General features: G+C 42.3%; 3 protein-coding genes and 2 pseudogenes across 9 annotated transcripts; 4 read left to right on the top strand and 1 right to left on the bottom strand.

The window, feature by feature from the left end:
• Window positions 1–4,587: 4,587 nt before the first annotated feature.
• On the top strand, window positions 4,588–4,692 carry LOC148092012 (U2 spliceosomal RNA; annotated as a pseudogene).
• Window positions 4,693–28,443: 23,751 nt separating this feature from the next.
• On the top strand, window positions 28,444–29,944 carry LOC107546735 (elongation factor 1-alpha 1 pseudogene; annotated as a pseudogene).
• A 38,983-nt stretch (window positions 29,945–68,927) lies between these two features.
• PTH (parathyroid hormone) lies at window positions 68,928–71,327 on the top strand. Its single transcript, XM_016195439.2, has 3 exons — window positions 68,928–68,985; window positions 70,858–70,948; window positions 71,066–71,327. Exons 2-3 carry the CDS (start codon window positions 70,863–70,865, stop codon window positions 71,325–71,327), a joined length of 348 nt encoding a protein of 115 aa, XP_016050925.1. The 5' UTR covers window positions 68,928–68,985; window positions 70,858–70,862.
• Window positions 71,328–77,587: 6,260 nt separating this feature from the next.
• On the top strand, window positions 77,588–137,482 carry BTBD10 (BTB domain containing 10). Of its 6 annotated transcripts, XM_087821743.1 has the most exons (10): window positions 77,588–77,695; window positions 94,025–94,182; window positions 115,548–115,744; window positions 118,141–118,426; window positions 122,058–122,160; window positions 123,813–123,933; window positions 130,753–130,950; window positions 132,832–132,936; window positions 133,568–133,678; window positions 136,343–137,482. In XM_087821743.1, exons 2-10 carry the CDS (start codon window positions 94,082–94,084, stop codon window positions 136,651–136,653), a joined length of 1,533 nt encoding a protein of 510 aa, XP_087677869.1. In that variant the 5' UTR covers window positions 77,588–77,695; window positions 94,025–94,081; the 3' UTR covers window positions 136,654–137,482. The 6 variants fall into 6 exon arrangements, with proteins under 6 accessions (XP_087677869.1, XP_016080694.1, XP_016080690.1 ...); XM_016225204.2 differs by lacking the exon at window positions 132,832–132,936 and having other exon boundaries at window positions 77,591–77,695; XM_016225207.2 differs by lacking the exon at window positions 132,832–132,936 and having other exon boundaries at window positions 77,644–77,695; window positions 115,571–115,744.
• Window positions 137,483–138,599: 1,117 nt separating this feature from the next.
• Window positions 138,600–209,880, bottom strand: BMAL1 (basic helix-loop-helix ARNT like 1). Of its 2 annotated transcripts, XM_087821744.1 has the most exons (19): window positions 209,809–209,880; window positions 171,037–171,166; window positions 168,920–169,046; window positions 167,977–168,123; window positions 165,679–165,717; window positions 165,330–165,371; window positions 163,955–164,112; window positions 162,135–162,214; window positions 159,332–159,424; window positions 158,071–158,188; window positions 155,503–155,652; window positions 153,030–153,276; window positions 151,931–152,037; window positions 150,449–150,599; window positions 149,540–149,628; window positions 147,449–147,557; window positions 144,542–144,635; window positions 139,607–139,706; window positions 138,600–138,870 (listed from the first exon to the last, which is right to left on the bottom strand). In XM_087821744.1, exons 4-19 carry the CDS (start codon window positions 168,114–168,116, stop codon window positions 138,710–138,712), a joined length of 1,878 nt encoding a protein of 625 aa, XP_087677870.1. In that variant the 5' UTR covers window positions 168,117–168,123; window positions 168,920–169,046; window positions 171,037–171,166; window positions 209,809–209,880; the 3' UTR covers window positions 138,600–138,709. The 2 variants fall into 2 exon arrangements, with proteins under 2 accessions (XP_087677870.1, XP_087677871.1); XM_087821745.1 differs by lacking the exons at window positions 167,977–168,123; window positions 168,920–169,046; window positions 171,037–171,166; window positions 209,809–209,880 and adding an exon at window positions 167,128–167,311.
• Between the last annotated feature and the right edge of the window lie 33,312 nt (window positions 209,881–243,192).

The following is a 243,192-nucleotide window of genomic DNA, read 5'->3' as shown; positions in this document are numbered from 1 at the left end:
CACAACCTCATGGGGAGGGCAGGTTGTATGGCCACGTCATTCTTAAGTGAATTCAAAGAATTCATATATCCACAAACCATGAGTAAATAATAGTCTGCATAAAAGGCAATGAAGAATTTTGTTCAGAGTCTAACCTATAAAATAGGTCAGAAAGTAATAATTCACTCAAATGCATTTCCCATTTCCCTTCAAAAAAAAGCCCTAGAAAGTGGGCAGCCATATATTGGAATTGTAACGGAAAAGACTCAGGCCGTCCACCGGAGGAGGCGAAAGGAGACCTTTATTAACGCATGTGGGCCCAGAGGAGGCAGTCTCCAAATTCTGGGCCCCGAACAAAGGGCTTGGGTCAGCTTTATAGGGTCGGAGGTCGGGCCTGCTTGTGGCGTGAAAACAGTGGGTGGGGTTACAGAGGTCAGATAAGGTTACACGTATATTCAGGCAGGTCATCTGAGACCTGAAATGGGGAATGTTCCTAAAATGGCTGCGGTTCCTGTCTCAGAATCAACTTCATTGTAATTTTGTTCAATATAAAAACCTGTACGTGCTTTTGATCCTTGCTATAGAAACAGCTCTGTAAGTGAAGGTGAGTTACACTGACCCAAAATATACTATTACAGTTTACAGCCTAAGGAGAGAGATATATTACTGAGAAAACACACAGGAAGAAGCCCCAGAATATGCTGCACATAATGTAGTCACAGCTATTTATGAACCCCTCAGAATTTTATAACGTCTTTAAAAACAGAAATGCTACCTCTTCCTGCTCTGAAGAAACACTTTTCTTTAAACGCGTATCATTTTCTAACTCACATTTTTCTGTCCATGTCTTATTAAACTCAGTTCTGCTGAGCTCCTTCCCTCTGTTCAGAAGGAGACAACAGGCCCCAAATGGAGTCCCTTGTCCTCAAGTCCTCATCACGAAATTCATGTTTAATACCTAACCCAACTGTAATCTCAGCCTTTCACAAGAATGTGACTTTCAACCAGTTAATCTGTAATTCTTCTGGTCAACATTAGTGAGGCAGTCCACCCAGTAGACGCCCCAAAGGAAGTCCCTTGCCTGAAATGATGCCCTCTTTGCTAGAAAGTTCGTTTTCCTGCCCCCTTCTCCCTATAAAAGACTTCCGTTTTATATGGCTCCTTGGAATTCCTTCCTATTTGCTAGATGGGACGTTGCCTGAATCGTTGAATAAAGCTAATTAGTTCTTTAAATTTACTCAGTTGAATTTTTTTTTAACAACTCTATTTTCACAATGACCCTATGCAAGTATTTATATATTTATCTGAATTTCATAGAAGAGAAAATTGAGGCCCAGTGGGACAAGTAACCTGCCCAAAGTCACACAGCTGTTAGGTGGCAGAGTATGATTGAAATCTAGGTCTCTTTGATGGCAAACTCCACGTTCTTTCTGTTATGCCACATTTGCCTCCTCTCAAACAAGATCAAGTCATTTTGACTGGTACTTACACATCAGTGAGTAGCACAGAATCTCACTCGTCTCAGAATTGATTGTCACCATGCATTATCTTTACTGATTTCATGACAATGTAGAGTGTGAACTATTTAAAAGGAACCATTTTGCATTAAAAATGTTTGTTTTGACAAAACCAAAAGGAATGCAACTTTCTTTGAAGTTGCAGTTGAAAACCCATCAAGCTGTCTAGAATGCGTCAGAGATGCTAACTTTCATAGTATATAGAGTTTCAGGCAACTCAAGAGAGCCAAATTTCAAGGGCAGTTATCCTCAGCAATTCATCTGGTGATCTCCATCTTGCCCTGTGCTCAATTATGACATCCAGAATTGGTCTGTTTTAAACATATTTTTAAAGCTTGTTATTAGGAAAACAAAAAAAAAAGTCTACCAAGTTTCCAACATTTCTTCTGATATATCAGTTGACAGTCTGAGCAAGTACACACAGGTCCCTGTGGCTTCATTTCCTCATTTCTAAAAGGAGGGTGAAACTGAATGCCCAGTATCTGTTCTGAGTGTTTCAGAGATCTGTGGAATAAGTTTGGCTTTCACCAGCAGATGAATAATCTGACCCCTGATTAGTCAACAACTTTCATCTAGGTGGAACAAAAATGGAGCTGCTATGGTCTTAGCTGTTCTAAATCATTCCTTTCTGTTGCTTGAAGGGTGGCAAAATATGCCACCTCAAAATATGCCACTTTGGCACAAGGATTATTTAGAGCTAAAGACACTTTAAAAAACAACAGGTGCAAGAAGAGTATCCTAATCCCCATTTTCTTCCTGAAAAGAGGAGATAAAAACTCCCATGTGGGAGATGCCCTCCTCATACCAGGAGAAAAGACACATTCGACGAGGGGGGGAAAATCTAAGATGTCCTAAATTAAGTTACAGCAGCCGGAGGATAGGAAAAAGAGATAAGAAAGGTTAATCAGTTAAACCCTCAAGGGGAAAGCAACAATAGACTGCTTATTTCCCTGAATGGATATTGAAGTTTTCAATTAACTTCCAGGTGGCTGTTTTTCCTAGGTTATCTAGATGGAATAATGATGCATGAACTTTCCAAACTGTTGCCCACAACCAATCCAGAAAGAGCAAATCCTTTCTTACGGACTATACACTTATCCCTAAACTAGTTCTGTTTCACCTTTTCCTGCCCTCCTCTATATATAGCCAATGCACATTCTTTCAAAACAACTTCCTCGTAGAGCCCAGCCAACCCCAGGATATCAGACATGTTTGTCTTCTCCACCTCGCCCTGCTGCTGGAGTCTAGCCTGCATACCCCAGGACCGGGTCCTTTTTCTGGCTGGCATATGCCTCAAAAAGGCCTTTCTTTCAGAAAATTCAGCTTGGAAGGTTTTTGTTGAACATATCCTTTAATGGGGAATCAAAGCTGAGACAATCTTGTATTAAATAGGCCTTGTTAAAGCAATTCTTGTCTCCCTTAGCCTCCGCATATAGTTGAGTGACTTTTCCACAAATCACCTCTTTGTTCAATCTAATGTAATAGCCTCTAGATTTTGCCATGTTTTTAGGGCTTCATTTTCTTATGAGAGTTCCCATGTCATATAAAACATAAATTTATATACTTTTCTCCTGTTAAGCTGTCTTTGATCAGTTTACTTCTCAGGCCCAGCTGAAAAACTCTAAGAAGGTAGAGGTAAAATTTTGCCTCCCCTGCATTCTCAATTGTCTCCTCCAGACCCTGTTTATAGATAAAACTGTCCTGGTGTTACCTAGCTCACAGGTGTTGGGAGGAAGAACATTGTTTGTAACATTTCTTTAAATACCATCTGTTGTCTATTTTCCAAGCATTATTGTGAACAGAAGAAACAATCTTGCTGGCCCATTTCTTCCCACATCTTGCCCTTCTTTTGTGAGTGGCATTGTCATTGTTTGGACCGCATTATTGGACAATAGTAACTCAATAGAGCCCTGAGACCTGGAGATTATTCTTTTCTTTTTTCTGCCTTTTTTCCCTTTTTTAGGAACTTACTCCCTTTGTACATGAGTCAGAACAGAGCTGCTGTAGATGCCCAGAAATGGGAATCACTGATTTGTCATCTGTATTCAAATATCACAGCATGTCTGAGGTGTAAGCCACAGATTCTGACTTGCCTGTTTCCTGCTTTTTGAGAACTGTGCTTAAAGTCTCTAAGATCAGGACCATCATACCTTTGAACCTCTTGGAAAAGGTCTCCTCCCAGAAATACAATATTTGCAAACAAAGGCCTGGAACTGGGAGAATTCCAGGCAGCAAACCATACCTATGTGTAACAAAATTGTCAGTATATACAAAAGTATGACTCTTTAAGGAAGTAAAACTTATACTTGATTCTGTCCCTAATCTCTTATTTTCCACAACTAAGAACAGGGCCTATATTAGTGTTTCACCATAAACAAAGCCATTCAGTTGCTGTGATGATATTTATTAGAGCAGCAAATTGTAGTGTTTTTGTAATGAATTAGGCAATGTTTAACTTGAGGAGAATAGAGCATAGTGCTTAAAAGTCCTGACTCTACAACTGAATTCCTGGGTGTAGAATCTGAGCACTGTCCCTCACTGTCTCTGTGACCTTGGGCAAGTTATTCACCCTCTGTGCCTCAGTTTCCCAGGGGTAAAATAGAAATGACAATAATACCACCTACCTCACAAGGGTGCAGTGAAGCTGAGTGAGTTAATATTTTAAAGCACCCAGCATAGTTTCTGGCCCATGGTAAACCCTATCTTAAAGGCTTACCTTTAAGGTTGTTAAATCTTAAGGAAAAATAATTATAAAGTGAAAGACTTCCCAGAACCAATAATAATGCCTATCTCCTATTTTTGAAGGTATACTAATATGCCAAACACTTTATAGATATTATTTCCAAACCTCACAACAAGATAGGTATTAATGTCTCCATTTTACAGATGAGGAAGTGGAAGATTGGAGAATTTAATTAAATTGCCTAACAGTACATAACTGAGTAATGGAATTGGGAATCCTAACCCAGTGTGTCTAATTCCAAAGCATATACCCTTCTATGTACAACATTGTTTCCTAAATCTTCTTATCCATTTTCTACATTTATTTATATCCACACTGTTTTAGAATTGGACTTAAGAATCACTTTACATCACTTCTTGGCCTTTTGGCTAAGATCAAGTGTAGTATCTGTTCTTGTCAGTTTAATATCTGATACATCCTATCCGAGGACAGTATGTTAATGGTAGACCTAGAGAGTATTATGCTAAATGAAATGAGTCAGACAGAGAAAGACAAAAACCATAGGACTTAAATTATATGTGGAATCTATAAAACAAAATAAAACAAAACAAATTCACAGATACAGAGAATGAACTGATGGTTGCCAGATGGGAGAGGGGTTGGAAGCCAGGTGAAAAGCTGAAGGGATCAAAAAGTACAAATTGGCAGTTACGAAATAGTCACAGAGATGTAAATAAAGTACAGCATAGGAAATATAGTCAATAATATTGTAATAACTATGTATGGTGTTAGGTGGGTTCTAGACTTATTGGGTGGGATCACTCCATAAGTTATATAAATGTCTAATCACAATGCTGTATACCTGAAACTAATATAATATTGAATGTCAACTGTAATTGAAATTTTTTTTAATTTAACAAAAATAAAACAAAAACAGACTCACAGAAACAGAGACCAAAGGAATGGTTACCAGAAGGGAGGGGTGGGGACATGGGTAAAAAGAAGGGGAATACAGTCAATAATATTGTGATAAGTTTACACAGTGACAGATGATTACTAGAATTAGTTGGGTGATCACATTGTAAGGTATAAAAATGTCGAATCACTATATTGTACACCTGAAACTAATATAGCCAATATAAGGTTATATACCAACTATACTTAAATTAAAAGTAAGTAAATAAAATAAAAATAAAAGTTAGAACAATAAAATAAATAAAGCTTCTGCCTATGGGGGAAAAAGTCATTTTGCCCACTAATGAAACTTTTATTTTACTTCTGTGGAATTATATCTTACTCTCAGGGAAATTAAAGAGTCAAAAGTCTTGTGCTAAGTGGGAGTGGGGGGTTCTTCATCTAACGAGCTAAGCAGTTAGAGCAGGAATCTGATTCCTGAGGGGAGAGGTCAACCCACAATTAACAGGTATAAAGTTTGCTACTATAACATTTCGGACAGGATGGAAGAAACAGAAACTCCTTTATAAATTGCTTGTAAATTAGTACACTGCACTTTGAAAAGCAATTGGGCAGTTTGTAGTAAAATTTAAAATGTGCATTTCATGAACTCAGTCATTAAATTTCTGCATCCCTGAACCACTAGTGCTCTGTGAAGCAAGCACTAAGTCCAGGCTTATCTGTAGCAATAAGACAAAAATTTTTTCAGTCACAAATTACCCTATCCATTTCTTTAAAGGTATGTGTTTATTTACTGTAGTAATCACCAAAAAATCCTGTTAATAAAGTTGGAATGATAAAGAGGAAACAAATATTCAGCAACCTCAGTTTTCATTCTAATTTATGAGTCTCTGCATGGGTTATGCTTGACTCACTAACATGAAGTTTTCAGTACAGGGTTTGGGGAACATTGGGTAGTAAAGGAAGGTTCTCAGTTAGAACAGTTACTAAAAACTAATGGCAACCAGGTTAGAATCGTGTTGGCCAAAAGAATTTGAAGTTTAAGACAAAGTTTTAGAAACTATAAAAAGTGAGAAAGGGGAAGGACCTTAAAATACAAATGGCCTGAGTATTTCTCTCTTTATCTCTGAAAAGAAAAGTGGTAATTCAGGTTACACAGGCCTTCAAACATAGAATGATAAGGAATGTACACAAAAACTGAAGAAAAATTAGTTGTGAAGGAGGGAGAGAATCAAGTTCTTTTCTTTCAACACAGTAAAAACCAGGTAGAAGCTGGATTCTAGTCATTGTTTATTGATATTATGCCCTATTCTTTCCAGAACACAGCCACAGCTTTTACTAAATCAAAACATCAAGGGGCTGAAAGAATCTCACTTTCGAAACTGGTATTCATATTATCCAGGAAAGTAAGAGAGATGCCAAGATATCAGACATTGGCTTTATTTTGTACCACACGTCGTTACTGGAGGCATTGCTTAGGGAACTGGCTGCCAGGGCGCCTATTGAGCTAGACCAACGACGTGGATAAAGGGAAGTGGGGGTGGGGAGGGGTAAGCGTTAGGGAAGCCGCCAGACTACAAAATCTGAATTTGAGGCTTGCTAGTCCAGAAAGTAGACTTTGGACCCTAGAATGAGCAGGTTCTCAGAGAGTTCCCTAACTAAATTTGATGAGGTTGGTGCAATTGGCCTGAATGCCAGTCTGACTGATTTATAATTAGGGGATGTATCTTTCTAGCGACAGTATGCTCACTTGCCCTCTTCAATGCATCCCCTTTTCCCTGGACCACAGCCCTTGGTAGGCTGAACTGATGATCCAAAAGTTGTTGGATGGACAGTGAATTCCACCCAAGGGAGGCAATTAGACCTGAGGCATATTTCAATCAGTTCAGGCCTGGGAAAATATTCCTGACCCACAGAAATACACTTTTCTTGTTCTATGCACTCTACCAGAATTTGTTTTTCTGACCTTGCTTATAGTTTTGGAATAATTTTAGATTTACTAAGAAATTGCAAGGGTAACATCAAGAGTTCCCATATACCCTTCACCTAGCTTTCCTTCGTGTTAAAATCTTATAAAATCAGTTGTCAAAACTAAGAAATTAACATTGATATAATACTGTTAACCATGGACTTTCTTCAGATTTTACCAGTTTTTCCATTAATGTTCTTTTTCTATCCAGGATCCAAACCAGCATCTCACATTTCCTTTAGTCATCACGTTTCCTTAATCCTGTCCAGTCTTTGACAGTCTCAGTCTCTCCTTGTTTTTCCTGGCTTTGACAGTTTTGACGGGTACTGATCAGATATTTTTTAGAATGTTCTTCAGTTTGGATTTTTCTCAGGATTACACCAAAGTTACTAGTTTTGGGGGAAATTACCACAAAGGTGAATTGCCTTTTTCCCACATATTATCAGGGGGTATATGATATCAATGTGATTTATCACTGTTGATGTTAACCTTACTCATTTGGCTAAGGTAGAGCCTGTCAGTTTTCTCCTATTTTTCTTTCCCATACTCTGTTCTTTGGAAGCAAGTCACTAAAATATAGCCCACACTCAAGGAGAGGAGAATTAAGCTCTACCTCCTGGAGTGGGGAGTAGCTGTGAACAAAAATTTGTCTCTGAAAGACCCATTTTGGAGTGCACTATGAGACTGTCCATCTCCCTTATAATATATCAGAGTAAGATATAAAGGACTTTTCTGGAAAGCAAAGATATATATTTAATCTATTACTTACAGTTACCGAGGACTTTATATTTGTGTAAAGAGCAGTTTGTAAGAGCCCTGTTTGTTCAGACATTAGAACTCAGCCTTCGCCCGGCCGGGCATGGCTCAGCGGTTGAGCATCGACCTAGGATCCAGGCGATCGGGGTTCGATTCCCGGTCAGGGCACATGCGGACTGCAGCCAATCAGTGACCCTCATCATTTCTCTCTCTCTCTGTCTCCTTTCCTCTCTCTGAAATCAATAAAGATATATTTAAAAAAAAAAGAACTCAGCCTTCAAATGTCCAAAATAGTTCACTGTGGATATCTGTCTATAGTGGCTCCTTAACCTTTCTTGGTCAGTTTCAGATCCTGCTAGACTCTTTTGAGAATATGGTGAAAGCTATAGACCTTTCCCCCAGAAAAATGCATAAACATACATCCACTCAAAATGCTATATATAATTGAAAAAATGTCATAAATCCTCTCTCCACACCTGAAGATAGGGAACCCTCTAGAGGTCCATGGATTCCACAGTAAGAGTCTTGATCTAAACACTAAGGAAGTTGATGAAACACAGCAAAGGATTTGTTGATAATTAATGAGTGTATTTTACTATAGAGTTAAATATACACATGTACATTGTGATGGTTTTTTTTTTTTTTTCCCAAATATATCTTTATTGATTTCAGAGAGAGGAAGGGAAAGAGAGAAATAGAAACATCATTGATCGGCTGCCTCCTGCACACCCCCTACTGGGAATCAAGCCCTCAACCTGGGCATGTTCCCTGACTGGGAATCAAACCGCCATCTCCTGGATCCTAGGTCAATGCTCAACCGCTGAGTCATGCCTGGCCAGGCTGGTGGTTAATTTTATGTGTCAACTTGGCTAGGCTATGATGTCCAGTTGTTTGATCAAAGCATCAGTATAGATGTTCTGTAAGGGTATTTTTTTACATGTGATTAACATGTAAGTCAGTAGACTTTGAGTAGAGCATATTACCCTCCATAATATGAGTGGGCCTCATTCAATCAGTTGAAGGCCTTACAAGCAAAGGCTGAGGTTTCCTGAAGAAGAAAGAATTCTCAAGACTGCAACATAGAAACCTTGCCAGTTTTCAGTCTGCTGCCCTACAGAATTCTCAAGACTGCAGCATCAACTCTTACCTGAATTGCCAGCCTGACCTACAAATTTCAGATTTGCCAGCCCTGTCCCCCATTGCATGAGACATTTTCTTTTTAAAAAGTAAAACACACATAAAACCTCCTATTGATTCTGTTTATCTAGTGATCCCTGACTGATACTTATATCAAACTAACAAATGCACAGTAAAGTTCCATAGACATGTTCAGTTCCCTTCTCACTATGAAAAATAATGAAAATTCTTACTTTGTGTTTAGCTAGGTATTGCCTCTGTTTGGTTCAGTTTTTATTCCTCTTGTCTTTGCATGATCCAAGCCCTGCATATTGTCATTGCTGTGCCTCACGCTGTTCTTATTCTAAGTCGGTCTGCGTTTGGATGTTCTATGACTGCTGTAACAAGTTACCACAGAGTTAGAGGCTTAAAACAATACAAATTTGTTATCTTACAGTTCTGGGGATCAAATCTAAAATGGGTGTCAGCAGGGCTGCGTTTCTTCTGGAGGCTCCAAGGAAAAATCTGTTTCCTTGCCCTTTTTAGTTTCCAAAAGTCACTTTCTTCCATCATTTCAACTTCTGCTTTCATTGTCACATTTCTTATTCTGATTCTGATCCTTTTATAAGAACTTTTGTGATTACATTGGGCCTACCAGGATAATCCAAAAATAATCTTCCCATCTCATGGCAACTTAATCATATCTAAAAAAACACCCTTGGCAGATAAAGTAACATTCAGATTCCAGGGATTAGGGCATAAGTATCTTGGAGGACTCATTATTCTTTCTACCACTGATGTCCTTTTTTTCTAATTTATTCTCTGTTTTACTTAATCCTTATTTTTATTTGTAAACTTATTGACAAAGTTCATTTGAAGAACTATTTTGATTATTTTTCGTAGGTTTATTCTAATACTCTGTGAAAGTATTTTTCACTCATTAAACATCAACTGCTTTTCTCTTTTTCTGATTGCATGATCCCAAAACATTTCTCTCTATGCATATGAGGCCTCTACATCGTCCTCGAGTTCCATTTGTTCTTTGTGTGACAAAGGAAGGACAGTTTAACAATCCTTTTGGTAAGAAAAATAAATTACTGATTTGTATTCCAGCTGAAAATGGGTTTCCTTCCTTTATACAATAGTATATAGATCGGCAGTGCATATTCTCAACCGCTAGTCTCCCTTTCATTCCTGCCAACAGAACCCTGATTTTGGTCTGAAGTTGTGACAACCAAAAGTCTTTCTAGATATTGCCAAAAGTCCCCCCAGCACCCAAACCAGTGTGCTAATAGGTAGCCTGGTCTTGGGCTTGGATCACATGGAGTGTTTACTTGAGATTTCATATGTGTAAACAAAGGAGAGATATTAGCAGATTCATCTGGTATAAACAAACACAACATTCAGTTTGGATGATGGCATGGGTGCCTCCCTATAATTGGATGCCACAGAACAATGGGAGTCTGAGGTCAGTAAGACAAATATTTATAGGGACTTAAGATCATAGCCTGATCTTTGGATGTGGATGTAGCTGCAGCCTTGGGAATCTGGCCAGGATGTTAGCCAGGACAGGTGATGCTTTCTGTCATAAGGAGATAAATAGGAGGGGTGATATGCCAGACCAGGACCCCTACTCCTCCCTTCTTTCAATGGTGCATGTACCAGTCCACATATGGTGTGTCTCCATGGGTCCCAACTGCATTAGGATGACAGCGTCCCACCGGGGACTGAGCATTTCCACCCCACCCAGGGCGTGAAGTAACTGCTCCAACCAACAGAACATCTGATTGCAGATTCTGGTAAATGGTCCCAGTTCCAAGGGCAATAGTGCTTGGTGCCTTCATTATCATGGCCAAGCCATAGAGTCAATCCTTTCAGAACCACCCAACTGTCAGTACCTAGGGTCAGGCCAAGGTTCATGCGTGACTACCAACCAGACCCCTCTGAACTCAGCCCATTGGCTACTGTGATTTGCTTCTGTTTCCACCCAGAGGGCAGATTACCATGGATAGGGCCATCAGTGTACCGGGCTTCAGTTGGACTTCCATACAGAGCCTGAGACCCTTGGCAATGCAGACACAAACACATTTCCCAAGCTTGGGGTGAGTAATGCAGGCAAGTCAATTGAGCTTATAGCTGCCGTCCTTAGGGATCTTGGACTTGACCACCTTGGGCTTTACGAAGGCCTTGATAGCCTCTGCACGTGTATTCATGGCCTTGGCATTGTTTGTCTGCATCTTCTTCAGGCTCTTCTTGTTGTGCTTCTTGGCAAAGGGTGTGTTCCTCAGGACATTGGGGTCTACCCCCTTAAGAGAGTCATATCTTTGTGAGTAGGGTTTCTTGATGCCATTTCTGTGTCATTTTCAGGACTGGTTGTGCGTGGTGTGGTTCTTGGATTTGGCCAACTCTGCACCAAAGCCCGCAGCTCGGGAAATGCCTAGGACCAGAAGAGAAAGAGGGAGGCCTCCTGGAGGGACTTTTTAGAACCACTGTTTTAGATCAATCATGACAATCCAGTTCTCCTTTATCAGTGATATATTTGGGGAAGGCATATAATCCAGTTTTGACAAAATGGGAGGAAAAGTCTCTTTAGGGTTTGGAGGTGAAAGAAAGAGAGGTCCTGAGAAAAATTTTCTGTTCTAAAAAAAAAAGATAACTAAAAACTGATAAGGCTCTTTTAGTCCCTTCCCCTTCCTTGATGCCTGGGGTGCTGGTGTGGATGACTTGCATCTTGGAACCATGGCAGCCTTCTTGTGGTTCTGAGGTGTGGCAGGGCAGACAGATGGGAAGAGCATAGAGCCTTGATGACATAGTTCTACTGGGGAACCAACCTCGGAACTGACTACTCCTAAGTAGTAGTTATGTGACATAATAGAATCTTGTTTAAATATTGCTAAAGATTCTGTTATTTGCAGCCCAAAGCATCCTAACTGATAGGATTAAAACATGATAGAAATAGAGAGGCACGTTAAGCATTCTACCTCTCCTGCAAATACCCAAATGGTGACAGTTTAGAGGAGTATGAGACGTTTAAGAAGAAACATCAGTAACTATTTAAATACTATTCATATTCAGTACTAAAAAAAAAAGAATAAACATACTCATGAGTACTTTACACCTAACAAAAATTTAATAAAAATATTAATTCAATAAAGCAAAAGCTTAAACACCAGATAAAACAATAACAGGAGATGGAAAGGAGAATTGTGGAATTTAAAAACAATCCAAGGACCAAAATGACACCAGCTTTTATCTAACAAATTAATATGAAATAGCAAGAAACAGAATAGACACCACTGAAATGAGATTTCATTAAAAACAAAAACAAAAAGCCTGGTTAAACACTATAATGGTAGAGGAGAAGAAAACAAAGGTTAAAGCAATTAGAGAAGTTAATCATTACAGAGGACAAACATTACCCAACATAAGATTAATTTTTCCTAAAAGAGTAAGACTAAAAAATGCACCAGAAAAAAATAGGTATTAAAAGAGAGTGAATTTGTAAATTAAAGGGCCAGTCTAGTTCTAGAAAAAAGGCTATGAAATGATCGACCTGATGTCAGCTGGGTACTAGACTTATCAGGATAATCACTTCATAAGGTACATAAATGTTTAATCACTATGTTGTGCACCTGAAACTAATATAATATTAATACCAATCCTTTTATTTGTGCTTTCTCTATACTTAAATCTCATGGATATGTGGATTTTATTAACAAGTACTTTTGTTCTAGGACTCCTATGTCAACTGTAATTGAAAAATAAATTTTTTAAAATGACCAACCTGAGATGAAAAATGCCAGATTCAGTTGAATTTCAAGAACTAAAGAATGTTCTTCACACACAAAAGGAAAGTCATCTATAACAGGGGAAAATAGAATCATCCTCTGACTCTTTCACAGCAACAGTCAATGCCAGGAAATAGCAGATCAATAGCTAGAAAGTTAAAATGTGAGACAAGACTATTACACAGCCAAGTTGTTCACATTTAAGGAAGCATATTTACATTCCTAAGTGTAAAGGAACTCATAAATCACATTACTCAGGAGTCCTAGAACAAAAGTACTTGTTAATAAAATCCACATATCCATGAGACTTAAGTATAGAGAAAACACAAATAGAAGGATTGGTGTTAAACAATGACGACATTTAAATACAGAATTAAATAGCTGTGATATAAAGCGTGGTCTAAAGTGTTGTTTGCTAAATATTTGTGATAATTATTTCTGGGTGATAGAATTTTTATCATTTTTTAACTGTTATTAATATGTTTCTTTGAATGCTTTTCAAAGAATATGCTATATTTTCATATTCACAAACCTAATCATTAGTCTAAATAGAAATTTGTGATATAACTTAAATAAATCATCTCTAGAAATTTTAGGAGGGGATAAACTTTATCTGGGACAAAACTTGGCTTGATTTTTATCCTTTAAATATTTAGTACCTTGTTCATAAGTCTACCTTTGTATATAATATTTTGTATTCTTATAACCCAGAAGTGAAGAATTATTCAGCACAAAGCAGACTTTAATTTTCTTGGCTGTAGTGCAGTACTAAGGCCTTTCCAAATTCTTTGAAAAAATAGAAGAGAAGGGAACACTTCCCAACTCATTCTGTGAAGCCAGTATTTGGTATTATCCTAATACCAAAACCAGACAGACATCACAAGGAAAGCACCAAAATTACAGACCAATATTCCTTGTGAATATTGTCACAAAAATCTTCAGCAAAATAACAGCTGCATATTTGTGCATTTGCAAACCAAATACAGCAGCACATAAAAAAGACTATACATCATGACCAAGTGGGACTTATCCCAAGAATGCAAGGTTGGTTTACCATTCAAAATCAATTAATATAATACACCACATTGATAGAATAAAGTTAAAAACCGCATCATCATTATCCCAGTATTTCTGATAAAAACATTCAATGAACTAAGAATAGAAGGAAACTTCCTCAGTCTGAGAAAGGGCATCTGTTAAAACAATCACAGCTAACATCAGACTTGATGGTGAATGATTTAAAGCTTTCCCCCTAAGACTAGGAACAAGACACGTATGTTTGCTCTTGCCATTTCAATTCAACATTGTTCTGGAAACAGTAGTCAGGGCAATAAAGAAAAAAAAAAAGACATTGGATTGGAAAAGAAGAAGTAAAACTACTTCTACTTAGAAAGGACATACTGTATTAGAAAATCCTAAGGACTCCATTAAAGCCATTAAAATTAAAAAACGCATTAATTTGCCATAGTTGAAGCATACCAAATCAATTATAAATAGCAATTGCATTTCTGTACATCAGCAAGTAATAGTCAGAAAATTAAATTAAGAAAACAATTTTATTTTCAGGAGCATCATAGAAATAAAATACCTGAAAATATTTTTTTAATGATTAAAATTTTGGGAGAAATTAAAGAAGACATGCAAAGACTTGTTCACATATTGGAAAACTTAATATTGCTAAGATGACAATACTCTCAAAATTGATCTACAGATTCCATGCAATCTCAGAGTCAGCTTTTCTTTTGCAGAAATTGATAAATTGATCCTAAAATTCACATAGAATAGCAAGGGACCCAGAATAGCAAAAATATGCTTTTCAGAGAAAGTGTAAGGGGGAGAGAGAGAGAGAAACATCAATGTGTGAGAGACACATTTACTGGTTGCCTCCCACACATGTCCCTACCAGGGCCAGGATCGAGCCTGCAACCAAGATATGTGCCCTTGACTGGACTCAAACCTGAGGCCCTTCAGTCCGCAGGCTGACACTCTAACCACCGATCCAAACCACCTAGGGCATAAAAACAATCTTGGAGGGGAAAAATCAAAGCTGGAGGAAACACAATTCTTGATTTCAAAACTTACTACAAAGTTACAGTAATCATGACAGTGTGTTACTGGCATAAAGATAGCAATATATCAAATTGATATTTCAGAATTGTACTCTTACATTTACAGTTATTTGATTTTTCAACAAAGGTACCAAAACAATTCAAAGGGTAAAAGAATAATCTTTTCAACAAATGATGCCAAGACAATAAGATTTATATGCAAAAAAGTGAATTTGGATCTCTTACCTCACACCATATACAACAATTAACTAAATGAATCAAAGACCTAAATGTAAGAGCTGAAACTATAAAACTCTTAAAAGAAAATATGTGTATAAGGTTTTGTTACCTTGGGCTAGCCAGTGATTTCTTAGATATGCCACCAAAAGCACAAGCAATCAAATAAAAAAATAATTGCACTTCATCAAAATTAAAAATATTTGTGCTTCAAAGTAAAAAAGTGAAATGACAAGACACAGAATGAAAGAACATACTTGCAAATCATATTTTAGATAAGACACTAGTATCCAGAATACATACAGGGCACTTTCAACTAAACAATAAAAAGATAACCCAATTAAAATGTGGGCAAAAGATTTGAATAGATATTTCTCCAGAGAAGCTACATAAATGGCCAATAAGCACATGAAAAGATGCTCAACATCATCAGCCATTAGGAAAATGAAAATCTAAACACACTGAGATACCATTTCACACCCACTAGAATGCTTAAAATGAAAATGACAAATAAGTGTTGTTGAAGATGTGGAGTGAAACCTTCATACTTTGTGAATGGTGCAGCCACTCTGGAATAGTTTTTCAGTTTCTCAAAATGTTATACATAGAATTACGATATAACCCAGTAATTACATTCCTAGGCATATATCCAATAGAACTGAAAACATATGTTGACACAAAAACTTGTACGTGATGTCCGTAGCAGCATTATTCATAATAAAAAGTGAAAACAACCCAAATATCTAACAATTCTGAATTACTAAATAAATTGTGATGCATCCATACAATGGCATATTGCTTAGCCATAAAAAGAACTAAAGTATTGATACATGTTTCAACATGAGTGAACCTTGAAAACATGCTGAGAGAAGCCAGGCACACAATACCACATATTGTATGATTCCATGTATATAAAATGTCCAGAATAAGCACATTTATAGAGACAAAAAATAGATTAGTAGTTGTCATGGGTTGAAGAAAAGGAAGAGTGGGAAGTAACTGATGAAAATGTTCTGGAATTAAATAGTAGTGATAGTTGCACAAGTCTGTAATTATACAACAACCAATGAATTACATTTCTTAAAAGGGGGAACTATATCTCAATTTAAAAACCAAAAACAAGGGAGTGTGAGGGCCCATTATTGCCCCTGTTTGGGCTGATCTCTGGACCATACTAGGCTGAAGCACTTACTGAAATATAATGTGACCCCTTTTCCTTCCCGTGTGGACAGTGTCCCAAGAGAAAGCTGACAGAAAAGACAAGAGAATCCAGGGCAGCCAAACACTCCCTGAGGAAGCAAGCAAGTTGGAGTCTTTTTGAGAGCTTTTAATAATTTCTGTAGGAGACAAAGAAGAAGAAAGAAAGAAGGAAGAAGAAAGAAAGGAAGAAAGGGAGGAGGGGAGAAAGGGAGGGAGAGAGGAAGGGAGGGAGGAAGGGAGGGAGGGAAGGGAAGAAGGGAGGAAGGGAGGGAGGGAGGGAGGGAGGGAGGGAGGAAGGAAGGAAGGAAGGAAGGAAGGAAGGAAGGAAGGAAGGAAGGAAGGAAGGAAGGAAAGAAGGAAGGAAGGAAGGAAGGAAGGAAGGAAGGAAGGAAGGAAGGAAGGAAGGAAGGAAGGAAGGAAGGAAGGAGAGAAGGAAGGAAGGAAGGAAGGAAGGAAGGAAGGAAGGAAGGAAGGAAGGAAGGAAGGAAGGAAGGAAGGAAGGAGAGAGAGAGAAGGAAGGAAGGAAGGAAGGAAGGAAGGAAGGAAGGAAGGAAGGAAGGAAGGAAGGAAGGAAGGAAGGAAAGAAGGAAGGAAGGAAGGAAGGAAGGAAGGAAGGAAGGAAGGAAGGAAGGAAGGAAGGAAGGAGAGAAGGAAGGAAGGAAGGAAGGAAGGAAGGAAGGAAGGAAGGAAGGAAGGAAGGAAGGAAGGAAGGAGAGAGAAGGAAGGAAGGAAGGAAGGAAGGAAGGAAGGAAGGAAGGAAGGAAGGAAGGAAGGAAGGAAGGAAGGGAGGGAGGGAGGGAGGGAGGAAGGGGGGAGAGAGAGAGAGAGAGAGAGAGAGAGAGAGAGAGAGAGAGAGAGAGAGAGAGAGAGAGAGAAAGAAAGAAAGAAAGAAAGAAAGAAAGAAAGAAAGAAAGAAAGAAAGAAAGAAAGAATACAGTAGAACAGCAGTCTTTTCCTCAGCAAGTTGCCTCAGCTGTTATGGTTGCAAAGGACTGAGACTCATTTAAGTAACGGTTACGGGAAAGCCAGGGCAATGGTACTCACAGAAATCTGTGCCGGGAATCGCAGGCATGTGGGAAGGAACATGGGAAGTCGGGAAAGGACAAAAAGGTATGTTGCTGGGTAGTGGACAGTTCTTGTCCCCCTTCTTAGCACCTTAGTTTTCTCTTTTTCCCCATGGCCTCTTCCACTTCAGTCAATTTGGTAGAGCTGTTATTTGGGACTTGGCTTCTCAAGCTAGGGCATTGTATATTCCGTCCCTGGAATTTGCATTTCTAGTGCAGGGATAGAGACCGAAGCTATCAGTGATCAAGTTTCTCTTGGGCTTGTGTAACAGCATCCTGACCAGATCATTCCTGCCACAGAGACTACTACTGTCTCTCGGGCTGTCTTGGTTCCGCCCGTTTTCGGGCCTCGCTCTCTCGCCTCCCATTTGATTGTATTCACAATGCCTTTTGAATAAGTTCCCTTCTTCTTAAGTTAGTCAGAGCCATTTTCTGAAGCCTGCCACAGAAAGATTCACTCATGAGTGGCAGGAACCATGGTAGGCCTGGGTCCCCTAGGACGGGGTAGTCGTGCAGAATCCAAAAGAGCTCTAGGGTCCTTAACAGAAGCTCGCTCTCCAGTGTGACATGCTTGACTACTCTCTGCCAATCTGGCACGACTTTGCATCTGTTCCTCTCCCTACTACCAATTCACTTCCTCAACTTCGTCTTTTTTCCAGCTCACAGTTCCTGTGTGTACTCAAACTTTCAGTTATTCTCTTCAACATATTCATAGGCCCTGTAGGGGAGGAAAAACATTTTTCCTACCCTCTTAGGTTCTGAGACCAGGCCTAAGAATTAAACTGACATGAGACGTATTAACAGAAGAAAAGTATATAAATCTTATTTAATACTTTTATGTGCACTTGGACCCTTCATAGAAAAACTAAAGACCTGAAGATGCAGTTAGGACTGAGAGCTTATTTACTGTTTTTAACACAAAGAAAAATAAATTTGTAGAGAAGTGACAAGACAAAGGAAAAGAGTTTAAGTTTTTAGGAGTGGTAAACTGTCAGGAAGTGACTAAGAAATACATGGGGAAACTAATGGAAAATAAGGGTTGTTTTTGTAGGTTTGTTCACACAGATTTATTTTGGCATTTACTTCCTCTGTTGATAAGAATGTTCTGGAGCAGGTAGGGCAAGTTTTCTCATGGGAAGATTTATGATCTGCTTTTAGGCAGAAAAGGGAAGGTCAGATGGGAAATTTTATGATCTGCTTTTAGGCAGAAAGAGGGAGGTCAGATGGGAAGTTTTATGATCTGCTTTTAGGCAGAAAGAGGGAGGTCAGAGAGCCCTTCCTGCATGTGCTGTTCCTTGAGAGCCCTCACCTCAAAATAAATAGGCCAAAGCATTATATTTTGGGGTGGCATGTTCCAATCGCCTTGGGATCACACTTCTGAGCCTCTGCTCTTGTCTTTAACTTACTGAATCTTTCAGAATTCTGCAGTTAAACTCCTGTGAGTATGAATCTGTTTGATACAGCTCATTCTCCAATAACGCCTAGTGCCACACAGTGTCAGGATCAGGACTAGGATGAAGCAAGCAAGGTGCCTATGGCATAAAATTTCATAAGATGCTTTTCTCACTTCTGATGCCAATGGGGCCCTTGCACAACCCTAAAAGGGAGCATTTCTTGAAATGTTGCACCCTGGATATCTTGCTTGCCTCACCTAGTGCTAGCCAAAACTGCATTAGCATAGTGTTCTGAACCTATGCCTTATTTTCTCCCCAAGTGAGGGTCAGCCTAATTCTTGCTAAAGGGTCCTTCAGCAAATGTATCCTCCCTAAGTCCATCTCTCAAGTTCCCAAGGTTCAGGGAGGGGAAGTTGCTTTTATCTTTCCCACAGGGTCCTCATTTTATGCTCCAGAATTTACCTTTTCCCAGGATTATTAAAGGCGGAAGCACACATTCTGTTCATCCCGCACCCATGGGGCTGTCCTTCCTTACCTTAGGCTCTCACCAGAAAGTTCTTCTGCAAATAATAAACAGTATATTTTCCAAAATATGAATAATTCAGTTTTGAGTAATATCACATATAGGCTTGCAACCAGTCAAATTTGTTTTGGATAACTGTGGTTTGTCTCTGGTTCTAATTTTCCATTTTTACTTACTTGGACAAAATCACATTTATTTCTCTAAAACAGCAATTTTTAGGCATAAGCTATTCTAATACCAGATTAGGGGAAATGTCTTTAATATCATGTTCAGGGACTTGGTTCTGCTGAAAGATATACCAATTTACTTTTCTAAATAGGACTCTCAATTTTTCAACGTAAGTCTTCTATATTTGGGTATTTTCACTAAATTTCCCAAGTTGATAGACATTTAGTTTATATCAATATAATTAAAAAGGCATGGAGTGCAGTGGACAGAGAACAAGACAGAGCTGACATAGGGCCTCATCCTGTCCCTTCACAAACCATGGTGCAAGAGGCAACCAAGTTCCTCATTCACTGGAGTTCCTGAGTTGCCCTGTCTCTTTGTCACAGGCTGTCCTGGAGGAAGAGCAAGTGTCCAAAGATCAGAGTAGGTAAAAGAAGGAGTTCACTAAGTAGTGAGCAGGCTTTAGAGGTGTCTGGTCATTTGGTGAGAGTGAGGTGATGGGCCAGAGTGGCTCAGTTGGTTGAGTGTTGTTCTGTGTACCAAAAGGTTGCTGATTCGATTCCCAGTCAGGACAGATATATGGGTTGTGGGTTCAATCCCTGGTTGGGGTGGGTATGGAAGGCAACTGATCAATGTTTCTCTCTCACATCAATCCCCCCCCCCCCCACTTCTCTCTTGGGTAAAGGTTTTTTAAAAAGGGAAGTGACTGGTTGTCTAGCACTACAAATGTAGCTCTTTATTTTGTCCTTTGAATTTCCTTTGTGTGGGTAAAGAAGAAAGAAGAAAGAGAGGTAAGTTGCTATGTGGACACCTCTGGCTTAGAACCACATTGAGCAGGACATTATTTTGCATTTTAATTTACTTTTATTTTATTTAGTTTGGTTTGGTTTACTTTGACTCAGTTTGTTTTTAAGCTAGAACAGATGACAAGTTAATAGACAAGTGCCAAAGGATAGAAAAGATTTTGCAATTTCTTTCCTTTTACCTCTATCTTCAGGAAGATTTTTGGTTTTGTGGAGATTTTGTTCATTTTGTTTCATTTTTAAACCTTATTATATTATTACATGTCTGACGTGCCTTTCTTGAAGTACTTATCTCACTCCACCTCTGCTTTTGAGAAAAATTCTCACTGTTTAAAAGACCTTTAGAAATTTTCTAATTTTACCTCTAGGGCAGGGAGAAGGTGCTTATATGCCTTACAGTGCTATAGACAAGGCTTGCAAAGACTGTTATTTTACTAAATCTGGAGGTCTCCTTTTCAAATCACCAAATTGCTTCACTACTTAGTATAGAAGTTTGTAAGCTTGATACTTCTGCTCAAGTCAAATTTTGTCAAGTTGCCTATATTTCAGCCTTAGATTCCCATGGGAGCATGGAGTGGGGAAAACCTACCATTCATTGAATATATACCGTGTTCTATGCACTATACATAATACTTTATATGATTCAATCCACACAACACTCATTGTGGAAAGTGCCATTATCTCTACAGCTGAGGTAAAGATGAATTTGAGAATTGAGTAAACCAGCTGCCTAAGGTTAAGAGGCAAAGATAAGATTCTTTTGCATCACTTCAAATAATGACTATGTAACAGTTACATATTGTTTATGGAAACAATTTTTTGACCTTACATTCATATAACCTTTTATTAAATACTTGAAGAACTACAGTTCTATCTTGAAGTTCTTTGTAATTCAGCCATTTTACAAATATCTGTGTCTTTCTTTCCTTAAGAAATGACTTTCTTGGATGATACCACTATAATATTTCTTACATATTTAAAGTTTAAGTGGCAGATTTAACATAATTTCTCTAGCATTATCACGCCTTTGTTTGAATGTCCAACCATAAAGCTTTTTACCTGGCTGCCTTCCAAGGTAACTCAAATAGATTTAGGGCTGCTGTCTGATTCCTTGAACAGTGAGCCTGTGGGGCTAAAGACAGAGTATCTTTTACTTGCTGTCTACAATCTTAGGGCCAAATGATATATAATAGAGTCATATCTGAGGCTGAGATAGCGTATTATGAATAAAGTGGGTCTTGCATAGTCAGGAATGCCAGAGGCAGATATTAAGAGCCTAAGTGCAGAGCTAAAGAAGTGAGGAGAACCAGCAAAGGAGACAGGAGAAAGTAGCAATAGTTTTCCAACTTGTGCGCTTAAAGACATTCTGATCTGTAGGTCTGGAGTAGAAGCAAGGTATTTGCATCATTAGCGAAGGCCAGAAGTGATTCTAATTTGAGAATCCCTGGGAAGGGCCCCAGTAAAATCAGATGTGTAGTAATAAATTCCTATTAAGGGGAAGGAGCAGGGAACATCTGTGATTGGGGTTTGTCCTGCTCTGCTCTCAGCCCAACTTGGTGTACATGAGTCTGATCCACATAAATGGGTAAAGGTTCAGAGAACAGGTTGAGGGAGTAGGGCATTTTGCTTAAGACCAAGGCTTCTGAAGGGCAGAGTGGATTAGGGATAAGATATTGGGTCAGATCACTAGACGATGCTCAGAGCCATACAATTTAGTATATCCCATCTTTCAAAAAAATGCTTCTTGACCCTGCTTCCCCTTGCAAATGCTTCTTTATTGCACAGTTCCACTTTATAATGAGACTCCTCAAAAGGGTTGTCACTTTTCTCTATTTTATTTCCTACTTCCCTGTTCCCTGTTAAATCCGCAGCAATCAGGATTTGTCCCAACAACTTTGTCAAAGTTATCAAAATTGGTGTTTCTAAATGCAATGTTTATATCTCAGTTCCATCCCGTTAAGCTCTTAGCAGTGTTGACAGAGTTGACCACTTCCTCTTTCTTGAAATAGTTCTTCACTTGGCTCCCAGAACACCATATCCCTTTGATTTTCCTTCTTCCTCATAGACCACTCCTTCTGAGGTTCCCTTGTTGATTCCCTTTCCATAACATTTATTGGGGTCCATCAAGGCTTAATGCCCAACACTCTTCTCTATCTACCTTCCCTTCCCAGATTATCACAACCAGTCTCATGGCTTCCGTGTGCTGATAACTCCCCAAATTTTTATCTCTAAACCCAGTCCCAAGTCAATGACTTTTCCAGCCCCTTCTTAGTGACTCCATTTGGAGAGTATACATATTCACTACTGTCCTTCTTCCCCCAAATCTGTTCCTCACAGTTTATTTTATTTTAATAAATGATGACTCCATTCTATCAGTTGCTCAGGCCACAAAAATCATCCTGAACTCTGCTTTTTCTCCAACATTCTTTCATGAAAAATAATACTATACAAAACGGAACAGAAAGAAATGTCCTCAGCTTGATCTAAGGGGGCATGCAGGAGGTGGCCAATTCATGATTCTCTCTCATTGTTGATGTTTCTCTCTCTCTCCCCCCTCCCTTCCTCTCTCTGAAATCAGTAAAGACATATTTTAAAAAAAAAACACACAAACACTCAAGTCATTAATTGACTTTATCAACATGTAAAACTCTTTTCACCAAAGACATTAGTGGTGAGAAAAAGACCACCTGTACATAAAAGGTGTAAAAGGCGTTAACAGACAACTCACAAAAGAAATATAAATGGCCATAAAGATATGAGAAGACACTGAACTTAACTAGAAAAAAGAAAAATTCAAATTATAACAACGAAATAACATTTTCTTTGTAGATTTGCAAGATTGAAAAAATTTGAATATCAAGGGTGGCTAAGAGTTGGGAAAAGATTATCTCATATACTGCTAATAAGAGTTTAAATTGCAATTATTTTTGTAGTCCAATTTGGCAATAAAGTGTTAAAATTTTAAAACATACACACTCTGCAACTCAGCAATTTTACTTCTCCATATTTACCCCCCAAAAGTATCAGTAGAGGTACACAAGAAAGCATGTACAAGGATATTTGTTGTAGCAATTTTTGTAAACACAAAAATAAGAAACAAGCCAATGAGTGTGGAAGAATAAATTGTGGTTGACTCATCCCACAAAATACTATATAATCACTAAAACAAATAATGTTAATATGGAAAGATTCCCAAGACATAATGTTAAATTAGAAAAGCAAGTTTCAAAACATGCTTCATTAGCGTAAAATTTACAAAATCTGACAAAACCCAACTACCAAATAACTTTGTTTCCTATAGGAATGTGTATTATGTATGTACGTATGTGTTGGGGGAAAGCCCCAAAAGTCTAAATTCAGGATTGATTCTGAAGAACTGACACGTAGCCCTATTCAAATTCATAAGAACTTTAATAGAGGAAACTTTCATGCACTGGCAAGGAAGCTGCTCCCAGTGGTGGCGGGCCAGGAAGAATCCACACCCCTCCCAGGACAGAGTGTCTTTTTAAAGGGGATTAATAGCAAGGGTTAATAGCAAAACGAGTCGCAGGTAGACCTCCGGAGAGAACAATGAATCACTAAGTTAAAAGTTGAAAGACAGTTATTACCCTCTATACATTCATTAAGCTCCTTCCTGGGGGCATGACGTTTGTGTTTGGGCGCATTCCAGAGTTTCAGGTAGTCAGCCTCACATGAGGTTACAGAGAATTTAGCAGTCACAGAGAGTTCAACATCCCCAGATGCCTTTGCAGCTGGAGCCATATTGCATCTCTGAAGTGAGTTCCCCTACATATATGAATGTAGAGAAAAAAGTTTGGAAAGTCAAAAATGAAACTGATATCAGTGGTTACCGATGGTGGAATGGGACAGATCCATATTGTTGAAGGTAATAACAGGTGATTTTAGCCTTATTAAAAAATTTTTTAGATGAAGAATGATATTAAGAATCATTCAAAGTCCAATATTTAAGTAATGAATATATTTTAACTCTGAACAAATACATTCTGAATTGGTCAAAGTGACTTAGTTGAAAGAAAGCTTTGAGTTTTATATTCTTGTATTCCTATGGGTAGGAAAAATAGAAGGGGAAAGAAAAACATAGAGTAATGTCTGATTTTAGTCTGCCAAAATGAAAGCCAGGTAAATCTCAGGTAATGGTTTAAAAATGCCTTGAATCAATTATTTAGTCATACAAAGAACTCATTATAAAAGCTTTTTGAAATATCTAAAACCTGAGAATTCATCAGTAAGAAACTCTATCTACAAAGAATTTTTCAAGAAACACTTGAATTGGGTTATCAAGATCTCTCGATAAGATAGACATGGATACTAAGGAAAGTCTGCTGTTGCTGCATGTTAATTATTCAGTACGATAGACTATGGGGGAAAAGAAAAGGAAGAGTTAAAAAACAGGAAGAGTAATGGCAAAAACACCCAAAAAAAACAAAAACCCACAAAACAAAGGAAGAGGGTGGTATTTTAGAATGCCAATGTGACGAAATGTAAACAGCATAAATCTTGGCTAATTTTGATTCTGCCACTTTCTAGTGTGATCTTGGGCAAACCACTTAACTGGATTGTAAAATGAGAATTACAATACCTACCTTGCTTACCTCACTGGGTTGCTGAGAAAGGCATTGTAAAAGGAAAAGTACCGACAAGGCCAAAGAGATCAAAGGAATTAGAAAAGAGTGAAAGAGATCAACTCAATAATGTAAAATTCTCAGGGGAATGAAGAGTTGTCAAAAGACTTGGGACAGACTGTCCAGAGAGACTTGTTTTAGACCAAGTACAGCTTAATTCTTTATGCTCTGCATAATAATACACCCCTGCCTTTGATTATGCCCGTGTTTCTCCCTCATAATTTCAAGGAAACTGCTCTTGAATCATCAGCTAAATTATTTTTATCATTTATGTTTCACAGTAACAAAAATATTTATCAATCTCTCCCACTCACTCAACCCATGTGTTTTTGAGAATTATGTATTCAGGTGAGACAGTATCAGGGATAAATTAAGATGAAGACTCTTGGGTCAGATTGCCTTGGCTTAATGCCAAAATCCACATATTAACAAATACGTAGGAGTAGAAAACTTACTTAACTTCTCTGTGCCTCAGTAAAATGGGGAAAGGTTCATAACTGAGGATTCTGCCTGTTGGGATCTGTAATTGACACTTTCCTTGTTGGGGGTCTGTAATTGACTAGAGTGGTAGGTGTGAGGGCTCCCCCTTCTGGTCTTCCAACTTCATTTTTTATTTTTTTAGATTTATAGTTTTATTACAGTAACAAATAGTTGTTATAGTGAGATCTACACACATAAACAGAATTATTATATTTAAATTCATATAGAACAATATTTACATTTTTAAGTTACAAGTTTTGAAGATAGAAGATGAAATACAGCTTAAGTTTTACAACAAAGAAAACAAAAATACATAAGACAAAAATAGAGTTGACAGTAAAATAACTCTCTGTTCTCAATGCAGGATGGTAGACTAACATTTTCTAGACTAGATCCAAGCCATTTTCATCCAACCTTTTGACATAGGGTGCTAGGCTTCCTGGTTTTCATTTGGGAAATGTATTCTTGTAGTCTTGTAAAGATTCCATTTCCGGCCACACTTCATTGTTGGGGGGTGCCCAAAGCTCTGAAAATTCTAAGAGTTGATCAGTTTATGAATCCACATGGAAAAGTGGTTTCTTAGTTGCTAATTCCACAAATATGGTTCCTATACTCCAAATGTCAACTGGAGTAGAATAGTGAGCTGACCCCAGCAATACTTCTGGAGATCTATACCAAAGTGTTACTACCTCATGTGTATGTACTCTAATAGGTACTCCAAAAGCTCTGGCAAGCCCAAACCAGACAGTTTAATTTTTCCTTTGTCATCCAATCAATAGATTTTGAACTTTTTAAGTCTCTGTATAGAAACTTCTAGAGTGACAAAACACAATCCCTTGTAGGATTGGTACAAATAGCTCTTAAGTGAAGAATCCATGAATTTACGAGGAGGTATAGAGTCCAAATATTTCTTTAGCTCCATGGAAAGGTATTCAAAGATGAGATATAACCCGGAATCCTGCATGAGCACATCATGAAGATTTCCTCTGTTTGGATGACAAATTTTGATTAATAGAGAAATTTCCTGAATTGCAGTATGAGGAACCCTTTCCTCTTCACTTTCTAGTCTGATTTTCTTCATGGCTACCACTTGACCTGCAGTTTGTTTCTACCCTTATATACAACTCCATCGGTACCTTCTCCAATTTTCTCTATTTTCTTATAGTCTTCCATAGTCAATCAATAGTTATGGTAGATGTCAGCTAATGACCCCACGGTGGCTACCATGTCAGCATCACTCTTTCCTTCCAGAATTTATTTTAAATGAGGTTTCCCTTTATTAATTTTCACAGAAGCTAACAATCGAATCACTAAATTGCATCCTGAGTTCCTCACTGGACCTAGCCTGAAAGGAGACACTGACACTTGTGTTCCTGGGCTGTTTACTGCAGATTCTCCCCAGGATGACTTATGTTTCCAGTGTGGGTCAGACCTGGAGCATCCAGATCATGCATGCAATAGCCAACAAGATATTTGTCATCTATGAAGGGAGAACATCAGGATAATCAAAATTTGTACATCACAGTCTTTTGGGCTAAGAAACAGGTTGTATATCAATTTCCTCCAAGCAATGGAAGGTGTGCAGATCTTTTACTGTTTGCTCTGAGACCCATTCTTTGCTCTGCTTTGTATTATAGGGAGTGGAGATTCCCTTCTCAAGTGGCTTTTAGGTAGTTTCAATCAATGGGAGGAGGAATCAGGAGAAAATTGGAATTTGGAAGATGAGAGGGGGAAGCTTGGGTATTTTTTCAAATATTTAAGGAAGAAAAGATATCAATTCTACACAAATATTTGCAGAGAATACAAAAGGAGGGAGAATATATCAATTTATTATAAAAATCGAGTATTGCTTTCATACAAAATCCTGTGAAAACAAGGAAGAAATTGTAGGTAATTCTCACTCATGAACATAGATGCAAAACTCTTAAAATAATAGCAAACTAAATTTGGCAATATTTATATATGAAAGCAGTAAGAAACCTTCATATAGAAAACCACAAAACATTACTGAGAGAAATCAAAAGGATCTAAGTATATATGGATTATAAAACCAATTATTATAAAAATTTCAATTCTCTCCCTAAGATCTCTAGATTCAATGTAATTCTAATCCATATAACAGCAAGTATTTTTGTGTGTATGAAAACTAACAGGCTGATTATTAAATTTATATGGAAAAGCAAAGAGCCAGGAATAGCATCATACTCATAAAAAACACAAAGTTCTAGTTCATTACAGAGGGGAATATTTTCTTGATTTTTCAAGTATGCAAAAATATTTGACAAATTGGGTTAGATTAAAATTAAGAAATGTCAAAAGATACCATTAAGAGAAAAGGCTTTGAGAAGATATTTACTAGATATATATATATGTATATCTTTATTATACATAGAGTAAATATTTAGTAAATAGATATATAATAAAAGCCTTATACCCAGAATATATAAAGATGCCTATAAATCAATAAGGAAAAAATAAGCAACCAATAAAAAATAAAACAAGGCAAGAGACTTGATGAGGCACTTTGCAAAAGAGGATCGCTAATAAACATTTGAAAAAGTGCTAAACCTCAACAATCATCAAAAAATGCAAATTAAAATTAACTACTATACATCAACCGGAATGTCTAAAAATAAAAAATAGTGACAATGGCATGTCTAGGGAATTTTAGAGCTACTGGACCTCTCAGAACACTGATAATGGAAATGTATATTGGTGCAACCAATTTTAATCCTTGATATAGGAAATAAAATCACATGCATATTAAAAGACATGTAACACTTTTCAAAGAAGCACAATTCATCCTAGCCAATTGGCTATTACCCAAAAGTCTATCAATAGTAGAATGGGTAAATAAATTGTGGTATAGCTAAGCAATGGAATATTATACAGCAATAAAAAAGAACTACAGCTACACACAATGTGGATAAATCTCATTAATATAATGTTAAATAAAAGGCACAGACACAAAAGAATAGATATCATATTTTTGGATTTATCTGAAGCTCAAAACAGACAAAAACTAATCTATCATGCTAGAAGTCATTCTGTGGGGAGGAGGTAGTGGCATGAAGGAATTAAAATAGAGGTTTCTGGGCTTTTTTGCAACAGGTTTGCCGCCAGAACACAGGTGTGAAACCATCACTAAATCAAACCCAAAATGGGAAAGGAAAAGGCTCATATAAACATTGTCATCATTGGACGTGTAGATTTTGGCAAGTCTACCACTACTCGCCATCTGATCTACAAATGTGGTGGGATCAACAAAGGAACCATCAAAAAATCTGAGAAGGAGGCTGCTGAGATGGGGAAGGGCTCCTTCAAGTATGCCTAGGTCTTGGATAAACTGAAAGCTGAACATGAGTGTGCTATCACCATTGATATCTCCCTGCGGAAATTCAAGACCAGAAAGTATTTTGTGACCATCACTGATGCCCCAGGACACAGAGACTTTATCAAAAACATGATCACAGGAACATGTCAGGCTGACTGCGCTGTCCTGATTGTTGCTGCTGGTGGTGAGTTTGAAGGAGGTATCTGCAATAATGGGCAGACCCATGAACATGCCCTTCTGGCTTACACACTGCGTGTGAAACAACATTGTTGGTGTTAACAAAATGGATTCCACTGAGCCACCCTACAGCCAGAAGTGCTACAAGGACACTGCTAAAGAAGTCAGCACCTACATTAAGAAAATTGGCTACAACCCTGACACAGTAGCATTTGTGCCAATTCTTGACTGGAATGGTGACAACATCGTGGAGCCAAGTGCTAATATGCCTTGGTTCAAGGGATGGAAAGTCACCCATAAAGATGGCAATGCCAGTGGAACCACACTGCTTGAAGCTCCGGATTGCATCCTACCGCCAGCTTGTCCAACTGACGAGCCCTGCGCCTGCCCCTCCAGGGTGTCTACAAAATTGGCGGTATTGGTGCTGTCCCTGTGGGCCGAGTGGAGACTGGTGTTCTCAAGCCCGGCATGGTGGTCGCCTTTGCTCCAGTCAATGTCACAACTGAAGCAAAGTCTGTTGAAATGCACCATGAAGCTCTGAGTGAAGCTCGTCCTGGGGACAATGTGGGCTTCAGTGTCAAGAGCGTGTCTGTCAAAGATGTTTGTGTGGCAGTGAGGCTGGTGACAGCAAACATGACCCCCCAGTGAAAGCAGCTGGCTTCACAGCCCGGGCGAGTGTCCTGAACCATCCAGGCCAGGTCAGTGCTGGACATGCACCTGAGCTGGACTGTCACACAGCTCATCTTGTCTGCAGACGTGCTGAGCTGAAGGGGAAGACTGATTGTCGTTCTGGGGAAAAGCTGCTGGACCTAAGCGTCTGAAACCTGGTGACGCTGCCACTGTCAGGATGGCGCCTGGCAAGGCCATGCGCGTCGAGAGCTTCTCTGACGACCCTCCTCCGGGCCATTCTGCTGTTCGTGACGTGAGACAGACAGTTGCTGTTGGTGTCATCAAAGCAGCGCACAAGAAGGCAGCTGGAGCTGGCGAAGTCGCCACGTCAGCCCAGGAAGCTCAGAGGCGGAATGAATATTATCCCCAGTACCTGCCCCCCAGCCTCAATCAGTGGGAAGAACGTCTCAGAGCTGTTTGTCTCAATTGGCCCTTGAAGTTTAGGAGTAAAAGGCTGGTTAATGATTACAACGCATCGTAAAACCCTCAGAAGGAAAGGAGAATGTTTTTGTGGACCATTTGGGTTTTTTTATGTGTGTGGTAGTTTTTAAGTTATTAGTTTTTAAAATCAGTACTTTTTAATGGAAACAATTGACCAAAAATCTGTCACAGAATTTTGAGGCCCATTAAAACAAAGTTTAATGAGAAGAAAAAAAAGAGATTTCTGGGATTCTAGAACTACTCTAGTTCTTGACTTGGGTGTAATTACCAGAGCATGTTGACTTGTGTTAATTTATTGATCTTTACACTTGCAGTTTGTGCACATATCTGTACATATGTTATACCTCAATACATTTTTTTAAAATCCTCACCTGAGGATATTCTTTCCATTGCTTTTCCTAGAGAGTGGAAGGGAGAGAGAGAGCGAAACATGGATGTGAGAGAGACACATCGATTTGTTGCCTCCCAAACGCACCCCAAACAAGGCTGGGACCTGAGCCTGCAACTGAGGTCTGTGCCGTTGACTGGAATCGAACCCGCGACCCTTCAGTCCACGAGCCGATGCCCTAACCACTGAGCGAAACAGGCTGGGGCTCAATAAATTTTTTAAAAAGCAAAAACAGTGCTATATTTTTCAAGAATATATAAGTACTTGTAAAAATGAACATATGGAAGGTGAATTGAAAAAACATGCATTTAATATACTAAAATGAGTGCCTACAGGAGAAGGGGAATGGAAGTGGGCACAAGGGCAGAAGAGGGAGAAATGTGCAATTTTCTTTAATTTCCTCTACCTGTGGCCTGCTACCACCATTGCTCATTTTATGTTTTTATGTTCTCTCTCTCTTCCATATTAGACTGGCTAGTTTACCTTCCGAATTGCTTTCCTTTAATTTTTTTTCTCTAAATAACCGTATCTTTAATTTATTTTTTCTTCCCCATGTAATGATTCCCTCCAATCTATTTTTTACATTGCCATGAAAATGATCTTTCTAAAATGGAAATCCATCAAGTACTTTAATGACTCGCTATGTCCTTCAGGAAAAAATCGAATTCTTCAAAACATGTGACAGACCCTTCAAAATATGGCTCACACCTACCTTTCTGACTGTTTCCCATTTGGCCTTCCCGTGTCAGTCGCATTGAATTCCGTGTGGTCCCCACCCGGCTGCATTGACACCCGAGGTGTCCCACTGAACGCCTGACACGCTCCTTCTTCTGGGAGAGCTGTAGAGATTTGTTCGAGCAACAGTTTTACAAATTGAAATGAAAGCTGGGGGTGGAGAGAGAGTCAAGAATCTTTCCTTGGTTTTAAAAAATTGTGTCTATAGGTTCAGTTGCTGTGATTCAAGATAATAACGGCTTAAATAAGTTAGAAGAGTCTTCTTACTCTCATGGATAGATCTGGATAAACAATTTATGGTTGGTGTGATGGCACTATAGTTATAAAGGACCCAGGCCTTTTTTTTTCTTTTTTCTTTTTTCTATTCTTACCTATGGCTTCTATCTTGTGGATAAAATGCCTGCTCCAACACCCATCATCACATCCAAGTTCCAGCCAGCAGGCAGGAAGAAACAGTCCAGGGGAAAGCTTTCCCCTTTTCTTTAAAAGAGTGAAGTTCAGAGGTTGCACACTTCATTTTAAGACAATTCCCATTACCTAGACCAGTGGCCAGTTTTGCCCCCGCCCCCCGCCCTGCTCCACGAGAACTTAGACAATGGAGACATTTTTGGTTGTCACAACGTGGAGAGATGTGCTACTGGTATCTCATGGGTTGAGACCAGAATGCTACTAAACATCCTACACTGCCCAGGACAGCCCTCTGAAGCAAAACATTATCTGGACAACCAGATATCAAAAAAAATAAATTTGGACCTCTACTTTATACCATACACAAAACTTAACTCAAAATGAATCAAATACCTAAATCTAAGCACTAAAAGTACAAAACTCTTAGAAGAATACATGAGTATAACTCTTTATGACCTTGGATTAAGCAGCAGTTTCTTAGATATGCCATCAAAAGCACATGCAACCAAAGTGAAAATAGATTAAACTTTATTAAAATTTAAAAGTTTTTGCTTCGAAAGACACTATAGAGAAAGTGAAAAGACGACCTACATAATCGGAGAAAATATTTACAAATCATATATCTGATAAAGGTCTAGTATACAGAACATTTAACAACTCTTACAACTCAACAATAAAAAGACAATGCAATTTTAAAAATCGACAAAGAATTGGAATAGGCGTTTCTCTGAGGAAGGTATATCTATTATCAATAGGTGCATGAAAAGATGCTTAACATCACCAGTCATCTAATGCAAATTAAAGCCAAAATGAGGTACTACTTCACACTCTCTAGGATAGCTATAATCAAAAAAGCACACATCAACAAGTGTTGTTGAGAATGTGGAGAAATTGGAATACTCATGCATCACTGGTCAGAACGTAAAATGGTGCAGCTATTCTGGAAAATAGTTTGTCAGTTTCTCAAAAGTTAAACATAACATTACAGTATCACCCAGCTAGTACATGATTTTCATAAAAGCATTTTTAGTAATAGCTAAAAAGTACAGAAAACTCGAATGTCCCTCAATTGATGCATGGATAAACAAAATGTGGTATATATGTACAGTGGAATGTTATTCAGCTGTGAAAAAGGAATAGAATACTGATACTTGGTACAACATGGATGAACCTTGAAAATATCATGCTAAGTGAAAGAAGACAGTCTCAAAATGCCACATATTACATGATTTCATTTATATGAAATGTGCAGAGTAGGAAAATCTACAGAGCCCTGGCCAAGTGGCTCAGTTGGTTGGACTCTTGTCTCATTTACTAAAAGGTTTCAGGTTCGTTCCCCCGTCAGGGTGCATACCTAGGTGGTGAATTTGATCTCGGGTCAAGGCATGCGCTTGAGGCAACCAATCGATGTTTCTCTCTCACATCTCTCTCTCTTAAAAATCAATAAAAACATATCCTCAGGTGAGCATTATTAAAAAAAAAGAAAAGAAAATCTTTAGAGACAGAAAGTAGATAAGTGATATGACAGAAATGGGGGGTGGTTGCTAATAGATACAGGGTTTCTTTTAGGAATGATGAAAATGTTCTGGAATAGATAGCAGTGATTATTGAACACACCCTAGGAACGTACTAAAAACCAATGAATTATATACTTTGAAACAGTGAATGTTATGTTATAAATTAAATCTCAATAAAAATAAAATAAGAATTGTCTGGCCCAAAACGTAAAAACTACTGAGATTAAAAATTACCCTACCCGGCTGGGCTTGGCTCAGAGGTTTAGTGTCAACCTAGGATCCAGGCGATCAGGGTTCGATTCCCGGTCAGGGCACATGCCCGGGTTGCGGGCTAGCCGATCAGTGACTCTCATCATTGATGTTTCTATCTCTGTCTCTCCCTCTCCTTTCCTCTCTCTGAAGTCAATAAAGATATATCTAAAAAATAAATAAATAAATAAAAAATAACCCTAATCCAGATAGATGCTAAGTTGCTAAGAGATCGGTGCAAGGCAGACTAAGAAACATAGCCTTTAACCTGTCATGTACTCAGCTAAGAAGTTTTACTACTATAGATGAAGGGCTGACAAATTATAATTGGAGGCCAAATCCTGTCACTGCCTGTTTATGTAAATAAAGTTTTATTGGAACACAGCCATGCCCATTTGTATATGTCTGCCCCTCATTCTGATAACTACTTTAAGGCAGGCTTTCAAATAAGAAGGGCAACACTTGCAGGAGGTCTGTAGTAATGAGAAAAATGCCAGGGATTTGTGTCTTGAGCACATAGAACAGCCCAATTTTCTTTGACTCAATCTTATTTCTGGAAATTGTCCCAAGGCAGTAATTGAAAAGAAAATAGTAATATTTGTCAAATCTTGGTTTTAAGTTTTATTAGTGTCATCAATAAAAGTTTTACTCTCCATATTACACAACCTAAGTGACTATTAGTGTAATAGTCACTGGGTGATCAGTCAGAGGGTTCCATTTCTCAAGTATGAGAAAGGGAAAGAAATTGGCTCCCTATCACCTATCACCTTCTTTGCAAGTCAAGGGGGCCATTCCTGCCTGGCTCCTGTGGATCTCTCTAGTCTCATCTCCTGCTGGAGTCATCGTTTACTCTGCTCAGTTTAGATACACTGAATGGCTGGCTTGTAGTTGGCTGCGCACAAGGCACATGGTTCATTCCCAGGATTGCTCAAAGGACTGCACTCTCATGTGTTCAGTACTGGTGCTGTATTCTTTAAAAATTCAAATCCAAGCCTGGCCGGGAGTAGCTCAGCGGTTGAGCATTGACCTAGGATCCAGGAGATAGGGGTTCGATTCCCGGTCAGGGCACATGCCCCGGTTGCGGGCTTGATCCCAAGTCGGGGGTGTGCAGAAGGCTGCTGATCAATGACTCTCTCATCATTGATGTTTCTCTCTCTCTCTCTCTCCCTCTCCTTTCCTCTCTCTGAAATGAATAAAGATATATTTGGGAAAAACATTTCAAATCCAAGAGACAAAGCGTATGGATTCTCATTCCTGTAGCATCTGAGTTCTACACAATTTAAGCTAGATGTTCGTTTCTCTATTCACTTCAGGCCAACAACCTGGGATCAGAAATAGTGATGTTTTTTAGGTCCCTAGATATGTCTGCTCCTCATTCTGATAACTAATTTAAGGCAGGTTTTCAAACAAGAAGGGCAACCCTTGCTGGAGATCTGTTGTAATGAGAAGAATGCCAGGGATCTGTGTCCTCAGCATATAGAACATTCTTTCTCAAGAGACAATACAGAGCAGTTGTAAAAATCACAGACTTTGTATCCCAGCTCTGCCACCTACTCATAGAACTTCGAGCAAGTTACTTACTCTCTCTATACCTCAATGTCCTTCTTGTTAGAATGGGAATAATGATAGTATATACTTCACAGACTTGTGAAGTTAAATAAATAAGTTTATCTATACAAAGTACTTAGAATGCCTCCTAGTTGTACTCATGGGATTTTAATTTATGAAGATGATTGTATGATAACAGGGATAGGCTAGTACCACTGAAAGAAAATTTTTTTACTTACATTTTCCAAGAGGAGGGGGCTACATCACACCATATGGGGCCACATGGGGAAGCACCAGTGTTGATCAGTAGGCAGAAAGAAGTGAGAGGGGAAGACTGGAGCTTTTATTGTTTTTCATGGGAAAGGAAAAGCAGGACAGGAGAAAACTTAAATTATTTCTGGCAATTAGCTAGCCTTGGGAGGGTTAGTCTCTCCTCAGCCAGCTAGATCCCCTAGTATATCAAAACATTATAAAATATTAAAAATTAATACACTAGCCCATGGAAAGTGCTGTCTAAGGTAGCTACTTTTCTGCAGGAGATACTGAGCTTTGTTAGAAGTCAAAGACAAGGAGAATTCAAATAAGGCTCAGTGTGAAGGTTTGAGCTGCTTTTGCTTTACAGACAGTGGAGAACTTCGGGAAGCTTAGGAAAACTCCTGCCCAGGATTTTTCTGTTGGTTTGTGTCTCCCCTGGTTCTGGAAAGCTCTACTTCAATTCTGGTTCCTGACACTATCCTATTTACTTGGTGATCGATGTCTTCAGTTAAGGATTATCCCTCTTTGTGTCAGCTCACCTTTTGGTTTTCATGGAAACCAACCTAGGGATGTGCTTAACTACATTCTTGCTTTGACCATGGTACTAAAGCCTCTATGACATTACGGTATTAGCAACCTTTGAACGAGACAATGCTAAACTAGTACCACCAACCCAGAGTAACTAAGTAAAAGGTAGGTGTGAGCAAACCATGTGAGCAGCGTACAGCATCTGGGACACATGGTTAGGAGCTGTAGAAATACAACGCTGAAGAACAGTATGGTGATTACCAGAGAGAAAGAGGGGAGGGGGAGAGAGAAGAGGCTACAGGGATGATAAATAGTGATGGAAGGAGACTTAACTCAGGGTAGGGAACACACAATATGATACACAGATCACGTATTACAGAATTGTACACCTGAAACCTATATAACTTTATTAACCAATATCAGCCCAATAAGTTCAATAAAAGAGCAAAAAAACAAAACAAAACAAAAACAATCCTGAGGTATTGGTTGTATCAATTATTCTGGACACAATCTGAAAACGGCCCTCAAAATTGATCACCGCTCATTTTTTTCTTCCCCAGCTCTTAGGGCCTAACTTGCCTTCTAGGCTGGTGCAAGCCTTGCAGGTTGAATCTCTTACTAGGTGTCCCTGGATCTCATGAATAAGGTGTTTGACAAGCAATTGAACAAGTAGCAGAAGTGAAATGGAGATGAATACATTTGTTTGAGAGTTCTTTCAAAAAATACCTGCAAAACTTTCTGGCAACTGATTAGATATAGGGAATGACAAGGCAGGGGACTGTAATCTAAGGACCTTGGAAAATAGTTGTTACTCTTAAAAATGAATTTGAAAAGAAGTTAATTTGGAAAGTAAAGTGAGTCCATATCCAGATATACTTTGAGGTGGTGTGACATCCAAGCAGGGGCATGAGTCTGGATGAGAAAGATACCAGAACAGGAATGGTGGTAAGACCGTTGAGCATGGCCTATGGTAGCTTCGTACATGTCCCTTGGGTGTAGGAAGAGAGATTACTAAAGAATATAGAGACCAGGTGTTCCAAAGCAGGAGCTCTAGGGTGATATAATAAGGGGAACAGAGTTCACAGGGCTAAGCTGACACAGTAGAGCGCAGGCAGTTGTATCTAATGCAGTGCGCGGGTGACCTAAGACAAAGGAATACCAACGATCCCATGTGGCAACACAGGAGTCCTTGGCTAGAACAGTATGAGTGATGTAAGGAAGCCACATTTCCACAATGAAAGAAACACCTTATCTAGATTACCTAGAAGTGACTTTTAGATCACTTAAGAAGTGATCTGATAAAGAGAATGGGCTGAACCCACAGGAGGCACTCAGGATAGCCTTTCTGCCTTAAAAATGTTGTATTTGCAGTATGATGATTGTAGAGGGAAAGGGGGGTGGGGGGAGGTAGGAGAGGGTAAAGGGGGGTAAATCGTGGTGGAAGGAGACTTGACTTGGGGTGATGAACACACACTACGATGCACAGATGATGTGTTGTGGAATCATGCCCCTGAAACCTATATAATTTCATTAACCAATGTCACCCCAATAAATTTGAAAAATAAGAAAATAAATTAAAGTGTTAGATTTGATTTTATTTGATTCACAGGTACTCACTTTTGGAAAAGAAATTCCATACTAATGTGACGCTTTGGAATTAAATTTCAAGATTAATGCTAAAGCAGTTGAGAAATAAAGAAATTATTTTAGATAATATTTTTGTTGAAGTATATTATTCAGCACTCTTTTGTTAAGCAAAATAAGAAGAATCTTCCTGCCACCTTGCCAGCATTTATCCTTTGCAACCAAAATGTAACATGGTGCATCTGAGAAGAATGAAGAGAATCTTGTGTTACTCATGATGTATATTACTATGCCTCACGAGTATAGTACAGAAAGATAGATTTTCACAAAGTTAGAAATTTCTGCTACGATTCTCAACTGCCTCCTTCTGAAAGAGCAACTTCCTGGAATTTTACAGTGCAGGTGAACAAAAGTTACAAGTATGAGCGCAATTCTCAATATTCATGTAATGTACTATTGTCACTTGTGAAGTACATTATAAATAACCTATTATTAATAAAATGTAAAGTACCAGTTTTTAATCAGAGCTGCATGGAATCCATGAAAAAATGCCCTGGCCCTTCAGAGGGACAGTTCTGAGGCCCATTTTTGTACGGTTCTTTAGAGGGTCCTGAGAGGGACTGAAGCCCCATTGTCCACACAGTAACTAACTTAATGACACATCCTTTATCATTAATTTCCCTTTATCTGTGTTATTCTCTTTATTCCATCACCCCTGCATCCTGATATTCCATAAGTCCTATACCCAAGTCCTTGTTTCAGACTTTGCTTTCTGAGAAATTTTAACTACAACAGTTATTAGCCAACCTAACTTCCACAATGTTAAGTGCGATATAATGTAGAAGTGTGCGGGGACCCTAGTTATAGGACCTGCATTAGAAGGTTGACTCTGCCTTGAAGCACTGACATGAGAATTCATCCAGTTGGCTTCAAGGAACTGACTCCTCCAGGCCTTCTTATCACCAGCAGCAGGTACCAGTAATGTGACTTTTTTTCTCCCTCCCTCCCTCCCTCCCTCCCTCCCTCCCTCCCTCCCTCCCTCCCTCCCTCCCTCTCTCTCTCTCTTCCTTCTTTCTTTTTTTCTTTCTTTCTGCTCTGTACAAGTTGTTGTTTTCCCAAAAATATTTATCTTATTTATTATTTATTTATTTATCTATTCATTTATTTATTCATTTATGTTTTATTGATTTCAGAGAGAGGAAGGGAGAGGGGGAGAGGGAGAGAAACGTCAATGGTGAGAGAGTCATTGATCAGCTGCCTCCTGTACCCCCCCTACTGGGGACTGAGCCAGCAGCTTGGGCATATGTCCTGACTGGAAGTCGAACCGCAATCGCTTGGTTTATGGGTTGATGCTCAACCACTGAGTCACGCCAGCCGGGCTGGAAAGTTTTATTAAGATTAAAATGGCAGTTTGGTTATGCTCTACCTTTTAGGGAAACGTGCAAAAGATGTTTTGAAAAGCTTTACCAAAGGCCCTGAGAGATAAGGTCTTCCAATCTCCCTTTTGCCTCAAACTTGCCCCAAGGTCACAGAGTAGCTATTCAGTAGCAATATAGAGTGAGTGTGGCTGTAAGAAATACTGTTGGGAATCAGAGATTGTTTTTCAAACCCATTCGCACATTCTTGGACAGAATTATAAAGTTCAAATCCAGTAGAATCAAGCTATAATGCTTTTTCCACCTCCTATTTTCACGCACATCTAGGTGTATGCAGCAGACCCTCAGAGGAGAGCTCTCAGAGAATAGGTCCCAACTGGAGTGCCTCCACGGGAGAAAGCCGAGGGTAACAGGACAGCCCTCCCTATTGGAGGCCCATCTGCAAAGATACTTCAATGAGGCTGAGAGGTCCCCAGGCGTTAAAGAGGGTAAGTCATCAGGGAGGAACCCTTACCTCCCAGGACCAGTCATTGTCATCTAGAAAAGCTGCTCTGACCCCAGACTCATGGGGTCATTACAACCAGCTTCCCCACATCCAGTCTAGCAGAGGCTTTTTGGTTGTGAGGTATTGCACTGGCATTTTGGTTTTACACACCAGTCTCTTGAGTGTGGTTAATGTGAACTGGGTCCAAGCATAAAGCCCCCTAAGGGGCTAACAAAATGAGTTTCTGAGCCTGCAGGACTCACTTTAACCAAGGTAAGGAAGGCATCCCAGGTGGACCTCCTTCAAGCCAGCCGCGTGGCTTCCCGTGGACGGCAACCCTGCTGGCTGTGGAGAACGCACACTTGGAATTATGAACATACCACAGCCAGGCTTTTAAAAACTGGCTTGTAAGTGGTTCTAGTGTTGTCTCTTATATGTATGGTTAGTGGGAGGAAAAGAAATCTTTGCAAAAGTGGTCTCCTTCCACAAGCTTGTCCCAAGAGTTTTGTTATAGATACAAGTACAATTAACCAACAAAGTATTGAAGTCCCCTCTACCTATTCCAGATGCTTTCTAGTTAGAAGGAAATGGGAGTTGTTTGAACAATTTCTTCTTCAAAGCCCTTAAGAGGGAACTTAAAATAGTACCCCAGGAAGGGAAGTTTTCTTGGCTCCCCTGCTCCCACCTCCAGAGCCCAGGAAGAGACAAGGCTCACCCTGTCAGCCATGCCAGGCCCCAAGCCTTCCTGTTGCTCCCTGGCACGTTACCAAGGCCTGGACAAAGGTGGAGTGGGTCCTTACGGCATTCTGGATGTTGGTCACCAGCTGGCTGCAGTCCTGGCCACATCCCCATCAGCTTTTGGTTGGGGCTCTCTGTGTGTGTGTGTGTGGGGGGGGGGGGTGTCCTGAGGGTAGAGGAAGAGGGGGGTGTGGGCCATGAAGGGAGCATCACCTCAGCCATGTTCAGTTCTGAGATCTTATCGGACTCGAGCTGTTTCTGGTGTCTGAGCTGTCAGGAGCTTCTAAGGAGACTCGCAGAGATTGAGAACAGAGCACACCTCCTCAGGAGGGCTCATTTGTCCTTCAGTCATGTCCAGGATGCCTGGGAGGTAGGATTGCACAATCTCCTTGCAGGAGGAAAATATGTCCGGCTTAAGAAACCAGTCACATGTCTTTTCCAAGTTCATGAGAATCTTCCACTCAGTGGCATTGTCTTTCAACATGTTTTCAGTTATGGCCATGACATCTTTACATGTGTTGCAGGGAAGGGATTTCACTGTTGGCTTGTTCCAGACAGTCTGCAAACAGTGCTTCAAGGCCCCCACAGTCTGCCCTCACATTCTGGCACCACACCGAGCCTCTGGTGCATTCTTTTAGGTCTAGGACAGGGCTGGCTATAGCCATGCCCAAGAGGCTGACCAGAAGGAAGAGAGTGCACTTGGCGCCGCTGGACTCTGCAGTCTGCAATGCCTGTTTTTCTTCGTCAAATTAAATCTTATGTCAAAGTGAGTGATAAGTTCAGTATCTGTCATTCTTCATGGCTCCCTTCCCTTTCTCTAGGCTTTATCAGGATTCCAGAGCTTATTCAGTTCCCGGATAAACTCTGGCCTTTACTGTGTGGTGATCACTACTGAATATATGCTCAAGACCCAGGCTCATTTAGTCCATGAGTTTTATCACAGAACTATATCCCATTAGACCACATTAGACAGAAGGTAGGTGGTTCATCTTTGCCCAACTCAGCCACGGGGACCTTTGCCACAGATCAGCAGCCTCCTATATCTTCCCATTGTGCTGATTTCTACCTTTAGAAGAAGCCCACTACTTCCCCACTTCTCTACTGGCCTTCTCCCACTTTTTTCTAATCTACCTCTCCAGGACCCAGGCTTTTTACTCCTCCAATACTTGAAAAACACCCAGGCTTCCTTTTCCCATTACTTTCTTTAGTAATGGGCTTAACAGCATATGAAGAAGCTCTAGATATTTTAAAGGAGAACCCAACCTCGGCATCATAGAAGAATATTTTCTGGGTAAATGATGCTCCCACAAAGATCAGTAACAAGTATGCCCTCTTCGTTTGCTTGGGTATACAGTCATGTGCTGCATAACATTTGGGTCAACAGTGAACCGCATATGGGACAGTGGTTCCATAAGATCATAATGAAGCTGAAAAGATCCTATCCCCTAGTGATGTCCTGGCTGTTGTAACATCACAGTGCAATGCATTTCTCAAGTGTTTGTGGCGATACTGGTGTAAATAAACCTACCGCACTGCCAGTCATATAAAAAACAACACATGCGTTTATGTATAGTATATAATACTTGATAATGGTAATAGGTAACTGTGTTACTCATGTTTATTATGTTACTCATCAGTAACTATGTTACTCAGTGTGTCTCTTGATTGCATCATTTCTCTTATATTTGATTTAATCTCATGTTGTTTTGTTCATTATGACCTTTAAGTATATAAAACTCACTGCTAATATTGTCAGTAAGAGGCTATGTTGAGTGATTGACCTGGAAACAAAATTTAAAGTAATTTATGACAATGAAGGTGGAAAATCAGTGATGGTTTATCGCCTGCCAGGCAGGCATGTTCCATGCCACCATAGCTATGATTTTGGAGAACAAGATCAAAGTGATGGGAGCTCTTAAAGGATCTGTTTCATTGAAGGTAACAAGACTAACAAAAATTTGAGAAGGGCCTATATCAGACATGCAGAAACTTATTAATGACCTGAGTTGAAATCCAGATACAGAAGTGAATCTCTCTCAACACTATGACAATTATGGCCAAAGCAAAAAATTTGTTTGCAATATTGAAAGAAAAGGCTGAACCTGATTTTCCCATTGAATTTACCATTATCTCTGGGTGGTTTAAGTGATTCAAAAACCATTATTCTATGCACAGTGTAAAAGTGAGTGGTAAGTCTGTGAATGCTGATATAAGGCAGCTGAAGAATTTTTGGAAACTCTAGATAAGCTGATTGTGGAGGGAAATTACTTGCCAAAGCTAATACTCAATACAGATGAATTCTTCCTATTCTGGGAACAGATGCCTGAAAGGACTTTCATCCATAAGGAGGCCAAGTCAATGCCAGGTTCCAAGGCTTTTAAGGACAAGATAACAGTCTTGCTTGAGGACAATGTTGCAGGATACAAATTGAAACCCTTTGTGATCTGGTGCAGTGATATTAATTACTTCAAGCATATTAATAAGCACATACTCTTTGTACTACAGGAGCAATAAAGTCAGGGATGGCCCAGCACCTCTTTCATGATGTCTTCCTGAATTGCTATGCCAGCAGGATGGACAAGTACTGTTTGGAGAGTAACGTACCTTTTGAGACTTTGCTTATTGTTGATGATGCTCCCAGACACCCTCCTTTTATTGGTGATCTTCATCCCAATATCAAAATAGTGTTTTCCCTCCAAATACCACCTCTTTGATCCAACCAATAGATCAAAGAGTTACAGCAGCTTTTAAGGTCTACTATCTGAGATAACCTTTACCTAGACTTTTACTACAATTGAGGAAGACACAGGTGCTGTTCTGAAAGGATTACAACATCCATGATTACATCAAGAATTATATTTGGCTGAGGGTGATGTTGTCAAGGAGTGTTTGAGGGCATCCAGAAAAAGACAATCAACAGGTTTGTCCATGACTTCAAAGGATTGGCCAAGAATAAAGAGGTTGCAAAACCAACAAGATTGTGTTTGGAATGTCCAACAACTTTAATCTGGGTATGGTTGAGGATGACATCGAGGAGCTCCTAGAGGTCGTTCCTGAGGCAGTGACTGATGGGGAGTTGTTGGAACTGGAACAGGAATGCACAGCTAAAGAAGAGGCATGAGAAAGGGGAACTGCAGGAGAAGACAAAGAAACACCCCCAAGAAAATTCACAGTGAAGGGTTTAGCAGAAGCTTTTGTAGACCTCAACAAGATCCTTAAAAATTTGAAAACATGCACCTTTAACACCGAAAAGTTTTCATTAATAGACAGGAATGTTTGTGGTACATTATCTGCTTATAAGCAAATCTTTGATGAGAAAAAGAAACAAACCAAGCAAACTACCATGGACATATTTCTGAAAAGAGTGACACTTTCTCAAAAAGAGCCTCAGACAGGTCCTTCAGGATTTATGCTAAAAAACAGGCATTGCTATTCTAGGAGATGATAGCTCCATGCATATTATTACTCCTGAAGACCTTTCAGTGGAGGTGGAAAACAGTGAGCTTGATGATCCTGACCCTGTGCAGGCCTAGGCTAATGTGTGTGTGTCTTAGTTTTTAACAAAAAAGTTTTTAAAGCAAAACACTTTTAATTACTCATAAAAATCATAGAATAAAAACATAAAAATATTTTTGTACAGCTGCAAAATGTATTTGTCCTTTAAGGTAAGCATTATTACAAAAGAGTTGAAAAGTTTTAAAAAATTAAAAATTTTATAAAGTAAAAAAGTTACAATAAGCTAAGGTAAATTTAGTTTTGAAAAAATATTTTTAGTACACTTAGTGTAGCCTAATTGTACAGTGTTTATCAAGCCTATGGTAGCGCACAGTAATGTCCTAGGCCTTCACAATCACTCACCACTCACTCACCGACTCACCCAGAGCAACGTCCAGTTCTGCAAGCTCCATTCACAGTAAGTGCCCTATATAGGTGTACCATTTTTTCTTTTCTACCCTATTTTTACTGTACCTTTTCTATGTTTAGATGTAAGAATACTTACCACTGTGTTACATTTGCCTACAGTATTCAGCACCATAACACGCTGTACAGACTTGTAGACTAGGAGCAATAGGCTCCACCACACAGCCTAGGTGTGTAGCGGGCTATACCATCTAGGTTCATGTCAGTGCACTCAACATGGGATGGTCACACAACAGCAAAATCGTCTAACCACGCATGTCTCAGAACGTGCCCCCATCGTTAAGCTGTGTACGACTGTAAGTAAAGTTGTATTTCTTTTACTGTTTAAATGGTTATGACCTCAATCTTATTCTTCTCAGCTTAGCAGAAAATACAGCTTTCCCTCTTGGGCCTCTGGCCCCAAGAGACCTCAATGACATTCCTCAATGTCAATTTTGTTGATCTTTTCACAGAACCAACTTTTGGTTTTGTTTATTTTTTCCCCAACTGTTTTTCTATTCTCTATTTTATTTATCTCCCCTCTGGTCCTTATTGTTTTCTTCCTTCTAGCTTTGGTTTAGCTTAAGGTGCAAAGTTAGGTTATTCCTCAAATGACAACACTCTTACGTAGGTTTTCTGAATCAAGGCCCCTTGTCACTGCTAAGAGAGCTTGAGGATCAAAATGCATTACTGCTTTCCAAAGTAGACCTTGACTTCCTGACTTTAGCTATTTTTTTTCTTTAAATATGTTTTGATTGATTTTAGAGAGAGAGGAAGGGAGAGAGAGAGAGGGAAGCATCTATCGGCTGCCTCCTGCCTGACCCCGCTGTGGATCAAGCCTGCAGCCCAGGCCTGTGCCCTGACAAGTAAACAGACCTGCACCCTCTCAGCACTCAGGACTCCGCTCAGCCAGCTGAACCACAGCCGCCAGGGCCTGGCTTCAGCTCTTGACCGACAGACTTCTCCATTGCTCACATGCACAGCACTCACCAGCAGCACAGGCTCTTTCTCAGGCAAACTGAGAACGTGCAGGAGACGATGTCTGCTGCCCCATAGACCCTGCACCTCCTTCGCTTTCATTGTAGGGTGGAAGTCAGTCCACACCCTGCTTTATTTTTGATGGTCATAGATGCTTTTTAATTTTAGGGACCATTTGCCTGCCACCCCGAACTGTTCAAGACTACTGCTTCAATAACTCAGAATATCAAAGAAGGATCTGGAATGTGTCTCTCTTGGAGGCACTAGCTCTCCTTATATAAATTTTCTTTCCCCTTTACAGGAAGTTTCAGATTCTGTGTGTCACACACATACATAGAGATGAGACTGAAAGGATTGTCACCAAAATGATAACTATGGTCATGGAATAGTTTGCGTAGCTTCTACTTATTTTTTAAACTTTTATATAATGCTGAATATTTAAAATGATGAGCTTGTATAATTGTTATAATCAGGAGCACTTATGATAATCTGCTAGCACTTTTTAATCACTATCACAAACACTTCACATTTAATCCTTCACAAGATCTCTATGGGGTAGGTTCCATTACTATCCTCATTTTATCAATGAAAAAACTAAGGCAGAGAGAGGTCAAGCAACTTGCCCAGATCACACAGCTGGAAGTGGCAGAGCCAGGATACAAACCTAGGCAGCCTGTTTTTACCTTCTGTGAATACTGTATAAAGAATTTTTATTGGGATGGGTGGAGTAAGCCCAAAGATGAATGTAAATTCTGTGCTCAATATATTAATGTTAAACTGTGAGTTACTAAAAGATGAATGTTCTGGTTGGGCCAAAAGGTGTATTTCAGGATCATGCCACATTTTTACCACTGATAAAAATCTATAGTATTTTAAGTGCTACTGCAGCATATTCTCATGCACGACCAAATGTTCATTGCTTTTCGAATTTGTTGGTTTGCTCAGCAATACATATTGTTTCCAGAAATGATGCTCTTATAGTATTATGAATCTAGAAACTTTTTGTAGCACTTTCCTAAAGGCCTGGGGCAAATGATCACAAACCATCACAAATTAGACACTGCTAAATGATAGATCTACAAATAACGTTCTGTAACTTAGAGCAAGTCATGGTTTTATTGAGATCCACCAGGCAGGCAGTTTTTAGAAATTATTTTTCAAGTTAAGAAAACATGTATGGTTATATAATCAATCCTATTTTAAAGCAAATGCAGATGGGCATGAAAATGAGGTGAACAAGGTTAGGTTGCTGGATATGGGTGGAGAGAACAAAGAAAGGAGATTTAGGTGATTTCAAGATTCTTTTTTTATTGACTTTATTGGGGTGACATTGGTTAATAAAATTATATAGGATTCAAGGGTACGATTCTGCAATACATCATCTGTACATTGTCTTGTGTGTTCACTACCCCAATTCAACTTCAGATTCTTGACTTGAAAGATCAGATGTATAATAATGCCAGGATTAAAAAACAGAGGAGTGGCAGGTTGTGGGGAAACTGATGAACTTGAGCTATGAGGTCTGTGATGAATGTCTAGGTAGGGCTGACTGGCGTAGTGTAGGAGTTATAGGTCTATGATTTGCAATTGTTTGGCTGGAATTGCAGATGTAGGAGTAGTTAGCATATATATGTCAAGTTGTCAAACTCTAGACAAGTAACTCAGCCTCTCTCGGTCTCTTGGTGAGCATGACAATAGTTCCTTCACAGAGACATCTGGAGGGTTGAATGAGCTCTTGTACGTAGAGTGCCTGATATAGGGGCCAGCGCAGTGCAGTGATTGGATGAGCCACCCTGAGAGATGAAATTACTGACAGCTGATGACAGGCCTAGGAAGCCAGGGGACTTACAGTTTGGTAAGGCATTGAGAGTGAGCACCTCTGAATCAGAGCAAGCGGACGTCTGTGCCCTTCTAACATAACTTGGGCTAGATTGTATATACCCAAGTTTTCTGTATATAATTGCTTCTCTGGAAGTAAACAGATGTAACAGAGACTTAGTGACAGTGAAGAATGACAAAGTGTACTGGAGCTCTAAAGGACTATATTCTTGAGAAGACGATGTGATGATAGAATAATTTAGCTATATTGTAGAACTTGTTTTTGTAAGAATTTTAAATTACTTTCGTTAATATTTTTCTACCACGAATGACGTCACTAACCTATAAAACACAGTATGTTGGAGTACAACGAGAGGAGGTTTGAAGTCAGAAGGCCTGGGGTTGCATTCTGGACGCCTCAGTTCCCGGCCCCAGGTCCTGTGGTCCGCATACAGATGACAGCAGCCTTACTATCCACCCAGTAGTTCAAACGCGGAGTCGTCTCCTCCTCTGCCCTGAAAACCCCAAACCCAACTGATGACCCAGTTCTGACACGTCGACTCCCAGCACCGCTTAGTGCCCCCCTTTGCCCCCTCCCCGCGGTGCCTGGGCTGTCAGTGTCAGCAGGTCATGCCCGACGACCCCAACAGCCCCCAGCCAACTCACCCCCTGAAGTGCAGCTCCCTCCTTGGCTCCAGAGTTATCTTCCCCCAACATGACTCTGCTGACTCTGTAAGCAGGAGCAACCCACAGAGATTTTAAAAATCCAAGCTCTTCAGAATGGCACAGAGGCCTTTTACAATCTGGTTGCAGTTTTGTTTCCCAGACTCAACCCCATGACTTGTCAGCACGTTCCTGATGGTACAGTTAATGGGATTTGCACCATTCTTACTGCCCGGGTCTTCTGGGCGCCCATATCTTTGCATATAATGTGTGGGGGGTTTTCTCCCTGCCTGGTAACCTCTTCCCTACATAGCAAATTTATTTTCACTTTTTGAGGTCCAACTCATTGCTCTTACAAAGTATTTCCCAATTCTCCCTCTTGCAGTTGGGGGTTTCCTCAGTTATAATTATTTTACAGACTTACAATGAACAGTGAGGTTCTCACACTTATTTCTCTTTATATTCCTAGAAACTGGCCAAGGATATAGTACAGAACAGAAAGTATTCAATTTTAAAGTACTTTCTAAAAGAAAAACTAAAATAAATAAATAAGAAAAAATTAAAGTACTTTCTAAAAAAGTAGCCTTGGGTAGATCTCTGCTTTTTCTGATCCCCGGTTTTCTCATGTGTAAAGTTAGAATATTAATACCTACCTTGTAAAGGTGTTAGAAAATCAAACCCACTAAGTTAATAAATAATATATTTTCACATAGTTAATTTGCATAAAAGCACCTTGTAAGATTTAACTTTTGATTCTGAATCTCTGTCTCCAGGTATCCATTCTTCATGAATCAGTCTAACATCTGGAAAATAAGAGACTTTTAATAAGGCTTGTTGAATTGCATCCCATTCTAACACATTCTGCATTACCCTGTCCGACCACTGTGACAAACATAAAGGCCCAGGAGCTCCTGAAGGAACAAGGTGTTAAATTAGCCCTGTTAAGGGCGCCCTCCCTCCTGGGAACATGCCCTGCTCCCGTCCCTTCCCCCTTCCTCTCCCCCACAGGTGCGCATCCCCTAAACGCTAAGGGGCCCCAGGAGACCTGACAGCAGGGGAGCCATGGGCAGTGGCAGGGGCTAAACTCTAAACCTGTCCAGAGGGACTCCTTTTCTCCGACTTTCCAGAGACCCGAAGCAGCCCCGCCTAGGCTCGCTCCTGTTGCTTCTTCTGTCCTCGGCCCTTCCTTGTTTCACTGTCCCCAGCTTTAATAAATGTACTGTCAAAAAAAAAAAAAAGTCCTTTTATTTGGTTCCGCCCACCCTGTCCTGTCCCTCTGCCAGGCCCCTCCGCTTGGTGGCAGTATCACTCAAGCGCAGTAGCAAGGAGCTACACCAGGGGGCTCCCCTGCATTTTCCAAAGGAAGTCTGCCAAAAAAAAAAAAAAGTTCTTAACAACCTGGATGAATGGGAGTTCTCAAGTATTTGCTTTCTTTTGGAACAAAGCAATAGAAAAAACACAAAACAAGTCATAAGCCTGGAAATAATACTTTTATTTTTATCAAACCACTGTCTGAGGCTTAGGTTTTCTTAGTCTGTTAAAAAGCTGGCAGGGGGAATTATTAATCCCCTTTTAGTGAAGGGGTTTAGAAACTGAGGACTCCAGTAAATTGCGTATTATCAAGAGATCTGAGCCCAGGTTGAGCTAAGTAGAATACAAACTCGAGAATACAAACATTTAATCACCATGATCCCAAGAAAATCCAGCAAATAGTAGAGATGGGAGACCTAAAGAAATGAAAGTACATTTGATGATTTTCTTTCTAGAAAATCAGGGGCAAGTTATAATGCAAAGAGCCTTAGGTGAGGAGTCAAGAACTGGTTCTAACTTCTGCTGCTTATGTCATTACTCACCTTTAGATCTCAGTTTTTTCACCCTTAAAGGAGGTTTTTGGGTGATGTTCTTTTTTAAAATGGGCTTTAATGAGATAGTATTTGCATATACAATCCACCATTTTTAAGTGTAATTTGATGAGTTCTGAAAATGTGAGTTCACCACCATCATTATGATATAGAACATTCCATTTCCATCACTACAGGAGTTCCTTTCTGCTCCTTTGTAGACAATCTCCTTCCCTTATCCCTGGCCTTGGAAAACAAAGATCTGATTTTCATCACTACAGTTTTACCTTTTCAAAAATATCATGTCTGGCTTCTTGAATTTAGCATAGTGTTTTTGAAATTCATCAAAGTAATTTATTCATTGCTGAATATGCCAATGTATGAATATATCTCAATTTTAACCTATTTGTCAGTTGATGAACATTTAGGTTGTTCCCAGATTTGTTTGTTTTGTTTTTTTAACTTTTATTATTAAGTCTACTATGAAGGCATATACAAGTCTTTGAGTGAACGTATTTTCATTTTTTGGGGGTAAATACCCAGAAGTGGGGGATTGCTGGATTAGATAGTAAGTGCATGTTTAATTTTTTTAAATATGTCTTTATTGATTTCAGAGAGAGGAAGAGAGAGAGGGAGAGAGAGATAGAAACATCAATGATGAGAATCATTGATCAGCTGCCTCCTGCATGCCCCTTGCTGGGGATCAAGCCCGAAACCCAGGCCTGTGCCCTGACCCGGAATCGAACCGCAATCTCCTGGATCCTAGGATCAACCACTGAGCCACGCCGGCAGGGCTGCATGTTTAATCTTTTGAGGAACTACAATTGTTTTCTCAAGTGGCTATACCATTTCTCATTCTGAATGGCAAAGTAGAGAGTTCCATTTGTTTCACATACTGATCAACACTTGCTATTATCAGTCTTTTTCACTTTAGCCATTCTAATGGGTCTAGTGGGTTTAACTTGCATTCTCCTAATTACTAATGATGCTGAGCATCTTTCCTTGCACTTATTTGCCCTCTATCTATCTTTATTATTCAAAGAAGATATCTTCACATTTTTAACCTATCTTTTTAAAAATTTTGTTGGTTTTTTTTGTTAATCCTCACCAAGGATATTTTTTTCCATTGATTTTTAGCCAGAATGGAAGGGAAGGAGGGAGGGGGGAAAGAGAGAAAGAGAGAGAAGAACACCAATGTGAGAGAGACACATTGATTGGCTACCTCCTGAACCCTCCCCAACCAGGGCTGAGGATTGAACCTGCAACCCAGGCACCTGCCCTCGACCGGGAATTGAGCCCGAGACCCTTTTGTGCACTGGCCAATGCTCTAACCACTGAGCAACACCAGCCAGGGCTTTACCTCTTTTATTGAGTTGTTTGTCTTCTTATTACTGAGTAATTTGTATATTCTGGATAAATGCCACCTGAGTGGCATGAGGGCAAGAATAAAGACTGGATTTTATACTTCTCAATTAGATGGACTATCATTTGATTGTTTATTCATTTAAAGAATATTTATTAAAGGCCTACTGTGTGCCAAGAATTAGTGATATAATCAAGACTAGACAATGTCACTGCCTTTATGAAGTTCACTTTCTTGTATGGATGATATATAACAAGGAATCTCACAAATAAAATAATTACAACAAAAAATTTGAGGTTGCTGTAAAGAAAAGAACAGTGTCATAATTGAGACTATTAAGGCAACTACTGTAGATAGGGGTTTTCCAGACAGCCTTTTAGAATAGTTAAAATTTTATCAACTCATGTAGAATGAGACGAACTAGCCCTAATCAAGAGCATTCCAAGCAAAGAAAGTACAATAGAAAGTCTCTGAGGCAAGGAAGAGCTAGATATACTCTAGGAAGTGACAGAAATCCGAAGTGATTGGAATGCTGAGCAGAGAGGACTGTGACCCTGGAGAGGTGAGCAGGCCATATACGCAGGGTGCCAAATCAACTCAGGAAGAAGCTGGGGGCTCTATCCCCAGTAGGGGGCATGCAGGAGGCAACCGACGGATGTTCTGCTTTCACATTGGTTTCCATCTCTCTTTCCCTCTCCCTCTCTCTTTAAAAATCAATTTTAAAAATCTTAAAAAAAAAGACTCTGGAGGCTTTGGCTAAAAATAAATGACACGGATTTACTAAAGGTCTTAGGATTTGCAAACCAGAAACACAACTATGCAAAAACCCAGAAGGGTTCCAAAGAAGAAACAAAAGTTAAGAGTTTTTATAGTTAAAAGTATACTCCTGAGAAGCATCAGTATTGCATTCTTAGTCCTAGGATTGACCCAGGGCAGTTTTCAGACAGATGTCAAGCATTCTGGATGATGGATGCCAGGTGATCTATCCAAAGGATGGGCACCAGGGTGTCTGGTCATGTAGGCAACGGGAATGGCACCAGGTATTAGACCAGTGGGGTCAGACCAGGCCTGGGTTCAACAACCTCGAAACTTCAGTTCTGGCTAAGAAAAGAATTCAGAGCCAAGACTCAAACTCACTAGAGAATATTTATTAGGCAAGCAAAGAGAAAGTACACTTGAAAAATAATTTTGAAGTACACTCAAAGAGCTGCCCTGGGGTGTGGGCTAGGGGTCCTTTTAACCTCTCAGAGGGGGTTAACTGCTTTCTTCTTCAAACTGACCCATCAGGACCGGTCCAGTTGTCTTCTGTCCTTGTATGGAAGTTAGATGGGGCTTTCCTCCAGCCCCCTTGTTCAACTCTAAGGGTGGGAGTCTACCACATTTATAACCACATGCCAGGGGAGAAAAGGTCAGGAGAATCAGACCTACATGACCTGAGGCCTTCTAGGGTGGAGAGGGTGTGTTAGGGGCGAGGTCTTGATTAATAATATTTATCTCCAATATCTGCTCTACCAGTTTTTGGGGTTTGTTTTTTTTTTTTCATTGCTAGGTGTCTGGGACTTCTGCCCTGGTGACTTTCTGTAACTGACCCATTGTCCTTGCCCTGCTCATGTCTGTGTAACTGCCCACCACAGTCACATTCAGTGTTCTGGATAATGTATGGCAGGTGGATGTCAAGTGTTCTGGATATGTGAGGCCTTCAGGGGATAATTGGAGGATTATCTGGAGGCCTGATGTATAGCCAGGCATTGCCACAGGATTGGAAAATTTAAAAGTGCAAGGTCCCAGACTAGTTAAAACAAATACAGAATTGTTTCCTCATGCCTCAACCTACTTGATTTTAGTAATTTAACAGCTTGACTATAGTGACTCTGCTTTGTCAACGGAAGAAACATTCAAACCTATAGAGAATATTTGAGCCAAACTATTGACAATTGCCAGGAAGCAAAATCTCAGCGGATTGAGGTAATGCTCCCAAGAATGGCAGTTTTGTATCTTATTTTATACATTATAGTCAAAAGAGGAGAGGTATATGAGTTACATGAAATCCATTGGTGATAGATTAGGGAAGCAGGAAAAAGCAAAGGGGGGGGGGACTCTGGGTTTGGATAAAAAGTAAAATGATAGTTCTTTTACATAAGTGGGTACAGAAGAGTTAATAGTCAACAATTAACATGATAACAATAATAATGAGCGGATTTATGGTCTCCACCCTGATTCACTGGTTGTGCCCTGTGGGGTCTGGAAAAAGGGGAATTACCCTGACATTCCAAAGGAATGCTATTGTGGATGCGAAAGATGATAGGTTTAGTTAAGTAAAGACTGACTTTTGTCAGGGAAGAGTCTAGTCTAGGACATGACTACTTGCCATAAACTACTTTTATTTTATTTTATTTTTTTAATTTATCTTTATTGTTGAGAGTATTATAGGTGTCCCATTTTCCCCCCCAACTGACCACCTCTGCTTTGCTCCCACCCCACCCCAGGCCTTCACCCTGTTATTGACTGTGTCCATAGGTTATGCATATATGCATATAATTTCTTTGGTTAATCTCTTCCCACCCTCCACCCCCCTTCCCTTTCCTCTGAAATGTGACCATCTATTGCATGTGTCAATGTCTCTGGATCTATTTAGTTCGTCAGATTCTTTTGTTCATTAGCTTCTTCTTAAAGAAGACCCTTCAACATTTCCTGTAGTACTGGTCTGATGGTGATAAACTCCTTTAGCTTTTTCTTATCTGTGAAGCTCTTTATCTGACCTTCAATTCTAAATGATAGCCTTGCTGGATAGAACAATCTTGGTTGTAGTTCCATGTTTTTCATCACTTTGAATATTTCTTGCCACTGCCTTCTGGACTGCAAGGTTTCTGCTGAGAAATCAGCTGACAGTTGTATGGGTGCTCCCTTGTAGGTAATTAATTGCTTTTCTCTTGCTGCTTTTAAGATTCTCTCTCTGTCTTTAACCTTTGGCATTTTAATTATGATGTGTCTTGCTGTGGCCTCTTTGGGTTCCTCTTGTTTGGGACCCTCTGTGCTTCCTGGACTTGTAAGTCGATTTTTTTCCCCTGGTAGGGGAAGTTTTCTGTAATTATTTTTTCAAATAGGTTTTCAATTTCTTGGTCTCTTTCTTCTCCTTCTGGCATCCTAATAATACGAATGCTGGGCCTCTTGAAGTTGTCCCAGAGGCTCCTTATACTATCTTCATATTTCTGGATTCTTTTTTCTTTTTTCTCTTCTGGTTGGGTGTTTTTTGTTTCCTCATGTTCCAAATTGCTGATTTGATTCTCAGCGTCCCTACTCTACTGTTGATTCCCTGTAAATTATTCATTTCAGTTTGTGTAGCCTTCATTTCAAATTGGTCCTTTATTATGCTATCGATTTTCTCAGTTATTTCCCTAATAGTCTGCTTAAACATCCTTATAAACAAAATTCTGAACTCTGTATCTGTTAGCTTGCTTGGCTCTACTTCATTTAGTTGCTCTTCTAGAGATTTCTTCTGTTCTTTCCTTTGTGACATGTTTCTTTGCCTCCACATTTTGGCTGCTTCCAGATGTTTGCTTCTATGTATTAGGTAGAGCTGCTGTGTCGCCTGGAATTTGTAGAGTGGCTTTGTGTAGTAGGTGTCCTGTAGGGTCCAGTGGCTCAGCCTCCTCAGTCACCTGAGCTGGGCCTTCTAGGTGCTCCCCTGTGTGGGCTGTGTGCACTGTCCTGTTGTAGTTGAGCCTTAGTTGCTGTTGGTGTCACTGGGAGGAATGACCCCCAGGCCAATCATCTGTGAGGACCAGCTGCAACTACAGCCAAAGAGCTGCTGTGCTGGAGACACCCCTATGGAGCAGGATTTACTTCAGTGGGGCTTTGGTGTTCACCAAGTGCGCCCCTTGAGTGTGTCACTCGTGGATGTGATAGGGCTGTAATCCAGCGTGGTTGAGTCTGAGCACCAGGTGCACTGTCTCTGGGGCCTCCCGGGAGGTGCAAAGTAGCCTCAGCCAGTGCCTTGCCCAGGGCCACCCAGCATGAGCTACACAGCAAACCGTAGTTGGCTGCTCCTTGTGCTGGGCTTGGAGGTCCCCAGGAGAGGCCAAGCTATGAGCCAGTGCAGCTGCCGCTAGTGCCAGGCCTGGGGCCCCTTATCAAGCCGTATGGGGCTCGCTGCTGCTTGTTTGAGAGATTTTAGGAAAGTCCTAAGCATGAGACTCGAGAGGCCGCTTGCACAGAAAAGCCCCTGGAAATGGCCTGGATGAGCTGCAGGTGGAGGGGCGGGGCCTCCGGGGATCACGGGGCGGGGCCAAAGGTGCGAGTCAGGTGCTGGCGATTCAAACATGGCGCCTCCTGCCGGCTGTGTGCGGGGAGGACTCGCCAAAGGAGCCATGGCCTCCGCCAGCCCTTCTGCCTGGGAGGAAGCCGCCCCTCCAGCTCTCACCCGGATCTCAGGCAGGTTAGTTCCCCCCCGAGTGTCCCAGGTCCTTTCAGGCCGCTGCCCGGCGCTGGGCTCAGAGGGAGCGTCCGAGTGAGTCCGTGCCGGGCCCTTTAGAGGAGCTGCTGGGGCTCCCGCAGCCTCCGCGACCCTCAGGGACAGTCCCCGCGGGTTTCATAGCCCGGAGTTGTGGGGATGTCTCTTCCCGGCCCTGGAGCCCAGGGCTGGGGGCCTGCTGTGGGGCTGGGACCCCCACTCCTCTGGGAAACCCCCACCGCCAAGATTCCCTCCCGGGTTTAACCCGGGGCACCGGGTGTGGGCCGCGGCCGCATCTCTGAGATTCAGCCCCGACCCGCCCGTGTCCCCGCCCCTCCTCCTGGTCTCGGTGCCTCTTCAGCTCCCTGGTTGTGGGGCTTCTGTGCAGCCAGGTCTCAGGAGGCTCTGAGGGACGGTGGTTCTGTATTTTAGTTGTAATTTTGATGTGGTTGCGGGAGGCGGTGGGTGTAGCTGCTACCTACGCGCCATCTTGTTTCTTTGCCCATAAACTGCTTTTAGTTAAAAAGATCTAATGTCAGACCATCCTTTTTGGTTACTTTAGGCCTCTGAGTTTGCAAGGCTGCCATGCAGGCCTTCCCTGAGCTTGTGAGGTTTAGTATATGGCCCTTTTCCTCCACAGTTTTATTCCTACGCTGTATTCCTTAAGGGCATTGAAGGTTACTTAAGAACCAATTTATCCAAAGTACAATTGGAAACCATTAAAGGATTTTAAACCAAAGAATATTGTGATCTGATTTACATTTTTTTTTAATTTCATTTTTCAATTACAGTTTACAGTTAGCTCACTTTGGCGGGTGTGTGTAGAATGGTTTGTGTATATAGGGCTAATAAGATTAGAATTAAGAAGTCCAACTCAGAGGCTAGTCCAGCTATGAAAGAGGGTGCCTTAGACTAGGTTGGTACTAGTGGAGATATCAGAGAGGAATGAGTAGATGCTAGATCTAATTTGGAAGTGAAACTAACAGCTTGACACTCAAGTTTCTGGCTTTAATAACTCATTGAACGCTGGCATCATTTGCTCAAATGGGGAAGAGTAGGAGAGAACTAGAGAATACATGGATTTTAAAAACCATCAATAGTTTCATTTTAGACATGTTAAGTTTGAAATGCTATTGGATGTCCAAAAGGCAGGTGGGATGAGGGTCAGGCTCTTCCAACTAGAAAAGCAGCCTAGAAGGAAGGCTTACTCTCAAGGGAAGCCTAACCTCCCTGGGTGCTGGGGTAGGTGTCAAATGAAGGAGGTCATTATCCTGAGAAGCACAGAGAAACAAAAGTCAAGAACTAGTGCTGTAGCCCTGGCCAGGTAGCTCAGTTGATTAGAGCATCATCCCAATATGATAAGGCTGCAGGTTTGATCCACGGTCAGGGAACATAGAAGAATCAACCAATGGATGCATAAATAAATGGAATGACAAATTGATCTCTCTCTTTCTCTCTCTAATCACTCAATAAATAAAAGAAATGTATTTTTAAAAGATCTAGTGTTGCTACTTTAGCTCATCTTAGCAAATATTTATTGAATGCCCATAGGAATCACCATGAGGCATGAACTTGAAGAGAGAAAACATGGTTTAAAGTCTGGTGACTTTGGCAAATTTTAACTTCTTTGATCTTTGTTGGACAGTTGTGAAAATTAAATGTAACAATTCATATGAAAGCCTCTGGCTATATAAATGTAGATCCATATTATGCATTGTGGGAGCAGGTGTTGTTATGAGCAATCAGTCTGAATAATACTGTATACCTATATATTGCTTTCTGAAAACAAGTAGCAACTTGAATGATGACTTCACATGATCAAAATAAATGAATTTTACCCTGTACAGACTGGCTCTTGCATCACCCAGGTGAAAAGATCAGGACAAATGACACCAAGGAGACTGATATGTGTACACTGAGCTCCCATGTGGGTGAAGAACACACCTCAGAATCAATGGGTCTCAGCAGATCTTTACCCTGATTGCATGTGACCCTGACTAACAGCCGCAGCTCAGTTACGCCGGCTGCCACCTCTCAGTCACTGCACACCAAACATATCAGCATTGTCTGTACTTCCTGTACCTTCTTTTACAGCCCACCTGTCAGCATTAGCCCACGATCTTGGGAATACATGCCAGTAATGGTCTGCCTTCCCTTCTATACACTCTCGTAGACTTGCTGCTTCAGCAAAATAAGCATTTTTTCACTTGTTTGCTCTACCCATATAGGACAACTCATTTTTTCTCAAAAGACATGCACTTCCACAGTGCCAAACCTTTGCTTTTACAAAGGTTTCTTAGGCCTAGTATGTCCCCACTACTCACCTTACTGCTGATCTATTATTCATACTTACAGGCCTAGATACATGTAAATTACCATTTATTCTCAAAACACTGGATGGGATTCATTGCATTCTCATCTCTATTTCCACTTTACTCTATTTATAATTCAATATACTTAGTCAACAAACATTTTATAGAATGCTGCTAAATGTCAGGACTCCTAGATGCAAATGACAGAAACTCCAGTCCAAATACCTTGAATTATCTAGCTCACCTAATTAAAAAGTACAAGAAAAAACAGGATGAGATCCATGCATTCAAATGATGTCATTAGTATTCATCTTTCTTTTGCACAGGCTGATTAGGTTCCCTACAAATAGAGCCCGAGTTAGGATTCTTAAGAAATCCAATTATTGAGGGAATGCTTTCAGGAACAGGTGTGTGGGAAATGGGAAGAAACTTAAGTCAGAATGTGGTCTCAGCTGAGACAAGCTTTAGCCTCTTTCCCTGGGGAAAACTGCAACACAGAGTTTCTCCCACCTTGAGGCAAGGGAGTCTGCCTTTTGCACCCCTTTGTCGGCCACTCAAGGGCTGTGGGATGGGGCAGGGTTGTGCTGATCGCCCTGATCAAGGGGATATGGGTATAGCATCAACAGCATCCACGTGTCTACTCAAGTTCTTTGCCCACTTGTTTGTTTTGTTGTTGACTTGTAGGAGTTCTTTATATATTCTAGATATCAGTCTCTTATCAGGTATATGATTTGCAAATATTTTGTCCCATTCTGTGGGTTGTCTTTTTACTCTGTTTAGGACTTCTGGTACTATGTTGAATAGAAGTGGAAAAAGCAGGAATCTTTATTTTGTTTCTGATCATAGAGGAAAGCTTCCAGTCTTTCATCACTGAGTATAATGTCAGCTGTGGGTTTTTCATACAAGGCCTTTATAATGTTGAGGTCGTTTTCTTCTAATCCTAGTTCAAGGAGTATTTTGATCATGAAAGGGAGTTGAATTTTGTCAAATGCTTTTCTGCACCAATTTAGATGATCATGTGTTTTTTCCCCTTTATTCTGTTAATGTAATACATTAATTGATTTTCATATGTTAAAATATCTTTGCATACCAGGAGTATATCCCACTTGCTGATGATGTATAATTGAACTCATTTTTAAACTAATAAAATTGAGGATATTTATGGCCTTGCTTACCAGCTCTTGAGGAGCTTGAGAAAATAAAAATAACTTTAGAGATTTGAGAAACTATACTTCCTTACATATAAATTATAATATAAGTAAACACATTTTAACATACTGTCTCAGGGTGTGTGTGTGTGTTGGGGGTGGGGTGGATAGGTAGACAATGAAGCATAATTATTATAAGATGGTTCCTGGAGTCACACTCTCGTGCAAGCTATGTCTTTGCCATTGTAGTTGGGTAATCCTGGACAAGTATTAAACTTATTTGTTTCAGATTCCTCAGTTGTAAAATAGGTGTTAAAATAGTCCCACTTTAGGACTGTTGTAAAGATTAAAGAGCAAATGTTTTTAAAACACTTAGGATAGTTCCTGGCATATAGTAAGTGAGTACTCTACAAGGGTAACTATTATTATATTATTGCACTCTGATTAATGAAAAATAAGCCTTTTTCTGAATCTAAGCTTATAATCAGGTAGTCAGCTGAACTGTTTAGTGGCAAGTGAAGTGTTTACAGTTGAAAAGCTATAGGCAGAGACTTTTATACTAGATCAAAGATTGTCAGCTTTATCATTTGCGAGTGTCATCTAATTCACACCTGAAAAGAAACCAAGAATCCTATCCTTCAATGCTCCCTCAGGTTAAAAGAGTAATCTCTCAATCTGCAGAGACTGCATGTAAGTGTAGGAGTCTGACCTTGAAACTTCTCACCAGCCACAGGAATAAGGTCTTGTACAGGTTAAACAGCCACATCTGCCTTCCTCCCCACCCCAAGGCACCATGTATTATTGTAAATCATACTTGTCTGTCTTCCTTACTAGAGCATACATTTCTCAACGTCAGGGCCAATGCCTGACCTTCTCTATAACCCCATCCCTTCCAACACAGGGCAGGTATATTTTGAATTGAATTCCCTGCTTCCATTCATTCTATTGACCTTTATTCTCTGCAGTATGACATTGAGGGGAAAAAACCATGGATATAAAAGAAATAGATTTAAATTCTGGCTGTGTCTACTCAGTAGTTGAATAAACTTGAACCAGTAACTTCATAAGCCCAAGCTTCAGTTCCTCAATTAAATGATAGAAATAATATTTGCCTCACAGATACAGTGAGTATGTTTGGAATTAAGTTTCACAGCAACTTTTTCACACTTTGTTGGTACCTTAGACATCTGGAGAATGTCCCTGGAAGGGAAATACAGACTGTCATCTTCCTGCCTCTCTTGAGCCCGTTAGAGCATTCTTTTGGACAGTTTGTTGAGTTAAGCCATGCTGAAAATTCTCTTCATTGTTGAAAGATGAAGTCAATAGCATTCTAGATTGAGCCTTTAGAGCAGCTCTATGATGTTCGAAATGCCACGCATTCAGCTTAGAAGGGGACAAGAAAGCTACAAATTGGAATTACATCACCCTAACAGTTCCTGAAAATAATATTACTGTGGTTAATTGTGATTTTAATCAATACCACTTGTACAGCTGACAAAGTACATTCATATACATTTTTCTGTATGATTCTCACAATAACTCTATGGGATACTTTGCATCTATTTTTCCGTGGAAATTAAGGTTTTGTAATAAAATGACTTATTCTGGGTTATGCAACTAATAAGTGCCAGAGCTGCGACTCTCATCCCCATCTTTCCTACTCGGGTCCTGAGCATTTCCACTGCACAGTGCTGCTAGGTGGGTGTGAGAAAAACGCAGCTTCTAGGGTTGCCTGTCCGTCAGTGTAACTTGTGTAGTAGTCCACTCTCCAATCACACCTAGTGCATTGTGTTAACAATACAAAGATATGCTTCTTTAGTTTAAATTTACAATTCCTTGTGCAATTAGCAAATTCAGAATGGATTTTATGAGCATCATAACTGTCTACTGCCTCAGAATTCTTTGCACTTTAGGGCCCTGGGCTGGCAGATGTTGTTGGCAGAGAGCAGATTGCGCCCAGGAGCTCAACACTCTCCCTGTTTATTACTGGGGACTCCAGGAGTGAGGTGGACCCATCTGAGGAAATGGGCAAAGGACACTTTCCTTTCAGATTTAGATTTAACATGCATTTTTTGAATGCCAGTTATATGCGAAACACGTTCACATTTAATAACTCATATCTGAAACCTCGTAACTCAAAGGAGGGAAGGCAGTATTCTACTTTGAGATTGAGATCGAAAAGGTTAAAGGCTCTAATTAAAAAAAATTCACGTAAAAACAGAAATCGAGGAGAAGATTGTGAGTAGGGAAATGGCTGCTGTTTCTTGACTGTCTGACTTTAGATGCTGGATAAATCTGTACTGTATTGGATCAAAATCATAACTGAGATTGCAGTGTCAGTATCCCTAAACTAGGAGTCTGAGAACCTAGAACATTTGACTTAGAGCTTCACTAATAGGAAGCTAATACTCCCTGTCTGGCTTTTTTCTCACACTTTCAAAAACATATAGCAAAGAGTCAGAGTACACAGCCTATGGGCTCTAGTTGAACATTAGGAAGGGATGTGAAAGACACTGTATTTTTTTCTACTATCATAAGTTGAATATGATATTCTACCAACAGTAAAGGGAGAGTAACACAGAACTAAGAATCTATTTAATCCAAAGGAAAACCCACATTAACTGAGGAAAACATATTATCTGAACTCCAAATTGAAACACTTGGTCTGAAAAGTATGAGTATATTCATGGGGCAATAAAAAAAATTATTTAGAATTAGGAGTGATGATATCAGTGGTCTGCTCAGCTCATTGAAAAGGTCACCAAAAATGTGAGACTTCACTTCTTGATTAAATTACTGTGGTTGTCCATGTTCCTTACGGTTAAAAAGAAAAGAAGTCTGGCTGGTGTGGCTCAGCAGTTGAGCATCAACCTGTGATCCAAGAGATTGGGGTTCTATTCCTGTCAGGGCACACGCCCGGGTTGCGGGCTCGATCCCCAGTAGGGGGTGTGCAGGAGGCAGCCGATCAATGACTCTCTCATCACTGATGTTTCTCTCCCTCTCCTTCTCCGTTCCTCTCTCTGGAATCAATAGAGACATATTTTTAAATAAATAAAAAGAAAGAAAGAAAGAAAGAAAGAAAGAAAGAAAGAAAGAAAGAAAGAAAGAAAGAAAGAAAGAAGGAAAGAAAGAAGGAAAGAAAGAAGGAAAGAAAGAAGGAAAGAAAAGAAAAGCTCTCAATTAAGCCTACTTCCCCCACTATTTCTTTAAGTAACAGAAGATAAAAGTAGGTTAAAGCTCAGGGAGCTTTTGAGAGAGGAACACTCAAGGACATACTCCATTCTTTACCTGTGTCACAGAGAATGTCACTGGGACATCCGCGCAACTAGAAATCTTTTTAATCACCGTAAAGATCCAAAGGTTTCCCTAAGTGACATCCTGGTTTACACTGTGACAAGATGGAGGCATTCCTTGCTGGATTTAGAAAGATTGCCGCATCCCAGGCATCCAGTATCTCACTATTTACCCTCAGCCCCTCACCTGTAGAAATGCCTCTTTCTGACTGTGAGGACAGAGCCTGTCATCTTAACACTCCTCCATTCCACGTAAAAACCCAGAAGCCTGCAAACACATGCAGTGCTGAGCGCTCACTGAGAGAGTGGGCAAAGAGCAACGCGTAATATTCTGTGTGTGAGGGTCGCTGTATATTTTATCGTCAAAGGCCTACTCTAGTGTAGTGGATCCCGGGGTTTATAACACAGCTCCTGAATATAAAGAGATAAGTGGCTTATTAAATGCTGCCTAATGGAGAACCACACTCACAGTATCCATCAATAAAAGGTTCTGGAGAAAGGAAAATAAGGAATTGCACATTACAAAAATCACTAGGAAAATTCAAGTTATTATATATTTTTCTTTGAAGCTGTTTTGTTGATTGTCTCTAACTACAGATAAGTTCAGATGAGAGGGAGGGAGGCAAGTTTCCTCTGACAGTTCAGGAAGAGCCAGGTAGCTCAGTGTCCCACAGAGGAGCTCAAAGCAAAACAGTACAGCAGCTTCCCCCATCTTCTGGGGAGCAGAGAGGATTTGGAGATTGAGTTAACAATCAATCATGGCTATGCAAGGAAGCGTCCATAAAAATCCCTAACCTGTGGGATTCAGAGAGCTTCTCGGTTGGTGAAGAGAGCTCCCATGTACTGGAAGGGTGGCACATCCTAACTCGATGGGGATAGAAGTCCCTGCTCTCAGGACCCTCTTAAAAAAGAAAGAGGGAAAAAAATAAGTCAACTGTTAAAACAGACACCACTTAATCTGTCTATAAAACATGAAATTAGGAGAACTGTAGCTGTATTTCCAAGCCCTGGAAGTTTCTTCTTGATGCTAAATCCTCAAAGCCATACTATTTCTAATTGAGCAAACAGAAGGAAAAACGTATCAGTCTCAAATTAAACCTCCCGTAATGCAAGAGGAAATAACAGATGGCCCTTTACCCTTCCCAGATGTGAGGAATACAGTGTGTTGTCTGAGCCTGGCTTCAGAGAACTTGAGAGTGCTAACAAAGGCTAAGCTATTCAAAGCAAAACGCTGTGCTCAGCTCTTCTCTGTCACTGTGACATCAGTCTAAGTGCCCACATAACCCTTAGCCTACTTATTCCTTAAATGATTTCCTTCTATCTAATGCCTGCAGTCACATGGCCTGATGGTTTAGATAAATCATGTGCCAGATCTTGGCAGTTATATCTCTTCTTTGTGGGAAGGTCAAGTGGTCCCTTAAAAAATCTGAAGAACATAAAAATATTAATGCATATATGGGCTTAGAGAGGACAAGATAAAACTCCTTGGCATACATACAAAAAGCCTTCCAAAATTTGTAAGCAACCTACTTCTTTAGGGTCCTCACCCATTTCCCCTCTTCTTCCACTAGCACATATTCAGTCTTTATTGCCTCCATGTCTTTGCACATGCTGTTCCCTCTGCCTTTCTTACCTTCTCTGATGGAAGAAAACTCATAAGTATCCTTGAGAACATTTCAGATTCTCTGTAAAATATCTTCCAACAACTCCAGGGAAATTTAGTTGCTTCCTTGTCTGTGCTTTTATAAGCTTTTGTTCATATCTTTATTATAATACCTATCACATTATGCTGTAATTATGTGTTAAATTTGATGGGAGAGAGCATGTCTTAATCATCTAGCGGTTAACATAGCCTCTGGCAGATAGTAAATACTCAATGCATTGTTTGAATGAATGAACACTGTCTAAATTGTTTGCTTTATTTTTCTGTGAAACTGGTTTAATACTGTGGCTGTCTTCAGTGGCAACTTATTCTTAAATACTTATAATGGGAGGAAGACAGTGAACAACTAATTGAATCACTCCTGGAAGGCTGCCATTTGTGTTACACTTACCCCCAAAAGTGGGGGAAATCTACAAATTACAATGTTAAACATGGCTTTATAATAACAATGAAAAATGTGTTTATATAACCATTTCCATTTCCAATTCTCAACAGAGTAAGTATAAAGGAAAAAATGATACACAAACATCATGTGTAGATGGCATCAAAAGAGGTCTTTAAAAAGATCAAAACAACAGATTTTTACAGTCAAAAGAGACCTCTTGGTTATCTAGTTCAATCCTCTGTTATATAGGAATCTCTATAATATCCCTGATAAATGTTCCCCTAGTCTCCACTTGAACACTTCCAGTGATGGGGAACTCACTGCTTATCAGGTACTTGATTACTTTATTTTAACAATGATAATATCCAAGTTTAGCCCAAATCTGCCTCCTAGTAATCTTTAACCATCGAAGTTAGTCCTTTCTTCTTAAACCACAGAAAATAGTCCTTCTTTGTTAGGGTAACCCTATAAAAAATTAAAAAACAGCTATTTAGTCACCCCAGGCCTTTTTTTTCTTTCTTTCTTTTTTTTTTTTTTTTTTTTTTTGACTTTTCCAGTTTCATTCAACTGCTTCTCACATGTCATGTTTTCCAACACTGTCAAAAACCTGGTTCATATTCTCCAGACATGTTGTAGTTTGTCTCTGACACTTCTAAAATTAAGTTACACTCATCTAGTGTAGAGGATTTCCCGGAGCAGGACTAACAGATGTCTCTCATTCTGGGCTTCGTACAGGTACTCTTCAAGCTTGGACTGCCTCTTCTATGATGTAGAGTCAATGGTTAGCAGGAAAAGGGATAACATGAAGCCTGGGTAGGACCAGAGCTAAAAGAACTGATCCAGTTCTGGGACTTTAGTTGGGAGACAAGCTGCCTAAACGAATCCTAGATATACCAAGGGCATTCAAAGGACTTTGATCTGATAGATGGAGACCAGAATGTAGCCATATTTGAAATCATATAAGTAGTACTGTAGGAAAAGGCCAGCAAACAACAAACAAACTCTGAAAACACAATGGATATTATCTACTATAGTTCAAAAGGAACCCGTTAAGGGACCTACATTTTATACTGATGCTAATAAGGCTGGAATGATTGGGTATTCTGGGGAAAACATTTCCAGAGTAGTAAAAACCTCTCTAACCTCTGTCCAGCAGGCGAAAATATCAGCCATTATCCTATTACTGCAAGAGCAAGAACAAACACTTAATATAGTTACTGACTCTCAGTATGCTGAACTCACAGTTAAACATATAGAAACAGTCACTGTTATTGAGGATTCCTCGCCAATTAATTTATTATTTTTGCAACTACAGCAGTTAATTCGTGCACGTAAATGCCCATTCTATATCACCCATATAAGGGCACACACACAACTTCCTGGACCCATGGCAGCAGGTAATCATGAAATAGATCAGAAATTGATTGGATCAGTTTTAAAGGCCACAAAGGCTCATGCCTTACACCACCAGAATGCAAGGGCCTTGAAAGATGATTATCATATTTCCTGGGAGCAGGCTTGTCATATTCTGCGTCATTGCCCTATCTGTACACAAATCCAAGGGCCGCGAATGCTAGAAGGAGTTAATCCTCAAGGTGTTGCTAGTAATGATTTGTGGCAAATGGACGTAACACATTTGTCTGAGTTTGGAAAGTTGCAATATATACATCATACTATAGATACTTATTCTGGATTAATTTGGGTGACCCCCTTGCCTAATGAAAGAGCTGATGCTGTTATAACACATCTTCTTGAGGCTTTTGCAGTGATGGGTCTTCCTAAAGCCATTAAGACAGACAATGGACCTGCATACCTCAACACTTCTTTTCTAAATATCATATACAACATGTTGCAGGCATTCCTTATAATCCACAGGGGCAAGCAATTATTGAACGAGCTAATAGAACCCTCAAGGAGATGCTGCGAAAACAAAAAGGGGGAATAGGGACTCAGTCACCTAGACAGAGAATTGCAAGAGCTCTCTTTACTATTAATTTTTTGAATAAAGACACTCAGGGTGCTACCGCAGCTGAAAAACATCGGACTCGCGAGAGTTCTCCGGAAGTACATCAACCTGTATTTATAAGAGATGTTTTAACAAATACCTGGATCCCCGCTGAAGTTTTGCGGTGGGGCTGTGGTTATACTTGTGTTTCCACAGGTCAACAGAAGTATTGGACGCCCGTAAGGGAAATCAAGATTAGACATGAGCAAGCGAAGGGGGAGTGAATTTAACAACTTAACTCGAAGTGTGCAGAAGTTAGATCTTCATGCACAAACCATCACTGCCCCTTTGCCTCAAACACAAAGGGCTACCGTTCCTCCTTGGGGCCAACTGAAGGAGATGAATCAGAAAGCTGAACAAGTGTTGCAAGAGGCTGGACAGCCAGTGAATGCAACGGCCCTTTTCCTTGCCGTGCTTGCTGTTATTTCCACACAGGTAACGCCTATCCAAGCAGAAAACCCCACTTATTGGGCACACGTCCCTAATCCACTCCTAAACAGGGGAGTAGGTGGCGGGATTCTACTGTCCCTATTTATACTAATGAAACATCGTGGGTGCCAGGACCTTCTGATACTCGAGGCCCAGTAGCTCCTCATGAAGAGGGGATGATTGTTCCCTTTTATGAAGTAGGAGTAGAGGGTCTACCCACATGCATAGGAGTTTCTGAGCATTGCTTAAAAGTACGGACTGCTGCCTGGGTGTCTATAGTCCGAAATTCTACTTGGAAAGGTGAAAAATCGAGGAAATTATTTTTACTCCAGGGAAAAACCTTTAGTGGCAACATCAGCAGCAGCAGCTGCCCTCTGCTGAATGGCCACCATGCATGTTACTACTATGGCAGCATCTTTGAGCGATTGGGTACGTTGGGAACAATGTGGAGGTGAAGTGGCTCGGGTTCTTATTAATACTTCCTATGGGAGTGTCATTGATTGGAGCCCTCGTGGTTCTGCCCGAGCAAAGGGTCAAGGTTCAGACTTACAGTGGCGTTCTGATGGTCAGGGTAATATATCTACACATGCTAATGGCGCCATCCAATGGCATGAGGGAGGCATGTCTGCAAGTGCTCCTCATCTAATCGGTGGGCCCTTTCAGTCCCACCTATGGAAACTAATGAAGGCATTAAACCCTATGTATGCTTGGAAGGGGAACATGGCAAAACATTACGACGAATCAAACTCAGTTACAATTTACAAGGAACTTGACGCGTTGGACACAGGCTTGTGTCCGATTGCCATATCTTATAATGATTGGGCAGGTACTATGGAATTCTACTAATTATACTCTGACTTGTCATAATTGTTCTTTTTATACTTGTGTGAATTTCTCCACCCCTTTTAATAGTTCTTTACAGGACATTGATCTGCTGAAAGCGCCTTCTGGGATATGGATACCAGTTCAATGGTCCCGTCCTTGGCAAGATTCTCCAACCATGATGTTGTTTCAACAATTGGTAGAATATATGAAAAGAGGCAAAAGAATGATTGGCATGATCATTACCCTTATCATGGGGCTTCTAGCTGTCACTGCCACGGCGGCTATGGCTGGAGTAGCCTTGCACCAAAGCGGGCAAGCTGCACATTATATACAACAGTGGCACCCTAACTCTGAGCAGTTACGGACGTCTCAGAGGCAGGCTGACTCAGGAATTAAGGCTAGACTAGGAGATTTAGAACAAGCTGTAGTTATGTTAGGAGAGCAAATAGTTAGTTTACAACGTCAGATGCACTTTAAATGTGATTGGAACACGTCTACCTTTTGTGTCACTCCTGTTCCTTGGAATCAAACACACCTTCCTTGGTCTATAGTACAAAAACATTAATATACCACTCACATAACATGACTGAAGGAATTGGGGAATTACAAAAACATATTTCTGCTACTTTTCAAAATCAACTACAGCTAGTTTCTGGGACTTGTATTAAATAACACAAGGGATGCAGGAAGGCTTACAAAAGTTAAATCCCCTTAATAGTCTTAAAGCAGTGGGAGGAGGTGTGGCTGGAATTTCCATTCGCTGTTGTGTTGCTTGTTGTCTCCTCTACAGAGTCTGGAGAGGAGCTCGCGGATCACAAACTTCATCACCAAAGCACAGCAGAAAGCAGCTGCCTTCTCTGTCCTGCTTCATCAAATTCAGCAAAAACAAAAAGGGGGAAATGTAGGAAAAGGCCAGCAAACAACAAGCAAACTCTGAAGGAGCTGGGTAGCAAGCTTCCCCGGAATCGCAGAAATCCCCTTGAAAACGAGGGAGACATTTCTGACAGCAACCGAAAACAGGTCCTCATCGATCTGGGAAGCTTGCCCCCAGAGGGTTATGGCCTTCAGAACAAATGTGAAGCATTAGCATAGCACAAAACCTTTTGTTCACACGCATTTTATAGTTCCTACTGATCTCTTACACCTGCCTTTGTGTAACTCACAATAAAATTCACTGGATGGTGAGGAGGGTTGTTGCAGCTCCTCCAGAGCCTCAACCCTCTGCATCTCCACCTAAATTCTACATTCTCCGTGTCTCGAGTTTTCTTTGCGTCCCGCGAGCACAACATGGTACCATTATACCTCCATTAGATTTTGGAGCAAGCCCCCAATCATCAGCTGGGAAACACAAGAATCTTTGCAAAGAGGTTGCAAAGGGCTAGGCAAATTAAAGTCAGGAAGGCTAGCGTTCAAAGAAGGGCTGTGTGTCTAGGGGGAAACTGAGGTAGTAAGAATAAAAATGACTCTGGAGTCATAAAAACCTTTGTTGAGTTCTATTTTCTTTACTTTCCAAACCTCAGTGTCCTCATGGAAAATGGGTCTAATAATAGTATTTATTTAAAGGATTGCTGTGAAGACTTAGTGGAATGATATATGTAAAGTCTACATATAGTTAGTACTTATTAAATGTTTTTTATTGCAAAGTAAAATGCATGAATAAAGTGTAAGTTAAATAATGTTTTAAGTAATTTCACTTTTGAAGCCTTTAAAATCTAAGAGCATTTTCTCAAAATATTTTTAACACCTCCTTTAAGAAAAGCACTGTATCTTTTTTTTCAGTGATGACCAGGACTGATGTGGATTAGCTGAAAATGGCTTTTAAAGTAAGGATAACATAATATGATTCATTATAATCCTCATAATAATTGTACCAACAACATGGTTATAAAAATATACTTATTTTCAGATTTTACTTTCAAGTAAAATTATGACTTTACCATAAGTAATTGAAATCAGTCTTTTTTATAATAAAAATTCATTAATCCAGTCAGAATTCAAAATTACAATTTAATATTTGTTAGAAATCTCTGCGTAAATCTTTTCCCCAGCTCCACACTGTTTTCCTTGTAATATCCAATTATCTAAAAGTTAAGAGGAATGGGCACCGCCCAATGGGGGTGTCTGTTGCTCTGGTCCTATAGTTGCGATCCAGGGAATTGGGAGTGATGTCATCTGTAACAATAAAAAAGCTGCTCTTGGTGAGTGGAAGACCTATATATAAGAGTCACATTTAAGGGTCTACAGCCCAATTCATCAGCTTTCTCAAGTTTGCTCAACTTTAAGAGAGCACCAGCTGCTAACATATCTTAAGATCCTGTCTTAAGACATTGTGTGGTGAGTAATCTTTATTTTTTCTTTTAAGTCTCATATAAGATATTTTTTATAATCTAGGTATTATTAATGTGTATCATTTTCTACAAATATCACACTGTTCAAGTTAAAATGTTAAAGGAGGGCTTGAGTTATGTTTAATATAAAATGCCACAACACAAAATAAATTTATGCCACTAAAATACTCTCAAATCATTTATTTTTGTGATTAGAGTCTTTTGAGGGGCCTTGCTTTTTCTAAATTTATCTGAAATTACACACAAAAATTATAATTTGGCATGATATGCTTTCATGGTATCTTACTGAAATTTTGAAATAAAACAGACTAATGAGGAATGAATAATTCTGATTTAAATAACCAATATAAATTTATGAAGTTGAGTTAATATTCCATTTTCCTGCAGAATATTCTTATCAAATTGTTTGTTTTATGACTCACCAGGGCTCAAGCTGTATACTAGAGCTGGAGAGACAGTTTGCTGAATATTTATTCCCTTTACATAAAGCCTTTTCTAATTTTCTATTCTGAAAACTGTACATGGATTTTAAGGGTATTTTACACCTGTTTTTCAGTTTTTTTCTATTAGGAATTGGAAGCAAAGCAGAGATGTCTGAAGTCACTAGGTGAATGTGACAAAGCTAAGATTAGACACCAATGCTCCTGTCCTCTAACCACAGTGCCTTTTTAAAAATAACATAAACCAAAGTTGAAGTATATGCATTTGTTGCTCCATCTATAGCTTTATATTGCATAGTGAAGCTTTATATTGCACAGTGAAAATAAATGTACTAGATTATAATGTTTCTTATGCTACTTCTAAATGATGCCATTTCAAAATAAATACATAAATGAATAAGTAAACGATGCCATTTCCCTTTAAAAGATGAGTGCATAGCCACTCTAAGTGTATGTTAAAACAGACAACATTAAACATTAAGAAAAAGCACTTCCATAATAATAGATTTTGCAATTATTGAAGTGCAGGTTAAGGTAAGACTACTCTATTTTGACATGAAGAGTTTTATGAGCAAGAGAGGTAAGTGCTAAAATTTATACTCAAACAAGACTGTTTAAAAAAAAAAGCTGTAGAGAAAAGATAGAAAAACATTTTATATGAAGCCAAAGCTCTAAATCCATATAACAGGTAATTAAGTAGATGATTTTTAAATACTTTGACACATTTTTTAAATGGTAGAAGTGTGAATTAATCTAGTACAAAAATCTCTAAATCAGAGCCTATTCATTTGGTATTTATGGTTATTATTGCAGTGCCTGAAATGAAGTTGACTTATGAAAAAGAAATTTGCTAAGTAAATAAAGTGTTAATAATTTACCTAATTAAGAGAATTAGCCATTTTCAAGCAAATTATAAGCACTTAGTCATAAGCAACATAAAATGTATGAGGAAATTCTAAAAAGCAAGTATTTTCATTCCTCATGTGGCTTAAAATTCATGTATTAAAACTTGCACAAGAACTCTCAAAAAGATACCTAAAAAGTAAAACTAATTTACCTAGAAAGTAAAACTAATCTGTCTAAATTCTAAGTCAAATTATGTGTATATATAATACATACCAATGTATCTGTAAAATAAAGAGGCTGATTCGAAAAGTATCCCATGAAACCAATCCAATTAGTTACTGTAACACTGCACAGTTGTATAGTTATAAATTTAATGGTATAGTTTAGAGTATTAAGAATATTTTTAAAATACCTGCATTTTGCTTTTTCTTTTTAGTGAAGATGATGTCTGCAAAATACATGGTTAAAGTAATGATCATCATGTTTGCAATTTATTTTTTTGCAAAATCAGATGCAAAACCCATTAAGTAAGTACTGCAGCCTGTTCTGCATGGTGAGGGCATGGGAATGGGATGTTTAGGGTTGGCTCTATGGTTGGAAGAGGGGAGCTAATGGAGTGGCCTCTCTGTTCCTGCTCCCTACAGGAAGAGGTCTGTGAGTGAAATACAGCTTTTGCATAACCTGAGTAAACACGTGAAATCGATGGAAAGGATAGAATGGCTGCGGAAGAAGCTGCAGGCTGTGCACAGTTTTGTTCCTCTTGGAGCTTCTGTAACTCACAAGGATACTGTTTCCCAGACGCCCCGAAAAAAGGAAGACAATGTGCTGGTTGAAGGCCATCAAAAAAGCCTTGGAGAAGCAGACAAAGCTGATGTGGATGTATTAACTAAGGCTAAAGCCCAGTGAAAACACATATATCAGAGCACTCCTCCAGACAGCATAGGGCAACAATATTACATGCTGCTGCTAGTGTTTTCAAGCTCTATAATGATTACCAAGTGCCAACATTTCTAATATTACCAAACTTTACACATAATCCATTGTGAGTCATGATAGCTATAATTTGAACTGATTATTTCATCTACTTTTATTCAAGTCTTTTAATTATTCTATTTCTATTTATTCTTTTTAAAGTATGTTATTGCATAATTTATAAAAGAATAAAATTGTACTCTTTGACTTCTCTCCCATCTTACAATGCAAAATAAAAATTTAATGACCATGATTCTACATAAATGAAGTTAAGTATTTTTCACTTGTTATAAGAATGTCTTTTTGGTTATAAGTAACACCAATATGTTTAAATGGAACGTGACTAGGAAGAACAGCATGAAATAGTTTTATTTCCCGTTTTATTGGGAAATAATGGATATACATCACTATGTAAGTTTACGGCATACAACGTGGATGCAGTTACATCACTTTTACACCTATTGTTTGTATTTTAAGGAGTCTTGTTGAAGAAGTCTTTCCCCAGCCCTAGGTCACAAAGTTACCTCTTACATCTGCTTTAGAGTTTTACCTTCACTTTAGGTGCCTATTCTTCTGAAGTCTAACTTTATGTGACAAAATATTATGTTTCAACTTTATTTCTTTCCCCATGTGGACAGCCAGTGTTCCAAATACCATCTATCCAACAATTCTTTATTTCTCCATAGTGTTGTAGGTACATTTAAAAATTATATCTTAAGTTCTTAAACATAGGTTTATCATTTTATTTTATTTTTAGACTGAAAATTTGCTTAATTGTTCTCTTTGAATCAAGTTTCAGTCTATGAAAGGTCAGTCCCAGGTGGGAGCCCACAAGTCACCCTTCTTGTACTTTCCCTTCATCTCGTGGTTTAATCCTTGGACCCTGTGTGTTCCTCTGAATGTCCCTGGCCCTGTAATTCTCCTCCCCATGTGGCCCATGCAGACGACACCTTTCCTCCCAAATCCTCAGGGGTCGAGCCTGTGAATATTCCACCCAGGCTCTACAGAACTCTAGAGAAGTAAATTCTTGGTTGCATCTTGAAGCAGCAATTTGTGGAGGTGGCCCCTAGGAAACCTGCTGGAGGAAGAAACAATCTGTCCTTAAGCGGTGGGCCTCTTTGGCTAATTAAACTTCATTCAGAGCAAAGCCGAGCACTTAGAATTAAGTTTTAAAATAAATGATTTCTTTTTGTAATGTTTATCCTAAGGCTTCTTTTACAGTAAAAGAAACTGGATGATTTTTCTCAGCCATAGAAACTCCTGGTAATGTGGGAAGAGCTCAGGAATGTATGATCCATCCATTTCATCCCCAGTGGTCTCCTTTTTGCACAGAAATCACATGTCTCCTGGAAAGGACTGCGACCAAACGACAATATCTGCAGTTTCCTTGGCCCAGATCTTCATGGGTTGCACATTCTCACCCTCTTTTGGGATCCCAGGATGAAAGGGTGGATACAGAGGCTCCGAAGTAGATATATTTGTAAAGATGTGTAAATGGAAGCCATCAGTTGTATTGAAAAATGAAATGGCTGTCAGGTCACCATCCAGGAAAAACACCATCTCTGCCAGTCTGGGTTCACATGGGGAACAGTCCTGGTTTCTGTGCTAGCAGTGACTTCATGTCTCCCCTTGAAGTTCACCACCCAGAAACCCAGATCGGAAGATTACAGGAAAGGTCCTTCATGATCTGCACATTCCTTGCAAACACCCGCAGCCCATTCCAGTGTTCCCCCAACTTCCACCTCCCAATAGCGGAAGCTGGAGGTAAAGCAGCAGGAGGAGCCCAGGGCACGAGCAGCGGAGGTGAATGTTTGGCATCCTGTGGCGATCTTGTGTGAACTTACCTATATCCGATGCTCTAGAGGTTATTAAGGGAATGTGAGGCCCTGGCTGGGCAGCTCAGTTGGTTAGAGCATTGTCCCAATATGCTGAGGTTCTGCAGGTTTGATCCCTGGCCAGGGCACATTCAAGAATCAACCAATGAATGCATAAATAAGTGGAACAACAAATTGATCTCTCTCTCTCTCCCCCTCCCCCTCTCTTCCTCTCTATCCCTCTCTCTCAAATCAATAAATAAAAATTTTTTTTTAAAAAGAGAGACTGTGAGAAAGTCATTGGCTGTGGCTGGATGCAGAGTCATAGTCACATAGAATCTCAGCATCCAGCAGTACATGCTCATTACAGCTATCATCGCTTTTATCTCAGCCACCAGTTTCCCCAGGGGCACGTTGGTCTGGATTCTTTGGATCCAAGAGATGTGAAGACACGGGACAGGTGAAAAGGCTGTCCTGATTTTCCCTCTGCAAATGCTGGAGGCAGGTGAAGTAGAACTCCTATTTGCCGAATGTCAGTCAGGGATTGTGGAAATAGTTTAGGCAGATGCAACATGTCGATCCTATGAGTTTTTCTACCATGGCCACGTTTCAATGTGGCTGTTTTCGGTATTGTGCTTCCTTGGAGTGCTGCAATTTTTATTGGACTGAAGACTTCTCATAAGGGTAGTTTGCTTCACATACCATTGTTGAATCAGTGAAAGCGTGAGGGCTAGGACTTCCTATCTCACCATCTTGCTGATGTCATTAACAAAGGCTTATTTTTGAGCTGTTTAGTCTATTGATGTTTGTTCCTGCAATATAAACCACACACACACACACACACACATCCTTCTTTACAGACTTTATTCTGCTATGCAAATTTTACAATGGATTTGTTGAGTTCTGTTCTAAAAAAATCCAGCTGCGATTTTGATTGAGATTGTATTGGCATTATATTAATTTTAAGAAGAATTGTTATCTTTATATATCACCCTATGCATCAACATAGTAAGACTCTTCATTTATTCTGATTTCCTTTTATGCCTTTTATTTTTTCCTTTCAATTATATTTTGTATTGGTTTTAGGTGTACAGCTTGGTGGTTAGACAATCATATACTTTCCATAGTGTTTCCCTCCTTATTTCCAGGGCCCCAACTGGCACCATACATAGTTATCACAATATTATTGACTGTATTTCTTATGCTTTACTTACTTCCCCATTACTATTTTATGCCTTTTAAATAGAGTCTAAACATTTTCTCTGGAAAAATCTTATGTATCCTTTGTTAAATGCTAAATACTATAAAGTTTTGTAGCTATCATGAAAGATATCAAAATTTTTATCACATTTTCTACTTGGTTATTTTTGGTGTGAAGGAACATTGTTTATTTTTATAATTTTATCTTACATCCAACAACCCTCCTGGACTCTTTTATTAATTCTAATAGTTTGTATCTTGATTACATTTGCTTTTCTATGTAGGTGATCACCTAATCTCATTTTATAGCTCTTTGAGGTATAGCTTACATAAAATTTACCTATTGTTTGCAAGGATATTTAGTATTTGTAAAGTTGTGCAACTATCACTCATCTTGCTTTAGAAGGTTACCATCACTCCAAAATGTTTTCTTGAACCTATTTGCTCTTATTCCTAGCCCCAGGCAACCATGGATCAGCTCTCTGTCTCTATAAATGTGCCTTCTCTGGACAGTTCACTTAACAGAGTTGTGTGAATCCTAGCTATTCTTTACACCCCAGATCAAACATCCTCTTTCATCCCTCTTTCCTGCACCTTCTTCATCTCTTCAGTTAAAAGCAACCTTTTATATCTCTGACCTCCCATAGCACATTATCTCTGTCTCCCTATAACCCAAATTGTTTTCCTTTTATTTGATACTTAATTACACAGCCCATTTATGTAGTAGAGCCTGTATATTAATAATGTCTGTATCTCCCCTGGTGTTCTTACCCAGGGTCTTGGTCAACCAATAATATATTTGCTGACTAGGGAGAGTCCTTTTTGGGTGAATGTGATTTTTGTGTTCTTGCCACTAGGTGGCAGTGCTCAAACCTTGCAGTACAAAGAAAACCCCAGGCTTTCAAGTAAAGAGGATTTTGGGTCTGTGACTTATCATTAATTTGTTGAGCAAGTATTCAACAGAAGCTTAGCTTATCCTGCTGTGCAACAGTCTTGAGTTAGCATGCTACGAGGTGCAATAATATAGACAACCAAAGAAACTTGTTTGTTCATTGCTTCTATTTGAAACTTTTTGTTTCTGTTAAATTGGAGGTTCTGTATTGACCTCTCTGGTGTGTGAATTGATATTGCAGAAGGCAGACTTTCATTACGGGTCTGAACCTTAGCTCACTCAGTCAGCATTTACAAATTATTGTGCAGAGCAGTTTACGATGGTGCGAATGGATGGCATTACCTACTAAATATATAGCTGCTACCCATGCTTCCAAATTAATAATAATATTTGAAAGGTTAACTTTCTTTTTAAAGCAGACAACACTGGTAACTTTCTATTTAGATTCTCTCTCTCTTTTAAAGAATAATAATGAAATAAGCTGTAGGTCCTTCAGGTCATTTCATTTACAGCAAGATAAAATAGTTTGACTGGATTCTGTCCTGGAACAAAGTCTCTGTATTTCATCTGAAATTTCTTGTTGGTATAATTCTTCCAATGCTTTCTGAAAAATTCCTAGAACTTGGGCTAGAACTTGTGAATTATGCTAAGCAGAGCAACTTATTGGCCCACAGCAGGGTTAGAACTACTTTTTTTGGTTTTGTTTTCTTATTAATTGTTGGGTTTATTTGTAGGAAGAGTATGGCGAGCCAAAAGAAACTATAGTATACATAAATATAGGTAATATTATGAAAATAATGTGTCTAAAGGGAGATGGTATAAAGTATATGGTAGAATACCAGAGACTTTCTTTAGGATATGATAGCTTCTATTTTGATATAAGGAAATGTTTCCTGTTTGACAGACCTCACTAACCCTCACTTGCACTGTAGAATTACCTCCAGTGATCTTAGCTTACAGAAGAAAATTTTGATAGTAAACCAAGATTGGTAAGCTTTTTGTTGTTGATATATATATATATTTTTTGGAAATTTCTCCATGAGATTACCTGTATTACAACATTCCTGTTTAGATTGCCCGTCTTACTTAGAAATCATCCAAAATTACCATTTCCAACTTAGCGTACTGTTGGCAGTAACAGCTTGCTACGGACCGCGGCGGTGACCGGTTCCCTGCGCTCGGGGCGCCTCCGCGTCCCCGGATGAGGCGCAGGGCGCTCCGCACACTCCGTCGCTCACGTTCAGTGCGCGCCTCCGCTTAGACGTGGCGTGGAGAACGCTTCGGGCACCGCGCGCCTGGGAGACCGGGAGCTTCTTCCCTCCGAACTAAACAAGGGTTCAAAGTCTGGTTTTGTTTTAACAAAGTTCTTCCCGCAAAATGTTTTCAAGCCGAGCACTTAAACCAGGCTCCCTTCCTCTTTGCTCCCTCTGCGGGCAAAGCCCCTCCCACTCCTCTAAAACTCGGGGCACCCTCCCTCATCCTTCAGGACTCAGCTCAATCGTCCCTCGCGGGGGAGGCTTCCTAACGCTGGCAGGCAGAGCCGGGCGCCCCCGTCCCCCAGGGAGCGACGCGGGGGATGGGCTGACAGTAGGGGGGGTCATCTGGTTTCGGGTGCGAGTGTAGAGGCAGGAGGTCGTGTCGGTTATTTCCCCGGGTTGAGTGTGGTCCAGCCTTTGGCACGTGGCGCGCTCCGTGCAGCTGAACGCCCCCGGGAGCAGCACCCCATCGGGCCAGCCCCGCCGTGCGGCCGGCACACCGGTTCCCGCCAGCCCGGCGTTTAAAAACAAACAGCTGTGCGCGTGAGGGAACAGAGGGTGGCCTCGCACCGCCGCCTTCCAGGGGCGCCGCTGGGTTACTGTCCCCCGCCCGAGCTCGTACGGGCGCTGTCGGAGTTTGCTCAGTTGAGGGAAACGCTTTTCCCGAGCAAACTCGGGATCCCGGAGGTATTTCTCCAACCCTGGGCTGGAGACGAGGTACGCTTTTTTTCTAACCGGGCTGGGAAGTCGAAGGAAAAGACTTGGGATTCAAAAGATAGGGGGGGTGGGACGCTGATCGCAGCCGCGCCGCCCACGGTGCCGGGCCAGCCCCTCTGCCGAACGCCCACCGCGCCTGCAGCTCCCCGGACTGTCCTCGCGCTCGGCGCCCCGCCCACTTCTGGGAGGGGAGCCACCATTCTCGCGAGAACGCAGCGAGCCTTGCCACTTCAGACTGCGGGCTCTCGCGAGAAGAGGATTAGGAGCCGGCCTGCAACCTGCCGGGCGGCTCTGGGAGCCGCGGCCGCCTGAGTGGCCGTCACCACAGACGCCTGTGGAGGGGTCCAGTTGAGGAGGAACCGGAGCTGTCGCTGGCCCCGGCTTTTACCTAGGTCCTCGGTGGACGCTCGCGGAGGACTACAGGTTCGGGGCTGACTGAACGCCGCCGGGGAACTCGGTGGGGGCGGCGCCGGAGGCTGGGCTTGGCGGGGGCGAAGGAGGAAGGGGGAGGAGGGCGAACAGGGGCTGGGAGCCGGGCTGCTGTGGCGGTGGTCCCGGCGTCTTGGACCCTCCCAGGGGACCGCGGGTGGGGTCTGGGCTCCAGTCGCTGGCACTCAGCTCTGAGGGGCCGGCATGGGGCTTGGGGCCGGCGTGGCTGGTTTTGGGCTGGGAGCCCCGAGGCCTTTCCCCAGGGGTGAAGGCGATACCCTCCTCCCTCCTTCCCCAGGCCGAGGAACCCCGCGCCCCGCCCCTCTTCTGTATTCCCTGGGCCGTCGCTGCGACACCCTGAGGCGGGTGCATCACAATAGGGGGTCAGGTGGCAAGTAGTCTCCCTTTGGGTGAAGAGGAGTGAGGCCCTAGTAATATGCAGCGTGTTTTATGCTGTAATAGCATCACGTATGGTAAAGCTTTGTTTCCACCGAACTTGCACAGAAAAACTTATTTTTTTCTTCTTCAGATGCAAGTTTCCTAACACCTTTTATCTTCTGGAATGAGGTGGAGGGAGGTGAGACATCACTTAGTAATTTGTAATGTGGGGGCAATGTGACCGCCCCTGGGCCTCACAGATTTCCTACTTCCCCTTTCTCCTCGGTATTTTGAGTCCGTGATGAAAAGACACTAATCCGTGCATGCTCAAGATAGAGCCTCACCGGTTTGTCACTTTCCGTACTTAGCATGCAAAAATAACTTAAATTTTGTATCTCTAAGTCTTTATGCTTTTCATTTAAATGTACACTCAATGAAGCAGCGTGGTATATCGATTTTATTTGACAGTTGGGTACCTACCCCCCCCCCCTTCCCCAACTACACAAATGTGATCAACATTTTTCAGGGAGGAGGTTAGGGATATATTTGGAATGAAATAGACTGTAGAAGTTGGAATAAGAGATATATAAGGAATGAAACCATAAGGCCCTCCCCCCGGCCCCCCACAAATTTCTGCCTTGGAGAGCCCATCCAGGACTGAAGTCTGAGCATTGACACTGAGGACGGCAGTTGTCATTTGAATACAGAGCAGAAAGCCGTAGAAGATACTTGGGAAAGCATTTGATGGTGGATTAAGACTGTTAGAAGAGTGTATGAGAATTGTTTTTGAAGGTCTAAATATGTTTTGTAAATGTTTCTAACATTTCTCAGAGTTTATGACCTACGTGCTATTACTATACATAAAGAGAAAGTGGGAAGGGAGGTTCTGAAGCATGGAGCCTGGTAAGAGGAACCATGAAGTAAGGTAGTGTTCAGTCAGGAAAGCTTTCAGTGTCTCAGAAACGGTTTTGAGTTCTTTCACCTTTTTTCCTCCCAAAAAAGCTTTCAGATGGTCTTTTTACTTTCTATATGTCACCCCTCCACTAGTTTGAATTTTTTTCTTTCTCACCCTTCTAAGCCTTGTGAGATTTTTAAATCATTAACTATGAAGTTGAATACTGCTGTGTTTTGCTTTGTGGCACATTTAGGTGAGTTGGAGAAGTGTGGAAGAGATCTGGAAAATATTGTGCACCCTTTCAAAGACAGTTTATGAATAGCAAACTCACATGCCTTCAGGTACTAGGCAGATTAAAATAAAAACGAGTGAAATGCACTAGAGAGTTTATGCTGCATCTAAGAGAGACATCCAGTTCTCAGGTCTATCTGATTAGTGCCTTACATGAATATGTGCCCAGTTTTCAGCTTTTTCAAGGGAAAACAGGACATCTAGATTTTTGCTTGAAGCCTCTTGATTTTTAAAAATATTGACAGTGAATTAAAACAGCTGAAAATAGCTTCATGTGTCCTAACCAAACCCAAACCTGTCAGTATAGTTGTATCCTGCTCTCCAGTCTAGGATCTCTGTTAGAGGTGAAAATTAATAGATTTTACAACTGGAAAAAAAAAAAGATTTAAAACAAGTATGCCAATTAGTTTGGAATTTCAAACCTAGGAGGACTTGGGAAAAATGTCAGGTCTCATTGAAAACAATAGACCCCTGGCCGGGTGGCTTGGTTAATTGGAGTGTCATTCTGTGCACCAAATGGGTTGTGGGTTCCATTCCTGGTCAGGGCACATGCCTAGGTTGAGGGTTTGATCACTGGTAGGGACTGTTTCTCTCTCGCCTTTTTTCTAGAATCAGTGGAAGCATGTCCTCCAGTGAGGATTAAAACAAAAACAAACAAAACCAGTAGATAAGCCAAGTTTAATAACCTTTAAATACTGTAGACAAATTGAACTGGTCCTTATTAACATTTTAACTGGAAATAACTAAAGGGAAAAAAACCTTTCAGTGTTTATGGTTTAATAACTCAGGATTCTGAACAAAGGTAATTTAAAGGTACCTTGAAGATAATTGATTTATTGAGAAGCCCTTTATTATACTTGCAATTACTATGTAAAATTAAATCCAGGAAACCCTCTGCAACTCATCTATGCTTTTGAATGTTTAATGTTTGCTGTACCATCCCTGTCTTCCCAGTAATTGACTTTTACTGGAAGTAATATTGATTCCTTGGATTTTATTCCCTGGCTCTTGGGGTAGGGGTAAGGGTCCTCAGGGATGGAAAGAAATGGTATGGGGGAGTGTGATATGAAACAGGCCCTCATGTGTCTCTTTCTTATATTGTCCGTTAAAAGATTGATTTAACTAATTTTTCTTGTAAGAAGAATAGGTACTTTGGTAGATTGAATACAGTGCCTTATACATAGTAGAGCTTAATGATATTTGCGGAATTGAACCCTGGTGTATTAAACCACACTTACCTATTAGTGTGAAGTACTTTAATCACATAATTTTATTCATACTTAGTTGGACTGTGGGGAATGGGAGTTTGGAGGTCAAACCTAAGTGGACTGTAGGATGTAGAGGGCAAGGTGAGGTCTTCTGTAGGGTTGAGGGTGAGAAAGGAGGCTAGGTGAAGGAAAGAGTTTTGAAAAGGAAGATAAAATGGTTTAATACCTTTTTGTCTACTGTGCATTTTTACAAAGACGCTCTACTTTAAATGACTAAATTGATCATAACTCATGCAAAAACTACACAGAACATTGGTTTTTAATCAGGATTGCTTCAGGAGTTTGCAACCCTCATTTTCTTCTTTTAGCCCAGTCTTTACAGGTCAAGCTAGTCTAATATCTCTTCATCCCATCCCTGCCTCTGGTATAGGAAGTGAAACAGGAGGATATTATGTTTGTGAGGTGTTCCTGTTTAAGAATTTTAAAAACAATCTGAAGAATTTGTTGTATATTTGTAGAGGTTATGTTTGTTTAGGGGGAACCATCATTTTCCTCTCCGCATGTTTCTACCATGACTTGTAAAGTACGAACTTCTTTCTGATAAGTATCTTTTCCCCCTTCTTTTTACCCCCCTCAGATGCCTTCCCAAGGGAGGATTAAGAGGTTAGGAGAAGGAATTGAGTATGCTTTTTGCTCAGTTCCTTCTGGTTCTATTTTTGGAGCTCCCAATTTTTAGTATATATATTTCTCCACTCCTCTGAATGGTAGATTGATCTGAGCAGACTGGGCCCTGTGAGAGAGAAGCTAATGGAACATCCATAGTTTTAAGTTTAATTTACAATCGAAGTTAATAGGAAGTTATTTTGGTCACTGGTTTCAGCCATATTTTTATCTTCATCTGTCTGACTCCTTTATTATTCTGTTTCTTTGTTGATTATAAACCCAGAGTAATGAAGGAAAAGGTCATTCTAGATGTTCATTAATGGAGGAAGAACTACTTAATTTTTTGCTCTTCTTGGATAGAATGTGTGTGAGGGTTCAAGCTAATGTTGCATTTTCCCTACTTTGGCTTGCCATGGTTTAGTTTAGCATCCTTGAAGCTGAGACCTACCTTGCTAAGCAGGTAGCAGACTAGAACTCAGATGGAAGGTAAGCAGTCAGCATTAAAAAAGATGCTGCCTGGGAGAGGACTAGAGGTTGGTAAATGTTAGTTGTAGCAGTATTAATACAATGAGCTAAGAACGGTAGTCCTCCCTTATCTGTGGAGCATACATTCCAAGACCCCCAGTGGATGCCTGAAAGCCCAGGTGGTAATGAACCTCCCCCACACACACACATATGCATGGATGCATACACACGTTTTCTGTTCATGTCTTCCACGCACAGAATTAATGCCTTTTCTATTTTAACCATGCACTGTGGCCGTAATTTGCAGTGGAGGTGTGAAAGCATGAATTTCTTTTTCCTTTACAATTTCATTTTTTTAAAAAAAAAAGTGTTTTTATTGATTTTTAGAGAGAGGAAGGGGATAGAGAGATAGAAACATCAATGAGAGAAACATCATTGATCAGCTTCCTCCTGCACACCCCCTACTGGGGATCAAGCCCGCAACCTGGGCATGTGCCCTAACTGGGAATGGAACTGTGACCTCTGGGTTCCTGGGTAGACACTCCACCACTGAGCCACACCAGACAGGCTAGAAGATTTCATTCTTACTGTAGATTTCAGCAACCTTAGCATACAATTTTCTCTTCCTATTGAGAATGTTCGCCTTTTCACTTATTAAAGAAGTACTTTACTGCTTTTCTTTGGCATATATCTCAATTGCCAGCATCACTATTCTTGAACTTTGGGATCATTATTAAGTAAAATAAAGGTTACTTGACTACAAGCATTGCAATACAGTCGATCCAATGATCGAGAAGGCTACTACTGACTGATGGGCAGGTAATGTATACAGTATTGCTGTGCTGGACAGAGGGATGATTTATGTCCCAGGTAGAACAGAAAAGAATGGTGAGATATTTCATCATGCTACTTAGAAGAGTGTGCAATTTACAACTTTTGAATTTCTGGAATTTTCCATTTAATATTTTGGTCTGGGTATTGATTGCAGTGACTGAAACCATGGAAGATGAAACTGAAGATAAAGGGTGGGGGGAGGACGCCTGTACTTGAAAAGAGGAAAGATTTTATGTCAAATACTCGATTTTATGTCACAGTAGATTTCTGAAGATTGTAATATGCTAAAAGGTATCTTTGCCTGTAAAAGCATCTTTCTTTGCCCTTCATAGTTTAATTATTTTTTTTCTGTTTAAAATGTAAGATACCTGATTACTTGATATTTATTTTTATCTTTGTAGTTGAGTGATCTTATTAGTATTTTTGGTCACAAACTGAAATTAACATTTAGTATTTGGGGATGAGATTCTGTCATAGTGAGTCACTGATTGTAGTACTACTTGATTAGAAACTATGAATAAAATTGTAATAATATTTTTCTTCTTGGAATACCTTATTTGGGATCGTTTAGATCTGGATTTAAAGCTAACTTTTACCTTTATCACATAAGTGACTTAACCTTCCTGAGCCTTTGTTTCCTCCCATGAAAAATGGAGATAGAACACAATTGTCAAGAGTTTAAGAATGAAGTGAAATAAAATATATAAAAGTGCTATGTAAATAGTAAATAAATATAACTTGTTAGCACTTTGTTCTTATTTATGCTTAGAAAATAGCATTCTGACAAGTGATCTTGAAACACATCCATCAAGTAAATTTACATTTACATCTAGCTGTTTCATTTGGAGGGAACAAATTCAAAGTGTATTTATAGCCTTGCCAGTATGACTCTTCCACTAAAAATCTTACAAATATATATATATATACACACACACACACACACACACACAAATATATATATTTATTTATTTATTTATTTAATTCTAGTCAACACTGAACAATAAGTTCTTTTTCTTGCTTTTCATGTTGCCATCCATTGACTGATAGCTGGTATTATTCTATGTAATTTGAATACCAGGTGGAATAGTAGAAAAAAGGGAAGGGAGAATAGATTGAAAAGAAAGATGATATGGCTTTTAAAAAATAATATTGTTATCTACTTCTAAAGCATAAAACCAGTTTATTTTTGTTAATTTGGATTATTTTCCTTTAAGGTCTTTTTCGTTGCTAGTAGCAAATAAGTAGAAAATTATCCTGAGTTTTCTATTTGTAGATTATATTAAATGTCATCTTAAAAATAAATCTTAGAGCTCAAGGGCCTGAAGAAGAATCTCAGGTATAAGATTATACAACAGAATCTTTTAATTATTTTTTAATTCATGGATGGTCATACAAATAGTGCTAAATTATTTTAAAAGTAATTATTTCATTCAGGGCAGTTTGCTTTATGTAATTCAGGATTGGATTGGATTTTTCTCATATCTAGAGAGCAAGCAATACAATCGGTTCCATCCTTTTCAAAGTGTATACATTTCTTAATTTAGTTTGCTTAAAGAATTTCCTATAGGATGAGTAACTGTGGGGCACTGTTGTTTCCTTCTTTTTGAACAGTCCACATTGCCAGAGTTTCTCTTTTAAAAGAGAATATTTAGTTATTAGAGACTATTGGGATTATAAAACCATAATATTAAAAGTACTTTAGAATCACTAGTACTCTAATACTTAGAAAACTGAAGTTCAGATTAAGCCCCCTTACCTGACTTAAAAAAATTTTTTTTGGTAAGTTTATTTGAGCCAAACTGATGACATATATCCCCCTTACCAGGTTTTGATAAAAGGTATTGGTTGCTAGTGGGAAAGCTGAGACTAGACTACAGGTCTCGAAGTCTCCTGATTCTGAGTGGTTTATTCCCACTAGTGGGTTGCATGTATTTCTGGGAGAGGATGAAAAACTTGTTCATTGTGCCATGTGAAGAAAATAATAGAACTTCCATTTATATTTATTTTAGTACTCTATCTCTTTTTCATTTCCATTTTTGTGTATACATAGTATATACATAGTACTGGTGTGACAGTGTATGTGCATTATTTATATACATATGTATGTGCAGCTGTTCAAGTTGGTTGAACTCAAAATGTTAAGGGAAAAAGTGTCAAATTTTTGAAGAAAAGTGGTATGACATCTTTGATCATCTTTTCTTCCCTAGTAAATATTATTTATTAGTAGCTTTGAAGGCTTATTGATTTTTGAAATTGTTTTATGAGTACTTAGAAAAATTACTTACCAAAATAGATTTTTAGTAACTATAAAATTGTATAGATCAAAGAAGAAAATGGCTCCATAATTCATGACCCAATGTTAATTGAATGCTTCAAGCCACAAACACACGTGCACAAACCCAGTGTTGGGATTCTTTTGTATGTAATTACTTAAAATTTTTATTTTGAAAAATTAAAAGAAAATTTGAGTAAACAGTGATTTTCAACCTTTTTCATCTCATAGCACACATAAACTAATTACTAAAATTCTGTGGCACACCAAAAAATATATTTTTACTGATCTGACAAAAAATATAGGTATAATTTTGATTGATTCACACCGGACAGCTATTGTTGTGTTGGCTGTTGTCATTTTTTTATTTGACAAAATCTAAGGGAAAAGTGGTCGGTGCCCCTGACAAATAGTCAGGTATTGCATGTTTTAAAAATTCTTGTGGCACACCAGTTAGAAATCACTGATATAACAGATAGCTAGATTTAAAAATTAACATTCCTTCCCTCCTCCTTCTTTCCCTTTCATTTCACTTCCCCTTCTCCCATGTACCATAATTGCTTTAATACACATATTTCTTAGGATAAAAATTTAAAAGTAAAGGTTTATGTCAAAGTGTATGATACCCTCCAAGTTTTACAATTTATACTCCCACAAGCTTGAGTACTATTTACTTTGTACTTTAGCTATCACTGGTTATCATTAAACAAACTGACAAACCTTTGGCAGTTAGATAGGTTAAACATCTCAGATTTAACTTGGGTTTCTTATATTACTAGTGAGGCTGAATATTTCTTCTTTTCCTCTTTTTTGGCCACTAGTATTCTTTTTGTAAATAGTTTATGGACTTTGATTATTTTTCCACCATAGTGTTCAGATTTTTAATATGGATTTATAAATTTAAGATTTTAATTTTTTTGTTTTATATTATAAAAATTGTTTTAGAGTTTCTCATTTATCTTTTGTAGTTTATCTTTTCATTTATCTTTTTATGTAGTCTGATTGAATGCTTCTTGAAAGCTGGTCTGCAGGTTCTTCATCTGATCCCTGATGAAGTTTTCACTAGCTTTTGTTGAGAATGGTGGCTTAAAGAGGCTGTTTGCACATTTCCTGTTTCTCATACTAAGTCTTTGGCTTAATAATGTTTTTCTTTGATTTGAGGCTAAGAAATTTTTTTTTTATTCTGAGAGTCAGATAAATATCCACTTATATTTCATCCTTGATTTTTTTGTGGTTTTATGTTCTAGTTTGAATTTTTTAATAAGGTGGAATTTGGGGGAGATAAAATGTGAGGAAGGAAAGGATCTTCTGCTCAAATAGTTAACCAATTAATTTTTTAGAATCTATCTAACCAACCTTGAATCTATCTGTTTTTATCTTAGTGATTTGAAATGATAACCACTCACACTTTTTATTTTCTGGGCATAGCATTTTGGTGGGTTGTGTATTAAATTTGAGGAACAATATAACAAAGTAGGGTGGAAAAGCACTATAGAGACATGTATCTGAGTTCTAACTTATTTATTAGCTGTGTGATGTTAGGCAAATAATGTAAACCCTTTAAGCCAGTTTCTCAATTTTTACAAAGGGATCACTTTTATATAATAAAAGACACCCCTTGTGTCTTATACAATTGATATGTGGATTAGCATAGATAATACAGGGGTGGGCAAATGTAGGTTGTGAGTACTTGAAACATAGAGTTAGTTCTTGTATGATTTATTAATTATTGTATTATTTATTTGTATTACAACTTTAAACCTACGTTTGCTGACCCCGCATATATGAAAACCCAACTTATTATCTAAGGCTTCCTGAAGTAGATGCTAGCATCTATCCCCATGCCTTCATCCTGCTTGAAATATCTCACTAAATATTTTGCTGTAGTTCACTTAGTGTTGAGGAATATTTCTCATCTACCACCAGTGTGGTAACTTTCTCAAAGGAGGATGGCTTGACTTTTTTCTTCAGGAGCCCATTCCTGGTATTCATTGGTCATTGCTTACTGTTATAGATGGAGGCATTTTAATAAAAGGTGAATGAATTTAAGTGGCATGGCAACCCTTTTCATTGCTACTAAATCTGCAGTTACATACATAGTATGCATCTATCGTTTCCTTTATTTAAACAACAAAGAAGAATCATAAAGTGGTAAAATTTAAAACATATACTTTATTGTAAACCCTCCCTTCATATTATCATCATGAAAAGATCATGTGATGTATTCATATAGTATAAGGGATATAATGAAAAGTCTCCTTCATTCTAGCCTTCCTGCAGAGGCAACTAGTCATAAGTTTTATGTGATCTTGGTAGACATTTTTAAAACAGATACAAGCATGGGTGGGTGTTTGCATTTATATTTTAAAAAGTTTTGGAGTACATAATGCATATCTGTACCTTGCTTTTTAGCTCAACAGTATATCTTAGAATATTTTCCTTATCGTATATGTTTATCTCTCCAGTCTCATTTTTAGTGGTAGTGTAATACTGCATAGATTTTTATTAAATTCATTTTTAATTAATTAATTATTTTAAAATTTTTATTTATTGATTTTAGAGAGAGCGAAGAAGGGAGAAAGAAAGAGAAACATAGACTTCTTGTTCCACTTATTTATGCATTCATTGTTTGATTCTTCTGTGTGCCCTGACCGGGGATTGAGCCTGCAACCTTGTCATCTAGGGATGATGCTCTAACCAACTGAGCTACCTGGCCAGGGCTAAATTCATTTTTTATGAACATTTAGATTGGTTCTAGGCTTTTGCCAAGACAGATAATGTTGTATATATGTCAAGGAGAGAAAAAAGATGTATGTGTTTTGTGTGTGTTTGTGTGTTAGTATAGTAGTATGCACAATTAAAACAAGGGCTGAGCAGAATCTTAAACTTTTAGTGTAATACATAGGTAGAATGTTGGTCAGTATGGCAGACTGCCTCCTCTCTGGTGTTTATTCCTTTGCATAATCTCCTCCCCTTGAGTGTGAGCAGAATTTGTGACTTCCCTCTAACCAAAAGAATATGTTAAATGTAATGGGATATTTCCCTAATTACATTACACCATTTTGCTAGCAGTCTTGCTGTCTTTTCTTCGTTGGCTTTGAATCATACAGCCATGAGAAAATGAATTGTTACAATCTCAGTAAACTTGTAAGTGGATCCTTCTTTGTTGAGCCTCCAAATTGGGATCTTGCCTGACCAGCATGGCTCAGTGCTTGAGCATCGATCTATGATCCAGGAGGTCACAGTTCAATTCCCGGTCAGGGCACATACCTGGGTTGTGGGCTCGATCCCCAGGGGGGCCATGCAGGAGGCAGCCGATCTGTGACTCTCTCTCATCATTGATGTTTCTATCTCTGTGTCCTCTCCATTCCTCTCTCTGAAATCAATATAAACATATTTAAAAAAAATAAATTTGGATCTAGTTATGGTTGACATCTTGATCATAGCCTTGCAGAGGACCCAGCTAGACTGTCAGATTCCTGACCCACAGAAATTGAGATAATGTGTGTCATTGTAAGCCACTGGGTTTATGGTACATTGTTACACAGCAAGGAGGCTGTTATTAACATCCAAAAGAGATAAATTTTAAAAATTTAAGCTTCTTGGATATAGCAAGAATATTCTGATAAGTATAACTGAAGGAGTTTTTTGCAGAGGCTAGAAATTAGGATGATTGGTCTGTTCTTCCAGAGCTTAAAATTTATTTTTAAGCTAAGAGCAAAATAATTCTGTTTTCATCTTTGTTACTATAGGACTGACATAAGGTTTTGATTTAGCTCCTAATACTGTTATTAGCAATTGTGTCCAAAGTATATGGCTCTTTGTAGACTATGTAAAAGTCTAAGGTAATTTTTATTTTTATTTTTGTTAATCCTCACCTGAGGATATTTTTTCCATTGATATTTAGAAAGAGAGAGGGAGAAGAGAGAGAGAGAAAAACATTGATGTGAGAGAGACACATTGATGGGTTGCCTCCCCCATATGTCCCTACTGGGGCTGCGGATCCAACCTGGAACCCAGATACTGCAATCCAGGTACATGCCCTTGACTGGAAATTGAACCTGCAACCCTTCGGTGCGGGGGCCAATGCTCTAACCACAGAGCCATACCGGCCAGGGCTAAGGTGCTTTTGATGATAAGTAGAACGGGAGGGTCAGGTGTACACTGGAGAAATTAGAAATACTCAAAATGAATAGAAACCCTTTCCCTAATCATTCTTCCTCTGTCCCCTGTATTGTGATTTAGTTTTGTTTGTTTTTTAAACCAGGTCATGCATATCATATTTCTTTATTTCAACAATCGGGCACATTATAAGTGCTTAATAAGTGTTGAGTAGCTATTTAGGAATTCTCATCATCTGTGATTTCAAAAGGCAAATAGTGATGAATGAACTAATGAAATATTATGCAAGATTTGCATTCAGTGGTCTACTAGAGCTGAATTACCATATTTTTGATAGTTTTCACTTCTCTATTGTGATTTGCTTCTGCCACTGTTTTCTTATCTTAGTTCTTTGAAATATACTGACCTTTAATTGTTTGAATATATTTATAATATGTGCTTTGAAGTCTTTATTTGTTAAATCCTACATCTGGACCCACTTAGAATTAGTTTCTATTGACTACATTTTCACCGTCTTGTTTCTTTGAATCTCATAATTTTTGGTTGAAACCTAGACATTGTAGTGTTGTTATAAAGATTATTTTTTTTTGTTTTTTCTAGTAGACCATTAACTTGCATGGATTCAAGCTGCAAACTTTTTTTCCTGCCTGACATATAGCAGCTGATAATCTGTGCTTAATTCTTCTTCCAGCTACTTGTTTTTTAGCTTGGTATCCTGAGGAGTAGGTGGGGGGAGGGATCTCCTGTACCTGAGCAGTTTGGTGGTAAGCCAAAAATTGGGGCAGAGATTTTACTCAGGTTTTGGAGCTCACCCTCTTTCTGATTCCTCTACTTATGGGGATTCCCTCCTAATTTCTAACTCTTTGGCCAGTGGTGGTCTTTGTCCTCTGACACCCAAGCCAGTAAGGTAAATTGAGCTTTCTGGTGCTTGGGCTGTGCATGGTTGGAGAATGCACTGAGTTAAAAAGCGTCAAACTTGTGGATTTTATACCAGCTTTCAAGGGTAAATTCCTCTGTAGTCTACCTGGAGTTCCCCATGCATGTGTAGGTTTGCTGAGCAGAGTTTATGCTCAGATTTTGGGTCTCACCTTTCTGTGGTTCTTTTACTCTCAGCATATGTGCCTTAAATTTCCGATTGCACTTCCAGCCTTCAACTATTTTCTTAACCACTTTGACCTATGTGGCTGCTTGGTTTCCTTCACTGTTTGTGGTGGATGGGAGGGCACTCAGCATAAAAACTTCAAACTGAACTTCTGATTCTGTTCCTTTCCAGTTGTAGTTTTTCAAGAGTAAGCTATACTTTCACTACTCTATGCTTCGGGACACTGTCCAGTGCTTTCCAACAGTTTTGTGTGTGTGTGTTATATTTTATTTAGATTTGTTATTTAGGTAATTGTTGTCTGCAGGGCTTACATTATCACTTTACTTTGCTGCGTTTGCAGGAGGTTCCTTTTCACCTTCTGGTTTATTTCCTCTTAAAAATTGTTTCCATCTGTTCTTTTTCTTTGATGGTTGTCTGTGGTAGTATTCAGTCCCTCCAGGCTCTTCATTTCTTGGCTGTGGCTAAAAATGATTGTTCAGTTTCTTATCAATTTAGGGATTTATGTTACACTTAGAGTGGGTTAGCCAGCAATCATGAGGAAATTATAAAACATTGTTGAACTTTTTCAAAGCTTTCATGGTCATTATATCTATATCATTTATTTTTTACATGTCAGGTTTGTACAGTCTCTTTTATTCCTGATGATTCAAATCATTCCTCAAGCTTCTGGCCCTTCAGATATTCTTCATCTAGGTTCCTCTTATCAACCAATGGTTGTTGGCCCCAATTCAACACCAACAGGAATTCCCTATTTGGGGTGCAGTGAAGAAGGAAACTATTCAGTGCAAACAGCTCAGTGCTGATACAGCATGGAACAGCATGGCTGTTGAAGCTGCCCTGGGGCAAATGCAGAGGAGCCAAGTTATTGCGCCCGCTGCATCAAGAGTCCCAAGAGCTCAAGAGAGTAAACTCCTTTATTTATGCCTGTTCTGGCCAATGACCTGTTCCCAGGTGTGACTGACAGACAAGTACCTTCCCTGTTTCACCCAGACTTTACCAGGCATGTGTCTAACCTGCAGCCTCATGGCAAACCTGCACAAATGGCATGCCTATACTATTTGGCCTTCCCTTTGCTCCTTTCCAGATATTTATAACTAGGTTAAATTACAATGGTATCAGGAAGAAAGTTTATCACCATATCAATGGTGATAAACAAGTTTTATTGACAAATGAAATAGAAATATGATTTTTCAATTAATTTTTCTTTTTTGATAGCCTTCATCTGAATGTTCTTTAGTTTCTTGCGGCTGGCTATAAAATACATGATTGTTGATTTCAATAAGATTGATTAGGAAGACATACTGGAATTTCCCTGATGCTAGATATGTGCCACCCACTGTAAAAGGGTGGAAAATGTGAATCTGAATTTACCTTACCCATTTCTTGTGGTTATATATTACATATATGTTTTACTTTATCTTTATTATTGAAAATATTACAGATGCCCCCTTTTTTCCCCATTGACCCTTTTCACACCTCACCCACTCCCGGCCCCAGGCCTTCACCACACTATTGTCTGTGTACATAGGTTATGCATATATGCATGTAAATTCTTTGATTAATCTGCGCCCCCCCTCACCTTCTCTCTAAGATTCGTCAGTCTGTTCCATGCTTCTGTGTCACTGAATCTGTCTTGTTCAGCAGTTTATTATGTTCTTCAGATTTCACATATAAGTGAGCTCATGTGATATTTTTCTTTCTCTGCCTGGCTTATTTCACTTACCATAATATTCTCCAGGTCCATCCATACTGTCCCAAAGGATAAGACATCCTTCTTTACGGCTGCATATTCCATGGTGTAAATGTCCCACAGCTTTTTTTATCCACTCATCTACTGATGGGCACTTTACCAGGCTGTTTCCAGATCTTAGCTATTGTAAATTGTGCTGCTATGAACATAAGGGTGCATATATTCTTTCTGATTATATTTTTTTAGTCACTGCATCCCATGGTTTAGGGTCTTTCTTCCCTCAGTGGACATTTGTGGCTATCCTATCCACAGAGTGTGTCTTACAGTTATGGCTTAGAAGGAGAAAAAAATGCTCTTACAAAGAAATGTTAAATACCTGAAATAGCTTACTGGAAGACCCTATGAAGTAAGGAGAAAATGCTCTAAACCTCATTCTACAGAATCTGCTAATCCTCCCTACATCTTTTTCTCTTCCCTCCTTACCAATTTTCCCTACTATTCTTTTTACCTCTTGTGTCTCTCTTGTTCTGTGACCACTTTTTTTCTGACTTTCTTTTTTGTCTCTAATTTGTTCTTTCTCACCCTTCTCTTCTGCCTCATCTCTTCAGTGCAGATAATTAGCTGTAATATTTAGCTGAAGTTTTAAAAGTTTCCTTTTTTAGTAAATACATTTTTATTTTTATAATTAAAAACTCAAATGAGTTTGAGAATTTTTTTTCAAAATAATTTATAGTTTTTATGTTCATCTAATATGCGATTGATTTTCGATTATTCAGCGATCCTTAAGGTTTCTTTTCCAGGATCATTCAACAAATAATCTGTGTGGTATTTGCTTAGGATTTAAGTTAGCTATTATGCAATTCCCCCCCTTTCCTTTTTCTGTTATTTTTATTTTACTCATTGATCTACCTACTTATTTACATATTTATTATATTAAAATGTTCATGTATAAGATTTTCAATTGTTTTTGTAAAGAAAGCACTAAGTAACTAAGGAAAAAAGTATAAACATAGTAAAATAGTTTCTCTAGCACTGGCTGGTGTGTCTTAGTGGTTAGAGCGTAGGCCTTCGCACCGAAGGGTCTTGGGTTCGCTCACCCACTCCCACCCTCACCCCTGACCTGCTCTCCGTAGGGAGGCAACCAGTCCATGTGTCTCTCTGACATGGATGTTTCTCTCTTTCTTTTTCTCTCTCCCCCTCCCTCCCTCCTTCCCTTCTACTCTCTCTAAAAATCAATGGAAAAAAATATCCTCATGTGAGGATTAACAACAGCAGCAAAAAATAGTTTCTTTAAAATGGAAGCGTTTCTTTTAATGAGTTCTGAGATGGACTTACAATTTTAATGAGTTTATCTTTGGCATTTTTTTGTGAAATTGTACTGGAATACTTTATAAAACTCAGGAAAGTATAGTGTTTTCCCATTCTGGGTTCCCTTTGACTTTTATGCACAACTCCTCCTCACTTCCTTCTATCAAATCCAGCTTGGAAAAGTTTATAGAAAGTATACAGGTATAGGAGTGGGTATCAGGGAACCCAGGTTCTAGTCTGACTTAATATAACTTTGTTCAAATTGTTTAACTACATTTGGCTTTTCTATTGGTGTTTGCAATCTCTAAAAGCCATATCTGACCTATTTCCAAACTAAATAGTCTGAGCATTTTTCAAGATCAAGACTCTATATCATAAATTCTCATTGTTCTTTATAAGACTGCCATTTTTAGGCATTGTGACCTTTAGCAATATTACTAAACTTCTGAGACTGTCTTCTATTCTGTGTGTAGAGATTATAATGCCTGCCTTGTAAGGTGATTGTGAATATTAAATTGGAAAATGAATATACTTTAAAGTGCTTTGTGCAGGTATTCTATAAAGCTATTAAGTGAGTTTTCTTATAATTTCATATGACTGTTGTAGAAAGAAGTCACAAACTGCACATATGAAAAGGCATAAAATATATGAATCATATTGATAAAATATTTTGGTGGTAATTGCACTATAAGGAAACATCAGGATGCTTACATACTTTTATTTTGGGCAAATACTAAATTTCTATTCAAGGTCTTTAACTGCTAAAGAAATAAAAATATTGGTACTTGGTCTTACTAGATGCTTTGTTAAACATCTTAAACTTTTAGTAATTAAGCAATGTATTCCAAGTGAAATTTTGTCTGAAAAAACTGTTGCCTGGTGGTAGCAAATTTAATACAAAAGTCAAATGAAAAGTATCTAAAAAGACTTCTGATGTTTATTTTAATCTAATTTGTGGTATTTGTATGTTTAGTATTTTTAATCCTGTTTATCACTTTTAAAAAACTGTCACAGTAATAAAAAGTATTTAAAATTCTGTGGCTTTTTTATTCTGCATGGAATAGACTTAAAGGTCAACACTACTTTTTTATGTAGGTTATGGGTGCTACATGTGTGCTTTCAGAGCAGTAGTGTGAGAAAGCTTGAAGTGGGATGGCAGGACGGCCTCATCCTTATGACAGTAACTCCAGTGATCCAGAGAATTGGGATCGGAAATTGCATAGTAGACCTCGTAAACTTTATAAACATTCAAGGTAGGTAGAAAATATGTATTTCACATATCAAAGCTCTGATAAAATTGATTTTTATAAAAAACCCAAACTTCATTTAGTTTTGACAAGTCCTGTCAGAGGATGGAGTTTACAAAATATTATGAATATTTGCATTTCTCCTTAAATCACTTTTAGAGAAACATTTCTTTCCTTTCAATTTTCTTATATTTGTATTTATTTGAATTTTTATTTCTGTTTGTAAATAATGTTAAGACTCCTTAGTTAACTCCATGAATAAATGCAATATTTAATTTAATTGGGAACTCTGGCAGGACAGTTTAGTCCTTTGTATTTAAAACTCTCTACTAGGAATTTATTTCATTTTTAAAAAACACTGTGTATAGATTATACATGATAATTTGTAGGCTCCTGTCAGTCTTTGCCTCCATAAATTTTTAACTATGAATTTATATTGTGTTGTCATCATCATCCTAATGGGAAAATCAGTCTTTCTGCAGTGACTCTACTGGGTTCATTTAAAGTCTGATGCATTAAATAAAATTTATTTCAAAAGTTTCAGCCCTTTATAATTTTTGAGTCTTTCAGTTTGTGCTGTGTGACTTAAAAAGGAACACCTCATTTAGAACACTTTATGATCTGGTATTTTAAGGTGTTAATTAGCAGCTCATAAACCTCACATATTTATTGCAGGTATGTAAACATGTTTTCATAGAGTATTGTGCTTTATGAATATTAAGAGATATTGAACATTTAAATTATATGAATGTAAAATTCTCCTGATACTGATAAAATCAGTTTTCTTGAAAAAGAATTTAAAAATGCTGTGATACTGAAATCCGTTTTGTAATTTTAAAGAAATGATTCAGGTACTTTTAAACTGTATCCTATATAGCTAGAAAATATGAGTGACTGGTACTGTTTAAGTCTCCTGACAAGATTTCTATCTTTATTGTTGCCTTTTAATGTGGTGAGATCTAAAATGAAAATGTTAAGTTGACTTTATTAATTTATAAGTACACACCAATGGTATGAATGTTTTTTGATTTGTTTGTTCATTTTCTGTGTGTGTGTCCTTCACCTTGTGGCTCCAGTTCTTTATCTCTGTCCTGTTTACATGGATAATTATTTGAGATTAAAGAGATACTGGTTTTATCTTATTAAGATTTATATCTCTTGTGTTGTATACCTATTTTCTGGTGAATTGTAAGTTATCCTTCCTAGTTCTTAATGTTCTGCTGATGTACAATAGTGCATTATAAATGAAGTGGTGACAGGGTGAAAATAAGCTGTTTGCTTTATAAAAGCTCCATGCAGACAATGGGAAAGATTTGTAAAAACTAATGGTACTCTTTTCATTGCTGTTATTTCAGTAACACAGCTCTTGATATCTGTAGCATCAGTAACTTTTTGGTGCTCTTTTTAGGTAGACTACTGCAGCATTGGTTGTTGAAGTGAAAATATTAAAGATAAATAGAAAATAAATACCAATACATTGATTTTTTTTAAAAAAAGAAAATATCATGAAATCCTGTGAGCTTATTTTAATCTCATTTGTGGAAAATCTGCCCAAAGGAAAGCAGCTTACTGTTAGGAACCTCTTGTTCTGTGTATTTAGGAATATATCTAGGGTACTTTAAAAAATATACAATTTGACTTTTTAAAAATGGTATTTTTTGAGTTGACAGTAAATTAATTGACTGAGAGGTTTTAAATACCTACAGTCAGCCAGTATTGTGAGAACCTGTTCTCAGTTTAAGAGAGATTTAGGTTTCTCAGGGTATCATCATGGGATGCTTTAATAACCACATATGGAACAATTAGAAGATAATAGGGCACTGAACTATGGTAGTGAGTTATAGTAAAGTAAGAGTTCAGAGGAGGAATCAGTTTTGGCATGTGCTAATCCCTGGATGATTAGATAGATGGAGTACGTTCCTGCCAGGTACCTTCTGGAGATTATCTTGATGGGATGTGAATATGGAGCTCTCTGAATAGTATTATTTCCCTCCATTTGACAGATGAAAAGAATGAGATTATTAAACTTGCCCAAGGCTATCCAGCTTGTAAATGGCAGAGCTATTTATAAACTTTTAAATAACTTATTATGGTACATTTTAAATACATATAGAGAGAACAGGCATAATGAACCCCTATGTACCTACCCACCCCCAGCCTTGAGTTATCAATTCATGGCTGATTTTGTTTCACCTATGTTTCTACCTACTTTCATCCTTTTTTTGAATTTTGTGTATTTTATATAGGGGTGTTTGAGTAAAAGAAAACCAGACTAAACACTCGCTTAAGTTACGGGTTTATTTTTCTTCTGCATAATAATTCCACAGATAGGCAATGCCTGATGTAGGTTTAGTAGCTTAAGGGTGTTAGGGTCAAAAATATTTGATTTTCTTGGCTTTTCCTCATGATCACAAGATGGCTTACTGTAGCTTCAGCTATCATGTCCACCTCCCAGGCAAGGAGGGAGGAGGAAGGTAGGAGGGGACAATGGGAAAGGGGTTTTATTTCTATCAGGAAATTAAAGTTCTTAGTAATTTCCACAAGGCATCTGTTTATAAATCATTGGCTAGAAGTCATGGTCATCTCTGGATGAGGGAAGCTGAGAAATATAGGTGGGTACATTGCCACCTCAAATAGAATTGGGAATTTAAATTTACAAAAAGTAAATGTCTCAGTCTGTTCAGGTATACCATTGTAACAGTATACCATAGACTGGGTGGCTTAGAAACAACAGTAATTTATTTCACGTTCTGGAAGCTGGGAAGTCAAAGATCAAGGTGCTGGCATATTCAATATCTGGTAGGGCTTGCTTCCTGGTTCAGATGGCCCTCATTTTGCTGTGCCCTCACGTGGAGGAAGGGGCTAGAGATCTCTCGGGTCTCTTTTATAAAGGCATTAATCCCATTCAGAAGAGCTCTGCCCTCATGACCTAATCACTTCATCTCCAAAAGCCATCACATTGGGGGAATACATTTCAACATATGAATATTTGGGAGAGACAAATATTATCTTTAGCAGTAAAGAAATAAGAATACTTTATTGATTCAATTTTTGTAGTTGATCTAAAAGATTGCCTTGTTTACATTTGTTTTTTATTTGTTCTGTTCACAATTTAGAATAGCCTCTTTTTTCCCATCTTTTTCCTTTTATTTTCCCCCTCCTACCTTTCCTACTGACAAGGATAAAAATAAATTTATTGAATTATGAAAGTAACAGTTATACTTACTATTTTATGTGCGCCTGTCATTTAGGTTTGAGAGTTTGGTGGGCATTGCCTTATGGTTTCTCTTTCATCAAATAAGACTTTAATGTACTTTCTTTTCTGAACTTTATTTTGAATGTAGATTTGATATGTATAACACTGATATCAAAGGCAAGACAAGACTGGAAGCTAATCTGGATGGATTTCAGGGTGCCTATGATCCCTCTGCAAGTGCATACAAATGAATTACATAATTTAAAAAGTTACTGAACTTTGTTTGCTTCTGAGTAGTTTTATAGTTAATACCTGTATTAACTTTGGTAGTTTGCTGAGAGGTTAAAGATCATTTCAGTTAAAGTATATTTGGCCTGAATTACCACAACTTTTAAAAAATTATAGAGACATTTTTGCTACTTAAAAAGGAAAAAGAAAGAACACCCTTTCTGTATAATTAACATTAAAATGCCTAGATTAACAATATGCTAAAAGCTCTTGAATATATGAATTGGGTCGAATCTGACTATTTAAAACTCAGATCTGCAGTCTCCTCAGGTTACTAAAGATAAATGCATGATACATTCAATATTAGACTTTGCCGCAAGGTTTCATTTCCACATAGAAATACGCATGCTCGCTTTTTCTGAGACTGCATGAAGATTGGGCTTTCCAGTTTCCTTTTTAGTCACTCCGTAGTACCAACAGCAGTTTAGAAATGGAAAAGTTTCATTGTTTTAGAGGAGTTCTTGAGTGAATACTTAAAGTACAAATTATATATTCTCTTTGGTTTTAAAGATAAGTTTTACTGCCCAGAGTGGGTACACAATAAAATATTGAAAGGAAAAAAGAAAGCTGCATCCTAATTTTCTAAAACCTGGCAAGCTCGCAGAGCTAGAATTAGCTTTACAGATGGCATTTGGCAACACATCTACATATCACTAAGCTCTCATCTCCTGAGTTTTCTTTAGCCTGTCTATCAGTTACAATAACCAATCACTGCACAGAGATGGGGAAATGGGATGATCACAGCTCACAGGATGCTGTTTGGCTAGAAACGTCAGTGCTGCACAACCCACGGCTGAGTCAGTGTCTGTGAGAAAACGAACTGAATTAATATTTGGGGGTTGTATCTCTGGACATTTAAAGCTTAAATAACCACAATAGCATTATTACACAGTAGAGGGAAGAAAGCCAAAGGGGTCTGTGGACAGGTGAGGTAGGGGGAGACTGGGAAATTTTCTGATTATTCAGAGGAATCGAAGATGATGGAAATATCAGATGTGCTAAAGTTTCCTAGTAATGCCCAAGGATGCTGACCTGGCTTTCAGTGCTGCATTGTTTGAAAAAGCAGAGTCCCTTTATACTCTGATTTCAAAATTTTTTTCTTGTTTTTGTGTGTCTACCCTGGCATATACTAAAGTAAGGTGTGTATTCATTTATTACATGATATTGCTGGGTTATAATTGTATACATGTATGTATATGAGTAAGATTGAGAGGTATTTGGCCTTTGTTTCTTATGCTCATTTGCATTTCTGGATGGAAAAGATCATATGTCTTAATGGTCAGTTTAATGGCAAGTTATTTAAAATGTGTATGTTCTTATGGGTTTAATGTTTTGTTTTTTTAATTTTGTTTAAAGTCTTAGTAGAATCTTCATGTAACTTGAGAATGCATTGTTTGATATTGTATTTTATGAATATTAAAAAATTGATTTAAGGACAGACTGATTTTGAAATATTTCTGATATATTTGAAGAAGTTTTATATAGAGAAATAGAGTAATTGAAATAATTTCCTAAAGGAAAAGGTGAATGTATTTTTACTTTTGGGTTAATTAGGATTAGTTGAACCACTTATATGTAGTGGTATTTACAGAACCAAATGTATTTGAATGGTAAAGCCTTAATTGGTTAAAATGACCTTTCTTTTTTTTTTTTTTAGTTTGTAGGACATAATCTTTGAATAGATGTTCTAGATACTGCCACGGAGAGGGGGTAGTCAGATAAGTTTTTGGATTATTGCAAATTGACCTTCAAGCAGAAGGTATTTCTAAATAAAGATAATTGCTCTTGCTATGAGATTTTAAGTATTAACAGGTGACATTGCTTATTTTATTAGGAAATTTAGCACAATTTAAAACATTTTGAGTGGGTGTTTTTTAAAATCTTCATTACCTCTATTCTTTTGATCCTTCATTTTGTAGGAATATTGGAGGATATATATTTTAAAATTATTTTATTCTTAATGTATTTAAATATTAAACAGTTCATAACTATATCCTTTCCTTGAAATGTCAGAAAGTTCTTGTGATTTCCCCATTTAATTTCTAGAAGTTTGAATGGTCATCTTGATGGTTGTCATGACTTACTTAGACTAACTAGTATTACCTAGTATTGGCTTTTTTTGGTGATTTGGTGGTGTCCCGAAATATTTTTCTAAGCTTGTTTTAGTAATAGAGTTATAAAAGCAGAAATCTCAAGCTAGATCTTTTTTTCTTGTACTTTATAGAGTATTTTCCTCTGGTTCTACTGATTCTTTTAAAATAATAGTGCTAGTGTTGTAAAAATGATACATGTTTATTATGTAAATTTGATAAATACAGAAGAAGGACATGGAAGAAAATAAAATTTGTTATGATCAAAGAAAAATATTTTATTTTTGCATATAACTTCTTTTTTCTGTGTATATTTAAAAATATAAAATCATACATTTGCACTTAAAATGGTTTTGGGATATTACTGTACATACTATTAAATAACCCAGACCTTTTTAAAAAAAAAAATCCACAAAAACTTAATTATGACCATCCTGTTATGAAATTGTCTCATGTAGCAGAAATCTTAAGAACTGCATAGTGTTTTCGTAGATTTATTTTATGTTTTCCCCCCCACTAATGTGAGTTTTTCTGATTCTTGATTAGAAGAAAGATCAGCATTATTCCACAGTATAAATTTCTACAGAAAAGGAGGATATTTTAGGGAGTTAAGTAAAAAGGTAATTTTGATATTTTTCAGATGGTAAAAGATCCTTGGTGTTATTACACAAAGAACTCTTCAAAGATATGCAAGCTACTTTAAAAACAAAGCAAATAGCTAAGGTTGCCATAATATAGAAAATAAATCTTTTTCAGAATCAGGAAAATTAGCTGAAATAAGCTGAGACTTTAAAAAAATATTAATACCAGCCCAAAGAGTTTCTTATATTACATTTAAAAAGGTAATCAAAGAAAGTGTAATAATAGTGATTGGCATTAAGGGAAGAAAAAAATTCCTTATTTAGGAAGAGTAAACCACCACCACCAATAATAGTAACAACAAAGGGAACACTGCTAGGAAGGACATAAAACCAACATGAATATGGATAAAGTATCTTTGCATCTGGTTAAATGAGTTGTCTTCTGGGCAAGTTGAAACATCTTATAAAAGGGACTGTCTGCAAAATCTTAAAATTATTGGTATTATCTGTGGTCTTAAAAGGTTTTAGGGGCATACAAGAATTGCTGATTCTAGGCCTGCTTTTGAAAAAGGTAGAAGATTTTAGGACAAAAAATGGAAAGGATAGTTTATGACTAACTTGAAGAAAACTGGTTAAAAATGAACCAGAAAAAAACCCCAAAAACAGAAAAACCAGAATGGGTTTGCTAAAAATAGATTGTCAGAGCAAGTTTGATTTTTCTGTCATGTGGTTGGTAGACTAGTAGCAATATAATGTATTTGGCCTTAAGCTTAGTTTTTGGTACAGTCATTTTTTTAAAAATTTTATTCTTGGGTGTAAGATGAAGGAAAATTGAGTTAGCCACTAGTTGATTGTGTTAACTAATCAACACAATTTTGATTTTGAATGACGCTACCAAAGATTATTGATCGTGGAAAGTGGCTTTTTGTTCTTTGCTTTGGTAGGTGACAGTGAAGAAAGGAGGATAGTAAATAATATACTAAACTATCCAAAATGATCTCTGAATTTGGATTGTTGGAATAAATTTAAATGAACTTTTTAGTAGTATACATAAGGCCTGAAAAACACTAATATATGTTAACTTAGCATGGCTTTACAACATCATGTATGGAAAAGACCTGAGGGTGGTTTTTGGTAGTAAATGATGTAAAACAGAAACACTATGGCTGCCATCATCCCATCTTCTCCCCCACCTTACACTCCCCCCAACCCCAGCTAAATTAATGGAAAAGAAGACTAGAGCCATTCTGCTGTACACCAAAGTATGTTGTCTTTAGTTCGGTGTATATTCAGTGGGAAGGATGTGAAGAAATTGGAAGCCTTGTCAGCTTAAAGAACTGAGAATTTAGAGGTTTGGGGGTCAGCTCTGGTGGATATTAAGGAATTTCACAATAAGCGCTATCTTCAGATATTTGAAGAATTAGACTTGGTTTGAGTCAGACTTGTTTGAGGTTAAAAGCATGAGCTCCGAAATGAACTCTTTAGGTCATATCTCAGACCTCCCACTTAATTAGCTATATAGTTTTAGGCAAGCTGCTTAGTTTCTAAACTTCTATTTTCTCAACTGTAAAACTGGGATGGTTTTGAGGATTAAGTGAAAATATCTGCAGAGTGCTCTGCATTGGTGCCTGGCACGTACCAAATGCTCAAATGTTAGGGTGGTTACTTGGTCTGACCAGATAGAACTAAGGCAGTGGTTCTCAGCTAGAGGGGTGATTTTGCGCATTAGGCTTTTGGCAATGTCTGAAGACAGTTTTGGGTGTATAGCTGGGGGAGGAAGACTAGCATCTAGTGGGTAGAGGCCAGGGAGCTAGTAAACATCCTATAATGCACAGGACAGCTCTCTTCAAACAACAAAGAACCAGCTGGGCCAAAACCCTGAACTAGGGTCAGGTAAAAAAGTTGAATTAAGCTTTAGTGTTAAGAAAAAACTGCCTAAGAATCAGAGCTTTCCAAAGATAAAACTAAACTGTTCAAAAGAAAAAACAAGTTACCCTTCCTTGTCATTAACAGCAATAGGTCAGCCAAGTCATGGGGATTTTGTAGATGAGATTCAGAAATTAGACTGGTATTTGGACTAGATTTTCTCAACTTAGATTCTATGTTTCTGGGTATTTGTGAGAATAGTTAAGCATACTGGATGACCAACATCAAAGGACCTCCGATGCGTATTCTCTCATTCTTTAATTTTATCAGTCTAATTGCAGTATAGCTTAGATTTTTAATTTTAATTCTTTTATAATGCTTAAAATTTTAGTAGGAGGCATAGGGGGAATTTAGTGGAACAAGTCAGTTTGTATTTTGAAAAGGCCATTTGAAAGTATGAGTGGTTGCTGTAATTCTTTCTAAAAACCTCTTGTGAAACTAATTTGTTAAAATATTCACAATCATTTGACAAATATTTCTAAAACTTTTATTTGTACTTCATAGCTTTTTAAATTGGTTTATTTTATTTTCCCCCTTTATTGCTAGGTAGAAAAGATGCTCCAAAAGGTTTTTAAAAATAATTATAAATTTAAAGGCACCATTAGAGTACTTGATTGTGTATGTATTATTATTTTCAATCACGAGCCACACCCAAAACAGTAACTGGCACAGAGTATCATTTAGTAAATAATTTGTTGAATGAATGACTAATCAGATACAAAATATATGTCTGATCATTAATTTAGATCTTCACAATTATTAATAGTGGTTAGCTGTTTTTTAGAAATATTTCATTATTTTCTGTGGAGGGGAGTTGCTTGAGAATGTTAAGTGATTTCCAACTCCCAAATTTTTATCTCTAGCCTGAACGTTTCTCCTGAACTTTAGTTTTATGTATTTAATTCCCTATTTGATATCTCTACTTGGGTGTCTAATAAACATCTCATTCTTAATATGTCTAAGATACACCTACACTTTCTTTTTTTTCTATTTATTTATTTATTTATTTTAAATTTATTGGAGTGCCATTGGTTAATAGAATCATATAGGTTTCAAATGTACATTTCTGTGATACGTGATCTGTATATTGTGTTGTGTGCCCACCACCCAAAGTCAAATCATCTTCCTTCACCTTTCACCCTTTACCACCCCCCCCTCTGGTAACCTCCATACTGTTCTCTGTGTCTGTGAGTTTCAAGTTTATATCCCACATATGATATGGGATAATCATATGGTTCTTAGCTTTTTCTGTCTTATGTCGCTTAGCATAATATTCTCAAGGTCCATCCATGTTGTCGCAAGTGGCAGTATTTCATCTTTTCTTATGGCTGACTAGTATTCCATAGTATATATGTACCACATCTGCTTTATCCTGTCCTCTATCGAAGGACACTTCGGTTGTCTCCATGTCTTAGCCACCATGAATAATGCTGCAGTGAACATAAGGGTGCATATATCTTTGCGAATAAATGTTTTCTAGTTTTTCCTGTAGATACCCAGAAGAGGGATTGCTAAGTCATATGGTACTCTATTCTTAATTTTTTGAGGAACTGCCATACTGTTTTCCATAGTGGCTGTACCAGTTTACATTCCCACCAGCAGTGAATGAGGGTTCTTTTTTCTCTACAACCTCTCCAACGCTTGTTATTACCTGTCTTGTTGATAATAGACATTCTAACAGGTGTGAGGTGGTATCTCATTGTAGTTTTGATTTGCATTTCCTTAATAGCTAGTGAAGTTGAACATCTTTTCCTATAGCTGTTCACCATTTGTATGTCTTCTTGGGAGAGGGGTATATTCAGGTCTACTGCCCATTTTTAAATCGGATTGTTCGTTCGGTATTGAGTTGTATAAGTTCTTTTTTGTATATATTAACCCCCTATCAGAGCTGTTGTTTGCATATATCATCTCCCATTCAATTGGTTACCTTTTTGTTTTGTTGGTGGTTTCTTTTGCTCTGCAGAAGCTTTTTAGTTTGATAAAGTTCCATTCATTTATTTTTGCCTTTACTTCCCTTACCTTTGGGGTCAAATTTATAAAATGTTGCCTAAGACCAAGGCCCATAAGGATAGTACCTATGTTTTCTTCTATGTAATTTGTTGTTTCAGATCTTATATTTAGGTCTTTGATCCATTTTGAATTAATTTTTGAACATGGGGACAGACTATAATCTAGTTTAATTCTTTTGCATGTAGCTTTCCAATTTTCCCAGCACCATTTGTTGAAGAGGTTTTCTTTTCTCCATTGTATTTTTGTCAAAATTATTTGCCCATATACATGTGGGTTTATTTCTGGCCTCTCAGTTCTGTCCCATTTCTGGCCTCTCAGTTCTATCTGTGTGTCTGTTTCTGCCAATACCATGCTGTCTTGATTATAGTAGTTCTGTAGTATAATTTGAAGTCAAGTAGTGTGATACCTCTGGGTTCATTCTTTTTTCTCAGGATTGCTTTGGTGATTGAGAGTCTTTTGTGGTTCCATACAAATCTGATGAGTTTTTGGTTCTATTTTTTTTAAAAAGGACATTGGAATTTTGATGAGGATTGCATTAAATCTGGATATTGCTTTGGGTAATATGGCCATTTTAACTATGTTGATTCTTTCAATCCATGAACACAGAATATCTTTCTATTTCATTGTGTCTTTTTCAATCTCTTTTAATAATGCTTTGTAGTTTTCAGTATATAGGTCCTTCATATTCGTTGTTAAGTTTATTCCTAGGTTTTATATGTTGTGTTACAAAACTAGGCTCAACAAATTCAAGATTGAAATGATACCAAGCATATTCTTTGACCACAATGCTTTGAAATTAGAAATCAATTGCAAGAAGGAAGTAAAGAAACCCACAAATATGTGGAGATTAAACAGCATACTACTAAAGAATGACTGGGTCAAAGAAGAAATAACAGGTGAGATCAAGAGATATATGGAGACAAAGAAGAATGACAATACGACATATCAAAACTTCCAGGATGCAGTGAAAGCAGTAATAAGAGGGAAGTTTATATCATTACAGGCCTATCTCAAGAAGCAAGAGAAATCCCAAGTAAACAACCTTACACCTTAACCAGAAAAAGAACAAAGGCAACCCAAAGGCAGCAGAAGAAAGGAAATAATAAAAATTAGGATGAAATTGAGAACAAAAAGACTATATAAAAAATTAATACAAGAGAGAGCTAGTTCTTAGAAAAGATTAATAAAATTGACAAACACCTGGCTAGACTCACTAAGGAAGAAAAAGACTCATATAAACAAAATCACAGACATCACAGATACACAGAGGATCTTACTAGAATACTATGAAAGACTATATGCCACCAAATTCAATAATCCAGAAGAAATGGATAAGTTCTTAGAAATATATAACCTTCCTAGATTGAATCATGAAGAAGTGGAAAATCTGTATAGACCCATCAACAGTGAGGAAATTGAAACAGCCATCACTGGCCCTCCCCCCCCAAATCCAGGACCAGATGGCTTAATTAGTGAATTCTACCAAACATGCAAAGAAGATCTGATACCTATCCTTCTCAAACTCTTCCAAAAAATTGAAGAAGAGGCAGTACTTCCTAACACATTTTATGAGGCCAACATAACCCTGATACCAAAACCTGGCAAGGATAACACACAAGAAAAAAAAACAACCTCAATATCTGTGGTGAATACAGATGCAAAAATACTAACAAGTCGAATACAGCAGTACATTAAAAAAGCAATAAAGCCCGGCCGGGCGTGGCTCAGCAGTTGAGCATCAACCTAGGATCCAGGTAATCGGGGTTCGATTCCCGGTCAGGGCACATGCCTGAGTTGCAGGCTTGATCCCCAGTCGGGGGCGTGCAGGAGGCAGCCGATCAATGACTCTCTCATCACTGATGTTTCTGTTTCTCTCTCTCCCTCTCCTTTTCTCTCTCTGAAATCAATAAAGATATATTTAAAAAAAAAAAAAGTAATATATCATGCTTAAGTGGGGTTCATTCCAGGGGCACAAGAATGGTTCAACATACTCAAATTGACCAACATAATACACCCCATTAACAAAACAAAGGATAAAAATCCTATGATCTTACCAATACATGCCGAAAAGCATTTGATAAGATACAACATCCATTTATGGTTAAAACACTCACTAAAATGGGTGTAGAAGAAAAGTAACTCAACATAATAAAGGCCATGTGTGACAAACCTCAGCCAATATTATTCTCAAATGGTGAAAAACTGAAAGCTTTTTCTTTAAAATCAGGAACAAAACAAGGATGCCCACTCTCACCACTATTTTGTTTTTAATATATATATATTTTAATTGATTTCAGAGAGAGGAAGGAAGAGGGGGAGAGAGAGAAAAACATCAATGATGAGAGAGAATCATTAATTGCCTGCAACCCAGGCATATGCCCTGACCGGGAATCAAACCATGACCTCCTGGTTCATAGGGCGATGCTCAACCACTGAGCCACGCCAGCTGGGCGTCACCACTTTTATTCAACATAGTTCTGGAAGTCATATTCAGAGCAATTAGACAACCATGGTTCAAGTCACTTTTAGCTCTCACTTGAATTATTTTCAGTTGCCTCCAAATTGGTCACTTGAATTCTACTTTTGCCCCCTTTTTTCTGTTGTCAACTTGATCTGATTTACATTTCAGTGGTACCTATTTTACTCTGATCAAAAGAGAAACCTCTTTAAATATTCCTTCAAGGTGCTTCATGATCTGGTCCTAGTCTTGTCTCCCTGAACTCCTCTCTCAAACTATTCTTGCTCTCTGTGCTCCAGCTATCTTGGCCTTCTGGAATGCCTTGAAAAAAGCCAGCGATTACTCTTGCGACAGGGTCTTTTAACCTACTCTTCCCTTGTATGGTCTCATAATTCTGTTTCTCGCTCCCTTAGGTGTTTCCTCAGACATCATCTCTTCAGAGAGTCCTACCTTGACCAATCTTTGTAAAATAGAGCCTTTCACCTTAAAATGATGACTCTGTCCTCTTTGCCTTGCTTTATTTTACCTCGTAGTAATTATCACTATATGACATTTAAAGTATTTATTTTATATATTCTGTTTTTCTCTACTAGAATGGGTTAATTATAGGTGCAAGAGTTTGTTGGTTATATCCACCAGAACTAGACTAGCAAGTAGCATGTGATAAGTATTCAATAAATATTTGGTAAAATGAATACATGATAAAACTAAAAACATTGCTGGGAGGAGGATAATACTTTTAGTTATTACAGGGTTTAGTTACATTGCAAGCACTTGATACCTATTGATGATTTAAAACCATAGTATTTTAGAACTAAAAAATTTAGCAGTATGAAGACTCAAATATTATAGCTTTAATTCACAGACTCCTCAATATATAGAGGTCCCTAGCAACATCTTTGTTTATTATAAAAGTTCAAAAGCCAGAAACAAGGTAATAGACATTTTTAAAAGCAAAAGAAACCTATCTCCTTCACTGATTGCATGAAATTAATTTTTATCAGTTGGGAAAAGTTTAACCTTGATAGTAAAATGTTACAGTTTTGCAATTAAGAGGTATTTTTCTGTCAAAATTTTGATATCTAGTTCTTCATTTCATTTCAAAGAAAAGATGCTCTTAGAGCAATCATACAGCAGTATATTAAACTTGCTTCTGCTACTGCTTCTGCCTCACTAGATTTGCTGACATATCAAACAATGGGATTTTAGGAAGAAGAGAAAGATGTTGGGATTTAGGACTAGTATTAAAACTATTCTTGGGCTATATTTCTTGCTAAAGTTGGCTTTTGTGGAGCTAATCTGGGAATAAGTATCATTTAAAATATTTCTATGGGAAAAATGTATATAAAAAAAAAGACTTGTAGATGACCTTTGAGAGCATAACCCATTCCTCAGTTGAGAACTGCCCCCATTTCAGTAATTAGGTTTTATTCTTTGGGAAACTGACCATCTATTAGGCAGAACAAAAAGCTAATTGACAAAAAGGGGGAAAGAGGAGAGAAATCTGCGTTAAATCTGTTGAAAATAGATTTAGGAGTTTGATAGCATTTCCTGTCATCACAGTTACTGCCACTATCATATGGATTGGCAAACATTTTCTGTAAAGAGCTAGATAGTAAATATTTTTGACTGTGTGAGTTACAGAGTTTCTTTGACAACCATTCAATTTGCTGCTATAGAGTGAAAGCAGCCATAAACAGTATATAAATGAATGAGCATGGTTGTGTTCTAATAAAACTTTATTTACAAAATTAGTTAATGGGTTGAATTTGGCATATGGGCCATAGTTTGCCAACTCTTAAAATTGCTTATAAGGAGCAAATGCAAATTAATTGCTTCAAAAATATATTTATATAAAATCATTTAAAAGGTTTAGTTTAAAAGGACAGAACATAAAACATTTTTATAGTAATAAAAACAGCTTATTTTCCCCAGAATAAAAATATGACTTAAAATATTAGCTCTTTAATAAGGATAGACTAATTCAAATAGCTAAGAACATCTAATATGAAATTTATAAGGATGCTTACCTCATCTTTAAGAAAAAATGTTTTTTTCTTGATTAAATGTTTAAAACACCATATAAACTATAAAGCTGTATCTATGTCTACACAGACACATATATGTTAGAACTGCTTGGCTGTTGTCCCATGGATTTTGGGTCATTGTGTTTTCATTTTCATTTGTCTCAAGGTATCTTTTGATTTCTTGCTAGAGCTCATTATTAACCCATTCATTGTTTAGTAGCATGTTATTTAGCCTCCAGGGATTTGTGTGTTTTTCAGTTTTCTTCTTGCAGTTGATTTCTAGTTTCATACCATTGTGATTGGAGAAGATGCTTGATACGATTTCAGTCTACCTAAATTTATTATGTTGTGACCTAACATGTGGTATATCCTGGAAAGTGTTCCATGTTCACTTTAAAAAAAAAGTGTATTTTGCTTTTGGGTGAAATGCTCTAAAGATATCAAGTAAGTCAATCTGGTCTATTGTGTCATTTAAGGCCACTGTTTCCTTATTGATTTTCTGTTTGGAAGATTTATTCATTGATGTCAATGGGGTGTCTGTTGATCTCTCCCTTTATGTCCATCAATATTTGGTTTATATATTTAGGTGCTCCTACGTTGGGTATGTAGGTGTTTACAAGAGTTCTATCTTCTGCCCGGCCGGGCATGGCTCAGCGGTTGAGCGTCGACCTGGGATCCAGGCGATCGAGGTTCAGTTCCCGGTCGGGGCACATGCCCGGGTTGTAGGCTCGATCAATGACTCTCTCATCACTGATGTTTCTATCTCTCTCTCTCCCTCTCCCTTCCTCTCTCTGAAATCAATAAAGCTATATTTAAAAAAAACAAAAAACCTTAAAATTAAAAAAAAAAAAAGAGTTCTATCTTCTTGTTGGATTGATCCCTTTATCATAATGAAATGCCCTTCTTTATCTCTTATTTATGGCCTTTGTTTTAAAGTCTATTTTGTCTAAGTATTGCTACCCGAGCTTTTTTATTTTTATTTTTTTGGTTTCTATTTGCATGAAATATCTTTTTCCGTAACTTTACTTTCAGCCTGTGTGTGTCTTTCAATTTGAAGTGGGTCTCTTATAGGCAGTATATGTATAGGGTTTGCTTTTTATCCATTCAGCCACCCTTTTGATTGAAACTTTTAGTCCATTCACATTTAAAGTAATTATTGAAAGGTATAGTGTTATTTCCATTTTATTAAGTGTTTTCTGATTGTTTTTATAGTTCTTTGGTTTTTTTCTTATTCTCTTGTTCTCCTCTCTTATATGTTGCTATAGTGTTAAGTTTGGCTTCCTTCTTATTTCCTGTAGATTCCTTACAGATTAAATCTCATAGATTTTAGGGTTGTTGTTACCATGTGTTTCATATATATGTCAAGCTCTGTTTATAGCAGTCTGTTTTAAGTTGATGGTCATTTAAGTTTGAACACATTCTAAAATCACTACAGTTTTTACTCACTCCCTCCATGTTAATGTTTTTGTCATTTTTTTTTTACCTCTTTTGTGTGTTTGTATGTATCCCTTTATATTGTTGTATTTACACATTATGTTTGATCTTTTCTTCTTAAAGAAGTTTCTTTAATTTTTCTTGTAATTACTGGTTTAGTGGGGGTGAATTTTTTTACCTTCTTGTGTGGGAAACTCTTTCTCTCACCTTTGATTCTAAGTAATAACCTTTCTGGGTAGTTTTGGTTGTAGGCCTTTGCTTATTATCACTTTGAATATTTCCTTTCATTTCTTCTGGTGTGCAAAGTTTTTGTTGAGAAATCACCTGACAGTCTTATCAGAGCTTCTTTGTAAGTAACTTACTGCTTTTCTCTTGTTACTTTTAAGATTTTCTCTTTATTTTTAACCTTTGGCGTTTTAATTATGATGTGTCTTGGTGTGAGCCAAGTGGTCTGTAAGAAAAGGTAGCGGGGGGGGGAAAATATATATATATATATACATATATATATATGGAAATTTTAAATAGGATAGTTTAAGGGACCTCTGGGACAACATCAAGCATACCAGCATTCATATTGTAGGGGTACCAGAAGAAGTGAGAGAAAGGAATGGAAAACCTATTTGAAGAAATAATGACAAAATTTCTCTAACATGATGAAGGAAGTAGACATACAAGTCTAGGAAGCACCAAGAGTCCCAAACAAGAAAAACCTTATAGGTTTTGTTTTCCTGCTGTTTTGCATATCTGGTAATTTTTTATTGGATGCCATACATTGTGAATTTTATCTTGTTGGGTGCTGGATATTTTTTTATTCCTATAGATATTCTTGAGCTTTGTTTTAGATTTATTAGATGTGACTAGAGCGGTGTTCAGTTTAGGTCTAATTATTTCCTGTTTCAGAGCCAAGATCCTTTAGACTCTCTCCCCAGTGCCCTAGGAATTATGAGGTTTTCCAGCCTGATTGGGAGAAATGGGTTCTTTATGAGTCCTAGGAACTGTTTCCTCTAATCTGTTGAGTTGGTTCTTTTTCCAGCCTTATGTAGTTTCTTCATAAGGGTGTGCTGATTGGTACTAAGCTCAGTATTTGAAGAAAACTCACTGTAGATCCCTGAGGTTTTCTGTCTGTGCTGCTTCCCCTCTCTAGAACTCTTTCCTGAGAACTCTAGCCACTTATTGTCCCAAACCCCTCAACTCCATATCTTAAACTCAGAGTTCACCAGGTTTTGCCTGGGTTTTGCTTCCTTATATTTACTCTGGAAACTCTCTTAAGGTTAATAATTTGGACAGTTGTTGGGCTTATCTCATTTGTTTTTCATCTTTGAGGGATTACTAGACAGTGATGTACTATGTCTTGCAAACAATTGTTTCATATATTTTGTCCATTTTGAGGAGTTGTTTCAGACAGGAGAGTAAATTTAGTACTTGTTACTTTGTTGTTGTTTTCTGTGTAAATGCACCACCACTTTTTTTTTAGTCCTCACTGGAGGATATATTTATTGATTTCAGAGAGAGGAAGGAAGAAGTGGGAGAGAGAGAGATACTGGATAATGCTCCAACCAACTGAGCCACCAGCCAGGGTATACCACTACTTTTTTTATCCACTTGTGTATTGATGGGCACTTGGGTTGCTTCCATATCTTGGCTATTGTAAGTAATGCTACAGTGAACATAGGGGTGCATATATTCTTTTGTCTATTGCATTTTTTTAAATGGCTGAATAACATTTTATACCATATAGATGTGCCATAATTTAGTTGACTGATTCCTTATTTTTGGGCATCTAGGTAATTTTGTTCTTTCTCTTTCCCCTCAGCTTTGTTGAGATATAATTGATATATGATATTGTGTAAGTTTTAAGATCTACATGTATTGATTTAATATATGTGTATATTGCAAAAATGATTAATATAATAAGGTTAGTTAGCATATCTGTCCTCTCACGTAGATACTTTTTCTTTTGGTGGTGGTGAGAACTTTTAAGATCCACTCTCTCAGCATTTTTAAAATACACAATACAGTATTGTTAACCATTGTCACCATGCTGTATATTACATCCCCAGAACTTACTCTTCTTATAATTGTAAGTTTGTACCTTTTGATCACCTTCACCCATTTCTTACACCCCTACCCCTCATCCCTGGCAACTACCAATCTCTTCTCTGTTTGAGTTCAGTTTTTAGATTCCATGTATAAGTGAGATCATACAATATTTATCTTTGTATGTCTGACTTATTTCACTTAGCTTAATGCCCTCAAAGTTCATCCATGTTGTTGCAAATGGAACAATATTTCACTGTATATAGTACCACAACTTATTTATCCATCCGTCACTGGACACTTACGTTGATTTTATGTCTTGGCTATTGTAAATAATGCTGCAGTGAACATGGAGGTACAGATATCTTTTCAAGACAGTGATTTCTTTTCCTTTAGATATCCTTCCAGAGGTGGGATTGCTGGATCATTTGGTAGTTCTATTTTTAACTTTTTGAGGAACTTTCATACTAAATCAATATCCAGTATATGGTGTTTTTTTCCTTATAGCCTGGATTCATGGGTTCGGGAATCAAGGAGTAGAAATGGGAGTAGTACCACTCACTATTACCCCTAGTGAACCATTAGCAACATTTTTGCTTTCTGTTCCCTGGACCTTATACTCTGCTGGCCTAGAGATCTTGATTCCAGAAGGTAGGAATGCTTCTGTCAGGAGTCACCACAATGCCTCCATTGAGCTGGAAGTTAATACTGCTACCCTGCTGGCCGCTTTGGGATCCTGATTCCTCTTCATTTCTAGGCAAAGAAGGGAGTTACTGTGCTGGCTAGGGTGATTGCTCTTGACTAACAAGGGAAAATTGGACTACTACTCCACAGTGGAGGTGTGGAAGAATACAGACAATCCCTTAGGGCATTTCTTAGTATTACCATACCCTGTAATTAAGGTCGATGGAAAACTATAAAAACCCAATCCAGGTAGCACTGCTAATTGCCCTGACACTTCAGGAATGAGGGTTTAGGTCACCTCACCAGGTGAAGAACCACAGTCGTTGTTACTTTGTTGGCTTGAAGCAGATTTGGAGGCTGATATACTTTTCATCTCCTTACCTGCCCTCAATTAATGTGTATCAAATTCTTTTAAATGCAACATGAAGCAGAAATATCTCCTCTGAACTTGCTCGTCCTCATTTTATTTTGTATGCATTATTTTTACTCTTAGATTGCTTTCCTGATCTAAAATTATTGAATTAAATAGAGTAGGACATAATTAGTCTTTCATGACAATTTGACTCTGAAGGTCTGATTCAGTGTGCATTCCATGTGGGAATGAAAAGAAAGGATGAAAGTGTATTATATCTTTTGCATTCACTTAAAATCTAAACAATTTAGAAATGAAGCCAATATTTCAAGAGAATGCTTAGCAGTAGTTCATCTTTTAGCTACAAAGATGTCTAGTTGAAATGTGTTTTCAATTAATCAGCCTTCTTGGCCCTTACTTAAACTGAACATTTATCCTGCATTTGCCTTAGTTGTCGTCGTGTTTGTACACTGTATATTAAATTGTCAATTAGATTCTTATTTAGAAAATGTGCTTAGCACATTTATAACGTAGCAGCTAGAAGAATTTGAGGATTGAGGAGTTACTTTTTTTAATCCTTGTTATATTTGTACAGATTCCTTTCTATTTCCTAGTTTAGGACATGAATCAGAAAATCCATTGTTTCTAAAGTTTTTAACGTAAATGCAGTAGAATCTTTTGATTTGTTCTGTTTCAAGAAAAAGAATATGTTCCAAAGATACAATCCTACTCTGATCTTTTTCAGTAGAAAGAAGGTGGGAGTAGAATTTTTCTTTTCTATAGTTTTATGAGACACAAATGACTGATAAAGGCTGATAGGTTGGTTGCCTTTATTTCCCTAGAAGTAACTCTTAGGGTAAATACAAAGTCAGCCCTGTCTTTTTTCTTTGTAGTCTGTTACAGTGAAGTGATAACTGATTTTCATAATGAAAGAAACCACATTTTAGTGGAAGATTAAATTTTAAATAGTGAAGGGGAGCAGAGTAATATTATGGAAGGGGCACTGGAATGAATCAGAAGGCTAGTCAGCTTATTTATACTTCATTTAATCTTCATATTAACATTAGAAAGTAAATAGGATCTACATGTTACAGATGAGAAAACTAAGCTTCCAAAATGTTAGGTAATATTCAACATGTCGAGCAATTACCTATTAAAGGACAATTTGGTTCTAAGTCTTTATTATACTAAAGCCATGAAGTTCCTTCTGTTCCTTCTATTTCTATAATACACTTTCATATTTTAAAACCATGAACCATGGCATATACCAAAATGATAAATTTCCAAAATACCTTAGGTCTGGCTCTCTCATTTTTGTTAGTCAGTTTTCCTACCTGCAATGTATTCTTATTATTAAAATCTTACCTATTTGTCAGCGCCTAGTTCACCAGTAACTAATTGACAATGATTTCTTCTTCTGTGATCTTAAAGCATTTATTATCTATCATTTGTTTATTAGTTATATACATATTGAGATATATTTAGTCATTTTATATTTGAAATTTAGGATAACTCTTGAATTGTACATGTTTATGTATTACTGCTACACTTAAATCACGCTCCCTGAAGGAGCTTCTGTACTGCATGTATCGTAGCATTGTATGTATAGCTTAATAAGTAATTGTGTGATTCTACCAACGAGACAATTTGAGTTAGTCGTCATTCTCCATTATTCACGTCTCATGGGCAAATTTACTCTACACATGATGTTTTAAAATTTTAAATTCTGTGACTTTACACAGCTGATGCTGGTAGGCTTTTTAGAGAAATGTTTTAAAAAATGTCCAAAAGAGCAGTCAAAATCAAAATGTGTTGATTGAAGTTAGCATGTAGACTTATTTTATTTGGCAGAGAGAGCTGTTCCTTTGCCCCACACCTCAGTAAGAGTTCCAGAAACTGGTTTATTTATTTTTTTTTAATAACCTCTTTTCTCTCTCTTTTTCTCCCACAGTCAATGAAATCAAAAGAATATTTGAATAATATTTAGGTGATTTGGGTGGTCGCTGCTGCTGCTACTAATACTACTACTACTTACTCAAAAGTCAATTAACCTTTCTAGGCTTTAGTTTTCTTATCCTTAAAACTGAGTTGGATTATGTGATCTTTAAAGATAGAGTGCCCCAGATTTATAAAACAGAAGTTTGAGGTAGATTAGGTTGATTTCAGAATTGTAAAGTAGCATTTGATTCTTGCCCTTCAAAATATTAGTTTTATGTTAATTGACTTTTTTTAAGTGTTTGTGTTTCATGTTCTATTTTTATGGTTAATTTTCTTTTGTAACTTACTAGTACTCCCTCACGTGTTGCTAAAGGAGTTGTCGACCACACCAGAATGAGTCTACATGGTGCTAGTGGGGGACATGAGAGATCAAGAGATAGACGAAGGTCAAGTGACAGATCACGAGATTCATCTCATGAAAGAACAGAGTCTCAACTCACTCCTTGTATTAGAAATGTCACTTCTCCAACACGACAGCACCATGTTGGTATGTAGATCAACTAATCTTTCTAACAATTTTTGAAGTATGCATTTACCTTTTTAAAGTAGTAACTGCAATGAATTGTGGCTAATACTTCAGAGAAAAATTAACTTTTACTTTTAATCAGTTGCTTCTATTTTAGCTTAGCTTGGTTCTTGCTGTGAAGAAAAAAAAAAACTGCAACATATCAAATGAAACCTAAAAATGAATTTTTTAAAGAATCTGGGACAGACTTATTAAAGAAGTAATTTGAAAAGCCTTTATAATTCTGATATGTAGGTTTCAAATTTTTTCAAATTGATTTTTATCTTACGAGATATATACAGTGGTTTATTTTAAAATAGTTTGTAAATTATTGTAAAAATAGCCCGGCTGAGCGTGGCTCAGCGGTTGAGCGTCGACCTAGGATCTAGGCGATCGGGGTTCGATTCTCGGTTAGGGCTAGGATCCAGGCGATCGGGGCTCGAGTCTCTCTCTCTGCCCAGGTTGCGGGCTAGGCAGCCGATCAATGACTCTCTCATCATTGATGTTTCTGCCTCTCTCCTTCTTCTTTCCTCTCTCTGAAATCAATAAAGGTATATTTTTAAAAAAATTAATGTAAAAATTAATATCAGTAATAAATTTACTAGAAATATAAATAATAAATTTACTATTACTAATAGTAGTTATTGATAGGAAGTCTTATTTAATCATCCTAGAAAAAGGAATTAAAAGCTAGAATAACCATCAGAGTAATTTATTTTGATTTTTGACAATATATTTAATAATAAAAATAGAAGATGAGCCCAGCTGGTATGGCTCAGTAGGTGACCGTTGACCTATGATCCAGGAGATCCTGGTTCGATTTCCGGTCAGGGCACATACCTGGGTTTTGGGCTTAATCCCCAGTGTGGGGCATGCAGGAGGCAGCCAATCAATGCCTGTCTCATCATTGATGTTCCTCTCTCTCTCTCTCCCTCTCCCTTCCTCTCTCTCTCCCTACCTCTCTCTGAAATCAATCAAGATATATTTTAAAAAAGAATAGAAGATGAAAGAGAAAGTGTGAAGTGTTTTGCTTTCTTGGCAACTAGCTCAGATCTTTCTCTTCCTACCCATTGCTATAAATGAATGTGTGTGACTATAAAACACTAGTCTAAAGCAGAGATATGTAAGCAATGTGAACTTGCTCATTTTCATTTTACTCTGGGAAGGGCCAAATTAATACCTTGACTTACTATATGAGGTAGTTTCTGATTGTTACAAAGCAAAATCATTTCTGTTAGGGTCTAAGTATGTGTAGAAGTTGACAATATCTAAGTAGGAGTAGGTCCTTAAAGTCAAACTAGTACTGATAAGCCAAAAAAAGTGAATAAGAGATTTAGTCTGTTATATGCAAAGTTCAGTATATGGGAAAATAGTAGAAGGATATAATTATTTTATTACTTTAGCAAATTCTGCTTTTGGGGTGCTACCAGCATTGTGGAAACAGGCAATAAAACGGAGGTGTCAGAGTATCTCTGGAGATACTGCAGATCTAATTATATATTCAGTAAAACTGTACAGAGTGTTCTAAGTAGCCTGAGTCATGGAGGAATTTGGCAAAAGCTGATGGAACTGAGGGGATGGAGGTACATTTTAGGTCACCTTTAAAGTGTAGTGATCTAGCCTCTAAAGGAAACTTAATCACAAAATCTTAGTTTTAATTTCTCCTTTATAGAATGTTGAAACCTACCTATTAAAATTATAAATAATAATTATGTGATCCTATAAAACTTGTAGCAGTGCTTTATTCAACAAAAGTGAAAATGAAAAGAAAGCAACATATCATCAGCTATTAAAGCCACATAATTAGGTAGACATTAAAAATCATTTGAAAAAATAAATACTTCTTGCTATCCTTATTCAACTTTTTTTCTTCTATCAGACCTTCCTTTTGTGAGATAAATTGCTGGTTTCAAAATGCCTTTATTAACACAGCAATATTCCAGAATTTGTACTTTTTGTTCTCAGAATAGTATGAATACTTTTAGTATTTAAGGGAGTTTAAATTGGTATTCTTACTAATCTTTTACTAACTTTCAGCGTTTACTTATTTGACTTGTGATTCTGCTCCTTGGGTTTCTATATATTTTTAAGTAGAGTAATAACATAAAATTTACCTTAATTTTGATCTTAGTGTGGGTCAATATTAGTAAGCTATACATTTTTTGAAAAGTCTATAAAGATTATTTTAGAAAACATTTTGATGTTTTTATTCCTGGGAAATATTTATGGTGTTCTGTGAAAATGTTATTTGAGATAAAAAGCTGGAATGCTGTGATTTAAAACAAGTTTTCTAAATAAAAATATTTTGAAAGATATATATGGATCTTGGATTTTTTAAAAGAAAATTTGCATGACTTTGTTTAACATCTTTATTTCAGAACGAGAAAAAGATCACAGTTCCTCTCGTCCAGGCAGTCCTCGTCCTCAAAGAGCATCTCCAAATGGTTCTAGTAGCAGTGCTGGGAACAGCAGCAGAAATAGTAGTCAGTCAAGTTCAGATGGTAGCTGTAAGACATCTGCGGAGATGGTGTTTGTATATGAGAATGCAAAAGAAGGAGCTCGGAATATAAGAACATCAGAACGAGTGACACTAATAGTGGATAATACTAGATTTGTTGTAGACCCATCCATTTTTACTGCACAGCCAAATACAATGTTGGGCAGGTTTGTATTATTGCAGTTCTTTGTACTATTAATTTTAAAACACTTATACATTATTTCTTTTTTTTTCTTTCATTTAAGTTTACAGTAATCCTATGTTGGAATGTAGTGTTCCTATTTTACAGATGAAAGAACTGAGCTTTTGAAGGTTAAATAACTTGCTCAAGTTAATACAGCTAGAAAGTGGTAGAGACAGTTTTTGAACATGATTTTATTTCTAACAATCTTTGCTGTACCAGTCAGAATAGTAAATGTATTAGCTAATGAAGACAGGATACTAAAAGATTTCTGCAGGCTGAAACCATAGATTTCATCAAAACAAGGTAAATTTAACAGCGGCATTGTTTCTTTACCTGGGACTCCCAAATTCAGCCATCAAATACAGCAGGTATTGGTCTTGTTGAAAGGGAAAACGACCCAACAATTTGGTTAGCTAAAAAGTCAGCATTTGTCAGTTTGATATTGATACTTAAAAAAATGAATGTTCTTAACAGTAGTTAGTAGAATGGAGAAGTAGTCATTAGAAGTAGTCATCTTTGCTCTAGCAGGTGTTGCTCAGTGGTTAAAGCATTGGCCCATCCACTGAAGGGTCACAGGTTCGATTTCCTGGTCATAGGGCACGTACCTGGGTTGCAGGATTGATCCCTGGCCCCGGTCGGGGTGCATGCTGGAGGCAACCAATTGATATGTCTCTCTCTCTCTCAATCTCAATCTCAATCTCAATCTCTTTTTCTCTCTCCCCCTCCCTACCTCTCTTTCACTCTGGCTAAAAAAAAAAAAAAATTATTGGAAAAATTGTTCTCAGGTGAGGATTAACAAAATAAATTTGTTTTTTTTAAAATAACAGATGTCCATTGTTTTTGTTTTTTTTTCTTTTTTTAAAAATATATCTTTATTGATTTCAGAGAGAGTAAAGGAGAGGGAGAGAGAGAGATAGAAACATCAGTGATGAAAGAGTCACTGATTGGCTGCCTCCTGCACGCCCCCGACTGGGGACAGAGCCTGCAGCCCGGGCATGTGCCCTGACCGGGAATCAAACCCCCATTGCCTGGATCCTAGGTTGATGCTGAACTGTTGAGCCACGCCTGGCTGGGCTAAATTCCTTTCTTTAAAATTAAAAAATAAAAAGAATTAGAAATAGTCATCTTCTCATCTGTGCTCATATAGAGTAACAGATTAATGTAAAGTTCGTAGTTATTGGAACTGCAATCTAAGAATGATACAGAAAATATAGACTTCATTTTTCAACTTTTCCAAAACTAGGATTGAATACCTTTTAATTTTAAAGTTATTATCTTTTTCTCTTTGCTCTAATATAAAATGAGAGGGCATGTATATGAAGTAGAAGTTTACATGAGGTAAAAAAAAATTTGTTTTTAGGTTACATATGAATATTTGGGATACATGCGTACTTTCGTGTGTGTGTGTGTGTGTGTGTGTGTGTGTGTGTGTGTGTACTTTCGTGTGTGTGTGTGTGTGTACTTTCGTGTGTGTGTGTGTGTGTGTGTGTACTTTCGTGTGTGTGTGTGTGTGTGTGTACTTTCGTGTGTGTGTGTGTGTGTGTGTGTGTGTGTGTGTGTCAGATTTGCCAGTCTCTGAATACAGAATAAATGCCCGCATATGAGTAGATAAATATTTTCTTTTACCATTGGCTTTGCATCTGTGAGATAAAAATACCTGAACTGTAGGCTTTTATGTATTTTTCAGTAGGTTATTTGATGGAAGCTATTAGGAGGATGACTTGACACTGTTAATACTTTATTTTTTACCTGCACTTTAAAGAAAGTTAAAAAGTAGATATTTGATATTTTGCTTCAGCTGCTAAGCCATGTTTTCTTTAAAAAAAAAAATCCAATATATATATTTTGTGTGTGTCTATATTGATCTGAAAAGTAGTTTTCTCCTTTTGTAAAAAGTTCAAGTGTTAGAGAAAATTGCATGACATTTGATTCCTGAAAGACTGTCCTTTTTACATCAGTGAAGGTTTCTTTTCATGTGAATTGAACAAAGCATATCTTTGGGGTTGAAAATTAATATTCATGGGGACTGTAAAAAGCAGTTGCATTCTTTTGGAAAGTGAAATAGAAAAGCTTTGTTCTTCATAGGTTTATATGTTATAACAAAAAGAGAAACCATTTAAATTGGGAAATTGTTGAGTAGAATACTTAGATCAGCCATATTTACTTTACTAATGGTGGTATCAGGTTCAGACGTTCTACTTTTTTTCCCCATGTAGTTAAGGATTATCATTTATTCAGAGATTATCTCCTCCTCATTTTTTCTTGTTAGAATGTCCTGCCTTTTATGAAAAGATAGTAATAGCAGATGGTACATAAATGCCCTAACTTATTCGCAAACTTTTGGCAGCCCCCCAAATTTGTTCTGAAATTTTGTCATCAGTGAAATGCTCAGATATGGAAATCTCTGGAGTAGATGTTTTTGGAGGAGGTCTTACTTTCTTTAATCACACTTTAAAATTTTTCTTGGGCCCTAGCCAGTTTTGCTCAGTGGTTAGAGCGTCGGCCCGAGGACTGAAGGGTCCCAGGTTCAATCAGGTCAGGGGGCCTGTGGGAGGCAACCAATCAATGTCTCTCTCTCACATCGACGTTTCTCTCTCTCTCTCTCTCTCCCTTCCACTCTCTCTGAAAAACAATGGGAAAAATATCCTCGGGTGATAAAATAAAAATTTTATTTACTTAAAAATAAATAAGTAAATAAAATTTTTCTTGTGAGTAATGCATTAAATTTTTTTTTGAAGGACATATTTTGCAAATTGCCTCTTTTCTAAATGGTTACTGTTAAAAGCCAATAACATGACCTGAAAAAATATGTCCATTTGTATTTTTCTTATGTATAAATTAATATTAAGAGCTTTTTACTTATTTGTTTCATCTTTTTATTCTCTTCTTAACTTCTTTATTCCTGTCTGCCCCAGCATTTGATGGCTAATTTTTCAATTCTGGGATGCAAGTGTAAGAATTTTGAGCAAGATTTTTTACATTTGAGGTTAAGATTGTGAAAAATAAAACAACTAACCTGCTTATACTATCTTGCTTTTTCGTAGTTTACTGTATGTACTGCATTACAGTATTAACTTTGCAAGGACGATCACAGTTTTAAGGAAAAGGCATAAACAATATGATTTCCCTTTTCCTTTTTTTCCCCCCTTCTGGTATTAGTATAAAAGTGACCTTTCCCCCTCAGTTGATATATTTTTTCCCCCTGAGGAGAAGGAGCTGGAAAGTTCTTTAGCTTCTGAATTTTATCAATTGATAATTGCTTGTAGGGAATCTACAGTGGTGGGCAAAAGTAGGCTTACATTTATAATAAAAATAATACAGTAATAAATAATAATACAAAAATAAACTGTGTTTCATATACTCACAATTGTAAATCTCCTTTTACCCACCCCTGTATACTACTGTTCCCTCCCATCAAAAAGGAAATATTTTAAATATTCCCTTTGTTAATTATGTTTGCCAGAATAAATTTCTGATAAAAACTCTTTAAACTAATTTAATGATATAATTTAATACTTAAATTATAATTCCTTTTTAATTTTGTGCATGAAATCAATTTTCCCTTATGAAGGAAGTATCCTATTGATATGTTTCTTAATTATTTACTGTTATAGGATGTTTGGATCTGGCAGAGAACATAACTTTACACGTCCCAATGAGAAGGGAGAGTATGAGGTGGCAGAGGGAATTGGCTCCACTGTATTTCGAGCTATTCTGGTAAGTTTTTGTTTCTTGTGTGTTTTGACTTAATCATATGACCCCTTCTTGGTAAGTACTTGAATTGAAATCAGAGTTCGATTTGGATATCTTTGTGGAGGTATGTAGGATATATATATATATTTAAATAACGTTTAATTCATCTTTATTTTAGTACATAAAAACAATATAAATAAACGAGTTTTATGACCTTTGGGAAGATAGATAGGGTAGTGGTGATTCATCTCTTGGGTCTGCATAGGCAGTTCTTTCAAGGGTGTAATGTTAACATATATGGAGTCATGCTTTTCCTCTGTCCTTAATTCTCTTAAATAAAATAAATCAATCTGAGAATGAATGTGGCTACTTGAATTCTAATATTTTATTGCACATAATCAGCAATATGGATGTTCCTGAACACTTAAAATTAATCTCTAAAATGTATTTGTTAGCATCACTGTTTTAAACCTTTATTTTTATTTTGAGGTTTTAACTTTTTATTTTTGAGGAATATTTGAATTACTGTTATAGAGTCCCTACTTGTAACTTCAAGTCAGTGATAAAGCTTTCATTATAGTGTGTGACAGTTTATGCCACAATCTAAAAATATGGTTTCCTCAAATAGTTTTGGGGGAAAGGGGAGTGAGAGTCTTGAGGTACAGACAGGAAAGGTATAGCTGACTCTTGAACAACACAGGTTTGTTTCCACTTATATGCAGATTTTTTTCAATAAATAAAGTAGATGCATTTTCTCATCTTTATGATTTTAATAATTTTCTTTAGCTTTATTGTAAGAATACAGTATATAATACATATAACATACAAAATATGTGTTAATTGACTGTTATTGGTAAGGCTCCTGGTGAGTAGTAGACTATTGTTAATTAAGTTTTAGGGCAGTCAAAAGTTATACGCAGATTTTCCACTGCACGGTTGGTACCCCTAAGTGTGGTGGTGTTCAGGGTCAACTTAATTAATCTTGATTGAGTTGCTAGTACTCAGACAACCAGTTGTTAGTACCAGACGATATCTTGTTTCCATTGTGTTACTGTGGAGCCTTGGGGCAGATCTTAATTTGGGGGGAAGTGCTTCTTTCAGCTGCCCACACTTCCGTTTCACCCCCAGTGGAGTTGACAAGTAAGGAATATTTTTGTTACTCAGCTATGGAGTAACTTACTTGTATTTGGAGGTAGCCCCTAATAACATTTTATTGAAATAATTACTATTGATTGATTATAGTAATATGGGAAGCACCAAAGGATAGTATTTGGAAGAATAATATCTAATTGTGTGTTCTCTTTTACATATTTTAATACTTGGATATGACTTTGAAGTTCTTTACTAAGAACTTTAAATTTTGCTCAGTTCTTTAGGTAATATTTAAGGTAACTTAAAATATGTTAATTCAACTTCCTTACCTTTAAAAAAAACTTAAAAATTTGTGGTAGTTATATAGAAAAATAATTTGTAGAGGGGGAAATACATATGAATTAGCATGATATAGTAGAGAAAAGAGATGTATAAATAATGGAAAGATTTAGGTTTTTATCTTACCTCTGCTGTTAAATCTGTGACTGGGTGAGTCAGTGAAACAACTAGGCCTTAATAATAAGTTTTGGCTATCTCATGCTTCAGATGCTTTATGCATTCTTGCTTTCTTTCTCTTTTTTTAGGATTACTATAAAACAGGAGTAATCCGTTGTCCTGATGGCATATCTATTCCTGAACTGAGAGAAGCGTGTGACTATCTTTGTATCTCTTTTGAATATAGTACTATTAAATGTAGAGATCTCAGTAAGTATGCCGTTTTGTATGTGAGTAATTTGTAGAGTTATACTATATTGGAATGAAAAGGCTGAAATAGTGCTATTTATCTAGACATCAAATATTTGTTTAACTGAATTGTAAAGCATTCTAGTACCATGAAGATTATTTATGGAAGTTTACTGAGATGTTTATAAGATCCTTGTGCAATTTTCTTTCCAAAACTTTTTTTCAACTTTCATAATTTATTTTTTTGATAGACTATTCCAGATTTCCTCATCGACTGTCTCCTCTGTAGTTTGTCACCAGTCTTTTATCTCCCAGCATGGGAGCCCTGGCTTTGGTGAAGTGTGGTGTTTGGCTTTATTCCTCAGATCACATCAACAAAAATTTTATAATTTTTTTGTACTTAACATATAAAATACTATTTTAACCCACTGTGGAAGATACAAATAATTCTCACAAATAGTTATTTGTCATTAAAGATCTTAGACTGAGTACCTAGACTTCATTTATGCAAAAAGTTAAGGGACTTCATTCAGGAACTTCAAACATAGTCTCAGAGCAAGGTCTAGAACTTTGGAATCTTATCTCTGATTGATATTCTCTTTTCACAACATTCTTAACCAGCTACCATTTCACTGTTACTCCATGCCTAAGAAGAAAAGATGATTATATACAGAAAGTCAAAATAGCATATGAGAATTATCAGATATTGACTTGGATATTAAGTGGTTGGAGAAGTTCAGAAGAAAGGATGGTTATTGTGGGCTACAAGGTTTGGGGATGAGTCCAGAGGATACATGTGGTAAAGAATGAATAGGAATGATTTAGAAAGCAGAGTGGGGAGGTCATTCTGAGAGCTGGGATTTTTGCAATTAAGATGCAAAATATATACTTTGGAAATAACCTAGTTGGAGCAGAGATTTTATATATCAGTACCAGAAGGAGACAGGAATAATTAAGTGGGCCAGAGTATGGAAGGTGTTTAATTCAAACTAATGTTCTTACATTTTATTTTATATAAACAGTGGGAAGCCGTTTTTGAAGTTTCTTATACATGGTTATAGACTTGTGTTAGCCCCAGACATAATGGTTATCTTTACTTTATTATCTAAACTCAATACTAGCTTGGCAGAGTGGTTTCAAAGATTGGTGTGCTGAAAACTGTGAATGGGAAATTTTATTTAAAATTTTTGAGGCACCTCTTGTATACTTAAATATAACTATCCTTCATGCTTAGTTGTAATCTAACTCTGAAAATGAGTGGCCTTATTAAGCCTCTCCCTAAGTACCATTATATTTTTGTCAAACATTTCTTAAAGTGTCCATAAAAATATCAGTAGGTGGGACAAAACAGTGAATGGTCTAACTCTGAGTCCATTTCTATGTAAATGATATTTAAAAGTTTAAAGTCAAATAGTTGCATAGCTGGAACATACAACTATAAACATGAATAAAGTTGCTGTTTTTTCACATCTTAAAAAAATGATTTTTAGTTCAAACCATGAGCATTCATTATTCTAATTATAGATCCTAGACTTTACGTTTAGTGTATTTTTTTCATGAGACAGTTTTAACTTCATTTAATTAGATGTTGAATTTTGGTGACTGTCAGATTAAAAAAACGCACTGGAATTTCTTAGAGATGATTTGGATTTTAGTTCTGTAGTCCTTTGGACATAGTTTGCCATGTCATCACTGTTAAGTTTCATTTATGTTATGGAATTAAGAGTGTTTATGTAAAATATATGTAGTATGGTTTTTCTAGACTTCTGATATTAAAATAATACTTGTAATTATTTCTAGATTACCTGTGATATATGTTACTAAAAGTTTAGAGATTCTCATAGACTTTAATTAAAGCAAAACTATGTAGAATGTGAAGAGACAGAAATAGTCTTATAAAAATATAAAAGGATACTGTGAGTGTAGATTTGAGTCCAAATATGAATTTTTTCCTGAAAATAAGTGTCTTTATTGACTATTGGAATGACACTTGACACTAAAATGTCTAAGTTTGTCTCTTAACTGAAAAAGAAATTATACAAAGTACTGAATGCTTATTGACTAGAGAGTTCTGGGTTTCTTGGGCAAGTTACTTAAAACCTTGTTTCTTAGTTTCCTCATCTTTAAAATAGAGACAGTAATACTTATCTCACTGGGTTGTTGTGAAGATTAACTGAAAAGTGCTTGACACAGTATTAAATAAGGGTTTCCTTAAGAAAATAAGGTAACAAAATTAGGAAATAAAAGTAAATTAAAAGAAAAACAGCCCTAGCCTGTTTGGCTCAGTGGTTAGAGTGTCGACCCACGGACTGAAGGGTCTACACTCCCTCCAAGGTCGATTCCTGCCAAGGGCACGTACCTTGGTTGCAGGCTCAATCCCTGGCTTCGGTCCAGGGCATGTGTGGGAGGCAACCAGTGGTGTGTCTGCCTCACATCGATGTTTCCCTCTCTCTCTCTCTCTCCCTTCTACTCTCTCTTAAAAGCAATGGAAAAGATGTCCTCGAGTGAAGATTAAAGAAAAAAAGAAACATTAAAGGGTCATATTGTATTGTACATGCCATTTTATATTTCTACATGGAAAAATATATTGTGGATAACTACATTAATAAACATTTTTTAATGGCAGCTCGTTTAATGGTTACATCGTAATCAGTCATTTTCTTCATTTTAAAAAAAAATGTTTTTATTGATTTTAGAGAGAGAGAAAGGGAGAGGGATAGAAAGATAGAAACATTGATGAAAGAGACATCCATCCACTGACTCCTGCACACCTCCTACTGGGGGTCTAGCCTGCAACCCAGGCATGTGCCCTGACTGGTAATCGAACCGGGGACCTCTTGGTTCATGGATCGACACTCTGGCTGGGCAATTTTCTGCATTTTATTGAGCACTCACGTTATAGAAAATATTAGGTTTATAAAAGGCAAGAAAAAAATAAGTTTACTGCTCTCATGGTGCTTGTAGTATAGTGGGGAAAAGAGACAAGTAAATTATATTATGGTGTTAGAGGAAGAGTAGGGTGCTAAATGGCCTTGTAGGAACAGTACCTAACTCAGGCGTGGGGGCTCGAGGAAGTTTTCTGGAGGAAAGGGAAGAGGAAGTGTGTTCCAAGCAGAAGGAATCGTATGCTCAGAGGCAAGATTAGTATAGGGAGGGGCTGAATTCTCAATCTTCTGTCATGGAACCTGTCATGTAGTGAAGGAAACCTGTGGTAACTAGTAGCTCCCCAACTAGGCTGTACATCTTCAGAGTACACATTCTCTTCCTTGGCAAGCACTGTATTTTGAGAACCAGGGCTGAACTCAGGAATGAAGGCCTAGAGCTAAAAGAAATGAAAATACAGTGGACATGTTCAGTTTGAAATACTTATTAGTGGGATATTAGGTGTACGTGTTTAAAGTTCAGGAGAGAAATGTGGGCTGGATATTTATATGTGAGAATCATCAATATATGGATAGTATTTAAAGAAAAAATATTTTTAAAAGAGGTTACACACCTATAACCTCTTTTTTCACATAACAGGACTTTATGGATCAAGTTGAGGATTTGGGACTTTTATTCTAAGGGTAGTACAAGCCATGAAAGGTTTAAACTAGGAGACATAAATAGATTTGGCTGTTGTGGGGAAAATGAATTACAGTAGTTCCCCCCTTATCTGAGAGATCTATATTCCAAAACCCCAGTGGATCCCTGAAACTGCAGATAGTACCAAACCTTATATATTACGTATATACATTTTCTGTGCATGTATTCCACTCACAAATTTTTTGCCTTTTAATTAAGCACTTATTACCCCCAGTGGCTGTAACTTTTGCAGTTTGAGGTGCACCAACAAACTAGCATGAATTTTTTTCCTTCTTCACAATTTCACAGAAGATTCATTCTTACCATAGATCTTACCAACCTCAGCATATGATATTTTTTCTTAAGAACTTTCATCTGCCCGGCCGGGCGTGGCTCAGCTGTTGAGCATCGACCTAGGATCCAGGCAATTGGGGTTTGATTCCCAGTCAGGGCACATGCCTGAGTTGCAGGCTCGATCAATGATTCTCTCATCACTGATGTTTCTATCTATCTCCCTCCTTTCTTCTCTCTGAAATCAATAAAGATATATTTTAAAAAAAAGAACTTTCACCTTTTCACTTACAGGAAACACTTTACACCTTCTCTGGCATATCTGACTTGCGCTATCACTACTCTTGTGCTTTGGGGCCATTATTAAGTAAAATAAAGGTGATGTGGACACAAGCCGTGTGATACTGTGACGGTCAACCTGATAACTTAGACAGTTACTAGTGACTAATATATACAGTGTGGATATGCTGGATAAAAGGATGATTCATGTTCTGGGTGGGACAGAGCTAGACAGTGGAAGATTTCCTCATGCTGCTCAGAACAGCACGCAATTTAAAATGTATGAATAGTTTATTTCTGGAATTTTCTCTTTTTAAAAAAGTTTTATCCTTACCTGAGGATATTTTTTCTATTGCTTTTCAGAGAGAGTGGAAGGTAGAAAGAGAGAGAGAAACATCTATGTGGGAGAGAGACATTGATTGGTTGCCTCCCTCATGTGTCCCGACTAGGGCCAGGGATTGAGCCTGCAAGCGAGGTACGTGCCCTTGGCCAGAATCGAACCCGGGATCCTTCAGTCCTCCAGCCGATGCTCTAACCACTGAGCCAAGCTGGCTAGGGTCTTTCTTTTTTTTACGAGTTTGAGCCAAACTGACAACATATGCCAAGGAGCAAGATCTCAAATGCTCCTGGTATTTTCCATTTAATATTTTTGGACCACAGTTGACTGGGGGTAACTGAAACCTCAGAAAGTGAAACCATGAGTAAGGGGGTACGGCTGTACAGAGAGGCAAAAGCCAATGTTGGAGGAGTTTAATTAGAAGGTTTTACAGTAGTTTTTATAAAAGTTAATATGACTTGATCTGCGGCGGGGGCAATGGGGATGGAATGTGTTCTGTTTATTGCTATTTAACAAACCATTCCAAACTTAGTAGCATAAAGTACAATCATTTTTGTTCTGTGGGTCAAGAATTCAGACGGTACAAGAGAGATGGGTTGTCTGCTTTATGATGGCGGAGGCCTTATTCTTGTGAAAAATTGAAGGGCTGAGGTGACTCAAAGGCTGGGTTCAGCTAGGACTGTCAAACACACTACCTGTATGTGGCCTCTTCATGTGTCTTGGGCTTCTCCAAGACTGGAGACTGAGTTCAGAGAGGAAGCATTTGGAGAGAGAGCAATCCCCAGATCACGGCAAAACTGTAAGTCATTTATCAACCATCATCTTTGCCATTTCCCCTGGTTACAAGCAAGTCATTATGACCACTAGATAAAGGGGAGGAGAATTAGACTCCACCTCCTGCAAGGAGATGTGAAGGTCACATTGCAGAAAAGCATGTGGCATAAGAGATTTGGTAGCTTTGGAAAATATCATTTTCCAGAGAAGAAAATGACATAATTCAAGATGTATTTAAGAGGTGGACTTAATAGCACTTGGTATGATTGATTTAAGAGATGAAAGAGGAATCAAGGATTCATTTATTTATTCCACAACTGTCTAAGTGCCTGTGCCTGTCAATGCCCAGCACTATTCTGAGATGATTCTGAGAACTTGAGTGGATACTGATGCTATTTGCTGATTTTGAAAACACTGCAGAGAGATGTAGAGATGATGCAATTCAATTTTGGATATATTAGTAGAGTTTGAGGTGCCTGTGATGTGGCATCCATGTGGAAGTTTCTAGAAGGCAGTTGAATATAATGCATCTAGACTACAGAAGGCAAAATTAGTAAAGTAAATTTGGGAATTCTCAGCCTAAGGTGTTGAGAGGAGCAAAGAACTTAAAATTGTGAACACCTTAGAGGAGAAAGAGTTGGCAGAGGTGACTAGAGAAAACCAGCCAGAGAGGAGAAAGAAAACCAGGTAGCAGAGGTTCTTAGGGATGAGAGCATTTTAAGGACAAGTGAGAGAGATTGAACCAAGAGATCAATAGTTATATAATTAGACAGCATGTTGTAAGGGGAAACACTCCCTTGGGAGATGACTCTCCAACCCTCCCAGTAGTTCCTGAGGTGGTAGAGCCTTAGGAAGGAGATAGGGCATTGCCCTTGAAATAGCAATAAAAGAAAAAACATTAGGTCAATTTAGGTGAGTTTGTGCAGCTGTGTATTTGGGAAGTTGAAGTTGTTCATTGTGTCTATACCTGAGGATGAAATGAAGTGTATTTTTACCTTTCTCAAGGGTGCGAAGCCCGTGTAATTCCGGTATCTTGCTCTGTTTTGCTTGGCCGTTTGCCTTCCGTATCCCAGTTGACCCTTCTCATCTAACCCCTTTTACACTGAAATTTTAATGCTGGTGAATAATTTTCTGAGAAAGAAAACGTGGGAGGTGGAATGGGAGCTACTTTAGTTTATATTAATAATCTGAAAATTATCCTTAATATCTACTTTAAGATATACTTGATATACTGATAGAAGACAACATAATATAATAAAAAAAATGCCCTGGGCTAGGGATGGGGGTGGGGATGGATTTAGTTCTGATTTTGCAAATTAGTTTTGTAACCTCAGGCAGATTACATCATGGAGTGTAAAATAAAGGGGCTTGTTGTTGGATGCCTTTATTTGCCCTTTTTTGCTCTGTAATTCTACAGTTCCATAATAACTCTTCCTAGGAAAAGTTCTGTTTACTAAAGAATAACCACGATATTGTCTATAGGGTCCATAAATAGATACTGAACTAATCTGACCTTCTGTGTGTTGCTTCTGCTCTGTTTTTACTTATCAGTCACCCCCCAAAAAATCAATAAGTTCTTGTGGGTCTCATTTCAGGTGCCCTAATGCATGAATTATCAAATGATGGTGCTCGTAGACAGTTTGAATTTTATCTAGAAGAAATGATCCTGCCTCTCATGGTAGCTAGTGCCCAGAGTGGAGAACGAGAATGCCACATAGTGGTGCTTACAGACGACGATGTGGTTGATTGGGATGAAGAGTATCCACCCCAGATGGGAGAAGAATATTCACAAAGTAAGTATTGTGGCATGTTTTCTGTTTCCTGAATCATTACAGATTCTCTATTTTTTTTTTATAATATTGATTAAAGGACAGTTTTTATAAAAAAAGTACATTGAACTCTTAACTATACCAGGACTCTGCAAACTATGGCCTGTGGGCCAGATCCAGCCTATTGCCTGTTTTTAAAAGGTTTTCTGTATTGTCTGTGGCTGCTTTTGTGCTACAGTGGCAGAGTTGAGTTGTTGTAACAAAGACCGCATGGCTCGCAAAGCCCAAAGTATTTACTATCTGGCCCTTTACAGAAGAAGTGTGCCCACCCCTGACAAGCACAGAGGTAGTTTGCTTTTTGTTGAATATCTGGATCTTGATGGATTTTTTCCTTTGAATTTGGAAGCCTCCTAGAGAAGTAGATCCTGGAGTAGTAGATCATAAAAAAAAGCTGTTTTTTTAAAGTGAATTTTTATTTGTATATAAAATGAGAAACTTCGCCCTGCCCGGTGTGGCTCAGAGGTTGAGCGATTCCTGGTCAGGGCACATGCCCAGGTTGTGGGCTCAATCAGTGACTCTCTCATCATTGCTGTTTCTGTCTCTCTCTCTCCCTCTCCTTTCCTCTCTCTGAAATCAATAAAGGTATATTTAAAAAATAAAATGAGAAACTTCAACTCATTGATTTCGAGAATGACTAATTTCTAAGATGTTCCTTTTTAAATATCACATGTGTTTGGAGGATACAGTGAGCCTTCAGGAAGCTTTGTTAGGTATTTCTGACCAAAACAGCGTATCTTGAGCAGGAGTGACCAACTTTTCTTACTGCACTTTCAGACTTTTTCTAATTAGTGCTTTTTGATTGTTTTTGTTAGAAAATTTATCTTACTGTTGTTTATCTTGATGAATTCAATAGGGTATTTTTGACCAGTTTCATAGATTGAGTCAAAAGAATAATTTGAAGAACTAGGTAAAATAGCCCAGCATTTTGTTCTGTACTCCAGTCTGTACTGACTTGGTAAGGATTGGGGTTTAAATAAAAAGTACAGGAATATAGACTGTATCAAAATCCTTTAATTATTTTCCCATTTTACTTAACCCTTTTCTAAAAACAAAACAAAGCAGACTCCAAGTGGTATTCTTTTTGACTTCTAAAGAAGACTTTCAAAGGTTATTTTAACACCAATTACAGTAGCACTTTTCAGAGTTTATATTGAGATGTTTTTGTTGCATGATATACTTAAATGAGTGATTCTTTTGTGGACAGTTGTAATAATAGACATTTCTGTTGCTATTTCCTCATTCCTAGGCCCTTTGCTGACAATGGTTTTCTGTAACAGTATGTGGAATAAAAAGTTGAACAAAACACAGGAAAAATGAAAGGTTACCAAAAATGAAGAGAAATATCGGAATGAACAAACATAATTTGTATTTTAGTTTTCAAAAAAACTAAACTTTCTGACTTGAAGAGAGTAGAGCCAACATAGAATACAGAAATGACATAATAGTGATGTAGGGATTATAATACACCTGGCTTTTCCTTAATTGGTGAGCTTTCCATTTCAGTGTTTTTTGGTTTTCTTGTTTTTATCTTAAGCTTTGAAGCTTAAAAGGACTGAAAGCATTTTTACTTAATTTGTCTAAATGTTTCATCTTGTGCCAATGGGGAGCTAAAGATTTATTTAAGGAGACAGAGATAGCCTCTTCAGCCTGATTTTCCTAAATGTGGCAACCGTCCATTCTGAGATGTCAAAAAATATTTCTCTTAAAATATCAGTAATCTTAAGGATGTAGTTACAAATTTACTCCATGAGTAGCATCTGTATACGTATTTTCCTTTTATTGGCTCTTAAACCAGCATGTTTGGTTTGTGAGTGTTTTTTTCTTTTTTTGAAAAAACCTTTGCAGTTCACCTTTTAAGGGAGATAACTCCACCTGAAAGAGAGAAGGCGAGGAAAGTCCATCAGTCTAACTCCCTGAAGTTCCCAGCACATTTGGAAGACTCAACATGTTGTCAGTGGAATGTCTGTCCTTTGCAAAGCCAGTTTGCTCTAAACAGACTAACCTAGGCAGAACATGCTCGAATCTGCCATTTTTAACATCAGTATTAAATGGGGCTGTTCGCCTGAATGGAAAACAGTTTGTGGGGAGGGTCTTTGCCTTTTTGGGGAGCTATTAATAGTTGCTCAATCCATGAAATGCAAGATGTATCCATTAGGTACTCTCTAACAAGGCATTTTTTCCCCTTTCCAGACGAGGCCTTGTAGGCATCCTAGCAAAGTCCTTTACTTTGCTTGCTTGATAATGATGTGATCCTGATGTCTTCTTTTGGTTCTCTTATTTGAAGAAATTGGGGCAGATCCTATTTCAATAAGTTTATATATGATATATCTTTCAGAAGGAGAGTTCTTCCTATGGATTGGGTTACCTGATTGGTTATTAAAGCTTTTTTTGTTTCAACTTAAGTATTGCTTATACATTAACTGTACTGAATTGTCCTGTCATGTTGGCTAGTCATCCTTTGGCATCACTGCATCCACTATTTGGGATTTTAGGGTTGTGAGCCCCATTTGATGATCAAGATAAATTTTTTATATCCAAGTACTTTGATTTTAATAAAATACTTTTGTCTTTTTGTTTTCAGTTATTTATAGCACAAAATTATATAGATTTTTCAAGTACATTGAAAACAGAGATGTGGCCAAATCAGTTTTGAAGGAGAGAGGTCTTAAGAAGATTAGATTGGGAATAGAAGGTAAGACATTTTCATATATTCTGTTAACTTTCTTTTGAAAACAAAAACACAAGGTTAAAAAAATAGAATTTCATTTAGAATATAGTTTGAATACTTTAAGAAAAACTCAGAGAAATGATTATATCGAATGATCATGTAGTAGACCTATAAATAACAAAGACCAGCTTTCTTTATCTGAGAAAATAGGCCATTAGAAATTTTTATTCCATAAGATTCCCTAGTAATAGAAGATATGAATTTATCTTTTCTGCTATAGCTCACCCTAATGATCGTTTGACTGAGCCCATACATTTTCAGATTGCTTTTTACTTTGATTTAAATGAATTTTTCCAAAAGCCATGTTAAATGCTTGTTTTATTTTAAAATGCCCTTTGTAAGAATAAAAGTCCCTTCTTGACATAACATGACATAGTTTAAAGAATAAAGGTTCTAAAAGAAATAAGAATAAGAATAAAGGTTCTGGAGCCAGATTGCTTGTGTTCAAATCCTGTGACTTAACAATTGTATAACCTTGGCTAAGGCATTTAACTTCTCTGTGCCTCAGTTTCCGCATCTAAAATTAGGGCCTTAATAAATACTTTATAGGGTTATTATGATGATAGAATGAGTTGATACCTGAAAAACAAAGCAGAGCCTGGCATATAGCAGTTTCTCAGTACATGTTTGTGATGGTGATATGGAGATAATGGTGGTGATCATTGACCAGTCGAGCTGTTGGAGATCACAATACAGCAGATCCTTGAACAATTTCATTGTGTCGTTTCATCACAACATTGGTAAGATGCCATAGGAGCTTAACTCTTTATATCAGTTAACCTATGGTAAAATTTGTTTCATTATATCATTTGCTTAAAGTCACAAAACCTATTGACAGTGTTAACTGAAGACTTACTATAATGGGCTGCTGAGACATATGGGGAAGAATGACCAGAAACAGTCTTTGCAGGCAGAGGAGGCGGCTTTGGGCTTAAAATAAGTAGTGAAATTGCTGACACATTAGTTTTACCCATGTGTGTCTTCTATCATTTTGCAAACAGCTGTTTGTTCTCAGAGCTAGAGAGAAAGCAACTGGGTCCTACTTAGATTGGGAAAACAAGGATGGCCTCTGTAAGGAGGAGGCATTTCAGTTGAAGCCTGATGGCAAGGAGGTTAGAACCGGGTTATAAGAAAGCTTTATATACTGTGCTGTGGAGGACGGGCCTTCCCCTTCAGCATGAGAAAACTTGGTGGTTTTTAACCTAGGATGTAATGTGGTTACACGTGTTAGAGTGGTGATTCTTTGTGGAGAAGATGAGATGGAGATTTTGAAGACTTTCTAATGGCCCCAGAGGAACCCAGGATGAGGGAATAGAGATGGAGACCTTTCTGATCTCTAGTGCTGTCCTTCAGGTGGTAGGTGACTGGAAGTGTGAAACGTAGAAGACATTCTGCAGAAGGTCTTTAGAAGGTTTTTGGCCCTGCTTGTTCTGTGCCCTCCTCACCTCAACCACATAACACACTCACTCCACACATGGCTAAATATATATACTAGCTACCAATGCTGTCTACATACATCCCCCTATGCAATATAATCATTAATTGAGTCCCCGTAATGTGAGGCTTTTTTTTTTCTGATTCAGATTATGGTCTAACTGTGGCCCCTGGGCCAAATCCAGCCCAGTGCCTGTTTTTTTTATAAAGTTTTATTGGAATATAGACATGCTCTTTCATTTATGTATTGTCTGTGGCTGATTTCACTTTACAGTGGGATAGTTGAGTAGTTGAGATAGCAACTATATGGCCCGCAAGCCTCAAATAAGAATGTACTCTCTGGCCTTTTATGGAAAAATGTTTGGCAATCCCTGGTCTAAACTAGCAATTCTTTCTAGTAGGAAGGAGGAAAAGGACGCATAATAATTTCTAAGGAGATGATGTTTTTGGAGAATTGCCTTCCCTGGTAAATGACCAAAAATTTTCCAAAACTAGGATTGTCCTTTCTAGTTGTTCCTTTTCAGTGATTATGATCCGAGAGAAGGAAGATATAATTAATTAGGAAAAGCTGCTTTGGAATTGCCAATCTGGGTGAACTGCTTGGTTGTTGGGAGTAGTAACATTAAAATGAAATATGGGGTTAAAATATTGGCTTTGCTTACCTAGGTGCAGAAGTACCTAGAACCAGTGAAGCTGGAGATCTCTGCAGCTTTTTGTCATTTAACCAGAAAAGGAAAGAAAAAACCCAGGGCAATGTGAAAATGCGATTTAGGTTTAAGGAAAGTAGAAGGCAAATGTGGCAGTCAGTTGCACATCTCGAGGCCAGATAATCCTGTGAAGGGAAGGAAGGGTTCAGGGAGATTAAGGATATACTGCTAGAGCCCAAGATGCACTAGATTACATACCATTTTATTTGGGACCCATCCTTTCCTGCTCTTAAAGAATGTTTTTCTGGTGGCTGATGTATTGAATACCTGAGAGAGGATAGACGGTTTTGTGAATTACATCAGGATTTTGGTTTCTGGCCATTGAACTGATGACCAAGGGAATGGAATATTGGTTTCCTTTCTCTGTTTTGTTTGTCCAGGAGCTACAGCAGAAAAGCCCTCATTAGGCTAACTTGGATGAGAAGTGTGGGGGGGCCGTGTATGTGCAAGTGTGTGTCCTCAGTTTGTAAAACCTTTCTATCCTCAGGTTATCCTACCTATAAAGAAAAAATAAAGAAAAGGCCTGGAGGCCGCCCAGAAGTGATTTACAACTATGTCCAAAGACCCTTTATTCGAATGTCCTGGGAGAAGGAAGAAGGAAAGAGTCGGCATGTAGACTTTCAGTGTGTAAAGAGTAAATCTATCACCAACCTTGCAGCAGCTGCCGCAGACATTCCCCAGGACCAGCTGGTCGTCATGCACCCAACTCCGCAAGTGGATGAGCTGGATATTCTCCCCATCCATCCCCCTTCGGGCAACAATGACCTCGATCCTGATGCACAGAATCCAATGCTGTGATGCTGATGTTCCTTGAAACCATAGCATGCTACTCTTCACAGTGACGTTGCACTCTCCTCATTCTGCACTGCAAGGCCACTTTTCATCGTGAGATGCACATAACAATGTTTAGGATATTGCAGTGTAGGCTTTTTTAAAGACCAAAGGTAGCTGAATGGTTTTTTAAATGAGTACAACTCTAGCATCCTGAGGTTCCAGTTATATAAATGTATTTGTTTACCAGTAGGTTTGTGAAATTGGTTCTTTGTATGGGGACAGTCCTTTTTCACACATCTAGATCTTTTCAGAAGTGGTGGAAATTGGCAGCTGGGGTACTTTCAGTCTAGATTGATATGTCATACCCCAGATAAAATGCAGAATATTATATAGTTGCACTTTATAAATGGTTAAATGGAACTGTTCAAGCCATTTTTATAGTTGTGATGCACAGTATAACTTAAATAAGTGCTTCTATCAAAGTATTCCTTCAGTAAAATGTGTATAGTTTACTGCCCATGATGAGCAAAAAATGAGTATTTATCACTGGGCTTATTTGAATGATTAGAATGAGATTCAGTGCCCACATCTTAACAGTTCAGTTATCTCCAGTGCCGTTTTCACCCTTTTAGAGTGAGTCACACGCAGGGAGTGTGAACATCAGGGGTGGTTTATTATCCAGTCTGCCTTACCCTTAATCCGTTCACAGATATTTATTTACTAATGATTTTTTCTTAAGAGTTATGGGATAGGAAAATGAAGTGTTTGCTCTTCATTTACTAAATGATTGTAAACTCAAGTTTTTCATCAAAATAAAAGTCCATTGTTTTAATGTTTCTGATCAATTTTATAACCTTGACCATTTTTAGACTCATAATTAGACTTCCTGTCTTCCTGGTGTCATTATAACTAGAAAACAAATAGCAGCTCATGGAACTCAATTTGGTATGTGTGTGATGAGGCATTTAGATCCCCTACTAATTATAAAAAAATAAATCCAAAACAATGTTAGATCTGAAAGATACCATTTTCTAGTTCAACCTGATATGAAAGGTAAAATACCTTGACTAAATCGTACAGTGACCTTAGGTTTCAGAGCTAATTTCTGATACTAGTTCGGTGCTTTTTTCATTATACTGTGCTGCTCTGCTTAGCATATTACTCATACAAATGTTGTTTTTTAAATATTCCGTGACCTTTGGGTCTGGGGTCACACTGTTGGAAGCCATACAGCTGTGAGTACTAGTAGAGAGAGGAGTTGTAGTAGAGAAGCCAATCTGTTACATCTAGTCTTGAATTTGTAATTTAAGAGAATTGAATTTTGTGTTTAAACAGTAACATTTTTGTTCTCATATAAATAAAAATTGTAACGATTTGGAGATTAACTATTTTAACAAAATAGCTGAGCTTTTAACACAGGGAAATGATGTCAGTCCCAGAATTATTATGATGGCCAGAAAGGTGTAAATGTTATTGGCATGGATTGTCTTTAAAACCCACTGGAAAAAGTTGATGAACCAGCCCTATAGCATGTAGGATTTTTTTCTAATTATCTGAAATGTGAACAGTATTTATAGAACAAGGGAAACATTTATTAAAAATATTTAACTGTCTAATACATTATACTTTAACCCATATTTATAGTAAAGGATTCTTACAAGGAAGAATAAACAGCTTTATGATACAATTAGTATAAGAAATATCCACATGGGGGATTTCTTTGTAGTGTAAAAACACCATACATCTGAAATGACCATTTGCATATAAAAGCTACCAATGATGCTTCTGTGCACAATGATTAAAAAATTCAACACAAACAGAATCCAAAATATACAATTAATGCAAGCTATCCACAGCTAGCCCAATAATCAATGATGAGGAAACACTGGAGCAGGCTTAGTTCCACTTTGTCTGAAGTTACACATAGTAAGATTGACTTGTATCAATGGCTCTGAGATGGCTTTTATGAAGACAGTACATAAAAGCTGTTCTCTCCTTACCCAGTAAGCTTCTCAGACTGTAAAACTCCACCAGTAATGCACTTTGATACTGTAGCTGTTGCTAAAGCAACAGGTAGTGTTTACAGCGGCCATGGCAAGTCGCTAAAGTCAACAGGGCCACCCAGGCCAGCATCTGCTTCCAAGAGGCTCATTATGACAGCCATTGCTGCTTCATCGTTACTGGGACTGCTTGAGCCTTGATCGGTGTCTATCATGTCCATGCCTATATGAGGGTTCTCCCCTGCGGGAGGAGAGAAGACTGGTTAGTGATGATGCCAAAGTGTGTTTGCCTTGGTAAGCAATTCCAAAGCACACTTTTATTAAGAAAGTTATGCTTAACAGTAGGACGAGAGGAGCTACTTTTGGTGCTACATTGCCATATATATATTTTTTAACTGGGGTTTTCAGAGGGGAAGAACCAATTTTTTAGAAACACAGTACTTAAAATATAATAAAGATTAAAAACATCTGAGTTGACCTCATTTTAATATTCTGATATAACAAATTATAAGGATGGAGTTACAGAAGGAAAGAAATGGGAAAATAGAGATTAGGAAAAAAGATCTAAAAAGATAAAGGGAAAGACGGGTGGGATGGGAGAAGTGGACTCTTCATTGCTAAATGACTTTTAATACCCTCTGAAACGTGCACTGATCACCCTTCTAGGCTTTGTCTCTAAACCACCATCGGTTTTTCCTCTGAAGAGATTAAGTCCTACACGGTGGGAGAAAGCCCGTGTCCAGGCTGCTATAGTCTCCTGAGTTCCAGGGACAAACTTGGATACTCTGCCAGAACGCAACCATTAAACTCCACTTGGAAGTAAAGATTTAAACAAGTTTTTAACTTTTACTTTGTTCTTATCAAATTTATGTAGAACTAACTTGTTTGGTACATTTACATTCACATTATTAAAAATGACTTTGTGTCAGATGTGTTGCAAACTCATTGTAATGGAAATGAGTGCGAATGCCACTTACCAAGAATAGAACTATCGGAATACGGATAGCCTGGGTTCTCCTGAGCCTGCCCAGGTAGTAAGCCACTGGAAGGAATGTCTGGAGTCCCTCCATTTAAAATCTGCAAACAAAAGTGAAGTTTTCACATCACCAACAGTCAATCAGTATCATATGCAGTGCCACCAAGAAAATGAATTGTGTTGAAAAGAGGAAGGTGGGAGAAAAAAATGCTTCAAATGGCTTCGGTTTCCTCTTGGGCAATTTCAATCAAGAAACTGTTCAGAAGGGTCACGGTAAGAAAAAACTCCCCAAAACTATTTTTTTCTCTCTCTTAGATTCAGCCCATTCAGGCAATTTAAAGGCTCAATAAAATCCCTAAAGCATTCAGTTACCTTGGATCATGCTGCTCACATATTTCTTTAAGGCCAACGACTAAACCTCCGTGAGCCCAGCTGGGCAGTTCCCCTGAAGGGAGTAAAACTTTCAGATGTTGCTGAAGAAATGAGAGCTTGTGAAACTGAGAAGAGACAGCTTTGAGGAGTCACAAAAGAACAACAAAACACTAGAAGTAAATCTCTCATCAGTTAACTACAGACGCCGCCTCTAGTAACCAGAGGTTTACGTTCTTAAGATAGACTCCGTAGCAGAATTATCACTCTGTCTGCCCCCGGCCCCCCACCCCCAGCTTCCTTCCCCTGGCTGAGTCTCAGAAAAGCCTCCTGGAGCATTTGGATGCAGGTGAGGAAACATGGTAGCTCCTTGGATTTCAGGAGGGGCGGAGATACCAGACCTTGCCAGTAGGTGGCATTGCAACTTCCTTGATCTCTGCAGTTCAAATTTTTGGTCTAGAGACCCCTTTACACAATTTAAAAAACTGAGGACTTGCACGCCGGCGTGGCTCAGCGGTTGAGCATCAACCTAGGATCCAAGAGATGCAGGTTCGACTCCCAGTCAGGGCACATGCCCGGGTTTTGAGCTTGATCCCATGCAGGGAGCCTCTGATCAATGACTCATCATTGATGTCTCTCTCTCTCCCTCTCTCCCTCTCCCTTCCTCTCTCTGAAATCAATAAAAATATATTAAAATAATTAAAAAATTAAAATTGAGGACTTTAAAGAAATTTTGTTATGTAGGCTATATTTGTCAATGTTTAGTGTATTTAAAGTTAAAAGTAATAACTTTAAAATATAATAAACCTATTACATGTTAACACGAATTGCATTTTAATGAAAAGTAACTTTTCCAAAACAACAAAAAATGAGTGGTATCCTTGTTCTACATTTTAAAACAATCCAGTGTCTGCCTTAGTAGAATGTGACTGGATACTTGTAGTTGCTTCTCCATTCAGTCTGTTTAGATGTGTTGTTTGTAGTATATGAAGGAAATCTAGCCTCCCCTAGATACATAGTTTAAAAAGGTATATTTTAATAGCTTTTTCAAATAATTGTGGTATTAATCTTTGACATTACATCAAAACTCAGTAAGTGGGCGTTTCTCAAAAGGTTAGCTGCAACATGGAATCTGAAACCATATAAGTGAGATTTCTGTACTCATGTTAAAATCCATTGGTCTGTTCATCTTAGGACGGATCTTTTGTTTACCTTTGCATGATTTTAAAATACCTTGCATGGGGCACGCTTTCCCTCCCTGGAGCCACACCTGTGCCTTTCCCTTCCCCCACAGGTGCGCATCTCCTAAGTTCTAAGGGACACCACGAGACTTGCAACCAGGGGGGCAATGGGCATGGCAGCTCACGCTAACCCCCGAGCCTGTCTCCAAGGCCCCTTTCTCTGACTTCCAGTGAGCTGACAGCGGCCCCGCCCAGCCTAGGCTCTCCTGTGGCTGCTTCTGTCCTAAGCCCTTCCTTGTTTCACTGTCCTCAGCTTTAATAAACGTACTCTCAAAATAAAAAAATAAAATTATTGGTCATTTGGAAAATACTGGTTCACTGAGTTATTCAGATCTTCCAAATGTTGACACATTGCAGGTACAACATTAAAACCACCATTGTTAATATTACCTAAATCATCGGAAATATCTTTTAAGTTAGAAAGCTGTCAATTCAAAGTAGTAGATAGAAGTTTTCCAAAAATTCTAATTTTTGCTTGAAAGCTGTAATTTTATCATTGGCAACAAATACTGTCAGTTGTTTTCCTTGAAGTCACAGGTTCACTTTATTCATTTTCAAGAAAATGTATGCTAAGTACCCAAGTCCGGACAGCCATAGTTTCCAGCAGAACAGCCGTGTTCCATGAAGAAAGCAGTCATGCGGCCAGAGCTCAGGCACTGAGCACCAGGGCCTTCCCCACGCAGCTGCGGGCTGCGCAGGTGCCTTATGCGTACTTCCCACTGTGTTGCAGAATCAAAAAGATTTACTCCAGGGGCCTATAAGAGCAGCTCTTTTTACTGCTTCATTAAGAACATTCTTAAGTGAAGCTGTCTTTAGAAACTTATATTTTTATTGTGAGTGTATGGTGATGAAAAAATACAACTACTAGCGCAGTTTGGTGTCACTGCGCTGATTTTTGCAAAAGCACCAGCAGTTCTACCCAGCCTTTCTTTTGTACTATCCGTTCACATATCAATGCAGTGAGAAGAAAAGTATTTTGGCATTATTATGAAAAGAGTTTGGACTTTGCAGAGCCCTGAACCGATCTTGCTCTCTTGCCCCCAAAAAGGCCACAGATGGCACTTAAGAACTGCCGCTTTGTCTGAACCTTTGCCTTTGGATGTGCGGACTCTCCTGGAAATTGCAAGGCTCACTTAAGCCCCCGCCTTTCAGCTGAACCCCAGCTGAAACAACTGGCAGGCTAACGGCTCATTTTCAGACCTGCCAAATTGGAGCGGGACTGGGCAGGGCTGGAAGCACTGTGGCTTTGGAGCGCTGTTTACTGCTGCTGTCATTTTCAACTCTTGTTTAGGCTGCTCTTCTAAGTCCTGCTGCCGAGGACTCAGAATACATTCAGAATTTCTTCTCTCAGACCCACTTATTTAAAAAAAAATTATTGTTGAAAATATTACAGGTCTCCTCCCCCCCCCCCCTTTACCTCGCCCCCAGGCCTTCTCCACACTGTCGTCTGTGTCCGTGGGATATGCATATGTGCACGTGAGTTCTTTGACCTCTCCCGCCCACTCCCCACCCCCTTCCCTCTGAGATCCCTCAGTCTGTTCCATGCTTCCGTGTCTCTGGATCTATTTTGTTCATCATTGTGTTCATTAGATTCCACATGTGAGTGAGGTCATGTGATACTTGTCTTTCTCTGACTGGCTTATTTCACTCAGCATAATACTCTCCAGGTCCTCTCAGTCCCACTTTTATAAGCTCAAAGAAAAAGGAACTTTTTTTTTCATAAATGCTTTAAAAACACTTGGGGCTTTGTGACGCTGAGCACGCTCCTTCGCCCTGGCAGCTACTGGTGTGAAAAGAATCGGGAGTGGAGACCTGAATCAGTTTGGAACCATCTAAGACATGCCGGGCTGATCTTTCAACACTTGGGAGCCTGGGTTTCTTCACCTATACAGTTGTGAGGATAAGATGAGACGATGCGTATGAAAGTTCCCTGGTTAATATTTAAACGTTACACTGGATGGAGTAGAGGGATTCCTGGTTAACACCAGGGAGTTAAGTGCCTAGAAGTCCAGCTGAGAAGCAGAGAAGGGAAACGAGCCTAAGGAGACAGTGGGTCCACAGGGAGGAGGGACCCAGAGGTATAAAAGGGGGTCAGAGCTAAGAGCACAGCCTGCAGCCCAGGCTTCATCTAACCAGCGCTATTTTCCGCGTTAGTAAAGGTCGGGCGCATTCACACATTATTTCATAACAGGAGTTCATGTGCAAAGATTCTGCCTGTTGCAACCTACATTAGCCCCATTAAAGAAAACTAGGGCTTAAAACCGCACAGGGTCGCAGGGCTAGCACATGGCCAAGCCAGGATTCCAGCCCAGGTCTATCTTACTTTGACCATGCCCCTACCCATTAATTTACGGACTTTGAAACCTTTTTGGGGGTGGGGTGGGGGTGGGTGGGAGCAAAGCCTTATTTCAAGCAGAAGCTTTTACAGAAGATTCCTGTGTAATAGAGGTAAAGCTGCCCTGGTGGAAGACACAGGCGTCCCGCCTCACCCTCTCCTCGCCAGCGGGCCCCGCCCCGCCCCTGCCGCCTGCGCTGCCGAGGAACCCGTTCTGAAAACCGTCCTGCCTTTGCTGCAGTTCGTGCCCTAGGTGTCCATCTCTGTAAATTACTCCCTCTGTGTCCTGGGAGACGGGAGGAGGAGGACTTTGTCTACAGATGCAGGCCCTTGGTCCCCCCAGCCGATACTAACATCGGGCGCTGTGGATTTACGATGTGCGATGAACGTGGGCCTTGACGTGTAAAGTCTCCGGCAGAGGCGGGACAGGTGAGCGGCCCCTAAGCCCGTCCACGCGCAGCCTTCCAGCCAGCTCTTCGCGAGGGCGCACGGCTGGGGGCCGCGGGACCCGCGCCGTCATCGCGGGCAGCCGGGCGGCAGGCCCCAAGCGCTCTGCCACGGCCGAAGCGCGGCTTGCCTCCCCGAGCCCTGCTTGCGGTATCACTGTTCGCAGCCCCTGCCCTAGACCCTGATGGTATTTTCTCCCTGGACGACAACTGGCAGAGAACTGAAGAGTTTGCTGTGCACGGTACTGATCTTCCCTCTTGGGGGCTCTTGAATTGCTCCTCAGTGCGATGGACTGACAGCGCCCCCCTCCCTGGAATAACTCTCTGCTCTCCCCACTCCCACGGATGGAACCCCCTGAGGATGCCAGCAAGCCCTCGCTCGCTCCGTGTGCTTCGCACCTCGCCTCACAATCATGCATCCACTTCAGGAGGAAAACTGCTCAGCAACCACAGCTGGAATTAAATACGCTCACGCCAACACTTCCGAACTTAGGCAAGAGCTTCTCTAGGTTAAGAAGGGCCTTGGCCTGAGTCGCCAGCCTTACCTTCTTGCCTCCCGGAGAAGGGGCATCTGGGGGAGGTGTGCTTGTGATGTTCAGGGGGCTGGAGCCGCAGCTGGAAGGCGAGGACCCTCTTATCCTGTCAGGAAAAGAGGACTTGGTTACACCGCCTCTCCCTGTTTCAGTGAACGCGTGCGCTTTGCTGAGGGGTGGAGGTCAGAGGAAGGTCTGGGACAGGAACCAGCGAGCTGTCCGTAAAGGGCCAGACAGCAACTACCTTAGGCTCTCTAGGCCCTATGGTCTTAGTCACAATTACTCACCTCTGCCACTGGAGCTAGAAAGCAGCCACAGACAATCCGAAAATGAATGGGTGTGGCTGTGTTCCAATAAAACTTTATTTACAAAAACAGGCAATAAGCTGGGTTGATCCCACAGGCACCTAATCTAGAGTGCAGACCCCGGAGTCAAGCATCTCACTGACAGAGCCTGGGATTAGGACTCGGAATTTAAAGTAAGTGGCCAGTTTCATTTCCTCACAAGATCCAGATCTCAGAGTTGGAGGGGACTTTAGAAGTTCAGCCTGTGTCTTTGATACCATGAAGCAGAACCCACAGCAAATGATTTATCTGCTTAAAACTAGAAATCTACATAAACTCTTGTCAGGCTGAAGGGCCTCTGGAAAGTGGCCATGGCCTGGCGCTGAAGCTGGAGTTTAGGGAGAGTATGGTGGCAGCTGTGTGACCACCAGGCTCGTAGCTCCCGCGTGGATGGACGTGGCTTTTGGGTCCCCTAGGGACCCCCTCCTCCACTGCCCAGTAGCCTTTTGGCTCTTGGCCTGTATGCCTAGTTCTGTAGATCTGTGAGTGAACAGGCTTTCTCTCTCCTGGACCCTACGCTTCTCAAAGGCAGGGTACAACTATATGCCGTGCACTCTTAGGGCACACAGAGGCCTACTCATTGCTTTCTGCAAAGTGCTGACTATCTCGCACCTCTCCTTACTTCCCTCTGTGAAACCACTATTTTCCCAGGGTCCCCATCTTGGAATTGCCTTTTCATTGTTTCTTGTCTCGTCTTCCATATCTAGTCCTTAAATTACCCCTTTCTCTTTTGGAAAGTATCGCCACTGTAGGGTGGGCCTCATTCCTGGGTTATCAGCACGCTCACCTTTCTCTCCCTGTTTCAGTCCAATGTCCTCGGTGCTTATCAACACCTATTCAGCATCCCGTAATGAATGGGGTCTCACGGCTCTTTTCCAGTCTAAAATACTCAGCGTCGTTTCTCACTAATATTAGAAATTTCCCATCACAGCTCTGTGGCTCCTTCCTACAAAGAGACTGCCCAGCTAGGTGGCCCACTTCTCGACCCTGAATATGCCACTCGCATGGCCACCCCAGCATGTGCCTGTCTTTTCTAGAGGGAATGCCCACCTTCATCACGAACCCCAGCTTCGACCAAGTTCAAAATCTTCCTTGCTTGCTTGCTTCAGCCCGTGTGTTCTCTCTTTTTTCTATTATCATAAAGAAAATAGGCTTCTCAACAACTGTAAGATCCTTGAGGTCAAGGACTGTTTTGTACTGTTCTTAGATGGTCTTGAGCAAAGGGCAGGGTATGTAGCGGCTGAAGGTAGCCTGGTTATCACTGCACACGGCCCCACATCTCCTTTCCGAAGTGGACTTGCAGTCACATCCCTCATTCCTGTTGGGTTGGAACAGAACTGCTACCCCAGGATAAGAGGCCCACCACAGCCAACCAGAAAGCAAGGCCAGCCTCCAATTCTCCTGAGAATCCGGTCGCAGCAAAAAATAGTGGTAATTTTTCCCACGTTCCTTTACATCTGCATTCCTAAGGACCTGGTGACCACCCTCTCCATTTCCCCCCCTTCAAATGAGCCTGTAATAGCTGCGTCCCTCTCAGTGGCTGCTCTTAAGGACCTAGACTTGCCTAACGACTTTTGAGCACTCCCTGTCGGTTTCTGTTCTAGGAACTTTCCCGAGTTCTTTCACAATCCTAAAGCAATCCTTGTGAGGTAGATAGTGCCTCCCTTTGATGGCGTAAGGCAACAGAGACCAAGTAGTTCAGTGAATCTCCTAAGCACAGCCACGTACAGCAGTGATTTTCAACCAGTCAGCCCCAAGAATTTGTAAAACATGCAACACCTGGCTATTTAGTCAGGGGCACTGCCCCCTTTTCCCTTCGATTGTCAAATAAGGAAATGACAACAGCCATCCAGTGTGAATGAATAGAACTTATAACTATTTATTTTTTGTCAGATCGGCAAAAATATATATATTTTGGTGCTCTGCTGGATTTTGGTCATTAGTTTACGTGTGCCATGAGCAGAAAAAGGTTGAGAACTGCTGAAGTAGAGGCCCAGGATCAAACCCAGCTAAACCTCCCCTCTCTCCTTTGAAAAGACGCCCTGCCCAAGGGAATCTCCCCTGGGAGCTGGTCTGCCTGGTCTCCGCACTCTCCTCAGGCAGCTCTGTGACCCGCAGAGCTAATGCTTTGAAAGGCAAGTCACCCGGGCGGTTCACAGCTCTCCTGCGGTCCTGCGAGGTAGTGTTCCATCCTCACTGGGAATCTCTCTGAGTCATGGACCTAGTAACTGGAAAGTGGAGCCTCCCACAGACTTCCCTTCGGCCCTGGGCTGTTTGGGTTTAGCCTCTTTATTTGAGGAGTATTTCTCAATCTTGACACTATTGAGTTTGGACTAGAAAATTTTTTGATGGTCCTGTGCACTGTAGGATACAACTAGATACATCCAACTACGGAGGATGTTGTTGAAGCAGCACCTGGCCCCTATCTGGGGATGTTTAGTAGCAACCGCCCACCCAGCTGTGACAACCAAAACTGCCTCCAGACATTACAAAACCACCCCTGGGGTGGGGGAGGGCAGAATGCCCTGGGCTGAGAACCACCGGTTTAAGGGAGCAACTAGGAGATGCTACTTGCCTGTGGATTTCCATGATTTCCTCAGCAATCATTCGACCTATTTTTCCTGCCCCAGCCCTGGTTCCCCCAGGAATCCCCGGAACAGTGGGGTGGGTCCTCTTTGGGCCACCTACAACAAAGGAACCTGAGAGTGAGAAAGGGGAACGCCCAGGAAGAAAAGCTGCTGTGTGTTTCATTAAGACCAATTCATCCCATGATCCACTCGAAGGTCACCCTTAGGGCTGTGCCTCCAGGGACATTAGAGCTGTGGTTTGGCAGGAAAAGGCTCAAGTTTCCTTCCTGGTTAGAGGTCTAAGCGTTGATGTGAAGAATCACATGCACTTATTCAACACACTGTGCTGCACACATAAGCCAGCACCCTGCCCTCGAGGAGCTCACAGTCTAATGGGTGACAGACGAGACGAGCAGCGGCTGGAGCAAAGCGGGACTGCTGGGAGCAGAGATGTTGACCAGGATTGTGAAGGGGAAGGGGGGGGGCACCTAATAGGAACAGGACCATAGCTGTTTAATGGCCATTCACCTTACTAACTACAGATAAGAGGTTTCCTACAGACCCTGGGACCCTGGAGGACATGCTGCAGGAAGAAAAGCCGAGCTGTAAAAGATGAGACACCTTGCGGCCTGGATGGGCCCATTGCTCAGAAAAGAAGATGCATTTTGAGAACAGACAAAGGACAGGATGCACTTTGATTTGGTTGCTGTGCCTGGAGCCTGACCTCCCTCGGGGAGCTTACGTCAGGAATGCTGACTAGTCTCAGGTCTCAGGAACTGGCAGAACTGGGTTTTAACACCACTGAAAATTAACTACCTAGTTCTGGGACTTGGAGATCCTGGAAGGAGAGCGGAGGCCACAGGCCCTGCAGCCGTCCTCCCCCGCCCCCGCCCTTGGGTGCAGCCCTATGTAACCAGCCAGGTAATGGGGAAGGAGAGAGCAGACTTTCTGTGGACGAATCCCATGCTCTCCCGTTTGCCAGCAATAATGGAACAGGTGCTCATATTTGATTCAACCTTGTCTCTGCCTAACTGACTGAAGTAGCCACAGGCAGCCCGGGCCCACTGTCCGGTGTCAGGCTGAGCCTGACAGGTAATCGTGCGGCACCCACCTCACCGGGCCAGGGGCAGCTTCCTGGAAGATGTCACCTCTGGGCGAGTGCGGAGAGGGGGTCTAAGTCAGCTTGTCGGAGAGGTGGGGGGGGCACTCCAGGCACAGCGACCCATGCATGCAGGAGTGCCGAGGGGGCAACACGGGAGGCTGCTCGCGAAGTCCACCACGGGTGACGGCGACGCGGTGGGGGGGCGGGGGGTGGGTGCCGACCAGATCAGAGGGCCTTGGATGCCACCCTGACAGGCTCGGGCAGATCCACAAAGGGACCGGGGGTACCAAAGGACTCTGCACAGAGAAGGCAGCGGCTTGGACTTGGCTGTAAGAAGGTGCCGCCTGGGGAACTGACTATCGCGGAGAACAGGGCCAGGAAGTTGCCTCCCATAACCCGGGCAGCAGATGGGGCGGGCGAAGCAGCAACAGCGGTGACGGAGAGGTTCAGGCAGAACGGGAGGGGGAGTCAAGGTTTCTGGCGTAACCAGCCAGGTGGGGGCGTGCACAGAATCGGTTTGGACGTGCTGAATTTCTGGTGCCTTTGGGACTCCGGGTGGAACTTTCCAGAAGGCAGAGGAGAGACAGATCTGGAGCCCAGCGAGAGCCTGGATGCAGGAGTCATCCACGGAGAGGCCGGGACGGAAGACATGCAGGCCGAGGCCAGGCCCTGGGATGGCCTCTGCCGACAGACACCCTTCTCCCACCACAGGAGCCGGTGACAGCCATCAGAGAGCACATCACATCACATCAGCCAGTGGGCAGCACCAAGGGAGAGGCACGAGAGGAGCAGGAGTTTATTTCCAGGGCTTCCAGGAGCCAGCAGCCTCAGGAAAGACACACCCAGCTCAACAGAGAAAGTGAGGTGACCGCGTCCGCAGTGCTCATCCCTGAGGGGCCTCCCTGTTCTACAGAATAGGGTAGCTGGGGACCCCAAGTACGTGGGGGAGGGTCTTTGGTCACAAGCTGCTTCTCAGTGGCCCCCAGCACATAGTTACCTTCTCCAGGGGGCAGCATGCCGTCCATGCTGTGGGGGGACGCTGTGAGCTGCGGGAAGCCTTGGTCCCCGCCTTCCAGGACGTCGGCTCTGTGAACATCCCAGCAATAAGGAAACGTGAGTCAGGCCTGCTCAGAGCCGTGCACCTTTCACCTTGGCCAAGGTGTCCGGTGTCCACTCTGGACCTGGACAGGCCAGAAAATGAAGTGTCTGTCTCAGTGGCTCAAAAGGTCTCTCACTCTGTGATAACACGGCGGGCAGCAGCCTGGCCTCGGCCTCGGCCTCGCGGCCTGTGGGGCCTTCCTAGTCCACGGGGGACCCAGGCCGGCGGAGGTGTGGCTGCAGCAGCCCTCGGCACTGCCACGGGCCTGCTCTCCTGCCAGCCTGTGGTGCACCAGGTAGGGGTTTGGACATCACGGGGAAGGAACTGGGGGGAGCAGGCCCGGCCAAAGTGAAGGTTTTTCCCTTCCCTGCTCACCTAGCAGGTGGCGGCTTTGAGGTGGTGCCGTAGCTGCCAATACTCAAGCCACCAGCCTAGTGGGCATGGAGGGCCACCCACCCTCAGCCACGGCCAGTGTGAGCTGATGCCCACGGCAGCGTTTCATGGACTGCCAACCCCTCCCTCGCGGAGCACCAGGGGCGGCCCGGGGTGCAGGGGCCGCAGAATCCTAAAGCTGGCTGCTCTATCTGGAAGGAGACGGTGCCGACTCCTGCAGCAATTCCACAAGCCGGGGCCTGCGTGCTTTGAGCATGAAGCTTGTTCCTTGCTAACAACCCTTTGGCTTCTGCCAGTCCTGAGGCTTCACAGGGTATTGCGACACTGGCTGCTGCCCGCACCCACCCCGTCCCCAGGAAGGAACCCAGGGCATTTCGTTTGCAGCAAGGGAGCTTCTGTAGAGGAGAAACTTACAGAACAACAGTGTTGGTGGAGACAATGTATTCTACTTCCTTGGTCCAAGGGTTCATGAAACTGAACCACCGACTCCGCAGTGTGATGAAAGAGCCATCCTTGATTTTAAACTTATAGCAGTTAGTCGTGATCTTTTCTCTCGTCTGTAAAACTGAAAATGCAAAGAAACCACGATATTGTTGCTTCCTCATATCAGGGTATTAAAATAACCAAACCCTAAGTGCATCGGACTCCGAGGCCACCTCTTCAATAAGCCAAGGGAGCCGGCACCTCAGAGAACAGGTCGTTTTCCAGGGGCTGTTCCGAGCCTTTCGATTCAGTTGTTCATCTGCCCCTATTTTTTGGAGTGTATGAAATGAAGGCGCCAGGAAATGCCTGGCCGCATTACAGACATCCGGCTGGAATCAGCTGTGACATGGGCACCAGCTAATGGGAAGGCGCAGAGCAAAGGGGCTGTGTTCTTCCCCATCACAAAGCCCGAGGCAGTGCAGCACTCTCAGGACATCTGTCACCTATTCAAACCTATTCTTTTACATAGCAAACATGTAACAAGCACCTTCATGTGCCAGGCCTGGAGACAGGAGTCAGGCTATGACACTTGCCCTCAGGAGAGGAATGAGGCAGCTCTGCGGAGGATGAGACTGGGGCCTTGAGGGATGAATACAAGTTTGCCAAAAGGAGGGATGGAAGAATGCAGCAGTGCCCAGTTGTGACAGGGCCTCAGCAGGCAAGGATGGGGCAGGGGCATGAAGGATGGGCCAGGAGGGAGGTCGGGACCAAGAGGTAAAGGGTCTTGAATGCCTTTCAAAGGTATTGGCCTTGAGAGTAAAGGCAGGCCTTAAGCAGGAAGGTGACATTACCAGGCTTGATCTATCAGAACATAAACGGGTTAGCTATGAAGATAGAAGATGGACTGGGGCAGAAGGGAGAAGGGAGGCCTGTCAGGGGGCTCTCACAATTATGAGGTGGGCCCAAGTGCCAGAACCAGGGCAGTGGAGGTGGCAAAAGGGTCCCCTTTGGCCATTCATGTCTGAGGTGAATGGGCTGGTCTGGTGGGTGATGAAATAAAGGAGGGGTCAATACGGGTTTCTCTCTGAGGAGGCAACATACATAGCTGTGCCATTAACCGAGAGGAAAATACAGGCAGTGGTGCGGGATTTTATGAAAAAGGGAATTAGAAATGTTTGGGCTGCACTAAATCTTTGCAGGGTCCAGGTAAATCCTCTGAATGAGAGATGCCTCTAGAAATTAACCTGGCCTATGCACAGAAAATGGCTGGGTAGGCAGGGGTGTGTTATCTGTAAGGGGATGAACAGGGCCGGGAGCACCGGCTTCCTCTCCTCACAGATGTTCTGGCCTCGAGACTCCTCAGCTGGCTGATTCCCTCGGCACTGGGGACAGGTTTCTCTGGAAGACTCTGTGGACTAGTCTAGAAGCAGGGGGGCACTGTAAACTTACGACTCTCTGTACAGCCCAGCTTACCTTGCCTATGGCATTCTGCAAGATGGCCTATGTCATCTTGGTGAAAATATTCATAACATGATGTGCCTAGAAGTTCTTGCGGTAAATATGCCAAAATAGCTGTTGCCCTAGAAGGGAATATTAAAAAAACAAAACAAAACAAGAGCCATTCAGACAATAGCATCTCTGCAGGGGATGAACCCTAACCCTGCTACAGCCAATGAGAACAAGGTCAAAGCTGGGTGGATTTTTAGAGGGCTTACTATGTGGAGCTTTTATGTATATGCACATATAAATAAATGTCATATATACATATATACACACATATATACACATGTGCAAAAGTTCTCCATTTTACTGCCTACTTTTTATCAGGAGGACCTTGGAAAATGGCTGTCTTCTTTTTCAGCATTTAGTAACTTTCCAGCAGCCAGTAAAATATTATCCTGCGAATATTCTTAAAGGGCAGTAGAGCAGTGGAAAAGAGGGACCTCTGGGTTCCTAGTCCAGGTCTACTACCAATTAGTGTGAATCCTGGAGGAGGCCAGTCTTCAGGCTGGGCCTCAGTCCTCACTCAGCCATGAGAGATGAGACTTAACTAGACCAGTGTTGTCCATCAGAACTTTCTGTGGTGATGGCAATGTTTTATATCTATGCCATTAGCCACATGTGGCTTCTGAATACATACTTGAAATGTGGCTAGTGAGCCTGAGGTGTTTAATTTTTAATTTTATTTCATTTTAATTGATTAAATTATACATGAATAGCCATATGAGATTACCCATATTCTCAGGACTAGATACTCTCTTCCAAGTCCTATGTTCCTGAATTCCAATCACAGAAATGGTCCTGGAACATTCCACATATGCTATGCCTACTATTTTTCTTCTGGCCACAGACATCAAACCGCCCGATTATCTGTCTCCACATGCCAAAGAACAAGAGAAAATCTCTGGGTTTATGACGATATTCTCATGGGTATCATTGTTTAGCATAGATCCCCATCATTCTCTTCTCTCTCTTTATTCCTAGGAAAGCCAGCTCACTGTCCAGTTGCCTCTGCTTTACTCAGGGTTGAAAATCTCCCATTACTGTTCAAGAGTCACGTGCGGACGCTCACCTCTGGTCTACAAAAACAAACTTCCCATCTATTGCGTGCCGAGAAACATACTCCATGGATTTCACCCTGATTTCCCCGTTCACCGGCTGTGGAACCATGTGCGAATGCAGCCGTCCTATGGCGACCAGGCAGCTGAGATTGCACCCCTCGTTGTCCGGTTCATTGTCTTCGTCCAGCCCCATCTTTGTGGGTGGCCAGCTTTTCAAATAGCCCGTGCTGTGGATTGTGCAGAAGCTTTTTCTATCTGCTAGAAAGCAAAGTGCACGGTTAGTGTCAGTTGGCTTTGGAGTATGGAGGCACGGGGGGCCTATGGTGGGCTGGGATGTCAACAGGGAGACGAAACATTAAAAACAAGGCCTCACTCTCCAGAAGTGAGCATCCAGTGAGAAAGGAAGACTGGAAAATAGCTACCATCCAGTGTCATGTGTGTTTAGGAGAGCTGGTTAGGCCGAAGGAGGAGTCCCTGAGTCTACCTGGGGAAAGGAAGGCTGCCCAGAAAAACAGTGCAGGAGGATGCGCACTGGCCCCTAGCTGCTTTGGCTCGGTGGCTAGAGCGTCGGCACACAGACTGAAGGGTCTTGGGTTCGATTTTGGCCAAGGGCATGTACCTCGGTTGCAGGCTCGACCCCTAGCCCCGGTTGGGGTGAGTGTAGAAGGAAACCAATTGATGTGTCTCACATCAATGCTTTTCTCTCCCCGCCCCTTCCCTTCCACTCTCTCCGAAAAGCAATGAAAAAAATACCCTCAAGTGAGGATTAAAAGAAAGAAGGATGAGCACTGGCTAGGGGCTGGGATGTACCATGGCCCAGGCGCACGTCCTGTACCGGCGGCGGGGAGCTCCGTGCGGGTGAGGTGCAGGCAGGGGTGGGGAGGGGCGGGCAGGGAAGGCAGCCTGGGGGCCAGGTTCTCTGCAAACAGTCGTGTTAGTCTTTTCTGATGGGAACGGGGAGCTTAAGTGGAGAAAGAGCAAAGTCAACTCAGGGTTTGGAGGCTCCAGAAGCAGAGCGACAGGTGCACGGGAAGAGAGGAAACCCCAGGGGGACGATCATACAGCAGGAGATGAGGGCCTGGGCTGGGCAGTGAGGCGAGGGGAGGCGGGGGGACACGGGAGGAACTGCGCAGGGTTCCTGGGATTTGGGGTGAACACCCAAAATATTTGGCATGAAAGAAAGCAAGCGAAGACGACTCCTAATTTTTTAGGTTGAGTGGTTGCTGGAGCAGTCCACTGACTCCGGGAAGAGGGTTAGTGTTAGAGAGGAAGAAAAGATTTCACTTATTTCACTCTGGGACACAGTAAGTGGAGCACCTCGGATTTCAACAATAATATCCTTATGGGGTGATCACCAGGCATCGGGTCTGTGCTCGTTGCTGGGAACTGTGGAAAACAAATCCTGTGAAGGATTTAACTGTTCTTCAAGAGCAATGGGAAACATCCAAGGGTTTTAGGTAGGGAACTGATAAAAAGATTTGCTTTTAAAAAGGTCTTTCTGGCTGCTGTGGGGAGAGATGGAAAGTGTGAGGAGCTACTTTACAAAGGCCAGGGGAGAGCGGAGTGGAGCCTGGGTCTAGCCACGGTGTGAGCATGCAGGTGGATAGACGTGTTTCGGTAACTTCTGCGGAAGGAATTCACTGTGGCAAGGCTTTGTGCCTGGGGCGGGAGTGCCTCGCGGGCTTCCAGTATGTGCAGCTGGGTGGATGGCAGTCTACGTTGTGGTTTATTATTTGTTTTGCTGCCATTTATATTAAGGAGACGCTCCGGTGGTTACTTTTACATTTATCGTGTTTGAGATGCCTTTGAGATACCTAAGCAGGTAGATTTTACTAAACAGTTAATTTATGGATCTGGAGTTCAAAAGAGAAGTCTGGGCTAGAAATACAAACGTGGAAGTTACTGACATATAAACGGCATTGAAAGCTAAGGGAGCAGACAGTGTCACCTATGGACCGAGCAGAGACAGAAAAGAGGAGGTGGCCCAGGACAGAAGAGGAGCCAGCAGCAGGCGCCAGGAGGAAGGGAGCCTGGCGTGGCGAGGACACGGAGGCGAGCAGAATGTGGTTTCATGGAATCCTAGGAAGGGAACACTTTAAGATGGAAGAAACATGAAAAGTGACCTTTGCATTTAGCATGAAGGTCATTGGTGAATTTAGCAAGAGTAACTTTGATGGATTGGTGGGTTGCTTAAGAGACAGTTAGAATTGTGGGTGGGAGTGATCTTTCCCAACCAATTACAAGCAGAATTTAACAGAGGAAGCCTTCCCACGACTCTGTATCATGACAGCACATCGGGGCTTCCAGCTCTCCCTGCCTCCACCGCCCTACACGGTAGGTGGGGGGACAGTGGGGTTCTGGCTGCAGCCCGGGGCCTGCGCTCTGACCAGCTGGGAGACGCTGAGCCAACCCCTTGCTGGGAGCTCCAGTGCCGAACGCAGGCCTCACCTGTGAAAGGACTGTACACAACTGTTAAATGGTTACCTTTTTTCTTTGAGCAGGTGGAGGGGAAATCCTTGTCTTCGACCTTCACTGAAGGCCTGTTACACTTCATCCTACAGAAGAAAGAACGCCGTGCTCCAGAACATAACCGAGATGGCCCAGGGGTTATATCTGTTTTAACTGGAAGTCCAGCTGCAAATCAATACACAAAATGTGATAAACTGAGAGTAGTGTTGTCTGTCAGGAGGGGGAGTGCGACCTTGGAGAAAGCCTTTTCTTTCCTGCCTCCCTGTTTTATAGCATTTCGCCTCCTCAGGTTAGGCCTTAAAGGATGCAGTATGGGTAGGTGTGGTGTCTGGCAATGTTACTGATCTTGTGGCATGCAGCCACTGGGTGAATGGGCTGGGTGCTCTGAGGGATAAAAGGAAACATAGCGCAGAGTTCCGGTCCAGCAGGAGCTCATGCTGAGAAGGGGAAATGGAAGTTCACCGTGAAAAAATTAATAACACAAGGCGATGTATGATTAGTGCCCAGCGAATGGCAGCGACAACCTGTGCTTCCAGGGAAGAACCTGGGCTGGGACTTAAAGGATGGGCAGGATTTGGGTGCTGAAGTGGAAAGGACAAAGCAAAACACCCTTAAGCTCTCAGTCCAGATCCCTGTACCCCACTTTAGATATGTGCTGTCCAATCCAGCAGCCACCATGCATGCAGCAGTCGCAACCTGAAACACAGGTATTCTGGTGGGGTGTGCCGTGTGCATCCACTCAGGGTTTCAAAGACTTAGTACAAAAAAGGTAAAATATCTCATTTTGGATTTATTGGGTTAAATAAAATATAGTATTATAACTAGATTTATGTTTCTTTTTACTATTGTTAATGTGGCTACCAGAAAATTTTAAATCGCAAACGTGGCTCATAGTTGCGGTCTGCATTATGTTTCCACTGGACTGTGCTGTGTTAAACCAACTGAACTAGAGTCTATGGAGGGGGAGCGTGACTATGATCCTGACAGAAACACAGGCTACCTGTCACTGCAGAAGCTGGTGCTGCAGATCATGCGTGGGAGTAACTCTCACCCCACTGCCTACCACGGGCAAAGGCTGGGGCCAGGGCTCCTCCCGGGTCTCACCCCCCACAACCTACCTCCCACACGGCTGCCTCAGTGGTCCTCCCCAGAATGCCAGTCCGAGCCTGTCCCACCTGGCTCAGAGCCCTCTGCTGAGTCCCCACGGATGAAAGGGTCTTTGCAGCCCAGCCCTCCCCCTCCCATGCACGGTTTTTCCCAGCAGCATCAAGCAGGCTGCACAGTGGGTGCCACACCTCTGTACCCACCCACAAGTCATTTCCTCAGTTTTATTCCTCTCTTCCTCACCCAGCAAACATTAATTCATCTTTTCAAACCCACCTCAGTTGTCACCTACTCGGTGATGCCTGTCCCCACGCCCACATGAGAATTAATCATCCACTCTCTATGCCTGGCACTATTTCTGTGGCTGCACCTATTATGCAGGGAGCTGTTGGACTCTTTGTCTCCATGACTATATGGTAAGAGCCTTAAAAGTAGGGACCAAATATCTTTTTCCCCTCAGGTCACTAAAAACTGTTGCAAGGGTCAGACTATAAAGGACAACAGGTACCAGAAACTGTACTGTAGTTTTAGGAAGAAGAGGAGAGCCTTAATAAGAAAGGTGGTTTAAAGGGAATCCCTCTGGTGGCATTTCCCTCCAGGAATAAAAACAGGGAGCTGGGAGGCAGGAGACTAGTTAGGCCGTGACTGCCCTGGGCCAAGGTGAACACCAACAGTGAGACTGTGCTTAGGTGTGCCGGGAACTGCCCCACATGCTTTATGTATAGTAACATGTTTAATCCTCATAATGACTCAGTGAAATGGGCACTATTTTGCACATAAGGAAGCTGAGGCACAGAGAGGTTAAGTGACTTGCTCAAGGTCACACAGCCGGTCAGTGGTACAGCCAGGATGTGAGCCCCACAATCTGACTCCGGAGCCCACACTGGTAACCGCTGTACTGCACAGCTCCTCACAGGACTTAAGAAGAGACCTACAGGACCTCACAGAGGAGGCCCAGGAGGGGACGCAGGAGCAGGGAAAGGGGAAAGATGTGCTGCAAGAAGGAAGCCACGAAGGGAAGCCTATCTGATGAGGGGCCATTTTAGTCAAAGACACGTCCGTCTATATTTCAAGTGTTCTTACTTGTGTGAGGCTGCATGTGTGCAACTCATTATTTTTTTTGGGTGGAAACATATCAAACTGGTGTGAACCTTTTAAACTTAGGGGCATACAACTGGGAATTTCCTGAGTCTGAGAAAAAAAAAAAAGGACTAAAAGTCAGAAAGAATCAAATCAAAGTAGCTGTTTTTCCTCTCAATGAATTTGGACGTTGAGATTTTTCTTCTTTATGTAAAACAAAACAAAAACAAATGCAAAAGAATGTACGAAATTCCATTTAGGCAAGGACAGCACTGTGACCCAGATAAAGGGCGGCGAGGAAGGGACCCAGAGCCCGAGGCCGTGACGCGTGCGGTCCGTGACCCCGCGGGGCGCAGGTCTGGGCAGCGGCCGAGGGGCAGCGGCCTTCCCCGTACTCACTTTTCGCATCGATCAGTCGCTCCCGGGGGGCCGTGTCGGAGGATGAGAGCTGCTCCTTGACTTTGGCAATGTCTTTCGGGTGCAGATAGTCAAACAGACTCTGACCGATCAGATCATTCTGTGGGGATGAAACATCCAAAATGACAAGTCAATAGCGTGTAGGATATAAATCATCTAAGGGATTCGACTTTATTTTGTATGTTTAATCGCGACAATTTCAAACATTTCATATGTGAACAGGCACACACGTGCAATCACTTGGCCTAGATATGGCCACAGTGAATGTGGTGTTGGGAGTCTGGTTCTGCTAACACATGAGGGAAAATGGGCTCGATTATATAAATAGTTCATGCTCCTCAAAGGCAAGGCTCTTTCAGCTCAGTGCATTCCTTTCTGATGCCCAGAGTCCCTTCTGAGACCCGGGGGGGGGGGGGGGGGGGGGACTGCAGGGCCTGGGCTCTGCCTCCCGCTCCTTTAAGCCTCTCTGCTCTTAGGCACCCCATCTGCTTCCATGGCCTACTCTGTTAGCAGCGATAACAAAAACTCCCTCCGTAACTTTCTTGTAGGACTAAAACAAGTAAAATATTTGGAAAACATTAAATTTACATTAATTCTAATTCATACTAGTGTTACTTTAGCTCTAATTTTCTGCCTTACCAAGTTTTCATGCAGACACCAGCATGCAATGAGTGAAAGAATGAATAAGTGAATGAAAAGTCTAGGGACATAACAGGTGAAAAGCTGCGCTCTAGAAGCTGTCATAAATGTTGATCTTCTTTGATCCTACAAACATTCATAGAAGATATGGATCACTGCAACCAGTTTTTAGAGGAAGCCATGGTTCAACAGAGCTAATACGTGACACATCACTGTGAGCACAGCATGGGTGGATTCCCAATTTCCCTGTTCTCTGGTGGTGTATGATCTGCCTACCTCTCTCCCTTGCCCCTCCCCCTCCCCCCTGCCCTGCAGTTGTGGGATATTTATTTTGCAGCAACAAGAAAGTCATAAAGCTGCTGCCGAGATCAGAGTCAAACCTTTCAAATGGCGGAAATGTGGATCATACATATATTAAAAAACTTTTCTAAGTTTAAATTCCTTTCTCTGTTAACAAGTAAAGACTTTTCTAGAAAAAGGATTGGGTAGGGGGGCATTATAAGCATTTCACATATGAATTGTATGCTATAATTATTCTGAAAAGTGGGGAGACCTTTTTGGCTGCTGTGAGGCTGCCCACCACCAACAGGAGCATGAGCAATACCTGGCTGTAGTTGAGGATCTTGAAGACAGACTCTGAGACAAAGAGTATCTTCCCTCGGTCACATCCTACGACAAACAAAAATCCATCTGCTGCCTAATCAGGAGAAATGGATAATCAATTTATCACACTTCAAGAAACATGACTGCAATCACTCTGATAGCAAATAAGGATTTGTGTTCTAAGTAAGCAAAGCACAGGATTGCTCTCATGGACAGTTTTACAGGTATCCTGAGGATAGGATGCTTAAAGCAAATGCCTTACGAGAAAAATAAGATTCTCTGCAAGGCAGATCTATATCTATATATTTATATCTAGAATCTCTATCTCTCTATCTCTCTCTATCATGTACTGACTACAGGGGAAAGCCCAATTATATAAATTCTATTTCAAAGCAGAATTCAGCTTAAGAATTTTCCTTTGATTGCATTAAGGTCCAGAGAAGCCATATTTTATTGCTCTAATTAAAACAACTCTGTGTAGAATCACAGAATCCGAGATTGGAAGAATCTTTAAGGTCAGAATTCCCCCTCCGATGTCTCGGCTACATCTATCCCCACTGGAACAGTTCCGTTTTCGGGGAGCACTGGGACAGTGGCCCTCTGCAATTGAAGCAGTGCCTTTCGTTTTGTTTTATGCTGCATCTGGATAGGGCTGCATCACTGGTACTGTTTTAACCCCCACTTCTCCCCCAAAGTGACTCTACCATACACAGGGCTGGCAGCTACTGCTCTCAAATGTTATTCTTTGACCTGGGGCTAAGCTGTTTGTTCCCAAGTGAGATAAGAAAAGCGCAGCAATAATTTCCCTAGACTCTTCTTACCTCCTCTTTGCTTGAAATACTCTAAAGTGCCAATAAACTCTAAAGTGCCAATAAAGACAGGTGTAGGGACAGGACAATATTTGTTAGAGAGACTGAAGTAGACAACTAGCAAAGCTGTAGCGGCCGAGAGCTTAGACTATTTAGTCTGTGTGTGCACGATTCCTAGCTTTTCAGATGGACAACTCCTGCTGGAGTATTTCCAGTGACCAGGAATCCAGCCCCATCTGCCAAGTACTTGCTCTTTACTCAGCTCCCACAATTCTAATTCACAGCAGGGCAATATCTTGCTTTATTTACTAGCGCCCAGTCTGCTCTTTGGAAAAATATAGAGAAACTCCATTCTCTTTTCCACAAAAGGGCCTGTGGGAGATGGTTTAATTCAGAGAACTAGGAAATGCATTCGTGTGTGGGAAGGTTGAAGAGCAGTTGGCCCTGTGCTGGGGTGAAAGGAGTGAGTAACAAGGGGAGAGATCACTGGGCTGCGGCAGAAGCGGGCAGGCCCAGCTGGGAGGGCTCTGGGATAACCTTTCCTGAGCTAGGAATCCAAGCTGGGCTGGGGCAAGGAAAGACTGAGGGGGAGACTTTGCAAGCACCATCTGCTAGAAGCCTCATTCTGTCAAAAAATAGGGTATTAATAACTTCCTCATTTGCCTTGCAGACAAACTTCTATCCAACAGGAAAAGTATTTTGAGGCTTTTCATTGATGCAGGGATGAGGCACAAAAGGTGCCTGTGAAGAAGGTGACTGTGGCATCCTGACACCTGGGCAGCCAGGCCTGAGCCCATGAACCCATGAACCCATAAACCCATGCCATGAGCGAAGTAGATTTCAACACATCAGGGTTTCCAAAGGCCAGTGGATAGTCAGTGGGGGGAGGCTCGACACACCCTGACCCTGCTTCACTGGGGAAGGAGAAGGGCCGAGGGGACTAAAGAGCAGAGCTGTGAGAACACCTGAGCCCCATGGGGACGCAGGAAAGTGGGGGCTGGTTCGCTCCTGGGGAGGACGGTGTTAGCAGGTAACACAGTGCCCTGGAGGGTCTGCCTACTTTTCAAACATGGGGAAATAGAGCATCTAGACATTATAAACAGACCAGGTGGACTGCTGCCTGACACACCGTTCATTAAAGATATCCAGGCAATCAGCTTTGCAGTGGGAGGGAAGAGAAGTCCAGTTCTTGCTGCCACACTGTTCAGAGAGTCTGAGCGGCCCCCATCTTCTGTTGAAGCAAATTCCTGGGGACTTTGATTGCATTAAGGTCCATGTTCCACAGGGGCCTTAGCAAGAGAGTCAGCCCTGGCTGTGGGGGCCCAAGAGCAGGTATCTTTCCTTTTAGTGATGTTTTTCTATTTTTATTTTTTTTGTTACAATTTGCAAGAGGACATGTTTCTCAATTCCATTTCTTTCCCTTCTGTTGAATCTCGCTCTGCTGGGAACACACCTTGGAGCCCTGTGCAGACCCACTTCTGCAGGAGGCTGAGTTCCCACGGTGCCGAGATGAATGAAGAGCTCCAGTCAAGTAGGTGGAAGCATCACCTCCTCCATTTATTTTCCTCGCTGGATTGTGGAGTCTTTGGAAGTTTTGTTATTTTGAAGGGATTTTGGCGTAAAGATTTCGGTGGATGTTCTTGTGCTAATGGTTAAGTGAGAATCAGAGGAATTCTCAATTGTTCAGTTTCAGTCCTTTTGTAAAAACTTCATGCAGGATTGTGGTTCTTAACTAATGCCTATTTTTAACAAAACCCTGCCTCTTCTGATTTAAAACCACAGTAGCAGAGCCCTTCAGTTTTTGCCTAATCAAGGGTCAGAGAGGAAGAGGAAGGTCTCGGAAGGAATGTGAGGCCTGTCCAAAGAGGGAGATAAAGAGGGAGGGGGCCCAAAAAAAGCTCAGGGTTGAGACATCGAATTCCCACAGGCTGGTACTTAACCCTGAAATCTGTGAAAATAAACGTCGTGTAAAATGACCTCATAATTGCAACATACCCTGAGGATGAGGTGTTTCAACTCATCATCTGACAGAAAAGTTGGTTTGTAGTTTGCTTCTGTGTATGGATTGGTGGCACCTTAGGGGAAAAAAGAAAAAAAGATTGGCTCACTTCACGTTCAGATAATGTCTCATCGTGCTTCACGGCCTCGGACCTTCCAGCCTCGTCCCTACCACCTGGGATTTAAATTTTACCTTCTTTTCCTCAACACACAAGGCAAGAGCTGGTTTTGAACAGAATCCTGTAATGCCAAAGAGAATTTCATTGAAAAGAGAGCGCTGTTGCCCGCAGGAGACTTAACGAGCTTGCCTTTAGCACTGCAGGGAGACCTGGAGCTAATAGGAGGTTACAAAGCTGGGTCTAGGGGTGAAGGCAGCTCTAGGAGGGAACTGGCCGAGGCGCCCGGGAGGGCCCCCTCCTCCCAAGACGTACATTAAATGGGTTGTCCAGCGGCCCCTCAAATCACCACTCTAAATGCTCTTGGGAAGCCATCCAGCCTGCCAGGCCCTGAGTAAATATACTGTAGAAGGCACTTAGTGTGAGCCCCCCTTCATCAGCAGTGAGTTAAAGGAGCTTGGCAACCCAGAGAAACACATTACTTCAGTAAATGCAACTCTGGCTCTGGGACTGAAACGGAATAAGACTTATGTTTAAAAGGCTGTCAATCTGGCATCTTTCAGAACAATAACGTAACAGAGGAAAATGCCAGCAGTAAGTGACTTGGAATCTGCACAACGGTTAGTGGGAGAGGGAAGGAATAAAATGAAGGGGGTCTATAACCATCTACCGACCACGGGGAAGGAGGTAAACAGAACGTGTCCGTGACCTTCGTGTCGACCAACAGGCACGGATTATGGGTCCACATCCCTGCTTCTATGCTAACTCGAGATCTGCTCTCTTCCTTCCAATTTAACAGAAATTGGCTTATGGTAATCTAGTCTCTCCCATCTAGGCTAACAGGGATTTTTAAACGCCGTTCTCCAAGTACAGGCTACAACAATCGCATTTTTGAATAATGATTGAAAGTCTGACAAAACCAGCTACTTATTATTTCTGGTGGCTTTGTAGAAATAAAAAAATGCAATTCTTTTACCACACAGCTCAGAGATCTGACTGAGCGCCCACTTTCCAATTTCCTCAAATAGTTCAAGACTAGCTACGGAAAATTCCAGGAACAGCGTTCACCGAAATGCCCGATATGTTTCCAATTTCTCCTGTGGTTTGGGTAAGTCACTTCCCCGGTTCTGCCTCGGTTTTCTCAACCGCACCACACTCAGAGAAGGAAAATACTGCCTCCCTCGTAAAGGGTCGGGCCAGTTTGGGAAAATTCCAGGAAGATGAATATGTCAGGGTCTGCTCCTGACAATAAAAACGCAGCAAGAACCATGAACCAGTGACTCACTCTTGAAAGGAACCAGGGTGGATTTTTCTCTTAAACACCAACACTGACTTTCCTGGGTCACCAAGTGCACCTAGATTTCTGCTGCTTATCGTTGTATGGGTGGGGTCCGGGCACACGATCTGAAAGATGGGACATCAGCAGTGTCCTGATATGCGTGCAGCCTGACTACACGCACACCCAGAGGTGTGCTCACAGCCCCTACCCTCTGGGGGTGCAGGACTGCAAAACTGCATCTTGCTAAGCTCAGTAATCAATTCATTTGGCATCATGTCTACTGCTGAAAATTACAGGCACATTACTCAAGGCCACACATTTGCAAACCATAAACATTTGCTTTAGGGATTTAGGAACATTCTAGGCAAGGGTGGGACATTTATGGACAAGGGCATCAAGGACAATAAAACCTGGGGTCTCACCTCGTAAAGTTTTCATGTGCTGAACAGCCATCCTTAGCACAGTAAGTTTATCTAATTTCCTGGACATCGCATTGCACGTTGGTACCAAGGACGCCAATTCATCAATAAAACTGTTCATTTTATCCCGACGCCTCTTTTCAATTTGACTGTGAGCTTCCCTGAACAACAATATGAAAAGTGAATTCTAAAAGCTGTAACCCAGTGTGAAGGAAACAATGACAATTTATTTGACAAGGAAAGTTTAGGATTTGCAGGTTGCTTCAAACTGGACTTTTCTACGAAAGTCACTAAAAAAGGGCATCATTGCCAGGTCAGGATTCACGTTTTTTTATGCTTATCTCATCCTTAGAATTAAGGAGAAATATTACAAAAACTGCCTTTTCAGAGCAAACGGTATGGTTAATTTTTCATTTCTTTTCCTCTCAGCTTCTGTAAAGTTGGATTTGAAGATGGGGCAGAAGGAAAAAGGAGGGAGGTGGAGGTTTTAAAGAGCAAAACATCCAGAACAGCCATCAGCAAGGGTCCCGTGGTCCCAGGGGAGCGGTCTCTGAGGTTTGGGAGGAGCCTGCTATGTGGCCCGCGGCAGACTCATTGTTTGAGTCACCAGGTAACTGATGCTGCCATCCTCGGATCCAGCACGACCCCACATAGATACAGCAGGTGCTGCATCTGTCCCAGGAGCTTCCTCCAGAGAACCTCACACTCCTCCCTCCCAGGACTTGCTGCCCCCGGCGCAGCACAGCGGTTTGCACCGGCAGTTTGTGACTGTCCCCCTAAGGAGGGGCATCCACGGTGGAAATGCCGTTGGCTGCCGTTGCCATAGCAACAGCCCCGGAGAGCTCCTGCCAAGGCGGGTGTGCGAGAGAAGCTAGAAGTCTCAGCTCAGCCAAATTCTGCAGCCTCAGAGTGGGGCTGAGGGCCCACATGGAGAGGGGTCCGCAAGTGTGGCTGGAGGCAGGGGGAACCAAATTAGAGAATCTGCTCAAGGGAGCAGGGCATCCCCCCGTCCGGACTTCAGGCGCAATTTTCAGAGGTGAGGTACGGCCCAGGAACTGAATCACTGAGCCGGGTCTCCTCCAGAGGGCCCTAGAGTCAGGAGGGGGTAACTGGCCAAAGACTTGGGGGACCCTTAGTCTTGATTTATTTTCTGCTCTGTCCCAAGTGCTCTTCAGATTAACGATGCTTAGACAGGGAAGAGTGAAGGCCAGCGCAGCCTGGAGAGGTCAAGGCAAAGCGCAGTGCCCCCTCTTCATTCGTTAAGGATGTGACAGTGTGGAAGGGACTGTTACACAGGCCAGATGCCCAGAGCCTCCTGGGCTGCCCCCCGGAGAAACCAGAGCCAGGAGAGCTGGACACAGAACGGGCGTCTTCTTACCGTGCGTTTTTCATCCTTCCTTGGTGCTCCGTGTATTCTAACCTGGAAAAAAAGCAACAGCTAAGACACGACCCCCTGGAGACTGTAACTAATGGCACAGTTATACATCTCTGCTTTCTTCCCTGTTTAATTTCTCTGTTTAATCCCGGTCATCTCCCTACAACACACAACGCTGACTGTTAGCCAAACTGCGGGCTGGACGGAGACAATCTTGAGCCCGCAGGCTCATAGCCTCCTGTTTAACCCCATCCAGGACATGGGTACAATCTGCACCAAGTGACAGAATTTGTAATTACACAAGGAAATGGCTATGAGGACACTGAGATTCAAATGACTAGATTCACGGTACCTTCCATGGGGGTCATCTTTGTCTGTGTCCATGCTTTCCCTGAAAAACACACACACACAAAAGAGAACATGACTATTAAAGACATAAAATGCCTTCTGCTCACAATATGGAAGGCTCTCATTTATCCAGAAACCAAACAATTAGAAATCACAAGTAGCATAGTACTGACTATGGGTATATAATAGTCAAACAAATGAAGAAAAACTTGAAACTACTATAAAATTTAAACTGGTTTTCCAGATTAGCAAATGAAATTTATATATAGCCTGAATAGAGTTTCTGTGTATAAATATTTTACCATATTTTGATTGTGTAAAAATTGGGAATACGTAGCACTTATGGAAACCCTAGTTAGCCAGGGTATCCAAATAACTGTATTACCTCATTCCCCCACCATTCTGGATAAACGGAGCTTATTCATTTGAAAAATGTATCCAGCATCGAATATCTGTGCATACATAGATACTGGACTGTGTAGGGCACTGACATGAGGAGAGGAATCAAAGTCCCAACAAAGAAGCACTGAGCAGAGCCCAAGGCAGCCTTTCTAAGGCGCTGTGCCCTGTGTTCTGCTTCTCAGCACGTGGGGAACCCTGAGCAATGGGACAGAAGGAGGGACTGGGGCTGAGGGCGTGGAACCCTGTTTGGCTGCAGAAGGTGCTGGGGTCCCAGCATGAATCTGCCTCCCTTTAACAGACTCCAGAAATTCAAGTTTCATGGCATCTTGTGTTTCAGTAGAAAATACACTGAAATTCTCAGAGGAAGGAGCTCCAAGTCCCCCTGGGGTCAGCTCACAGCCTTCTTCAGCTCCTCAACTTATGGACTGGGCACTGCCTACCACCTGGGCCTCTCCCCTTTCTCCTTCATCCCATAGAAAGGAGGGAGTATACCCTTCAAACAACGCAATTTCAAGGGCAAAAGCGACTTTCTCAGGAGCACTGAGTCTCATCACGGGCACTCTAGACAGCAGTTCCCAGCCAGGAGCCCTGGGTGTCCCTGAAGGCAGAATGTCTCTGCTGGTCCTAAAGCCCAGAGGAAATCACACAGGCCACACGGGCACATGAAAAGTTTCCTCCCCTTTTTCTGGACTTGTGTCTGCTTACTGAGGCCAGGGTGATCGTCTCAGATGAAGAGAAGCTCTGCCTGACAGCTATGACTTTAGTACAGCAAAATTATAGGGAAAGGGAATTATGGTTGCTTAATTAATAGGGTCTCTATGAATTCAAAAGACTTGCAAACTGGGGTCCCTGAGGGAAAGCTGAAGGTCTTGGGGGTAACAAGGTTGGAAACCATAGGTAGCAGAGGTCTTAAAATATGTCAGTGGTCCATAGAAAACATCTCCTGGTCTCTCTGTTGTAGAGTTACTGCTACAAAAGAAAACCCTTTGGTCCTCACACCCACTCTCCATCCCCTGGGCGTTTGCTCTCTGAATCATCTGGGATAACTTACATATTAATCATAGCACCTCCTAGTGGGCATCTGACCTCCAGCCACTGTGCTCCCCAAATTCCACCTGTGAACTTCAGCAGAAAGGACATCTGCTGTAGGGGGGACACCTCCTTGCAGATTTTCCCTCGTTAAACAAAAGTAAGCCTCTTAAATAGAAATTTGGGTAAGAGTCCACGCAGAGGCCTCAACAGAACAAAACGTGCCTCTGGATGTTCTCTATACACTGCCTTACGCCCTAGTGTTTGCACAGAGATACAGGAGTTGACTGTAAGTGTGAAAGTTTACTTACTCAAAAGAAAAGTCATCAAGTCTAAAAAAAAAAAAAACACAAAAATACTATTTAATATAACAGGCACATACTAGTATCAATAATGTTTAAGGACAATATCAATGTTCCTATACTGTTTTCAGAGATTACTACTTTCTTATTCCAAAAGTATTAATTAAGCAGCTGATGTCTTCCTCAAGTTTAGGCCCTCAGGCGAAGCTCTCTCTGAAACCACTGAGGTTACACCCATGGACTTCGGCATCTTGCTCAAAGGAGCAAAGGAAGATAAAGGAGGGGTGAGGGCAGAGCTTGGCTTTAAGGCTCTTCTCTTCCCTTCGATATGGAACAGTCTGGGGACAGAAAGGGGGGGTGCCTCAGCAGTGCTGGAGGCTCCCCCCACTTGCTTCCAGGGGAAAGAAAATAAAAACCAACTGCGTGGCCACCTGGAGCGACATCGTTCATTCCCATCCCTTTCCACAAAGAGGGTCCCTTCTTCCAGGAGAAACGGCAGCTGGCCCCCAGATGCTCCATGCCCACGAACTGACCCCGATTTAGCCAGAGGACGAGCCTAAGGGCCTTACTGGTAGTCGGTGGAGCTGCCTTTCCGTTTGCGGGTGCAATCCACGCCACTGGTGCCGAGGGGGCTGGAGAGGAGGTCGGTGGCGCCCGGGGACATGAAATCACTGATTGTTGAAGAAATGTCCATCCTCTGGTCCGCCATTGGGGGTCTGGAATTGGTACAAGGAGGCACAGAGGCGTGTTTATTTCCACGTGCTCGTTTAGAGGGGTGCAGGGCCGGGCACTAGGGAGGCACGGAGACGGGGTGCCTGTTAGAGCACCCACACACCTCTCACCCAGCACTGGAGCAGGCGCTGGGCGGGTGGGGAAGAGCGTCGTACCTCCTTGAGGGTTTGTACAGGCAACTGAGGCTCGCCTGCTCGTTTTGCTGGTGAAAAGCTCAGAGGAGCTAGGGTAGGGCGTGGGAGAGCTAAACCAGAGCCCAGGGCCCCGGGAGGCACAGCCAGTGCTTCCCCCCGAGGGGACAATGTGTCCCAGACGTTCTCTGAGAGCCCTAATTTCATTTTCTTCCAACCAATAAATCGAACCAATGAAATAGATATGATTTACTTGTTATCTTTGCATTTTTGTTACAACTTTTGTAAAAGTCATACGAAAGCAGAAAATATACTTTCTCAGACTATACGGGGTAGAGCAAAAGTAGGTTTACAGTTGTTCATATGGAAAATAATACAATAATTAATAAATAACAATACAAGAATAAACTCTGTGTTTCATGGACTCACAACTGTAAACCTGCTTTGCCCAATATGGTCCCTCTCTTATCAGCGACCCAGACAATGTCTGTCCTATCTTCCCCGACTGTCCTTTCCTACCCAGCATCCCCTGAAAGGTAAACCTTGCCTAATAAAATGAAAACACTATAAATAAATTTGCAAAACATTTTGAGAATTTATACTTTAAAAGTACAAAGAGAGCTGGCCCATAAAAGAGGCTGACAAGTACCTTACAAGGAACTCCAGCTCCAAACCAAGTTGAAGGGGGGCCGTGTGCCGCCCGCAGTCGGAGGTCCGAGCTGCACACGATGTGCCTCGGGCTGTCACTCCTTCTCTCTGGGCCCAAGTTTCCTCATCTGCAAAGCAACAGAGAAGTGTGAGTGCTTGTCTGCACTATTACTATTATGCTCACAGATTAGTGCACCAGGCCCTCCTGGCCAGGTGTAAGCCAACTTCTCACTTTCATAATCACCGAGGAGTGAGCGTCTTGGTGCGTGTATCTCCATGCATGTGAGCTATTATCTCTCAGCATAAATTTCTATAAGTAGGACTACACACTGAAACACTGCTCCAGAAAACTCCAGTGATTTCGATCCTTCACAAGAGTTCTTGTCCATCTGAAGGTAAAAACAAGACCTCATTGTTTTTACTTGTATTTTTAAATTACTGCAGATGGTGTTCCTATGTTACAGGCAGTTCTCTGTTTCCCTCTGTGCCTACTCATGTCCTGTTTTCCTACTGAGTTGTCTTCAGTATGTACGAGTTGTCTTCAGTATCCTACGAGTTGTCTTCAGTATCCTGACTTATGTTCACCTGGGAACCTGAACCTGATGGGAGTAAAGCATACAGTCCTCAGCCTCTCGCCCAGAGGCCCTGTGCTGCCCAGTGATCCTGGACTCCCTGCTCACTTGCTCTCACACCCTGTTATCGAGGATGTCATACTTTCTCTTTGCTCCTCAAGCCCCCAACATCTCTCAGGCCCTCACTCTCAGCTGATAACTTTGCTTTCTACTTCACGGAGAAAGAGGCCAGCGACCACAGCGACCAGCCTACCTACAGACTATTGGTGAGGACCCCACACCCAGCGTGTGCCAAGTCCATCCTCTCTCTTGACTCAGGCCCACGCTGCTCCAGAAGTCTCTCCCTGCCCCCAGTCCTATGTCATCCACTATCCCACCTCCTGGACCACTCTTACGAGGAGAAAAACACGTTGCAACAACTCTCACTGGAGGAAAAGACACCTTTGGGCTCCAGTCCTCTCCAGTTATCGTTCCATTTCTGTTTCCAATTCCTTTTCTCTTACTCTCTATAAATCAACTCCAATCAGGCTTTTGTCCCATCATTCCAATAAGACAGCCTCTATTGTCACCAGTGACCTCCTCATTGCTAAGTCCAATGGCCAGTTTTCCATTCACTCCCTACTTGACCCAACAGCAACATCTCATAGATCTGGTCTCTCCTTCTTCATTGTTCTTGGTTTCAGAGATGCCACCTTCTCACTTCCTACTTCAGTGGCCACTCCTTTTTGGTCTCTTTAGCTGGTTCTTCCTCAGCTCCCTCACCTCTATATGAGTGTCCCATGGATGTCCTTGGGCCTCCTCTCTGTCTATACTCATTCCCTCGGAGATATATCTAGTTTCATTTCTCACCCTAAAATCATAAGAATATTCTCTTTACAAATATTCTTATAATTTTACTTTATTTAGTTATTTAACTCATTTGGAAATGATTTTTGGTTCACTATCCAAGAAATTCCCAACTGTATTTCCCTTCAGTGGATAGACAACCATCCCAAAACCATTTACTAGACTATACATCTTGCTACCAATCATTTGAAATGCCATCTTTATTGACTCATTGCCTATTTCTGGACTTTTCATTCCGTTCCTTTGATCTAGTTATTTCCATTCCAGTACCACACTATTTATTACTGAGGCATGATAATACATTTTATATCTGGTAGAATAAATCCTGCCCCTCATTACTCTTCATTTCCTGGCTGTTCTGATTTATTCTTGGAGAAGCACTTTATAATGATTTAATCACGTTAAAGGCCCTGTTGGGTGGCTGCCATTGTTGTTATATTATTATTGCCATTAAGAGAACTAGGTGAGGAAGGAGAACAGAGCCTATTGTCAGGGTCTCAGCGACCCTTTGGGCTGCATGTCGGACACAAGTGCTGCCTCTAGCCCACCCTCTCTTTTTGAACTAGACAATTGCGTGAGAGAGAGTGTTCGAAGTTTCGGGGCCTGGAAGCAACCACACTTCCTGAAAGAAGAACTGCCAATGGAGCTGCCAGTGAGTCAGTGGGCGAGGGGGAAGGTAGGAAATACGACGCTTGATTACCTGAAGTTACAGTTCTTCAACCTCAGATCCAGCCCTGGGAGGAGTAAGGAGCCAATGGACTTGTTGGTCACCTCAGGGCGATTTTCATGTTTTGCAGTTTCCTTTCAGGTAGTCAACTTCTTTCAGAAACCTACAGCAGGGCCCACAGAAAAAGAAAACCCAGACAGTTCACTTTGGGGTAAATATGTTTAAAATCTCATGTTAGTAAAGGGAGACGGGGCAGCTAGCTCAGGACTCCCAATTCCAGGGAGTAACTGGACGGCTCACAATCCCATCCTTCAGCTGCCTATTAAACTAAACTACAGACACATGGTGGGATCATGTGTTGGTGGTTTAGTTTAACAGGAGATATTTCAGCAGGAGATATTTTCTGTGAAAAACAATGCCTTTTAAATTACTAAACATGGATTTGGGGACATGGCCTGAAGAGAAGAAAGATAATTATATTTTTCATTTCTCATACTGGGTCAAGCAATTGTAACAGTGAACACTTATTAAGTGCGTACTTTGCATGGAGCCCTGTTCTTATTACATTGTGTAGATTAACTCACTTAAACCTGAAAATAACCCTATGAGGCAGATACTGTTGTTTCTTCCCTCTTGCCGAGGAGAAGGCCGGGGCAGAGAGGTGAAGAAGCTAGGCAAGGCCACACAGCTGGAGTGGGGGGCTCCGGAGGCTACACTCACTGCTAACATCACCCAGCTCTCCCACGTGAAGTCACCCAAACGCAGACAACGAGGAACAACGGAAATACGTCTTCAGAAAACATTGAGCCAAAACAAAAGGCCACGGAGACAACACTTGCACACCTTAGCTGGCGTCCAGAAGTTTAAGAAAATGCCCGTGAACCTCAGGCACGTCTGTGCACACACGAAGCTAAGGGAGAAATCAACTCGGAAAAGGTGCTCATGTTAACACGGGGGTCTCCTCTCCACCGTGCTCCCTGAGTTGGGGGAAGCGGCTCTCAGGGGACAGGAGGCCCAGCCGCGCTCCTCCCCCTTCCCGGCTCTGCCCCAGGTGGGAAACTTCGATTTTAGGTGGGGCTTTGCTGACCTCGCTGAAGCAAGAGCGCCGGCCTTTCACCCTCCGCTGGCTACTTCTGGCCATCTGTGGACTGTCTACCTTTGTCTTGATCACTATAAAGGCCTTCCGATGAATAGCCAGGAATGGAGAGGATTTTGTCTTCTCTGCTTTGCAGTCTGACTCAGAAACCTCCAACGTCTGACTCTGATAACCCCAGTCTCTGGGCATGTGGCAAACAACCTGACCCGGAGCTCTGGACTTCTAGTTCCTCAGCCTCAGGTGACACAGCAGCGGCCAATGGAAGCAAAGGCCCCAGGAAGTGCTGCTGGAGGCAGGCTTGCCATGTGGCTCCATCTAAGTCGGATTCCCCAGCCAGGTCCCACACCATCCTCCCACCCCCTCTAATGAGCATCCCAGGATCCACCCCCATCGCCCTCACACAGCCCTCCGATGGATGGGTCCGGCCACTTCCCTTGGTCCCCTGGTCATTGCCTTCAACCAGGCTGCTCTCCTAAGCCCCGCCCCCTCCTCACTGTGGTCAGAGACAGGATACCCCCTGCTCAAAACACTTCAGTGAGTTCACTGCTCTGCTCCAAGCCTTCCAGATAAAACCTCACATTCCCTAGCAGGAAATGCCAGGCCCCCACCATGGCTTTCTTGCTCTCCAGCCCAGCCTTCCTCATCTGCTGCCCAAAGCTCAAGGCCACTGAGATACTTAAGCTCCCAAGGGCACATGGCCGAGGCTGTGCCCACACTGTGTAGCTCCCTTCAGCCACTCCATCACCTGGTGAACTTCTGCTTTCCTTTCCAGTGACGTCAGGTGTCACCTCCTAGAAGAAACCTTTCGCTCTGTTCTCCCCATGGTGCTCCTGCCCTTCCCTCCACACCCTACAACCTCTCTCTACCTTCTGCCCCCCAACTGTGATCTTATTGCTAGGTGTCCCCCAGTACCACCCTTCACTCTCTTTCCCCCCTCTGAAACTTAGATGAAGGTTCTAAGTACCAAATGCCACAGGAAATTTCTTTTTTTGATCACTTTTTCCAATACTCATTTTTCTTTATAGAAATAATAAATGCTAACATGGATTTTGGCACTATATTTTGCAAAACAAAAATCAAAGGCCTTTCTTATATGCTTGGACAAGGTAAGGAAATGAAATCAGCTGTGACACTTAACAATTATTTTTGGAAAACTGTCCTCTCTCCAAGAAAATATTCTTAGATGTAAGACAACAAAAGAAACAAAAGAAAAAGTAAAAAACACCCTCTTTCTGTGTTACCTACTTCCAAAAGAGATCTGACCCAAGGGAAGGGGCTCCAACTAAGAGCCACCTGTGAGAGGGGCCCTTATTAAGGGGGGCAGGGCCAGCCATGGTCCTGCCATCAAACTGGCACAGGGCAAGGATGCTTTGGGGAGAGCCTGGCCTGTGGTCCTGGACTCACATGTGGCCTTGGGCCACCTTTGTGCTCACTCCTGAGTTAGAGATTCCAGAGGTGGGGGAGGCTCACTGGCCAGCCAGAAAAACAAGGCACAAAGGGACTTGTGTGGTGTGCCTGGGGGGGACGTGGGGCACCCTCTGTCCCACCTCAGTGTCCCTGAGCTCCTCAGAGCACAGGGAGAAGAATCTCAGGGGCTCCACAAAGCAAGGGGGCTGGGAGAGGAGCCGCAGCGCAGGCTGCCCTGCAGCGATGACTTGGCAGCTAAGGATGAGGGTATCGACCATTTCCTACGCCCAAGGGAAACGGCTGCTCCGCTGAGCGGAGCGGGGCGAGGCCGAGTGCCCCTTAAGAAACCCACGCGTCGTCTCCAGGAAGATGACCATGCGCAAGGCCAACAATCACACGCAAGGCGCCTCTCTGCTCCCGCTCCGGGTCCCAGCACCCTAGCACGCTGCAGAGAAAGGGCGGTGCAGCTATATTAAGGTTCTAGCAGCTGCGCCTCCCGGTGGGGAGAGTCTGCAGGCTGCGCGGCTACCAGGCCCGTCCCTGTTATTTGACCTCACTGACGAATTCGACTGGATAGAACCTTTCACACATGTTTCTTTGTGCCAAGACCAGCAATTTCCCGCACAGAAGCTCCTCCTTTAGCCCCAGTTCTGGATGGCCAACAACACAAGGAGGAAATAAGCCTTTGCTACTGCAGGCCACTGAGACGCCGAGGCTGGTTATTACTAGGATGACCAAGTCTTCTGTTTGCCTGGGACCTCCCCCTTTAGCACTGAAACTCCCACATCCCAGGAAACCCGTCCCAGATAAACCAGGATGGCTGGTTAACTGGTTCTTACAACCGTGCCAGTCCTCCTAAGCTGACAACACAGGCAGGAGGAAGGAAACACACACCAGGATCCTGGAGCCACAGATCAGGCTGACCTGGGAGGAGCCAAAGGGAACAGTGGCATTCACACTGGACGCGTTTAATCTTCAAGGTAACCAATCCATTAATTGTGGTCATTATCCCAATATTCCAGGGAAGGAACTACAGATTGAAGAGGCCAAGTTATCTTAAAATGGCACAGCTGGTACCCTAGCTAGTTTTCTCAGTGGTTAGAGCACTGGCCTGTGTACTGAAGGGTCCCAGGTTCGATTCCAGCCAAAGGGCACGTATACCTTGGTTGCAGGCTTGATCCCCGGTCCTGGTTGGGGCTCATGCGGAAGGCAACCAATTGATGTGTCTCGCTCACATCGATGTTCCCCCCCCTTCCATTCTCTCTGAAAAGCAATGGAAAAAATATCCTCGAGTGAGGATTAAAAATAAAAGATGGCATAGCAGCTGGCAATGAGGACTGAACCGGGCACTGAGGACTGAACTGAGGTGTGTCTGGCTTGCCATTGACTCTAACCACCACACTGCTGCTGGTCCTGCCTTCAAAACCAGCCCAACAAAGTGACAAAAGTTGTCTCTGGGCTTCCTGGCGAATAGGGCAGAGAGGGAAACACTGGTCCTCCCCAGGCTCGGTCCTCCAGCCAGCTCACTGGAACAGAATGAGCAAGGCGGCCTCTGGGGGTGGGCTCTAAGGGTCCCGAGCAATGCTGTGTGGAATGGCCCTGGGGAAATACACTTTGTGAAAGAGCACAGGTCTTCCCCCTTTTTTAAATGGGACCTCAGGGAAAGCCTGCCCCACCCTCAGGTGTGACATGTGGACAGAGTTCTGTTAAAACCACTTTGTGAAGCTCCAGGATGTCACTGGAGTAATGACTTCTGATGATGTGGCTTAATAAAAGGGCACAGCTTAGGAAAAAATGGACGATGGTGAGTCAGCATCTCTGACTACCCTTGTCTGGCAGCTATGTGCTAATTGATCTACTTCCCACACCATCCCGAACTCCCCAGGGGATGAATGTGGTCTGTTCAGATGGTGGTGGTTTTTGAGCAGAGAGGCTGAAGGGGCCCTGTCCCCTCTGCAAGTCCCCCTGGCTTTCCAGGGTTACTCTGACAGCCTGTGGGGAGCTTGGTTGCCTTTGTCAGATAGGTTTACAGAACGTTCACCTGGGGAGACCAGGTGCCTTGAGCCTAGGTGTTTGCACCTGGATTATTCAACAAGCATTTCTCTAACCCCCAGTGGAAGCCGGGGCACTGGGGACAGAGAGAGGAATCAGCAGTGCTTACGTTCCAGATCCCCTCAATCTGGCTGGAAAGACAGTGTTTAAGTAAAGACTCACGTGATGGCATGACTCCTGCAATAGGCAGGGCCATGCTCACAGCTGCGTGAGCACTGCCTCCCTCCAGGATGTGCCTTCCTCTTGGTAAAGGGCAGAGAGTTGTGGAGCCATTATGACAAACTTCCAGCAGGTGGCAGTCAAGTGTTTTGCGGAAGGTGTGCCTTTTTCCCCTATTGTGGGGCATATGTAAGTTACAGGAACAGAACAGAGGAGAAAATAACTCACTCACTGGCCCATGGGGGGGGGGGGGGGTATGGAAGGAGAAGGGACCAGGGAGGAGGTGAGATTGGAATTAGGTATTGTGGGCATTTGCCTGGTGGATGGATGGTGGGGAATGTGTTCTGAGCAGAGGAGAGCAATATTTGCAGTGGCTGTCAGGGACTTGGGGGAGAACCCCGTTTGTGGCACTTGTGCACCCAGTCCTACTGGTAACTCTAGATGTTTGGGAATCCTGCAATCAAACAGAAATCAAGGAGACTGCCTTTGGAACTACAGGGCTTGGAGGGCCTAGTGAGGGGATCTCACAGGGGCGGGATTTGTGAATCCTGGAGTACTTTGTGAATCTAAACAAGGCTGGCCTTTGTGATAGGACACCCCCCCCACCCCCCCAATACCACTGATGGAGGAGAGGCCCCAGAATTCCAGTCTTGGAGGATTACTGGGGGCTGTTAGAGGGGTTCATGGATCTAATCAGGAGTCACAAAACAGGGCATGCACATAGCCCAGTAAAGGCACTCAGTGTTGAATAAATGATAAAAGGGATGCCTTCTTAGACCTTCGCCAAGTCCATCCCTGAAGTATAGGAAGGACAGCCTGGAACAAGCTAAGGCCCCACTGGGATTTCTGGGAGGACTCTTGGTCCTAGATGGGGATGCACAGACCACTGATGGAACCGGGTGTGAAGTCACCTAATTCCAGCTGACAGCTGAGCAACTGCCCAAATTGAGGTGATTCAGATGTGGAGGTAGAGCAAACAGAAGGGTCAGAACTGGAGCAATGAAGTGGACAAGCAGATACAGAGTATTCCTTTAAGAGGTTTGATAAAAAATACTGTGGAATGCCTTGGAATCTCAGGAATGATACCCCCCCCCCTTAAATATCCATGCACCACCTGAGAAGGGAACTGATATTACTTTTTTTTATTAAAAATTTTTAATGTGGACATTATTGCAGCTGTTCCCCATTTCCACCCCCTTTGCCCACCTCCACTCACCTCGGCCTCCCCCTTCCTTGGCCTTCACCACACTTGTCCATGTCCATGGAGTAAGCATTTATGCTCTTTAGCTAATCCCTTCACCTTCTTTATCCAGTCACCCCACCCCACTCCGCTCTGGCAACTGACACTGTGCTCCATGTATCCATGCTTCTGGCTCCATTTTGTTCACCAGTCTATTTTGTTCATTAGATTCCATATATTAGTAAGATCATATGGTATTTGTCTTTCTCTGGCTTATTTCGCTTAGCATAATACTCTCCAGGTCCATATGCTGTTGCAAATGGTAAGAGATCCTTTTTTTTTTTTTTTTTAACAGCTGCATAGTATTCCAGGGTGTAAATGTCCCACAACTTTTTTATCCACTCATCGGCTGATGGGCACTTGGGCTGTTTCCAGATCTTAGCTATTGTAAATTGCTCTGCCATGAACATAGGGGTGCATATATTCTTTCTGACTGGTGTTTTGGGATTCTCAGGACATATTCCCAGGAGTGGGATCACTGGGTCAAAAGACAGTTCCATTTTTAATTTTTTGAGGAGCCCCCATACTACTTTCCACAGTGGCTGCCCCAGTCTGTATTCCCACTACTAGTGCATGAGGGCTCCCTTTTCTCCACACCCTCACCAGCACTTGTTTATTGATTTAGTGATAGTAGCAGGTGTGAGGTAATACCTCATTGTAGTTTTAATTTGCATCTCTGATAATTAGTGCCCTTGAGCATTTTCTCATATATCTCTTGGCCATCTGTAGGTCCACTTTGGAGAAATGTCTATTCAGGCTCTTTACCCATTTTTTAATTGGATTGTCTTCCTGGTGTTGAGATGTAGGAATTCTTTAGATATTTTGGAGGGAATTGATATTACTTACTGCTTTTAATGCACCAAGTCCTTTATGACACAGTGGTTAAGAGTATGCTCTGGTCAGGTGTCAAATCTTGACGCCACCATGTGCCTCAACATATGCATGACACTTAACTGTGTGTGTCACGGTCTCCTGGCCTGTGTGATATGGATGATAACACTGCCTACCTCAGAGCTGTGCTGGAGAGCTTTATAAAGTGCTTAGAATGGTGTCTGGCACATAGTAAGCCCTCTGTAAGTGTTAACTATTATTATTCTCTCATTTAACCACCACAACAGCCCTCTAACATGGCTAATGTCCTCTCTCCCATTTTACAGACAAGGAAACGAAGTTTCAGAGCAGTTAAGTAACTTCATTGAGGCTGATGATTTTATCGGAAAGTAGGTTTAAAGCAGGTCATTCTTCTCTGAAGCCCATCACCTTCCCACTAAATGGCAAGACGACTACACAAAATAAGAAGTGGGCACATTCCAGAGGAAGCAGGGATTTAACATTTTTGAAGCCAGCACTCTCAAAAGGCCCGTCATAGAACACTGATTCCATGGGATTTTAAGGACGCTACATGGGGGGGGGGGGGGGGGATCAATGGCCAAAGAAGTACAGGAAATGCTGGGTCAAACAGGTTTCTCCTCTGCAGGGTTTCTAGGGACCTTGAACATGGCCCTGGAAGTGAAGGTCCTGGAGGAGCAGCGTCTTCACTTCCCCTTCTGTGCACGTTCACACCTCTTTCTCCTCTAACATCTAATAGACAAAGGTGCGGTGGGGCAGGGGGACCTGCTCTGCAGAACCATTGAGGACAAAGGACCCCCTCCCAGGGCCCTGCTTCCCCTCCCTCTCTGCCGATTTCCTGGCCAGAAGGTGCTTGTATGGCTCTACCAGTCTCTTGGCTCCTCAAAAGCAGCCTGAGGTCCAAGGTCCCTGTTCCACTTTTTCCCATGAGTGTTCTCTGACCACCTCCTCTGCCGGTGCAGGACCCCTGCCTCTCAGCACCCAGGGGCCTTCAGCCCACTCCCTGCACTGTGCTCCAGGGCTCTTTCCTCCAGCCCAGACCCAGGGTTTCTCCTCATTACCTGGAGGACGACATGGAATCTGGAGCTGCCCAGGGAGCGCACAGGTGCTGCCTCGCCCCAAGCAGGGTCCAGGCCTCATTCTCCTCTGCACCCCAGCACCCGGCACAGGGCCTGGCACAGAGGAGATGCTTAATATCCTATGTGGCTGTGGGGGTGGGGGGTGCTCTGTATCTGCCACATTTTGGCTGTCCTGCCATGTCTGCTCTGGAAGGCAGCCTCCCGAGGATAAGCTCTCCTCCTGACCCTTGGCCTTGACATGGCCACATTCACAGAGGCATGTCTCCCTCTACCAAGAAGGATCAATGAGTCATGCTTATCGACCAAAGACATATCAGCCTGGCTCCTGATTTCTTTTCTTTTTTTTTTCCCTGTCTTCTTTTTTTATGCTACAGAATAAGAGAAAAAAGCCTAGTCCTGAAGACTCAGGGGAAGAATACTCTTTTTCCACCAAAAAACTTACTGCCTGAAGATGAAGAAAGTTCTGGGAAACATCTGCATCTTTTTCTAAAGGGAACAAAAGGATGCACCGCCGTTACTTGGTGGCAAAGGGAACGGCTGGGTGAGGGAGGGTTGAAGCAAGATGGGGGCCCAAAAGGCACTCAGTGCTTCGGGCTGGGCTCTGGCTGGAGGTGCCTGGGACAGGCAGCAAGGGGTGGCCCCAAGGAGGGCTGAGACTCAGAGAAAAAAAGGGGTAGGCCTTCTCTGAGATCTTGGGGAAGGCTGAGAGGACAGAAAATGGGAAGAATATTAGGCAGTGGAGAAAAGGGAGACCGGGGGATCCTATATGGAGCAGCTTTCACTTTTGTCACCTAGGAGGGCACGGCCAACTGTGAAGCAGGGGAGGGCCCTGAGGACAGGCCGGGAAGGGCTGCAGGGGCAGGGGGTGCACAGCAGCACAGCCTCGCGGGTGACACCACACAGCAGAGCCTGCTAACCAGGCCTCTGACCTCCCTGGCACCTGTGCAAGCAGCGGAGGAAGAGCTGGGGTTCTCCCCCCACAGGGCGCAGGTGGGTGTGGGCAGAAGGGCAGAAGGATGAAGGGTGCACTTGAAGAGAAGCAGGACGGGATGGTGGTCAGTGCAGGGCCTCTGGAGCCAGACAGCCTGAGTTCAAGTGCCAGCTCTGCCACTTACTAGCTGTGTGTCCTGGGCCAGTTCCATGACCTCAGGGAGCTGCAGTTTCCTCACCTGTAAAGGGCGGAGGAGACCTCCTCACAGACCGAATGAGCTCAGTATATGAAAAGCACTAGGAATGCTTGTCAGAGCCACTGTGGTTACTGAAGTGGATGACCTCATGCTGGTGACAAGAGGACAGAGGGCTGTGAAAAAGGGAGGACAGGGGCTGTGGAAACGTAAGTGCTGATGTCAAAGAAAGCAAACTCAGACTAGAAGTCTCGGGATGAAGGAGCTCAGCAACAGTGAGGAAGAAGCACAGGAAGTAGGGGGACTGGCTGGTGAGTGGACATGAAGGAGCCTGAAGCTGAGGATCTCCAGGACGGGGAGCTCGGGGACCAGGAGGGAGGCGATGAGGGTGACTGGGGAAAGGCTGGAGACAGGGACCTGGGATGGTGCAGGACAACATCCCAGAGGTCAGCATTTTGCAGCAAGAAGCACTGAAGACACAATAATTTGAAAAGTAAGTAGTAGTTTATTTTTCAAGTTATTATTATTTTTTTATTCTTACCCAAGGATGTTTTTATTGATTTTAGAGAGAAAGGAAGGGAGGGAGAGAGAAAAACATCAATGTGAGAAAAATCAATCAGTTGCCTCCCATACGCACCCCAACCAGTGAACCCATGGTATGTGCCCTGACTGGGAATCGAACCCGCAAACTTTTGGCGTGTGGGAAGATGCTCTAACCAACTGTGCCACCCGGCCAGGGTATAAGTGGCATTTTAAAAGCCCAATCCCTTCATTTTATGGTCAATGAAACTAAAATACAGAGAAATAGCTCCTCCTATGGAAAGCTGGGAATATGATAATGAGAACATTAGGCCAAGAGCAATAACAACAGAACCAGGGAGTTGCCCAGGGAGATGAGATGCTGAGAGCAAAGGACGATGATTTCCCTTCAGAGATGCAGCCCACAGGAGAGCGGAAGCCAGCAGGCTGGCAGCTGCTGCCCAGAGCTGCGCTGCACCTGGGGCTCGGGGGTGAAACGGCGACACCAAGCTAAGAGGTATTGGGGGCCACATGGAGGTAGGCATCCCCCTCATGTCTCATCCACCATAGGTGTTAGCTGACGGGTAACAAGGCCTCAGATGGTTACCACAACCCCAACATCCTAAAGCAATCCATCCAACACCATTTACTAAGGGTCCATACATGCCAGGCGATTTCTACGGTGAAAGAATTGGTCATTTAAATTACCACCACAGATCGCATGCAGCAGTCAAATTTCAAGTCAGAACAATTTTGTAATAAAGAAGATACTGTTAGTGTGCTGGCCTACCGTCATTCATTAATCTTTCAACAAATACTTTGAGGGCATACAAGTGCCAGGCACTGTTCTCCAAGGCAGTGCTGGGGCTGGGGACGGGACTCAGATCCGCGTCCTCACACATCCTGGTGGGGACGGCCTGCAGGGAAGATAGGTAAGTAGGCAGACAACGCTGGGGGGTGGTAGTGCTGGGAGGAGTGGTGGACGGGGCAGGAGGCGCGCTGGAGAGGCAAGTAACCTAAACGTGAGGAGTGAGCGGTCAAGGAAGGAGCACTGCAGGCCGAAAGGAGCCAGTCAAAGGCCCTGGTGGAGCCGAGCAGTGTTAGAGGACCAGCGGCTGATCCCGCTTGGGTTTTTTTCTTTTCTTAAATTTTTTATTGATTTTTAGAGAGAGGAAGGGGGAGGAGGAGACATTGACGTGAGAGCGAAACATCTATTGGCTGCCTCCTGCATGTGCCCCAACCGGGGATTGAACCTGCAACCCAGGCACGTGCCCTGGGAATCGAACCCTTTCAGTACATGGGCCGATGCCCCACTAACTGAGCCACACCGGCCAGGGCCTGCTTGGGTTTTAAGTCTGGCTACAGCGTTGAGAAGAGATTGTGGGGAGAGAGGCTCCTTAAGGGGGGGGCCGAGTATGATGAGGAGAGGAGGGGCCGTGTGCATGTGTTGGGGGACCTGTGTGTTTGTGCGCGTGTGGTGGTACATGTGGGGGGAGGGGGTGCAACAAAAGTAGCACAGGGAGACCAGCAAGGAGACAACTGGAAGAGCCTGGGGAAAGGTGACGGCCCAGCCCTGGTCTTAGGGGCGGAGGTGGTGAGGCGCAGTCGGCGTCTTAGATGTACTTTCAGGCGGGCTGCGCTGACAGCCGGCAGGGAGGCGGGAGCGGAGTCCGCTGCGCTGCCACTCAGGGCGATGAGGAGCCGCTGCTGCTTGGTGTGCTCTGAAGGGACCGCCAACAGGATTTCCTGGCTGTTTTTTCTGATGTGAGGGGCGACAGCCAGTCTGCGAACTGCACAAAGGCCCCCAGCAAGGGGATGACGGGCGGGGGAAATACAGCCCGAGCTCACTTGCCAGGCAGTGTGCCCTGTGTGAAAGCTGGAGGAACCCACCCAGCAGGGGCAGAAGCTGTTGGTTTGGGACAGCGGCTTAAGTGAGAGGTGCCCGCGGACATCTAAGCTGCATCACAGACCACATGGACGCAGCCCACCTGCCACCACCTTTCTGGAGCAGAAACTACCTCTCATTTACTGAGCATCCAATGTACCAAGGGCGGTGCTGGCCCTTACACAGCCCATTTGGTCCTCACGATGACCTTCTGGAGAAGGCATTGTTATCAACATCGTGTAGGAGATGGCACTGAGGCTCAGAGAGGTGCAGCAACTTGTCCAAGATCACAGAGCCAGGAGGTGGGGAACAGGGACTGGATCCAGATGTGCCCATCTCCACAGCTGGGACTCCCACAGGCCTTGCTGCTTCAGTGACTCAGCAGAGAAAAGCAAAAGCTCTGTCCCAAGTAGGAGAAAGAGGACAGGGCAGGCTTGTATCCATCTACCTCCCACCTACACTGCAAAGATGCCAAAACTGGTAACAAGGACAGGCATCAACCAGAAGTGCTGGGGAACGGCAGGTGTCTAACTGGTTAACACAGTTAACCAGATGATCCTTCTGTTTTGACTCTGAGACTTTCTGAATGGCACTTGCCTACTTGCCTGCCCTCGTAAGCATAGTTTGAGAAAGACGATTTAATCTTGTGACGAGTCTCAAGACCTTCCAGCTGGGCCCCAGACCTAAGATGTTCACCTGAATGTACCCTGACCCCAGGAGTAACCCTGCCAGTTCCTCCTTAAACTGAAACAAAATCAGCTTGTTTTCTTTCATCTGTCTCTTTCCTACAGGAGGCGTTAAAAAAATACTTCGGTGATTTCACTTTCGTTTTCCTGAGCTTTGGTTACAGCAAGTGTTACATGTCTAAGGATCTGAGAAACCATGGGAGTCAAGAGCTCCAGATACTCTTTCTGAGAAAATATTCGATACAGGAATCACAACAAAAATAACAATGCAAACACAGTGGCAGCAGAAACTACACACTGGGAGTTTATTTTGTGCCAGCCAGTGTCCTTTCATTTTGTTCTCCAAGAAAGAGTGAGTAATTCTCAGAGAGGCCCAGCAACCAGCCTGAAACTCCGCAGCTCCCAGAGTGGGAAAGGCAGGGTGCAAACCCAGCTCTGTCTGACTGCAGAGCAGGTGAAGAGTATTATTCTTTCTGAATTAAATTATTTAACACAGCAAATTGACCTCCTATGAATCAATAAAAAGACAAACACCTCAGTGGAAAAATAACTAGAGGATATGAACAGGAATTCACAAATTCACACAATTCAGAGGTCACAAGCAGCCCAAACGAACTTGATGACGAGCAGGGAGACTGGCTGGTTCTCCTTTCTATAAAAATCTACCCGTGAACGTTAAAAAATATATGTACAGGTGGGAGGGGTGAAAAAAGAGACGATGATAATGAAACTGTTTCAGGCTCTTCAAGATATGTTTTTTCTAAAAGGAATGGGAAACATTAAAACACCTTATTTCTCTGACAATGGATGCAAGTAAAAATTCTGATTTCCATTACACATCTAAGAGAAATAGAGCCTTTCTTTTCATTTCAAATCTATAGTAAGGTTTCTCCAGCTAATTTATAAACTAATACGAACACACACACACACACACACACACTCCCTTTCTTGTACTTTCAAAGATTCAATGCAGCCCAGCCACGCATGGCTCAGCGGTTGAGCATCGACCTGGGATCCAGGCGATCGGGGTCCGATTCCCGGTCAGGGCACATGCCTGGGTTGCGGGCTCAGCCCCCAGTCGCGGGCATGCAGGAGGCAGCTGATCAATGACTCTCTCATCATTGATGTTTCTATGTCTCTCTCCCTCTCCTTTCCTCTCTCTGAAATCAATAAAGATATATTAAACAAACAAAAAAAGATTCAATGCATGTACACTTAACATTCCTTTCACTCTCTTGAAGTGAAATATAACATACCAACATTTATAATTTCAAAAACAATCAAATGTAGTACCCTAACTGTAACACAAAGAAGAAAGAAATTAAAGTTAGTTAGAATAAGATAATATGGATGTCAATAAGCAAATATTGCGCACAGCGACCCTAGAAGACAATGAAAGACGCTTATACCTATTTGCAACAAAAAGTAAACCTCATGTGGTCGTGTTCTTGGAAAATTCCATATACAGTATGTCCTTGGATAACGTCATTTCGTACAATGTCATTTTGTTATAACATTGATGAGAAAATCAAAATTCACTTCTGGCTAGGTTAACTGCGCAGTTTGCACAGTCTCCCATGTCTGCGTGAGTTTTCTCTGGTACTCGGGTTTCCTCCCACACCCCAAAGATGGGCACGTTGGGTGAACTGGTGTGTCTACACTGTCCCGGCCTGAGTGAGTGTGGGTGGCCCTGCGATGGAAGGGCTTCCTGTCCAGGGTGCTGCCTGCCTGTGCCCTGAACTGCAGGGACAGGCTCTAGCCACCTGTGACCCTGACCTGAAATAACCAGGTTGAAAATGAATTATCTTACTTGTTTTTATTAACCATTCTTAAATGTATGTATAGCTCACATTTATTTCAATGTTTAATATTAGACGTGTTTTGGGTCTTTATTTAGAGGTTTGGTGATGTTTCTGTGACCAGAAATCTGCTGTAGGAACTTAACTCTTGTTTCTATCACTTAGCCTATGGCAAAACTGGTTTTGTCACACGTTGTTTTGCCTAGAGTCACAGTTTCCAAGAAGCTATCAATGACATGAAGTGGGGACTTACTGTATATTAAAATTACCTGTGTTCATATGTAAAAACGGAGTCAGATGCCAGGCTCAGAAAATTATAAACAGCATTTCATCTACACAAAAGCCCAGTGAACTTTAAGAAGTTGTGTAGGATGTTGGACAATCCTTTGTTCTCCACATGGTACATCTAGCACCTCTGTTACCCCCCAGTGAAAGCCCTGTACCCATCATTGTGAGTCAATCACTCCACACATTCCCAAAATGTCCTATAGGGGGCTCTATGTACCCATATAGAACCCCTAGTGTGGTTCAACTTTCTTTACTACAAAGAGAGAAGGGTCAAAGATAGGTTAAGATATTTACCCAAAGCCATATAGAAAATCATTAGCAGTCAGGGCTAGAAAAAGAGGAGTAGATAGAGGGGAGAAATATCCTAATGTTTATATCTACCAATTGCTAGACAGTGTGCTAGATGCCTTTTGTTACGCCCATACAGGATCTCATCTAATGCTCCCATCAACCTCAGATGTGAGTTCTATTACCATCGCCAGTTTTCAGATAGAGACACTACATTTCAGGGACATGAGGTTACTGCTCAGGGCCCCACTTTTGGTAATGACAGAGCTGGATTTTATCCAGTCCAGCAGCTTCCCTCCAGGTCTCTGGTCCCTCGCTTTATAGCTTAAATCTCTAGGAAACAGTAACTGGGATGCATGGTATCTGAAAAGCAACTGACAAAGAGAAAGGTGGTTCAACCTCAGCTTCTCAACCCTTTTGACTCAGCCAACCTGCAGCTGATGCCCTAAAAAGCCCAGGGGCCTCCAAGCACAGAAAGGAAACTCTTTTTGTTGTTGTTGTTGTTGTTAATCTCATCCAAGGATTTTTTCCCCCATGGATTTTGAGAGAGAGAGAGAGAGAGAGAAACACTGATGTGAGAGAGCGATGTCAGAGAGATACATCAATTGGTTGCCTCCTGCACTTGCCCCAACAGGGGCCGAGGATTGAACCCTCAACCCTTCAGTGCCCGGGCTGGTGCTCTAACCACTGAGAAACACCAGTCAGAGCAGGAGGCAGACTCTTGATAAAGTTGTGGATCATCTTTCCCCAGACTCCTGGGAAAGCCTGGCCTGAGCTGCCAGGGGTCAGGGCAGGACGACCGATGTGACTGCAGGGACTGTTCCTGCCCCGGAAGGCCCATGCCTCCGCAGCCTGCTCCACGTCCCACAGAAGGGCTGGGGACAGCAGGCAACAGAAGGGCTGGGGCCGGTGCCACAAAAGCAGGAAGGGCTGGACAGTGAACGAGGGCTTGGTCACTGAACCTTGAGGTATCTGGTGTGGGGAACAGTCCACAACAGTCACTTCAGCTTCATGCAGCTTCACACCCTTCATTTAACCTTCAAAATATCCCTATGAAAAGACAGTGTTATTTCCACCTTACAGAAGAGGAAATTGAGGCCATGAGTGACTGGCATCTAGTCACAGAGCTGGCGAGGGGCAAGGCCAACACTCAAGCCCAGGTCCTAACCACCTCCCTCTCCTGTACATTTAAAAATACTGCCTGATGTATGCATGTCAGAAAAATAAATACTGATGACATATTTGCCACCTTGATCTAAACCCATCCTGCAGGGCCTGGCAGAGCTAGCATGAACCCATCTGTTGGTGACAGTGCAAAGGCCTCTGCCCCACAGTCCGTTCTGTCAAAACAAACCCTGAGGAGGTTCCTAGAAAATGGTTCAACTCAGGCTCCCATCAAATATCTCTTGCAAAATAAGTCAGAGTTGGGCCAGCCCGGATTGAATGCACCATGGGATTACTTGTAGTGCTAAGGCTGTGAGATAGCGAGCCCCGCACCCAAGAGCACAGATGCTGGAGCCAGACCGCCTGGGTCCAAATTTGCTGTTTCCTCATTGGTAAGTGAGAATATTGACATTATCCATCTCATAGGGTGGTTCTGAGTAGTAAATAAGACAATTCATGTAAAGGGCTTAGAACAGTGCCTGGCACATGGTAAGCACTCAATTAGTGTCGCCTATCACTAATATTAATATTGACTGCATGCCACATAAAGAATAGCTGAAGGCACTGGAGAACATAAACCCTGGGGAGGGAGAGAAATGGGGTGGGGAAGGGAAAGGGAAAGGAAAGGGGATTCACAAGCACAGCTTCCAAACTTCGAAAGTGGAATGAATCATGCCCCGCCTACAGACCTTTGTTCTGTGTTGCTACGAAGGGCAGAACTAGGTCAATGAGGAAACAGTGCGAAGAGGCAGATTTGAATTAGAATAGAGGAGCATTTTCCAGCAGGCAGGCAAGTCCCTAAGGGGAAGCAGGGTGCCTGGTGAGTGGGGGCCTGATCATGAGCAGTACAGATGGGATTTTCCTGCACAGAAGGGTGGCCTGAGGACATGATTCCCTGATGCCCCTTCCCAGTGGACCATTCTATGACTCTGATTATGAGCAAAAAAGTGTGATAGCCAGGGTGTGGCTGATCAACCTGAAGGAAAGAGGATGACCCTTGGACCAGCCTTAATGTACAAACCTTCAGGACTTTCACCACGGGACTTGCACTGCGTGGCAGAGATGGTGGCTGTGGCCAGCAGTGGGTCAATGAACCAAACGTGGTTCTTAAACACCTGTTGGGTGCCTGGCAAAGTAATTCAGAGACAGTGTGAAATGACAGGGCCAGAGTAAAAAACTGTCCACATTTTCTTACTCTGGGGGATTTAAAGACAGCATCAGTTACTCCCAGGACACACAATATGAAATGGTCAGGGCTGGCCAGCTCCATGGGTCGGGGCTCAGATGGGAAGATGGGGGGATCGGTTCAGTTCACAGGTGACTTCCCAACCTCCTCTGGCTTCAGTCTTCTTACCACTGAACCTTTTACTGACACAACCCACTGACCTGGGCACTTGGCCTCTTGAGACCAGCTGCACACAGTGAAAGCCCAGGGGACACAGAAATGACCAGGAGCAGGAAACAGGAGAGAGAAGGGGGAAACCTGCTCCTTGAAAGGTGATTCAGAGGTGGGACACCCAGGAGGAGTCCCCGTCATGAAACATTATTACCTTTATAAACTAAAAATGAAAAATATTTTTAAAACCGGAAACTATATTAACAAAAATATTATTAGACTGTATTAAAACTATAATACAAATCCAAGAAAAAAATATCAAATTCTCTCTAAAAGCTCATCAACCATTTTCTAAGTATTAGAAACTGCTGATTTATATATTTTCAACTCTGAGAAGTCAAGAGCAGGTAAGTGGCTGGAGGTATCAAAAGATAAGGAAACAAACCTGTGGCGATGACACTGAGGACATTCTATGTACTGACTGATTCTTTTCCACCTGGAAACGCCTGGCAACATATTTAACCACTGCCTGCGGTGGCTAGAGACTCACCAGGCCGAGAGACAAATCATTTCTTCTCAGAGGGAATGTGCTCAATAACCCAGAGGCCCAGCCTCAGTCACTCAGGCTCCTGAGCTGCTGGGCCTGGCAGACAGATTCCTACCCTCCTGCCTCAAACCTCCTCTGCAGCAGGTTCATGTCCCAGCACGTCGCTGTCCTTTACCCTCCGGTTGGCACTCTGCCTGTAGCTAACTCCCACTGCTTCTTCCTGCCCTGTAATCTCTCCTCTCCCACTGCTCCTCTCCATGCTGACTGTGACAGCCTTCCTAGGTCCAGGGCACCCTCTCCTGACCTCCTCTCATCCTCTCAAACCACTGGCCTCCAGCATTGTCCAGAGGTGACTTTTCCAGAAGCTTTCACAGTTCATCCTTCCTCATAAAGGTTCCTCTCACTCCCTCTGCCCCCTCTCAGCCTCAGAAAGAGACCTAACACACAGCACATCAGTCCAGACAAGAGAGAGATTCCAGCTCCTGTGCAAGCTCCAGTCCATTGACACTGGCTGCCCGGAGTGCTGTACAAGGAAAAGTTCTGAAGGTCAAGCAGTTATTACTCTTCTACCTGGGGCCAGAGGACTGGAAATGGCAGCCCCAGTGCTACCCACATGCTGTCCCAGCACAGGGCAGAGCATTCCACGGAACTCACCTGTCCCTGGCCTGTGCCCCAGTCCTTCACTCCCTCTTGTGACATGTCCTCAATGATCCACATTCAGGGCTCTTCCAAAGCTGCCACATTTACCTTCACTGGCACTCATCACTGCCCCATGCTTTCCCTCCCCAACACTCAGCAAATGGGCTGCACCCTTCTCCATTAGAAGCTTCACAGCATCTATAACACTTTTCCCATGTGGGTCAGAGATCGACTGATTTTACCTTTGCTTTGGTACCCAGACACATGCCAAAATTCCACCTCCCCACCATCTCCCCCACTCAACTAGCGGTTTGTTGTACACATATAACTTGGTCTATTTATACATATGGTCATCATTCAACTGTCTTGATGCCTACCTATCTGAGACTGTGAACCCTGAAGGACAGAAATCAGACCTGTTTCACTGACAGGCTCTGAGCTCAGCACAGCAGGGCACCATCAGAGGGAAGCAGAGAGACTGCGGCTCAGCCCAGCTCTGCCATGACTCACTGTGGGGCCCTGGGCAAGTCGCTATCTTCTCTGGGCCTCAGCTTCCCCACCTACAGTGAGATGTACTTGAATGAGAGGGTCTCTGAAGTCTCATCCAGCTCTAATGCACTGTGAGAACACAGGCCAAAAGCACTGGATTTATGTCTTTTCATGACTACATGGCTAATAACCACTCAGGGCTGGGCTCAGTGAGACATCACAATACAGCTCCTTTGAGTGGCACGGAGCCGCCATTGCAATCAGTGAACAAGCCTAAAGTGGATATTTAGTGCTACGGAATGTGCGCTGGTATAGCTAACTATAACGGACAATGAAGAAGGGTTTATCTCCCTTCGGGAACATAAGTACACTATTCTATATTTATATCTTCCATCTCCTAATTTAGACAGCATGGAACTTTTTCCGATCAGCACTCACTTGCCAATAATTTCGCTCTACATCTAAATGAAGAATAGGAGTCATATAAGTTCACGGATTGAATGGATGGCTGATTTACAGAGCCCCTGAAATGTGTGGCTGCGGGCTGACGCTGGCAACCCCATAATTAGATATGGCATGCTCTGCGATGATGTATTTTTTACTGTTTTTTAATAACTCAGTTCTCCTTCTGGGCTGAGGGGAAAAATGGAATTTGTTAAAAATAAATTGAGATTTAGTGGCTTTTCAGCCTTCTGCTGCTTGTTGCTCACAATATTCTATAAATAAAAGAAGCCCTGCCCTATAGTGCACTGTAAACACCCACAGACACTCAGAGCCAAATTCTTCCAATTATGACCCTGTGCCAGTTGCCAAGCTACTGCAAGGACCTACTTGAAAGGCAGCCATCTAGGCCATTTCCTGATTAAGCTGCCCTGTAGCAAGGAATCGAGGCCTGCTGGCCTGCTGCTCTGGCACTGTATCTAGTCTCAAATAATTGTTCCATGTTCTTGAAATTAAGCCCTTTCCTTGTGATTGAATTACAATTCAGAGGTAAGTGAAAACTAACCACCCATCCATCCATCCATATGCCTGGGTCATGCGTGTGTTAGGATCCCGGGCTGTCACATGTTGGATTTAAATCAGATGGCAAAAGTGCATTCCCAACAGTGTCTTTAATTGCACTGAGCAAATCAAGGTCAAACAAAAGTAGGTCAGCTACGGACCTGACAAAGGACATGGCAGGTGAGTCAGAGGCAGCCTGCCCTTCTGCTCAACGGCTTCCCTGACTAATTGGTTTGGGTCACTGGGGCCCAATGCAGCAGGCTGAAAAGGCCATTTAAAACTCCATACTATCCCCCACAAGAGGCGAGGTGGTTGGCAATGGTATCTAGTTGACTGCTCTGTGGCTCAAATGCCAGAGCACAAGTTGGGATCACCCAGCAGCCCAGCTTTCAATGAGCCCTTAAAACTGCACAGAGAAGCAGAAGACTGCAGTGAGCCACAGTCTCACCAAGAGAGAGAAATCCTTTCCAGCTCCTTAGACTTCAGAACGCTCAAAGCAGCCCTGGAACAAAATGGGCTCTGGCTAGAAATGAACCACCCTCCCTCCCCACATGGAAGCCTTCATTCAGTGTCAGCTCAACTGGGTGAGTCCTCCAGAGGAGTGGGAACCCATGGCTTACCAAGAGGCCTTCTTCAAAAGGCCCCACCTCACAGTGCCCAGCCCCAGGAGCTCCAAGTCTGAGTGGGGAGCCAGTCTGTAAACACGTACCACCCAAAAGAGAACTGATATGTGCTATGCAGTCAGATTTTCCAAACTCCAAATTGGCACCTATACTTAGAGGGGCAAAATTGTTCCAAGCAGGAGTGTCCTAGAAAACTTGGGACCTGGGGATCACAAAGCATGGAGCCTCCTCAGAGAGGTCTCCCCTGGGGGTTCAATCTAAAGTGGCCCTTCCTGTGACTCACATACCACACTGGCTTCTGATGTGTTAATTTCTGAAATGCCCTTGTTTCTTTGTATCTCTTTAGATTATTAGCATCACAAGTGCAGAGAGCCTCTTCTATCTTGTTCTCCAGTGTCTCCAGGGCAACTAGACCAGTGACTGGCTCATGGTAGGTACTCAATAAATACTCGCTGAGTACACAAATCCATGTCAAACCTCGGGAAGAGCATTCTGTGCACCAATCCCCCTCCATCCTCACAGCAGTGCTATGAGGTGAAATCATGATCTCTCCTATACAACGAGAAAATCAAAGCCCAGAGAGGATGTGTGTTTTTCCCAGGCCCCCACATCTAACGAGTTGATGGAGCTAGAATTCCAAGCCAGGCGTGAAGAATTCTAATCCTGGCTTTGAAGTGAGCATCTGTTGCTTTTATAATTTAGGACAAGCAAAGAAGAAAAACTACACATCAGAAAGATCTTTATATCCAATGATCTCATATATGATGGATTCAGTTTCTATGCCCAAAATCCAAGTGTCATGTCCATCTTCAGGGCACTGGGACTACAGCCAGAGCAGAGGGAAGGATTCGGGAGCCTCCTTTATGGAGGGTTCATTCCTGTCCTTCTGTGGGACCCCAAAGGCCAGGCTGGAGGGGGAGTGCACATCAGCAGTGACACCCACATTCCTGCCACTGGTAGAAACAGCAGGCTTGTTCTGTGGTTTGCTGGGAAGATCCCAGGGAGAGGCCTACAAGCCAGTTAGAAGACTGGGGAATGAAGGTGCTTAAAATTTGCCTTCTCCCAGGAACTTGCCTTCACCCATGCTTTAAAAACTGAAATTTAAAAAAAAAAAGGAAAGAAAGCATATTTCTTAGGATTGAAATTTCAAAAATCTTACATTTATGTGAATTTAGAACACTAAACCCTTCTGAAGCTAAGCTTATGCACTTTTAGAATCTATATATCACAATGAAATTCCTATTAGTCTGATATTTGGGGCAAAGTAAAAAACCCACAAAAAAACAACAACAAAAACCCCTCTCCAGTCAGTCTGCTAGATGCAGGCAATGGCTTGAATTTATGTGCAAATCAGCAGGTCATTCTCATCAAAATGGCCAGGCCAGTCCTAGTGTGTAAATATACATCTCAAATACGGTAAAGAAATGAAAACGGCAAATAGTATCAGTAAAGCAGGTATTTCCAAATGCTACCAGGATGGCCCAACCACCTGTGAATACAACATCTTATAGACACAGAAAATCCTTCATGGTTGTGAAGGAGAAGCAGCAGATGACAAAAGAGCACATACGCTATCTCTCTGGATCTGGATTTCTCAGCTGGCATCCCTGGGTGGGCTTTGGGGAAGCTATCTCATGAAAAATGATGAGCTTGTGAGTATTTGTCAGGTGTATTTATTTTTGGAGAGAGGCTCCATAAATTTCACCAGATTTACAAAGCGATCTGTGACCCCAGCAGACAAGGACACCCACCAGCTCATTCTGCTGTTGCTCCAGTTTTCTTTAGACAATCCTCCTGACAAAAACTAACTATGTAGGAAGCCCCACCGGCTTTCACAGTAGGCAAGATGACACTGACAATCAGGGAAAAGTGGCCAAGCTCTTGCCTGAACAGCCCGCCACTGGGGACTGCTTGATCAGTGACTGAGACGAGGGCACTGGCTGGAAGGGATTGAGGAACTGCTGAGCCTTCTCGAACCCACTGCCCAGATAGGAACAAATGATGCAACCAGAAAAGAAAGAGAGCAAACTTAAGGACCAGAAAGTCAATAGGCAAGATCACCTTGGGAGCAACAGTGTGGGAAGAAGAAAAACATGGGTTTTAGAGTGCGGCAGGGCTATGTTCAAACCCTGGCTCCACCTACATGCGAGCCGTGGGGCCCTGGGGGAAGCCGGCAGCATCTACGATGAGCTGTCGTATGCTGATAGCGCAGAGTCTAGCACAGGGCAAACAAGTGCTTATATACTTAAAAAGTAACGTTATTTTGTTTAATTTTCACAGCAACCCTAAGAACCCTCCCTGTATTATCTCCATTTTCTAGATCTGCGAAAAGAAGACTAAAATGATTAAGTGGCATGCCCAAGGTCAACCGCTAGTTGGGATTCAAACCCAGATCTGTTTGACTCCAAGCCCATGCTCTTAACTCCTGAGCTCCGCCACAGAGCAGAGCCTCAGCTTCCTCATCTGCAAAACAGATAATGAAAGTCACCCCTGCAGGGTGGTGAGGGTCAGACAGAATGCATGTAATGTGCTTACCACGGTACCTGGCCCCCAGGAGGCTCTGCAGTGTAGCTATTGATGTAATTCTCATGACATCTGGACCTTTGGAAGGGAGGGGGAGGTGTGGGAGGTGGGCATCTGGCCACACAGATGGCACAGCATTTCACTGCGCAGGGTGCAGCAAACAGGACTGGGAACTTTGGACCAAGCCCTGGGATGGCGCACTCTTGGAGAGGGACAGAGGGGGGACACCTCAGCAAGGTGGGCAAGAATGTGTTTACTCAAAGACGAAGGCTTTTCATCAAAACTTGGAGAGGACTGGGGATTTTTGGAAGAAGAAATAATTCAGGCTCAAGAAGAAAGCACTCAAGAGGCAGTACCCAGACCGCACGCCTGTGCCTGGGGCCAGGAATGGTGCCCACTGTTGTCTGACTCCCTGATACCCGACAGAGCACGAGAATTCCTGGGCAGGTCTGTGCTAAGGGAGCTGCTGAACGCCCAAGTTATCAGTAAACCCAGCCTGAAACTTGGGCAAAGCCTAGGCATCCTTTTTTAAAAAATATGTTTTTATTGATTTCAGAGAGAGGAAGGGAGAGGGAGAGAGAGAAACATCAATGATGAGAGTCATTGATCGGCTGCCTCCTGCACGCCCCGACTGGGGATCAAGCCCGAAACCCAGGCACGTGCCCTGACCTCCTGGTTCATAGGTCGATGCTCAGCCACTGAGCATGCCAGCTGGGCAAGCCTAGGCATTCTTTAAAAAAAAAAAGAAGCTTTTGTTAGAGCCAGTGTCCTTTGAAGTTAATATGGAGAAATGTACCCATTGAGATGACTTAGTGGTGCTCGCAGTGTGTAAGATCAAGGGACTGCCTGCCTGCAGGAAAGAGTCAGACTCACTGACACCACCACCTTGACTACACTCTTAGTGAAGACTGAATGTGGGGCATTTATCTAGCAGAGAGCCAGCAGTGCTGCTCAGGGCACGCATCCTGGGGCTGCATCTGCCTGGGGAGAAACTCATCCTGGAGCGTTGCCAGCCTAGCTAGTCCCCTCCCTCCTGTTTTGCTTATAAAGGAATCACTCTACCTAGTTCTCCAAATAGGAACCAAAGATATTCAAAGTTGTTCACATTCTGTCATTGGCCTCTTCTTCTCCTTCTCCACAGCTCTACACAGGGCTCAGTAGCAATTTCCTGGACCATTTTAATGGCCTCTAACTAGTTCTGCTGCCTCCTCCTACAGTCCGGCCCCCACACGGCCACCAGCTGGCTTTCTAAACTAAAAGTGCTGACTACGTCACTCACCTCCTGAAAGATGTCTACTAGGTTTGCACTGCCCACGGGATAAACACCAAAATCTTAACTTGCATAAATTCATTCATTTTTTCATTCACTCGTCTAATGTATGATGATCGCCTACTGTGTGCCCGGAGGCTGTTTTAGGCCCTGGAAATAGAGTGGTAAGTGAGATAGATAAGACAAGACCCCATCTCACAGATTACATTCTAGTGGGGTAAGACAAACAATAAAGACAAATAAACATATAATGTAAAGTCAGGTAGTGATGAGTGCTAATGAAGAAAAATAAAGCAGGGTAAGAAGGCAGAGTGATGGGGCAAGGGATGGGGTAAGACAGTGCTTTTTTAGATAGGTGAAAGGCCACTTGAACAGAGGCCAGAATGGAATAAAGGTGGGCCAGGCAAAGATGTTGGGGAAGAGTGATCCAGACAGAGAACAGCAAGTGCAAAGGCCCTGAGGCAAGAAACACAGTGGCTGGAATGGAATGGGCAAAGTGGAGAGTGCTAAGAGATGAGAGCAGAGGAGTAGGAGGGGCTGGCAGGACATGGCAAGGAGCTCAGATTCTATTCCACAGATGCGAGGGAACTACTGGAGGGTTTGAGCAGGGAAGTAATGTGATCTTATTTACTTTCTAAAAGGTCACTCGGCCTGACTGTGTGAAGACTGAAGCAGCGAGGCCAGAGTGGAAATGGGGAGACCTGCTGAGAGATGGGGGACCTGGATGAGGACAGGGAGGTGTGACAGCTTTTAAGATATACTCTGAAGGAACAGCTGTAAGAACTGCAAACATAATGTGAGGACTGAAGGAGTGAGCAGGATCAAAGATGATGCCTACACTTCGTGCCTGGGTGACCAGGCAAGTGGCACTGCCACATAACACAGGGGAGACGGGAAGAGCAGAGGTATGTTTTCGCCTTTTTGTTCTTTTTTTTTTTTTAAATTAAGCTTCTATTTGCTATGTTGGGTCTGGGACGCCCTTTAAACATCAAAGTGTGAATGTTGAGTGGACAAAGGATATGTAAGCTGCGGGTTTTGGAGAAAGGTCTGGAGTCATCCGTGTAAGGATGACCACAGGGACATGGCAACTCAGGTCCTCCACCTCTTGGCCCCAGCTCCAGACACACACCCAGGTGTCATCCCCTCCAGGGCTCCGGTCTCCGCCCTGTGGCTCCTACTGCTGGAATGTTCCGCCTGGACTTCTGCAGTGTAGACTCCTACTCCCCCCTCCCTCTCTCTCTCTCTCTCTTTTTTTCCAAATTGTCAGAAGAAATTATTTTTTCTTGTTTTAAGATATGGTACGGTTTTGTATGAATCTTGAATCCTTAGTGAAATGGTGTCTTGATTATAAAAAGACAAGTTTTTTCATTGGGTTTCTAATTAGAAAGGGTTTGGTTTTTCTTTTCTCTTTCAACAAATATCTATTGGGGGGTCTACAGTATGCCATGCTTGGTTCTAAGTGATAGATAAAGCAGAGGAGATACAGATTACAAATGACTAAACAAATCTGTCATTGGATTGACAATCATTTGGTATATCACTCCTACTCCTCTCTTAAGATTTGCTCAAAAGTCACCTCTCGCCTATGAGGCCCTTCCTGATTCCCCAGGAGAGAGCCACTCGGGCCTCTCTTTTCCCATGGCACCCTGCTGCATGCCCTGATGATGTCACAAGTCCAAGTCTCACCACGGCCTATAGGCACCTTTGCTCCCTGACAGCTCCTTGAGGGCAGTGACCGTAAGTCTATTTCTCTCTCTTTCCACCTCCCAACATAAAGCCTGGGCATGGCAAACCTTTGCTAAATGAATGGAGTTCTCTCTGCAGAGGCACAAAAGGAATTATATACATGCAAACTGACTCACACCGCAGCTGCTGTGTGCAAGGGGGGAGAAGGTGGAAAAATAAGGCTCTGTCCCTGGAGCACTAATAAAGCTCAGTGGGGTAGAACGGTATCTTCCTTTGAGGAGGTTCTTAACAACACAAAAGAGCTTCAAGAAATCTAATTGTTGAGTATCTCAGGGTGTTGAGAAGTGTAACTGCACCTGATGAAGGTGTTTCAGGTTTCACTGCAGAAACACCCAGCGAGTCCAAAACTGAAGCACTCAGGAGTTGGAGAGAGGAAAGGACACCAATTGTGTTTACATGGACCCTGCAATCCTGAGAGTGATCTGGAGGTAGGTCCTATCTGCACTCTTTACAGAAGCGGACAGTGAGTATCAGAGAGGGTAGGTGATTTGCCCAGGGTCACAGAGCTGGGAAGACAGGAGCCAGGGGTCACACTCAGGCCTTCTCAACACCGATGCCTGTGTTCCTTCCAGCACACTCCACAGTCTCACTCCAAGATATAAGGCCATGCGGCGAGCAGGAGCTTTATCAACCACCTGAACCCCAAACTGTACTGAGGGAATGTGACTCTGCAGAGGGGTGTGATATGCCCACTGTGGCCAAGGAGTCATCAGCAGAACCAGAGCTGGAAACCAAGTCCCTGACTCCCAGGCCAGGCTCTTGGAGCACTATGCCTGCATTCTCCCACATAGTCCTTATGGAGACAAAGCAACACGTAACATTTTAATGGTCTAATTTATCTGCTTACAAATACCTTAGAAATAAAAGCGAGAGGATGGGAAATTGTATTTTTCGTCAATTATTACTGCTGTGTGATTCTGGAGCCCATTTATAGATAGGAAGCTATGTGAGGAGTACCGTCACCTCACCTAGTGGGTTACAGAACCAGCAGTAGGAATTGAACTGACCACTATGTGGCAGCTCTCTCCTTACTTCGGACAAATGTTTGCTGCTCACCTACTGTGCGCAAGACCCTCCCTGGGCAGAGGAAAGGGAAAAGAACCCCAGGGTTGAACTGTGGCTCCCTACTTGTGCAATACTCAGTATAGTAACCTCTCTAAGCCTCAGTTTGCTCATCTGTAAGAAAGAATAACAGACCCTGTTTTACAGAATTGTTCTGGTGACTAAATTGGATGACACATGGCCCTGGTATATAGGAGTGACTCAGTAAACATCAAGTAGTTGGCAGTTTGTTCAGTGCCAAGAAAGAAAGGAACTTACTCATACAGTAGAAAAAAGGAATGGAAAAAATTAGCTACACCAAAGCTCTTGTGAAAAACTTAGCAGAATGAAGTAGCATCATACTCTGAGAATCTACTAAAGCATAAAGAAATTCTTGAAGAAATTTTTAGTGTTGAGTACCTTAAGGTAGGGTAGGGAGAAGGAGAGGCAGAATGCAATGAGAGAGGAAGAATTTGAATATATCAGTGTATTGGTAAGAGTCAGGAGAAGTTAAAGTATATACATAAAAAACATGCAACTGTATTACTAATGGATAAAGTTGCCCATTAATTATACATGGTCCTATCTTCTCTGTTAAGCTCCTAGTCAACCTTCAATACCCTACCTGCTTGATGACTTTTCCATCCCTCCCTCACTGCAGGTTAATTAATCTCCCCTCTACTAACTGATTCCTACTATTGCACATATTACACCATCTTGCTCAGCGGGTTCCCCTACCAAACACTGAGCTCCTGAGAGTACACACTGTGTATGACTCACCTCAGGGCTCATGTGGTGGCCTTCCCCCGGCTCCGAGATCCCCAGCCAGCAGCTACCAGAAGGCACCCCCAGAGGAGCTTCCCTTTACAGCAGGAAAATGAAAGAGGGCTTACATTTATAAAGTACCTACTCTTCATTTTTCCCTCCAAATTTGCTTTATGTAATTGGGTGGACATAAATTAATGAACAAAAATTGGGCAAGATACATGTAACAATTTACAGAACCTGACAATCTAATTCCTTTCATTTTTTCTCTCTCAAATTCATCTTTAAGTCTTTATATCATGGGGCTCATAGGAAAATTAACCAACATATGGATACTACAGCCAAATGTCAAACCTTTAAGAAGTACTTAAGACATACTAAATTCCTCTATAATGAAGCTATGAAGAACCTCCAAGATACTTGTGTTTTGTATGTAGAAAAGTGTAAGAGTCAAATATTCAACTCAACATAAAATAAGAAACATTTCTGATTTGTTAGGTTGAAACTGCTTCTCCTTTTAAAGTATCTATTCTGCACTGATCATCTCAGAGGCACCTTTCAAATCTTAATTCATGTATTCCTCAAAATGTCCCTGTGAGGGAATTATTATCCCTATTTTGTAGAAAGGGCACTCTGAGTCTCAGAGAGGCGAGGTCAACAGCTAAAGGTTCGCGCTCCTAGTGTAAACGATAAGGCCAGGATTTGAACCTGGGTCTATCCAACCCCAGAGCCCTGGTTTCACTAGACCAACCACCCTGCCTGGGTCTAATGAAGCTGAAGACATCCTGGGAGGATATGTGGTCTGGGCAGCAAATCCTCTGTCAGGCTCAGAAGTGAGGTCCGTGCCAATACAGGATAACCTGTCAGCAAAAGCCAGACACCAGGTCAGAGAGGCAGAGAGGAGGCCTCGGAGAAACAGAATTCAAAATTTCACACACAGCTAGCAGGTGGTAAACTAACCATCTCCAGAGACCTGTCCTTTCTAAGGAGAAAAAGATATTATAGCAGATCAGCAGTTCTCAACCACATCAAGAATTCACAGACCCTTCCCGAATGCCAAGGAAATGTTCTAAAACGACCATAAATGTCAGTACTCTGAGGAGAAAGCTATGGACAAAAGTGGCCACAGGAAGCCTGGGAATGTCACTTCCCTTTCTCTTCTCTACCCCCAGCTCAGTAAAGGAAACAGCCATGGTGTGCTGCAGGCAAAAAGCCTCGCAGGGGTCTGACGCCACTGCTTTGGAATCAGAAGACTGTCATATGCACTGTCACTTACCAGCTGTGCGACACTCAGGAAGGCAGACCATTGACCTCAAGTGTCCCCAGATATAAATAGGGAGGAGAGGGGAGTGACTGCTTCACAAGGAAGTCGTAGGGATGCTATGAGGAAATACACGTGGGAGAACCTGGCATCCAGGTGCAAGGAGGCGAGGCAGGGACCCTCGGCACCTCGCTACACCACCTGCCGCCTCCCCCTCGCCAAGGCTCTCGGGCCTAAGGCCTGGCACTGCCTGCGCCGCCCATTTCAGTGCTGCCCCAGCGTCGGCGGGGAGGGAAGGCAGCCTGGGCGGGCTGTGGAAGGAGCTGGGATTCGACCGTTACACTCCCAAAGGCTGCCTGGCACAAGTGCGATCCTTAGGTAAGTATTTAATAACTAAATTGGTTACAGTCGTTGGAGGACATTTTTGTCATCTTATGAGATGATAATCATCACCAAAATCAGGGTATGAAAAGCATTCAATTACATCTATAGATTTGTGTATTTTGAATGCTTTTCTAAGGCAGGTGTATCATTTTCATGGCATATTTGTGAGTTTTTAAAGTTTACTTTTCTTATACATGTTTAAGCAAAAACTAGGTTATGGGAGCAATAATTAGACACTCTTGGGAGAAGCATGAACTGGTACAGCCTTTTTGGAGGGCAATTAGGTGATATCGATTTAAAATGTAAATGGCAAACTATTCAAGCCAAAAGCCCCACTTGTAGGTATCTATGTCACAGAAAATCGCATGCAAAAGTTCACAGGTGTGTGCAGCAATTTCCACAGCAGCTATGGTCGTAATGGCAAGAGATAAGAAACAACCTGGGTGTCTACCAATACAGGAATGAGTAATAAACTAAAAATGCATCCATACCATGGAGTACGACTGTTAAAAATAATGAGACAGCTATCTATACATATTGACTTCAAAAGATAATACAGTAATTGGGAGGTGGCTATGACAAGAAAAGCTGCAGAACAGTATGCACAGAGAGTTTCTGTTTTTACAGAAGTAAAAACCAGTATGTTGGGGGTGAGGGCAAAGGAGGCAGGGGATGAGGAGTGGGGGGGACATAAACAAATGAAAAGGTTCAGGACTGTACCCGACAAAGTCTCAAAAGTGCCTATCTTTGGGGAGATTGGGGTGGGGGGTCGCAGAAGACTTTCTTCCTTTAAGTTAATGTACTTCAGTGTTGTCTGAATTTGTCACAAGTGTGTACTCTTGCATGATGACAAAAACAAAACAATTTAAAAGCTCACAGGATTATAATTTTTAAAGTTTCAGTGTTTGCAAGGACTCCCCTAAAGTAACCACTGTGGGATGCAGCACCTCCCCCGTCTCTGCATGTGGCCACCAATGCCTGTGTACCCACTGGCTGGGAGGAGGTAGGGGCTTGCCTAAGAAAAAACTACAATGGGGATGGTATCCAGTAGGGGGAATCTCAAACTCCTCATCTGTTCCCATAAGGGTTCTGCCAAATTAAAACCATTTCAACGAGATGGCTAATAAAAAGGGCTAAGTGTCTTTAACTGTTCAAATTTACAGCATCATAAATTGCTGAATGAAAGCAGTACCCTTGTTTTCACCCTCCCTTAAGTAGAGGCAATCAAAATTTATATTCTGCATTAGCCAACATTTTATGTTGACTTTTAAGTCTTGCTGAAGACTTCTTGAAAATTGTTAATGAGAAATTCCCACAGGGAGGAGAGGAGCTGACCCTACTAAACCCAAAAGGGCCTACCTACATAAAACACTATAATAGTCCCTTGGGTTATCATAAAAAGGACAGCTTAGTGAGGGAAATAACCTTCCTCTCTGTAATCATAGTTGCTAGTGAATGTGTTCTAAATTAATGCACAGTGTCTAAGAGGTGCTGGTTACATTTAACAGACTCAGTTACCTCCGGCCAGGTAAAGGGGGGGCAAACTAGAGAACGGGTCCCAGAGGAGGGGCCACTCCTCAGAAGGGCTGTGAGACAGGAGGGACCTAGTGCTGCCACACCTTCGATTTTTCATGAAGACCTGGAAATCCAGATTTCTAGATAATACTGACCAACTTTTAAATGTTAGTCACTAATTTAAAAGTTTTAAAACATTGTGAGCACTGATCATACATCCGCAGGCCAGATGCAGCCAGCGAACAGAGAGTTTTCAACCTCTGCTTAAAAGTATCTACATTTTTTACAATTGATAAATGTTGTTCAATTTTATTTTCAGAAAGATGGGTGGAGGCAAGGATATGGTATAGAATGGAGATAAACACAAGAGCAGCTGATATCAAGGAAGTATTTCTAACATTGAGAAAACAATGGTAGTTGTCTATATCAAATTCTGAATAAATCATTCAAAGTTATTCAGCTATACTAGGCACAAAGCTCTGAGAGTGAGAATTTCGCAGGTCCAGAGATAATTCCTACAATTTACCGTCAATGAACCTATAAGAACTTACTATACTATGATGTATTAAATGTTTATGATTAAACATTTAAAATACTAATAGCTCCCATAGAAACGCTTCTCTGTGCCAGGTGCTATTCAGGCACTTGGCAACAGGGTCACCAATGTGGGTCACACCCTCGGGGCAAGATGCCAATAAAAGCCTATCTGAAAAATCTCCCTCCAAAACAAAAACAAAAATAACAGCAAGCTTAGACTTAACATCACAAAACTGTGATGTGCTCATTTTTCCCAAAGCCAAAACGATACAGCTATTTTTCTGCTAATAATACTTTGCATTTCACAAAGTGCTTTTCTTACACACTCCTCAAAGCCTTTCACTGTCATTCAGACTTTGTATCTCATCCAGAGTCTTCTTGCAATTATTATTCACAAAACAACTTTTTAAAAACAACAGTAATGATAACAGGCGTTTGGTGTTTTCTACATGTCAGGTACAATGCTAAGCATGTTTTCATTTCACCCTCACAAGAACCTCATAAAGGTGATGACTGTTATCACCAGCCCAGTTTACAGGTGAGGCTTAGAGAGCTTGTGTGGTTTGTCTTAAGTCACATCCCTCGCAGCAAAGAGCTGACTTCATGAAGCAGGTCCCGCTGAGACTGGTGTGACAGTGTCCTTTAAGGACATCCCCACCCTGGGGCCAGCTGCCCTTCAAGCCAGTCTCAGTTTGTGGCTAGCAAACACACCCCAGGCACAGCTAATGTCGTCCTCTGCTCCTCCCCATGTCCCCTTCCCCCACTTGGTCAGAAGCCATTTTTTATTTTTATTTTGCCTGCTCAAGACCGGTGTCACTCGGAGCTCAGCCAGCCTGGCCCTAGAGGGCTCAGAGCCTGGCAAGGTTCCCCTGGAGGACCGGGCTTATGGGCTGCTAAGCAAAGTAGCCAGTCCCCTACCCAGCCTGCTGGAGTCTAGACAGGGCTTCATCCCTGCCCCCTGGATGGGGGCTGGGAAGAGGGTCCTGACAGTCACAATAACTCTGTGAAATGGTCGCTAAGGTATCAAGGTGGGGGGTAGGGAAAGAGGAGGCACCTTCAGCTGGGAGAGGAGACTATTTATTTCACCATCAGCTATAAAATACCTATTGTTCCAAGTGCCACATTAGACCCCCCCCCGAGAGGGAGACATCATCTCTAATCCATCTAAGGATGGATTATGCAAGTAAAGTATTGAGCGAGAAACATACACGTACATACACACATATGTACGCACGCACACACACACACACACATACCAGCACAGGGCCACATGCACACAGGCTGCATCATGGCCCAGCTGCTCTACGGTGCCAGCTCTGTCCACCCTCGCCCCCTTCTGACTGTCCGGGCTCTGCCCCGCCACAGGCCACCCAGAAAGGCGACGAGCCCAGGCGCACAGGCCACGGAGAGCGCGCTGCTCAGAGCCATCCGCCCGAGCGTGCCCCAGTCCAGGGAGCAGAGGAGAGGCTGGCTCTGTCCTGGGAGGAGAAAGGGCCAGCTCCTTGCAGAGGGACGGCGCGGGGCTTGCCAGGTGGAGAGACGGGTGAGGGAGCGTGCAGGGGAACAGACCCGCCCAGGACAGGTGCTTCCTCGGCACAGCTGGCTCTGACATGGAAACAGCAGGCGAGGGCGCAGGCTGAACTTGGGGGCCCTGGGGACCCCTCCTATGTTCATAGCCCAGACTCCTGTGATGCACGGGGCAAGGAGAAACAGGGGTGAGCGGCTCTCTGGGCAGTCGGGCGGGCTGTCAGCTCTTCTGAGCACCTACCTAGATAGAGGTCAGGCTCCTGCCATCATGGGCTGGCAGGGGCAGCCCAGTGGCAGAACATTCTCTAATCTATAACCACACAGATACATGTAAAATGACCTCTGTGATTAGTGCTGAGAACAGCAGGAAAATGGGCTACTGGAATGAGTGGCAGAGGGACCCTGGAGCACAGAAGAATGGGTGAGAGCACCAAGGCAGTCAGGCACTGGGAACAGATCCCTGCCCCATGTCCTCAATTGACCTGCACCTCGTTTCCTCGACTGGACCTTTGGGATAATAATGGTAGCACCTCGCCAACACCTACTGAGGCCCCAGTTCTATGGTTATCCACCAAACACTCTGACAGTGCTGCCACATGGTGAGCAACCACGAACCAGCATAAAAAGATAATGGTAATGCTGATAAGACCTTATCCGGGAGGCGGGAAAGGCTTCCCAATACGAGGCAAATCGGCTGATATCTGAAGGGCAAACAGGCATGAACTAGGCAGATCAGAAGAAAAATGCTTCCCACGTGGAGGGAACAGCTTATGGAAAGTCCCTGGAAGGGAAAGATGCATCCTAAGTATTTCCAGGCAATGACAGGGGTCCCAAGTGCCTGTTGGAGCACCCTGGTCAGCAGGACACCTCTGTGCTTGGCAGGGCTTCTTCTAGAAAGTCTTCCCAGTGTACGGTGAACCCCCCACATAGAAGGTGCATTCTCAGCACAATTCCCCAGTTCTGTGGCTGAGCTGGGAGGTAAAGAGGATGCAACAAGCATCAGGCTGCAGGCTCCAACAGAAAACATGAGAATGTATTGGCTACCTCCTGGGTGCACTGTGCCAGCGCCCATGGGATCCCGACCCCCGGGGCCAGAGCCTACTCCTTAGTATCACAAGGACTCAGTGGAAATAAAGAAGCTCTTGGGCACTACCACAAAGGACCATTCGCTACCCTCATCACCGACAGACAAGCATTCTCAGCTGAGCTGGGGGGAGCTGTCAGCAGTTAGTAAGAATTATTTCCACTAATGTAGAAAACTTGGGATTCATCCAGGATGAAGCTGGGCAGTCTTCATTCCTGAGCATTTCTTGATGGATTGTTTTTCATTTTGAATTGCTATTATTATCCCATCAATAACAGGAGTTTTTGTGTGTTTTTTAAAATATGTTTTTATTTAAGAGAGGAAGGGAAAGGGAGAGAGAGAAACATCGATGGGAGAGAAACATCATGGATGGGCTGTCTCTTGCACGCCCCCTACTGGGGATCGAGCCCACAACCCGGGCATGTGCCCTGACTGGGAATCAACTGGTGACCGACCTCTTGGTTCCTGGGACGCTCAACCATTGAGCCACACCGCTGGGCAACAGGAGGTTTTTTTTTTTAAGTCAGGAGTAAAGAATACAGAGAGGTTCTATTCCCAAGGCCTCAGGATGCTGGGAGACATAGCAGACAGCCACAAATCCAAGCCCAGAACAACCTATGCTGCACTCAAAACTGAGAAGGGGGCCCCACCAAACTCAATGGCCAATGAACCTCCAATTTCAAATGCATTTGATCATGTTATAAATCTGCTGTTTGGCTACACAAACAGACTTTGCTATTCTCACTCTTTCAACAAACACTTCCTGAGCAAGGTGAACTGTGCTGGCATCGAGAACCCAGAGATAGTGTGAATGTGTGTAGGTGTGGTCCCCACCCTAAAGGAGCTCAGTTTACTGAACATAACAGATAGTAAGTAAATCAACAGCTATGCAGATAAGTGCTCTTGGAGAGAGAAATGCAGGGTGCTCTGGGAGCCAGGAGGAAGGTCATCTCCAGGTCACAGCGAAGTGCAGGGTGGGGAAGGAAGGTGTCCAGGAGAATGGAAACTTGAGTGAGTTACCAAAATGGGGAGCAGGGGTGGGTCATTCCCAGAAGAGGGCCCTGCACTGGCAAAGGCACCAATAGGCACTGGCTGTTGGAAGGCTGGGCTGAGGTTAGAAATATGGGTTAGGAAACAAGTGACATGAGGAAGGTGGCCAAGGGCCAGATTATGAGAGGACTGCAGGCCCGCTGACAGGGCTTAGGTTTTATTCTAGAAGCAATGAGAGGCCCTTGGAGAGTTTTAAGCAGAAGAAAGCCACGGTCAGATGTGAAAGTTAGAAGTATCTTGCTGATAGGAGCGTGGCGGTGGAATGAGAGAGGAGAAAGGTGGACACAGGAAGACCAATGAAGGGGCTGTTTAAAAGAATCCCTGTGATGAGTCCCTAAATAGAGGGGTGCAGAGGGAGAAGGCGTGAGGTGACAAATTAGAAAGACAGGCTCTTCAGGACGTGGCAACTGATGGGCGATGACAGTTGAGGGAAAGGACAAAGCCAAGGATGACTCCTACACAGACGGAACCGAGTGGGTGAGTCCCACCCAAGGCAGGCAACACACAGAGAGACACATTCGGCACCAGGGCAGGAGGAGTCCGAGGTGCCTGCTGGCAGGAGCTGGGAGGGAGGGCTGGGAGGACGCTCTGGGCTGAATGGGCAGATCCGGGAGCTCCCATGTAGAGGTAAGCAGTGGATGCGCTCACCCAGCGAGGATGCTTAGGCTGGCACGGAGGGACCAAGTGAAACCTTATCAAGCTAAGGACAGAGAAAAGAGAACTGGCAAAGCAGACTGCAGAGGCTGAGGCCTCCGAGGCTGGAGGAGAAGTGAGAGAGAGCAGGCCAGGCAAGGAGACTGAGCGGACCAAGGAGGGGAAGGGAGCGCTCAGCACAGCCAAGGACAGGAGGCCTGAAGATGGAGCCCTTGCTGCAAAGGCCAGCTGGCTGTTAACAACCACGGCCAAGCAAAAGAATTAAACCTCAGTGGTGTTATTATGACATTTTCCCCCAAGAGCCTCACTGTCTCACTTCATTTCTTGGTGAGGACTTCCTGACGAGCCGAACTAAACTGTCAGCCCTGTCACCATCCACCCTTCTCTCGCTTTCTCTCACTTCAGAGCATCACCACGCCTGCCGGCCCTTACACTGCCGCACATCTCAGACACCGTGCTCTCTGTCTCCCCTACTAGGACGTCTGCCTAAAGAGGACAGAGCACTTGTCTGGTGTCACTTCTATAACCACAGTGCCGAGAGCATCTTGTCCCAAGTCTCCTGGCTCGTTAGAAGCAACAAACATTTAATGAGCACATACTGCATGTCTGATACCATGTAGATGCTGGGAGCACAGAGGTAAACAAGACAAAACAGGGCCCTGTCCTCGAAGCTTGAAGCTGGAGGTGAGCAGAGGGAAATACCAAGCATCGAAACAGAAAGTAGATTGTAACTGCCATAGAGCTGGGACTGGAATCCGACTGTCATGCTTCCTTTCCAAGCCCAAGGCTGCCGCCTTCTCCAACTAAAGGAAAACTTTATCTGGTGAAACAGTTAAAGTAAGCGTGAAGTTTGGTCTTAGTGTCTTCCAGAGATCCCACACTTCTTCCACCCGTTCGGTAGGTGCCTAGGAAGTGGAAACACCCACTAGAATCCCTGAATATTTAACCGGAAAGCTCAATCTGTCTCTAGTACTTCTATGTAAGTAGGAGGAGAAATTCTAGACTCAGATGGGCGACAACAGGGAGCAGCACAAACCAGGGGTCAGACAGAGCTGGGTTCAAATCCCCAGTAACCTTGGGCAGGTTACTCAACCTATGATTTGATTTCCTTATTGCTGAAATGAAAATACTACTTCCCACGTCACAGGCTGTTGCAAAGATAAAATAAAGTGACAGCTAGAAGTAGAGAGCACTCAGCACTGTACCTGTACATGGTGAGTGTTCGATAAATGGTGGCTCTAAACCAGTTATGCCCGTTGCTTTGATTACTCTATCTTTTAACTGCTATGTTCACATAAACTGAGCCAAAAATGACTTAGAATTCAAACCAAAGAAGATGCATTTAAAATAACCAGAGCATAAACTGATATCTAGCTGGATGACTTGAAGAATTATTTCAAATTACCATACTTGAGCAGACTCTGCAGTACGAAGTTTTATTCCAATTTTTTGGTCCTTTAAACTTAGGTAAATGCAAGTATTTCCCCAACAGATCACATCTTGTCTCATGGCGAGAGTCCAAACACGGGCTGGATTCCATGGTGCAAGTTGTGGCAGAACTATGCACACCACACCTCAAAGGGAGCCTAAGAACACAATGCGAGCCCAATGTACACACAAACTCCCAAACACAGCTTGGCTCCAGAGAAGGAAATGAGAACTGGTCACAGCATGCTGTGCCTGCCTCCCAGCTAAAGAACAGGTTATGTGGACATGCAAACACTGAAATCTTATGTGTCTCCCTTCTTTTACCACCCAAACTCTGTGAATGGGCTACTTTACTAATCGTTATTTCTGTCTAACTCTGTGCAACCCAGCTTCCTTCCCACTTCTTCCTCACCCCCCACCCCCCCACCCCGCAGCATCACATTTCTCAAGGTCGTCTGTAACCACCTTGTCACAAATTTGGCAGCCTTCCCTCAGGTCCCTCTCTCTGGTCCTTCTCCCTTCCTGGGACTCTCCTCCTCGGCCTCTGGTTCTCCTCCACCCTCTTCTCTCCATCCCAGATTTATGTGCTTTCCCCCAGGCTCAGCCTCTGCTCAGCATGGGGAGAGCTTATCTAACCTCATGGCTCCTGCTCTGCGTCTCCAGGCCCACCCTTCTAAATCCAGGCTCCTACTGGACATCGCCTCTGAACCACTGTCATCTTGAATTCAATGTGTCTAAAACCAGACACATCAACCACTTTTCTCCACACTTGATGTCTACATTTCTGTCAATGGTACCACTGTAAACTCCTAAGTTTAAATTTTCATCGTCTTTGGCTCCTGTCTTTAAAGTCTAAGAAGACTGTAAATCCTACAGTTCTCCCTTTGCTAGATCTCTTCAGTTGGTCCTTTGCTCTCATTTTAAACACTGCTAACCACATGACCTCATGCCTGGATCGCTGCTGCTGCCTCTGAACAGGGCCCATGCCTCTTGTCCAGGTATCAGAAACATGTCATTTCTGCCATTTCACTTCTTTGCCCAAAATAAATTCAGTGGTTCCCTGCTGACTACAGGAAAAAGACCAAGTGCCTGAGCCCGGCATTTGGGGGTTAGAAAAGGAGTGGGCAAACTATAGCTCAGGGACCAAATCTAGCCCACTACCTGTTCTATAAATAAAGCTTTATTGGAACGCAGCCACACCCACCATTTACATATTATCTATGGCTGCTTACATGCTACAATAACAGAGTTGAATAGTTATGGCAAAAACCCCATGGCCTATGAAGCCAAAAACATTTATCATCTCATCCTTTACAGAAAAGTTTGCTCACCCTGGTCTAGAATAATCAGAGACCAGCATTTCCTGCCAAAGTTCTTGCCCATGACTCCTCTGGATGAAGTTCTTGCCCCTGTGGGTCTGCTACTGAGCCCACTTCATTGTATCTTACACCCACCATCTCAAGCCCGAAAAGCTTATTTCTCTCCTCCAGGGACTTTTCCTTCAAACAAAGCCAAAGCTCCCCCTCTCCATGAAGCCAGCTGCATCCATCTTCTGGATGGGCCTCCTCTGGCCCCATCTCTGCAGTACCACAGAAGTCTACACTGAGATTCTGCTTCTCCTATGGATCCTTTCCACCTCGACTATAGCTTCTCTAGGGTCCAGGCTTGGTAACTTTCACAGAGCAGTCCCAATGACAACTACTGATCCTCCATAGCATAATGTGGTAAAAAAGAATCAAACAAACTTACCAATGAAGGCCTGGGATTCCACATTTGAGAAGATAAGCTTGGGTCCAAAAGCATACACTCTAGCCAGCACCACCTAAAAGCCAATGAAATAAGAGTTTAGCTCTAAAAGAGAATATTTATTCATTTTCTTTAAACTTAGAACTCCCAGTAAATTTTGATTTACCTTCCTCCCAGGATACCCATCTCTGCTTCTCCGCCTAGACAATGCTATTCATCCTTCAAATCCACTGAACAGTCTTTCCCTAGAAGCCTCCCCAGTGTCCCGGGCAGGGAGCCACACCCTCCTCTCAGCTCCCATGGAACTCTGGTGAGATGTTTATGGCAACACTTTGGCACAATGGAGCATAATTTCTTACTTAGGAATGAGGTTCCTTACTCTGTAGGTTTATCAAGAGAAGAGATTTAGTAAATTCATTCCTTCCCTTTCCCCTATTGCCTAGCATACTACTGGCATTTAGATAATCCTCAATAAATATTTGTAAAATGGGTGGGAAAATAACCTACTCAATTCATTAATACATGCCTGGGTACCTAACATTCTGCTAGCCTGCAATTTTCACCATACAAATGCATACCTCAATCCCACTGCTTTTAATAGGCAATGGTTTAACAGGAAGAATTAATGAGATTAATCTTCTAAATGCGCAGTTTTGGAATGACACTCCCCTGGGCAGAAACCTCCAGAGGCTCCCAGAATCTAAGAAGTCAAGCTCAAGTCCACAGCCAGGCTGCCAGGCCTGCACCAACTAGCCCAGCCTGACTCTGCAAGCTCAGCCTGCATTATCTCCCGCCATGAACCCTATGAACCACGCAAAAAGGATGGATAGCCAGTTCCTTCCCTCTAGCTGGAGGTCTTCCTCTGTTGTTTTCCACATTATTTCCTTCTACCGAAATGCCATCCATTTCAAACATCATATTCCCAACCAAGTTCATGGGGGGAGGGGGGGGGTAAGGTTTTTTTTCTCTCTGATTTTTTTTTTACTGTGATAAAGTACACATAACAGAATTGACAAGCTTAGCCATTTTTAAGTGTACAGCTCAGGGCTATTAAATACATTTGTATTGTACAACCATCACCATTCATCTCCAGAACTCCTTTCATTTGCAAAATTGAAACTTTATACCTTTAAACAGTAACTCCACTTTCTCCCTTCCTCCCAGTCCCTGGCACCCAAAAATATATGTGGAATGAATGAATGAACAAATGAAGACATCAATGAATTTGACCTCAACTCTCCCCGTAAAAGCCAGAAGTACTGTCCCCTTCTGCTGGACTCCCATGATACTATCTTCACACCTTAGATTTATTTCAATCAATCTTAAATGACACCGCCCCTTTTTTTTTCACAATGAAATTCTCCTTCAAGGCAGGAACTATGACTTATTTGAAAGGTTAAGCTTGGGTCCAAAAGCCCAACAGACCTACCCTCCATGTTGCTAGATCCAATGGGCAGTCGTAGTCCTCATCTTACAGCTTTTGCTACGGGTTAATCGTTCCCTCTTGCCTGACTACTCTCTTTATCTGGCTTCCAGGAGAGTACTCTTGATTTACCACCCACCTCACTGACTGTTCTTTCCCTTTGTTGGTTCTTCCTTGTCATCCTACCTCTTCATGTCAGAGTCCCAGGGCTCCATCCTGTTCTCATCTATTCTCTGTAGACCTTTAATTGCCCCATCTAGTCTCAGGGATTCAAATATCAGCTATATGCCGACGATGCCCAGATTTCTCTCCAAGCCTGCACCTTTCCTCTGAACTACAGGCTAGTATGTCCTATTGCCTGCTTCAAGTAAGATGTCAAGTGGACAAGAGGTCTAAGACATGTTCAATGTCTCAAGCTTCACATGTCTAACACAGACCCCTGACCTTCCTCCAGACTTGCTCCCCCCGAATCTTACCCGTTCAGTTTAATGCAATGCTCTTCCAATTGCCCAGGTTAACAGGTTTGGAGTCATTCTCCTCTCTTCTCTTTCTCTCTTACTCTATGTCCAATCCTCACCAAAACGGATTTTTATATTCCGAATATATTCAGAATATGACCATTTCTCACCCCCTCCACTATTAACATCCTAGATTATTGCAAAAGCCACCTAACTAGTGTTCCTGCTTCCCTGCTGCTACTCTTGAGGTCATTCTTCCCTCCATCAATAGCCTGTTCTCAGTAAGGGAGGGGCTCTGTAATAACGCAAGTCAGGTTATGTCATTTCTTTGCTTAAAATCCTTCAAAGTCTTCCAAGCAAGGACAATGCCAAAGGAATGAATGTTTCTAAGTAGCCCAAGGGTAGGCCAGTGGGGGAGGGAGGGCCTTCAGGCCAGTGTCCTGTTCCCATCCATCTATTTTTTGACTGGCAGTCCCGACTGTATCTCCTATTATCTGATTTCTTAAAGAAAGGAACCTTTTTAAAGGGAGAAAATACAATCAATCAGCTTCCTTTTTCAGTTAGTGCACCACAAGAAGCCAACAACACATTTCTCAAGAAGCAATATGTCAAGTCTGCCACTACGTAATAACTAGTTTCCGAAGATAAAGCTAGCCTTCCAGAGAATAGTCATTACCCCCTTGGTGGTGGTGAATCCTCCCTAAGCCCCTCTTCTCCTTGCTCCCTCCAGCTGGCCCCCAGCCCTGTGTGCCTAATTATCTAGTCTCTATCCCTCCCTTCCACCTTACTGCTGCTATGGCTGGAGGTGAAGTCCAAATGAATTAGCTAAGGTCTCATCAGTTCTCCTCGGAGCTACAGCAGCTTCCTAACCAGTCTCGCCACTTCTAGTCACTTACTTATTCCAGCTACGACCTCATACAGTACCTGGGATGATTTTAAGTAAACCTCAGTTTGATCAAGTCCCCTGCTTAAAACTCTCCAAAGAGTTCCTACATTGCCATACTAAAGAGTCATCAAGAACATATTACAGTAAGCCACAGTAAATATTCCTTTCTTTTTTAATCTTCCCTGGATGCTTTTCTTCTGCATTTTTCTTAAAAGGACATTGCTTGCCCCAACAGGGGTAGGCAAATGGTCCAGCCAGGTTAGAGTGCTCCATCCCCCAGCAACAGTGACTGGTCCAAAGGGGTAAGCACACTGCCCAAGCTGGGCCAGCCAGAGCCTTTCTCTGGAACTGAAGTATGGATTCGGAGAAAGGAATTCTCCCTTCACTGGAGTTGTTAAACTGGGGCCGTTAGCAGGGAAGCCCCCACAGGGAGGGTGGCCTGTCTGTAGGGGAAAAGACTGATGCCAACACACAAAGAACAGAAGGCAAGGAGCCAGGCAGACCCCGGCAGCAGCATCTCCCATTGTGAAAGCCCTTAGTTTTGTGAACTCCTGCAGCATCCTTCCCAATTATGAACCAGTAACTTCCCTCGCGTGCCTCAGCTAGTTGGAGTCCCAACAGGCCCTCCATGCTTTCCCCACATTGCTTCCTCTGCTCAGAATGCAAAATGAACACTCTTGGGTTTGTACGCAGCAGCCAGGCTTTCTCTGGGGAGCCTTCCCCGCAGGGAAGCGCAGTTAGCCCAGACTGCCTAACGTGCTGTGAAATGCCGAGACTGTACCCCTCTGTTGCACTTACACTCCTCCCCTGCCTTCCCAAGCTCATAGCGACTTGCCCACACTACAAACTGCAGACTCAACCTCATCTCTTCGCACTTCCTCGTAGCCCATGCAGACTTTCCTTGTCTCCCACTGTCACAGTCTAGAACCTCATAATTCCCTACCTGGACCCAGGCTACAGCCCCTGGTCTCTCTGCCTCTCCCCCCACCCAACCACTCCTCCACACTGTTATAAAGATGAACCTCCAATAGCCCTCATTCCACCTACAGAGTCACACCCTTGGTATTAGGGCCCTTCATATACTGGCCCCAACCTATGTTCTCTAATTTCTCCCAACCATTTCCCCTTCCAGGAAGATGGAGAAGTGCTTTTCTCTATTCCACCTGCTAAGTACAACTAAAAACCTGGGCATTATATATAAAACAAACATAAGAAGCCTCTGAAAGGCAGAGTGAAGAAGGCAGACCTGTTAGGGACCTCAGGGCCCCAGGCAAGACACTGTGGTGAGTTCCCTGCATTTTCTTCTTGCCTCACATACCCAAGACTTGAAACCAAAGAAGCTGGCAACTGGAAATGCCAACAGGCACAGACAAAAAGACCCCACCCAAAGTTTGTTCCCTCCAGCAAGACAGAAAACTTTTAGATAATAACTACTCTGTTTCAGCCAAACACCATAGAAAACCTCATGTCCCACCCACACCCCTACCAGAGAAGTGCAAATGACATTTGGAAAAAAACCTACAGCTAACAATATACTTAATGGTGAAAGACCAAATGCTTTCCCCTAAGAGTAGGAACAGGCAATGATGTCCACCCTCACCACTCCTACTCAGCATAGTACTGGAAGTCTTGGCCAGCACAAAAGGCAACAAAAGGAAAGAAAAAACATACAGACTGGAAAGAAAGAAATAAAACAATTTCTATTTGTAAATGATATGACTGTCTGGGTGGAAAACCTCGAGGAATATACACACACAAAGCCTGTAATTAATCAGTGAGTTTAGCAAGGATGCAGGATACAAGAGAAAAATAAAAAACAAGACACTAGCAATGTACATGTGGACACTGATATTAAAAATACAATACCATTCACTATCACTGAAAAAATAAAGAAATAAATACTTAGGTGTAAATATAATTTTCTTCCAACAAATCATTCTGTGTACAAGGAACATGAGTCTATCTCTGTCTTGAGGGTGGGAACAGTATATTTGTTTTCCTGTCTAATGAAACCCAAATACCCAGCCATTGCCCAACACCTACTAGACATGCAATATTTATTGCCACAGCTCATACCCTGCTATTTAACATAGTCTTTCTTCCCCTCTATGCTCTGGTGAGATCACTGTCTATTAAAAAGTGCCATCTCTAGTTTCTACCTTGGCAGGTCATAATTGCCAAGGAAGAACCAGGAAAACTGTCTCTGCTCCCACTCCTAAGCACACTTATGTTCTTACATGACAGACAACAGGGATTGAAAGTGGCTTCTGTAGGCATCTCTCAGCCACCGAGAGGGGAAATTAGGCACCTTCTCTATCAGTCCAAGGGGCCCCAAGGCTTGGCCCAAAGACCCCAGAGAATGGTGTGAGACCACTGCCGCTGCTGTCTCATCCGTGCTCTGTGCTAGGAGGAGCTACATATGCCCCCCCCCCCCACACACACGGTGTCTGACAGCTCAGTTTAAATGAGAATCTCCTGTCTATGTTGAAGAAAGTGCTGTGGAGGAGAAAAGGCTATGGGAGACAGGTGAGGCCCAGAGGTCATTCAGATATATTTTTCCAAAAACTTTCTTCCTCTTCTTATGTCTGATGGTAGAAAGTAAGAGTAATATTCATTAAGCAAAAGCCAAAACCTCAGAACAATCTGATTCCTCTCTTTCTTTCACACCCCACCACCAATCCCACAGCAAAGCCTGTCGTTTCACTTTTTATTATGGATCACAAATCCAACCACTTCTTACCATCTCTGCCATTACCAATACTTGGGGACCTGGCTTCTTTCATCACTAACCTGGATAACTCCAATGGACTCCGACGTTTACAACTCCCTGAGGCCTCCTTGCTCCTGCAGTCTATTTTCAACACAGTAGCACAAGTGATGCTTTCAAGATGTAACTCAGATCATAGCATCCCTCCTTCAAAAGCCTGACATGTTCCCGGCTCTCCTATCATCCCCAGCGGAACCAAGTCCTGACAATCACCCCAGAGCCCTGGCCACCACGGCTTCTTTGGCCCCACCTTCTCCTCACTCCACTCCAGCCACCCTGGCCGCCTTTACCTCGCGGCTCCCATTGCCAAAGGCTCTTCCCCCAGCTAAACACAGGACTCACTTCTTCACCACATTCACGGTGGCATCCACTGTGCTGAGTTCACCAAACCCATTTCCTTTTTCTTGTGGACACAAGACTAGACTACATTTCCCAGGCTCCCTTGCAGCTTAAAGTAAACACGTGACAGTTCTAGCCAATGGCTGGGAGGGACGCACGCTTCCAGGCTCGCCCACAAACTCTTCCCCACAAACCCTCTTTCTCCCCACCCTCCAGCTGCGTGGAAAGAAAGCTGAGGGCCTTAAAGAGCAGAGCCGCAAGATGGGAACGTGGGTCCCTCAAAAATCACAAGGAACTACGACTGCTAACCAGGAGCAGCCACCCTGGAATATTTCTGGGCAAGAAATGAAGTTATTTTGGGTTGATACACTGAGAGTTGAAGGTGTGTTTGCTACTTAACCTAACAACTTCGTTTCCCTCTCGGTGAGGCCTCCTTTGACTACTCTATTAAAATCCTCCCAATACTTCTTAGCGGGCCTCCTTGTTTTTTCTCCATAGTCCTTACTACCATATAGCAGCGATTTTCAACCTCCTTCACCTCATGGCCCACATACACTTAATTACTAAAATTCTGTGGCACACCAAAAAATATACTTTTTGCCAATCTGACAAAAAAATTGTTGTGATTTTGATTCATTCACAACAGATGGCTACTGTTGTGTTGGCTGTTACCATGTTTTTATTTGACAATCTAAGGACAAAGAGGTCAGTGCCCCTGACTAAACAGTCAGGTATTGCGTGTTTTAAAAATTCTTGCGCCACACCAGTGTGCCACGGAATGCTGGTTGAAAATCGCTGCCATATAGCATAATGTAAATTTTATTAGTATTTTTCTCTATATCTCCAAATTTCCATTTGCTGTATTCCCTGTAACATGCTTTGCATGTCTATAAACAATGTTCACTGTGAATGAATGAATGAATGAATGAATGAATGAATGAATGAATGAATGGAGTACATGGGCTCCAAGGTCAGAAGGGCTTGAGTTGAGGCTTGGATCTGTCATTTACTAGCTGTGTAACATGAGGCAAGTTATTTTACCTCTTTAAGGCTCATTTTCCTCATCTGTAAAATAGGGGAAGTAATAGTACCTTCTTTATAGAGACTGGGAATAATTAAGATCATAAACATAAGTCCCTTAGCACACTGCCTGGTAATAGCTCAGACTCCATGGATGCTAACTGCTTTGTTATCCACTCAAGGCCAGAGGACAAGACTGGCTATCAGGCCCTAGCAAAGTTATTGGTAGGGCCACATTTCAGAGATGAAGGAGGTGAATGGATATTTATGTGCACAAATTCTTCTGGAAGAAATTGTGGCAAACATGTAAGTACTGAGATTCAAGGGCTGCCTAAAAGTTCTCAGTAAATTGCCAGCGATTAGAAAAACATGACAACTGGTGTCAGGTGATGAAAAGTGTGTTTCGAGTCTGCAGAAAAGTGCTGCTGGGGTGAAAGCACCACCCGAATGATGAGAGATCACTTTGTGCCTTTTAAGAAATGATTTTCACAGCAAAGCTCGAGAAAAGAGAGGTCTCTTGCATCATGGGAACAAGGTAATAAGGCTATAAAAATGGAACTCAAATAAACCACACACAGGGCCCACATGGGCCCAATTTTCCAGGAAAAATAGCAATTGCCACAGCACTCAGAAGAGAGAGTCACACTTGTGCCTCAGCAGAGCAAATAGCTTTCAAAAATCATTAGGCTGCAGGAAAGCCATGGGGTTTGCCAAATTAGCAGTGCCAGCTCTCACCTGCTCCTCTCTGTCACGCTTGCCTCTTTCTACTGATAAAAGGACACAGACAATGATACCCAATGCCTGTGCCTGCTTCACCATCTTTAAAACATAGAACCCCCATGAATGCACAGCACTGAGCTTTCAGGAGAGCCCAGGCTGCAGGTCCTCATGTGTGCAGCCTGGCTGCACCCTCTCCCAAGGCCTTCTTGGGATCTAATCTTAGCTTTATAACAATATGATCTTGGGCAGTTAATTAATTGCTTTCTGTCTACTTCTTCATCTGTGAAATGGAAACAATGGTAGCACCTCACTGGATCACTGTAGAGATTAAATGAGTTAATATATATAAAGCTCTTAGAACCATACCTGGCATAAAGTGCTTCCTAGGACCACTAAAACACGTGCCCATTGCTTTAGCCAAACTCAAAACATACCCATGTCCTTCCATCTCCATTTCCTCTGCTCAGGCCTTTTACCTTTGCTGGGAATGTACAGCCTCCCCCTCAGCCAGCTCTTTGTTGACACGCCTAAAGCAACCACTCCACAACACCCTCCTCAGTGCCCCTGCCCCAGCGGCCCAGGGAGATGAGATTCCTCCCTTCCCGGCAGGCTGGGGCTGGGGCTGTTGGAGGACCCTCTTCGTCTCCCTTGAATGATCATCAGTTTTAGACTTGTTTACCCTTCCCACTCCCACTTCAAGGGCTCCCCAGAAACAAGGATGTAGTGGGGTTTTCTTCCCAAACCTTCCTTCCCTGTGAACTTAGACGCTGTAAAGGCTCCGTGAACATTTGCTGGATAGTGTTAAAATGCAAAAGCCAACCAGAGACTGAACAGCTCACTGAACAGCTCACTGAACAGCTCAGCAGAAGACAGGATTTCAGGCTCAAAAGAGCAGTGGGGAGCAGTCAGAGATGTTTGTCGGCTTTGACTCTCTTTCAGACATTTCCTAACAGTCAACAAAAAGTCAGATCCCTTCAGCAAGTTTGTAACCTGCTTCCCCTGCTAAGAGTACTTTCTGATCGGCTCACTTGGGCTTAAGGAGACATGTTCTTCTAAGAAATCCTATTTAATTATCCTTTTTAAGGGCATTTCTCAAAAACATCCTTAAGAAAAGATCAGTTTATTTTGTTATTGTTTTAAGTAAAGCATCACAGATATAGGGATACAGAATTCCTCTATTGAGCAGGCAGGTTACTCCTCCAGGGACTGTACTGGCTCACCTCCACACTCAGGAACAAGCAACGGATCATATATTACTTGTAAGTACATGGCCTCTCACTTACATCTAATTTCACATTACCATTACCTTACTTCTTCATTCATGGAAAACACAACAGAGGTGTTCCTGGCATTTAAAGTAAAAATTTAATATAGATTCACAACACTCTTCCTGGGGAAAAAAATTCTGACTCTCAATCTAATCTTGGGCCATTGCCATTAGCTAGATAAATGCCAACCTAATGAAATGATTCTGTAATACACAAAGATAGCTTAATGCAGCATTAGCTGAAAGAGCAAAAATTAGAAGCAATCTAAATGCCCCATTACCAGCTCATGGCTTATTGAAGACATTCCCTTGATAGAATATTATGCAGCCATCTCAAATGAGCACAATGAAAACCAGGGAGCCCCATGGAAAAAGGCTGAGGTCACAATCTTAAGAGTAAAGGACATGCATATGTTTAGAGATACGTGTTCCTGCTATCAAGGTTACCCCAGCTGAAAAGATTAGGCCCAGGGTTTGCAGTCAGATGCGAGGAAAGTTAGGGGAAAGCTAAGAGAAAATCTCAGTAAAGGGGGTAGAGAGAGGATGACAGTAGCCACAGGAAAATCAGAACTCTTGGCATTTGCAGGAGCCCTACTTAGAAAGGCAGCATGGGAGACAGGAAAGGCTCCACCGAGCCAAGGTCATTTCAGGAATTCATCCCAAAGTAGGCAAGGGGAATGGGAAGAGAGCCCTCTCTAGTTCTGCAGAATGTACCAATCCCTGGGTAAGTAAACAATTTTCAAAACCCCCAAGACCCTCAATGTTCGGCCTTGTGCTCTCAATAGTGTGGCCACTGGGCTCTCACCTGAAGGCTCAGTCCCTACCAAGCCTCCAAAGCTAATTCTGACCTGAGGCAGGAGGGACTTAAGGGGTTCTGGCCTAGAACCCAGGGATTTAGCTTGATTGCTGCTAATCTGGCAGATAAGGAAAGTGAATCCCCAAGAGAACAAGCATCTTGGCCAAGGCCACACAAAGAGTTGCTGGCCAAGCTTGAATCTGAGTTTGCCTGTCTCTGGGTTTAAAGCTTTTCTGTAAGGTAACCTGGTACAAGGCTGATGAGTTGGACCACTTGGGCAGGCACACAGTGTAGGAGCCCAACTGATGCAGCAAAACAGTGGCTCATGAATAGTTGAGCCCAACCAGACCAGGGCAGTAAAACCCAGTGACACCAGGACACCAACAGTTGCCTCAAAGGGAAAAAGACCCCTGCATCCCAGCCCATCCATGTCAACCCCCACCTCTAACTCCTCAGTTCCTGTACTTTGTTGGTTCAGCAGAAGCTCTGCTGCCCTGTGGGTGCCAATGCTGGTCCCTGGTGGCATGGCCTATGCCATTATCTGTGGGTCCCACAAGGCAACTCCATCTCTGGACTGGAGAAAAATGACTCGAGAGCTTCTCTTCACATCCCCTTGATTTCTACCCCTGCCCCATCAGAATCCCCATGCTGGACACACACACACCCATTCACCAAATACAAGAGGTCAAACTCATTGCCCTGGCATTTAGGGTCCTCCCTATGGTCCAAACCACCTACCTAATCATGCCTCCCAAGGTACTCACTCCCTCCTCAGATTGGACAGAGGCTGCTCCCCTGTTCCTTATGTCATCTCCAGAAGCCATGCTCTCCTCCCCCACCCCAAGTCCCCTAAGAGCCAGCTCAAGCTTTCTCTCATTCTCCCAGTCCTCCAAACACAGTGGTATTTCTCACAATGCCTCCATTAAATGACCCCAACCCCTTGGGGCCTGAGCAGCCAAAGGGCTAGATTCTCCCATGTGGAACAAGCAGATCACCCAGATGCTGTCACTCAAACAACTACGCACAGGAGGCCCTCTTCTCCCCCAAATCTGCTCTAAATATAACCTTAGTAATTCCATCATTTAAGTGGTTGTCAAACTCTCCCTTGCACCCCCATAGGAAGGGGTGCAAATATTAGGCAGTGATGCTGGAGCCAGGACTGCTGGTAAGGGCCTATGAGATTCCAGAGCTCTTCCCACCTGTCCTGGCCACCTGCAGTGACAGTGAGCACTTCCTGAGCTCCTACTATGTGCAGGCCAGAAGGCACAGGACACTTAAAACACAAATCAGAACAAGCCAGTCTTTTTACCGTGCAGAAATCTGGACTAAAACAGGGAGAAGAGTGAGGTAATCCCCACTAATGCAGCGTGATAAATGCCACACTGAGCGAGAAGGCACAGAGGGGAGAGCAGCAAGAAGCGGAGGCAATGTGATTCAATTCAAGCAGAGAAGGGGCTGAGCAAGGGCTCAGAGAAAGCCAAAGAGGAGCTGGTCCCTGCAGGGTAATCAACCACAACAATAAAAATAATGGCAGCCAGCATTTATTGGGTGCTTACTGTGTGCTAAGCACTGTTCCAAACTCTTCACTTGCTTGATTGCAAATTGCATCACTCTTCATGACCGAGCCCCTACTATTTGTTAGGCACTGTTTTAGGCACTGGGGATGGATCAGTGAACAAAATAAACACTAGTCTCTGCTCTCAGAACTTCGTTCTATTGAGAAAAGATAGACAATAAACCAAACAGATAAGTAAACTGTAGAATACATTAGACGGTGATAAGTTCTAAGAGAAAAAATAAAGCAGGCAAGGGAAATAGGGACCATCTGTGGGACAGTAGGCTGCCTGGTACAACTTTAAACAGGGTGACATCTGAGAGAGGAGCTGAAGAAGGTGAGAGTGACTAAGCCACGCAGACGCCTGGGGAAGAGTGCTGGAGGTAGAGGGCAGTCAGAGAAAGAGCTGGAACAGGAAGCATGCCTGGTGTGCTTGAAGAGCAGCGAGGAGTCTGACGCCTGGAGTGGAGCAAGACGGGAGGCAGGATCAGCGCGTGGAGCCGCACGAGCTGTGCACTGGCAGCTCCGAGGGCCCGTGCACATGCACCACAGTGAGCCATGCAGAACCCGGCCTGCTTCACTGCACACCAGGCCTTGCGTGGCTGATGAGGTCAGAGAAGTACCGGGAAGCCTTGTGGACCACACTGAGGATTTGGCTTTTCCTCTGAGTAAGACAGGAAGCTACTGTCCAGAGGGTTCTAAGCCAGAGGCATGCCCTGATCTGACCCCTTCTTCATGGGCTCACTGGGCAGAGAGCACACAGTAGTGGGGCAAGGTTGGAAGCAGCAGACCGCTGCAGAGGCCACTGCAACAATCACACTCACCTACATACTGTGCCGTACTCACAATCCCCTGAGGTAGGCTCGGTGATCACTCTTTCAGAGATAAAGAGATTGAGGCTCAAGAGAGATCCAGTAACTTGCCCAAGGTCACTCGGTGAGGCAGAGGCAGCACCAGGATTGGATGCAGGGGAAGAGCACAATCCAGTGGAGTGACAGCATCGGCCATGAAACGGGCCGGCACGTGTGGGGAAGGGCAGGCTCATGGTCCGGGGGCTAGAGCCTGGGAAATGGCCAGGGCAGGCAGTGAAGGACTGGCTGGGCCCTGCCCGCTCTCAGCGTGATGCAGACCAGCAGTGTCCGAGCCAGCATGCTTCCTGGACCAGAGCAACCACCTCCTGACCTACCTCCCTGCTCCATGCCTGCCTCCCCACATCAGTCCGCCCTGAAAAAACCTAAGTCAGATATTTTCTTGCTCTCAACACTCCAGTGACTTCCTATCATGTCAGATTCTCAATTGATGTTGAATGAATGATTCTCTCATCCAGGCTTGTCCTGTCTCCAAGCAGGGGAAAGGACCACTTTTTCCTTTCCTCCTTAGCAGAGAAGTGACCCCATGCTGAGGGGTGCAGGGTGCCTGCCAGCCAGGTGTGGCAAGTTGGACCAAGGCCAGGACACAGTATTAGCCAGTCAAAACACATGAGGAGAGAGGACAGCCATTCAGAACACCTTAGGGACAACTTTTGGTTTAACCTTTAAAAAATAAAATTGCTTACTCCAGGGCAAACTGAATGCACTTCACCACTTTGTGGCCAAGTGAAAGGTGGTCTACAGCTATGCCTGGGTTGTAATCACCGCAGCAGGTGCACCCAAACAGGAGCCTCGTCGGCCCTCTGAGTCCCCAAAGCTCCTGACAGCACTCTCAGTGATGACGGTGTGGACAAGCTGCTAAAAGCTGACGGTGCCACAGGCACTAGGCCTGCAATGAAAGGCCTCCTCCACTCACCAAGTCTGAATGCAAAGGGTGAACCCAATGACTGTACACTTTTCTGGATACTGAATACAGTGAACCCCAAAGTTATCTCAGAAACTGGGGAGAGCTATGAAACTAAGGCTGAAACAAAACTTTACAAATTTCAGCCAACAAATATTTGGAACAAAAAGTTGTATTTCCCAAAGGATTACTATCACAGTCAGGGTTTAAATACAGGCCCTTGAGGGCCACACTCATTCTAAAGACCCCTGCTATATGTAAAGGGAGATATACAAACATTCATACACACTAATGCATGTATGTAGATAATTTTGTGTTTTTTAAAATTTATGTACGTTTTTAAAATTTTTTTTATTTTATTGTTGACAGTATCACAGATATCCTCCAACTCTCCCCACCCACCCCTGCCCCACCCCAGGTCTTCACCACACTATTGTCTGTGTCCACTGGTTATGCATACATGTATATATGTTCTTTGGTTAATCTCTTCCCATCTCCCCCCACGGCCCTCTGAAATATGTCAGTCTGTTCCATGCCTCAAGGCCTCCGGATGTATTTTGTTCATCAGTTTATTATGTTCATTAGATTCCACTTATAAGTGAGATCATGTGATATTTGTCTTTCTCTGACTGGCTTATTTCACTCAGCATAATACTCTGCAGGTCCATCCATGCTGTCGTGAAGGGTAAGAAATCCTTCTTTTTTAAAAGAAATTTTTAAAATATGCTTTTATTGATTTCAGAGAGAGGAAGGGAGAGGCAGAGAAAGACAGAAACATCAATGATGAGAGAGAGTCATTGATCAGCTGCCTCCCGTACGTCCCCTTCTGGGGATCGAGCCTGCTACCCCCACATGAATCGAATTGTGACTTCCTGGTTCATAGGTTGATGCTCAACCACTGAGCCACACCAGTCAGGCAAGAAATCCTTCTTTATTTACAGCTGCCTAGTTTACACCTGTTTTATCCACTCATCCACTGATGGACACTTGGGCTGTTTCCAGATCTTAGCTATTGTAAATAATGATGTTATGAACATAGGGGTGCACATATTCTGTCTGATTGGAATGGTAGCAACACCAAAAGAATGAGAATAGTAACAAGCTTCCCCACCACCCACCCAAGAAAATTTAGTAACAAAGAGCCTTCCTAGTGGGCCCTGGTAGGAGTGTAAAGTGATCACTGCATGAATGACTTGTTCTCTGGTTAAATGCCATTGTTGGCAGGTGGGTGGTAGGGAGGGTGAGGGGGGAGTGGTGGAAGCCAAGTGAGTCTCCAGACCCCTTCAGGAGACAGATAACTTGAAGTTCTCCATGCTGCATCAAACTGATGAGAGGCAAGTTTTTAAGGCTTTGTTTTCTGAATAGGAAGGTGGGAGAAGAAGGGCCAGAAAAGCACAGTCATTAATGTCTGTTGGAGGAAAGGTGCTGAGTCTCCATGGAGGTGAGGGTCCTATTTGTCCTGGTTTTCTGAAAGAAGGGACACAAAAAGCAGGATGGATGGCCAAGTCCTCGCTCTGACAAGAGAAGTATAATATAAAAGACGACTCAACAAGGATGCTCCGGGAAATCACTCACACTTGCCCAACTCCAGGCTTTCCTGGGTAGTCAAAAGCCAAGCAGTGATGCAGAAAGCACCTGTGACAGTTGGTCAGCAAGAGTCTCAGAAAGGGCAATAGCACAGAAACACAGTGTAAATAAGTGCTGGACTCTGAGCCACCAGGAAAAGAGCCGGGGGTGGTTGGGTGATGAGGAGGAAGGGAGGAGTTAATTAAAATGTTTCCTGAAGGTAACAGCCCAGTATCCCACTAGAGGGACACTGACAGGCCGGTCTTCATTAAAAGCTGGAAGTAAGGGAAGAAATACAAGCTTGCTTTCAGACAAAGCTGCGGCATGCACAACTCTGGACCCGTGTGCAAACTGGCTCATCACTCTTCAGAAAGGATGGCCATGCTCCCAAGGCAGTCCAGAGATGGGCAGGTGGAATGACCAAGAGGAGCCAGCCCCCGAGCTCATGCCATCAGCTTTCGCTTTCTCCTGCAGGCCCTGGCTGGGTCCAGGCTGGCTGAATGGGAGAAGCAGCTCAGCTTTACCAAGAGGTCTCCTTGGTTATCCTTCCTCAACAGAAAGTACTGTGGACATATGAGGAGCCAGGCCTTGGAATCATCCCAACTCTGGCCCCCCTGCTCCACTACAAATGGGCACATGTAAGCACCTCTGGGTCATTTTTACAATCTGTGATTATGAGCATGAGAGCAGAGGTCAGGTCTGTCTTACCGTCACTGTGCCCCTCCAGCATCCAGAAGAGTGGCTGCCACACTGCAGGATCTCAACAGATGAATACGTGGTTCAGGGGCTGCCTGACTTCAAGCACTAAGCAGTCATCTCCAAGAGCCATGCCTGAGCCTGCCGTGCCTGCTGTGGGCCAAGTGCTGGGATGGCCCGCGCCTTCCCCAAGGTTCTCAGCCAGCTCAGTGCCCCACCCCATCCCTGCAGTCCTGACAACAGCTCGTCACTGCATCCCAGCAATACTGCTCAGGCTACTCCAGTGAGCAATGACAAGGAGCAAGGAGAAGCTGCTACAGGGAAAAGAACAGCAATGAGCTCTCTAAAATGAGTCTATAAAAATGGTGGGAAGAAGCCACAACCAAATCTACAAAGTCATGAACAGATGGAGGGGATGTAAAGTGAGAACACCAGAAATGGAAGGGGCCTGAGGGAATAAAGGACAGGGTCACTCAATCCCAGGATAACAGAGGGGAACCTCAGGGACACAGGAGTATAGGATAAAGGAAAAAAACACACAAACCAGTCATAGAGTGAGTGGGAAACCTGCAAAGTTCACTTCCTTAAGTGACTGTAATTAAAGACAGTCAAATTTTAGGAGGAGTTACTCATACATCATAAACCCTTAGCTCACATGTGGATTTCCAGAAGGAAAACATCCTCTTTATAACAAGTTCCTTAATGCCTCGTCATAAAATAATCAGGACAGGTCTGAGTTAACATGAGGGTTTACGGCCTAGGCCAGGTTGCTAAAAATAAAGATTCCTGCTTTGGCTGGAGAGTATTAATTTGTGGGACTAATTTTTAACTGGATGTTTATGATTATAAAAGTAATACATACTCATTGTTGAAAAATAGGAAACCACAGAGGACATGCAAATAAGTATCCCCTCCAGTTGTACAGGACGAGAACCACTACTAACATTTTGGTGCCTCTCCCTTGTCCTATGCCTGAGAGTTTAGCAGAGTCGAGTGCATTCTGTGAATATAATTGCAATTCCTGCTTTTTTCCAGTGAAGTCCATTAAAATGTTCCGATGAGTTCCGAGAAAGAAGTTCGCCCACAGTGAATGAACAAATTAAATAAATAACAAAATGAGTAAAAGAAACCCTTTGTGAAGTTAAAGAAAATCCTGATTATTCCACCAAACCCCCCCTTTCCCAGCAAAGGAAAAAGAATTCTATTGCCAGAACAGAAATAGCCCATAGAACCTTATCTTTATATCCTCTTACCTATATCATATTTTCAACAAATACTTACTGAATAAGCCACACATCTTTTTCCAAACCAACAGCATTTCATAATTGCATCTGATTGTTTTGAAGCAAGAAATAAAATTTTGGTGGCCTTGGGTAGATTTCATCTGCCAATCTGCAGATGGACTGAACCATTTAAAAATTATCAGTTCATATTCATGGACCATGATGTTCAAATGAAAATCTTATCGCCAGTTTTGTTGCACTCTGTCACCTAAACAGTGGCGTTAGCAAAGGTCTTGCCAAGGACAAATTATGTGTCCTATGCTACCTGGTTAGGAGTTATCCTGGTGTCTGCCCACATCCTGGTGAGGTACCTGGATTTACTTGCAGGCCCCAGGCCGTGGCCAGTGGAGAGGAGAACCTTCTTCCCAGCAGAGAAGACTGTCTGGGATCAAGATGTCCTCAGCACAGGCATTTCCCCGCCTCTCAGAGTATTTCACACTTCATTCAACAAACACATCCACGCCAGGCACTGGGCTGGGTGCTGGCAACCACAAACGTGAATCACAGATGCTCTGCCCATTTCCGTGGGGATGCGGTTTGCACACTTGTCCGTGCATTATCCTCACAAGAAGCCTGGGAGACGGGAAGGGCCATCGCCAGTATGCTAGATGACAAAGCATGGAGTCACTGGAGTATTGTGCCCCAGGCTCTTCAGCAGAGGGGCTGGCTCAAACCGAGGTCTTCTGACTCTTGGTCCAGTGCTCTTTCTACTGTACCATTTGCACTGAGGAATTTCCTCTTAATAATAACTGAAGTCTTCCGGATTATTCATATTCCCTATAGCACCTGCGTCTGCCTAGTTTCTGGGCAATGAGCTGCCCTGACCTCTAGATGGCTGCGTACTCCCTGAGTCCTGTGCGCCTGCCTAGATTCTGACCCTGGACTCACATCTTCCCAGCTGTCCCGGCGCCAGCTGCAAACTTTATTCACTCCGCCCCACTGGTGCCTCGGTGTAGCAGACTGCTCACTTCCTGCAGTGCTCTATCTCTTCTTCATCCTTTAAAATAGAGATTTTGCTGACCTCATGGCCTCTCAACTAAAAGTATCTCCCAGCCTCCTTTGCAGGTAAATGTAGCCATATGACTAAGTTCGGGTCACTGCGATAAAAGAATGTGCCATTTCCAGGCCTAGCACTTAACATGACATGTGTGCCCCCTGATCTTTCCTCTGGGAGGTGGTAAAAACCAAAGCTTCCACTTTCAATCACTAAGTGGAAGCCACATACTGAAGGTAGGTGGCCTGGGCCACTATCTACTCTAGACTGGTCCATGAGAGAGAAATGAGCTTGCGCCTGGTTTCAGCCATTGTGTCTGTGTGTCTCTTTAATCCAGGAACTTGCTCTGTGTCCTAACTAATACAAGATGCTTGAATAAGACCATTCTCCTAGCAAAGCCCCTGTCGCCAATGAGCTATTTTAAAGGAGATGTTCAAAACTATATAAGAAAGGGTTCCACTAAGGTTTATTTCACGGAAAACTTTTTAAAAAATGAAACCAGGACCTCAAAGATTATTTATGTTCAGGTCACAGGAAAAAATCAGAGGGCCCAGAGAAGTATATCAGCCTCCTGCAGTAACAGGAGGGAGAGAGCTCTGAGTAATAAGCATGACCAGTTCTCCCTCCTTCAGCAGTTTACTCCATTCCTAGAAAAGGCACCGAGGGCTGACATGATGTGAGCCAAGGCCAATTTCTCCATGGAAACAATGTGATAATAGGAGCTTGTGTTCCTAACCAAGAACTCCATGGTCAACTTTTTAAATAAATTATGTAAACCCCATGTTTTATTATCTATTAAAGCCTAGAGACTTTTAAAGCCAGAAGGGCTGTTGACTCAATAATATACCACGAAGTATCTATGTATGATCTGAATCATATAAAGCAGGTGCAAAGCAATGAAAACCAACACAACAATCAATCACGTGGCCTTTTATTTATTCCGAATCAGTAATCCTGATTCAGTAGCACTGTGCAGCGAAAATACTTCATGTTAACAATGACTTCCAAATACAGTAAATCATAACATTTGAGAACATCTTCAATAAAGAAAGCAAAGGGGAACTTGGGAAGAGAGAAGTTAAAGGTCAGAAAAGAGGGTTTAAGTCCTGGCCCTGTCACTGACCGGCTCTGGGATCCTGGACAAGAGCATAAACTCTCATCTTTATTTCACCTCTTCTCATAGGGTTGTGGTGAAGACTACACAAGACAGTGCAGTAAAAAGTGCTCTGTAAATCACACACAGAGGTAAATGGTGTCACTGGGATCCTAACATTTGGAAAGGCTTCTGTGGGGAGATTTTGAAAAGCATCAACGAGAAAACTGAGCAGACTGCAAGCTACCCAGCCACTTTTTGCAAAACTGACCAGAGCAATTTCTTTGGCTGTCCTATTTTTCCCTGTTTAAAATCCCCCACGTGCATTAGCTGGCAAGAGTTAGTCAATCTGCTGCATTCGTCATTGGCATCCATTGCTCGTGAGCCACAGCAGCCGGCGAGAGCTGCTAGATGTCAGCCACGGCTGTGAAGAGGGGAGAGCTGCAGTGAGCTGAGAGCATTGTGCGGCGACCTATCAACTAAAATGCCTCCCAAAGACCCGCTGCACTGTCAGAAACCTCAAAACCAGAGACAGGAAGCATTTCAGAGCCAGGAAAGGAGAAGAAGATTGCTTCTTCAGAGCCTGTTAAGAGTGCAGGATCAAGAGACAGACTGACCTGGGTTTGAATCACAGCCTTTCCACTTGTCACCTGAAGACACCTCTAGGTCTCAGTCTGCCTAACTAGAAAGTGGGACTAACGGTGCTCACCCCACAGGACTACGGTGAGGATTAAATGGGAAAAGGTATGGAAGCCCTTAGCACAGTACTTAGAAGGTGGTAAATACTTGAAGTCTAGGTGCTTTTATTAATAATAATAATACCAATAATAGATACATCATGCAATGGTAACAAAAATTAAGATTTGGCAAATCTTCTGTGCTTCATATCAAGACTTTGCTACAGGTTTTGCAGCCAGATATTACCTGGACAGCATACTGGCTTACGCATTAATCCCTGACACTAATTGAGGTTTTTCTGGACTCCTGCCTTATGCCCCGGGATAGGTAAAACATCCAAGAATGCCCAACTGGCCAGCTGGCAGGATCCTGACACTCATTTTTCTGATTCACAGCGGAGCATCACTGCCCTGAGAGGTGTGTGCGGAGAATAGATTAATTTGGTTGCCTGTGTCTAACTTTCCATCCATGCTTAGGCTGTGGCTCCCCATGTCTAAAGGTGAAATGCAATATCCCCCTTAAAACATGGCCCTACTCAGCCAAGCGAGGCCGTCAGCACCCGCCTGGTGGACAGCGCCACATCTCTAATGGTGCCCTGGAGGGAGGTGGGCAACTTCCTTCTGCACCCTCCAGGCTATCCTTGCAAGGCCAGTACACCTCCTTAGAAAAACCAGATAGCTCTTCCCTACAACCATTGAGCAACTTCACAGCTTTAAAAGCCTTTCCTTATCTCACCCCAGCATCAGAGCCACACTGTAAGGGGCTGGACAAGAATTGTTATACCTGTTGGACAGATAAGGAGTCAGCTAGTCTGAGGCATTAAGTGACTTGGCTTCGTCTATCTGTTGCTTAAGTAGCGGAAGCAGCCTAGAATGTAGGTTATCTGGTTCCAAATTATTCGGTGCTCATTCCAGAAAATGTGGATATTTGTTTTTAAACATCTGACTTTCATAATGGTGCTTGCTTCTGGAGAATTCATTAACCAAGGTATCGCAGCCACAGTGCAGTGCAGATTCACATACTTGAAAGCCACTCGCACAGGCAGATGTTCCCCCGCACTCTAAAAATCTAAAGGGTGACGGAAAACAGCCATGCCGATTAACATAATTGACAATTAATTCCCAGTTCTGGCTCCCTCTTGCCCTCTGTCTGGATTCAGCTGGCAGCCTCCTATCAGGTCTCTGCTTCAGTTAGTCCCTCTTTGCTCCAAACCAACAGGAACACTTACAATGTACAAATGTTCTAAGGAGAATTATTTCATGTCGCTAACATAATAATCATAATAAAACAAATTCAGTGGCTCTCCACTGTCTACCAGTCTCTACCTCACTAAGTAAACTTCGACTTGCCACTTAATGTTGCTGAGTTTCTTCATCTACAAAAGGAAGGAGTAGGTTAAATAGAGTCTTGTCCACTTCTAGCACATGACTCTAAAAACAAGCCAACCAAGCCCAAATCCTGCATCTGGAGGACTTTAGGAGACAGCTGAGTCCACTGGTCAAGAGCCTCTGGGGCCTGGTTTTTATGCCTGAATCTACCGCTTATCAGCTGTGTGACCTTAGTCAGGTTACTGGATCACTCTGTGCTTCAATTTGCTCATCTCTAAAATGAGGCAAATAATAAGACCTACTTTGTAGGGTTTTGTAGGAATTAGATAACACATGTGAAATGCTAAGAACATCATAAAAACTCTCTTTATATTAGCAATTATTATAATCTGAAATGACATGTTTCCCATTTAGGCCTTGAATGATCTTCCAAAGTTATTTGCGAGCCCTTCATTCTAGGTAAGTCTATATCCCTGAACACAAACAAGTCATTCCTACTTCCGTGCTTTTAATTGTGCTATGTTGGCACCCATCAATTCCCTGGAAATATCTGTGCTTTCTTTGTGTGTGAATCTAAATCCCACCCGTCCTTAAAAGTCAGAATTAAACCTGATCACCTCCATGAAGCCTCCTCCCTACTGTGACAACTCACAAAGCTCTTCCTGGTCTCTATATTTCTGCAGCACTTACAGATGGTCTAGACCACTTTATTGGCATTATACATGGCCTTGGACTATCTTGTACCAGTAGATGAAACTGCAGGTTGCTTGGCCACAACAACTATTTCTGCTCTTCCCCTGGGTCTAGCATGGTGCCTGGTGTATGGCCTTTCAGATATTTGACTGAATAAGTAAATGTGCAGAGCTGTGCCCAAAAGAATACACAGGAAGTTTTCTTTAAGATGATGTGGCTCAGCTATTAACTTGCTGTACTTTGAAGCCAAGTCAAGATAACATAAAGATGAACATCAGCAGGGCAGGGACAGCCACTGCCAGTTAATTCCTGATCATCAATAAAAGATACTGATATATGGCCAACCTGACGAATAAAATGCCAAAAGGAAATGGTGACCTAAACTCCAAAGTCCCTTGTAAGACCAAGCTCACAAGCCTGAACTTTCAGAAAGGGAGAATGGAGACTTTTCTCAAGCTGAATTCACTCATTTAACAACTATTTATTGAGTGACTACTCTGCACAGACACTGGCTTAGCTGCTGGGGATACAGCAACCAAACAGACAAAATACCTGCTCATATTTTAGCATCTATGGAAGAAGGCTATGTATAATGCCACCTTTTAGTTCCAATATGAAATCCACAGAGCAACAACATTTTGCACCAACTCCTTGCTATACCTTCAAGTAAAGAAAAAATAAAAAATGGAATGTACGATTCTCAACAGACTAAACGGAGGCAGTGCTAAAAGTGCTCAGTCACTCCCAATGAGGCTTCCCTCACTCTAGAACCTTCTGGGGAAGTTCACAACACAGCATTTTATACCCTAAGTCACTTAAACTCTAAGTCCCTAACACCCTAAGTCCAAGTTGAGCTCTGCCACTATGGTTATTGAAATATCAAACCTCTCAAATAGCAAATGTGGCACGTGATGCCAGAAACAAAACGCAGAGATGGGAAAAGAGGGAGAGGTGGTAGTTAGTTAAAGGATCAGGTATTTTTTACCACTGCAAAATCTGAGGCTTTTCTCTCCTTTGGAGCAGAAACCTCTTGTATCATCTAAAGCCTTTAAAAAAATTTTTTTTTTCTTCCAGCAGGATACTGAAAATAGCTTTGCATTTAACATTTAAAACTGTTTTGATCCCACACTCTTTCAGCTCTGCTCTCTCCTGCAAACTCGTTCCATTCCCTAAGGGCACTTATAAGTATATTTCAGAAGCAACAAACCAGTCACCATTTTTATACTTAAGAGTTAAAAATAAAAATGATTTACATAATCATATGGCAGATAAGTTGGTCAAGAACATAGGAATCTTATCTGGACCAAAAGTTCTAGGATCAAATTTCTTTCAACATATCAAGAAAGACAGCACATCAAAATCAAGCTTCATGCTGAATGCATAACTGTTGAGCGCTAGGCACTAGAACTTCTCAAGTTCCTCATTTTTGTGTGCTACCTACTCCTACAAAAAGAAATTTGCAGTAGCCATTTGAAGGTGGGCTTAAACAATGAAATATATATATGTTTTCCTGTCACAAAGAGAAAACAAGATTTTTGTGGCCAAGAAGGACCTGAGAAATCAAAGTGCAACGAAGGCAACTTACTCAAAGTAACTCAGTAAGTCGTTGGCTCGGCCAAGACTGGAGCCTGGACTCTCCCAATGCCCAGTCCAGAGTTTTCCCCACTCTCCACACCACTGTCTCATTTATAACACATGAAATCCTAAAGGCCCAAAGGTAAAATTCCCTTATATAAAACTTTCTGACAGACTGAAAGAATAGGAGACGTGACAAAGGGAAATGGGTCCCATTGATGCTGGAAGTAAGTGACCTATAATGCTATGTAGATGAGGGGTCTAGCTTCAGAAGGCTTAATTAGTTCTGGTAACGCTTTAGTATTAAACAGTATGGTTTCAGCACTAAATGGCTTTTGTGGACTTCCCTGGGAACTAAACCACCATTTAGTTCATTTTTTTTTTCTATAGAAAAATTTATCCTAAATTTCCATCAACTGCCTTACAAATGAACTTTTGGAACAAAACCTGTGCATGTGAAACAGAATTCTGAGGTCTGAAGCTCTACACTAAACAGAATTAAAACAGTAATAGTTGGTGATACATGCTAGAGTACATTTATGAGAAAGTCCTTCAAACCCTTAATTTGTTTACATGCAACATGTTTTAGTAAAAGTCTTCTGAGGAGAGTACAGTAAACTGAGATTTATATGCTATATAACCAAGGGCAAATGCTCCAATTCTGTATGCAAGTATTTACAGGGCCTTTCCAGTACTGGGCTAAGGGTTACAGGGGGGAATAAAACATCTGTACACAAGGAACTCATAATCCAGTCACACGGCCCTTTACTTCCTCAGAAACCATCAAGCGCCTCCAACCCCAGGGCCTTTGCATATGTTGTTGCCTCTTCCTGCGATACTTTCCCCCAGATCTTCCTGCAGCTGAGCTCAAATGTACCTCTGCAGAGAGGCCTCCCTGAACACCCTGCAGAAGCAACCTCCTGCCTACCACTCACCATCACCACTGTTTACTCTACTTGGTCGCTCTCCTAGCATCTGGCACTGCAGGGAGCTGACATGTTTAACTGGAGCTCTGTTTTGTTCACTGCTGTATGTTCAGTGCTAAGCACATGGTAGGCATCCAGTAGACTTCACTGAATGAGTAAATGAGTAGAGTTGGAGAGTGGGAAGTGAGGACAAGATAATTATTCATGAAACAATTTAAAAATGAGAGAACTGGCCATCCTGATTAGATACAATATGATAATCTGCTAAATATGAAGTACCAGTGCTTCTGAATGAATGGCTGGCAATCAAAAGGAGAGAGAGAACAAAAGGAACAAATGTCATGAGAAGAGGCTTCCAAAAAAGTGAGACTCAAGGCAGACTAAGGTAAAGAAGAGAGCCTCTCAGGTCAACAAAGCGATGTGAACGAAGACACACAGCAGGAGAGTATGGCACAGGGTGGCCCAGCCTGGGCAGGGCAGAACAGCAGAACCGAACCTCGGCACCCTGCTCCTTCTGAGAATGGGGTGGGGAACAGAGCTGGCGAGGAGAAACAGGGTCAGGCTGGAGAGCCCGGAGGGTGGAGCACAGGGGTCCCAGCCACATGACCCTGGCAACGGGGCTGTTCTTGGAAGGCAAAGTTGGCCATATCGAGCAGGAAGAACTGAAGGAAGCAGAGGGTAGAGCAGAGAACTGGTTAGAACATGACCTGAGAGGTCCAAGTAGGAGGGACAAAAAGAGCTTCTTCCTTCTGCTTAGACGTGAGAGAGGTGTTAGTGAGCGAGCTGTCAAGGCACTTTTCCCCTTATAAAGAGACCATTCCAGAGTATCTCACAATAGATTCCCTGGCAGATTCAGGTCAGCGTCCCATACGTCCTAGACCTGGAGCGCTCGAGGGGGGTAACAGGTTCAGAGCAATAGCTGCGAGGCAGAGCATGCCTTCCGCGCCTCCCAACCCGATATTAATCATGTTCAGCATGGCCTGTGCTCATCATGTTTTTATTTTTTAAAAAATAGTGGTATGTAAGTTCCCGACGCAGTATATATTTGAACATTATATAACACATTTTTATGTAACAGGTTCTTGACATAAAACAATGTTTCCCTTACTATCTAAATGTATTTGGGGAACAAGTGACATTAAACATATACATGCACACACACACATATCCCCCAAGGCTGCGAACCTGTCTTTAGGGTGAGGAGCTGGGGCGAGGAGGCGGAAGGTGAGAGACTGAGAAGCATTGCGGACAGCTACAAGGGCCGGCGGGGGGTCAGAGTTCCGTTCAGAGGTTCGTCTCATACAAGAAAGTGCCTGGGAAGGGGCTGGGCCAGGCGCGGCCCGTGTGAGCACAAGGCTGCAGAGCGGCAGGACTAAGCAAGAGAGGCAGGAATGCACAACAGGATGTGAGCCTAATGCTCACAAGCCCTTGTCACTGCCACCAGGGTAATAGTCAAGCACACGCCCCTCACGTCCTGCTGCCAAGGATCTCAGGCCTGCTTTTTTAAAAGAAGGTGTGCACACGTTTGTCAGTAAGTTTGGTCACCAATTATTGCGGGCCTAGTAGCTCCCGGCATGGTGCTGGGCGCCTCAGGTACAGGATCTAATCCAACGGTTCCTCCCAGGAGACATCTGCTACAGCAGTTAGAGAGCAGGCTCTGGAGTCCCCACTACAAATCCTGCCCCGCCCCACAGCAGCTGAGTGACCTTGAGCAGTTTACAAAACCACCTCACTTGTGGGTAAGTGAGGACAATCATCGCACCTACTTCATGGGGCTGTTATGCAAGTTAATAAACATAAGATGACTAACACAGAGAGTGCTCAAATGTTAGCTGCTATTACCATCATCATTATTATTCCTGTTTTGCAGATGAGGTAAATCAGACTCAAAGAAGCTAACTAATTTGCCTGGGTCACACATTTCAAACTAGTGGTTGGCAGCTAGAGGCAGTTAGCTCTATAAGATTTCTCTTGCCTTTTAAAAACATATAAATGTTTTACTCCGTATATGTACAATATCCAGTGGGTAGAGTATTAACCAGAATATTAAATTAGACAGACCATCCAACCCCTTCTTTAACCAGGCTGGATAAACAAGAATTTATACTACTTAAAAGAACAGCATGTACTAACATAAAAATCATTTGCCATCAAATGTGAGCACTCAACATTCCCCTGAAACAAAGACGACTAAAGCTTATCCAATTCCATCTTCCCAGAGGTTAAGTCCCCAACTCAAACCTTCCTTCCAGGTAGGCTATTTACTTGTCACCATGACCACTCGTGCCCATTGCATTCCTTATCTCATGCCCCACCTCTCCATGGGCATATCCCCCTTCCCTCTGCCTGCTTAGTCCCTGAGTGCCTATCCCATCCCACCACCTCCTCCAGACAGTTAGTTGGAATTGTACAAGCATCTCCTAAAGGCTCCCTGTGCCTGTCATTTGGGGAAACCAAGATGGACTCCCCCCAAAGTGCTTGCCCTGAGCAAGCTGGTGAGATACTTCCAGAGACAGCCCAACACAACATGGAATGCAGCAGTACCTAGCGAACTGGGAAGATCCAGGGCTGGAGCTCACTGCTGCCAGGCATGGGGAGGAAGAAAAGCAAAATGAAGCAATAGCTCCTGGAGGACCAAGTATCTTAGCTGGGTCTTACAGAGTAGTAGGATTTGGACATGAGAAGGTTGGGACATGGGATGGGCCAAGAGCTGGTCCAGGGAATGGACAGTTCCTCAGTTTGACTGGACAGTCCTGTGCACACAGCAAAGCCTGGTAGATAGGAGGGTTGGATATGGAAGGGCAAGAAGGAACAGCAATATAGACAGCTAACATTCACTGAGTGCTTACTATGTGCCATGAATAGCTTCACATATATATTTTTTTAATCCTCACCTGAGGATATTTTTTCCATGGCTTTTCAGAGAGAATGGAAGGGGGATAGAGAGAGAGAGAGATGAGAGAGAGACATCGACTGGTTGCCTCCAGCATGTGCCCCGACCAGTGGTGGGGGATCGAGCCTACAACCAAGCTATGTGCCCTTGGCCAGGATCAAACCTGGGACCTCTCAGTCCGTGGACCGACGCCCTAAGCACTGAGCCAAACCAGCTCAGGCGATTCACTGATTTTTAATGTTTTAATACATTTAGCCCACACTGCAACTCAGTTGAGACAGGGACTATAGTGATCCCAGTCTTACAGATGAGGACAGCAAGACATAGAGAACAAGGCAACTTCACCACAAGTCATAAACCTAGTAAGAAATAGGATATGAAATCTGGCTTCAAAGTCTGTGCTCTTAACCAGCCAACCAAAGTGCCTCTTGGGACAGCTTGGGGGTGAAAGGGTTCAGCACTAGGGTGTGTGTGTGGGGGGGGATGGCAGTGCCCTCGAGCAGTTTGCAATCTGTAACTCCAAGGCTACAAATGCTGGCTGCAGGCTGCTAGTGTATACAGTGAACCTGATGGCAGCTGAAGCAGGAGAGACAGATCAGGACTAAAAATGGGACTCTGGACAAGGGGATGATGTAAAGAGTGGAGACCAGGACACACGCCTACCTTAGCGTATGTAGGGAGAGAACCAAAGAAAGCACCATGACCCAAAGGCAGAGGAAGGAAGGGATTTCAAGGAGGGAAAAACAGGCAGGGCAAAAGCTGCAAAGAGGCCAAGAACAATCATTCTGGACAAAGAACGGGTCCCTGGAATTCAAGATTTAAAGTTTTTAGAGATCTTTGAGAAGAAATATAGAGGAGGATGGTAGAGAGAGAAGCCAGAGGGCAGGAACTAAGGATGGAGCAGATGACAGAGTGGAGGAGGTGAATGTTCACAGCCCTGTGAGAGGCTGCTGAGCAGGGAGAACAGGGACATACAGAAGCGGGGACCAAGTGCAGACAAGTGAAAGCAGGCCTGTAACAGATCTGTTTCTTCCCCTTCCATCCTTCCCCTCCTAAATCAAGACAAAGGTTTTTCTGGGGTTGGTGAGGAGGCTGAATATCACGGAATACTTGCGATATTCCGGTGAGAAGACTGGGAGTGGCAGCAGGCACTGCAGGAGGGCTTCCTGCGAGCCAGGCATTTTACGTGCATCATCTCCCTTGCTCCCTTGATCCTGATACAGATTCTATGAGGCAGGCACCGTCATTACACCACAGAAAAGGAGTCTGCAATCAGAGGAGTCAAGCACTTGTCCAAGGCCACACAGCTTGTACCCAAGTCCTAGGTCCTGCTACCAGGCTCCAGGCTCCCACCCAAAGTGAGGGTCCAAGAAGAAGGAACAGAGGAGAGCTCTACTTGTTCTTTCTGAACTAGGAGGAGAGAAGGAGATGGGTGGGAGGGCGCGGGACGGGACAGGACATTATGGGCAGTAAGGAAGAGATACTGAAGGGGCTTAAGTCAGAGCAGGAGGGGGGAGAGTGATAGAGAGGGGGGGAGAAAAGCGAGGGTGGGGTCTAGAGCAAGTCTGGGTACTGTGATAAAGTGGCAATGAGGAGAGAAAGGACTATAGAGAAGGGCAACGTGCCCGTGTTTCTGGGCTCCTAACTAAACTTTAAGGTCTACAAAGGAGTTTTTAAAAATTTATCTTTATTGTTGAAAGTATTACAGATGTCTCCTTCCTCTCCACCCCTCCCCGCATTGACCCCCCCCCCCTTCACTCCAGCCTCCTCCCCTTGAAGCATGGGGCGGGAAGAGATTAACCAATGAATTTATATGCATATACATAACCCATGAATACAAAGGATCTTTTTACTTCCCTGCAAGTGTTTACCATGACACTAACTAAAACCACTGCCTGTAATTATTACGTTGTAAGGGGCAATGTTTCTTTAATACTGACTTTCTTCCACCTCAGTGAAAGTTTGATTGATGGACCCACAAGTAAAAGTAAGCTCATAGAAGGACAAAAAGAAATGAAATATTTAGTTTTTACATATTCTTACAACGTTTTGTTAACATAGCCAAGTCTTTCTACAGTGCTCGTCCATCATTTAACATATAAATTTGGTAGAGATTGTTGGTGTGGAGGGATAAATCTGAAAGTACAGACACTTTCTTTTCCTCCCTGTGGTAGGCAAACCTCTTTTGCAGAGAGCAGACAAACTCCTAAGAAGTCATCATTTTATAAATCATTTGAAATGGATTCTTTAAAACACCATCTGTTTTAAGTTTCTACGAAAACAGGACTTCAGCTCAGATATTCCAAAGGCTCCAGCAGGTAAAATACCAACTTGAATTCAAATGTATTAAATATTTAGAAACGCATAGAACTTCATAGCAGGAGGAACCTTTGGGATCACCTAGTTCAACTGCCTTTCCATCTGAGGCAACTAGAACACAGAAAGGTTCAGCAACTTGCCCCAAGCGGCATAGTCATGAGAGTCCACATCTGGGCTGGAACCAGGATGTTTTAACTCTCAGGCTAGTGCTCTTCCACCACACCTGTTCCTTTCTCTCTCCCTCATTTTAAATTTTATGGGTTGGAATAATGTACATATTTAATTATGGTTTTAACTTATTATTATTTTCATTACTCACTGGCTACATTTACAATCTAAACCAAAATGCCTCTCAGATCCAGCTTCAAGGTCATATAGACAATTTCAAATGCCCAGGAAATTTTAAAGCCTTCTAAATATGTTCAACAAAATGATTTAAAGACTTATCAATAAACTGAACTCCGTAACAGTGCATGGATTGAAATATTCAATTTTGTTTTAAAAAATAGTTTTGGAATTTCATTGACATGAAAATCAAATTTAACAACAGTGATTTCTTTTTTTTCTTGCAAGCACGGAGAGCATGAGATTATTCAAAACTGCTCAGGAGCAGCAATGATTATTTTAAGCTCATGATTCAAATACCACATTAAAAACTCCACCAATCCAAATTGACAGATCCTGATATCAATGGGATCAGAAGAATTAAAATAATAGTTGTCATATAAAAATAGATGAAACGGGGAACCAGTAGCAGATGTCAAAGGGCAAATGACAAGTGTTGGGGAAATTAGATGCATCCAATCAGCAGTTTTTATAGATTTTTTATTTTTTTTTTTTTTAAAGAAGACCCTGGAAATACAGTCAAGAAATGCTTCTTCATAAATATCGAGTCTTATTTCTGGAAAGTGGGTGATAAAACTTGGCTAATAATTCCTTGCTGAGGAGTAACTATATTAAGCAGAGAGAAGAGATCACAAGTGCCAAAATGCCAAAACAACGCTAAATGCCCGGGAAGGAGCCTAGCCCTTAAAGGAGGGAAAGGGGACAAGGAATGTGGTGTGAGGGGTGTCAGCCCGGTCCCCCCACCGCTGGCCAGGATAAACTTGACAACAGATGCCAAAGGCGGGTGCAGCCCTTCCTTCCCCGGCGCCTGCCCCCCGGCACCTGCTTTTGCCGCGAAGCCGGCTCTCGAGACCCCTCAGGGGGGTTGACTCGTGCCCCACGAGGTCGGCATTAATTTCTATTCTTGCACTTCTTCCTCGGAGCAAACGAAAGCTCTCTTGGCTGTCAACGCCCGGCGATCGGGAGCGGGAACCTTTTTCTTCCCTGACATCCGTCAAACCCGGCGCTGGAGCCAGCCTCGCTGCGCCCGCCGCGGCGCTCCGGGCTCCGGGACCCGCGGGGCCCACACCTGGGCGCCGGCCATCCCCGCGCCGTGGGGCACCTGCTCCCACACCCACGGGGGCTCCTCCCGGGCTGCCCAGGACGCAGACGGCTCAGGCCGGACGAAAGTTCGCAGGCGAGGGTCGGCCCCACCGCGGGCCGGGGATTCCCGGGTGCAGCGCCAGCCCCCGCGATAGGGCCGAAGGGGCGGGCAGGCTCGGGCCGCCTGAACCCGACGGAGACGCCCTCCCCGCCCCCACCCAGCCCTGCAGGCTCCCGAAAGGGAAGTGAAGGAGAGGAGGAGGGAGGGCAGAAGCGGCACCGCTCGCCCTACGCCCTTGGGGGTGCAGCTGTCAAGGATAGTCCCCTCCAGGGTCCCCGCAGCTCCCGGGGATACATTCTAGGACTCGCCCTCAGCCGGTCATCGCTCCCAAAAGGCGGAGCTGTCCCTTTAAGGAGCAGCTGGCTGCTCCCTCCCCGCGTCAGGTAGCGATGCCCGCGGAGGGGAGATAGGTACTTCCCCCGTCCCCTTAGGGACGCCGGCGGCACCCTCTGCCCTCCCTACCCAGCAGCGCCAGCCCCTGCGAGGGATGTTGAGGGCGGACGGACGCGGCGCCTTTAAGGGGCGCAGCCTCCCCACGGCCCGGGTGGGGGCAGGGAGTGGGCACGGGCCCTTTAAGGCCGGCAGCGGGCACGTCGGGCAAGGTTCCCGGGCGGCCGGGCAGCGACCCGGTCGGCGGTGGGGTCGCCGCGCCTGCCAAGGTGCTAACGGCCCCCGGCGGGGTGCTCGGGGCCGTGCCGCCGGCCGCAGGCAGCCCGACACTCACCGTGGCTCGCCGGGAGCGCCCGCGCCCGCGCCCCCACTCCAGTCCCGCGGCGGCGGCGGCGGTGAGTCCGGCGCGGGTAAACAGGCACCTCCGTCCCTGACCTACTTTCTGCCTTCCCTAAATGTCGCACCACTAACCTACTTTCCGACCAATCCGCTCCCCGCCGGCCCAGGCCCGGCCCCCCGCCCACCAATCACTGTGCCCAACCCCCCTTCCCCGCCCACCAATGGAGGAGACGCGGAGCCCGGATACCTGCCTCTTCCCGCCAGCCAATCCGAGCGCGCGAAGGGAGCCGGACTCGGCCGTCACCCCCGACCAATCCGCGCGCGGCTCGGCGCTCTGCTGGCCAGTTGTGTGGCTGCTGGAGAGGCGGCTGGCCAATGGCGAGGCGGCGGGGGCTGGTTTACCTGCTACTTTCCCGCCACCAATCGCTTGGCACACAGAAGCGCACGCCCCGAGCGCAGGGCCAATCTGCGCGCTCTCCCTGGGCTTCCTCGCCCCTGCCCTCCCGCTCTCCCCTCGGTCCGTGGCTCGCGCGGACCACCGCGGGTGCAGGCTCCGAGCTCCGTCGCGTCGCCCGGGACGTCCCTCTTCCCTGGGTCCGCGGCTTGCGTCTGGCTCACCTCTCACCTCGCCTCCTTCCCGTTTCATTTGGGCACCCTGACTAAAAGCATGTCCTCGCTCTCCTTCCTCCAGCTCCATCTAGGAAATCAGTTTTAGGAACTCGAGTGTCTAAAACGCCCTCGTTCGCCAAAATACAAACGAGAGGACGAACGCTCAGGATGCCCAGAAGGCTTTTCCGTCCCAGTGGCCTCACCTTCTTTTCGTTACCCTGACCTCCAAGCGTCCCGTCCGAGCTGTCATTCTCGCCCAGAAGTGAAAGCTGAAACCCGGAGCGGTCCCAGTGGAATTTTCTTCCAGCAGCTGGGTTCTGACCACCTACTGTGTGGCGGGCACTGTCCCAGCAGCCGCGGTCTCTACCGCAAACTTCGGTCTCCCCCCCAACCCCCCGGAGGGAGACAGAAGGAAACAAATAGTTACAGAAAAGAAACATTTCATAATAAGATACAACTTGGGTACCGAGAGGACGGAATCTTCTCTTATTTCTGCATTTCAAGCACTTCGCGGAGGGCCTTGGGCACAAAGAGCTGCCAGGCCTTTGAGATGTTAAACTCCCTGAGTCCCGGGAGGGTGTCCCCTCTTTTGTTATACGCGCCCTGGCCCCTTTTAGCACCTCACAGGGGTGGGACGGCGCGGAGTGAGAGCTCCCTCCATAAATGCTTGTGGACTGGAGAGGGAACGAATGTAACTAAATCACTGCGCTCAGTTCTGTGGCCCAGACTAGCCCCTAGGACTCTAGAATTCTAGCCTTGTTCTTGAACACAGACACTGCGTTTTCATCCTTGTACAACTTTTGCATATCCCCACCTCATTGCCAGGCACAGCATGGTTGCCCAATAGTGCCTGTGGCCTGAGTGCTGACTGTTTTCAAGGTCAACCGGCTTCATTGGTAGCTTATTACTTTTCCTAAGTTTACATGCAAGTGGAATCATATTGCTGTTTACTTTGTCTCTGCCCCAGTTTCAAGAGGAGACTACTCTATGTAAGTGGGATTTTAGCAATGCACTTTTTAAGATATTGTAGTCCATGATGAAGAAATACGGGCCTGGATTCTAGAATAATTAATTGGGCGAATAACTGGTTAAGTAACCATAACCAAAAGGTTATGAATGATTAATGAATCCATGTTGGCCAGAAGAAAGGGTGGAGAGAACCCACATTTGTGCAGCATCTACTCTGTGCTAAATGCTTCCCCTGCATCTTCTCCCTTAATCCTCACAACCCCATTTTACAGATGAGAAAACTGAAGCTCAGAATTTAGCCAGCTGGCCCGAGGTCACACAGTAGGTGCCAGAGCCATAATTCAAACCAGATTTATTTGACTTCAGAACCTTCATACCACAACAGTTGCCATCAGGATGACATAGGCTCTCTCCAGGGCCCAGCTGTCAGGACTTTGATCAGTGTTCTGAATGAAACCCCAGAGGATTTGCATCACATTTCCAGATGACACAAAGCCAGGAGAGGAAGAGACACCATTACACAGCATAAGCCAAGTGTAATGT

The sequence above is a fragment of the Miniopterus natalensis genome, chromosome 11, assembly GCF_054644295.1.
Source record: "Miniopterus natalensis isolate mMinNat1 chromosome 11, mMinNat1.hap1, whole genome shotgun sequence".
Taxonomy (NCBI): Eukaryota; Metazoa; Chordata; class Mammalia; order Chiroptera; family Miniopteridae; genus Miniopterus; species Miniopterus natalensis.
This window is presented reverse-complemented; position numbering and strand designations above follow the sequence as displayed.

What these genes read in the sequence shown, in the direction of transcription:
- PTH (XM_016195439.2), top strand. Translation starts at nt 70,863, where the DNA reads ATGATGTCTGCAAAATACATGGTTAAAGTAATGATCATCATGTTTGCA. An exon ending in TCAGATGCAAAACCCATTAA is followed by an intron (nt 70,949 to 71,065) that starts GTAAGTACTGCA and finishes TGCTCCCTACAG; the next exon opens with GAAGAGGTCTGTGAGTGAAA.
- BTBD10 (XM_087821743.1), top strand. Translation starts at nt 94,082, where the DNA reads ATGGCAGGACGGCCTCATCCTTATGACAGTAACTCCAGTGATCCAGAG. An exon ending in AAACTTTATAAACATTCAAG is followed by an intron (nt 94,183 to 115,547) that starts GTAGGTAGAAAA and finishes GTAACTTACTAG; the next exon opens with TACTCCCTCACGTGTTGCTA. An exon ending in CCAAATACAATGTTGGGCAG is followed by an intron (nt 118,427 to 122,057) that starts GTTTGTATTATT and finishes TTACTGTTATAG; the next exon opens with GATGTTTGGATCTGGCAGAG.
- BMAL1 (XM_087821744.1), bottom strand. Translation starts at nt 168,116, where the DNA reads ATGGCGGACCAGAGGATGGACATTTCTTCAACAATCAGTGATTTCATG. An exon ending in GCGACTGATCGATGCGAAAA is followed by an intron (nt 155,653 to 158,070) that starts GTGAGTACGGGG and finishes ATTGATTTGCAG; the next exon opens with CTGGACTTCCAGTTAAAACA. An exon ending in CTTCTCCGGGAGGCAAGAAG is followed by an intron (nt 139,707 to 144,541) that starts GTAAGGCTGGCG and finishes TTTTGTTTGCAG; the next exon opens with ATTTTAAATGGAGGGACTCC.